Source organism: Mobula birostris, chromosome 6 (assembly GCF_030028105.1).
Source record: "Mobula birostris isolate sMobBir1 chromosome 6, sMobBir1.hap1, whole genome shotgun sequence".
NCBI lineage: Eukaryota > Metazoa > Chordata > Chondrichthyes > Myliobatiformes > Myliobatidae > Mobula > Mobula birostris.
The window spans coordinates 162,527,432-162,815,789 of record NC_092375.1 but is presented as its reverse complement, the minus strand read 5'-3'; the positions used below and the strand labels follow the sequence as shown (position 1 = coordinate 162,815,789).

Below are 288,358 nucleotides of genomic sequence, written 5' to 3'. Positions count from 1 at the left end.
CATTTCACACACAGGAAAGTGAGAATCCTAGAGTAATAATGAAAAAAGGTTTTTAATTCATTCAATTTAAAATTAACTGAATGTAACTCTTTTGTGAAATAATATTCTATGGTTGTATAACAAGGCTGATTATGGTCTCTTTTTGGGTTGTTGAGGTAGAAGATGATTTACCTAACTGAAACGGGGCATATAGATAATCCTGCAGAATTTGTGCCGGTTGACAACATTTCAGAGTTGTTTGACAATCCTGAAGTGACATTTCTTTGAGAGGAAAACAGTGAATATTTGCCAAAATGATTACTGGGACAACATGCATTTTATAAATGAGGACTGATGTCCTTGAAAAATTTTCTGGAGCTTTATAGAGAAGATATAGGGAAAATGTTTCCTCTGGCAAGGGTGTCTGGAAACAGGGGTCATAGACTCAACTAAGAAAGTATTTTTTTTTCACCTGGGGAGAAAGCGCATCTTTAGAATTCTCTAACCGAATGGACTGTGGAAGTTTGGCCAGTAATTGTCTTCAAGGCAGTGATAGACAAATATTTAGAAATTAAGGGAGTCAAGAAAGAGTTATTGGGTTAGTGTAGAAAAAGTGGGGTTAGTGTAGAAAAGTAGTTTTCAGGTAAAAAGAAAATCAGCCATAATTTACTGAATGACAGAGAAGAGATGGGGGCAATATGGTTTATCTTCCTTTATAAGTTTTGTGTGGATATATTCTTTTGAGTCTATTTTGCTCTAGGATCGGGTGGATCTCTGGCAAGAGTGATGCTTGCAGTTATCATGGAGCTGCAAGTGGAGAATGGGAATCAATTTTATTGACAGATGTATTGGAAAAGGATCCTCCATTAGTCTACAGCCACATGGCATGAAGTACTGAGTTTTCCTATCTTACAGTGCATAACCCCACCTCTTTTCTTTTTCCCCCTTCTTTTCCCCCCACACCCCACATCCTCGTTCTCTTTCCGATGTTGTGGTCCTCTCACTTTTTAGTCTCTACTTTTTGCCCTCTCCCCTAGCTCCTCTTCACCTATTCTTGTCCCATTCCCTCTCCTGGCTCCACCTATTAAGGATGGCCATGGTAGCGTAGCAGTTAGTGCGATGCAATTACGGCTTGAGGCTTCGGAGTTCGGAGTTCATATCTGGTGTCCTCTGTAAGGGACCTCTGTACACCCTCCCTGGAGTGGATTGCGCGGGTTTTCTCCAGAACCTCTGTTTTCCTCCCAGAATCCAAAGGTGTACCAGGTAGGTTAATCAGTTATTGTACGTTGTACGTTGTTAGGGTTAAATTGGGTCTGGAGGGAGTTGCTGGGTGATGAGGCTCGAAGGGCTGCAAGGGCCTGTTCTGTGCTGTATCTCTAAATAAATAACTAAATACTTCTTGTTTGTCTTTTCCCCCTCATAGTGCAGCCAAAAAAAACGGGGCATCTACCGTTTGTATTTTTGCTGTTCAGCTGCGGGGAATTTCCAACCTCTTTGCAGCTAAGGAACAAAGACACCATTTCCTGGCTACACTGAGCTGCTAAAGATCCTTGCAGATATCAAAGGCAATTGCTGAACTTCCTGGAGACTGTGACCAAGGTGATAATTTCTGATGCTCCTGAGTTTATAGTTTATGACTAGTTATCTGGAAATGCATGCAAATAAACATATTCAAAGAACAAGGTTGGACTAATGGTAACCAAGGCAATCAGATAGTCCTGTCTGTGCCTTTGAATTGCTGGAACAAGAATATCAGTTAAAAGAGACTTGTAATTTAGCTCATTTATGTATTCACATCTCCCTGAGATTTATGATATTCATTATACCAATACAATAATGTCTATAGTACCTCCCAGTCATGGTGTTTGAATATGTCCTCAGTATCCCAGGCTAAGATTCACCTGTTGAGCACAGCAAGCAAGGCTCTGGTGTGACCACTGGCACCAAGCATGAATCTGCCATTTGCTGAGCACCAAGTCCAGGTGTCAGTGAGGCACTTCAAAAAATCCAAGTGTCAATGGGTATGTTTAAGGCACAGGTTGATGTGTTCTTGATTAGTTAGGATGTCAAAGGGTATGGGAAGATGGTGGGAGAATGAAGTTGAGGAGGAAAATAAATTAGCTACAATCAAATAACAGAGCATATTGAATGGGCTGAATGTCATAATTCTGCTTCTATGTCTTATGGTCTAACTGAAGTGATGCAAGTTTTCTCATGACTGGGGAAAATAACTGTCCTGCATTTTCCTGAAGAAATCGGCTTAAACTGAAATTGAAGTGGGGACCAAACAAGGCAGTGATAAGAGTCCTCCTGTTTCCCAAAGGTTACCATCATCATCTCCCTGATAACATTGAATATAGGTACGTGGTAGAGAAGAACTGCAATGATCAGGAATAGGGAAGTCTCAATAGAAAATTAGGGGGCTCAAGAATTCCAGACCAGTTTATCTTGTTGATGTTGGAGCCTTTCAGTTTCCATAACACCATAAGATATAGGAGCAGAATTAGGCCATTTGGCCCATTGAGTCTGCTCTGCCAATTCATCATGGCTGATCCATTTTCCTCCTTAGTCCCGATCTCCTGCCTTCTCCCTGTATCCCTTCACGTTCTGAATAATAAAGAATCTATCAACCTCTACCTTCAATATACCCAGTGACTTGTCCTCCACAGCCACCTGTGACAGCGAATTCCACAGATTCACTTCTCTCTGGCTAAAGAAATTCCTCCTCATCTCCCTTTTAAAAGGATGCCCCTCTATTCTGAGGCTGTGTCCTCTGGTCTTAATCTTCCCACCATAAAAAATATCCTCTGCATATCCACGCCATCAAGGCCTTTCAACATTCATAGGTTTAAATGAGATCACCCCTCATTTTTTAGAATTCTAGTGAGTAGAGGCCCAGAGCTATCAAATGCTTCAAAGACTTTCAATCCTGGAATTCTTACATTATACTCCACTTACATGCCTAATTTCAGATTTACAGGAGAGAATCTAGGGCTTTTTTTTAACCTCTGCTGTTATGAAATTTGTGAATACTCCCATTAAATTGAATCTATTTCTTACTTCAAAGGTAGCGTAAGTAAAAGACACTAAATAAAAATGTTTTGTCATAAAAATGCAGCATTCAGTTCCTTTTAACTTTGCTAGAAAGTGTATGTGCTAATATTAACTGAGGATTGGTTCAAACAGGATATTGATGTCCCTTTGCATTTGAGTAGTCTACTTACTGAGTATTTGTGCTCACTCGTGAAGAATGATCATTTGACCAAGTCCAGCTAACAATTAGAAAACTATATACCCCTGCAAGAATTAATGACTTCAAGACAGCGTGAACAGAGAAAAGGAATATTTTCTCACCCCCAGCTCTGAATGTTATTGGGACAAAAATGGAATATTTGTCCTTGCTTTTCCTACATACTTGCTATTGTTTAGAAACAAGCCTTTTGAAAGGATAGTACTCTAAAAACACTTCCAATTATTGCAAGCTGGGAAATCAGCTAATATTCTTTGGGTGTCTCTAGACCATGTAAGAAATAAGCCAATCAAAATTTTGGTTGTTACAGGCATAAAGGCTGCTTATTTCCCACAGATTATTACCTGAAAGGATTTTGAACATCCCACTGTCTTATGCCTGTGAAGGAAGGACTGTGATTTACTTTATTTTTTAGCCTGTATGTTTTGGGTGACACCTTAGGATTGGACATCCCCAGGCAGAGCCCTTTGATTGAATTGGAAGTGAACCAGGGTTCATATTCCCAGCTTTGGAGGCTCCTGGCTACTGTAAGGAACTACTTACAGTAGATCAGGAATTACAGTGATTACTTGTGAAATTTCACTGCTAGATCTCTGTTTTGCTAACTCATGAATGGACTAAAAGGACAGCGAGTTGGATTTGTATGAATTGTTCCCTTTGTTTCATTCAGAATGTATTGTAACCTAGCCAAAGGAAAATGATTATGATCAAAGTTGGCCAAAGTCAAAGTTGATCGTAGTCAAGTTTATTGTGATATGTTCAAGTACACGTGCACAGATGTAATGAGAAACATTCTTGCTGCAGCATCACAGGCACATAGCATTAGAGACACAACATTCACAAGAAAAAGTGTCAATAAATTGTACACAATTACAGGTATACAAGAAAGAGCAAATTAGAACAAAAAAAACGAAGTCCATTGTAGTGCAAAGTGGTCAAAGTGGTTATTGTATTGCTGCTTTTGAGGTAGTGATTAGAGTTGTTTCAAGAACTAAATCATCAATGAGAAGTAGCTGTTCTTCAACCTGGTGGTGTGGGACTTCAGGCTTCTTTGGTGGTTGTCCATTGTGTCCGGCGATGACAGGAAACCCGTGTGGGAGATGATTTAAAGTGGAAGACCCTTTGTTCTGGTGCATTTCCACTCTCTTGACGCCTAAGTTTGGGTCCAGTGGCATGAACAATCATCACAATGGGGTCTTCCTTGGTTGCAGTGGATGACCATTACTTTTCTGTGCCTCATCATGCCCTTTGCTGTATATGTTACGTTGCCGAACCGCCTCCTTCCTGGCCATTGGATCTCACTGTAGATCTCACCTGTGCAGTCCAACAGAGCTAACTTCGCATGCCTGGACAGGCATGTTCCTATCTCACCAGGATAAGAGGCAGCCGGCTACCATTACCTGGTTTAGCTTGCTTGCTGAAGTGGTGTACTGGGACGTGGCTGCTGTTCATGTGCAAACAGCTGAGTGTACACTGGCTATCAAAGGTGAGCAAGCTGCCCCAAAATGGACATGACAAGCCCCTTCACCAGTGGTGCTACCTCTCCACAGACACCCTGATACACAGCTCAGGCTTCTGTCCCTCCTGCTTAATGGTAGATACAATAAGATGATATGGTCCAGATGGTAGGAATCTTTGATGATAGATATTGCCTTCTCAAGGAAGTGCCTCCTGTGGATATTTTTGATGGTGGGGAGGGATGTATCTAAGAGGTATTGAGCTGAGTCTATTAATTTCTGCAGGTGCTTGGAATTAATCTGCGTTTGAACTGCTGTACCAAACCATAATGCAACCAGTCAGCAATGTACTTTCAACAGCACATCTATAGAACTTTATTAGAGGGTTCCGTAACATGTAAACCTCCTGAACCTTCTAAGAAAATAGAGGTGCTGACGTGTTTTCCTTGTGATTGTATCCATGTGCTGGGCCAAGGATAGGACGTATAATAAGTTAATGCCCAGGAAAGTAAAGCTGCTGACGATCTCCATCTCTGATCCATTAATGTAGACTGACGCATGTCCACCCTCTTTTTCCTTAAAGTCAACAATCACTTTTTGTTAACTTTACTGACACTGAGGGGTTGTTATTATGGCAGCGCTCTATTGGCCATGGGGGAGTTAAATATGGAAAAAAAAGTTGAACTCAAATGGGTTAAAGACAGTGGAAACAGACAAACCAATTGCCTTAGTTCTTGTCATAAGGTCGAAGGAATGGAGGCTGCCATTTTGTGAAGCTGCTCTGTATCCTCCATTTTGTAAACTGGAATTACTTGGCTTGATCAGTGTTTTAAAGTAGACATACTGATGCTCCAAGTAATCTGCTGGACTGGAGATTATTTGCAAATAAAAATTTATTTGTGAGGTGTTCTTTAGTTAGACATAACATGCAGGGTTGGTGAATGGTGGGGGTCTGTGTCTGCCCTGAGTGATTCAAACTGATTTAAAACAATCAGCCATAAATTACCAATTGTCTTCTGCAGAAGAGGGCAATAAATGGCTGCTAGCTTGGACCAGAGCCAATAAGAAAGTGTTGTAGGTCAGTCAGATGACCCATGGCTAATAACAATAACATTTAAACTGGTAAGGAATAAATATAAAAGCAGAGGCTTCAAATACAAAGTAGCAATAACTTTGAAGATTCGCCATCACAAGGAAGAACTCCCATGGCGGGGGCTGAGAGAGGAGGGGTCAATTGTTTGGCCAATGGGTGATCCCCTATTTCGGTGTTATAAATTGGAAAGGTGGTCTGTGTGAGTATTGGCACATAGGGAACAGTAGAATTCAGATTCTAAGTTGTTGGCCTGGAGTCAACATAGTTAAGTTGATATTTGTGCAGAGGCAATAAAGTGCAAGCTTTGATTAATTAGAGTTGTGTAGTGAGTTTCCTAATCTAGTTCCTCTGATGAATGGTCAACAACTCAACCAGTTGACCTATCTTGCTGTCTCACCACCATCTGTGATTCATCCAACCACAGTAGTGCTATCGGCGAATCTGAATATTGGAACTGTGCTTAGCTATACAATCATGTGTGTATCCAGGGAGCTAAGCATGCAGCCTTGAGGTGCAGCTGTGTTAATGATTGGCGAGGAGGAGATGTTGTTACGAAGCCTCACTTACCGAGGTCAGTCGATGTGGAAGTCAAAGATCTGGTTGCAGAGGGAGGTTCAGAGGCCTAGGTCATGATGCTTGTTGACACATTTAGACGGTATGATTGTGTTGAACACCAGGTTCTAATGCAGACCAGCCTGATGTATGTTCTCATGTTGATCAAATGATCCAGAACAGAATGAAGTGTCAGAGAAATCACATCCACCGTTTACCTATATGGCAGTAGGCAAATTGGAGTGGATCCAAGTCATCTGTGAGGCTGTATTTGATTCATATCAAAGCCAACTTCTCAAAGCACTTTACTAGAGTTGATGTAAGTGATACTGGATGGTACCCTTCAAGGCATGTCACCATGTAGTTTTTGGGCAACAGTGCAAGGGATGGCTTTTAGAAGCAGGTGGGAACTTCAGACTACAGAAGTGAGAGGTTGAATATGTTTGTAAATACTCTAATCAGTAGGTCTGTCAGTCATCTCAGTGACATGTCACTGCAGGAGTTTCTTGTGGCCATATCGTGGGCCTCTTTATATTTAGTCACGGAGAAGCTTCTGGTTTAAGATGGTGCAACCAAAGACATTCAATAGCTTACTGGTATTCAAGAGCAAAGGAATTTGATTAAAACCATTAGTAATAACACTTTTTTAAAAAGTAAATAATGGTAAACTTCACCACAAGTAATGAAAAAGCGGGCGAATGCAAAGCGAATTTGCAGGATGTGCCTTGCTGGTGTGCTGCAAATTCAATGCACTTGGAGTTGGAGCCGTGCTGGTTGGAGTGAACGATTCGGAGGGGAGAAGACGGGACAGAGAAGTTTTGACGCCCATCCAACTAACCCGGGTATGAGGGTGGGTCGCTCTAAATGCCGAGCCAAACTGGAGAGGTTGAGAACAGCTTTTTTAGCAGTGAAATCCAGGTCCAATATGAATCGACGGGTGGAGTGTCTAGACCCAGAGCAATTCGCCAGCAGTGGGGTCCAGGTCCTAGTGCAAGGTTTGGACAATTTAAACACAGACCCAGATAGTCTGGGTCTCCTCTCTCAGTGACGCTAAGGCTGTGAGACTGCCCCCAGCTGCTGTGCTTCATGTTTGTGAACTTTGTGGTGATTTGCCCTGCTAATATGATGAATGGAATAGCAAGGCTTTGGGCCTACTCTGGGCTGCTCCGGGGATTTGGATCAATTTGGTTCAGAATGATGTTCTTGTTGCTCACCTCTGTTGTTTACATGATTGGTTATGTTTGTTTTCTTTCTCTGTGGGCACTGGGGCATTGGTCTTTTTTTTATTGGGTTCTTTGGGGTTCCTTGCTTTTTGACTGCCTGTAAGCAAACCAATTTCAAAGTTGTATAATTCATACATTCTTTGATAATGCATTTTGAAAATGATCTTACCTTCAAGGAAAATTGTAATGATTGCACACAGTTCAGTTTCACTCATAGTTCTTTACACCACCAAGTATTTGTTTGCAACAAAACCTGCATAATACTCAAGGACAAGCTGACAAATAGGAAACATGTGCAATATGACCATCTGCCAGATGTCACCCATCTGCAACAAAAGCCTAACCACACCATCTTGATATTCAATCACCACCAACAACTGTGGCTACAAAACCAAAAGATATGTAATCTCGGCATCCGGCTCAGCCTTTAACCAAGTACCCACCCTGTCTGCCCTTAAAGCTCTTATTACCACTCATCAGACACAACTTGGGAGGCTAATCAATGGGATCAACCCCAATAATACTCAACATTCATGACAAAACATTGTGTTTGATTGACACCCTGTCCTCCATCCTAACATGCACACCCTCCATCACTGCAGTGTTACGGTTACAGACTGCATGATTTACAAAATACATACTGATTTGCTGAGGCTTTATCAACAGCACTTTCTGGAACATGTAGAAGGGCAAATCCAGCAGGCACAAGGGCAGACCCTATACTCGGCAGGGCCCTGTCCAAATCACACAACTTTCTGACTTGGAATTGTATCATTTATTCACTATTATCTTCATGTTTATGGAACTCCACAATCTGACGGCTCTGCAGGAGTTCCCTTCGGTAGTGGCTCAGGAAAGCAACTCATCTGAAGAACAATGAAGTACTGGCCTTGCTGTTGATGTCCATGTCATGCAAGCGGATAGAGAACCATAAAATGAGGTAGGAAATACCGAAAACTGTGGCATCACTTTTGGCTTGAGAGAATGGTGGATGGTTCAGACTGATTGATGAAATTAGTGATATTGTTGTTGTTATTATTAGGATTAGAAGAAAAAAAACAATTTGATTAAGCTGCAGTTTATCATTTCTCTTGGTACTGAGCAGATGACCTTGTTTATAGCTTATCCCCACAGTAATGGTACCAATATTTTATTTGGAGTATTCCCTTTACCACACCTACCTACTCTGCCACTTGAGCCATCTCATTTTCTCACTTTACAAATTCTGATGAAAACTTATTGACCTTAATGATCAACTCTGGTTCCCTTCATACAGAAACTGCCTGACTTGCTGAGTGTTTCACTTGCCCCATTACTGAACTATCCCTGCAACCTATGGACTCTTTATCTCATGTTCTGGGTATTTATTGCTTATTTAATTGTTATTATTATTATGTTTTCATTTGTATTTGCACAGTTTGTTGTCTTTTGCACACTAACTTTCCACCCTGTTGGGTCTGGTCTTTCATTGATTCCATTATGGTTCTTGGATTTACTGAGTATGGCCCACAAGAAAATGAATCTCAGGTTGTATATGGAGACATATAGAGTCATAGAGAATTACAGCACAGAAACAGGCCTTTTGGCCCATCTAGTCCATGCCAAAAACTTTTAAATTGCCTGTGCCCTCTGACCTGCAACGGGCCATTGCCCTCCATATCCCTGTTTCCCATGTGCCTATTCAAACTTCTCTTAAACATTGAAGCCAAGCTCGCATGCACCACTTATGCTGGCAGCTCATTCCATACTCTCACACCCCTCTGAGTGAAGAGATTTCCCTTCGTGTTTCCCTTAAACTTGTCACCTTTCACCCTTTAACTCATGACCTCTGGTTGTAGTCTCACCCAATCTCTGTGGAAAAAGCCTGCTTGCATTTGCCCTTTCTATACCCCTCATAATTTTGTATACCTATATGTACCTTGATAACAAATTTACTTTGAACTTTGATAACCTTGCCCAAGTCTTGAATGAGTTCTATGTGGGAGATTATAGTTTCCTTGTAAATCCTATTGATTGTAGCACTGTGTATTAAATGAAATGCGATGATTAAATGTCAATGCAGCATTAAGGAAAGATATCACAGATTACAGTGTAATTTTCAAAACCCTATGACAATAAGGAATGGGTAATTAGTGCCTTTTAGCAATGCTGGCATGAAATTGTGTGAATCAATAGAACAGTAAGGTATGTGGAAGCAAGCCTGTATAGACAGTCGATTTTCCTGACTCAAGCAGGAATTAGTCCACCTGGTGCATTTGTTTCCCACACAGACACAAAATATAAATTAAGAGAACAATACAAAGTTTTCTGGAGACTCTTTTGGTGAAAGTGATCTGGAAGCAATGATAAAGGAAATTTTTGTTGGTAAATGATGGTCAGGGCTTGGAGAAATATGGGCTGTACATGGGGATTTGGGACGAGCTGGGTGAGATCATTGTCGGCATGGACTGGCTAAGCTTGCTCTATGACTCTAACTCTAAGAAAGAGGAAGTCATTGAGAGGGTAACTACAGAAAAAGACAAATATTAGGAGATAGAGAGAGAGAGAGAGGGGGGGAATACAAAAATGAGAGAGAGCGTTAATTACAGAAAGAGTGACAATTCCCTTTAATTGACCCTTGTGCAAAATGATGGAAGACAGATTCATTTTAACTGTGTCATTTTCTCACTCAGTTGTCTTCCTATATGATACACTAGTTATTATTGGGAACAGGGAATTCTTTCTAGCTCCTTAAGTATTATCCTTGAATAAAAGTATTTTCACAGTTTTTCTATCAGTTCCATGAACCTGTGTCTTCCAATATTATTTGCATTTTCACACCAGAACATTCATCCAAAACCAAGTTCTCTTGTGAGTTAGGGTGTAGGCTGGCCTAAAATGAAGATGATTGGTACTGGGATGGAGTTTAATGCTCCCTTCAGTAATCAATTCCTTCTTGATTTGGTTCTGTTTTAATTATTTTGTATTTTTTTCACCTACAGTCAAATTGGAGCCCAATAAAGGAACAATTATTATTTATTTTCCATTAAATATTAACTTCAATATTAACTGTAAGTTTACATTTCAATTTGAGTATAATAAAGTGAAACATTTCTTATATAAATCAAATGGAATATCATTTTTTTTGAACAAAATACTTAACACTCTTCTATTTCTATGGGGTACAATAAATGTAAAGAAAGCCAGATATTTTTCAAGTGCTATTATTGGAGTCAAAAACATAATTCAGGGTAAATTAGGATTAATATCAACTCCGAATTCTGTTTTTACATTTCAACAATGAAGACTAGTCAAGATATCACTTCTGTACTTTCTACAATCTAGTTATAATTATAAATTAGTCTAACTCTAGTTTTTTTTCCTGCTTTAGCGCTAGTCATTGATCAGGATTGCTCCCTCCTCCCACATTTAGGATGCTTAGTTTGCCAGGTCATCCAGGAAATTCTGCATTAGAAGACAGCTCAGGTTTTCAGGATTGTCTATAAATGGTTGATAAATCAAATACCTCATTTTGAGATATTTAAATAGCTCCCCATCGTCTTTGTTATGCTTAGCACTAATTTGAATAAATAACTACATTGTTCTCCTCAAATATTTGTCTCTAATTTTATTAATTAAAATCAATTGATGAAGTTCGGCTCATTTGGTGTCCCTAGCTTCATCTTTGAAGTGTTTCGCCATTTGCTTGATATTAGTGCATATGCAATATTGTGATATTACTGATAATTGCATAAATGGAAAAGTTTACAGAGGAAATGAGATGCAGCATCTTTCACTGTACCAAGGGTAGAATAACATATGCGTCCCAGATTATTGCCTGGCTATTTACAGAGAATAGATAATTAAATCTAAGGCTAAAATGTTCAATCTCCATGTCTATTGTGAGCTTTAAATTACCATATTATTAATGTTTCAGATCCCAAACTGTATTAAAAAATTCTATTTAATCTCACAATTTCTTTCCTATTTTGATCTAGTATGCATCAATACAAAATGCATTTAGATATATAACACCTTACTAAAGCATTGGGGACAGATGAGTCCTGGGCTGGGCATCCTGCTCACATAAGGAAGGTGAAGCATCCCCCACAGCCTCTCTTTTCCACGTGTAGTGATCACCACAGGACCATTGTTTGGCTTGCCATGCAGGTGGTTGCTCACACATGGCCTGTCCTACACTGCTGTGCCCATAAGCAACGCCTTCACGTGGCATCTCTGTTTTTACTGAGTTTGTTATGTCATGGCGCGACCGAGTGTCCAGCAGTATAGCTGGGTGGGCAGGCTGGGCTCGTCAGCCTTGGCTGGCAGCCAGACAAGAGAAGGACAACTCCAATTTCAAACCCGGGTGGATGGGACTCGTTAGCCTTGCCAGGCAATATGTCTTGGAGAAGGAAAACTCTGATACTCAACCTACAACCTTGATATATTTAGCAGTCTTGATTTTTTCCCTAAATACTTCGTGAAGAATGAAATTAATTTGTTAACTTCATTCTATTTGGAACAGTATGCTGTATGGTCAAGGATCTGAAGTTATTATCACATATATATGCACGAATGTCATGGGTATTAATATGTACATCGAACTCAGTTATATCAAAGCTCTACCAATACTCCTTTTTAATATAAATACTCTTTCAATTCTATGTATGACTATAAATGAACCATGAATGGGAATAACATGCCACAGGAAACCTCCAGCAAAGCCAGTACTGTACACGTGGCTCACACCCAACAGAGAAGGCGATGATAAAGTACCTTCCTGAATATAAAATCTTTTTGCTATACCATTCAATAGGGAGCTCCAGGACCTTTACCCAGCACTGATGAAGGAAGCGTGTTAACTTTCCAAATGATAATGTGACTTGGCGGGAAACATGGAGATGGTGGTGTTACAAATCACCTGTTTCTTTTGTTCTTCTAGAAAGTGGAGATTGTGGGTTGGGAAGGTGTCGCTGAAGAAACTTTAGCAAGATGATATGCAGTGAAGTCTCTTGAAGCTAACATACAGGCACCTTTGCTATCATCCTTGTCAACAGCAACCACTTCTGAAGATAAATGAGAAGAAGCAAAGTGGATATAGATTAGCACCTAGACTGATGTAAATCAGAGAAGTAAATTGAGGCTTGGCCCCTTTGCCTAAACATGCTTGTAGATTTGTTCTCCAGTATACAGGGATATTTAAAAAGTTCCTCCTCCTGTTAATTACTTAATTGAAAGTATCTATTCATAGTTAGGTACCACATGACAACAGCTCAAATCCACTCTGTTGGTTGTCCTGTTCTTTTTTATTCAGTATCCTTTTTGGCTATGCATTTTAAACCGGGTTTGATCATCTGTTTTGATGACACAGGAGGAGGAGGAAATACACTGGGCACGAGGTGATAGCTTGTTGTATTGCACACAGTACAGAGACACAAGTTTTGGGTTCTAAGATCTGTTTTTATTATCGAGGTACTGACACAACATCTTATCACTTCCTGTATGAAAGCTGATGCAACTAGCTTCCAGGCAAATACTAATAATTACAGTCAATACAATTATACCCACAGAGGTGAAATTAATGCGGTGGAATAATCTATAATACAAGTACTTAAGATATATATTATTTTAGAGTTAGTTCCACAATTAACTGTTTCTCTGATAAGGGCATGTGTATACGCATATTTGAAGGCTATGGGGAATTGTCACAGAAAAGGAGATTAAGCTCTGAGTGTTTTCTTTGTCATGAAGTCCATCTTCTTCAATAATAGTTGGGGGGAAAAAATCAGGAAGATTGAGGGAAACCTTCCAAAGCAGAACTCAAGACATGATCAAGTGTATTCTCACTAAGTAGGCAATTGTGTTATTAATTGCTATTGCCATTTTGATTAAACAGCATTAACTGTAGCCTTTCCCTAGATAGCATTTATTTGAGATACAGCTGTCATTTCAATTAATTTTGCTCAGAAAAGAACCTTTAGTGACCAATATATGTGTCCATATCTTCACTTGCAATGTTTGAGATTCAGGTGAGAATCCCACATGTAATTAACAAGTAATTACACTCATGGGGCATGCTGATTTAAGCCCCATTGAAAGGTAGAAATCCCTAGGCATAACTTAAGTAATGTTTAAACTTTAATATCCCAGAGGAAACCTCATAAACTAATTAAACAAAACCTAAATAAAGTCAAAGGACTACTGCATCAAAAATAACATTAGAAATAATTTACTACTTCCTTTGGTTTATTTATTCATTCACATTGACATGAACATAGGTAGAAATCCCAGCATTGTATCCTCTAAAGTGAGGTGGGAGTTAAGTATCAATCTTACTCATATGGTCAAAAATAGGCCAGAATGACAATTTTCTTTCCCTGAAGAACAGTAATATATCAGATGGTAAATTGATAAATTAGCTTATTATTGTTACATGTACCGAGGTATATTGGTTCCTTGTTATAGCTGAGAATGGTAAAGGGAAAAGCTCCCTCTACCAATTAAATACTCCCAATTGCGTGTGCCTCAAATAGCCTCTGACAACTAAGTCCAGCTCCTGGCCTTCACGTGTGACTTAGCGACTAAACCCGGCGGAACTGTTTCTACCGACGGGAGAAGGGGCAAAGGCTGGTTACTGGCACCTTAAAGCCAATCGCTTCAGATTGATGGGACTCATCAGCCGTGGTTGGCAGCTCATCTAGGAGAAGGAAAACTCTGATCTCAAACCTCTGCTGCCGTGCAGCTAAACCAACTCATCGGGTGTAGATTCAGAAGGAAAAATCCGGAATCCGAGTGCCAACGGCAGTCCTACGTTGAGTTCAGTGCTGACTGGAAACTCCTGTGACACCACTGGTGCCAAACTATATCTGCCTTTGCTGTTCCTTTGAGCTCATCAGATGTGTGGACAGGGAGCTTGCTCCATGGGCAACAGCTTGCTCTCCATATCGTACTGCCCTGGCTAAGACACAACATCCATGGTCGACCCTGACTGACAGAGGCCTCATCATCTCACCAAGGTACAGATTTTAAAAAATTGGTTTTGCATGCCATCCATACAGATCACTTCTGCAGATAAGTACAGAATGCAGAATAAAGTGTCACAGCAAGTGTCAGAATAGAAGACAATAATGACATATCTGTAAGATTAATCCCCTTGTACTTCGACAAGTGACCAAACAGGCATTAGCCTGAGAGTAATGTTGGCCAGGTCATGCCAAACCGAGCTCAGCAGCCAGAATCCCTACTGCTATCCTTGTGTTGCTGCATTTAGCTGAGCTAATTGCAGAGGGCCAATTTCACTGTAGTATATTATAGAGGTACCACACCATGAAATGCTGCTGACTGCAAGGCTGGAAGAGCAGCCTTGCTTTTAATCAATGGTTTTGAAATATCACTGCCATTTCAAAATTTAATTCTAGAATTGAGGTAAATAGTTAAAAAATAAAATTTATTAAAAGATATAAATTGGAATAATAAACATTAATCCAAATCAAAATAATTTTAAGTAACTTATTTTACCTCAAATTAGTGCCACTTTAGATGTTAATGCATGACTTTTGTAGGATCCCAATGATGATTTCAAATCCTGAGCAATCCAGACAATCCCAGTAGGCCTCATTTTGTTTTCAATGTGTAGTGAGGCAAACTGGCAGATTCAAATACCCTCACCGCCACAATTCTGCAGTGATTCGAGACATCGCACAATTGTTTTCACACATTCTGGCATCGTCATTGTACGCCCACAATGCTCAGCAGAACAAGACAGAACACAACAAGCAACAAAGCAAAACAAGTCTCGTTCCTCCCTCCCACACATCCACAGACATAAACAGTGCTCTAACTGCAAGACTGTCCATATTCTTCAGCCTCCAGTCTCCAACAGACTCAGATTCTGACATGGACACACAGACACTGGGTCTTCAATTACCCCAGAGGACTCACAGAGATTCGCAGATCTGGGCCTTGACTTCTGGATGTCCTAGACTCCTACTTTGTGCATACCGTAAGTCCAGGACTTTCATTTAAAAGGCGGAACATCATTGGTTCTATTTGGAGCCACCAGCCACAGAGAACAGTATGATTCAACCCAGTAACCTTGAAGTGTGTACTGGCTTAAAGAAAGCCCTGAATTCCTTGTTAAAATTAGTAAATTATAAGAATTTCTTTTAAACCACAAAATAGATAACTGGACATTAGTTTCTGCACAAATAAGCTTTCACAAAGTTTAAATAGTTTTTGAACCACCATCATACAGTGTTGCATATTACAAAATGTTATGACTTTCAGATCATACTCTGGTGAAAAATTGGGATATTGTACTCTAATATATACAGCTTTCAGAGAATAGTATACAATCAATTAATACAGGCATGTCCCACTGGACTTAAACCTGCCAACATGTTATCTACTCTCAAGAAAGGTAATAAAAGAAACCCATTAGTTTTACATCAGTAGCTGTCAAAATAATGGAATGGATCATTAGGAAATATTGAAGAGTCTCTATTTGAAAAATAACCCATTAAGTAGCAGAAAACAAGGCCTCAGAGGACACAGACCTGGTTGACCTATGTCCTTGATTTTTTTCCAAGGAAGTGACATCCCATATGGACATGGAGGGCTCCATGATATAGAAGCCTAAATGAGTTGCAGTGACATAAATTAGCCAGCCAGTATGAGATAATTTACGTATGTTGGAATTCAGCTAGACATGCCTATTTGGAATGCAGTGTAATCTTGAGAAGGTTAGAAACATTGGCATTAAAACCCCATGTCTATAACAGGCAGACATTTCAATTAAACGTTGTTCTGGAGAGATGGTGTTGCTCGAGTTATTTCCTGTCATTTGGCATGCAGGATATTATTTCCAAAAGATGCCCCCGTGGAACCGTAATGCAGGATTGATACAGAATTAGCAATAGAAATTGTACATTGAAAATGAAATTTGGGCCAGTTCTCACTTTTCTTAAGGTTTGCTTTTGTCTTTCAATGCTTAATGCGCCAGTTTGTTTATATTCAATTTGATATCAGCATGTTGTGGCCGGCAGGTGGTGTAATGGCATCTGCACCGGACTTTGAGGCAAGTGGTCCTGGGTTTGAATCCGGCTGTGGCTGGCTCCTTGCATGCTTTCCATCTGTGCTGGGTTGAGTGTTGAGCTAGCAACTTGGCCTCATTTTTTTTAAAAAAACAGACAAGTGCTAAGCCACAAGGCATGGAAAGAAACAACAACAGCAGCAACATTGTAGGCAATGATGAGAATCTTCTGTCTAACATACTTCAGAACATGGGCTGCAATCATAGTGATGCATACACGAGGGTATCGCTTCTGCCCCAATAACATCCAATACAAATTACCTGATAATCCACTTCTCTTTGAAAGCACCATTTTTCATTTCTACTCAGTTAAGTCTCCAGACAGCCTGACCTTAATGGAAGACAACTAATTTAACCATTCATTGCCAAGTGAAATTGAACCACAGTCATGCTTTGTTCTGTTCCAAAATATGATTTCATTCTGCCAGCATCATCCTGAAATGCAGAGAAAACCCATTGTTTCTCTTTACCACCTCAAACTTGTTCACCCTTATATTCTGATTCATTTATAAAGATGCCCAACAAACATGAAGGTTTGTTAGGATTAACAAGATTCAGACATTTAGCTGCCTTTGCTTGTTTCACCACCCCTTTGCTTAGTGTACTTGGCCCTATTTTCCCTGATCTAGTACTGAACTTGCAACTGTCCTGTTTCTTCTGTTATCTCCTCTGCTTTCCCAAACTTGCCATATCCCAGAGACCCATTTCCTCTGCTTTCTATAGTCCTGCAAAACAATTGACATCCAAATTCCCTTTCAAGCACCAAGTTAATTAAGATTGTTAACCAGTTTTCCCTCCTTAGTTATTGTCCCCTTGCCTTGTTGTCATACTGAGGCTGAAATAAATACATTTTTGGACAGTGGGGGAAATCTGAGGGCTGACGATATGCTAAAGGACTCTTTCTATATCATGAAGAAATATGGAAGATAATTTTTGGGCACAGAATTAGAGATGAGATAGAAGGACAGATAACCCACATCCATTTGAATGTGGATACAGGTCGAGGGAACATATTACTTACTGCTTTTAGTGTCTTTATTATGGTCTTCCATCAGTTATGGTCTCCATTCATGTAGACACAAGGAGCAGTTTACAATGGCTAATTAACCAACCAACCTACTCACCTTTGGGATGTGGTAAGAAGCCAGACCACCTACAGGAAATCCATGTGGTCATAGGGAGAATGTGTTAACTCCATACAGGAAACACTGGATGTCAAAATTGAACCCAGTTCACAGAACTCATGAGGCAGTGACTCGACTGGATGTAGCACTTGGTACACTCTTACACAGTGAGTCAGGCTTGAGGATGATTTGCTCGTGCCATGGTGGGAACAGCAGACTTTTACACAGATGGGGCAGGGCGAGCAACTGATGTGATAGGTGGGTAGTTTGGGAGGTGATGTAGTTCTTCAGTTGTTTCCACAGGGCCTCTGTGTGTTACCTCTGCATAACCACAAGGATGCTCGTGACCATCCAAAAGTTCCTTTTCCATGGTCATGAGGCCAGGATTGCCAAGTGGGGGAATCAGGTAGTTTTGTTGAACTACACCTTTTACTTCAAAAGAAATTCCCGAAAATGTTTCCAGGATTGAATGGCTTGTCATACAAACAGCATTTGATGGCTTTGAGCCTCTATTCACTAGAATTCAGAAGAATGAGGGGAGACCTAATTGAAATATGTTGAATGGTGAAAGGCCTTGCTAGAGATGGGTGTGAAGTGGATGTTTCCTATGGTGGGAGAGTCTAAGACCAGAGGACACAGCCTCAGAATAGAGGGGCGTCCTTTTAGAACAGAGATGGGGAGGAATTCCTTTAGCCAGAGAGTAGTGAATCTGTGGAATTCTTTGCCACAGGCAGCTGTGGAGGCCAAGTCTTTATATATATTTAAGGCAGAGGTTGATAGATTCTAGATTGGTCGGGCATGAAGGGATATGAGGGTTGGGGGGTAGGCAGGAGATTGAGGCTGAGAAGAAAATTGCATCAGCCATGATAAAATGGTGGAGCAGACTCGATGGGCCAAATGGTCTAATTCTGCTCCTATATTTTATGGTCTTGTGGTCTAAATACTTGTAAGTATAAATCATACTTTACAACCTCAGGACATCATAACCCACTTACTGTATAGTGCTCTAGTATCATCTTTTTTATTACTGTAGCCTTAAGTCTGTTACTTTGTTAAGCACAAGATCATATGATTGATAGCTCTTTGGGTTGTCATCTTTAGCAAAGCAACCAGTCTAGAGAGGTCTTTGGAATAAGTATGATGCTATTGTTAGAGCTTTTGTATTTGTGAAGTTCCTTACTCACAGGGTTATACAAAGAACCTTAGACTTTTCACAGTACTTTTTGAAGTATGGTCACTCTTTGGATATTAAAAAATGTTTCAGCCCATTAATGAACTTAGTTTACCACAAAAGCCATGTGATAATCACCAGGGAATCTGAGTAAGTGACTCTGATTGAATATTGGCCAGTATGAAATAGGATCTAGTGCTTTCCTGGCATATATGATGAATAAACTCTTCTCAGGCTTCCAGCCTGGTGTAGGTATCGATTTTAACTACCATTTCAATGACAAACGGTAGAGTTTGTCATCGAAATATCAGTTAAAATCAATAACCTGTACCCGGCTGGAACCTCAAGTAGAGTTTATTCATTGGCCAATATGATTGGTAGTTTATAGCCTGTAAAAGGATTGCCACCAAAATTAGATTATCATTCTCATAATTACTTTATAATCTTCCATTTGAGTTGTATTCATTAGAATTTTAAGAAATAAAACATTCTCAGCAACTTGTGCACAACATCATTTCAGAGACTGTGTTAGCATTGGGAGAGTCACCTTCACCTTGTTCAGCCTGAGCACCTCATTTGTCGAAACCACAGAAATTCAAGTAGTGAACAACTCAATGAATATTAATTTACTAACTTTTCACTGGCATCTTAAGGGGGAAAAAAAAGAAAATGATTAATAATCTGAAGAGTCTGGAAAAGAAGCAGGAAACTAAAGCCAGAACTAATAACTTACTACTGTGGAATGATGCTGTAGAAATTGTGTGTTACTGCTGGTACTTAAGAGAGAACCACTTTCTTTCTTACACTCAATATCAGTGCCATGGTTCTAAAAGGCCACAAAATATTTCAAGCTTACTTTATTGGACAAAGGCAGAAACACCAGGATCCTGCAGCAAACATAATTAATATCTATTATTATTTTCCCTTCATCAAGAAAATTCTTATACTTCCATTTTGCCCAAAAGGATATGATGCTTACAAACTCTTGTTAATATGTATGTTCTAGGAGATATTGCCATGAAATGCTAATTATATATGGCAATGTTCCAAATATTTTTAAATTTAATCTTCCCAAGGGAAGGCAAAAATATCAATGTTATGTTCCACTGAAAAATAAACTTTCCCATCTGCTTCTTCCTATGCAACATGAATTTTAATGAAAAATCCCCTAAGACCTTATGGAAAATAATGATAGTTCTGTCTCTCTTCTAGCTTCTATGCAAATCTTCTAAGTAGTATTTTCTTGCACGGAATAATTTTTAGATTTTTATTAGTGGGTGGCAAGTTTCCACAATGTAATTTATTAAAAATGGCAACAGCATAAAAAGAAATTGTTTTCCATCCATCATTGATCGCATTTTTGCACATTTGAATATATATATATAAATAATTTACCTCTATGGTTAATCTTAAGCTTTGTATGCAGAATTGATGTATTACAGATATGCCCAGAGACAAATCAATATATTAGTAAATTCAAAAAACATAATTATCAGGGAAGTGAGTAGCAATATTTGCCTGTGGTCATTTAAACTGCTTAAAAATACAATAATGTTTGACAGTTTGTAATTCATGTTTTCTTATAAAGGGATAAGCTGATTTTTTTAAGCAAGTGCAAATACTCTAAATTTACATGTGACATTATTAAATTGCAGTATGAAGTTGGAGGTTGTTCCTGTGATTCTCCACTTGGCAGGCTTTCACTTCAAGGCTGAATCGCCCACATACCTCTCAGGCATCTTTTGATTGCTGACTCAAAAGCTTGAAATAAATGAATCACCACCTTCTTCACAAGGGGAATGAAATATGTCACAGAGGATCTAATGATGGGAAAATAATTTAAATTGAAGAAAATTAAAGTAACTGGAAAAAATTCACACATTAACAAGTAATCAAACTGCAAATGGAATGGCATTAGCACTTCTTTCACATAAGCACGTTAAAATTATCCCCAACAATGATATTTTTAATCAGCAGAATACAGTATTCATATTTTTTGTATTTGGAGAAACAGTATGGTCCTAACAAACCAGCTCTGCCCGATGGCACCCATGTGACCAGTTAGCCTACTAATCCGCATATCTTTGGAATGTGGGAGGAAACCAGAACACCCAGAGGAAACCCACATGGTCACGGGGAGTATATTCAAACTCCTTACAGATCATGATAGTATTGAACCTGGGTTGCTGGTACTGTAAAGGAGTTACACTAAGTACTATGCTACAGTGTTGTCCCAATGAATATTTGTTCACTTTTTATCACAGTTAACAAGAATTCATTTCTATCAAGGCACTGTGAACAATAATGCTCCAGCATCATTGTTCATCATAGTGGGGGGGGGGGGTTCCATTAGCAGGAATATGTCAATTCTGTATAAATACCGAATTGTACAATGCCACAATGTATAAATGCCTGGTGTCTAAATCACCAATTACGCTAATTATTGTACAACAGATCGAATTTAAGTCAAGCTGACTTCTTTAGAAAGACGTGACATATGGTCATGTGATGCTAAATCATTGTGGGTAGAGCTAAGGAAATGCAAGGGTAGAAAGACTCTGATGGGAGTTATATACAGATCCCCAAACAGTAGTAAAGATGCGATCTACAAATTACAATGGGAGGTAGAAAATGCATGCCAAAAGGACAATGTTGCGATAGTTATGGGGGATTTCAATATGCAGGCCGATTGGGAAAATCAGGTTGATGCTGGATCCCAAGAGCAGGAATTTCTAGATTTCTAGCAGCTCACGGTTGAGCACTCAAGAGGATCATCTATTCCAGATTGGGTGTTTTGCAATGAACTGGAATTGATTAGGAAGCATAAGGTAAAGAAATCCTTAGGGGCAAGTGATCATAATATGATCAAATTCACCCTGCTATTTGAAAAGGAGAAGCTAAAGTTAAATATGTCAGTATTACAGTAGAGTAAAGGGAATTACAAAGGCTAGAAAGGAGCTAGCCAAAATTGATTGGAAAGGAACACTGGCAGGGATGACAGCAGAGCAGCAGTGGCTGGAATTCATGGAAGAAATTCAGAAAGCACAGGATATGTGTATCCCGAAGAGGAAGAATATTCTAAAGGCAAGTTGACACAACCGTGGCTAACAAGAGAAGTCAAAGCCAACATAAAAGTCAAAAGGAAGGCATATAATAGAGCAAAAATTAGTGGGAAGTTAGAGGATTGGGACGCTTTTAAAAACCAACAGAAGGCAACTGAAAAAGTCATTAACAAGTTAAGGATAGAATACGAAGGTAGCTAGCCAGTAATATTGAAGACAATACCAAAAGTTTCTTCAAATATATACAGTATAATAGAGAGGTGAAATTCACTATGGAACTGCTGGAAAATGGTGCTGGACAGGTAGTAATGGGGGACAAGGAAATGGTGGATGAATGGAATAACTATTTTGCATCTGTCTCACTGTGGAAGGCACTAGTAGTATGCTGGAGGTTCGAGAGTGTCAGGAGGCAGAAGTGTGGGATGTTGTCATTACTAGGGAGAGGTTTCTTGGAAAACTGAAAGGTCTGAAGGTACATAAGTATACACTCCAGGGTTCTGAAAGAGGTGGCTGAAAAGATCATGGAGGTAATAGTGATGATCTTTCAAGAATCACTAGATTCTGGCATGGTTCATGAGGACTGGAAAATTGCAAATGCCACTCCACTCTTCAAGAAGGGAGAGAAGCAGAAGAAATGAAACTAAAGGCCAGTTAATCTGACCTCAATGGTTGGGAAGATGTAGAAATTGATTATTAAGTATGAGATCTCCGGGTACTTGGAGGCACATGATAAGATAGAACAAAGTCAGCATGGTTTCCTCAAGGGAAAATCTTGCCTGACAAATCTGTTGGAATTCTTTGAAGAGGTAACAAGCAGGACAGACAAAGGAGAATCTTTGATGTTGTCTACTTGGGTTTTCAGAAGGCCTTTGAAAAGATGCCAAACATGAGGCTGCTTAATAAATTAGGAGCCCATGGTATTACAGAAAAGATACTAGCATGGATAAACGGTGGTTGATTGGCAGGAAGCAAAGTGTGGGAATAAAGGGAGCCTTTTCTTATTGGCTGCCAGTAACTAATGGTGTCCCACAAGTGTCTGTGTTGGGCCCACTTCTTATGTTATATGTCAATGATTTGGTGACAGGATTGATAGCTTTGTGGCCATGTTTACAGATGATATGAAGATAAGTGGAGGACAAGTGGTTTTGAGGAACTAGAGAGGCTACAGAAGACTTAGACAGATTGAGAGAGTGGGCAAAGAAGTGGCAGATGGAACTCAGTGTCAGGAGTGTATGGTCATGCTCTTTGGGAGAAGAATTAAAAGGGTATACTATTTTTGAGATGGAGAGAGAATTCAAAAATGTGAGGTGCAAAGGGACTTGAGTGTCCTCATGCAGGATTCCCAAAAGGTTTATTTGCAGATTGAGTCAGTGGTGAGGAAGACAAATGTGATGTTAGCATTCATTTCAAGAGGACTAGAATATAAAAGCAGGGATGTAATGTTGAGGCTTTACAAAGCACTCGTGGTGCCTCACTTGAAGTATTGTGAGCAGTTTTGGGCTCCTTATCTAAGAAAAGATGTGCTAACATTGGAGAAGGTTCAAAGATGCTTCACAAAAATTATTCTGGGACTGAAAGGTTTGTCATATGATGAGCATCTGGCAGCTTTTGGTCTATACTTACTGGAATTCAGAAGAATAAGGGGTGATCTCATTGCAACCTTTGGAATGTTGAACAGTTTAGTAGAGTGGACATGGAGAGGATGTTTCCCATGATGGGGGAATCTAAGACCAAAGAACACAGTCTCAGAATAGTGGGGCGTCTTTTTAGAGGAATTGTTTTTGCCAGAGAGTGGTGTTCTTTGCCACAGTCAACTGTGGAGGCCATATCATTGGGTATATTTAAGGTGGGGGTTGATAGATTCTTGATTAGTGAGGGCTTGAAGGTATACGGGCAGAAGGCAGGAGATTGGAGCTGAGAAGGAAAATGGATCAGCCATAATGAAATGGTGTAGCAGACATGATGGGCCAAATGGCCTAATTCTGCTCCTATATCTTACGGTCTTTAAAGTAAAATAGAAGGTTGGGTTTGAACAGACAATGGCCAGCAGTATTGGAAAGAAGCACCACTTCTTCAGCTTATTCTATTGCCCTGGTGATCATTTGAATGTCTCCTGGTTATAGTCATACTTTATTGATCCTGGGGGAAATTGGTTTTTGTTACAGTTGCTTCATAAATAATAAATAATAATAGAACCATAAATAGTTAAATAGTAATATGTAAATTATGCCAGTAATTTATGAAATAAGTCCAGGACCAGCCTATTGGCTCAGGGTGTCTGACCCTCCAAGAGAGGAGTTGTAAAGTTTGATGGCCACAGGCAGGAATGACTTCCTATGACACTCAGTGCTGCATCTTGGTGGAATGAGTCTCTGGCTGAATGTACTCCTGTGCCCACCCAGTACATTATGTAGTGGATGGGAGACATTGACCAAGATGGCATGCAACTTAGACAGCATCCTCTTTTCAGATACCACCGTGAGAGAGTCCAGTTCCATCCCCACAACATCACTGGCCTTACGAATGGGTTTGTTGATTCTGTTGGTGTCTGCTACCCTCAGCCTGCTACCCCAGCACACAACAGCAAACATGATAGCACTGGCCACCACAGACTCGTAGAACATCCTCAGCATCGTCCGGCAGATGTTAAAGAACCTCAGTCTCCTCAGGAAATAGAGACAGCTCTGACCCTTTTTGTAGAAAACTGCCTCAGTGTTCTTTGACCAGTCCAGTTTATTGTCAATTCGTATCCCCAGGTATTTGTAATCCTCCACCATGTCCACACTGACCCCCTGGATGGAAACAGGGGTCCACTTAGCCAATAGCAAGTTTGAAAAATAACTTAGAACAAATTGTCTAGGAATGAAAGTAGACCATTCAAGCCAAAGATGTAGCACCTACAGTATAAAAGCTATGTTGAATAAAGGTAGCATGCTAGCTGAGATTATTGATTTTCATTTGTCAAAACACTATTATAGTGGGCTTCCATAGAAATTTAATGAGATGGATTTTGTTGGAGCTGAAGGAATATACCACGCCCACTCACATCTTAACCTGATTAATTATTTGTATGTGGCAAATGGAACCAGCTGGGCTGGATTTACTGGGTTGGGTGGAGTAGGCTTTGAGCAATGACTAGGCCTCAAGTGGCAGATTCTTGAAGCCCTGTCAAAGGTTTCTGAACAATTTCCAAAATGAAGCTGTATGTTTCCATTTATTTTATAGTACTTTAGTGTCTCTAATTAACAGAGACATTTAGAAACTATTCAAATATAGTTATACAATTTCAGGAAAAAGTCTTTACAAAGGAGATCACTAATTAATCAAAATACTAACAAATAATTGGAAACAATAAAGGTAAAATAACTCAAGCACTAGTCCTTTTTCCACATAATTGGCAGTCCCACTGAGAAGAATGAATCTTATTTGTATGCCGCCTCTCCTTAGCATAAATCTGAGGGTGGATATGGTATCCAATATTTTCCACCCTCCAGTGGACCTGACAGGAAACCCAGTGGGGAACTAACAGTTCAGAAGTGGCAACATCTGACTTTCAGGACATTTTTGGTGCTTCTGATTTCAACACACATGGACCAAATCCTAGACTACTTGGATACGGAGTGACTGACATCTGGTAAGCATGATTCAGACTCCCGTTTGACACATTCAAAGTTCAAAGTAAGTTTATTATTGAAGTACATATATGTCACCATATACAACCCTAAGATTCATTATCTTGTGGGCATATGCAATATTTCATAATAGAAGGCAGTTACAAATAGAATGAATATTGTGTATTTTATACATATTATTAAGAGTCCTGTTTTGCCAACCTATATTATATCACTAATACTTGTCATTAATATATGATACACTCATTTTATTTTAGAATCTACAGACAGCAGTGGGAAATGAACCTGAGTCGCTGGTACTGTAAAGTATTGTGCTAGCCACGATGCTAGTGTGATGCATAAAGTTAATGTATCATTAATAAAATTGAAGGAGTCAGTGGCAGTGTTTCCACACTGTTAGGATTTGCTCAATTAAAGTTAAAGTAAGAACTCCAGAAGGGAAGAAATAAAAAAATTAGAACAACATAATCGGGCAACATTTTTTTTCCTAAAATTTACACTCTAAATATTCTGCACAGGTGGGTCTCATTGATGTTGAGATGCTCCAAAAAACACCATTTGTAAATGCAGCATCTACTGAACCTATAGATTTTTCCCTCGGTTATGCATTCCCAATATAGTCAGGTTGGCTGAAGATAAACCCAGGATTTCAAGACAATTTTTTCCTTAGCTTTTTCACTCATCCCATATGGTTACTAATCATAGTGCAACTTCTTGCTAGTCGTACTACAGTCATAGTTCTGTCCACAGTTGTCTGAACTGGATACAATTTGTATGGGAAAAAAGACATTAGTAAACTAAAAAATCATTCTGAGCTATTGGAAAAGATGCAGAATTATCCATGGAAAGGATAACAAAAGGAATCTATCTATGCCACAGACAGTTTAGTTAATTGGCTTTGTATTCTTAAAGGCAGTTTCCTTGTTCTTTAGAGTAAACATGTTTCCTCAAAACATTTCCTTATCTTCATTTGCCGGAGAGTCAGACAAGGAAAGAGAAGAGCATTGGCCCAAATTAGTCAGAATTCCACAGCTGGGCCAGCCTTCAGTGGAGACCCAGAGGCATATGCTGCTGCCAAGAGCCACAGATGAAGAGGAGGCATGCCACAAAAATAGCCCTCAGGCCATGCAATGCGTACCACTGTTTAATGACAATAAACCTGAACCATTCCTGGGCGCAGTTCCAAATGAGTACTTTAAAAGGAAACGTGGAACGTGCAGGGAGAATTGTATACCCAAGCAGAATATCAAAAATTCAGAAGATATGAAAGTTCTAGAAAGGTTAGACAGCTAAATCTATTGCTTAGGTTAAAGAGAGGTTGTAATGTTAATGCCTTAGCCTGCAAATATACTGTTGGGTTTTGGTCTAAAATCTTCCAGAGAAGATTCATTTTTCTATTAGTGACTCCCACAAACAAGCTTCTGCAGTCTGGTACCTTCAATAATTTTGAACACTATCTACTCAGAACGTAAGGGCAGTTAACTGTTTTTCTTGCTGTGATCAGACAGCACACTGTGCCAAACAATGAGGGACGAACTTTTGTTCAACAATAATCATCAATCTCTTGCACTCATTGGAATTAAATAATGGATGTTGATTTTAATAGTTTACTTTGCCTGCTTTTCTTCATTACCTAACAATAATTTTTGTTGAAAGGAAGCAATTGTCACAATTCATTTCAACTCAAGTACATTGAGGATCACAATGTTGGGCATTCAATGCCATGAATGGATAATTTTATTGATCCTTATTTCAATCTCTGTATCAGTTACCTCCATTATTCGAAAAGGATCTATGAGTCCCTGGTTGTGCGAATCGTAAACGCAAAATAATCTGCAGATGCTGTTGAAACACATCAGAATTAATACAACTGTTCAGTTTCCTACCGGAGATGGTGGAGAAAGTGAAGAGCAGGATTATGCATTCCTTTCCATCTCAGGTAATACAGGCCCCAAAAAATCTTGGGGACACTTGTGGTTCTGATGAAGCAGAGATGAGGTTAAGATGTAGCACCACTCAGTCACAGAGTGATCAGTCAAGATTCTTCCTATTGCTGCCAAGGCTGCTATAAGAGCATCCACAAATACCTCATCTCTGCAGCCTTTGTCACAAGATATGAAACATTGGTCTAGACTCTAGACTGTGGTGGAACTTACTGTTCTGATGTGTAAGTGGGTCTCAGTTTATCACAGCAGGGCCTGGAGAAAGTGGATGCAATCTTTATGAGGGCTCCAAGGCAGGTCAGCCATCTCCATGTGAAGGTTCTGCAGGATTTTAGAGACTGTCGTCATCAATAGGATTCCAAAGGACGCTTGTCAGTTTGAAAGAATATAAGGTTAAATATTATTTGTGGATTTAAGGATCTTCCTTGTTTTAAGAGGCCAACACTCCCACTTGGTTATTGGTAACCACTAACCTGTTGTCATTATTTTAAAAGATGGTGGCTGTTCACATTGATTTGATTCATTCCAGAAAGAAAGTCTCGTATTTATTTAGCCATTGGCTCTTTTCTCAACATGCCAATGCTTCAGACATTCATTGCAGTATTTTGAGTGTTTTCACCCAAAACATTGTAGTCTATTGTAATTTGTCTTATTAGGGATAGTCAGCATGACTCAGCATGGGAAAGTCATGACTCACAAACTTGAATGTTTAAAGGAGCTAACAAAAGTGATTGCTGAGGGTAGGGCAAAGGATCTTGTCTGCAAGGGCTTAAGTAAATCTTTTGTCATGGTAGACTGATCCAGAAGATTAAATCACATGGGATTCACGGTTAGTTGGAAGGTTGACTGAAGGATTGATTCTGTCTGTGACCAGTGCGTCCTGCAAAGGTCGATCCTCGGATCTCTGTTGTCTGTAATGGACATAAATGACTTGAGTAAAAATGTAAAACAATACACAGTGTTGGAGGAACTCAACAGGTCATGCAGCATCTATGGAAATGAATAGATAGTCGACGTTTTGGGCCGAGACCCTTCCTCAGGACTGAGGAGAAAGGGGAAAGATGTCAGAATAGAAAGGTTGGAAGAGGGGAAAGAGAGTAGCTGGTGAAGCCCACTGGGTTTCATCAGCAAGTTTCCACGAAGTTTTTCAAAAGGTACAGCATGATATTGGTTTATTATTACCATATGTATGTTACAGTAAAAAGCTTGTTTTGTGTACTGTTTATACAGATCAAATCATTACACAGTGCATTGAGCTAGAATAAGGTAAAACAATAACAATGCAGAATATTGTGCAAATGCTGCCAAAAAAAGTGCAGTGCAGGGAAGTGGTAAAGTGCAAGATCATAACAAATTAGTTTGTGAGGTCAAGAGTCCATCTTTTTTTATACAAGTTGTCCATTCGAGAGTCTGATAATGTGGGATAGAGGCTGCCCTTGAGTCTGGTGCTACATGCTTTCAGGTTTTTGTACCTGAAGGAGAGAGGGGAGGTAATTTGTACCTTATGCCCGAGGAGAGAGGGGAGAAGAGAGAATGACGGGGGTGGGTGGGGTCTTTGATTATGCTGGCTGCTTTACTGAGATAGCAAGAAGTATTGACATAGAAGGGAGGTTGGTTTCTGTGATGTGCTGAGCTTTGTCCAAAACTATAGATCAAACACAGCAATACAGATACAATGGCAGATTGTGTTAAATGTAGAGAAATATGAAGTTGGGCATTTTGGGAGGTCAAATGCAAGAGAAAAGTCTATAGTAATTAGCAGGACCTTTAGGAGCATTGATATACTGAGGAATATGGGATGCAGGTCTATAGCTTCCTGATAGAAACAACACAAGTGAATCGGGTGGTAAAGAAGGTGAATGACATTTTTGTCTTCAGTGGCTGGGGCCCTGAGGTATCAAAGTTGGCAAGTCATGGTGCAACTATATTAAACTTCGGTAAGGACTCATTTGGAGTGTGGATGTTTGTAGGCCGCATAGGAAGGATGTGGAGGGCTTGTAGTGGTTCACCTGGATGCTGCCTGAATTGGAGAGTATAAGTTATATACCGAAGGTGCACAAACTCGGATTGTTTTAACTGAAGAATCAGAGGATGACAGGCAACCTGATAGAAATGTATAAAATCATGAGAGTCCTGTATAGGGTAGATGGTCATAGTTTTATTCAGAGGGTGAAGATGTCAAATACTAGGAGGGGGTTGTCTAAAGGGGGTTTATGGGGCAAATTTTCTACACAGAGTGGTAGGTATTTTGAATGCACTGCCAGAGGAAGTGATAGAAGCTGGTACAATGTTTAAGAAGCATTTACACAGTCATGTGAACAAGCAGTAAAGGGAGGGATATGGACCTTGGGCAAGCAGATGGGGTTAGTTTATCTTGGCAGCAAGGTCAGCAAGGAGATGGTGGACTGCATAGCCTGTTCCTTCTATACACTTCTATGTTCTATCTTCTGAAGTTGCACACATCAGGCTCCTGCAGAAGAAATCATGTGGTACTTCCCAGATGTTTATATACAGTTAGTAGGCAGACAATCGATCCCAGGGTATCATGGGTTTGCACCTCTGGTGGACTGTCCTCTCTAGGACACAAGCCTGGGCGGGAAGATTTGAAGAACCGGCTGTTGCCCATGCAGTGGGTTCCCCCTCTCCACGTCACTGATGTAGTCCAAGGGAAGGGCAAGCGCCGATACAGCTTGGCACTAGCGTCGTTGCAGAGGTTGCCAGAGTGAAGTTGTAAACAACATCAAACTTCCTGAGGGACCGTGGCTCCGAATTTCTCCCTCGGGATTTACTCCCAAAGCCTTTTCCATGCGTGGGTATGGCTGCAAGGCAGTGGAAGTTTAAAATCAGAGTTTTTCTTCTTCTAGGTGGGCTGCCATTCAAGGCTGATGAGCCCCACCTGCCCGAGGTTACTAGTTTTGAGGCGCCAGTGGTCTGCCTTTGCCCCTTCTCTTGTCAGTAGAAACAGTTCTGCTCCATGTACATTCAGGTAAAATCTCATGCACTTTGTGGACTAAGAGGGAGAAAGGTTTTCTCTTACAAATACTTGACCTGTAGAGGCCAAGTCATCGGGTATATTTAAAACAGATGTAGATAGGTTTTTGATTAATCAGGGTGTCAAAGGTTACAAGGAGAAGGCAGGAGAATGGGGTTGAGAGGGAAAATAAATCAGCCATGATCAAATGGTAGAGCAGACTTGATGGGCCAGATGTCCTAATTCTGCACATATGTCTTATTGCATGTTTTTAGTTTTCATTCATGTTATTGAGGAATAGGTGCTGACCAGGACCCCAGGGGTAACTGTGCTGCTCTCCTTCATGGGATCTTTTACATTAACCAAAGATCTACTTTATTTGTCATCTCTTCAGAAGGATAAGCACTTATGACAGTGCAGGTTTCCCTCAGTCCTGCATCAAATTATCATTCTAAGCATTTATGCTAAGCTCGAATCTCTGGAATGGAACCCGAAATGAGAACTTCTGACATCCTGATTCTACTAAAGCAGAGTCTTCTGTTTGAATCAAAGCTGTCACATGCAGAAGACTCTGGTTTAGTAGATTCAGGATGCCAGGAAGCGCGGGGAAAGGTGTCACCAATGCAGGGCCTGGGAACTTGGAGGGGGTCAATCTAAAAAGGCTGGTTTAAGTTTACAGAAGGCAGGTACGCCTTGTAGCCAGGACTTGAGGTTGCACAATGGAGGTTTAGGTGCTTGGTAGGAGTTTGCATGTTGACAAACGCAACTAGCTTAGCTTTAAATACAGCAGGAACTTAAAAACAAATGTGAACCATTCAGCTCTGGAGTTAACTGTGCCATTCAGTTTGATCAAGGGTAAACCAGATTCTTCTGATGGCAAAATAAAGTGTATCACACGGGGTAGAATGCAGATAGGGGAAGCGGGAACTGTAGATGCAATACCTTTAGACAGATAAGACAAATAAGTGAAATGTTGGCGCCACAAGAGTGGTAGTTGCTGAGATAAGACAAGGCAAAAACCCATGAGAAGTGATGGCAGAGAAGGGAGAGGAAACAGGAACATATTGTTAAAGCATTAATGATTGATCCACTAGTATGCTGAGGCTGTTATAACCAATGGAATATTTATCAAATCAAGTTGACCTTATAGTCATATGCACTAGAACATACATGCACAAACACAATGAAAAACTTATAGGTAACTGTATCATTTTAGTGCTAATACATGAAGATTTAAACATGGCAGCTAAACCAGACCTTACCTTGCTTTACCCTTGACTTGAAACCCCTTGATCAGCTTGAAAATATTGATCAATAAGAAATTCGCAAAGGTAAACCTTAGTACCTCAGTCCAGCTTGAGACGTCTCTCTGCTCACTGCTTAACTAACTGATCCAATGTTGGCAAATTATCACACCAGTTTCTCTGAGGTTGTATTGTAATAATTATGGTAGCTGTCAATTATTTATGAAACAATATCCACATTATTCCACAGCTTCATCTGGGAAATCTATGTGCAAATAGATCTGGTGGCTTGTGTAAGAATTTATAGGTGTCTCTTTCTTAATATTTTACTTTGCAAAAATCTCAAATATTGTGATGGATCTGCATTGTATCAAATATATAAAACTTCACTTGCCCTATTACTGAAATTTCCCACAACCTATGGACTCGCCTTCAAGGACTCTTCATCTCATATTTTGATACTTATTGCATAATTATTGTTATTATTATTAATATTATTTCTATTTTTTTCTTTCTTTTTATATCTCCACGACTTGTTGTCTTGTGTACTCTGGTTGTCTGTCCTGTTGGTGTGGTATTTCATTGATTCTATTATGGTAATTGGATTTATTGATTATGCCTGCGAAAAAATGAATCTCAGGATTGTATATTGTGACATATATATACACTTAGTGACAATAAATTTACTTCAAACTTTGATATATTGTCACCCGGATTATCACACCAGGTTAAACCTGATATATTTTAATAATTCATTTGTGGCAATGGAAATTCAAGGGCTGTGAGATAAATAATTGATTTTATTAAAATACTTTAAGGTTTTAAATAATTTTAAGTGATTTTGTGGATGTCAATAAACTTTATATTTTAAAATAATTAAAATTATTTACACCAGTTTTAATGCTACTTAATATGAGAGACATTTAAAAATGTCCACATGCATTGACAGAAAATAATTTTGTTTGATTTGTCGATTTTTCAACAGGTTGGTTCTTATTCTTTTTTTTTGATGAGTTTAACTCAGTTTTAGTAACTTATGCTTCCTTGTTCTGAATTATGCGCTGGAAAATTTCAACACTAATTTCCCTGTCAATCCTTGTTTAAGGACTTTCAACAGAATGATCACTCCATAAGTTCAAGCAAACAAAAAAATAACGAATCAGCTCATAAATTACGTGGTCTTAGCTCAGTAAGTTTCTGATTAATCTGCTTCCTCTATATCCCACCTGAGCAGCGTTACCTAAAACCGGACTCCATTTGGGGGTCAGAGTGCTGAAGCATTGACTGGTCTGACTGGCACCGTCTGCATTTTGCACAAACTGTACTTACCTGGGCTGTGGGTGCAGAGGCTGTCCTTGAGGACTTGCGTTCAATGAAATGGTAAGGGCCTTGCATTGAATGGACTTGGAGCAGCCTGGTGCAGCCCTGCACTCAAGCTCTGCCAATACTGAGCAAATCTGGAGACCAGAACTTCCCCTGCCAAAGCCCTCATTGCTTATAAGTTTTCTAATGTTTCTTAAAAAATCAGAAGCATTATACTTACATTTCTCTAATCTTACAGTTTTAATATACCGGTCTCCTAATCTGCTGATGGGAAATGCCCAATGCCCAGTAGAGTTTCTGATCTAGGCATAGGATGCTGACTTTCAGCTTATATGATAACATGTGGGGCGGATTTCAGATTGAATGGCTGAACGGTGGTGTTTGCCTTTGTAACAGCAGTCTGTTGTTCCCCTTTATATTCCACACGTAGTTATAATGATTATTATTACAATATTTGATTCAGGATTGCTTAATGTTTGGGTCTGTTATGAGACAACTAAAGGGAATTAGGAGAAAATGGAGAATTATCAGTTGAGACCATGACAGTACCCCCGCCAAACGGGAGTCTCCAGGTGAACTACCAGGCTTGTCCGGATTGTCTCGATAGAAATCTCGGATGAAGGTCGGTCCAAGATGAAGGGGCGGGGAATCCAGGTGCACTCCTCAGGACCGTATCCTTCCCAATCGACCAGGTACTGGAGACCCCTACCTTGGCGGCGCACATTCAGAATTCGCCGGACGATGTAAGTGGGGTAGTCGTCGATGACCCGGGTGGGTGGAGAATGTTCAGCAGGAGGGCACAAAGGGCTGACAGACACGGGTTTAGATCTGGGCCGTTTGAGTTTGACCACCGAGGGGTTAATGATGCTCTCAATTTTGCACGGTCCAAGGTAACGAGGGGCGAGTTTCTTGGATTCGTTCTTGGGGGGGATGTCTCTTGAAGAGAGGCAAACCTTCCAACCAGGCCAATTGTTGGGCGCTGAAATTTGGTGGGGATCGGTGATCCTCCAGTTGCGGTCAGCAGAGCAGGACCAAACGTGCATCCTTCCAGACCTTGCGGCACTGACAGAGATCGACCTGAACCGAAGCCACAGCAATGTCGTCTTCATGGGCAGGAAACAGACGGGGTTGATAACCAAGGGAGCATTCGAAGGGAGACATTCCGGTGGCGGTGCTGACCAGGGAGTTGTGGGCGTGCTCTACCCAAGCGAGATGGGTGCTCCAGGATGACATATTGTTGGCGGATATGCAGCGCAGTGCTGCTTGCAAATCCTTATTTGCTCGCTCTGTTTGACCGTTAGTCTGCGGATGGAAACCGGAAGACAGACTTACTGAAGCTCCCTGGGCTTGACAGAAGGATTTCCAGACTTGAGGGATGAATTGGGGGCCCCGGTCAGAAACAATGTCAGAGGGAATTCCATGAAGGCGGAAGACATGATGGACAAGGAGGTCGGCTGTTTTACAGGCTGTAGGAAGTTTGGGAAGGGCTATGAAGTGCACGGCTGAGGAAAAATGGTCCACCACAGTGAGTAAAGCAGTGTTACCATGTGAAGGGGGTAGTCCAGTGACAAAATCCAGAGCAATGTGGGAACAAGGGTGGCCAGGGACAGGTAGGGGACGAAGCAGCCCAGCAGGTGGCCGATGGGAGGCTTTTCCGTGGGCACACACAGTACAGGCAGAGGCGAAGGAGTGAGTGTCAGCATCCATGGTGGGCCACCAGAAATGTCGCTTCAGAAGGGACAGAGTTCGATCGATTCCAGGATGGCAGGTGAAATGGGAAGTATGCCCCCACTGGAGAACCTGAGACTGGACAGAGTGAGGCACGAAGAGGCAACTGGGGGGGCCATTGCCTGGGTCGGGTTGAGTCTGTTGGGCCTCTATGACTATGGATTCAATCTCCCAGGTGAGAGCTGCCATAACACAGGATAGTGGAAGGATCATATCAGGGTTGGAAAGGTCCTCCTTAGAGACATATTGATGTGAGAGAGCATCTGGCTTCCTGTTCCTGGACCCCGACGATAGGTGAGGGTGAAATTGAAACGGACAAAAAAATAGTGCCCAACGGGCTTGGCGGGGTTAAGGCATTTAGCTGTCTGGATGTATGCCAGGTTCTTATGGTCTGTCCAGGCGATGAATGGATGTTCTGCTCCCTCTAGCCAGTGCCTCTGCTCCTCTAAGGCGAGTTTGATGGTCAGCAACTCCCGGTTCCCAATGTCGTAGTTCCGTTCAGCAGGGGATAGATGGCGAGAGAAGGCGCAGGGATGGAGCTTTTGGTCTGGGCCGGGGCGCTGGGAGAAGACTGCTCCCACCCAGAGTTGGAGGCGTCAACTTCCACAATGAATTGGCGAGAGGGGTCAGGTTGGGCCAGGATGGGAGCGGAGGTGAAACGCCTCTTCAGCTCCGAGAAGACAGAGTCCGCTTCTGGGGTCCAGTGGAAGGGTGTCGCAGGAGAGGTGAGCTGAGTAAGGGGCGCTGCCACCCGGCTGTAGTCCCTGATGAAGCGATGGTAGAAGTTTGCAAACCCCAGAAATCGCTGGAGTTGTTTGAGCATCGTGGGTTTTGGCCACCCCGCCGCCGCCCAGATCTTCTCGGGATCCGCCCTCACCTGCCCGCTCTCGATGATGTACCCCAGGAAACTGACAGAACTGCCATGGAACTCACACTTCTCTGCCTTAACAAATAGCTTGTTCTCCAAAAGCTGCTGAAGGACATGACGGACGTGATGGGTGTGCTCCTGAAGGTTTCAGGAGAAGATTAAGATGTCGTCCAAATAAATGAAAACAAAATGGTTAATAAAGACCCTAAGGATGTCATTTATCAGGGCTTGGAAGATGGTGGGGGCATTGGTGAGACTGAATGGCATGACCAAGGAGGGTTTTAAAAGCTGTTTTCCATTCGTCTCCCTCCCTTATCCTGACCAGGTGATAGGCAAGTCCAACTTAGAGAAAATTGTGGCTCTGTGAAGGGGCTCAAATGTCGAGTTGATTAAGGGCAGGGGATACTTATTCTTTATGGTGATGTTGTTCAGGCCACGGTAGTCAATGTCAAGTCAAATCAAGTCAAGTCACTTTTTATTGTCATTTTGACCATAAGTGCTGGTACAGTACACAGTAAAAACGAGACAATGTTTTTCAGGACCATGGTGCTACATGAAACAATACAAAAACTACACTGAACTACGTAAAACAACACAAAAACTACACTAGACTACAGACCTACCCAGGACTGCATAAAGTGCACAAAACAGTGCAGGCATTACAATAAGTAATAAACAAGACAACATGCACAGTAGCGGGCAGTAGGTTGGTGTCAGTCCAGGCTCTGGGTATTGAGGAGTCTGATGGCCTGGGGGAAGAAACTATTACATAGTCTGGTCTTGAGAGCCCGAATACTTCAGTGCCCTTTGCCGGATGGCAGGAAGGAGAAGAGTTTGTATGAAGGGTGCGTGGGGTCCTTCATAATGCTGTTTGCTTTATGGATGCAGTGTGTGGTATAAATATCTGTAATGGCGGGAAGAGAGACCCCAATGATCTTCTCAGCTAACTTCTCTATCTGCTGCAGGGTTTTGCGATCCGAGATGGTGCAATTTCCGAACCAGGCAGTGATGCAGCTGCTCAGGGTGTTCTCAATACAACCTCTGTAGACTGTGGTGAGGACAGGGGGTGGGAGATGGACTTTTCTCAGCCTTCGCAGAAAGTAGAGATGCTGCTGGGCTTTCTTTGCTATGGAGTTGGTGTTGAGGGACCAGGTGAGATTCTCCACCAGGTGAACACCAAGAAATTTGGTGTTGTTAATGATCTCTACGGAGGAGTTGTCGATGTTCAGCGGAGAGTGGTTGCTCCAATGCAGGGGCGCAGTGAGCCGTCTTTCTTCCCCACAAAGAAGAAACCTGCGCCTACAGGGGAAGATGAGGGTCGGATAATGCCAGCCACGAGGGAGTCATTTATGCAAGTCTCCATAGCTTCTCTTTCTGGTCGGGACAGGTTGTACAGTCGACTGGTGGGTAGAGAGGCTCCAGGGAGAAGGTCAGTTGCGCAATCGTAAGGGCGATGTGGAGGCAGGGAAAGAGCCCGTTGCTTGCTAAACACTTCTCCCAGATCGTGATACTATACGGGACACTTGGACAAGTCAGGAGGCTCAGAGGCGGACGAGGTCGCGGTGACCTCCACTGGGGAAAGAGCTGATTGTAAACAAGTGGAATGGCAGAACGAACTCCAGCTGACTATCTTCCCGGTGGACCAGTCAATGTGGGGGTTGTGACGGCTTAACCAGGGGTAACCAAGAATAGGGGCTTGAGGAGAGGAAATTGAATTGAATCATACCTGTTCCTGATGGTTTCCGGAGAGAAGGAGAAGCAGGGGTTCCATGCAGTGTGTGACTCGGGCCAGGAGTTTACTGTCCAGTGCCCGGGCTTCCAGGGGGGTACTCAACAGCTCACAAGGAATTCTGGCTTGGAAAGCTAAGTTTTCATCCAAGAAGTTTCCCTCTGCGCCGGAGTCCACTAGTGCTGACAGAGGCAGGGACTGTTGGTTGTAACACAGAGTGGCTTGAAGCTGCATCCAGGGTCGGGAGACGGAAAGGAATGTTGTCTGACTCACCAGTGTCCCCCCTGCTACTGGTGAGCCGTCCCTTTTTGGCCGAAGAGGGCAGGTGGCAAGGAAGTGACCGGACTGGCCGCAAAATAGACACTCACCCGCTCTCTTTCTCCGGAATCGTTCAGCGGGAGGAAGGCGGTTCCACCCTAGCTGCATGGGTTCCTCTCCCAGGGTGGTGGAAACGACAGGACTGGGAGCTACTCGGGATACAGAAGTGGGAGAGAGGCTTGTTCTGGCGGGATGCGGAAATGAGTGCCGAGGAATGGCCAAAGGTGGTGGACGACCAGTTTTTCCCCTGTGGCGTTCTCGGAGGTGATTTTCCGACCTGGTGGCTAGGGAGATCAGGGAATCCAAGCTGTCGGTATCATCTCTTGCCACCAACTTGTCCTTCACCAGGTCACTGAGTCCGTTCAGAACCCCCCCCGCCCCCCGGAGTGACTCCCTGGCGGAGAATGAGTAGACGCTTGGCGGCGTCTTTACCACAGGCAGGGTGGTCAAAGAACTTTCTCATTTCCGCGATGAAGGTGGCGAAGGAAGAGCAGATATCCATGTGGTTGCCCCAGACTGCTGTGACCCACACTAATGCACTTCCCCGCAACAACCCCATGATATAAGCAATCTTTGACTTATCTGTGGAGTAAGTTGACGACTGCTGTTCAAACATCAGGGAGCACTGAAGGAGGAAGGCCCGGCACTTCCCCAGATTTCCCGTGTAGTGCTCCGGCTCAGGTACGTGAGGCTCTCTGGGCGGGGGTGTCGGTGACACATGGGGGTTTGCTGCTATAGGCTGTCTGGGCTGGCTTGGCTGGGTTGCAGGAGTGGGTTGAGTGAAATGAGTGGGGACACGGTCCACCTGGTTACTGATCTGCACGACGTGAGCAGACAGGGAATGGAGGGTCTCCATGACCTCCCGGAGGAGATGGTCGTGCTGTCCCGTATAGTACACTGGCTGGCGAGGGCTTGTTGAAGGGTGTTTGTGTCTGCTGGGTCCATGATGGCCAGATCGTTCTATTGTAGAGAATGGAGCAAACCCAAACACAGGACACTGGTATGGAGATTGGGTTAGGACAAAGACGAGGGTGTGGGAGTGGCTAGAGCTGAACGGCAAGCAGGAGGGTGAACAGGAAAGCAGGGGGCAGGCAGAACTTATCTTGACACGGAGCGTAGAAAGGCAAGCGGGAGACAATACCTTTCTTGACACGGAGAGACTGAGTTACACAGGTAATCCTCGGTACTGAAGTAAAACTTCGGATATTTATCTTGACACGGAGAGACAGAGTTATACAGGTAATCCTCGGTACTGAAGTAAAACTTAGAATACACAATCCTAAGTGGCCAGGAACGGTAATTACCAAACTGACTAAACAACGATCTGGCATCGAGTGGATGCAAAGCCGGCGTTCTTATGCTGCAGGTCTTGATGAGAACCAGGTGTGCCGCCATCAAAGGGAATTAGGGGAAAATGGGGAATTAACGGTCGGAACCGTGACAGGTTAATGACTTGACTTTGAGTTTTGGAAAGGTGATGAGTAGGCAGTGGTGCAGTGAATGAAATGGCAGCAGCAAGGCAGACAGAGGTAACTGTGGAGAAGTGTGAAGTAAATCGATTTGGTAAGAAAAATGAAGAGAGCCAATGTAAATTAAATGGAATATTTCTGAAGCAGGTGCAGAAACATTGGGTGTAAGTACACAAATGCTACAATGTGCCAGGACAAGTTGAGGAACCTGTTAAAATGCCACATCAGGGGTCTTTGCTTTCTAAGTGGAGGTATGAAGTCCAAAGAAAATATTTATAAAACTTTGTTATGTACATAGGGAATATTGTGGCTAGTTACTGGGCACCAACCCATAAAAATCTCAGAAAGGGAAAAGGTAAAGTTTTAAATATTACCAGACATGAAGGTATTCCGTAACATGGAAAGAAGCTAAACTGTTTCACTTTTCTCCTGAGAGCAGGGGGTTGAAGGGATGTGTGAAAGGACTGTTGAAAGTTGACTTTGCGTACAGTACATTAGGAGAAACTGTCCACAGTAGCAGAAAAGGTTGGTAATCAAAAGGATATAAATTTAATGTAAATGGCAAAAGAACCAGAGTTGACATAAAAGTAACATTTTTTTTATGGTCTGGAATACACCAGATGGATGAAGTTAAAGCAACATGATTTCAAAAACTTGATTGTGTTTTGACAACATGGAGGAAATTAGAACTAGTTGCAGGCATGATCTGCTTACTGCTGAGAATTGGAATCTTGTATCTCTGTTACAAGTTATCTCTGTTATCAAGTATATAAAAGTCTTACTATAAGAAATTTATGACCTGCACTTCACCGAAGTATTAGCTACACTGCTGGACTTGTTTCTGTGATCCAATGAAACTGGGAATAAGAAAGACATCTGCATACTTGTATGGGAAGTTACCGATCACTGAATTACTATCATCAGTTTGCCATCAGATAGCAGTGTACACTATGATGCTGGCTTTATCATGGAATTCAATCACTGTACAAAAATGTAAGCTAAATACTCGACACTTGCATTGTAAACGTTCATGAGGTATCTGTTCTGGGTCTAAGGAGGCACAGGGGGTATTTCTTACTGATTTTAAAGGAAGGGCTTGGCTATTTGAGCCTTGGTTAGGAGTCTGTTAATTTAGAAAGATTTACAGATGATATTTTTAAACTTCGAGAGGATGGCCGTGGCCCACATCAGCTCCAGGCTCCCAGACAACCTCAACACACTGCAATTCATTCTCCTGCCAAAACAAGTCCAAAGCAGATGCCATCTCCATGACCCTACACCCATCTCTGGAGAATCTGACAGTAAAGACACATTATTTCAGACTATTGCTTATTGACTACAGCTCGGCCTTCAATGCTATATTTCCAAGCAACCTCCTAGACACAGCACTCTGCAACGCTGGAGGAACCCAGTAGGCCAGGCAGCATCTATGAAAACAAGTATGGTCGATGTTTTGGGACGAAATCCTTCAACAGGATTGGAGAAAAAAATGCTGAGGAGTAGATTTAAAAGGTGGGGAAAGGGGAGAGAGAACCACCAGGTGATAGGTGAAACCTGGAGGGGGAGGGATGAAGTAAAGAGCTGGGAAGTTGATTGGTGAGATGAGAGAAAGAGAGAGAGAGAGAGAGAGAGAGAGAGAGAGAGAAGGGGAAAGGGGGATGGGAAATGGAGTGGGGAGTGTGTGGTTTAACTGGAAGTTTGAAAAATCGATGTTCATGCCATTGGGTTGGAGGCTACCCAAACTGAATACAAGGTGTTGTTCCTCCAACCTAAATGTGGCCTCATCATGACAGTGGAGGAGGCCATGGATGGACATATGGGAACGGGAAGTGGAATTAAAATGGGTGGCCACTGAGAGATCCTGCTTGTTGATACTCGATGAAGTGATGTCCCAGTCTACATTGGGTTTCACTGATGTACAGGACGTTACACCGAGAGCACCTCCACCATGACTATCCTAAACTTTGGTGTCCCACAAGGCTGTATCTTCAGCCCTCTACTTTGCTCCTTGTGCACTCACAATGATATGACCAGGTTCTGTTCTCACTCTGTCTACAAGTTTGTAGATGATACCATCGTAGTGGCCTGAATCTCAAGTAACAATGAGTCAGAGTTTAGGAAGGAGATGGAGAGCTCAATGACATAGTGTCATGACAACAACCTTGTCCTCAATGTCATCAAAACCAAAGAGCGGGTAAATTACCTCAGAAAGCGATCAGTCACGTGCTGCTGTTTATGTCAATGGTGCTGAGGTTGCGAGGATTGACAGCTTCAATTTCTTAGAAGTAAATATCAATAGTAGATTTTCTTGGTCCTACCACATAGACACCATGGCCAAGAAAGCATGCCAACACCCCTACTTTCTCAGGGTGCTGCAGAAATTTTGGCATTGGCCCTCACCAATTTTCATCAATGCACTATCATAAGCATCTTATCCAGATGCATCACGGCTCAGGATGTCAAATGCTCTGCCCGGCACTGCAAGAAACATCAGGGAATCTTGGACACAGCTCAGCACATCATGGAAACCAGCCTCCCATTCATGGACTCTTCTTGGTTCCTTGGTAAAGCTGCCAAGATAATCAAAGGCCCCACCCATCTGAGGCATTCTCTCTTCTCCCTCCTTCCATTGGGTAAAAGGTAAAAAGGCCTGAAAGCGTATACCACCAGGCCCAAGGATAGCATCTGTCCTGCTGAAATAAGACCATTAAGCTGTCTCGTAGTAGGAGAAGATGGACTCTTTACCTTTCAGTCTATCTCCTTATGGCCTTGCACCTTCTTGTCTGCCTGCACTGCACTTTTGCTGTAACTGTAACATTTTTAACCTGCATGACGTTATTATTTCCCCTTGCACTACAACCTCAATGCATTATTGCAATGAAGTGACCTGTATGGTTGCCAAGAAAAATGAAGTTTTTCCACTGTACCTCAGAGCATGTGACAATAATTTTCCAATATACCTACTAAAGCAAAACTCCTTTTGCTTTAAACCTTAATTAACAAATCATTAGATATTTTTAAGTGCTTAATAATACTTAATTGCTTGAAGGTGTATAAATATTTAGAAGGCCATTAGAAAACCACAGTTCTTGTCTTTGTAAATGGAGATATCATGTACAAAAGCAAGGAAATTATAAATCAGTGCCTTAGCACTGGCTGGAATGTGTTGTCCAAACCTGGACAGTACACTTATGGAAAGATTTCAAATGCTTTCAGCAATGAAGAGTGATGCCCCTCACTCATGGGGGGGGGGGGTAAAAGGACTTAAGTTACTCCCCTCTGAGCAGACCAGTTAAATTGGAAAAGTTAATAGAGATGTTCAAATCACCAACATTCTTAATACAAAATTCAATAAAAAACTGACACAGGAAATAAAAGCTATAGATCATTGTAATGTACAGTAGACAGGATTTTACTGTAAATTGACATTAAAAAGGTAGAAAAGATAAAAACCTATGTTGAATAAAATATACTTGTTCTCAACATTTATTATTCCTTCTCTAAAGGAATTTAAAGAATTAATGATTTATTTTTAAAGTCAGTTGTGATTGTTTCAAGGCAGTAGTGCAGCAATTTTTGGGGGCGCTATAAACAGACAACAGGAACACAGGAAAAGTATATATAAAGGTTAAAAACTATGTTAGATTTTAAAGGTGTGTAATAGCCTAATTAGTATGCAGCTGGGTAATAGACAGCTCCAAATTTTTAGCTTTTGCAAACATCACGGGCTGGAAATTTTTACCATATTTATAAATCATAGAGGTAATGAGATTAAAAGCCATCTATCATAGTTTGTTGAAAAAGGTAGGTGGTGTAGTAAAATGTAATAATGGATAATGGATTCATAAAAAAGCTGTGTATTTGAATTTCATTATAGGTAAATGTGGGGTTATCTGCTTTAAACTGAAAAGCTATGTAACAATATTCCTCATACAATGCAAAAATGATTCATGAAGATGTTACTTGGACTGGGGGGGGGGGGGTCGTAAATTGTAAAGAGAGGCCGGATATTGTAGAACTCTTTTCCTGAAGCATAGGAATCTGAGAGTTGACATTATAGAGGTTTATAAAATCTATTGGACTCTTGGATTCTTTTGTTTTTGATCAAAGTTTTTTTGGAAGTCAAAAAAAGGCATAAAAGTTGTTGCTCCATAATCATTTTATTAAGTGCAAAGAGGACAAAGAGAATTGGAAATGTAGGGCTGCAAAGGTCTAGTTGCTAAGAACAGAGGACAGAAAGAACTAAAGAAAGGTGGTGGAGCTGGGTATTCTGCCCTTTTTATACCCTATAGATGAGAAACTTTCCATTCAAATTCATAGATAAGAGTTAACCAATCAGATAGCCCCTGCTCAAATAATGTAACACCAGAGAAGCTTCCAGAACTTTCCAGGATGAAAGAAAGAATTGTAATCACTAGGGAATACACTGAAAAATTGCATATACATACTATATCCACTGGAAAACATACTAAACAGCTAAATGTATATAAGTAGTTACATAAAATACAAAAAGGTAATTGATAAACTGCTAAGAAAATAACAATTACTAACTAGAGTACTGGAATAGTACTGCAGTACGCTAGAAGATGCACAACAGGGGGCATAGATAAGGTGAATAGCTAAGTCTTTTCCTCAAGATAGGGGTGTCCAAAACTGTAGGACAAAGGTTTAGGATGTGAGAGGAAAAATTTAAAAGGGAGCTGAGATGCATATTTTTCTCACAGAGGTTGGTTGATATATGGAACAACAGAAAAGTTGCATTGATAGGAAAGGTTTAGAGGGATATAGGCCCATTGCACGCAAACTGAACTAAATCCACAAGACAACTTGTTCACGTTCAGCACAGACAAGTGGGACCATAGGGCTTGCTTCCATGTTGCATAGCTCCACGACTCTATGGCTAGAGCTCTATGGGTTGAAACAGGATAAAGTGCTGTGTATGTTGATTCTTTGTTTTTTTAAGTCAAATCAACCATACAAATCCTTCCTCTAGATGTCATCCTAGTTCAGTTGGTAGCCCTCTTACTTTTGAATCACAAGATCTGCTCTAAGATTTGAGAGCATAATTGAGTCTAAGAAATTGCTGGACTATGAGAGAAGCTTGTCATCCATTGAGACATTAACTGTACTTTGCTTAGAAGGGGGAAAATAAAATTTATGTCAATATCTGTTGCATTTGCTGGAGTATGCCAAACATATTTCTCTCAATCAACTATAGAATAACTGATTATCAATGTTATTGATGGTTTATGAAACACACCTGGGTACAAACTGTAAAAATAGTAGCTGAAGTTCAGAAGTAATTAATTGCTAGCTGAATTCTGAAGTTCCTTCTTGAAAGTAATGGCACTTATAAAATTTAGCAATGGGACATCTTCTTATGACAACTTATTGCAAATCAAATGTTAAGACATTTAAACTGTTGTATAGCTGGTCATGGGACCAGAACACAAAGACATGACAGTTTTTTCTGTCATCAGGCATGTGATAAAGTGCTGGTGATTTAAAGTTGTTAATTGTATCCTGACTCTGTACATTGGAATGTTTCCTCCTGTAATAATTTACTAATAATTTGAAATAATAAAATAAGTCATTGTCACAAGTCTCATATCATCCACAAATAGTTGATACAAGAATGCAAAGGAAATGGATGAGTTACATCGTTTGTTACCTTGTGCAAATTAAAAGGGAAAGCAAAAAATGGATCTTCAGCAATACTCCTGTGGAAGTGTATTTTTGCTCATTGCCAGTAGGTGGCGGCATATCAATAGTTCAATGCTGTTTTAGAATTAAAATACCAAATGATTTTATTGCAATCAGATCTAAAGTCCAACTCACTTCTTTAGGCATGCGTGCACACACCCATGGATAAGCAAGTACATTGTCCCTTCCATTTGAGAAAGTGAAAATAGTGAAGGGGACTGTGAAACGATGGGGATACATCTGGTTCTCAACTGCTGAGAACATAGGTCCTGAAGACTACGTTACCTGCCCAGCCAGTACTGGGTGCAGGACATCTCCATGGGCTTGGAGAAGAACTTGGATTGGGACATGTCCACATTTGAAATGGCCAACTAAGTAACAAGAAAAGAGGATTCCTTATGCTGTAGTGAAATAACTGGAACTGAGGGATTGCAGTAACGTTAGTATACTAGCAGACACTGGGATACACATGATCCTACATGACAGGATGGTGTCATGCATGATCTTTTTTCTCTTCTCCACAACAATAATGACCACACCCCGAGTAGGCAGAAGTACGCAATCTTGGCATGTTTCCTTTTCTTTTGCATTCATTCTTGTGTGCTGTGTGAACCTTCCCCTGGGAGGACTCCAGCTCTGGTGACTTGTACCTCTCTCATCAAGGTCAGTTTACTGGATGGGGCCATGTTTGTCAATTTAATGACTGTCTGCATTCTAATGTCAAACCAGCTTTTTATTTCCCCCACAATTTTATTATCTCACTAAACTTCAGCTTTTGGCTCCAGCTTGTGTTTTTCCCTTGACCTCTACGTTCTTCACAAGCATCCATCTTGAGTTTCTCCAATACCCTTGGGTTTCCTTATCAACCTGTCACACAGCAAACCATATTCCTTTCAGTGTATCATTAGTTTCAGGATGAGAATTTTTAAAAATGGCTTGCAATAATTGCTGAGTCAGCAGTCAGCAATTTTAAAAATACTTCCTTGTAACTGTACACTGTCTCCCATCACCTCTCCCACGGCTTCCCAATATGTTGACTACAGCTGGAGAGCAAAGGCAATGTGAATCTGCCTGTTGGGCACTATCCAGGAATTTGAAAGGGTTTCCCATACAGCTTGTCATGGCTAATTCAACCCTCTGCTTTAAATTCTCATGGATCCTTTCGCACAGCTTGGTGTCACCAATTGACCCCATGCATATGTTAGTACGAAGTGCGAATAGTAATCATTTTCTTTCTCCCTCATCATTTGCTAACAGAGTCTCTCCCTATCCTTTGACAGCTCCGTGCCATTGTTTTAATTTAATTGTGCTTTAAGTGATTAGTAAAGCTCACAAACTACAGACTTTAACCTCCCTCAGATACTTTGTTAGCTGGAGAGCGATACCGTATCTCCTGTATGGGAGGGAACCACAGGCAAAGTGGTGGTGTCCTGGCATCAGATCTTTGTCCCCTTTTTCTATCCCACGCTCTTGGGTTCTCTCTTGGGTGGGGGTGGGGGGTGTTGGTGGTGAAGTGGAACAGCCGGTAGAGTTGCTTCCTCAGAGCTGGGTGATGCGGGTTCAACCCTGATCTCAGGTGCCGTCTGCATGGAGTTTGCACATTTACCCTGTGATCATGTGCATATCCTTTGGGTTCTCCGGTGGCCTCTAATGTCCCAGGTGAGATTTGTCGGTAAATTGGCAACTGTAAATTGTGTCTGCTGGAATCTGGAGGGAGTTGACAGCAATTTGGGAAGTGTAAAATATGATCAGCGTAAACAGTTGAGTGAAGGTGGCTGACGGTCTTCTTTTCATAAGACCATATGACCATAAGACATAGGAGTAGAATTAGGCCATTTACCCCAATGAATATGCTCTGCCATTCCATCATGGCTGATTTATTATCCCTCTCAACCCCATTCACCTGCCTTTTCTCTGACATCCTGCCTAAGCAAGAACCTATCAAATATAATATTCCTGATGACTTGGCCTCCACAGCAGTCTATGGCAATAAATTCCACAGATTCATTACCCTCTGGCCAAAAAAAATCCTCCTAATTTTTGTTCTAAATGGAGCACCCTCAATTCTGAGGCAGTACACTCTGATCCTGGACTCCCCCACTGTAAGAAACATCCTCTCAACATCCACACAATTGGGCCTTTCAATATTCAATAGATTTCAATGAGATACCCCCCCCCCACCCCAGTCTTCTAAACTCCAGTGACTACAGGCAGAGAATCATCAAACATGGTAACCCCTTTCATTCCCAGAATCTTTCTCATGAACCTCCTTTGGACCCTCTCCAGCACAGGTTTTCTTCGATAAGGAGCCCAAAACCACTCACAGTACTCCAAGTGTGGTCTGACCAATGCCTTATAAAACCTCAGCATCACATCCTTGCTTTAATATTTAAGTCCTCTTTTTATGAATGCTAACATTGTATTTTCCTTCCTTACCATCGACTCAACCTGCAAGTTAACTTTTAAGGAAATCTACAGGAGGACTCTTAAGTCCATTTACAACACTGATTTTTGGAATTTTCTCCCCATTTAGAAAATAGTCTATGATTTTACTCCTCCCAAAGTGCATGTCCATACACTTCCCTACACAATATGACACCTTTTTGCCCATTATTCCAATCTGTCTAAGTCTTTCTGCAGACTCACTGCTTCCTCAACACTACCTGCCCCTCCACCTAGCTTCAAATCATTCACAAACCTGGCCGTAAAACTATCCATTCTGATATCCAAATTATTTACATATAACAAGAAAAGAAGCAGTCCCATCACCGAACACTGCAGATCACGACTAGTCACCAGCAGTCAACAAGAAAAGGCCCCTTTAATCTCACTCTTTGGCTCCTGCCAGTCAGACAATCTTCTATCAATGTTAGTATCTTTCCTGTAATACCATGGGCTCTTGTTAATCAGTCTCATGTGTGGCACCTTGTCAAGCACTTTCTGAAAATCTAAGTGTAACCCTCTCACCGTAGGCTCGTAATGAGTTAACTATTACTGTAACTACAAACTAAAGCAACATATTCGACAATGAATGGGAAGAATGATGAGAAGGCTATTTCCGATAAATAAATACGTCTGGGGTAAATATGATTCGAGCAAACACGAAGCTTAAAAGTTTGAATGTTCCTTTCTATCTCTTGCCATTGCTACCTCTCCAGTGTCATTTTCCAGCCGAACAATATCCACTCTTGCTTCTTATTGTTGAACTTACCTTCATATTTCATCTTTTCTCTCCTTATAGCTTTTTAATTGCCTTCTGCTGGTCTTTGAAGGCTTCCCAATTGTCTAACTTCCCTCTAAGTTTTGCTATATTATATGCCCTCTCTTTGCTTTTATACTGTCTTTAACTTCCCTTGTCAGTCACGGTTGCCTCATCTTCCCTTTAGAATATTTCTTCATCTTCGGGATGTATCTATCCTGAACTTCCTGAATTGCTCCAGAAACTCCAGTCATTGCTGTTCTACCATCATCCCTGATAGGATCAACCTGATTTTCCCAATATACCTGCATATTGAAATCCCCCATGACTATTGTAACAGGGTCTAGGCCTGAAACATCAACTGTACCTCTTCCTAGAGATGCTGCCTGGCCTGCTGCATTCACCAACAACTTTGATGTGTGTTACTATTGTAACATTGTCCTTTTTACATGCCTTTTCTATCTCCTGTTGTATTTTGTATCACCTCGTCCTAGCTACTGGTCAGAGGCATGTATATAACTCCCATCAGGGTCTTTTTACCCTTGGAGTTTCTTAACTCCACAAGGATTCTGCATCCTCTGATCCTATGTCACCTCTTACTAATGATTGATTTCATTTTTACTGACAGTGCCATCCTACCCCCTTGGCCTACCTGACTGTCTTTTCGATTCAATATGTATCCTTGGATGCTAAGCTCCCAATTATAATCTTTCAGCCATGACTCAGTGATGCCCATAATGTTATACCTGCCAATCTCTAAATGCGCTACAAGATCATGTACTTTACTCCATATAGTGTGTGCATTCAAATTTAACACCTTCAGTCCTGTATTCAGCACTTTTTCAATTTTGCCCCCATGCTACACTTCAGCTTATACTAGACTGCAATTTTGCCCTATCATCTACCTGTCCTTCCTCACATCTTCTTGTATACCCACTGCCCCATCATCAATCCTATCATTCTGGTTCCCAACCTTCTGCCAAATTAGTTAAAACCCTTCTCAACAGCTCTAGCAAACCTGCCTGAAAGAATATTGGTCTCTGCTGTCTGGCTCTTTGACTTCCTGTCTATTCCTCACCCACGCTGCATATCTGATTCTCTTCTGGGCTCAACACATGCACAGCTTATCCTGCAGGTTCTTAATTTGATGGCTATAACCCACATGTTTGTTTGACTGCCAATTTCCATCGGGTTCAACCTTGCATTACCCTATGATTTGAAGCCTTTGCATCATATAATTTGGGTAGTGATATTTTTCCTGATTCTCTGATGGATTTCTTTCTGTTTATTTCTAATCTGAACATTTTTATTGGACACATGCAACTTCTCGATGAATATCTCTTGCAGGTCCATTTCCCTTTCAATGTTACGAACTTCCTCTAATTCTTCCTAGACTCTCCCCTCAGCCAATCATTTTCCACATCCTTCTACCGCTGTCTCCTGACCTTTCAACTCTTTGCAAACACAGCTATCTGTCACTGTAGCTTGGCCATTTCCTTAAGACATAATTAGGCCATTTCAGCCCATCAAGTCTGTTCTACCAATCGATCATGGCTGATATATTTTCCCTCTCAACCACATTTTCCTGTCCTCTCTCCATAACCTTTGACACCCTTACCAATCAGGAACCAATCAACATCCGCTTTAAATATACCCAACGACTTGGCCTCCACAGCTGACTGTGGCAATAAGTTCCACAGGTTCACCATCCTCTGGCAAAAAAAAACTCTCATATCTCTGTTCTAAAGAGATATCTCTGTATTCTGAGGCTGTGCCCTCTGTCCTAAACTCTCAGAATATTGGATACATCCTTTCCACATCCATTCTTTCTAGGCCTTTCAATATTCAGTAGGTTTCAATGAGATTCCCCCTTATTCGTAACTCCAGCGACTGTAGGCTCAGAGCCATCAAACGCATCTTATACTGTTTCATTCCTTTCATTCCTGGGGTCATTGTTATAAACCTCATCTGGATCCTCTCCATTGCCAACATATCCTTTCTTAGATACGGGGCCCAAAACTGCTCACAATGCCCCAAATGTGGTTTGACCAATACCTTACAAAGCCTCAGTATTACATCCTGGCTCTTATTTGAAAGTTTTTGACAAAAGCAGGCCATTTGGTCCGACAAAGCTTGCCAAATTCCTATTGTGTGTTGAAATAGCTAGTCAGTTTAGACTTGAAAGTCTCTAAGGTACTTCTCTCAACTATTCTAGTCCTCTCGAAATGAATGCCTACATTGCATTTGCCTTTCCACCCAACCAGAAAGTTAACACTTAGGGAATTCTGCTCCAGAACTCCCAAGACCATTTGCACCTCTGATTCCTGAATTTGCTCCCTGTTTAGAAAACAGTTTCCTTTTCACCCCAGTCTCTTTGTGTTTGATATTCTGTATGAATTGACACACAGTTTTCTCTGGTGGAGATTCCAAAATGAACCCCTTGTGTGTGTGACTCAACCTAACACTATGGATTATCCACCTCAAGGATAATCCATTCTTGAGAGGTAATTTATTAGCATATTCAGTACATTACCACCTAGGTGCCCAAAAGAACACTGACTGTCATTATCTGCCTGCCTGCTTCGAGATGGAGCATTAATTCTGTAGGACTGATATCTTCTGCTGCCTACCTACATTTACCAAAGGCCACTAATTGGATTACGTCTGCCCACAAGAAATTCATGACTAGGGCGTTTTAAGTAAAGTCAATGTTTCTAATTGTTTATTCTGTGATGAAATACACTTGCTAGCGGGGAGGGGTGGGGTTACAGGTTGGGAGATTATGGTAATCCTAATGCAACCATGGATAATAGGGTCCCTCTCATTTTCTTTCTACCTCTATATACTTTTTGGCTGAGCAGTACTCTCCAGATACTCTAAACCAGCCTCAGGATGAGGCTGGGATGGGGGTGTAGTTGGTGTGAATCCACTGATATTAAAAGGATATGCAAAATGCACACTTCCCCTTTGTGGCTGAGAGTTTTTTTTGTAAAACCCTGTGTGCCAGAAACAACTGTGTAGGAGCTTCCCCTTCCAGTTTACACTAAATTTTGAGATTTTGTTAATTTCCATCACCCTCCCGCCCAGCCCCCATGAGCCTGAGCAAACAGACCTCAGCTCTCTTCTCCTTCTCCAGTCTTGTATCAATGTCAGCTGTTCTGTTAAAATGGTTTAAATGTTACTCCACTTCAATAGGGCTACAAGTGGGAAAACAGTTTCAATGGGCTTATACATTCACAATGTGGTTACATGTGGATTGGGGAAAGTAAGATTCTTGACACCTGCTCTCAATTCAAACTAATCTGACAGCCCGCTTTAGTGAAGTACCATGTGCAACACAAGTAATCATTCTGCACACTTTATAAGGGCTTCTAATTGAGTTCATCATCTCTGACTCAATTAGGAGCCATTAAAAAGCCTGCAGAAGGATTCATAAAGGTTTCTGAAGGCTAAACTTAGATTTAAGAAGCCTATTTTCTAATGTGATGGTGAATGTTATTGTTGTATGAACTGTCAAAAACTTCAGGGCAAGAGAATCAAATACATGTTTGCCTTTTTCTTTATGTCTGCTTGCCTCACTCTATCACTCAGTCCTCACACTTTACACACTTGTAGGAAATGATTCTCGAGGGCCATGCTGGGATATTGCATTTTTGATTAGTTTCTGGATTTGACTTCACTGCATAAAGCTGCCCAGCCTTACTAACTTAGGTATAGTTAGTCATGCTTCCTTTGTGTATAGGCCTCCTATCTGTAGTGACAGTTAGAGTCATGGTAATAGCAGACATAAGCAAGTTAGAGATGTGTATAACGTGGGTAATACATAGTCATGGGGGTCTTTAATGGGATATTGTCGGAGCAAAGCAGGTTGTCAGTAACAGTGCAGAGGATGGATTAATGCCGTGTATATCAGAATTTTTAGGTCAGTATATTGAGGAATCAAGGAGGGAAGGAGTTTCTGTCTTCACTGAAGCTGACACAGAAACCCTGGAAATAACAGAAAATAATAGATCTAGAGTGAATGAGAGGCTGAAAGAAATGAGCATTGGTAATAAAAACAGGTAGTGGGGGAATTAATGACATTAATAGAATGAAATGTTGCCAGGTAAAAGATCAGTTATAATCTTGTTGAATGGCAGAGCAGGCAGAAGGGGCAAAATGGTCCTTTCCTGCTTAGGTTCTGAAATCACATTGCCCAGTCTGGGAAATGCACAACTTTCCTTTCTACTTGCTTCATTAATTGTTTTCCAACATTTTTCTACCCACTTGATAGAGATAATTGGTCTGACGTGTCTTTCTCTTCACATTCTTATTGCATGGCTTGCTGCTAAACATTTCGAGCATCTTCTGATTTATTTCTCTTGTTTTGTTCAACACTTTCTGTAATTTCTCCTTCAACTGCACATAACTTTTTTAGTTTCTTTGTGCATTATTGAAATTACTCAGAAACTGTAATGGTTCCAATACTGGACATCACTCACTCTGCCTAATGTCAGCTTTTTTTTCAGCTAAATTATTATCTGATTCTGCTGTATAACTTGGATTGCCAACTCAGCAAATGCAATTTATAAAGCATCACACACAAAATGCTGGTCAAACTCAGCAGGTCAGGCAGCATCTATTGAAAAGAGTAAACAAGACTGATGAAGGGTCTCGGCCTGAAACTTCAACTGTTTACTTTTTTCTATAGGTGTTGCCTACCCAGCTGAGTTCCTCCAGAATTTTGTGTCTATTGCTTTGGATTTCCAGCATCTGCAAATTTTCTCAAGTTTATAACTTATACAGAATTTTTTCTCCAGTACATTTGGACAGCTTTTGTAGGATGTACTGTGTAAAGTATACTATTTGGGATATTCCATCCTTCTTCCAAGAAGCCCAAGAGTATTGGCAAGGGAATATTACTCCTTTCAGAATCTATTTTGATTTTTGCTGGATATATTGTTCTGCCAAAAATTCTTAAAATAATTCCTGTGTGTTACTTTAATCATTCAATATAGGGTTAAAATGAAACAAGTAGTCCAATAAACCTCTGTCCTTTGTCATCCACTGTGAATGCAGCCACGGTGCTAAACTGCTTCTTATCTGTCAGAATATAAGGAAATGGGGCTGCAGCTAACTCATTGAAGAAGCTATGGTTACTTCACAAAGAAGAGTTTTGCAATGTATAAACAGGAAACTCGTTGGTTGTGTTTGAATTTTACTTCTTATTTTGCTATTCTTATTTTACAAGCAATTATGCTTTTTGCTTGCTGTTAGTTGGCAGAAGTAGGATGTGATGCATAACTGAACAATGCATTAAGCAACGCCATTGTAATAGACATTATTAGTTATTTATTATCATACACGAATGCTAGAATCACAGAGCCATACAGATGAAGACAGGCTTGTGTCCATGATGACTATCAAGTATCTAACTATACTAAACCTAATTCCAAGCACTTAGACCATAGCTTTCTATGGCAAGGTGCTTCAAGCGCTCATTTAAATTCTTCTTAAATGTTGTGTGATTCCTTGCCTTGATTGGCCCAATGAATTTCAATTTTCCTCAGGGTAATATGATTCTTCTCAAAGCCTCTTAAAACCTCCTACTACTCTCCTGTGCTCCCTGGTTATGGGGGGCCCTCCTAATGGGAAGCATTTCTCATGATCTGCCCCAGGGGTTCGCAATCTGCAGTCTACGGACCCCTTGCTTAATGGGAATGGCCCATGGCATGAAAAAGGTTGGGGAACCCTGATCTGCCCTACCTATGCACTTCATAATTTTGTACGTATTCCTCTGTCAGGTCCCACCGTCACACAACCCCACCTCAGCATTCTTCACCCAAGGAAAATTTCATAATTGAAACCCTTACCCAGGCAACACCCTGCTGAATCTCCAGTACAATTTCTGTTTCTTTATGTGTTCATAAATTTAACAGAAATTAATATCCCAGACAAAAACAGATCTAATGACATTTGTTTCCTTTAGCTTTCAAATAGGCTCCACTGGATTTCTTTACATTGTACAAGCCTGTGAAAATTAAAATTTTCCATTACCTTAATCAGAATAATCTCATGAAATTGCTTGATCACAATCAAAGTACGCAGTTTCAGTGTGTCATAAATCTTCCCTGTTTAAGAAAAAATATTTGTTGGATTTTAATAATTGTGAGAAATGCTTCTCAATAATTTTCTGAGAAATTGAGGGAAACAAACTATATTAATCAACCAGTATGATTTCAAAATCAAAACTTCAAACCTTGTCAGAAATCCAGAGTAACTGGAAGAAAGAAGTCTGTGACACGAGCAGACTTGATATGCAGAGAGGCATAATTCTGCTCCAATGTCTTGTGGTTTCATTCATGTCATGTGTTTAACTTTTCCTTCCCACAGCCCAACAGAATGAAGAAGGGGCTAGTTATGCACCAACAGGCAGCCTGCAACCTTAGATAACTGCCCAGGCAATGAGACGTAAAATAAAACCACTCTCTGATTAAATTATTTTAAATCTTGCAGAAATGATTATATGTTTTCTGATTAGGAAATTCAGTTTCAGCAATGAGTATTGGAATTACACTGGCCGACAATCAACTTAGTCAAGTTAATTTTTTTCACCAGAACTTTAATTAGCAGAGAATGAATACATCAATTTCTCAGTTGATGTTTGCAAGTAATTACATAATTTTTGCTGAAATTCACACGGTTTTGTGAAAGTTCTGTCATTTTACATTGCTTCCTTTCTACACCTGCAGGAGCTAACTGTTTAAGTTGCTGGATATTGAAGGTGTCTGATGGAAATTGGGTTAAGAAGCCAACTGAGACTTCCTAAACTATGAATAACATTTTGTATTTGTTTCTATCCTGTTGCCATGGAGATCTATGAAGAAACTTGTGAAGAAAGTGCTATTCTGTCAGTTGTCTTTGAAGATGCACTCAGTGGCCACTTTATTGGGCTCCTCCTGTACCAATATGACCACTGCATGTACGCTTCTGTCTCTGTATCCCATCCACTTCAAAGTAGGGCATGTTGTGCATTCAGAGATGCTGTTCTGCACACCACTGTTTCAAAGTGTCATTACTTGAGTAACTATCACCTTCCCGTCAGCTTGAACCAGTCTGGCCATTCTCCTCTGATCTCTTTAATTAATAAGGCATTTTTGCCCACAGAACTGCTGCTCATTGGATTTTTTTTTTGTTTTTAGCACCATTCTCTGTAAGATCTAGAGACTGTTGCTTGTGAAAATCCAAGGAGATCAGCAGTTTCTGAAAGACTCAAACCATCCTGTCTGGCGCTAACAATCATTCCGTGGTCAAAGTCACTTAGATCACATTTCTTCACCATTCTAATGTTCGGTCTGAAGAACAACTGAACCTCTTGACCATTGAAATCCTTACCTGTCTTCCTCATGTAGTTGTGGGCAAGAAAGATAAGGATTTCCCATGCTGTTTGTAAATGGTTAGGGAAGTAAGCAACAAGTGGCCTGCACGTGAAGATGCTGTGGGACTATTGGTCAGTGAGCAGCTGGAGAACTCAGTCAGTGAGGACATGGTTGGATGGTTTGATCTGAACTGTCATAGAGTCGTAGAGAGACACAGCACCGAAACAGGCCCTTCAGTTCAGTCCACATCGACCAGCAACCTAATTGACATTAATCCGGCATTAATCCCATTTTTAAATTCTCCCCAGATTCTACCACTCACCTTCAAACAAGGAGCAATTCACAGCAGCCAGTTTACCTGCCAACCTACGTGCCTTTTGGCCATGAGGAAGTGGGAGCATCCAAAGGAAACCTACGCGGTTGCAGGAGAATGTGCAAACTCTACATAGATAGTACCCAGGGTCAGGTTTGAGCCTGGGACACTGGCCCAGTGAGGCACCAACTTCATTAACCAGGCCACCTGGAGTACTTGTACAGTAAGTCAAGGATATTTAACATTTAGACCTCCTCAGAGGTTGAGGCCAGTGGGCAGTAGAAGTAAGCATATATTTTGCATCACAGCGGTAATCCCCAGGTAAGAAAATTGAGGAGATTGCTGGGCACTGCCTAGTTATTGATATTTACATACAAGGGGTGATTGATAAGTTCGTGGCCTAAGGTAGAAGGAGTCAATTTTAGAAAGCCTAGCACATTTATTTTTCCAACATTTACACACTTAGTCCAGCTGTCCTGGAGCATACGGATCCCTTCTTTGTAGAAGTCGGTGTCTTGGACCTCCAGAAGTGGTCCATAGCAGGGGTGATTGATAAGTTTGTGGCCTAAAGTAGAAGGAGATGAGGAGAAACTTCAAACTTTCTGCATTTTCACTCAAAGAGTTGGACTGCATGTGCATGTAACGAGAGCTGTATAACCCATCTCCTTCTACCTTAGACCACAAACTTATCAATCAGCCCTGCTGTGGACCACTTCTACAAAGAAGGGATCCGTATGCTCCATTACTGCTGGACTAAGTGTGTAAATGTAGGAAAAATAAATGTGCTAGGCTTTCTAAAATTGACTCCTTCTACCTTAGGCCACAAACTTATCAATCACCCCTCATATAATATAGTGGAAATAGACATCTGGCCAGCTCCCTGCTGGGAATTGAGGAAGAATCTGTAGCCATTCTGACTAACAATTGCTTCTTCTCTTGTGATAGACCATGATTCCCTGGTTTGTGAACATTTAATTTGTAGAAGATTTTTAATATGGTATGGCTTTGGTTTCTCACTCAATGTCAGCAAAACCAAAGAGCTGGTTATTAACTAAAGGAGGAGGAAACTAGAATTCCATGAACCAGTCCTTATCTGGGGATCAGAGGTGGAAAGTGTCAGCAACTTTAAGTTACTTGGTGTTATCATTTCAGAGGGTCTGTTCCTGGGTTCAGCATGTAACTACCATTACAAAGAAGGCAAGGCAGCGCCTCTTCTTTCTGAGAAATTTGCAAGATCTGGCATGTCATCTAAAATTTTGACGAAGTTCTATAGAGCACATTGGAGAGTATCCTGACTGGTTGCATCATGGCCTGGTATGGAAACACCAATGCCCTTGAAGGGAAAAGCCTACAAAGAATAATGGATACAGCCTAGTCCATCACAGGTAAAGTCCTCCCCACTATTCTTGTGCAAGGAGCACTATCACAGGAAAGCAGTATCCATCACCAAGGTCCCCCACCATCTAGACTCTGCTGTCTTCTCACTGTTACCATCCAGCAAGGAAATATAGGAGCCTCAGGACCTACACCTCCAGGTTCAGGAACAGTTATTACCCCTCAACCATCAGGCTCTTGAACCAAAGGGGATAACTTCACTCACCCCATCACTGAGCTGATTCCACAACCTATCGACTCAGTTTCACAGTCATGTTCTCAATATTTATTGCTTATTGTTTTATTATTATTTTGTTTTATTTTATCTTTTGTACTTGCACAGTCCATTACCTTTTGCACACTGGTTGTTTGTCTGTCTTTGTTTTGTGTGCCTTTTCATTGATTCTATCGTGTTTCTTTGTATTCACCCTGAATGCCCACAAGAAATGAATCTCAGGGTAGTATATAGTGACATATATGTACTGTACTTTCATAATAAATTGACCTTGACCTTTTAACTTTGGATCTTAAGAAAAGATAGTATTTTTGTGGTCAAATTTTAAAACGTATTCTTTGGTTCCTTTTTGGGTCATAGATAAAACCAGTATCCATTAATTTCCTAATGATTCTTGGGAAGTTAATGGTAAGATGTTTTCTCAAACCACTATACTGAATAAAGTTAAGGTACTTCCACAGTGCTATAGGGTATGGAGGTTTGGATTGCAATCAGTGATGACTCTCTTTTGGGGGAATTCAACAATGGTAATTTTGTCAAATTGAATTGAATTGATTTGAATTGACTTTATCACTTACATCCTTCACGTACATGAGGAGTAAAAAATCTTTACATTATGTCTCCGTCTAAATGTGTAATGTGCAATTTATAGTAATTTGTAATAAATAGTATGTACAACAGGTTATTTCAATGTAACATAGAAATACAATTGTATCAGTCTGATGGCCTGCTGGAAGAAGTTGTACTGGAGCCTGTTGGTCCTGGCTTTTATACTGCAGTGCTGTTTCCCGGATGGTAGCATCTGGAACAGTTTGCGGTTGGGGTGACTCGAGTCCCCAATGATCCTTTGGGCCCTTTTTACACACCTGTCTTTGTAGATGTCCTGAATAGTGGGAAGTTCACATCTACAGATGCACTGGGCTGTCCACACCACTCTCTGCAGATTGAGTTCCCATACCAGGCAGTGATGATGCTCTCAATTGTGCACCTGTAGAAAGTTCTTAGGATTTGGGGGCCCATACCAAACTTCTTCAATCGTCTTGAGGTGAAAGAGGTACTGTTGTTCTTTTTTCACTACACAGCCGGTATGTACAGACCACGTGAGATCCTCAGTGATGTGTATGCCAAGGAACTTAAATCTGTTCACCCTCTCAACCCCAGATCCATTGATGTCAATAGGAGTGAGCCTGTCTCTGTTCCTCCCGTAGTCCACAACCAGCTCCTTTGTTTTTGCGAAATTGAGGGAGAGGTTGTTTTCTTGACACCACTGTGTCAGGGTGATAACTTTTTCTCTGTAGGCTGCCTCATTATTATTTGAGATTAGGCCAATCAAAGTAGTATTGTCACCAAATTTAATTAGCAGATTGGAGCTGTGGGTGGCGGCACAGTCATGGGTATACAGAGAGTAAGAGAGGGGGCTTAGGACACAGTCCTAAGGGGCACCTGTGTTGAGGGTCGGAGTGGCAGAGGTGAGGGGCCCCCTCCTACCACCAAATATCAAAGGAAGTGTGTTGATTCCCTCTTATTGAATTTTGGCAGAAAAAAGGGTGTCATGAATTGTGAGATGGTGGCAAAGAGACTTTGTTGAGTCATTGTCCTGGATAGTATGGAGAGCACACATCAGAGTCAAGAGTGGGCAAATATTTACGAGAGTATATGGGAAACCAATTGAGATGGTTTGTTTTGTCCTGTATGATTTCAACATTTTGCAGCAGTCAGAAATTCACACATATGTTATACCACCATCACAATCAGATCTGATCACCAGTACTTTTATGTCATTTCTTCAACATTTCCCAATTGGATTGCAAATTCTTTCCCCAAAGGCAAAACTGAACATTTCAGCTCCCCAGTTGCTGAGAGTGAACGTGCAATAATGTGATGCTACTACGATTTCAGTCTCTTGGCAATAAAGAACAAATTAGCTTCGTCAGGAAGAGGAATTGTTTTTCAATTCTCCTTAGTGTTCCCAGCTGGGCAGCTGCAAAGAAAGTAGTTTCTCACTTTGATTGCCCTCCACAAATCCTGCAGGAAGCCTGTTTATGCAGAGGAGGAGCACTCCTGTTTTGCGATCTCCTTAGTTCCTCAATGCTTATGGTCCATATTTACATACAAAACATAAATGATGGACAAGAAATCACAGGGCCAAGATAAATGTTATACTTTATATATATTTTAAATACAGTACATAGTTTGGCAGATAAGTATCCCTTACCGTACTTAAAACTGTAGAAACCTATTTGTAGCATCATCTAAACGGAAGGATTTGTATTTCAATACCTCTGCCCAACACCATGTTTTGAGACCCTAGGGCATTGTGTAAGTAAGCAGAAATATAGCTGAATATACAGAATTTACTTGTGTTCGTTTATAAATGTATCATCTTCATGACCGTTCAGAAGATATTAAATTGTATTTTTTAATTTTAAAGTTTGTATAAATGTATTGAAATATTTATAGTATGGACCACCCTGCTTTTCTCATCAATGATTCAATATATATCAGATGCTCACTCTTCGACTGTGATATTCTCAGCAATTATTGTGTGTACTGAGTTGTGAAAATGAGGGATGGATGTATGTTTGCACCAAAGGAATCCGGATAAAAATTCAAGAGCTCTTGAAAGTCCATTGTCATTGAATGGGATGCTTTAATGGGAGCCCACTGAAGCCATTGCTCCCTCAGTAAGGTTATGTAAGTAGGCCCTCTGTTTACCCCATACAAGGTGATGAGTAAAGTTGGTATAGGTTCAATCCAAATACACTTGGTCACTATAGGAGTGTATTGGCATAAATATATACCAGAGAAACAGACTATTCAGCCCACTGAGTCTGCACCAACCATTAAGCACCCACTTACACTAATCCTGCAGAAATCCTATTTCCTTATGGTGGTTGTGAAACTTCCAGAAAATTCCAGGCTAGGTTTAAGTTAATGTAAGATAAGTACTGGGCCCCACCTTTAATTCTGAACAAGTCCGCCTTGCCTTCAATTACAGATATACTTAATTTAATTTTATAAGGTAAGTCCTTTTGTAAAGGAGCCCAGAAAATGGGACACCTACATCCTTCTTGTCCGATGAACCAGCTAGGCCAAGCCTGGATTGGGGCGGCAGACTAGACTTTCTGACCTGAAAAATATTGGGAAAGATCTGAATGGGGATTCCCCCCTAGATGTGTGAAGGTAGGCACTTTGTAGAATTCTACACATTCACAGAGTTGTATTATGGCAAACACAGCAGGATATGTTCTTGGACCTTCCTACATAATGGTACAATAGAAATTGGTAAAATATTCATATTATGCCCTGCCCTTATGTATGTAAATACTGAAATTATATAAATGCTTCTGGTGAAATAGGGAGGTAGTTCTTTATCTTAAAGGTCCATCTGTTTAGGCTTCTTTGTGAGTAGAAAGAAATGTGTAAAACAATATAATATATAGCTTATATATTCAATATTGATGAATCTGAGGGGAGAACTTCACTTGCCTCCATCACTGAATTGTTGCCAGAACTCATGGACTCACCTTCAAGAACTCTTCATCTCATACTCTTGAAATTTATTGCTTTTTATTATTATTATTATTTCTTTTTCTTTCTTTTTGTATTTGCAGAGTTTGTTGTTTTTCTTTGCATATTGGTTGTTTGTCCATCCTGTTGGGTGCGGTCTTTCATTGATTCTATTGTCTCTGTTGTATTTACAAAGATTGTTCACAAACAAACAAATCTATGTGTATGGTGGCATATATGTACTTTGACCAGAAAATTACTTTGAACTTTGAGTAAAATAATTTCTTTAACAATTTAGAATATGTTATAAAACGTAGATATACTTTTCCTGCACTTGCTGGTTTGATTATTGGAAATAATTGTGTTGTTTCATATTTGCCAGCTGATGGACATCAACTAGCAGTCCTGTCAATTAGTTTTACTTCCATAGATCGCTCATAAAAATACTGATTGTTTACTTTATTTGACGACTGATACACGAAGAATCCAGCAACTCCTGGTTGCATCCAATACCACGCATTACCTGCTGCAGTTTTCCATCACTATCATGGAAAGCAAGATCAGGTAGAAGCTACTATAAGAAAGTCATGGCATACCCTGTAAGGAGTATTTTTTTTGGTCATTAGCAGAAAAATCTGGATGTTGTACATTTTATGTTTTGTCACTCCAAAAGATAAAACCAATATCAAGAAAAATATGAGACCCCAGGAGAACATGTCTTAGTTTTGTTATGATGTGGGTGGCATTATGATGTATGCCATTTACGTACTTTTACGTATAACCTATAATGAATTATTTAAATAACAAAAATTGATTAATTAAGCAATATATAAAAAGTTTATATATATAAAATTGGTATTACTGAAATATTAAATACACATCAATATGTACATATGCTAATTGGAATCAATCAGTGGCAGGAATCTACACACTTTATCTAAGTATATCTTTTAGCGTTAATGAGACTTTGTTAAAAACCAGTGTTTAAAATCCACGTCCTTGATCTTCACTGCCTGTTTTATTTCCAAAATTACATCACACCTTTTGTGTGAATTGACTCCAATTGATTGTTCTGCATGATATCATGGTTTGTACAGGTTAATGCTGAGAAGCCCGGATTTCACACAACACATGGCATAAAATAACTGTGACATTAAAAATAGAAAAGGCAAATTTAAAATCTTGAAATGTGGCAATTTTTCAGAGAGTTTGGTAACACATCAGGTGTTGAAGTCTTTGCCTTTCATGATTTAAGTGGAACACCATTTTTAATTAAGAGGGTCAGTTTTCTACTCAGAACACATGGGATGGGCCTTTGCAAGATATTTTAAGCCTTAGTAATCAACTGTACCACACACAAGTGGTAGAAAATAGTGAATGCTGAGAAAGCTGAACAGCTCCAATAACATCTGTGGAGAGAAGAGACTATAAATTTCAGATTAAGAGAAGTACAGCAAAAAGAACATGAGCATATAAATTAACTGTTGAAGAAAGGCACTCAGCTCTTCAAGACAGCTTCATCACTTAATAAGACCATGGCTGATCTGATTATAACCTTAACTCTGCTTGTTCCTATACATTCCTGTTGACCTTTCATCCTCCTCGCTTGTGAACAATCTGCTTACATTTACGAACAGCACACACAAAATGCTGGAGGAAGTCAGCAAGCCAGACAGCATCTGTGGAAAAGAGTAAACAGTCGATGTTTCGGGCCAAGACCCTTCATCAGGACTAGAAAAAAAGACGAATTCGGAGCAAGAAGGTGGGGGGAGAGTGAGACCTAACATAGATTGGGAGACTGCTTTGCTGAGCACCTATGCTCCCTCCGCCAGAAAAAACGGGATCTCCCAGTTGCCACCCATTTCAATTCTACTTCCCATTCCTATTCTGATATATCAGTCCAAGGCCTCCTCTACTGCTGCAATGAGGCGACACTCAGATTGGAGGGGCAACAACTTATATTCCCTCTGGGTAGCCTCCAACCCGATGGCATGAATATTAATTTCTCAAGCTTCTGGTAATTGCTTCCCTCTTTACCATTCCCCCATTCCCGATTCCCTCTCTTACCTTATCTCCTTGTCTGCCTATCGCCTCCCTCTGATGCTGCTCCCCCCTTTTATTTCTTTCATGGTCTTACACCCTCTCCTATCAGATTCCCCCTTCTCCAGCCCTTCATCTCTTTCACCAATCAACGTCCCAGCTCTTTACTTCACCCCTCCCCCTCTCTCCGTCTCACCTATCACCTACCACCTTGAACGTCTTCCTCCCCTCCTACCGCCTTCTTGCTCTGACTTCTCTTTTTCTTTCCCCCAGTCCTGATGAAGGGTCTTGCCCTGAAACATCATCTGCTTACTCTTTTCTGTAGATGCTGCCTGGCCTGCTGAGTTCTTCCAGCAGTTTGTGTGTGTTGCTTTGGATTTCCATCATCTGCAGATTTTCAATGCTTGTGTACGTACGCTCAGTGGCTACTCTATTAGGTACACCTGTACACCTGCTTGTTAATGCAAATATCTAATCAGCCAATCACCTGGCAGCAACTCAATGTTTAAAAACAATGCAGACGTGGTTAAGAGGTTCAGTTGTTCAGACAAACATCTGAGTGGGTGAAGAGATGTGATCTAGTGACTCTGACTGTTGAATGATTGTTGAGGCCAGATAGGGTGGTTTGAAATCACAGAATCTGCTGATCTCCTGGGATTTTTATACACAACAGTCTCAACAGAGCCAGAACAATCTCAGTCACAGCAAGTTTATAGAAAATGGTGCAAACCCCCCCCCCAAAAAAAAACATCCAGTGAGTAGTAGTTCTGTGTGCAAAAACGTTTTGTTAATGAGAGAGGACGGAGGAGAATGGCCAGACTGGTTCAAGCTGACAGGAAGGCAACAGAAACTCAAGTAACCACACATTACAATAGTGGTGTGCAGAAGAGAATCTCTGAACACATAACACATCAAACCTTGACGTGGATGGGCTACAGCAACAGAAGACCACAAATATACACTCAGTGGCTACTTTACTAGGTACAGGAGGCAACTAATAAAATGGTCACTGAATGGACATCCTGTCAAGACCACTCAGGATAGGTCTTTGGCACAGATGAACACCTTCCTCTAATCTCAAGTTAAAACCAAAGTCGCAGTCAAGTTTATTGACATATCCACATGTATGCACAGGTGCAATGGAAAACTTCCCTGCAGCAGCATGATAAGCACATAGCATTCGAGACACAACATTTACAAGAAAGACATAAATTAAACACAAACTATACAATAAAGAACACAATTGGAATAAAAACACAAAATCCACTGCAGTGCAAAGAGGTCATAGTGTTTCTATCCTGACTTAATGATTAGAGTTGTATCAGTTGGTTCAAAAACTGAATGGTTAAAGGAACGTAGCTGTTCTTGAAGCTGAAGGTGTGGGACTTCATGCTTCTGTACCTCCTGCCTGATGGCAGTTGCAAGAAAATGGTGCAGCGTGGACGGTGGAGATCTCTAATGACAGATGTTGCCTTCCTAAAGCAGTGCCTCGTGTACATACTTCTGATGGCTGGGAGAGATGTACCCGTGATATTTTGAACTGAATCTACAACTCTCTGCAGCTTCTGATGTTCCTGCACTTTCAAACCACCATACCAGATCATAATGCAACCAGCTGGGATATTTTCAACAGTATATCTGTAAAGTCTATGACCCACAATGTGAAAACATTATTTATGGTGCAAATCTGTAGAAAATTTGTTTGTAGTTATACATTTAATACCTTTTGGCTACAATATCACTATTTATTTAGAATTAGTAAGAAAAAGAGACTGTAGTAGAGCATTAATTAAGATAACATTTAACACTCTTTGTGTATAATGTCTTCACACATGGCAAAAATTACACTTACTTTATGCAAAATCATTTGTTTGTACAGCTTCAATATTAACATCAAGCAGCAGAACATCAAACATTCACCCCATGTACCTGATCTGCCAGTCATAGGTGATGCCTAAATGATGCCTCTTACCTTGCAAAAATATCTGTCAATGTCTGTTTTCAAAACCTTAATTGATCCAACAGCTTTTGTGTTTTTGGAGACAGAATTCCACGTTTCCTGTTTTTTTGTGTGAAAGAACACCTGTTTTTTTAAAAAAAAATCTCAGTCTTGTGCCTTTTGCTCCTGATTCCTCAACCAAAGGCATTTGCTTTTATTAGTTTCACCATTTAACTGAAAGCAACTTAATTCAATTTCTGGAATGGATCTGAATGCAGCGCACTACAAACAAAACATTATTATTTTCCCTTTTTCTATCACACTCCTTTAGGTGAAGCTCAAAAGTTTATTTGTGCCAGTTTTCAGTGTTAAAGACCTTCTTAAATAAGTTCAGAATCAGAATCAAGTTTAATATTACCAGCATATGTCATGTATCGTATTGTACAACAGCAGCAGTACAATGCAATACATGATCAACAAAGAGAAAAAATGAATTACAGTAAGTATATATATTTCTATTAAATTAAAAATAGTAGCACAAAAACAAAAATAATAAATAAGTGAGGTAGTGTTCATGGGTTTAATGTCCATTTAGAAATCAGGTGGCAGAGAGGAAGAAGCTGTTCCTGAATCACTGAACGTGTGCCTTCAGGCTTCTGTACCACCATCCTGATGATAACAATGAGAAAAGGGCATGATCTGAATGGTGGGGATCCTTAATAATGGACATCACCTTTCTGAGGCATCACTCCTTGAAGATGTCTTCAACATTACAGAGGCTTGTACCAATGATGAAGCTGACTAATTTTACAACTTTTTGTAGCTTCTTTCAATTCTGTGCAGTAGCCCACTCCCACCCCCACATACCAGATGGTGATGCAGTCTGTCAGAATGCTCTCTACAGTACATCTGTGGAAATTTTTGAGTGACAAACCAAATCTCCTCAAACTCCTAATGAAATATAGCCGCTGTCTGGAAAGAGTACAGAAAATACTTACAAGCATGTTGCCAGGACTGGAGGGCCTGGGTTAAAGGAAGACATTATCCAGGCTAGCTCTTTATTCCTTGGAACAAAGGAGCATAAAAAACGACTTTAAATATTTAAAACTATGAGAAACATAAAAGTGGATTGTAACAGTTTTTTTTCCCTTAGATTAGAGGAGTCCAAGCTAGGGGGCATAGGTTTAGAGTAAGAGGGAAAAGATTTAACAGGGACCTGATGGGTAATTTTTTCATGCAGAGGTTGGTGAGTATGTGGAATGAGCTGCACGAGGCAGGTACAGTTGTGTCATTTAAGAAGTACTAGGATTGACGCATGGAGTAGATGGGCCTGGGGGGGATATGGGATTGACACCTAGTTTGGTGGACAATGTGCTTGGCATAGAGTCTTTGGACGAAGGGCCAGTATCAATGCTGTTGTGCTCTATAACTCTGTGAATGAATACTGCTCCAATCATAGAGCAGAAACTGCACATCTGCTGAGGAACAGCACTGGGGGATGTTTCCTCGTGCAGGACAGCTTCTGGCAAGAGTTTCTGGCAGTGTATCTGTATGGGCATGAGTGCTCCCTCAGACTGCATGCTTTTTCATTAAGCCCCCAGTACAGACATAATGCTGATGTCACATGAACCAAAAATGTAAAGTTCACCTTTTGTTGACTGCACAATGCAGCAGTGAGGAACAGAGTGCAATTTCCATGCAATTGTAGAATATCTACAGTCTGGTAGGAGGCTGCTCAGGTCATTTTGTAAGGGTCAGTTTTCTAGCAGACCAACCTATCAGTTTCACACCTTCCCCAGCTTTCACCACAGGGGTGGAGCAAGAACTAGCATTCCATAGGTAATGAGGAAAAAAACAGGCAGGCGAGTGGGGAGTGAAATAGCATCAAACAGAGAGAAGTGATAGGTGGAAGTGATAAACACAGAAGCTGATGGAATCTGACAGGAGGGGAAGATGGATCGGGGAACTCAATTTAGGTCAACTTATTTGAGATCTGATTTGCAGAGATGTGTATCAGTCTCTTTTCATAGCCTTTGGTATCAGTGAAACACTGTCCTTGGGTGAACTCTATCAAGTATTATTTGGACTAATGCAGCTGAAAGTCCTGCTGGAAATGCATTTTTGGAGTTGTCCTACTGGTTAGGTCATTGAGGTTAGTTGCACAATAAATAAACAGCACCAAAAATCTTCCACCAAAAGGACTATAGTGACAAATAAAATAAGTTAACCCTCCCAGAAGTATGTCAGGGACTGTTGTACCTGCAATACCCTTTTTTAACCTGGCAAAAACAAATTTCTCAATATAACTCTCCATTAACATTTCTGAATACATTTTGTTCCTGTGCACTGAATTTCGGTGAATTATGTACCTTGGCATAGAAATCTATTTGCTCCACTCTAGTTTCTTATCTATGGCCAATGTTTTTTTTTGTAGACTGACATTGGCACGTAAATCCTGCCTATCAGGAACACATTGCTACATTATCAAAATTTAATTTTTAACCTATTAGAGCTGCAGATATGAACATGAACCACAACCCTGAATAGTCAAAGAATAGAATGAATAGCCGAAGATTGCTGGGAACAAAATAAGCAAAGATTTGTCTTCACAGTAACTAGAATAAAACAGAATGGATAAGATAGCACGGCGCTCCCTACCTGTAAGGTCGACTTATACAGGGCTCTCAAAAGAGAATTGGAAAGCCATGAGAGAAGATATTTGACTGAGGACAAAGAGCACCGTGGAATAGCTTTGTAAAGCAAATCATTCTCCACTCCACTCCAATGGGCTGCACAAGAAGAAGAAGTTAAAGAACTCGTATTAACTTGATGGGCTGAAAGGCCTTCATCTATGTATAGTGAATCAAAATTAGCTGGCAGGAATATGTCACTCTGCTTGGTGTCTTTTTCTGAAGTGTGACAAGTTTCCCAGAGAATACACAGATGATTATCCGATAATAATCACCCGTGTTGCAGGGTGAACGGACTCGCCAGAATAAGCAGCTTTGGGCTTCAATCATATCCCAGCTGCACTCCTAGCTTTGCTGATTCATTACGGCTCTAACCATGTGCAAAATTGTTGTATTTCTATTCACAATAAATACTACCTGTCCAATTATTGTCTGTCAATCCATTCCAGCTCATCAGTGAAGTGAGAGCTGGTGTCCTTGGCAGTGCTATCTGATCATTTATACCTTGGTGACTGATGTTCTACTTGTCTTGGTCAGGATGATTCAGCTTTGAACTCAGACCTTCCTTCAAATATGATGAGAAGTTTGAATTCCTGAAGCAGGCTGAAAGTGAGTACCATTAACATTAATGCACATTTGACGGCCAAGTGCACAAAAGCTCTGGTACAAATGAATTATTTGGGAATCAAGAGGAAAATATTCCATTCTTTCAGTTCTTACTTACCATGAAGTAATATGACCGTGACTGTTGAAAGTCACCTGTCTCAGCCAAGCCATCAGTGCAGGAGTTTCTTAGACCAGTACCAACAATTTAGACCAACTATCTTCAGAGATTTCATTTAAAGAAACTTCCCTCCAAATGATGATGTCATAACAGGGAATGCTGCTAAGGATTACATGTCTTCATATCAAGAATCAATCCAGGCCTGTGTGCAGCAGAGTCAAGTAACATTCAAGCATGGGCTGTTAAGTAGCTGGTGTAATCACTTGCATTTGGTAATAGTTTTTCTGCTGAACATCAAATCTTCCACCTTTTTTGTCAGGAGGTAAGATGATTTCCCAATGACCAGAAATATGATAGAATCGATCACATATACTGTGTATGGAACTGTTGTGGAGCCCTGTGAATGTAGCAAATATTAATTCAAACAAAACCAGGCTTCAGTTCTTATTGTAAGTGTAAATAAGTTCAAGAAGCTACAAATATTCTTCAAATATTTTTGCTGTAAAATGCAAGCAGTAAATTGAAGTTGCAGGCATAAACTGCTCCTCGGACGAAGACATTGCATATGTATCAGCCATACATTGAAATGATGGGATTGTGTTAATTGCCCTGCATCAACTATGGGTTTAAGGAATTTGCACCACTGTGTGAGTTCAGGGAAGCGTCCCAGCCAAGGTATTTGACTGTTCAGAGGTGTCTTCCACATGCAATTCAAAGGAAGCATTGTCAACCCAAAGTACTGAAGTAAACAATGTCATTGAAATTATTGAAACCCACATGTTGTGACTGTGATTGAAATCACCGGAGAGACACTGGAGTTAGTGATTTAGAAGTCTATTCAAGCAGGTATCATTCTGGAGACACGCTCAGTAGTGGCTCACAAACTCAAAGTACATCACATCTTTATGCCCTTAAGATCAATGTTAACACACAGGCCTCTGAACAGTTGTCAGGATGTGAGCTACAAATTACAATGGGAGACAGAAAATGCATGTCAAAAGGACAATGTTATGATAGTCATAGGGATATCAATATGTAGGCAGATTGGGAAAATCAAATTGCTGTGAGATCCCAAGAGATGGAATTTGTAGAATGCTTATGAGATGGCTTTTTAGAACAGTTTGTAGTTAAGCCCACTAGGAAAAAGGCAATTCTGGATTTGGTGTTGTGTAATGAACTGGATTTAATTAGAGAGCTTAAGGTAAAGGAGCCATTAAGAGACAGTGATCATAATATGATGGAATTTGAGAGGTAGAAGCTAAAGTCAGACGTATCATTATTAAAGTGGAGTAAAGGTAATTACAGAGGCATAAGAGGGGAGCTAGCCAAAGTTGATTGGAAGGAGATACCAGCAGGAATGATGGCAGAACAGTAAGGCTGAAGTTCTGGGAGCCATTCGGAAGGTGCATCCCAAAAATGAGAAGTATTTGAAAGGGAGGATGTCGCAATCGTGGCTGAGAAGGGCAGTCAAAGACAACATAAGAGCAAAGGTGAGGGTGTATAATATACACAAATTAGTGTGATGATAGAATCAGAATCAGGATCAGGTTTAATATCACTGGCATATGTTGTGAAATGTGTTGTTCTGCAGCAGCAATATTTTCAATATATAATTAAAATACTATAAATTACAATTAGAAATATACATATCTAAAAGTTAAATTAGATAAGTAATGCAAAAAGAGAGCTTAAAAAAAAGAAAAAATATATAGTTCATTGTCCATTCAGAAATCTGATGATAGTGGGGAAGAAGCTGTTCCTAAAATGTTGAGTATGTATCTTTAGTCTCCTCTACCTCCTCCTAGATGGTAGTAATGAGAAAAGGGCATCTCCTGGGTGATAGGGGTCCTTAATGATGGATGCCACCTTTTTGAGGCATCGATTTTTGAAGATGACCTAAATGCTGGGGTGGCTAGTGCCAGTGATTGGGCTAGCGAAGTATGTAATCTTCTGTGGCTTTCTCTGATCCTGTGCAATGGCTCCAACATACCAGATGGTGATGCAACCAGTTAGAATTCTATGACAATGAGTACTCAAATAATGTGAGAATTTGCTGATTGCCAATTAGAATGCTTTCCATGGTACATCTGTAGAAATCTGCAAGTATCTTTGGTGACATGCCAATTCTCCTCAAATTCCTAATGAAATACAGCTGCTCTTATGCCTTCTTTGTAATTGCATCAATTTGCTGAGCCCAGTATAGACCTTCAGAGATGTTGACACCCAGGAAATCAAAACTGCTCGCTCTTTCCACTACTGATCCCTTCCCCTTCCTGAAATCCACAATTATTTCCTTGGTCTCACTGATGTGAAGTGGAAGGTTGTTGTTGTGACACCACTCAATAACATGATCTATGCAGCTCCTATATGCATCCTCGTCACCATATGATTCTCTGCCAATAATAGTGTGTCATTGGTAAATTTATAGTTGGTGTTTGAGCTGTGCCTAGCCACACGATCATTGGTGTAGAGAGAGTAGAGTATCAGTCTAAGCACGCATCCTTGAGGTGCGCCAGGGTTGATTATCAGAGAGGTGGCGATTTTATTTCCAATATGCACTGCCTGTGGTCTCCCAATGAGGAAGTGAAGCATCCAGTTGCAGGGGGAGCAACAGACACCAAGGTTTTGGACCTTCTTGAGGGTACGATGACGTTGAACACTGAGCTGTAATCAATAATCAGCAGTCTGACGTAGGTATTGCTGTTGTCTAGGTGATACAAGGCCAAGTCGAAAGCTAGTGAGATTGCATGAGCTGTAGATCTACTGTGATTAGAGGCAAACTGCAGTGGGTCCAGATCATTGCTTAGGCAGGAGTTGATTGTGGATATGACTGGCCTGTCAGAGCATTTCAAACCAATAGATGTGAGTGCATCTCTGTGATAGTTGTTGAGGCAGCTCACACTGCTCTCTTGGGCACTGGTGTGATTGTTGCCCTTTTGAAGTAGGTGGGAACCTCCAACTGCAGCAGTGAGAAATTGAAGATATCTTTGAACACGCCCACTAGTCGGTTGGCACAGGTTTTTAGTGCCCTACCAGGTAAACCATCAGGGCCTGACACTTTGCGAAGATTCACTCTCTTGAAAGATGTTCTGACTTTGGCCTCCCAGACAGAGATCACGGAGTCACCAGATGCTGCAGGGATTCGCACAGGTGTAGTTTTTTTTCTGCCTTTCAAAGAGTGCATCAAAGGTGTTTAGCTCAAGTGGCAGTGAGGCATCACGGCCATTTATGATGTTAGGCTTCACTTTGTAGGAAGTAGTGGCCTGCAAACCCTGCCAGAGCTGATGTGCATCCGATTCTGTCTCTGACTTAAATCAGAATTGGCTTTTTTTTGCTCTAAAAATAAACTTCTGTAGGTTATACCTGGACTTCTTGTATAGTTCTGGATCACTGGTGTTGAATGCCACAGGTCCAGATCTCAGTGGACTACGATTCTCCTGGTTCATCGAACGCTTTTGGTTTGGGTATGCCCAGTAGGTACTTGCTCTGCCCCAGAAGGTTGTGGAGGCCAAGTCTCTGGATGCTTTCAAGGAGGAGATGGATAGAGCTCTTAAAGATAGCGGAATCAAAGGTTATGGGGATAAGGCAGGAAATGGATACTGATTGTGGATGATCAGCCATGATCACAGTGAATGGCGGTGCTGGCTCGAAGGGCCGAATGGCCTACTCCTGCACCTATTGTCTATTTAAGTCACACACTCACCCAAACAGCTCTTGACGAAGGTGGTGACAATTGTGCCATATTCATTCAGTTTCAAGGGTGAATCCTTGAATATTGTCCAGTCCACGGACTCAAAGCAGTCCTGTAAGCTCTCCTCCACCTGCCTTGACTATAACTTCTTGGTCCTCACCAACGCTGCTCTGGTCTTTAGTCTCCGTCTATGTTTCAGGAGTGGAAGTACAGCCAGGTGATTGGGAAGCTTTAAAAGCCAGCAGAAGACAACTAAAAAATTGTCTATACTTCAGAAACTCAGTTACAGAGAAAGGTTGAATAGGTTAGGACTCTATTCCCTGGAGCGTAGAAGAATGAGGGGAGATTTGATAGAGGTATATAAAATTATGATGGGTATAGATAGAGTGAGTGCAAGCAGGCTTTTTCCACTGAGGAGAAAAAAACCAGAGGACATGGGTTAAGGGTGAGGGGGGAAAAGTTTAAAGGGAAAATTAGGGGGGGCTTCTTCACACAGAGAGTGGGGGGAGTATGGAATGAGCTGCCAGATGAGGTGGTAAATGCGGGTTCTTTTTTAACATTTAAGAATAAATTGGAGAGATACATGGATGGGAGGTGTATGGAGGGATATGGTCCGTGTGCAGGTCAGTGGGACTAGGCAGAAAATGGTTCGGCACAGCCAAGAAGGGCCAAAAGGCCTGTTTCTGTGCTGTAGTTTTTCTATGGTTTCTATGGTTTCTAAATCCATAAGGAGAGAAAAGAGATATGAATGAGGGTATGAAAAGTTTTTTCAGAAATATAAAGAGTAAAAGAGAGTCAAGACTGGAACATGGACTGCTGGAAAATGATGCTGGAGAGGTAGTAACCGGGGAAAGAAATGGCGGATGAACATAGTAAGTATTTTGCGTTAGTCTTCACTGTTGAAGACACTAGCAGTACACCAGGAATTTGAGAATGTCAGGGTGCAGAGGTGAGTGTAGTTGCTATTACTAAAGAGAAGGTGCTTGGGAAGCTGAAAGCTCTGAAGGTAGGTAAGTCACCTGGACCAGATGGACTAAACCCCAAGGTTCTGAAAGAGGTCACTGAAAAGATTGTGAAGGCAGTAGTAATGATCTTTCAAGAATCACCTGATTCTGGAATGGTTCTGCATGACTGGAAAATTGCAAATGTCAGACCACTCTTTTTGAAGGGAAGGAGGCTGAGGAAAGGAAATTATAAGCCAGTTGGCCTGACTTCAGTGGTTGGGAAGATGTTGGAGTCCATTATTAAGGATGAGGTTTCAGGGTACTTGGAGACACATTAAATAGATCAAAGTCAGCATGGTTTCCTTCAGGGGAAATCATGCCTGACAAACCTGTTGGAATTCTTTGAGGAAATAACAGGCAGGATAGACAAAGTAGAATCAGTGGGCTCTATACCACTAAACACATCTTTTCCTACCCTCCACTTTCTGCTTTCCAGTGGGATCACTCTCCACACGACTCCCTTCTCCATTACTTCCTCTCCACTGATCTGCCTCCTGTCACTTATCCTTGCAAGTTGAACATGGGCTACACCTGTCCTTACACCTCCTCCTCACTACCTTCCAGGTGAGGCAACACTTCATCTGTGAGTCTGTTGGGGTCATTTACTGTATCCGGTGCTCTTGTATATCGATGAGACCAGATGTAGATTACGGGGAGAAGGCAGGGGAATGGAGTTGAGGAAGAGAATGGATCAGCCATGATGGAGGAGATTCAATGGGCTGAATGGCCCATTTCTGCTCCTATGTCTTATGGTCTAATGGTCAAGGGCATCTAGGGTGAACCTTGCAAAAGATGTTCATAAACTCTGAATGAGTGAAAGGGCAATATCAAATTTAAGATTAAATAGAAATAACTCAATATTTGCAAAAACAGACAATTATCTCTAGTACAGGGGTTCCTGACCTTTTTTATGTCATGGACCCTCTACATTAACTTGAGGGGTCCATGCACCCCATGTTGGGAACCATTGCAGTTAGCCAAAGCAAAGGAATGATCAGATGACATCACATTAATAACAATATGCAGAGTTCAACAGGTATGAAAGATTGCTGAAAGCAATGTTGCCTCGATGACAAAACATTTATCCAATTTGACATTAGAAGCTGATTGGCTAATTAAACAGCTCTCAAATTGTTACACACTGACTTTGGTTCTTTACAGGAATGGGACCCACTCTCGGGGTCTCACGACTGGCCATTATTTGACATACCAAGGATGCGGCCTAGAAGATTAGCTCGCCCTCAGAGCTTCGGGATTTTGTGGCTCTGGAGGCGGGCAGACTCGAGGTCGGTGCCTCTGCAGCAAATCGGTGTGTCGTGGGAATACACGGAAGATTGTAAGCAGCAAGCTGGCTGCTGGCTGTGTGCCCAGAGACCCAAGTTCTTTGGGCACAGAACTTGAAAAAAGCAATGCAATGGACTTTTAACATCTTAAATCAGCGAGTTGTTTGTTCTGTCTCCCCTCTCGCTGTGAAATGGAGACATCTTTTTTTCCCTTATTAGGGAGAGATAGAGAGAGAGCCTGTGGTACGTTGAATTACTGGGTGCTGTGTTCTTACTTGCATGTTATCAGAGGTCAAGTCAAAAGTCCAATACATGAATAAAAGAGACTTCAAAGTACTTTACACTTTATTGTCACCAAACAATTGGTACTAGAACGTACAATCATCACAGCAAAATTTGATTCAGTGCTTCACACTCCCTAGATTACAAATATTAAATATTAAAAATAGTTAAAATTAGTAAATATTAAAAAATTAAATTATAAATCATAAATAGAAAATAGAAAAATGGGAAGTAAGGTAGCGCAAAAAAAATGAGAGGCAGTTCCGGATATTTGGAGGGTATAGCCCAGATCCGGGTCAGGATCCATTCAGCTGTCTTATCACAGCTGGAAAGAAGCTGTTCCCAAATCTGGCCGTACGAGTTTTCAAGCTCCTGAACCTTCTCCTGGAGGGAAGAGGGACGAAAAATGTGTTGGCTGGGTGGGTCATGTCCTTGATTATCCTGGCAGCACTGCTCCGACAGCGTGCAGTGTAAAGTGAGTCCACGGACAGAAGATTGGTTTGTGTGATGTGGTGCACCGTGTTCACGATCTTCTGCAGCTTCTTTCAGTCTTGGACAGGACAACTTCCATACCAGGTTGTGATGCACCCTAGAAGAATGCTTTCTACGGTGCATCTATAAAAATTAGTGAAGGTTTTAGGGGACAGGCCAAATTTCTTTAGTTTTCTCAGGAAGTAAAGGCACTGGTGGGCCTTCTTGGCAGTGAACTCTGCTTGGTTGGACCAAGTCAGGTCATTTGTGATTTATAGTCAAGTCAAATAGCCAAATTTATTTTGTACTGATGGGACAGGATCTTGACCTCCACTGAATTCTTTCACCAGTTTAAACTCTGCTCCAAATTCTAGCATCTGATGTCTCTTGTTTCTTCAGTGGAATCTGTCTCTTTGATTCAGCAGAATGGAAATTTAATGAAAAGTTGCAATTTACATTCACTGACCATGTTGTTTAAATGTTGCTCTTTGGCTGAATGTCTGAATATAATGCATTGCCTTCATGCCAGACATGGTCTCTGCACATGTTGGTGCATGTTGCAATCCAGATACAGTAACTGGTACTTTACATTGGTTTCTTGTAAACCCTGATGGCTGACATTCTGTGCCAATGGCTCTGTTTCCTGTCATTTGTGATCTTTGACCAGTTTGGACAGAAATGCAGCCCCACCCATGCTGCCAGAGTCAACAACAACTGTAATGTAGCAAAATGATGTAAGGTATAGTGAAAGACTGCTCAAATGGCCTATTTCCATCGTGTTTTCTGTTCCACTTAACACTAGACCTCTACTTGATTTCTTTTACAGGCACGCCTATTGTGGAATAGTATTATATGGAGTGAAGAATGTTATTTTTAAGCTAATTTGAAAAGTTTTCATTTATTGTTCGATAGCAAATTACATTTGAAAAATATCTACTTTGCACCATTAAAGTTTGGGTCCAAGTGAACCTCTGGTTTGGTAAGAAGTCATTGTTACAGCATACTTTGGCTGATAATGGATATCATAAACACTGTTTCTAAACTCAGTTCAACTGGAAAGCAGACATCGTCTCAGTTCTCATTTCTCTGAATTAAAAAGTAGCTGCCATGCAAATATATTTGTGTGGGGGGATTTCTCCTGGTGTCCAATTGCTGAAAGAAGAAGCTTAAACGATAATTAAGATCCTGCAGGCTGCAGTCCTTTGAGAACTGTGACTGGCACTGATATCTCTTCATGTGTGGGCCTTGTATAGCTAGGGGCACCTTCCAAATAAACTTGCCAGAGTTGCTGAAGCTGCCCACTAGTATGGGCAGGCAAATCCTATGGGTCTGGAGTCAGACACACTATAAAAACAGATTAATGTGCAGTTGTCTTTTGGCAATACATTTGAATTCCCATGCACAAACTTGGTTTGACAAAGTAAGATTGGTCGTTTGAAGCTGAGTAATTGTTTTTATAGTGCCTTTGATAATTATCATATTAAATGCTTCTATCGAAATGCATTAATATTATTCAATTTTTGCTTTTAATTAAAATAAACATATCAGAATTAATGTGATTAAATGCATTTAAAGACAAGTTTGGGAATTCAATTTAATATGGCACAATTGTAAAACTGCAGCAAATTTTAAAATGAAACAGATGTGATTTTCCCTAGCGGCCAAAACTATAATTAATCATTTATATTACAGTTTATATGCGTGGATTCTTTGCCTCTTTATGAAGGTCCAGACTCCCAGCTTTTTTGATGTTTTAATCTAAACTATTCGACATGCGTTCTGCAGGTCTGTTCAATTTATCAATGCGTTGATAAAGCAAAATAAATAGAAATTCATTTTATACGCTTATTTTAAATTAATGTTCAGCACTGTCAACTTTCAGTTACTGTTTGCTTACAGAGGAAATTGTGAAACCTTACATTGAATTCGGTGGGTGGCGAAGTTAAATACGCCTTGGTCAGCGCAGTATTACAAACCGATAGAAGAGTTACCGGCCCTTGGGAATATTACTCCTCCGCAACCTTCTACTTAGCACAAATGCTCAAATGGTTCCTGGTTATCTTCAGAGATATCACCGCTCCCCCCCCCCCCACACACACACCCAAAAAAGGAAAGGAGATCTGACAAGTTTTCCATGCTGACCATTCCAGCGAATCTAACCTTGATTAGGTAGCGGGCTTCCTGGAGATGTTCCCAACCTGACTCTGTTGCTGTAGTCAGTTCTCCAGTCTTTAAAAATGGAGTTAAAATGTGATTAGATGAGCAATATTGTTTTCTCATCGCCCTTTGTACCTTTACCGTGCACTTATCGTAGGGACACATACAAAACGCTGGAGAAACTCAGCAGGCCGGGCAGCATCTATAGAAAAGAGTAAACAGATGACGTTTCGGGCCGAAACCCTTCGACCACAAACTCTTGTTTGTGATTTACCATGGGATCTGACCTTCAACCCTTTCATGTTTCAAAGTCACACATTCTCCATGGGTGGTTGGATCAGGGTCAGATCCGAAATGTGTGAAGTGCAATCCATGGTCCAATTAAATGTGGCACAATAATCTAGATATGTGTAATTGAGACGTTTATAACAGTATATTTATTACCGAGGGATCTTTCGTGTCACACGCAACGACAAGCTCACCTTTTCACACACAGATGAGATCAATGGAAATAAACACCTACTAAACAATGGTAAACAAAACACCAAATCCTCGTTTCAACATTATTTACTCACAACGCGTGAAAAGTCAGGGCGGTTCAATATTAGAGATTATTATTAATGAATCAATTATTATTAATGAATACCAGGTTACTCTCCATGTTTACTTCCCTTTGCCTTACAGTTTTAAATAAAATGCGCCTTCATACAACCGTACATCCCCCATGTCTAATTTTGAATTTCTTTTGGTGTTTTCATTTTGCCCGCAAAACTAACTTAAGGCAACAAGGTTCAAAGTCTCAGTCACAAATAATACTATTAGGCACGGGAAAGGTGTGCAGTAAAAGTGGTCACTGCTGCAGCACCTACGGGCTCCACCAGACCGTCCGTGACCTCCCCGGCCCCGCGCTCGATGCTGCTGCAGTGTGCGCGTTAGGTGCCAGAAACGGGTTGGATGAACGAGCGGCGCAGGAAGGCTCCTTTCAGGCAGTGTTTACAGTAAACGAACGGAAGCGGAAGTACTCCAATAAGTTGGGCAAGTTTTGTCACTTCGGTTGTTCACTTTTCGCCAAAGACGGTACGAGGATTGGCTCGGTACGGTAGGAATCCGGCATTTTCCTAGTTCCGCTTATTCTTGCTCCCAACTCGGCTGTGGGCGAGTTTTCGGGAGATGCCGAGTGACAGGAGAGATTGACAGTGTGTCTCACAGAGCGGAGTCAGAGGGAGACAGTGTGTGCCTGAGAGAGAGGGAGAAGTGAGCAAAGAGAGAGAGAGAGAAAGAGAGAGACTGAGAGTCTGTGAGAGAAGGAGAGCGACTGAATGAGATGAGGGTAAGAACATGCGTGCCTTTGTGTGTGCGGGAGAGAGAGAGGGAGAATGTGATGGGAGTGACGGACAATGAGTGAATGAGCAGGAGTAAGAGAGTACTTGAGTGGGAAAGAGAAACGCGGGCAGCCAGTGTGGTGGTGTGGGGGAGGGGAGAGAGATAGACGGTGTGAGTGTCAGAGAGAGAGGGGGACAATGCGACTTGACAGGCATGTTGCGAGTGTCACAAGGAGAGAGAACGAGAGTGTGTCACGAAGAGAAGGAGCGAGAAAGAGGGACAGAAAACAATCGAGTGATGGTCAGAGAGAGAGAGATAGAATGAATGAATGACAGCGACAGAGAACCAGCGAGCCACAGAAATTATATGTGAATGACAGGTGGGGATTTAGAATAATCTAGAATATAGGTCAGGGGAAGAGAGAGAGAGAGACTCTGAGTAACAGAGAAAAGAAGTGTGTGGCAGAGACTGAGTGACATAGAAAGAGACTGAGTGGCAGAGAGAGGCCATATGAATGACAGAGATAGTGCGCATGGGGTAGGGTCAGGGGGTGAAGATAGAAAACGTGAATGAGTACCCTAGGGAGGATGAGTAAATTATGAATCAAAGAAAAAAATGATAAAATTAGGTTAAGCAAGGGAAACATAGCAACAAGTAGCTTGTTGCTACAAGGGAAAAAAACCCACCAAGTAGCTTAAATCAGGCGAACTGAATGTCGGAGAAGAAAACACTGGAAATTGGTGCTGAATGGGAACAAGGAAAGGACAGAAAGTAACTGGTTTAGATGAAAAGGAAGACTATGGGTAACAAGAAAAGGAAAGGTACGTGGCATCCGGAGTTTCTCTGGTTAGCGGACTATTTCCCCCCAAGGCCTCTCTGATGTAGTGGGGAACCGCGTACGAGGCAAGTTACAGCAGTGTTTTGCCATTACCTTCTGCCGGGTGAGTTTCCAAAGAGATCACCAGCTCTTAACCCAGCACGGATGGAAAGTATGCAGGGGAGCCGGCTGGATTCGAACTCGGGACCTTTTGTCCCGAAGTCCGGCACCAATACCACTATGCGAATTTGGTGGAAAAAAGGAGAGGTCCGGGACACAAAACTGAGTGACAGTCAGGGAGGGGAAAGGGGTTAACCAGCCAGTGCAGTGTACCCCTGTGGTCACCCCGTCAACAACATCCCCCTTTGGATACTGTTGCAGGGGGAAGTGACCTAACAGGCATAAGTTATTGTGTCTGGCTCCGTGACTCAGAGGGGAAGTGGAGGAGAAGAGGCGAACTGTGGTGATAGGAGATATAATAATTAGGGGAACAGAAAGGAGGTTAATGTTGGCAAGAATGAGATTCCTGGATGGTATGTTGCCTCCTGGGTGCCAGGTTCTGGGACATCTCAGATCGGGTCCTCAACATTCTTAGGTGGGAGGGTGAGCAGCCAGAGGCTGTATTCCATGTAGGCACCAATGACAGAGGTAGGAAGAGGGATGAGGTTCTGCAAAGTGAGTTCAGGGAGTTAGGTGCTAAGTTAAAGGACACGATCTTCAGGGCTGTGATCTCAGGACTGCTATCCATGCCACGTACTAATGAGGCTGGAAATGGGAAGGTCATACTGTTTAACATGTGGTTAGGTAGTTGGTGTAGGAGAGGGCATAAGAGTTTTAGATCACTGAGCTCTCTTCCAGGGAGGATTTGACCTGTACAGAAGAAATGGTTTTCACCTGAACCAGAAGGGGACTAATATCCTAGAGGGAAAGTTTGCTAGTGCTGCACAGGGGCGGGGGATAGGGAACCAGAGCACCAGAACAGATAGTGGGATAGTGAAGAGGTTGTGGAGATAGATGTTGTTAATTCCGCAGATAAAGTCAGGAGTCAAAACGTTAAGCATGGTGCAACTAATGCTCTGAGCTGTGTCTATTTCAATGCAAGAAATATTGTATGAAAGGCAGACGAGCTTGGGGCATGGACCAACACATGGAATTATGATATTGTTGCCATTAGTGAGATTTGGTTGCAGGAGGGGCAAGACCGACAGCTCAGGGAAAATGCCATGGCCGTGCTCAGTCAGGACAGACTGGATGACTCGTCTGAGGTCTTATGGGTGGAACTGAGGGTTAAGAAAGGTATGATCACATTAATGGGGCTATATCATATATCACCCAGCAGTCCGTGGGATTTAGTGGAACAAATTTGTAGAATGATTACATACTGTTGAAAGAGACATAAGATTGTTATAGTAGGTGATTTTAGCTTTCCACATATTGACTGGGACTCCCATACTGTAAAAGGACTAGAAGGTATGGAGCTTGTCAAATGTGTTCAGGAAAGTTTCCTTAATCGGTTAGGTCTGGTCCACTGGTTGAGATTCTAAATTGGAGAAAGGCCAACTTTGATGGCATCAGAAAGGATCTGGCAAGTGTGGATTGTGACAGGCAGATTTCTGGGAAAGGTGTACTCGACAAGTGGGGGGCCTTCAAATGTGAAATTTTGAAAGTACAAAGCTTGTCTGTGCCTGTCCGAATAAAAGGTAAAGATAATAGGTGTAGGAAACCTTGGTTTTCCTCTGTACAAGGGTTCTCTTTAGCTTCCATCTTAGGAACTTCACTTCCTTTTGTACTATCTAAATTGAATAAACAGATGGTTAATCCAATAGTTAAACATACATTGCGAATATGGTTTCAATTTCTTAAATTTTTTGGTTTGAAGGTTTGAACAAACTTATGTTATCAAGTCCTATTATATCTAATTTCTTTTTTCAACCCTCGGTTATGGACCAAGCCTTTTTGATATGGAAAACAAAAGGTATGACATGTTTTCATGACTTATTTCTGGATAACTGTTTCATGTCTTTTGAATAGTTACCTAAGAAATTTGATTTGCCTAGATCCATTTTTTTGGATATTTACAAATAAGAAATTTTTTAAATACCCAGTACTACGTTACCTACCTTTCCGACTTCATACCCTACTGATATCACTGATAAAATTTTAGGGTTAAGTCCTCTCCAGAAGGGATTAATAGCATTTATCTATGATATAATTATGAAATTACAGCCAGGTATATCTGATAAAATTAAAAATGAATGGGAAAGGGAACTTCAACTTTGTCTACCTATAGAGAAATGGGATAAAATTTTTCAATTACTTAGTACTTCCTCTATATGTGCTAAACATACATTAATACAACTTAAAGTAGTGCACAGAGCCCATATGTCTAAAGATAAATTAGCCTGTTTATATTCCCATATAAACCCTATTTGTTGCAGATGTCACTTTGAGGTGCCTTCTTTAACTCCTATGTTTTGGTCCTGTCCTCTCTTGGAAAAATATTGGAAAGATATTTTTGATATTATCTCAACAGTTTTATGTTTTGATTTACAACCCCATCCTATTATGGCAATTTTTGGATTGCCAATGGTAGAACACAGATCTTTGTCTTCTTCAGCCTGTTGGATGATAGCATTTGTTACATGGCCAGAAGATCTATTTTATTGAACTGGAAGGAGACTAATCCTCCTACTACATTCCACTGGTTTTCCCAAACTATATTAAGTTTAAATTTAGAAAAAATTATAAGTGATATTTTTGATCCTTTGGTTAAATTTGAAGAAACTTGGAAACCTTTTATGCAATATTTTCATATGATGTAATTTGACCTTTCCAAATCTAATTTATTAACTTAAAATATATGAATAGAGGACATTACTAAACGTGGTCGATTTAAGATATATTTCTAGCCCTGTTTTGTTCCGTTTGCTTTTTCTTGGGTTTAGTATTTAGTTTTTTTTTCTTGGGGGGGGTTCTTTGTGTGTGTGTGTGTGTGTGTGTGTGTGTATATATATTTTTTTTTTTGTTTGTTTTTTTTTCTTTATGATTAATTTCATCATGAGTTTGTAAGTCTATTATACCTATGTTATTTGAAATCTTTTTTGTATTTGTTTATTAATAATAAGATTATTCCAATCTCTTTGTATTAACGTTGTTATTGTGTTTATAATTTTGAAAATTCATAAAAAGATTTAAAAGGAAAAGGAAACTTTGGTTTTCAAGAGATATTGAGGCCCTGGCTAAGGGAAAAAAAGGAGATGCATTGCAAGTAGGAACAAATGAGGTACTTATGGAGTACAAATAATTCAACAGAACACTTAAACAAATTGGGAGGGCTAAAAGGATGCACGAGGTTGCCCTGCCGACAAGGTGAAAGAGAATCCTGAGGGATTCCACAGATATGTTATGAGCAGAAGGGTTGCAAGAGACAAAATTGGTCTTGTGGAAGATCAGAAAGGTAATCTGTGTATGGAACCAAAAGAGATGGGGGAGATCTTAATTGGATTTTTTGCACCTGTGTTTACTCAGGAAACAGACACAGAGTCTATAGAAGTGATGCAAAGCAGCAGCAAGATCGTGGACCCTGTACAGATTGCAAAAATTGAAATGTTGGCTGTCTTGAGGCAAATTAGGGTGGATAAATCCCCAGTCCCTGACAAGGCATTCCCTCGGAGCCCTGTAGGAGGCAAGTGCAGAAGTTGTTTGCAGTTTTGGTCTCCGATGTACAGGAAAGTTATAAGCAAGATTGAATGAGTACAGACAAAATTTACAACTTTATTCCTTGGATTGTAGAAGATTTGATAGAGGTATACAAAATTATGAGGTGTATAGATAGGGTAAATGCAAGCAGCTTTTCTCACTGAGTTTTTGTGGGACTACAAATGCAGGTCATGGGTTAAGGGTAAAGGGTGAAATGTTTAAGGTGAGCATGAGGGGAAACTTCTTCACTCAGAGGGTCAAGACAGTATGGGAGAAGCTGCCAGCACAAGTGATGCATGCAAACTTGGTTTCAACATTTAAGAAAAGTTTGGATAGGTACATGGATGGAAGGGGTATGGAGGGTTATGGTCCGAGTTCAGGTCAGTGGAACTAGGCAGTTTAAATAGATTGGCATGGATTAGGGCCTGTTTCGGTGCTGTCCTTTTCTATGACTGTATGCCTCTAGGAGAGAAATGTAAAATATGGATGAGTGCAAGGAGAGGAAGGGAAAGAGAAGAATACTACAACTGGGTTTATGGAGAGACCTGGAAGTAAGAAATGGAAGAGAGAATCTATCAGAAAATGAGTGGGAAATTACCTTAGAGAACCAATAAATGGAGCAGTATGAAAATAATTGGAAAGTAGGGAGTAAACAGAATAGGCATAAACCACAGACGTGAAAAGAGAGAGAGTGTGTGTGAGAGAAAGAGAGAGAGAAGGGGAGCAAGGGGGATATGTAGGGCAGATGAAGTCCATGGAGGTGTGGACTGTTGAACTCATGAAGTGTAATAAACCAAAGGGAATGAAAATTTTACAACCTAAGGTGTCAACAATATAAATTTCAATGTAGATCATGTGCAGGTTGCAGGATGAATGGTAGAGAGCCAGTGGGGTAGGTGAAGAGCTCAGTTTGGAATTGGATGGTATGATATGTCTCCTGGAAGTGTGGCAAAGAAAGAGAACTGCTTCTGGAAAGGGTTCAATGAAGTTTAAAGATGGTCTTGGCTGATTTAGAAGGTGAAAAGGGGAAAATTGGAAAGTCTTGATCTGAATGATTATGGTATTTAGAATAACGAAATGAGGGAGGCAACTCAAAAACAGCAAGAATTTGGAGAAAAGATAAACAAGGAAGTGAGTTATCAACCTTGGGGGAAGGGATGATAGTTTTGTTGGGAGAAGGGCTGAGAGTGTGATAAAGGTGTAACTGGGATTGCCATCTGTGATGGGCTGGTATTCAATTGAATATGTCAGAAAGATGGAGCATATCTGTCACTAGATTAGACAGGATGTCAAGAGTTATTTTGTGTTTAAATATTATCAACAGGAGCTAAACTGAGTTCCTGACATCACTATAATATAATTTTAAAAACTGTTACAATGCATTGTGTAACTTCAGTCCTACTTTGACATTTCTTTTATAGACTACTATTTTGACATTGGGATATATCATCCAAATCATAAATTACTAATTATTGCAGTAAGTGTAACTGCTATTTACATTTGTGTTAATACACATATTGAAGGTCTGAGTCATAGTCATAGAGCAATAAAGAATGAATTACGCCTTATGGCCCCATCAGTCAATGTCGACCCTGATATCCATCCAGCTAGTACCAATCTTCTGCATTGGCCCATACTCTTACAAGCCCTGCCCCTCCGTGTACCAAATCAAGTGCTTCCTAAATGATACTATTTTACCTGCCTCAAACCCTTTCTCTGGCAGCTCATTGATATAATCACTGCCCTGTGTGTGAAAGTGTTGCCTTTCAGGTCTCTTTTAAATCTTTCCCCTCTTACCTGAAGCTTGTGCCCTCTGGACTCTCTGACCCTGGGAAAGAGACTGTCATTATCCACCTTATTTATGCCTCTCAAAACTTCAGACACTCTGTAAGGCCATCCCTTGCTCTTCTATATTCCAAGGACTAAAGACATAGCCTGGCCAACATCTCCCTATAATTCAGTCCTGATACTCCTGTTCTCACTGCCCTGACTGATGAAGGCCAGTGTGCTAAAAGCCTTTTCCATGACTCTTTCTACCTGTGACACAGCTTTCAATGATCAATGCACTGGTATTCCTGGGTCCCCCTGTTCATAGTACAAGTCCTAGGGTGGTTTGACTTCCTAAAATGTGTCACCTCACACTTGGCTGCACTGAAATCCATTTGCCCTCCTTCAGCACACTTCCCTCACTGAGCAGGATCTCCTTTCTTTAAAAACCTTTTTTACTGTCAGCAACACCTCCCAAAGCTGTATCATCCACAAACCTACTGATCGAGGCAGGTGTATTCATAGCCAAATCATAAATATTGAATAAGATGATCCCAATACTGACCCTTGTGGCACAGTTCTGATCAGCCTGTATTCTGTAAGACAACCTCCAACCACCACACTCTGCTTCTTGCCTCCGAGCTACATTGGGTGTACAGCTACTGCAGTTGAGTTTCTGGTTGATGGTAACACCTAGGATATTATAGTGAGGGGTTCAGTGATGGTAATGACATTCAGTGTCAGCTGTGATAGTGAATTTCCTCTTGCTGGATATCATCATTGCCTAGCACTTGTGTGGCATGGATATTACTCACTACCTATTATTCCAAGCCTTGGTTTTGTCCAGGTATTCTGTTTGCATGCGGACTGCTTCATTATCTGAGGAGTCACGAAAGATGCTGAGCATTGTACAGTTATCCGACTGTTGCTAAGCAGATTCCATTTGATTATACTGTCCTAGAGAAAATTTGTAGATGCTGGAAATCCAAGCAACACACACAAAATGCTGGAGGAATTCAGTAGGTCAGGCAGCATCTGTAGAAAAATGTACAATCAGCGTTTCATGCTGAGACCCTGGTTATCCCTTCCATGACTTTGCTGATGCTTGAAAGCGAACAAATGGGAATAATTGGCTGGGTTCAATTTGACCTGCTTCTTCTGGGCAAGGCATATCTGGGCAATTATCCACATTGTCCGTTAGGTGCCAATCTTGAGGTTGTATTGGAGCAGCTTGGCCAAGAGCATGTTAACTCATCAATAATGGTCATATGTTTCATGATTCATTCTAGGAATCAATTTACATAATGTTATGCTTTAGAACTTAAAAACAGACTTAATTCTAGAAGAGTAAAACATTTCATAATGTATTTTGAATTTACTCAAATTTCTTTGTCATTAGCAGGAATCTAAATCTATAGCAATATTTATTTATAGAGCGCTTTCTCAAAACTATCAAGTCCCAACATGTAATTCTATGGAAAGACATTTTTTTATGTGGCTTACTATTTCCATATTAGATATGATGCCATGAATTGTGAAGTTCCTTCTTTCAGTTCATTAGTTCTTTATTGACAAAAATTGTTACATTGTAACTAGTTGTAATTCCTGAAATTCAGGTCTGAGAGTTCTAGTTTATGCAATGTTTGGTCACCTGATTTGTAAATGAGCAGTTTGAACTTTCTATTTCCTTGTTGGTAAACTGGTCTGAGATTTCATAATTCTGGGAAGGATTGAAGGGGTGTGACTTATTTTCTGTTCTCCTTTTCTGTGCACTGATGCTGCTACTGAAAACAATTACTGTAATGCCAAAGGTTTCTGAAAAGTAGATGGATGTCTTCTCTTACGCATAACAATGTAAACATTACTTTTATTTTAAATGTAAAGCTTATGGCTTTGATTAAAATAGGCTTTAAGAATATATTTTGTGTTTTGTAACATTTTTATATTTATCAAGCAGGTTTGAAATTGAGTTTTAGTTTCTTTCATTTCTAAATAAAATTTGTGTGATATCTGTATCAGCTATTAACACTAGCTGCAAATGTTATTCTTTATACTTTAAATGTTAAATTTAATAATCCCTGATTCCAATGTCATGCATTATTACTTGCAATATAAACCCTTTATTTTATTTTAGTAATCAACTGATGAGACACAGTGTGTTTCAGCTTTTTGTGGTCTGTACTTGCGTAGATCATTAACTTATGTAGTAACATGACAGATTATTTTTCTGTGTGGCAACCTCTATAGATAAGGAAGACTGGGGCCATTTCCGTATGTCAATTTAATGTACAGGACAGTTGAAACCTGTTTTATTAGATAAGCAGTAAAGATCATTTGAGATCTTTCCCATTTTTAAAGAAGTGCCTTGGATTTGTGTAGTGCAGGCCCGTCAAGGTTTGCTTTCCAATATACTTAGTAAATTATGGTCTGAGCAAACTGCAGGAATTGTCTTTCGAATGCAGTGACATTTAAAATCTAGACACTTATTCCTGTCCACGCCTCATTTGCTGAACAGTATTGTAATTTGTTGACTTTTTAAATCTTGTAGGTTATTTAGTAAATATGGTTAAAAGGAGAGAAACAGTATGTAAGATTGTCACTTTTTATTTTCCATCCACCATTTAGCATTAAATTGCTTTTAGTGGACACACCAGTGCATAAAAAAGGATAATAAAATGGGTGCACCCCTTAATCCTTGCCAGAGTAAGAAATCAGCAAATGATTTACTAACAAGATAACACTGTATAGGAAAGAGAACTGTCCACATTAGAATTGATCACATATGGAGGAAACAACATTGAGTCAAATTCCAAGGCCTGAGAGTGGTGGAAGAACAGGGTTAAAATGATTTGTAGTTCAAAACTGCAAAATCCTAAAAATTTGGGCATATAAAATGTTTAAATATATAATCTTGTATTGTAGCTGCATTAAACATAGAACATAGAACATTTACAGCACGTTACAGGCCCTTCAGCCTACAATGTTGTGCCGACCATGTAGCCTACTCTGGAAACTGCCTAGAATTTCCCTAGCGCATAGCCCTCTATTTCTCTAAGCTCCGTGTACCTATCTAAGAGTCTCTTAAAAGACCCTACTTGTATCCGCATCGACCACCGCTGCCGGCAGTGCATTCCACGCACCCACCACTCTCAGTGTGGAAAAACTTACACCTGACATCCCCTCAGTACCTACTTCCAAGCACCTTAAAACTATGCCCCCTTGGTTAGCCATTTCAGTCCTGGGAAAGAGACTCTGACTATCCACACAATCAATGCACCTCATCATCTTATACACCTCTATCAGGTTACCTCTCCTCCTCCATTGCTCCAAGGAGAAAAGGTCAAGTACACTCAACCTACTCTCATAAGGTACACCCTCCAATCCAGGCAACATCTTTCTAAATCTCCTCTGCACTCTATAGTATCCACATCCTTCCTGTAGTGTGATGACCAGAACTGAATGCAGTACACCAAGTGGGGTCTGACCAAGGTCTGATATAGCTGTAACATTACCTCACGGCTCTTGAACTCAATCCCATGGTTAATGAATGCTAACACACCATACGCCTTCTTAATAACACTGTCAAACTGCGCAGCAGCTTTGAGTGCTCTATCGACATGAAACCCAAGATCTCACAGATCCTCCCCACTGCCAAGAGTCTTACTTTTTATATTATATTCTGTCTTCAAATTGTACCTACCAAAGTGAACCACTTCACACTTCTCTGGGTTGAAGTCCATCTGCCATTTCTCAGCTCAGTTCTGCATCCTATTGATGTCCTGCTGTAACCTCTCACAACCATCCAGACCATCCACAACATCCCCAACCTTTGTGTCATCAGCAAACTTACTAACCCACCCTTTTACTTCTTTATGCAGGTCATTTATAAAAATCACAAAGAGGAGGGGTCCTGGAACAGATCCCTGCAGAACACTACTGGTCACCGACCTCCATCCAGAATACGAACCATCTACAATCACCTTTTGCCTTCTGTTGGCAAGTCAATTCTGGATCCACAAAGCAAGGTCTCCTTGGATCCCATGCCTCCTTACTTTCTGAAGGAGCCTTGCATGGGGAACTTTATCAAATGGAAATCCATACTGAAATCCATACACAGTACATCCACTGCTCTACATTCATCAATGTGTTTTGTTATATCAAAAAATTTGATCAGGCTCGGAAGGCACGATCTGCCCTTGACAAAGCCATGCTGACTATCTCTAATCAGATTATGTCTCTATCAGGATTGACTAGTGAAGATTGAGTTAGTTGAGGTATACAAGCTGCTTTGACTTTGAGGGGAAAAACTTGTTTTACATCAGTTTATTGATTTTGCTGTTCCAAATTCAACATACTATTTAGAGTTTTGCAATGTTGAATTGAATAGACTGTTCAAGGCTTATTTTGTTTCAAAACTGAAGTTGGAATCATAGAACACTGCAGAACAGAAACGGGTCTTTTGGCCTATTAAGTCCATGCTGAAGTTTTGTATTGCCTATTCGCAGCGACCTGCACGTGGACCATAGCCCTCCACACCACTCCAATCAATGTATCTATCCACTTTTCTTTTCAATGCAGAAATTGAACCTGCATCTACCACATCTACTAGCAGCTTGTTCCATACTCTCACCATCTTCTGAGTGAAGAAGTTCCCTCTCATGTTTGCCTTCAATATTTCACCCTTTACCCTTAACAAATGACCTCTGGTTCTCCTCTAATCCAATCTCAGTGGAAGAAGCCTGTTTGCATTTACCCAATTTATATCCTTCATAATCTTGTATATCTCTAGCAAACCTCTCCCTCATTCACTTATGCTCCAAGTCCTAACCTATTCAACCTTTCTCTGGAACACAGGTCCTCAATTCTTGGAAACATTCTTGCAAATTTTCTCTGTACTCTTTCAAACTTATTGATATCGTTCCCTTAGGTAGGTGACCAGAACTGCACACAATGTTCCAATTAGGCCTCATCAACACCTTACACAACTGCAACATGATATTCAAACTCCTGTACTCAGTGCCCTGATTTATGAAGGCCGAAGCACCAAAAGCTCTCCTTAAAACTTTATCCACCTGTAATGCCATCCTCAAGGATCTGTATTCCAAAATCCCTCTGTTCTACCATACTCCTCAGTTCCCTACCACTCACCGTGTAAGACCAATCCTGGTTAGTCCTTCCAAAATGCAACACTTACAGTTTTGTCTGCATTAAATTCTATCAGCTATTTTCAGCCCATTTTCCTAGCTGGTCCAGATCCTGCGACAATTTTTGATAGCCTTCCTTGTTGTCTACTATGCCCCCAATCTTGACGCCATCTGCAAATTTGCTGATCTAGTTCACCACATAATCGTCCAGTTTGTTGATGTAGATGACAAACAACAAGGGATCCGGCCCTGATCCCTGCAGCACACCACTAGTCACGGGCCTCTGGTCAGAGAGGCAACCATCTACTATCACTCTGTGGCTTGTTTCATGAAGCCAATGTCAAATCCAATTTACTACCTCACACTGAATGCCAAGCAACTTAACCTTCTTGACCAACCTCCCATCAGGATATTGTCACCCCCAAGACCTTGGTGAAGTCCATGTAGGCAACATCCACTAACTTCCCATCATAAACTTCCCTGGTAACCTCCTCAAAAAATACTCTGTTATTGGTTAGACATGTGCTATTGCACACAAAGCCATGTTGACTATACCAATCATTTCCTGTCTGTCTGGATACTTGTATATCCAGTCCCTTCCTATAATTTCCGGGCTTAATTTTAGAGCCTTTCTTAAACAACAGAACAAATTGTGAAGGTTCCATTATGATTTTTGTTTTATTGGGAAAGATTTTTTTGTTTTGGACATATTAATGATCTCTGCACAAATTATGTCAAAGCTCCTCCAATTTTCCCCCTTGAGTCCTTGTGTAACCTAATTTGCACTTATATATCACCAAACAATTGGCAGTATTAGGAAAAAAACTTCTAAACGTACTTGATTCATTCTGATGGTAGAATCATTTAGAGATTAGAGTGCTATGGGAAGCTTGTAGTAAAGGTTACTTTTAAATTAGTACAACATTTTCCAGAAACATGAACGTATGATGTCATTTCAATTTAAAATACAGATATATTTAGTACTGAATGGACTTATTTCAGGCAAAATTACATTCAGTTTAGCAAAGACTCTCATCTTTTGCTAATTGGTGATGGTCATTTTGTTTTTCTCCATTCAAATGTCTTCCATTATTGCATCAACTTTTTGTTTTAGACTTGTATTACTCTTCACTTACTGTATTTGCATGTTTATTTTTCTGTCTGAAAACCATGGAAATCTTTGAACATGAATTTTATGAGAAACCCCTCAGCAACATTTGTTGTTACTGCCAGAAATGTTGGGTTCAAAAATAGTGATTTGTTAATCCATGGCTGAAACATGCAGATGGTTTGGAAATTGAAGGATGGACAACAAATAGGCATTATAATGTGCTGATACTTTAGTAAAATCGTAAGCTTGTTATTTGTGATAGGTATGAAATAAATGAGTAGAAGCTTGGATGCATTCTCAGGTTATTTAAAAACTGCTCGCAAATTTGCACCAAATTTTTTTTCAAGTGGTTGGTTCTTGTTTTGCTGTTCCATTCGACTTGACAGCGGTGAAAGGATAAACGTCATGAGGATTTGACTTTTCTGTAAAAGTCGCTCTGCAACTGAGATACACTTTGCACCTTGGCTTAATTTCCCAAGCAAACAGAGGAACAAGGCATCTGAATTGCTTCCCATCCTGGTGTGGGCTGCACACAACTGCAGTGTAGCAGGTATTAGGACAGACTGTCTAGTTTTAAGTCACTTCTAATACAATTCTTCATTTGGTCTTGAGGGACCATGTTATTAGTGCATCCTACTCTTGGATTTAACCTATGGAGAGTAGAACAGCATTTTTATCATGGGAACAGAATTTTTACTTTCTTATCATGCTGCATGGATAAAATGCATTGGAGGGAGATTGATAGAAGGTCTTTGTTCTGCAGATATTGAGTGTAAAGCCCATTTTCTTGTATAAATCAACAAACAAGTTGATGGCTTGGAGTTTGTGTGCAAAAGCAAAGATCATTTTGAGGGTAATACGATTTTGGATCAGGTTGTTTGTTGGAAATACAACGTGGCATCATGACAAAAAAAAAGATAGCTACAACTTTTGCCATAATGACGCAGCCTTTCCTGACACCAGGATTTCACTGGGATTGGCTCTGTTATGGACCAGCTGGATAGGTTCGAGGCTTAAGGTAGAGTCAAATTTCTCCAGGCCACTGAATTAGATCCACAGTGCCTCCCTGCTAATGGTGCAGAAGGATTTAGTGAAGTCATTGATGGCCTCATGGTTGGTTCTGAAGAGAAACATTGATCACTCAATCAATTATCAAAGGGTGACACTACAAAAAAACACTTCTGAACAATTTGAAAAGGATGTGAAGGACACTGTGTAAGTGCACACTTTTTCATGAAAGAGGAGGTAAGTACATCCTAAGCACAGAAGGGAACCTGGGACCAGTTTGTGAAACCGGGCGTGTGTGTGTGTGCGCACGCTTTCATACTGAACTTTCTTTAAGTGACAATTGGATTTTTGTTAATAATAATGTCTTTGAATATGCCAAAGAATATGTCAGATAAAGGATATTTTAAATTTTAGTTTCTTTCCACTCTACTGCTTGTCGCACAATGCATTATATTGTGAACAATAGATACTTAACTTCTAAGCTTAAAATTTGATGGATAAGGAATTTCAGCTGACTCTACAAGTCAGATAAAATACTGTAGCCTAGGGTGATATAAAATGAATTCTGCAGGTACTTTAGCTGGGATGCAGATGAAGTTTCAGATGCAAGTTCCAAAGGAATCAATGTTAAATGAGAGGGCAGAAATAAGAAGTGGCAAAGTTACATATCTAGCAGAAGGGCGTTCCTTAATAAATGTTGGTACGATTTATAGAGCAGCATTTAGTATAAAGATTTCTTGGCAGTTTGTGAGGCAGTAAAATGAAGTACTTTCCCAGGAAAGTCTGTGTGGAGTGAGATGATCTGTTACAGAGCTGGCTCCTTCTACATATTTATTCATGGCTCAGTTGATCTGCAAACTTAGTTGCTTGTATTTAATTTAAGGACCTATAGAAAGTGAAAGGTTAGGTTAGCACTCGGTCATTTTTGGATTCAATATCGTAGCACTATAGAGAGATAGATCACAGAAACAGGCCCTTCGGCCCGTTGAGTTGCGCAAACCTTCAGTCACCCATTTACATTAATCCCACGTTTTTTTTCTTTCCTCATTCCTTTCAACCAACACCATCCTTTTACCCCTCGGATTAACCACACATCTTTGAAATGTAGGAGGAAACCAGAGCACCTGGAGGAAACTCACAGAGTCACAGATAGAACATACAAACTCTATGCAGACAGCATCTGAAAGCAGGAGTGAATCCGAGTCTGTGGTGCTGCAAAGCAAAGACTCTGCTAGTTGTGGGCCCCAGTGGAACTTTTCCATCTGTATCACATTTCTTCAAAATAACCATGTGTACATTACTTTCATGGAGCAGCCATCAACCCGTTAGTAACAGATCCAGGGTTTTGACTCAAAAAGTCGGTAATTGATGCACCAATCAGCATAAGGGCCTTAAACTTGTACAGTTTATATTAATGACTTGGATGGTGACATTGGTATAATCACTAAGTTTGTTTACGATACAAAGATAAGTAGTAGTTTGTGAAGAGGATGCAGTTAGATTGTTAATGGGCAAAGATCTGTTTAAAAAGGAGTAAGTGAACTTTACCTATTTTAGCAGGAAATATAAATATAAAAGAAGCATTTTATCCAAATGGTAAAAGTTTGGTGTGACTCAGTATATGACTCACAATGGGCTTGTATGTAGCTACAGCAAGCGAGGAAGGCTAACAATGTTGCTTATTTCTCGGGGAACTGAATACTAGATTAGGAAGGTTGTAATTCCTTTTCATAGGGCATTGGTCAGATTACATCATGTACAATATTTGCCTCCATATTAAAATGACAACGCTAATGCATTGCAAGCAGACAGAGAAGGTTTACAAACCTAATATTTGGAGTGGTTGAGATGTCAAAAGACAAAAGATTGATCTACTGGATTTGCAAAAGTTAGAAATGACTTATATGATCCTGATAAATCTTGACAGAATGGATCTAGAGAGGACGTTACTCTAGTAAGTGAAATTGAAAGTAGAAGTCACAGTTGTAAAATGGGGGTTCACCTTTTAAACAGATAGGCTTTTTCCCTCTGAGTTTTGTGGGCCTTGTGAGGCAGATAGACAAGATAGACACTTGTTAAGCAATGGGTTGGGAGATGCAGCTAAGGTTGTGTTCAGGTCGGCCGTGATCATATTGAATGGCAGATACACTTGAGAGTTGGCGTGACCTAACCCAGCAATTAATTTGTTTGTGTAAAACCGTAAATAATCCATTAAAGCATTCAAATGTTTGAGGAGGGACAGCCTACTCACATTCCGGAATGCATTTGTTGTTTCGTCATAAACAAAGCGTGTCTCTGACTACACATGTATGCTGGAGCACTGTTTTCTACAGACCGCAAGCTGTTGGCGAATCTCATTGGGTTAGGCAGTAGCCATGGAGGCAAGGGGATAGTTGACCTTTCAGATCGACACCCTGCGTTAATATCCTGATGCAGGGTCTTGACTTGAAATGTTAACTGTCCTTTTGCCTCCATGGATGCTGCCTGACATGGATGGGTTGCTCAAGCAGCTTGTTTAAGCTTTGCATATTCAGTTCTGTCTTACTTGAAACTGCTGAGATTTGAATCTGTTAGAACAACATTGATTTCATATGTGGAATGTAACTAGAGAAAAAATATTATTAAATGAGTGCAATGTAAAATATTTAAAAATCTGTCTTTGTTCTGCTGAGCAATGTGGGCACGCTATGTTTGAGCCGGAATGTGTGGTGATACTTACTACAGGCTGCCCACATGTGTTGATTGTTCATGCAAACAATGCATTTCACTGTATGTTCAAATGTACACGTGGTAAATAAACTTCAATTTTGAATCATAATTTTACTACTTTTGAGAAGGGGTTTCTAAAAGCCAGAAACTTTTGAACGTGGCTAACGATGCTCAGCGAGAACATTAACAAGTTAAGGACCAACTTTGGTAATGCTCAGTTTTGTCATGGAGTCTCCCACATGTAGTCTTTTTGTTGTTGCAACTGGATGGTTATTAGAAGTGTTAGCCTGCTTGTTCTTTATTTGCTCCCTTAACCTCGTTGCAGTAGGTATATGATTGAGTTTGGTATCACCCTGTGTGAATGCTCTACACTTATGAAGTTTAGTTATCAAGTAGACAGTTAGGGAAATCATGGAAGCTTCCTTTTTCAAAGTATTAACCACCAAGGAAGGATATATTATGAAAGTTTTGTTTATGTCAGAGCCATATCTAAATCGTATGAATTATGTATAGGGCTAAATCGTAAAATCTATTTGAAATTCAGAAGTATTGCAAGGTGAGTCCAATTTACCAAAGCAGAATAAAACTTGGTTTTCTAATTGTTAGTTTAATAGACTAATATAGGATCCATCAACGTTTGAATGCATTATATATCTAACTCAAGGGAAACCCCTTTTATATCTGGGTTGGTAAGTAATTATAACCACCCATAATCTATTACTATTGCTCTATTTTTGCATATGTTGAAAGCAATGGATTTGAAGATTTAAAATTAATAGTACAAAGTTGAAATGAATGCTCAAGGGTGTGTTTCATGAAGGGATTTGTTTAATGACAAGCACATAAGAGAAAAGTTTATATTGAATAGGGTGAATTTTGGTACATTTACACTTGTATTTTGCAAGCACCATAAGTGAACTTTTAATGGCACAGCACACATTATCCTGGTTCTAAGAATATTTTCTCCTTTGACTTAATGACAAAATATACATGTTCTTACCTAGGCATGCTTTGATAGTGTTGGTACTTCTCATTTCCATTTAGAACAAAAACTTGAGTGAAGTTCACATTTTACTTCCTAATCTTGGACGAGTTTGTCCATTGCACTAATCCAAATGATTGTCTCGATTGTGTCAGCCATTGAGAGGGAGGTGAGGCAGGCATGTGACAATGTCAGAGTAAGCAGCCAGTTGTACAGCAACCAAAGTCCATTTACTAAAAGTCTTAATGATCAGACGAAACAGCATTTATGGTAAAAATTCCAGCAACCTCTATCAGTAAAAATAGGGTGAAATGAATGGGGATAGTTACATAGGAACCGCGTTCATAAAATCAATTGTGGTCATTTGCAATCATATTCAAGCTAATACAGGTAACCAGGCTTATCGCCTCCTCTGGCTGTGTACAGCAGTATCATTAGATACTGTGTTCAAACAACGGTAGTTTTTTTGGTGCTGATCCATGAGATTTCTTCCTACCAGACATTGCTACCACTGATCAGAGGATCAAAAAAGCACCAAGAAACCTGGAAGTGTTTGTATATAATGGCTTATGTGCTGCTTTTTGGATTTGACAATTACTTTTTTTTATGTCCAGCCAAGTTTTTATTTGTAAAATTTTATTGACTGGTATCTAGTTGATTTTAATCTACTATTTAGGTGGCACATTTTGAACTAAATTCATGGTCTTATTGAGAGGGGCATAAGAAGAAGTTGCAGGAACTGAGAAAAGCCGTGATGGTATTCGTAACTCAGATGATGCAGAGATCATTACTCTACATCTAATTTTGCTAGACATAATCTGTGGGAGCTTGATTTGAGCACTGATGCTCCACTTATTTCCAAGTTTTAATATTCCTTAAAATTATGAACTTTCCCCTTAAATATTTAAGAGCCTTCTCTAGCCAGCAAAGATTGGATAATAGAAAGAGATTACAGAAATGTGCCAACTCTAGTTCTAATTGCAATGAATTATCAAATATTTATTGATCATCGCTAAGCACCATTGAATGTGAGGCAAGACAGAGTGGTATGCGTGGATAATTGCTCATAAGTGCATTTCATTTGGCCCAGTGATATGTCTTTCCTTGATTGTTTTTGCCTGTTCAGCATAACGATTTGGCCTGAAGCTAGCAATTGCAGAAGTTGTGCCACAGAACTGGATTGTGTTTGAGCTTTTGGATTTTGACATTTCATGGGAATCAGTCTGTATTCTCATACAGGAATACCCGATGTGACACTGACTATTACAATTACACATAGTGTTCATATCCCATGTAAGACACTGCATTGTCCCTCTCTATCTAGAAGCTGGAAGAAATAAACATGCTAACTGTGCATGTGTGTGTGTGTGTGTGTGTGTGTGTGTGTGTGTGTGTGTATGTGTGTGTGTGTATACACACATATTTTTCTAATTGCCACTGATATGCTTCCATTGGCTTGTATCTTTTCTCTACAGGAAAGATGTACATAAATAAGGTTGAAAGAGTATCAAAAAAACTTACAAGGATGTTGCTGGGTCTGGAGAACCTGAGTTATTAGGAAAGTTTGAATTGGTTAGGACTTTATTCCTTGGAACATAGAAGATTGAGGGGAGATTTGATAGAGGTATACAAAATTATGAAGGCTATAGATAGGGTAAATGCAAGCAGGCTTTTTCCACTGAGATTGGGTAGGACTACAACTAGAGGTCATGGGTTAAAGGGTGAAAGTTGAAAGGGAACATGAGGGGAAACATCTTCACTCTAGTGACACTCTTAGGGTCACTAGAGTGTGGAGTGAGCTGCCAGTGGAAGTGGTACATGCGAGCTCGATTTACATGTTTAAGAGAAGTTTGAATAGATACATGGATGGCAAGGATGTGAAGGGCTATGGTCCTGGGGTAGGTTGATGGGAGTAGGTAGTTTTAAATGTTTTGGCCCAGACTAGATGTTTTGGCCCAGACCTGTTTCTGTGCTGTACTTTTCTATGACTCTATGACTCTTGCCAGAACAAGCAATTCCTAAAATAAATTTGGACCAGTTGAATCATGGATACTTTGAAAGATATTTTGTCTGTCATGCCCATTTTTTTTGTTCATAATGCTGTAAGTTCCTCAATTGAAAGCAGCTGCACAATTCCTTTTTAGAATTAAATTATTCATCAAGTCAGCTTCCTCCAGCTTGTTATGAAATGTTTGTGTTTGCAGCAATTTCCTTGCATTTAGTGCAATTCTGAAGTTATTTTCATATATTTTGTGCTAATGTGATAGCATTTGAGGAGGAAAAAAGATTCAGTAATGTGGTTTCTATGATCATTTTGGAGAGGGAGAATAAAAACAGGTATTCGTTTTCACATCCTTTCGGAAGGTACCTTTTGCAGCTCTGAAGTGCTTCTAGGTACTACACAATACCACACTGCTTTGTGTTGTGTAGGATTTGTAGCAGTTGTTTTGTGCACAGTTTGCTGTCACAAGCAGCAGCATAGTAATTACCATGTATTTTGTTTGAATTGTTGAATGAGAAATAAATGTAGTCCAGGACACCGAAGGTGATTTACCCTTATGAGAAATGTGATCTTTGTTTTGCCTGTGGCACCTGGTTTTTATAAGCAGTTTACTTCCTGCATCTCTTCCCTGTCAAATCACTTCCCTTAGAAGGTGGCAGATCCGATTCCTTTGTTCAAGAAAGGGAGTACGGGATAACCTTGGGAATTATGAGCCAGTGAGTCTTACTTCAGTGGTGGGCAAATTATTGGAGAAGATTCTCAGAGAAAGGATTTACGAGCATTCGGAGAGGCATAGTCTGGTTAAGGATAGTTAGCATGGCTTTCTGAGGGACAGGTCATGCCTCTAGAGCTTGATTAAATTCTTTGAGGATTGTGACAGAGCACATTGATGAAGGTAGAGCAGTGGTTGTGGTGTACATGGATTTTAATAAGGCATTCGATAAGGGTCCCCATGGTGGGTTCTTTCAGAAAGTCAGGAGACATGGGATCCAGGCTCACTTAGCTGTGTGGATTCAGAATTGGCTTGTCCTCAGAAGGCAGAGGTGGTGCATATTCTGCCCTGAGACTGGTGACGAGTGCTGTTCCACATTGATTTGTTCTGGGACCCTCGCTCTTGGGTGATTTTTATAAATGACTTGGATGAAAAAGTAGATGGGTGGGTTACTAAGTGTGACGATGACATGGAGGGTGGTGGAGCTGTGGATATTGTAGAAGGTTGTTGTAGGTTACAACAGGACATTGACAGGATGAAGAGCTGAGAAGTGGCAGATGGAGATCGACCCAGTGTGAAATGATTCACTTAGGAAGATTGCATTTGAAGGCAGAACACAGGGTTAATTACAGAATTCTTGGCAACGTGGAGGAACAGAGGGATCTTGGCATCCATGTTCTTAAGGCCCTCAAAGCTGCCAAGCAAGGTGATATGGTGGTTCAGAAGGCATATGGTGTATTGTCGGGGAATTGAGTTCAAGAGCTATGAGTCTGTGGTTTATTGTGTTCAGTTCGTGCTGCTTCATTATAGTATGCACGCTGAAGCTTTAGAGAGGATGTAATGGTAATTTACGAGGGTGCTGCCTGGATTAGAGAGCATGTTTTATGAGGACAGGCTGAGTGGGCGAGGGCTTTTCTCTTTGGGGCGAAGAAGGATGAGACATGATTTGATAGAGCTGTACATAATGATAAGAGGCGTAGTTTGAGTGGATAACCAGAGACATTTTTCCAGAGTGAAATAGCTAATGCCTGGCATAATTTTAAGGTGATTGGGGGGGATGTCAGAAATATGTTCTCTACACGGAGAGTGTGTGGAATGTAAACCCAGGGTCTGCACAACATCATGGACTGAAAGGCCTTGCTGTGCTGTAGTGTTCTATGTTCATTGTTTTATATTCACATTGGCCTTTAATGTTGTATGGAATGTTTACAGCTGCTGTTTTTAATTCTTTTTAAGTGCTTAGCTCTGGTAGCCTAATTTTATTTTCATAAGAATTTTTTTTTGTGCTCCCAGGCCAGTGAATCCCATGTGACCAGCATAGGCCTTTCAAGTCTGTTGTGTTTTGAACTTGGTGGAGACCAGCTGGCAGAATACATTAAAAAGTTTCCTGGCTGTGAAACCTGGCTGTAATAATAAAATTTGTTCCTGGCTGTGAACATATAAGATGAGGACCTTTTTGCAAGCTCTTTTTCAGTAACTTGCTTACTGCCCATTATGCCGCTGGTGTTTAGGGCAGCAGTGAAGGTGCTTCATCTCTGGTGGTGCTCAGGGCTTCCTTCATCACTTCAGTCGATTCCTCTTGGTTTTCACTGCTGTCAGTCATGCAAGTCCCGGGTGGAGACTCAGGAATACCATCATACTCAGATGTAGAAGGATTCTTCATTGCTGTTTATGTAACAACTTAATTTTGCCAGTCAGGGTTGACCAGCCCTGAGCTGAACCCCTGAACCTGGAGGGCCAGTGGACCACGCTTAGTCTGGCATCTACCATTGAACTGCTTGGCATGGGTAATTCTACCAAGAGCGAAAGCATAAAACCCTGACCCCAGCCAACATAGCTCTCCGTGTCATTGAGGCATGTAAGCCTCCAAACCTTTTGACAAGATGTGGTCCTCCTGGAGGCTTTTTCAGTAAACCTATAGATAAAAATACGCATTCATATACCCAGGAATAGTCAGTGATGTTCTTTTACCCAATCCTTCTTGGCATCCTGCATGCAGAAATAGGCCATTCAACCCTTCTATCATTAAGTGAGATCAGAAGTCATCTTTTTAAAGTGCTATTTTCTAGTACTAAATCCATTTTGCTGGATTTCCAAAAAAAAACAAATATCTGAAAAAACTCTCCTGATTATGTATAATGAACTGAGGCGGTATAGCTCAAGGAGTTAAAGAATTACAAATATTTTGCCTTTGGGCAAAGAATTCCTTCTTTTCCTTTTCCTGAATGGCTGACCCCTTGCTTTGAGACTGTGACCCCAATCTGGAACCCCCTTCCCAGGGGAAACATTATTTCTGGTGTTATCCTCTCAGATCTGTTAAGAATTTCATACATTTTAGTGAGATGACCATCCATGGGCCTAGTCTGTTTACTCTCTCCATAATATGTCAAACCCACTTTCCCAATCTGCTGAACTCTTGCTGCACTTCCTCCACAATATTTGTTCTAGTCTAGGAGGAACAGGCTTGTACTCAGTACTTCTCACCAGGACTCTTATATAATTATGCAATCCACATTGCTGGAATGTTTTGGTGTAAGAGTGCATTTGCCTTCCTAAATGCTTCATGAGCTGCATGCTAACTTTAAGTGATCTATCTATCTAGATACGTATCTATCCCCTTCTGGCCCTTTGAGTCACACTGCCCAGCAATTCCCCAATTTAATCTTAGGCTAAATTTACAATGACTAATTAACCTATCAACCAATATGCCTTTGGACTGTGGGAGGAAACTGGAGTACCCGGAGGAAACCCACATGGTCATGGAGGGAAGGGACAACCTCCTTACAGGCAGCCGGGGGGGAATTGAACCCAGATCACCTGTACTGTAAAACGTCGGGCTGACCACTACACTACTGTGTGTACAAGGATGGCGAGTAATATCTTAATATTAACACCTTTCAATCTCTCCCATTTCTTCCTGCCAAAGTGGTTGATCTTGAATTTTCCACATTATTTCGTCTGTCTTTTCAATTAGCTTTTCTATATTTTCCTGAAGCCTTCTTGCATCAGGTTCACTGCCCATGCTGGCACCTAGTTTTGTATCATCAGCAGGTTTGGTTAAATTGTACTTAATCTGCTCACTCCTATCATTGGTGTGGATTGTGATTGCTGGTGCCTAAGCACAAATCATTACAGACCACCTCCTGACCTGAAAATATACTGTATATTCCCAGTGTTTGCAGTCCATGAGGCAATCTTTGATCCATGCCAGAATATTACACCCACTTATTTTGCATTACATTTTAAATTCACTCAAAATCTAAATGTAACACTATGATAGCAAGTTGGATTGTGCTGTCCTTTTGAAAGATCTGCTGATAAGCAAGGAAGTAAGTTCCAAATTGTGCTGGTTTTCTCCTTATTTAAAGCCTGTCTCAGTGTGATTACTGTACTCCGAGTCGAGGAAAAAGGAAAGGTACGTCGCATCCAGAGTTTCTCCGGTTAGCGGACGATTTCCTTCCACACCTCTTTGACGTAGTGGGGAGCTGTGTACGAGGCAAGTTACAGCAGTGGTTTGCCATTGCCTTCTGCCAGGTGAGTTTCCAAAGAGATCACCAGCTCATAACCCAGCACGGATGGAAACACAAATGAATTTCTAACAAATGATCATCAAAACCTAACTCCACTGCACTCCCTATGACTCTATTGTATGTGCAGGAGCTGGCATTTGCATGGTGCTTATACATACTGAGAACACAGTTTAGTCTCCAGAAATGTGCCATGCAGGCATAAAGGACCCAATTGTGTTTAGTGGCAGCTTTTAGATACATTCCAGTGACGTATTGCACAAAAGTATGCAATATGAGAGACTTTCTAGCCCACTGTCTTTAACTTGAGAAATTATTTCAAATTCCTGTCTGTCGATTCAGAAGGATAATAAAGATTAGATTATGCGTTTGAAGAGCAATGGTTGTAATATCTTGGCCAGGATTTTATCTACAGAAGATGCCGCAGCAATAAAAGATTAACTGGTCATACACCTTCTTCCTCTTGGGGCCTTAGCTCCCAGTGGCCATTGATGACCAAAGACGATGGTATGGTTGGAGTTCATCAATATTTCTATAACACGTTGTATCTACTGCACAGGGGATTGGCCTGTACAGCTTCACAACTGCCCTGATGGCCGACCTTACCCGTTTGTACCTCTCATGACTGGTATGTAGAGTTGGACTTTGAGAGGCGGTTATACATTTGTATTGTGCATTTTGATTGGAATGATTTTTTTTTTCCTTCTGGACAACATAGATTTGGAAAGTAATTCCCTGGCAGTAAAGTACTTCGATACTTAGAACAAGCCAGATCATGGGACGGCACAGTGGTGCAGTGAGTAGAGCTGCCATTCCAGTCTGATGCTAACCTCAGGAGCTGTCCGAATGGAGGTTGCCTGTCCCGCCTGTGGATTGGCTGGGCAATTGGTAACTGTAAAATTGGCCCAAGTGTGAAGATGAGTGATAGAATTTGGGGAAGCTTGATAGGAATGGGGGGAGATTAAAATGGGTTAGGATAGCACTCAGGCAAGTACTTGATGTGTGGTCTCCAAAGACTGTTTCTATGCTATGTCTTTCTATGACACTATCACATCAACAAGTTAACACTAATCTATTTGGTTAGTTACCAATTAAAAAATTCCCTCTGGTTTGCCAAATATGATTTTCAATTCCTAAAGCCAGATGTACTCTCCCCAACGAACCACCTGTGGGAGGAACTCAGCACAGCAAGCAGTACATGTGGAGACTGTTTGACTCCTATCCTCCCAACTGATGCTACTGCTCCTCCAGTGCATCGTTCATTGCTCCTGATTATAACATCTGCAGTCTCCTGTTTCTTGTCCTGTTGGGGATAGTCAGCATAGCTCTGTGTGTGTGGGGCGTGGGGGGGTGGGTAGAGGAGGGGTGGTGATCATCAGGAGGTAACAAAAACAATTCATGAAAGTAGGGCAGTGAATGTTGTCTACATAGAGTTCAGTAAACATTTCACTAAGGTCCTGCACGGCTGATTGATCTAGAAGATTAAGTTACTTGGGATGCATAGTCAGTTCAAAACTGACTTGGCTTATTACGACTGACTTGAGTCCACTGTCCTGCTTTCTCTTTTTGGCATTGAATTTTATTTTGCTTCTGTTGTTGACCCAACTCACTCATAAAAGCTTCAACTGTCTTCCTGGAAATGCATTCTATATCCCTTAATATTCTCTGAATAAAGACATTTCCCACAACTAATTTTATATTGCTAACACATTATCACTAATTCAACAAATAAGATGTTTCCCTACTCACTCTGTTAAATTTCTTCACAATTTAAAAACATCTGGTTTAGTGTATTTTATTAGTTTTCTGTACTTTGGAATATTTCATTATAAAAATCACGTTTTTTAAAAAATAATCAGTTTCTTATTCTTGGCATCACCCTTGTACGTCTGTTCCTGATATTAAGGCTTCAATATCCTTTATTATTAAGCACTTGAAACTGTCCGCACCACACCAAATTCAACATGATCAAAACTTATTGTTATTTTTTTTGAAATAGTGCATATACCAAGCAATAAGTAGAGAAAATATGAAATATGAAGGTAATCTAGCCAATAATGTAGCAGAGGATATCCAAGGTTTTTTTTCAGATGTACATTATAAAGAATAAAAGAGAGGCAAGAGTGGACATTGGACTGCTGGAAAATGCCACTGCAGAGGTAGTAATGAGGAACAAAGAAATGGTGGACGAACTGAATAAGTACTTTGTGTCAGTCTTTACTATGGAAGACACAAAACAACGTGCCAGAAACTCAAGAGTGCCAGGGCAAGGGAGTGTAGTTATTATTACTTAGGAGAATGTGTTTGGGAAACTGAAAGGTCTGAAGGTAAATAAGGCACCTGGAGCAGATGGACTGTATCTCAGGGTTCTGAAAGAGGTAGCTAAGAGATTGTTAAGGTATTAATAGTGATTTTTCAAGAATCACTAGATTGTGGAATAGTTCCAGAGGACTGGAAAATTGCAAATGTCACTCCACTTGTTAAGAAGAGAGGGTGGCAAAAGACAGGACATTTTAGGCCAGTTAGCCTGCCTTCAATAGTTAACAAGACGTTAGACTTTATTATTAAGGATGAGGTTTAGAGGTACTTGAAGGCACGTAATAAAACAGGCCAAAGTCAGCATGGTTTCTTTTAGAGGAAATCTTTCCTGACAAATATGCTCAAATTCATTGAGGAAATAACAGGCAAGATAGATAAAGGAGGGTCAGTGGGTGTTGTTTACTTGGATTTTCAGAAGGCCTTTGACAAGGTGCTACACTTGAGGCTGCTTAACCCGATAAGAGCCAAGAAGCACTCGGCCAGATGGTTTGAGAGGTGTCTGTTTTAATACAAGGAGTATCCTGAGCAAGACGGGTGGATCAATATGAGGAACTATGATGTTGCCGCCATTTCAGAGACTTGGATGACTCAGGGGCAGGAATGGCTGATGAGTGTGCCTGGCTTTAGGTGTTTCAAAAGGGACAGGGAGGGAGGGAAAAGAGGTGGGGGAGAGGTACTGCTAATCAGGGACAGCTACAGAAAAGGAGGAAGGCATGGAGGGATTGTCTATTGAGTCATTGTGGGTGGCAGTCAGAAACATAAAGGGGGCAATAAATCTACTGGGTGTTTTTTTTAGGCTCCCCTGTAGTAACAGAGACATCGAGGAGCAGATAGGGAGGCAGATTCTGGAACAATGCAATGATAAGAGTTGTTTTGATGTGTGATTTTAACTTTCCTAATATTGACTGGCATCTTCTTAGAGCAAGTGGTTTAGATGGGGTGGAGTTTGTTAGGTGTGTTCAGGAAGGTTTCCTGACGCAATATGAGAGGCTGTACTTGATCTGGTATTGGGAAATGAACCTGGTCAGGTGTCAGATCTCTCATTTTGGAGGTAGTGATCGCAACTGTATCTCCTTCACCGTAGCACTTGGAGAGGGATAGGAACAGAAAATTTGGGAAAACATTTAACTGGGGTAGGGGGAAATATGATGCTATTAAGCAGGAACTTGGGAACATAAACTGGGTGCAGATGTTATCAGGGAAATGTACAGCAGAAATGTGGCAAATGTTTAAGGAACATTTGCATTACATTCTGCATAGCATTGTTCCATTGAAACAGGGAAAGGATAGTAGGGTAAAAGAACCATGGTGTACAAAGAATGTAGAAAATCTAGTTAAAAAGAAAAGCTTATGAAATGTTCAAGAAGCTAGGTATTGTTAGAGCTCTAGAAAATTACAAGTGTGCCAGGAAGGAGCTCAAGAATGAAATTAGGAGAGCTCGAAGGGGCCATGAAGAGGCCTTGGCGAGCAGGATTAAGGAAAACCCCAAGGCACTGTACAAGTATGTCAAGAGCAAGTGGACGAGCCATGTGAGAATAAGACCAATAGTGGAACAGTGGAGGAGGTAGTGGAAGTACCTAATGAATACTTTGCTTCAGTATTCACCAGGGAAAAGGACCTTGGCAATTGTGGGGATGATTTAAAGTGGACTGAAACGCATGAGTGTATAGACATTAAGGAAATGGATGTGCTGGAGCTTTTGAAAGGTATTAGGTTACATAATTCACCAGGACTGGATGAGATATACCCCAGGCTGCTGTGGGAAATGAAATGAGGAGGAAATTGCTGAGCCTCTTGTGATGGTCTTTGCATCATCAATAGAGATGGGAGAAGTACCAGAGGATTGGAAGGTTGCAAATGTTGTTCCTTTGTCAAGAAAGGGAGTAGAGATAACCCAAGAAATTATAGACCAGTGAGTCTTACTTCAGTGGTGGGCAAATTGTTGGAGAAGATCGTGAGAGGCAGGGTTTATGAGCATTTGGAGAGACATAATCTGATTAGGGATAGTCAGCATGGGTTTGTCAAGGGCAGGTTATGCCTTACAAACCTGACTGAATTCTTTGAGGATGTAACAAAACACATTGATGAAGGTAGAACAGTGAATGCAGTGTATATGGATTTCAGTAAGGCATTTGATAAGGTTCCCCATGCAAAGCTCATTCAGAAAGTAATGAGGCATGTGATCCAAGGAGACCTTGCTTTGAGGATCCAGAATTGGTTTGCCCAAAGAAGGCATATGGTAGTTGTGGATGGTTCATATTCTGCATAGAGGACAGTGACCAGTGGTGTTCCACAGGGATCATTAAGAATTTGGTAAAGCCTTATGTTTGATCAAGCTATTGGTTACTTGTCCTATAATCTCAATGTAGCCAGCCTGAAGTTAACTTTTGTCTCAAACCAGTGGAACATCTTGAAAAATATTTAACCACAATAAAAGATACAATTCAAATGTGAATTTAATCAAGTTGTATTAACATTTATATTTTAATCCTCTTGTGCCAAAATGAGGCCACCCTCTGGGTGGATGAGCAACACCTTATATTTCATCAGGGTAGCCTCCAACCTAATGGTATGATTTCTCCTTCCAGTGAAATAAATCTCCCCCCAATTCTCTAATTCGCACTCTGACCTTTCATCTCTTCTCACCTGCCTCTTACTTCTTCCTGGTCCCCCCCCCTTCCCTTTCGCCTATGATCCACTCTCCTCTCCTCTCCTATCAGATTCCTTTTTCTCCAGCCCTTTACCTTTCTCACCCACCTGGCTTCACCTATCCCCTCCCAGCTAGCCTTCTCCCCCTCCCCCCCCCATTTTTTATTCTGACATCCTCCCCCTTCCTTCTCAATCCTGCAGAAGGGTCTCAGCCTGAAACGTCCACTCATTTCCATAAACGCTGCCTGGTCCGCTGAGTTCCTCCAGCTTTTTATGTAGGTTGATTTGGATTTCCATCATCTGCAGACTTGCGCATGTTTTTAATCAAGTTGTCAGGAAAGTGTAAAATCATTCAATAAAGGTGGAAATTTATCACTTTGTCAAGGAAAACAGAAGTGTGCAGCTTGGTGTGAGCTAACTTGAATACAGTTTGTGATACTGGTGTTATAACCATCTGCTGTTGATTCAGAAGCCACCGGATTACCACCCTTGTTTTATATATTGTAAGAGATCGGAAGACTCACTGTTAGGTTCAATAAAGAGTGCACTACCCTGGTTCTCTGATATGCTGTGAGTGTGTTTGTTGCAGAGGTGAACAGTTCTTGGGTAACGTGTCTGTTGACACCACAAGAGTGACCCTTTATATTGTTGGTGGGACCTGTAGGCAAACTATGTAACTTAATACAATTGGAGTTAATTTCGTCTCTTTACATAAATTCTAAAAGTTGCTTTTAATATTGCTGCAATGAACAGGGCTCCTTCATCACTGTTTCAGATAGTGCAATGTAATTTCTCAAATAAAATGTAGTGAATAGCAGATTGATCCCAGCCACTTAACAGCAATCACAAACAAGAGAGAATCTGCAGATGCTGGAAATCTAATCAACGCACGCAAAATGCTGAGGAACTCATCAGCATCTATGGAAAAGAGTACAGTGGACGTTTTGGGCTGAGACCCTTCATCAGGACTGGAGTAAAAAAGAAGGTGGGGAGAGGGGAGGAGAAACATAAGGCGATAGGTGAAGTGGGGAGGGGTGAAGTAAAGAGCTGGGAAGTTGATTGGTGAGAGAGGTACAGGGCTGGAGAAGGGGGAATCTAATAGGAGAAGACAGAAGGACATGGAAGAAAGAAAAGGGGGAGGAGAACCAGAGGGAGGCGATGGGCAGGCAAGGAGGTAAGTGAGAAAGGGAAAAGGTGGTGGGGAATGGTGAAGGTGGGGCCATTACCGAAAGTTCGAGCAATTGATGTTCATGCATCTTATTTTCAGCACGGATGTCCAGTCCTATACATTTCCATCCGCCAACAGGAAGGATTCAAAGCTCTCCATTTCATTTGGGACACCAGAACCAACCAGTTCCCCACCACCACCACTTTTCTCCGCCCAATGAAACTTGTCCTCATTCTCAGTAATTTGTCCTTTGGCTCCTCCCATTTACTTAAAGTAAAAGCTATAGCCATGGGTACCAGCATGGGTCCCAGCCATGCTTGCCTTTTTGTTGGCTACGTGGAACAGTCTATGTTCCAAGCCTTCACTGGTGTCTCTCCTCCACTTTTCCTATGCTACTTCAACAACTACATTGGTGCTGCTTCCTGCACCCATGCTGAACTCGTCGTCTTCATCAACTTTGCCTCCAACTTCCACCCTGCCCTCAAATTTACCTGGTCCATTTCCAACATCTCCCTCCCCTTGATCTCTCTTTCTCTATCTCTGGAGATAACTTATCTAATGATGTCTATTATAAACCCACTGACTCTTACAGCTACCGGCACTATACCTCTTCCCACCTTGTTACTTGTAAAAATGCCCTCCCCTTCTCTCAATTCCTCTGTCTCCGCTGCATCTGCTCACAGGATGAGGCTTTTCATTCCAGAATGAAGGAGATGTCATTCTCCTTCAGAGAAATGGACTTCCCTTCCTCCACCATCAATGCTGCCCATAACAACATCTCTTCCATTTCACACACGTCTGCCCTCAACCCATCTTCCTGCCACCCCACCAGGGATAGGATTCCCCTTGTCCTTCCCTCCGCCCTACCAGCCTCTGTGTCCAGCACATAATTCTCTGTAACTTCTGCCTCTTCCAACAGGATCCACCACCAAGCACATCTTCACCCCCCCCCCCACTTTCTGCTTTCCACAGGGGTTGTTTCCTCCGCAACTTCCTTTTCCATTCATATCTCCCTCTTGGCACTTATCCTTTCAAGTGGAACATTTACTCCTACACCTCCTCCTTCAGTACCATTTCAGGCCCCAAACAGTCCTACCAAGGGAGGCGAGACTTAACCTGTTGCGGTCCTCTTGGTGTGGCCTCCTGTGGATCCGACGTAGAACAGGAGACAGCTTCGCTGAGCACCTATACTCTGTCCTTCAGAAAAATCGAGACCTCCCAGTGGCCACACATTTTAATTCCACTTCCCATTCCCACTCCCATTCTGACATGTCAGTCAAGGCTTCCTGTACTGTTGTAATGTGGTCACACTCGGTTGGAGGAACAACACCTTATATTCTGTCTGCGTAGCCTCCAACCCAATGGCATAAACATCGATATTTTGAACTTCCGGTAATGGCCCCACCTTCACCATTCCCTGTCCCCATCCCCATTTTCCTCTCTCACATTATCTCCTTGCCTGCCCATTGCCTCCCTTTGGTGCTCCTCCCCCTTTCCTTTCTTCCATGCCCTTCTGTTCTCTCCCGTCAGATTCCCCCTTCTCCAGCCCTGTATCTCCCTCGCCAATCAACTTCCCAGCTCTTTACTTCACCCCTCCCCCACTTCTAACTCTGACTCCTCGTCTTTTTTTCTCCAGTCCTGCTGAAGGGTCTTGGCCTGAAATGTTGACTGTACTCTGTTCCATAGATGCTGCTCCTGCATTTTGTGCTTGTCACTTTAACACCAAATAGCCTTCCACCATGATTGATAGAAATAATAAATCACTTTCCTTACAGCCTTGAATAGAAGTGGGACTTTATTGTCCCTGCCAGTTCTTATCATAAGATCACAGCCAGTTGCCAGGAATGGTCTCTTTTTTTGCTGCCAATTTCAGTGAATCCAGCCGATGCATGCTGGGCTTACAGTTGGCTGCCTGTATAACTGAGTTACAAATGAGTTATAAGTGGCTAGTAACGTCTTATTTAACAGAAGTTATCATGTGCATGAGGAGGAAAAATAAAATTTCCCCCTTTCCTAGACTTTGAGGCATAGAGTCATGGAGAAGTATAACACAAAACTGGGCCCTTCAGCCTGCCTAGTCCGTCCATGCTGAAACCACTTAACCTGCCAATTCCTATTGACGCGCACCGGGATCATAGCCCTACCGTCATCATGTACCTGTCCAACCAGTTGTGCTGCCAGCTCATTCCACACTGTGAACGAAGAAGTTTCCCCTCATGTTCCCTTTAAACTTTTCACCTTTCACGCTATGATCTTTGGTTGCAGTCCCACTCAACCCCAGTGCTTGCATTTACCCTATCCATACTCCTCATAAGTGGTGTACACCCCTCATTGGATGCTCCATTTACGAGGAAACATTAAGTTTGCAAAGAAAATATTCCCCAAAAGAATACGCTCATTTAAAATGAAGTCTCTGAGACTGAAGTTAATGTGATGGGCGGGCAGAGCAAATGAAGGACAACGTTTTGGTTTTCACAGTGACCAGTGTGCATGTTGATCATTGAAGTGATAATGCACCACACAAACAAACAAACAGATTTGCAGATATGCTACTGCTCCCTTGCAACAGCTTTCAGGGTACCAACTATTCGGATAAGGTCATCCTGCTTTTTATGCAAAACAAAGGCTTAACCAACAATATTATCAACTTCACGTGCTGAATTTCTTTGTAATTGGTAATTATACTGCTGAACCAGCAGCTATTCAGGCTTGATTAAGGACAGATGTCCTTGTCGTGTACAGTCATTACTTTCTTTCCCTCCATTGTATTCCCATGAGCATTTTATGGTTCTCACAGAAATTTGCTTTATATTTAAAGGGAAAGTTTGTCTTTTCAAATTGAGGGGGACTACTTTATATTGCTTTATTTGTCAATATTGGACTTTTGCTGGCAGGGAATGTGAGTTTTTTAAAAATTTTGCTATGTGCACATATGGGGAGCTACTTGGAGGAGTCTGCCTCTGCGGTTCTATATTCAGTGCTGATAAAGAAATGGGCTGTGGAGAGGAAGAACTGCCGTATATACCTATTTTTAAAATGGCAAAACAAATCGTATTATCATGAGGAAACTGGCTTATTTATTGGTTACTGCTTCAGATAATATTGCGGTTTCAATTGCTCCTTATTGTATAAAATAAAGATGTCTCATCTTTATCCAGATCCATTTAATTAGTGCTTCACTAGCAATGAGCAAATTATTTATTTACAGTATCTGTGCAATGCTGGCAAAGCCCATATCCAGTGACCATTCCCGCATGCCTTTGAAATGAATTGCTTCCCAGTTCTTGTCAATGGGCTGCCAAGTGTCAGTCCCACATTTGTGAGTCCAGTGTCACAGGCGGATGGAAGTGTCCTTCCCTCGCGACCAAACTTTGCCAACTGTGTGAATACTGGGCTACTATGCGCACACTGTGAATCCGAGACATGCTGACAAACTCAGAGAATCAAGTACGTCGCTGTGCTCTACAGTTACTACACATGGAGTCCAACAGTAGGGGCCAGAGTTGTCGGGAATTCCTGGAATGGTGCTGGGGGAATTGCCTCTACAATGTTCTGCAAATCATTTGAGGCAGTAATCTGGGAGCCCATTCTTTTCGATAGGGATTGTAGACTTGCAGTTTGGGAAGCAGCATTTAATTATTTTCCTTCAAATTAATGTTTAATGTTTCCATTAAATATTTATTAAAACACACATTAAATTTCATATTTAATAATGAATAATTAACTCTGAGGCATTGCCAGGGCTGGTTAGGAAGTAGCCTTCAGGTACAGAATGATATTGACCAGTCAGCAAGATGCAGAGGAATAGCATGTGGAACTCAATCCTGAAAATACTGACTCTGGAACACCATGCCAGTTCTGGACTCTGATGGTTGTCGGGTAGTAACTGTTCCTGAACCTGGTGTTGTGTGACCTATGGATTCTGTAGCTCCTACCCAATGACAGCAGTGGGACAAGGACATTTCCTGGATGGATCATGGATGCTGCTTTCTTCTGGTAGCGCTCATGGAAATGCATTCTATTGTGGGAGGGCTTTGCCTGTGATGGACTGGGTTGTGTCCCCACTTTCTACAGCCTTTACTGTTTCTGGGCATTGGTGTTTCTGTACCAAGCCATGATACAACCAGTTAGGATACTCTCTACTGTACATCTCTTGAAGTTTGTCAAAGTTTTAGGTGAAATGCCAAATCTACACAAACTTCTAAGAGAGTAGACACTGTGATGCCTTATTTGTGATGACATGTATGTGTTGGTTCTGGGACAAATCGTTTGATGTGTTGATGTCAAGGAATTTAAAGCTGCTGACTCTCTCTACCTCCATTCCCCCAATGAGGACGGGCTCGTGGAAAACCGGCTTCTTCCACCTGTAGACAGTAATCAGCTCTTTGGTTTTGCTAACATTGAGTGAGAGTTGTTGTAACAACACCACTCAACCAGGTCTTCAGTCTCCCTCCTACATGTTGGTTCGTCACCACCTTTGATTCGCTAGCAAACAGCGGTGCCAACAAACTTAAATACGTAAATTTATAAATATAAACTGTGTGGAGCATGGTGCTAAGCCCTGTGGTTCACGTGTGCTGATGGTGTGTGTGGAGGGGATGTTGTTGCCAATTCATACTAGTTGGAGTCTGCCGGGTTTGGAGCTTAATGATGAGTTTTGTGGAGATGTTGAATGCTGAGCTATAGTGAACGAAGAGCATCTGATGTATGCATCTTCAGTATCTGGTGGTTCCAGAGCCAATAAAATGGTGCCTGGTGTTGACCTCTTGTAATAGTAGGCAAACTGGAGCGGATCCAGTCGTTCAACCTGTGATGGTATTGGGTTTGCTGACTGCAAAGTTCTAAACTCAAACGAAGATCTTAAACCCTATCTGATATTGATAGCTATGGGTACCCCCACTAAAGAGAGATTTTCTTGTAGTCACCTCTTCTTCAAAGGCTAATTCACTTCTCTATTATCCTCTATGGCGATTTTAGCTGCCAATAACCACTATTTGAGCTGTGTGTCTCCCTCTTCCTACCAAGAAGGAGATACTTCCAGCTAACAAAGTATTTAAACATAGTTTTGTAGTTGCATGCAAATGCGCTACTAAAGAAACACACAGAGGCAGAGAGAGCTGAACTCAGAATGCCTTTACTAATTCAAAATTGTGCACTTAAATTTCCTGTCCCATGGGCCCCTGCGACCCGTGGGGCGGACGTGACGTCAGACTGTCCCCAGAAGGTCCACCCCGAGTGGGTAGTTCCAAACGCGGCTCCCGATGGCGGTTCGAGTCCTGCGTGTGCAGGCCGCCACCTGCCCCCCCCCCCCCCAGAAACGTCCATCGGGGGAGTGAAGACCCCAGTCTGTGTGGCTTGCCAGGGTGGCCGGCCTCGCCGGCGCGGTGTGGGTGCCCTCACTGGTTGCTCAATGTCCAAGTGCGCCAGTTTGAGGCGATCCACCATAAAAGTCTCTTCCCGGCCATCCACCTCCACAACACACGTGGTTCCGTTGTGCCGGATCACCTTGAAGGGTCCCTCATACGGCCGCTGTAGAGGTGACCTGTGCATCCCCTGCGAATAAAAACATACTTAAGGTCTCAGAGGTCTTTAGGGGTGCAGGATGGCATGGGACCATGTCTGGAGGTCAGGACCGGTGCCAGGGTCCCTACTTTGTCCCACAGCCTCATTAGCAAGGCTGCTGGAGTTTCTTCCGAACCTTGGGCCTCTTGTACAAACTCGCCTGGGACCAACGGGGGGCGCCGTAGACCAATTCCGTCAAGGAGGTGTCCAGGTCCTCCTTGAGGGCTGTGCGGATGCCCAGTAGGACCCAAGGAAGCTCATCTGTCCAGTTAGGGCCTCTGGGGAGCGCCATCAGGGCCGACTTGAAATGCCGATGGAATCGCTCTACCAAACCGTTGGACTGGGGATGGTATGCTGTGGTGTGATGCAGCTGGGTGCCCAGAAGCTGCGCCAGTGCTGTCCACAAACCAGATATGAACTGCACCCCTCTGTCGGAGGTGATGTCCGTTGGGAGGCCGAACCTGGTGATCCAGTTTGCAATGAGCGTCCTGGTGCAGGATTCAGTGGACGTGTCTGCGAGCAGTACGGCTTCCAGCCTTCTGGTGAACCTGTCTACCATGGTAAAGATATACCTGGTGCCCTGGGAGACTGGCAGAGGGCCGACGATGTCCACGTGGATGTGTTGGAACCTCCTGTGGGTCGGCTGGAACTGCTGGAGGGGAGCCTTCACGTGCCACTGGACTTCGGCGGTCTGGCAGTGTACGCAGGTCCTGGCCCAGTGTCCGACCTGTTTGCGCAAACCGTGCCAGACGAATCTGTCCGCTACCAGCTTGATGGACGCCTGGATGGACAGGTGGGCCAGGTCGTGCAGCGTGTCGAACACCCGGTGCCTCCATGCTGCTGGTACCACGGGTCAGGGTTTGCCAGTAGACACGTCGCACAGGAGTTGATCTGCTGCTGGGCCGATAGAGACGTCCTCGAACTGGATCCCCAAAATGGCGGTGTGGTAAGCCGGGATCTCGGTGTCCGACCATTGTGCTTCCGCCAGTGCTGAGTAGTCTATTCCTGAGGACGATATGCCTACTGAGTGGAGGCAGGGGCGAGACAGTGTGTCGGCGACGACGTTGTTCTTCCCTGTGATGTGGCGGATGTCCGTGGTGAATTCTGAAATAAAGGACAGGTGCCTCTGCTGCCGAGCGGACCATGGGTCCGATACCTTGGCCAGTGCGAAGGTGAGGGGCTTGTGGTCTGTATACACGGTGAACTCCCTTCCCTTGAGGAAGTACCAGAAATGCCGGACAGCCAGGTAGAGCGCTAGCAACTCTCTGTGGAAAGCGCTGTACTTCACCTCTGGTGGCCGTAGGTGCCTGCTGAAGAAAGTGAGTGGTCGCCTCTGGTCCTCGATGAGCTGCTCCAGGACCTTGCCGACTGCCACGTTGGAAGCGTCAACTGTGAGTGCCGTGGGTACATCGACTCTCGGATGCACTAGGAGGGCCGTCTTTGCCAGCGCCTCCTTGGCCTGCTGGAACGCCTCCGTGGACTCCACGTCCCATGCCACTTCTTTGGCCTTGCCGGCCATCAGGCTGAACAAGGGTCTCATGATGCGTGCCGTTGCCGGCACGAACCGATGATTAAAAGTTGACCATCCCTACGAACTCCTGCAGGCCCTTGACCGTGTTGGGCTTGGGGAACTGGCGGATGGCCTGGACCTTGTCCGGTAGGGGAACTGCGCCATGTCGGTTGACTCTGTGGCCCAAGAAGGTGATCTCCGTCAGCCCGAACTGGCACTTCGCTGGATTGATTGCCAGTCCGTGATCGCTCAGGCATTGGCAGAACTGGCGCAAATGTGCCACGTGCTCTTGGTGCGAACTGCTGGCCACCAGGATATCGTCCAAGTAAATGAAAACGAAATCCAGGCCGCGTCCCACCGAGTCCATAAGCCTTTGGAAAGTTTGGGCTGCATTCTTGAGACCGAAAGGCATCCTCAGGAATTTGAACAAGTCGAACAGGCTAATGAGGGCTGTCTTAGGCACGTTGTCGGAGTGCACTGGGATCTGATGGTATCCCCTGACCAGGTCAATTTTTGAGAAGATGGTCGCTCCGTGCAGGTTCGCTATGAAGTCCTGGATGTAGGGTACCGGGTATCTGTCGGTGGTTGTGGCGTCGTTGAGCCTTCTGTAGTCTCCGCACTGCCTCCATTTTCCTGCGGACTTGGGCACCACGTGTAGTGGGGATGTCCACGGGCTGTCTGAGCGGCGTACGATTCCCATCTCTTCCATCTTACGGAACTCCTCCTTGGCGAGGTGGAGCTTGTCGGGTAGGAGCTTGCGAGCTCGGGCGTGCAGTGGCAGTTCTTGCGTGGGGATGTGGTGCTGCACGCTGTGCTTGGGGTCGGCCATGGAGAACTGCGGGGTGACTACGGAGGGGAATTCAGCCAACACCCTGGCGAATTCGTTACCCGAGAGGGTCACGGAATCCAGGTGGGGGGCCGGTAGCTTAGCTTCTCCGAGCTGGGAAGTCTGGAACGTCTCGGCGTGGACCAAACGCCAGCCTTTTAGGTCGACCAGGAGGCAGCTGGCTCGTAGTAGTAGCTATGACACCGCTGCCAATGTGAAAGTCCAATTGAAACGGCTGGACCCGAAATGCAGTGAGATAGGCCGTACGTCCGAACACTGGTGCCATTTGCAGCGGTGAGTTCGGGGCCTGGGACCGCGTTATGAGTGTCCATGTTCGGTGGGGGGGAGTATGCTGACTTCGGCCGCGGTGTCTACCAGGAAGTGCCGCCTGGAGTGTCGGTCCCAGAGATACAGGAGGCTGTCTCGGTGGCCAGCCGTCGTAGCCATTAGCGACGGCTGGCCTTGGCGTTTCCCGGAAAAGCACATGGTGGACGGCAGCGGTATGCACCTGAGCCCCATCTTTGGTGATAGAAACACCTTTGTTCTGAACTTTTGTCTTTTTCTCCCGTGGGTCTCGACGGTTTTGGATACGGGGCCTGGGCTTTGGGACGCACGATCGTGGCTAGGCTAATGGAGGCTGCTCCACGTTGCTTGTTCTGCCAAAGGACATTTGCTTTAACCGCGACCCTGCATGGGTCGCTGAAATCCTCACTTGCGAGAAGGAGGCGAATGTCCTCTAGCATTTGCTCGAGGAGCAACTGTTCAAATAAAAGGCACAGCTTATGGCCGTCCATGAGCACCAGCATATCATTCATGAGCTGGGATGGCGTGCTGTCGCCCAGGCCGTCCACGTGTAGGAGCCGCGCGGCCCGTTTACGGTGGGAGAGTCCGAAGGTACGGATCAGGAGCGCCTGAAGCTTAGTGTACCTGTCCTCCATTGGTGGCTGGCGTAGGAAGTTGATGATCCGGCCTACCGTCTCCTGGTCAAGCGTGCTGACCGCGTAGGCGTACCGCGTGGCGTTGGCTGTAATGTCTCTGATATTGAACTGGGCCTCAGCCTTCTCGAACCAAACGTGGCGCTGAGTGGCAAAGAAAGTCGGGAGCTTCAGAGAGACCGCACTGCGCGAGTTGCTCGAACTCATGGCTGGTCGCTGAGTCGCTGGCTCCAGATCCCGTCTGGAATGTCGCTGTCACCAATGTAGTCACATGCAAACGCGCTACTAAAGAAACACACGGAGGCAGAGAGAGCTGAACTCAGAATGCCTTTACTGATATAAAATTGCGCGGTTAAATCTCCCCTCCCATGGGCCCCAGCGACCCGCGGGGCGGACGTGACGTCAGACTGTCCCCAGAAGGTCCGCCCCGAGCGAGTAGTTCCAAACGCACTACCGCGCGTCTGCCCGCGGCTGCTGATGGCAGTTCGAGTCCCGTGTGTGCAGGCTGCCACAGTTTATTTACTTTTAGTGATACATGTTCAAATTAAAATAAAACTCTTGAAATGCATTTAAAACTCACAGAGGATATCTATCTTATAAAAGATTTCCAAATTAAAAATGATTTCTAAATCACAAAGGTTTTCTAAGACACAGGTATATTTCCTATAAGGTAAAAAAGACATACCAACAGTTGCAGATGAACAAGTTATCTGTTGCAGAAATTGAAGACAGAAGCATAGTTTCTAGTTCACCCTGTCTTTCTGTCATTCTTCCTATTGCTCATTGACCATTCCTAACAAGCCTGCTTACTCTCTTACATTTATATTTTTTGCTACTTGGGTGACTTCACACATGTGTGATATCTTTTCACACAGGGGGTTTAAAAGCTTCTGAAAACAAATACCCCAGATGTCCACAATTAATACTGTGAATGCTGACTCTAAGAATGCATAAGGTATTAATAGAACAGCTATTTGATACGTTAGATGATATTATCAGTATGGTCTGCAAACTTCCTTGAACTAAATAACTTAACAAGTTTTGTCTAGTTTGATACAGACTAATTAACATAACCTCTTTATTTTATACTGCACCAGTCCTGTGCTGTGGTTCAGCATCCTGTACTCTGTAAACAATGCTGTTTTGTTTGAAAAGCTTTCCTTTTAATTTCAGATGGATAATTGTTTACAATTTACATTAAGAACTGAAGGCTGGCTCCCATTATGACAAGGAAGTTGAACAAAGAACATCGGTTGGGAGTTTAAGTTACTCAAAAAAACTCTTTGATCTCTAGAAGTGTGAGCTTGGCAAAAAATAACCCCCAGCCCTGAACAGTGAATATGCATCACAAACCAGAGGCTGGTACTTTTAAAGTATTTAACAAGTATTTTGGTGTGCACAAGAAACACCATGGTATAGAAATCTATAGGCCAAATGCTGAGAAACAGAATATGAATAGGTATCTGATAGCCAGTTAGACACAGTGAGATGAAGGGCCTATTTCTGTGGTGTATGACTGTGAGATGCTTAAAATCATGTCAAGGTTATTGCCATATGTACAAGTATGGAGAGTGCTAGGATAATAAAAACTTGTTTGAGGGAGCATCATGGCAACATAGCTTTAGACAACTCCCAGAATAGTGAAGAGAGGGGATCAGAAGTGGAGAGAGCGAGCAGCTTCAAGTTCCTCGGTGTCAAGGTCACTGAGGATCTAACCTGGTCCCAACATATCGAAGTAGTTATAAAGAAGGCAAGACAGTGGCTATACTTTATTAGGAGTTTGAAGAGATTTGGCATGTCAACAAATACACTCAAAAACTTATATAGTTGTACCATGGAGAGCATTCTGACAGGCTGTGGCACTGTCTGGTATGGAGGGGCTACTGCACAGGACCAAAAGAAGCTGCAAAAGTTTGTAAATCTAGTTAGCTCTATCTTGGGCACTGGCCAACAAAGTACCTAGGACATCTTTAGGGAGCGGTGTGTCTGAAAGGCAGCATCCATTATTAAGGACCTCCAGCACCCAGGGCATGCCCTTTTCTCATTGTTACCATCCCCCTCCCATTTACTGTACATTCCCAAACCAAAAGCCATGGATGAACCAAGAAGTACGTTATCTGCTGAATGCTAGATCTGTGGCATTCAAGTCTGGCAACCCAGGCCTGTACCAGAAAACTAGGTATGATTTACGGAGGGTTACGTCAAGGGCAAAGAGACAATTTTGAACGAGGTTGGAGGCGATATCAGATACACAGCAAGTCTGGCAAGGTCTTCAAGACATTACTTCCTACCAAGCGAAACCCAATAGCATGAATGGCAGCAATTCTTCACTACCAGATGAACTCATCGCCTTCTGTGCACGCTTTGAAAGGGAGAACACAACTACAGATGTGAAGATCCCTGCTGCACTTGAGGACTCTGTGATCTCTGTCTCAGAGGCTGATGTTAGACCGTCTTTAAAGAGAGTGAACCCTCGCAAGGAGGAATGTCCTGATGGAGTACCTGGTAAGGCTCTGAAAACCTGTGCCAACCAACTAGTGGGAGTATTCAAGGACATTTTCAACCTCTCACTGCTATGGGTAGAAGTTCCCACTTGCTCCAAAAAGGCAACAATTATACCAGTGCCAAAGAAGAATAACGTGGGCTGCCTTAATGACTATCGCCCGGTAGCAGTCACATCGACAGTGATGAAATGCTTTTAGAGATTGGTTATGACTAGACTGAACTCCTGCCTCAGCAAGGACTTGGACCCGTTGCAATTAGCCTATCACCACAATAGGTCAATGGCAGACGCAATCTCAATGGCTCTCCACACTGCTTTAGACCACCAAGACAACACACACACCTACGTCAGGATGCTGTTCATCAACTATAGCTCAGCATTTAATATCATCATTCCCACGATCCTGAAGTTGCAGAATCTGGGCCTCTGTACCTCCCTCTGCAATTAGATCTTCCACTTCCTAACTGAAAGACCACAGTCTGTGTAGATTGGTGATAACATATCCCCCTCACTGACGATCAAGACTGGCGCGCTTCAGAGGTGTGTGCTTAGCCTATTGCTCTACTCTCTGTATACACATGACTGTGTGGCTAGGCATAGCTCAAATATGATCTATAAATTTGCTGACGATACAGCCATTGTTGGCAGAATCTCAGGTGGTGATGAGAGGGCGTACAGGAGTGAGATATGCCGACTAGTGTAATTGTGCTGCAGCAACAATCTGGCACTCAATGTCAGTAAGACGAAAGAGCTGATTGTGGACTTCAGGAATGGTAAGATGAAGGAGCACATACCAATCCTCATAGAGGGATCAGAAGTGGAGAGAGTGATACAGAAGCCTGAAGACACACACTCAGCAATTCAGGAATGGCTTCTTCCCCTCTGCCATCCAATTCTTAAATGGACACTGAAGCTTTGGACTCTACCTCACTTATTTTTAATTTACAGTTTTTCTCTTTTTGCACATTTTTAAAATTCTATTCAATATATGTAATTGATTTACTTGTTTATTATGATGTTTTATTTTATTGATTATTATTACTAATTTTCTCTCTGCTAGCTTATGTATTGCATTGAACTGCTGCTGCTAAGTTAACAAATTTCACATCACATGCTGGAGATAATAAACCTGATTCTGTTTCCGTTTTTGATTCTGACTGTGCAAAACAAGATAATAGTGCAAAAACACACAGTCACAGCCCCAGTCCATAGAAGGGCAAAAGTTGGTCAGTAGTGTTCCATTGCTCAGGTAGGATTAGGGTTGAGCAAGCCAGTTCAAAAACCTGATGATGCCTGATTGTGAACCTGGTGGTGTGGGACTTCAGGCTTCTATATCTCCACCTGATGGAAGCAATGATCAGAAGACATGGCTTAGCTGCATGGCTTGGATGGTGGGATCCTTGACCTTTTGGAAGTAGCACTTCCTGTAGAACAGTGTTTCCCAACCTATTGTTTCCCAACCTATTTTTAGACCAACGCCTCACTAATACACTTTCATACTTGCCAACGCTCACTTAAAGCACCTTCATACTTGCCAATGCCCTCTTAGGCACAATATACTTTTCGGCACCCCCATAATGTAAAAACATGTCTACCATATGCTAACATGAGAAAAATGATTCTGCTTTAAATTTTTATTTGTCTTTAAACCTAGCTTACACACTTCCTGTGTGATGTACAGCAGCTTCGGTATCAATGTGATGAGCTTGATGGGTTTTAGCAAGATTTGAAATACCTGGTTCAAGCAAAAGCCTTAAGTCTCCATGCATAACAGTGTTCAAGCAGTTTCTGTTTTTTGTGAATATGTAGTTCACTGTATTGAAGCCTCTTTCAACAAGGTAGAAGGATGGAAATGAAATAAAGAGCAGTTTGGCTCTTCTCCAAAGACCAGCAAACTTTGTATGATGGTATAGCCACATACCACAAAAGCCAATGTTTTTGAAAAATATTTTTGCTTCTTCATCATTCTGAATTTTGATAATTTCTTCTTGCAAGCTTAATTACCCAGTCCGGAATTTCCAGATCACTCAAATCCTTGAATCGATTCTGAAAATCCTTCTTCGGTGTTTGCAAGTGGAAGCAGTACTCTTGCAAACCACCGCATGTGAAAGAGAGTGCTATTCATTCCATGTAGGGAAACTGTGAGAACATTCTTCTCTCAATATCTTGATTATATATTTCCAATTTTCTGATAAAAGTGGACACTAAACTTTTTGTCTGGATTAAGTTGAAATTCTCATCCTGCAGTTTCATATTTAAATTGTTCATTTTGTCATATAGATCGGCTAGGTATGTCACATTTCCACGTAGAAGTTCAATCTTGTTTCCCAAACTCTTGTTGACGTTGAGAAAAAAGTCAACCACAGTGACGGAAAGATCAACGAAGTGTTTTAAGCAGCAGCCTTTTGAGAGCCAACACACTTCGGTGTGAAGGAGCAACCGTACAAACTCTGGAGACAGCTTATCTACTGATGTCTATTATAAACCCACGGACTCTCACAGCTACCTGGACTATACCTCCTCCCACCCAGTTACATGTAAAAACGCCATTCCTTTCTCTCAATTCCTCCATCTTTGCCGCATCTGCTCTTGGGATGAGGCTTTTCATTTCAGAATGAAGGAGATATCCTCCTGCTTCAAAGAAAGGGGCTTCCCTTCCTCCACCATCAACACTGCCCTCAACCACATCTCTTCCATTTTACACACGTCTGCACTCCTGCTACCCTGCCAGGGATAGGGTTCCTCTTGTCCTCACCTATCACTCCACCAGCCTCCATGTCCAGCACATAATTCTTCGATGGTATCCCACCACCAAGCACATCTTTCTCTCCGCACTTTCTGGTTTCCGCAGGGATCGCTCCCTATGTAGCTCCCTATGCAACTCCCTTGTCCATTCATCCTTCACCACTGATCTCTCTCCTGGGACTTACCCTTGCAAGCAGAATTAGTGCTGTGCCTGCCCCTAGACCTCTTCCCTCCCTACTATTCAGGGCCCCAAACAGTCCTTCTGGGTGAGGTGACACTTCACCTGTGAGTCTGTTGGGGTCATTTACTATGTCCAGTGCTCCCAGTGTGGCCTGATTTATATCGGTGAGACCTGACGTAGATTGGGAGACCACTTCGCCAAGCATCTAAGCCCCATCTGCCAGAGCAGACGAGATCTCCCAGTGGATACTCATTTTAGTTTCACTTCCCCTTCCCATTCTGATCTCTCTATCCATGGCCTCCTCCACTGTCATGATGAGGTCACACTCAGGTTGGAGGAACAACACCTTATATTCTGTCTGGGCAGCCTCCAGCCTGATGGCATGAACAACGATTTCTTGAACTTCCACTGATGCCCCTCTCCCCCACTTCACCATTCCCCTTTTCCCTCTCTCACTTTATCTCTTTGCCTGCCCATCGCCTCCCTCTGGTGCTCCTCCCACATTATCTTTCTTCCATGGCCTTCTGTCCTCTTCTATCAGAATCCACCTTCTCCAGCCCTGTATTTCTTTTACAAATCAACTTCCCAGCTCTCTACTTCATCCTTCCCCCTTTAGGTTTCACCTCTCACCTTGTGTTTCTTTCTCCCTTCCCCCACCTTTTAAACCTACTTCTCAGCTTTTTTTTTCTCCAATCCTGCCTCATGTCGACTGTACTCTTTTTCATAGATGCTGTCTGGCTGCCTGGCTTTGTGGGTATTGCTTGGATTTCCATCATCTGCAGATTTTCTCTTGTTTGTTCAAACACTTTGTTGTTATCGTGGCATAACTGGCAAAATATTCTGCTATTTAAAGAATGAGCTTTAATTTTGTTGATAGCAGATATTACAAGCGTCATGCTTGAAAAAAGTTGTTGGCTAACGTGATGTTGACGATGAATTGCACAATGGATTGCAAACAGACTTGGAATTTCTTCTCTCATAAATGCCACTAAACTAGCATGGCGACCTGTCAAATATGGTGCTCCATCTATTGCAAAAGAAATCATGTTCCTGATCAACATTTTGAGCTCATTGTAGATTGATTCTCAGTTGATATTTGTTTTTAACTTCTTGCAAAAGAGAATCTCTTCAAAAATGTTTCCACTTTTGATAAACTGCACATATGCCATTAGCAATGTCTTGTTGTCTTGCATAGTTGACTCATCCATTTGTATCCCAAATTCTGTTTTTTGTAGCTCTGTGCATAGCTGATACTCAATATCTTCACTCATTTCATCAATACAATCAGCAACAGAGTTATTACTCCAAGGAATTGATTTTAAAATACTGGTATCTATTTTGAGAACAATGGTGAGCACTTCTGATACAGCAGGCATTATTAATCTTTCATCAATTGTATGAGATTTTCCACACTTTGCTATCATTTTGAAAATGTTATAAAAAACAATGAGACCAGTATCAAACAACAGGAATTCTGCAGATGCTGGAAATTCAAGCAACACACATCAAAGTTGCTGGTGAACGCAGCAGGCCAGGCAGCATCTGTAGGAAGAGGTGCAGTCGACGTTTCAGGCCGAGACCCTTCGTCAGGACTAACTGAAGGAAGAGTGAGTAAGGGATTTGAAAGTTGGAGGGGGAGAGGGAGATCCAAAATGATAGGAGAAGACAGGAGGGGGAGGGATGGAGCCAAGAGCTGGACAGGTGATTGGCAAAAGGGGATACGAGAGGATCATGGGACAGGAGGTCCGGGAAGAAAGACAAGGGGGGGGGGAACCCAGAGGATGGGCAAGGGGTATATTCAGAGGGACAGAGGGAGAAAAAGGTGAGTGAGAGAAAGAATGTGTGCATAAAAATAAGTAACAGAAGGGGTACGAGGGGGAGGTGGGGCCTAGCGGAAGTTAGAGAAGTCGATGTTCATGCCATCAGGTTGGAGGCTACCCAGACGGAATATAAGGTGTTGTTCCTCCAACCTGAGTGTGGCTTCATCTTTACAGTAGAGGAGGCCGTGGATAGACATGTCAGAATGGGAATGGAATGTGGAATTAAAATGTGTGGCCACTGGGAGATCCTGCTTTCTCTGGCAGACAGAGCGTAGGTGTTCAGCAAAGCGGTCTCCCAGTCTGCGTCGGGTCTCGCCAATATATAAAAGGCCACATCGGGAGCACCGGACGCAGTATATCACCCCAGTCGACTCACAGGTGAAGTGTTGCCTCACCTGGAAGGACTGTTTGGGGCCCTGAATGGTGGTAAGGGAGGAAGTGTAAGGGCATGTGTAGCACTTGTTCCGCTTACACGGATAAGTGCCAGGAGGGAGATCAGTGGGGAGGGATGTGGGGGATGAATGGACAAGGGAGTTGTGTAGGGAGCGATCCCTGCGGAATGCAGGGGGGGGGGAGGGAAAGATGTGCTTAGTGGTGGGATCCCGTTGGAGGTGGCGGAAGTTACGGAGAATAATATGTTGGACCCGGAGGCTGGTGGGGTGGTAGGTGAGGACCAGGGGAACCCTATTCCTAGTGGGGTGGTGGGAGGATGGAGTGAGAGCAGATGTACGTGAAATGGGGGAGATGCGTTTAAGGGCAGAGTTGATAGTGGAGGAAGGGAAGCCCCTTTCTTTAAAAAATGAAGACATCTCCCTCGTCCTAAAATGAAAAGCCTCATCCTGAGAGCAGATGCGGCGGAGACGGAGGAATTGCGAGAAGAGGGTGGCGTTTTTGCAAGAGACAGCGTGAGAAGAGGAATAGTCCAGATAGCTGTGAGAGTCAGTAGGCTTATAGTAGACATCAGTGAATAAGTTATCTCCAGAGACAGAGACAGAAAGATCTAGAAAGGGGAGGGAGGTGTCGGAAATGGACCAGGTAAACTTGAGGGCAGGGTGAAAGTTGGAGGCAAAGTTAATAAAGTCAACGAGTTCTGCATGCGTGCAGGAAGCAGCGCCAATGCAGTCGTCAATGTAGCGAAGGAAAAGTGGGGGACAGATACCAGAATAGGCACGGAACATAGATTGTTCCACAAACTCAACAAAAAGGCAGGCATAGCTAGGACCCATACGGGTGCCCATAGCTACACCTTTAGTTTGGAGGAAGTGGGATAAGCCAAAGGAGAAATTATTAAGAGTAAGGACTAATTCCGCTAGACGGAGCAGAGTGGTGGTAGAGGGGAACTGATTAGGTCTGGAATCCAAAAAGAAGTGTAGAGCTTTGAGACCTTCCTGATGGGGGATGGAAGTATATAAGGACTGGACATCCATGGTGAAAATAAAGCGGTGAGGGCCAGGGAACTTAAAATCATTGAAAAGTTTAAGAGCGTGAGAAGTGTCACGAACATAGGTCGGAAGGGATCGAACAAGGGGTGATAAAACAGTGTTGAGGTATGCAGAAATGAGTTCAGTGGGGCAGGAGCAAGCTGAGACAATAGGTCGGCCAGGACAGGCAGGTTTGTGGATCTTGGGTAGGAGGTAGAAACGGGAAGTGCGGGGTGTGGGAACTATAAGGTTGGTAGCGGTGGATGGGAGATCCCCTGAGCGGATAAAGTCGGTGATGGTGTGGGAGACAATGGCCTGGTGCTCCTTAGTGGGGTCACAATCGAGGGGTAAATAAGAGGAGGTATCCGTGAGTTGTCGCTGTGCCTCGGCAAGGTAGAGGTCAGTACGCTAGACTACAACAGCATCCCCCTTATCGGCAGGTTTAATAATAAGGTTGGGATTAGTGCAGAGGGAGTGGAGAGCAGAGCGTTCGGAAGGAGTGAGGTTGGAATGGGGACAAGGTGCGGTGAAGTCGAGACGGTTGACGTCCTGTCGGCAATTAGCAATAAAGAGATCCAGAGCAGGCAGAAGACCAGAGCGGGGTGTCCATGAAGAAGAGGAGGGTTGAAGATGGGAGAAGGGGTCATCGGTGGGGGTGGAAGAGTCCTTGCCGAAGAAGTAGGCTCGGAGACGGAGATGGCGGAAGAAAAGTTCCGCACTGTGGCGAACACGGAACTCGCTGAGGTGTGGGCGAAGGGGGACAAAGGTGAGGCCCTTACTGAGGACCAAGCGTTCTGCCTCTGACAGTTGAAGGTCGGAAGGGATGGTAAAGACCCGGCACGGATGAGAGCTGGGATCAGAGGGGGGAGGGGGGAGGCTGGAGGTGTCAATGGAGAGGGGAGGGTTGGGGTGAGAGGAAGATGGAGCCTCCGAGGGCCCAGAAGTTGACGGTGGGATCTGAGGAAGACGGGGCTGCGGAGTGGTGGTGGGGGAAGGGGAGACGGGAGTCACAACAGCAGCACATAAAGACCCGGCCTGGAGTTCAAGGCTGGCGTCGCAGTTGGTGGTTGCGCAATCGCTGTGAAGGTGTCCATGGTCGTTGCTGGAGTCCGGGTTTTGAATATGCCCTGAGGTGTTGGAGCCGCCGAGATCAGTGGCAGGGGCCGCAATCTGAAGTTCATGCCTACTAGCGTCGGGGCCGGCAGGCTCTAGAGTCCATAGATGTAGGATCTTGCGATCTTTGCCTAACATGACAAAGTCAAAAAAATGGCGATTGCAGGCGTGAATCCGACGGAGGATGAAGTAATGGGTAGGACCATTACAGACGGCGAAGAAAGTGTCCCGAAGGTGTGGAAGGGTCTGGGATAAGGACACCAAGTACCTCCTCATGGTGGAGAGAGTCGCCTTCAGAGCTTGACGGGAGAAACGGCGAGAGGCAGAGTAAATAAAATGTGAGTACCTGGGATCCTCAGAAGGTCCAAATTGAGAGGCTTGGAAACGAATCCTAAAGCCAACTGGAGTAAGTTGGTGACGGAGGCACATTCCAAGAAAGGATATATGGCTGTGATAGCGAGTCTGAGTCAAAGTGTGGTCGAAAAGTTGAAGAGCCGAAGAAATTACAGATGGGGAGCAGTGAGAGATGGTTTCACTTAACTCCCGTCGAAGAGAGGATCTAAACTTCTTCGGTGTAGGCATCACCGGAAGAGGCTTTGCAGTAGTGAATTTAAACGCAAACAACAGGAATTCTGCAGATGCTGGAAATTCAAGCAACACACATCAAAGTTGCTGGTGAACGCAGTAGGCCAGGCAGCATCTGTAGGAAGAGGTGCAGTCGACGTTTCAGGCCGAGACCCTTCGTCAGGACTAACTGAAGGAAGAGTGAGTAAGGGATTTGAAAGTTGGAGGGGGAGGGGGAGATCCAAAATGATAGGAGAAGACAGGAGGGGGAGGGATGAGAGACCAGTATCAAGGCCATTTTTAGCTTTCTTGGCAAATGACTTGAGTGTGCAGTGTTTTTCAAATGCTTCTCTCATCTTCTAGAACTGAGTAGTACCATAAGTAGCCTTTTCAGGGTGTCTTTTACAGAATTGTTCTTGCAATCTTGATGGTTTCATGGTTTCATTCAACAGTACAGTATTACAAATAAGACACATAGGGCGTCGCTGATCTAATGGGAATAGAATAAAACCATACTCTAGGTATGGAACATCGTATTGACACATTTTCTATAGTTTCTGCTTCTTAACAGGATTAGAATTCAAGGCTTCACCTCCTTAAGACTCATAGAGATCACGCTGTATGTATTTATCCATCATTAATGAGCCTAAATTAAAATAGAAAATAACACAAACTGGGAATGGAAATGGGATGTTGAAGACGGCAGCGAGTTGACACGGATGGAACAATGGTAGTGGTGACGAGGATTCAGCTTGGAATCTAAATGTTAGTCAGGGTAGAGCTGGTGTTTGGCAGGCTACCTTTATGCCATTCCAGTTAGCACGATTGACCAGTCACAGAAGGTCTCATAATCTCCAAGGATGGTTCTTGATCACACAGACTGTATGAAGCCGAGGTCACTTTGAACACCTCAAAAGGAACCCTTGGGGTCGGCAGGTTCACAGATTGCCTCTATTTCACCCTTTGGTTCTGGCCAGCGACCTGCTTTCCGTAGATCTGCAGAGAAAGTTGAGAGGGTATACTTCACTTACCAACTCGTTCTGTGCTGTGAGTCAAGGGAACTTTTTGGCTCCCTGGTTGACAATTAATGCATCCTGAATGGTGTCTGTTTGGTTGGTAAGGTCGGATGATTTTGCTGAGTTTCAGACGCGTTGTGATGACGAGTGCTCACCGCCTGCAGAGCTATGGTTTCACCTGTGTTCCAGTGCCTCATCCTTTTTTTTGGAAGTGTCTGCTCTACTAACAGTCGGTCAGGTATTTTGCCTCAAGTTAGGGTGCCACTTACCGCTTTCCCAAAGAGAATCTTAACACCCCTTGATGACTTTTATTTCCCCTAAGGCCCCCTTGGGGGGGGCGGTACTGCCCCCATTTGGGAATCACTGTTGTAGAAGTTATAAATGGTGGTGAGTGCTGAACTATGATGGCCTAGGCCATGTCCACTACTCTGTGTAGCGTATTGTGGTCCTGGAATTGCCACACCAGCTCACGATGCAGTCAGTCAGGGCACTTCTACATGGACATTTAATTGCTTCATTAAGCTGCCAGAACCATAAAAATATCGTATGAAAGAAAATAGTGAATAGAATTGTATTCCTATTCATGTTGCACCAGATCGTAGCTAAGACCAAAGAAAGTATAATCGCCTTTTTGTCCAGGCATATCAATTGAAGGAACACAGAGGGTTGTTTCTGTGGAAAGAAGGCAGAGTGCCAGCACAGCTTTGTTCAGATCTGTTGAGTTAAGAAGAAGACAGGACACAGAAGAAGTAGTGATGATTAAAGTGCTTTGAGAAAGAGTATTTAGCTGATGAAATGTATTTTACAGTGTTTCTGTGTTTTGTCAGTTTTACATGAATGTAGGTCACTGGTCAGCTAAAGAACAACACTTTGTCCACTTCAGAAATATGTGAAGCATTCTCCTTTGAATTTTAATGTCATCTGCAATTTATCTCCTGATGAGCTAGATATCTATTGTATTTTTAAAATATTTTAAATTCCCAAGGCACTGACATTAAAAAGTGGAAATACTTTTATCATGGAAACAATTACAGTATTTATGTTCCAGTGTTGACATTGATCCTTTCACACCAACATTTTTAAAATGTTCTTATAAGAAATACATAACTTGGTCTCATGTTTAGTGTCTGATTAGACAATCAATTGCCCCAAATAATTTAAATTTTGCTTCAGAAGTTAGTCAGCTCGATTGAACAGCAGACAACATGAAGTACAAACTGTATATCCCCAACCTGAAGGTCCTCAGTCAAATTCCTTATTTCTCTGTTATTTTACAATACAGCCCTGTGGTGTGGTACTTGAGGCTTCTAGTTTCTTACAATATAGATCTTTGGTCATTTCCATCAGTCCTATTCTTCCACTTATTTCCCTCAACAAATACACCACTGCCTCCCTTCTCTTTGACTTGATGCAGCTGACCTGAAGATAATGCGCAATGACCAATTAACGTATCAACTAGTGCATCTCTGCGATGAAACCGGTCAGGCAGACACTACCCCAAGACAGCAATGAACACAGATGCCTGCAGTTGTGTGACAGCAGCGCTAACTGCTGTGTCATTCTGATTTTAAAACTTCTTCTGAAAACATACCTTGTTTTGGTCACTGCACGCAGTACTCCATGTGCAGTCTGACCAGCAACTGCACAGGGTACCAGTGAGGCTGCACCTCGAGTATTGCCTGCATTTCTGGTCTCCTCACCTGAGGCTTTGGCTTTTCATACTGCTTTGGAGGCGATGCAGAGGAGGTTCACTAGGTTGATTCCAGAGATGAAGGGTTAGACAATGAGGAGAGATTGAGTACTCACTGGAATTCAGGAAAATGTGAGGAGATCTTATAGAAACACATAAAATTATGAAAGGGATAGGTAAGATAGAGGCAGGAAAGTTGTTTCCACTGGTAAGTGAGACTAGAACTAGGGAACATAGCTTCAAGATTTGGAGGAGTAGATTTAGGATGGAGATGAGGAGGAATTGCTTTTCCCAGAGTGGTAAATCTGTGGAATTCTCCACTCAAGCAGTGGAGGTTACCTCAGTAAATATATTTAAGGCAAGGTTGGATAGATTTTTTGCATAGTAGGGGAATAAAGGGTTATGGGGAAAAGGCAGGTAGGTGGAGATGAGTCCATGGCCAGATCAGCCATGATCTTATTCAATGGCGGAGCAGGCTCGATGGGCCAGATGGCCGACTCCTGCTCCTATTTCTTATGTTCTTATGTCACAAGATATGCTGTTGTTTTTAACCGGCAGTTCGCAGGAATTGTTTCAAGCCAGTAACAAAGCCGGCCAGTGGTGTAGTGACATCTGCACTGGACTTAAAGGCGAGCGATCCCGGGTTTGAATCTGGCTGGCTTCTTGCATCTGTCTGTGCCAGGCTGAGCACCTTGTGAAAAGCAGACAAATGCTAAAGAAATGGCAAGTATGCCACCTGATGTGCCGCAAGGCACGGAGAGGAACAACAAAGAAAAGGCCTCCACTTCCACCTTTAATCACTTCGCTGTCTTGCTGCATGGATTTTACATAGTAATTATTGGTAACATTGCTTAAATTTTAAGTATACCTAATTCATTCTTCTATCTCCAATGGCTGATTGTTTTATTTCTTGTGACTGATCGATACGCTTGTAGTGTGTCTTAGTTTATTGTTGAACTGCAAGAGCATAAGAAATAGTAGAATTTGGCCATACATTGAAGGCCATGGCCGGCCATTTACCTCAGTGCCATGTTCCTACACTGACCCCACAAATAAAAGATCAGGGATCTTAATTTACTGTATTTCTTTTCCACTATTGGTTTCAACTGAACAATTCTGGGTCATACTTACTCATTTTGTTTTAACCATCCAGTTGCAAGGAAAACTTATCTCAGTTTCTCCTTTTCACAAGCCAGTCTGGAAGATGTCAAGTTAATTTAGTGCTATCAAATGAACAAACTTTGTGCTCTTTCTCCCATTTTCTATTTTAGTCAGTTTGAAAAGTACATCTTAAATAATGAACATCAAATTAAATGACGGTATCCTTAATCATAATGCACTCTTGTCCCTGCACTTCCAGTTAAGACATGGACAAGGACATCAGGACAGGCCCTAATGCAGGGTTTCAATATGAAATTTTGACAGTTTCTTTCCTCTTACAGATGCTGTTTGAACTACCCAGTTCCTTTAGCAGTGTTTGTTGCACTTGAGAACATAGATTTAAGGTGAGTGGGGGGAAGTTTGAAGGAGGTTTGTGAGACAAGATTTTTATGTAAGGATTAGTAGGTGTCTGGAATGTGTTGCCAAGGGAGATGGTGGAAACAGATTCAGCTGCAACATTTAAGATGCATTTAGACAGACATAATCAGGCTGCTGATATATTTCGTGTCGCCGGAAACGAATTGAAAGAAAAACACAGGAGCCGGGAGATGAGTGACTACTTAGTTTTTCTTTTAGTGAGGTGCTCACATATGTTGTGGTGTAATGATGTAGGCCATTCGCATACTTCTTACATAATGAATTACAGACATCCCACCTCTCCCGGAAGTTCCAGGAGTCTCCCGCATATTAATAGTGGCTCCCTGATGCCCGCAAATTATATACAATATCATGGAAATAAATTTTTTTGAGAGCGAGTGAGTGAGCGAGAGAGCGCGAGTGCGACCACGAGAGAGAGAGAGAGAGAGAGAGATAGCTATGGGAGAGTGTTCCAAAAAAAGAAAATGTAAAACAGACATCACCTCAGACTACACTAAAGTGTGCCCCTGCCTAATAGGGGTCAAAAATAATGACAGTATTGCTTGCTGCGCTGTTTGCAACAGTGAATTTTCTATTGCCCATGGTGAGTTAAGTGTGAAAGACATGTTGAGTTGAGTTTAACAGGTGTCGTTCGTTCATTAGCATAGCCAACGCTATTTAAACTAGCTGGCTAGCTCTAAGGAGCTACTCTATTGCAGACATCCCAGCTCTCCTGGAAGTTCCGGGACTCTCCCACAAGTTGATGGTGCTACCTCCCTGAAATAAGTTTTTGCAGGGTGGGATGTCTGGAATTATGTGAACAAACAAAATGCTTAATCAAACAATATATTTACAATATTGCTCAAATGTTACTGAAACATTAAATACACTACAGCTGCAATTGGAGGAAGATAAACCATAGGATAGTAGATAGGATTAGGTTAAATTGCCATCGTGGTTGGCAAAGGTACCTAGGGCCCTGGGGTCTGTTTTTGTGCTCCACTATTCTATGGTCTGTTTCAAGTAAACTTCTTAAAGAATGTTTAAGGCAGTTAGTGTCAGCATTGCATGAGGGTTTTTTTTTGCTCCGATCCTGTGACTTCACTCTATGCGACTCAGCAGCAGGTCCCCAAAAAGGCCCTTTGACCTGCCAACAACCTTCCTCCATGGCAACGTAGCACCGGCTTCCGCACTTAAATGCCTTTGAACACGTTAATGTACTTGGGACTTTTCAGTTTTAGAAATTGTGATATCTATTATATGTTAGTTAATCATCTATTTTATGTCAGTTCTTTTACATTCCATCTCTAAAACCAGTCACCATCTCAGCATCTCCATATCTCCATATATTTCTTTCAGATGTAGTTTTGTGACACAATTAAAATGTAAAAGTCTGAATAGTCTGTTGAGGATTATTCAGATTTTACAGTTTTGTTTCCAAAGGAATTCTCATTCTTTACTAACTGTGAACAGCATTTACCACCTCATTTTAACAGAGAGAAAAAAAAGTTGAATTATTTAAAGCAGGCAGGAGGATTATGTAGCAGATGATTGATAAGAAAACAAATGTGTAAAATAGTTTCACAATATGACATGCTCTCTGATTGCAATCATTATCACTGTGTTATTTGCATTTGTAAGCTATTTCATAATAGATAATTGCACAGTACACTGGAAAAAAAGTCTTCTGTTCCTGATGGACAAAGACTTGCATTGAGAGTTGTTGATTTCCTTTTAAACTGAAACAGAAATACATCAATGGAGCCACACTTCCCGAATATCAACATGTGGTGGCGTGAGCATTATCTTATTTTGTCACACTGTAAGCCAGCAGAGATCTAAGATTGTTTGGAAAAATGCAAATTTTGTCTTTTAGGAAACATTGTCTTTTAAGGCAATGATTTAAAGTAGATAGCCATTATTGAGTAGAACTGTGTACGCTCTGGATTTGTAAATTTACGATATTAGGAGTTCTATAAACATTAATTTGTGAAAAGTCTTTTTTAGAACCTTGTGTTTGATGCATGAGGTTCATTTGATGAACAAGTTTAAATAGTCTTGTAACTATATTACTGCATTCCATTTACAGTATTTATTTATTGACTTTAGAAAAGTTGTAGAGTTGATTTTATCTCTTTGGATATAGTGGGTGACAAGGTTTAAACTTGTTATAATTAGGACAAGACTGGAGAAAAGTTTTTTTTTCTCACATTATTTGCATTTTTCAATTATATTATCTACCTTCAGCTAATATGGCTGGGTTGCACTCAGAATGTAATGATGATAAATTTAGTTTGAAAGAATATTCCTTTATGATGACTTAATAAAGATTAATTAAATCGCACCACTGGACCTGGACTAATGAGGTCAAGAGAGTGGAGCTGCCCTAGAGCGATGCCTTCTCTGCTTTAGAAACACTCCTGCACTGGTTTTCTGTCATCGCCGTACACGGTGGACAACCTCTAAATTGCTCCAAATAGCTGAAAATAGATTTTTCATAAAAATGCATTTTAATCCAAGTATTCAATTTCTTAAAGCACCATTGCTGAGTTTCCCATCAACAACATTCAGAAGGTTGCTATTATCCTGAAACTCAACTATATCTGCTTTATATATTCAAGAGTACACTAGAAGTTGAGCACGCTGCAATGATTGATTTCGTTCATGGCACTCCAAAGCCTTTTCCTCCATCCACAGGCTGGAGGAAAAGTCTGGAGTGTGATGGGTGCTCTTTACTTGCTTGATAAGTGCAACTCCAACAACTCTCCAGAAGCTCAACAGCATCAAGGGCAAAACACCCAACATGACTTGTATCTCATCCAGCACTCTGAACATTCTTTTCATTGTCACACACGGCTGTAGTGTACACTGTCTATAAAATACACTATAGATACCCACAAGAACCAAGCCCTTAGCACCTCCTCAGTTATTGACCCATATCACCATATCACCAAGGGTAATGGTGTATCAGAACACCATCTGCACGATCCCCTCCAAAATGCATAGTTGGATTTCTTGAAAATATATTGTCTTCATTGTAACTGCATGTAAGTGTGAAACTCACCCCCAGCAGCTTTTTTGGACTTCAGAAGGACCATGGCGTAAAGTGGTTTATGGACATCTTCTCAAAGATGATAAGAGATTGATATTAAATGATGGCCTTCTCTGAAAAGGGAGGGTGAGCAGCCAGAAGTCATGATACATATTGGTACCAACAACTTAGGTAGAAAAAAGGAGGAATACAGGGAGTTAGGGAGGAAGCTGAGAAGTGGGACCTCAAGGGTAGTAATCTTGGGATTGCTGCCTGTGCTATGTGACTGTGAGGATAGGAATAGAATGAGGTGGCGGATAAATGTGTGGGTGAAGAATTGGAGCAGGGGTCAGGAATTCAGGTTTCTGGGTAATTGGGACCACTTCTGGGGCAGGTGTGACCTGTACTAAAGGGATGGGTTGCACTTGAATCCAAGGAGGACCAATATTCTTGCAGGCAGGTTTACTAGAGCTGTTGGGAGTGGTTTAAACTATGATGGCAGGGGGATGAGAACCAGGATTATAGAGCTAAGAATGAGCCAGCAGGTTTACAAGTAGACCATGGGTGTAACATGAATGTAAGGAAGGACAAGCCAATGATTGAGTACAAATGTAGACAGAGCAAAGAGTTAAATTGTACCACAGAGGCAAAATTTAAAAGGGCGAAGAATGCAGGACTGAAGGTGCTGTATTTAAGTGCATGTATCATTCGGAATAAGGTGATGCGAACTCCTGGCGCAATTACAGATTGGTTGGTATGATGTTGTGGGGATCACTGAGTTGTGGCTGAACGAAGGCCATAATTGGGAGCTTAACATTGAAGGATATACTTTGTATCAAAAGGACAGACCAGAAGGCATAGGTGGTGGTGTGGCTCTGTTGGTAAGAGATGGAAATACATCTTTAGAAAGAGGTGACAAAGGGACAGAGAATGTTGAATCTTTGTGGGTGGAGTTAAGAAACTGCAAGGGTGAAAAAAAATATTATGGGAATCATATATAGGCCTCCAAGTAGTAGCCAAGATGTGAGGTTGAGATTGAAAAGGGAGCTGGAAAAGGCATGCAATAGGGGTAATGACACAATTGTAATGGGGGAATTCAATATGCAAGGGGATTGGGGAAATCAGGGTGGTGTCAGAATTGAATGCCTACGAGATGGCTTTTTAGAGCAGCTTGTGCTTGAGCCTACTCGGGGAGAGGGTATCTTAGATTGGGTGTTGTGTAATAACCCAGATCTTATTAGGAAGCTGAATGTAAAGGAACCCTCAGGAGGCAGTGATCATAATGTGATTGAATTCATACTGCAATTTGAGAGGGAGAAGCATAATTCACATGTATGAGTATCACAATGCAATAATGGGAATTTTAGAGGCATGAGAAAGGAGCTTACCCAGGTGGATTGGAGGAGGATGCTGGTGGGGATGATGGCAGAGCAGAGGTGGCTGAAGTTTCTGGGAATAGTTCACAAGGCGCAGCATAGATATGTCCCACAGAAGAAGTTCTCAAATGGCAGGGGTAGGCAACAATGGCTAACAAGGGAAATTAAGGACTGCATAAAAGCCAAGGAAAGTGCATATAAAGTAGCAAAAATGAGTGGGTAGTTGGGTAGTTGGGAAGCTTTTAAAAGGCAACTAAAAAAGCCATAAGAAGGGATGAAATATGAGGGCAACTAGCCAATAATATAAAGAAGGATATTAAATTTTTTTCAGTTATATAAAGAACAAAAGGGAGGTGAGAGTTGATACTGGACCACTGGAAAATGATGCTGGTGAGGTAGTAATGGAATTTAGATGAATGCAGGGGGATGTCATTGAAAGCTACTGAATGTTGAAAGGACTAGATAGGGTGGATGTGGAGAGGATGTTTGCTACGGTGGAAGTATCCAGAACTAGAGGGCACAGCCTCAAGTCTGAGGGGTGACCTTTTAGAACAGAGGTAAGGAGGAATTTTTTTAGCCAGAGTGTGGTGAACCTGTGGAATGCTCTGCCACAGACTGCGGTGGAGGCCAAGTCCATGGGTATATATAAGGTGGAAGTTGATGGTTTCCTGATCGGTCAGGGCATCAAAGGATATGGTGAGAAGGTAGGTGTATGGGGTTGAGTGGGATCCGGGATCAGCCATGTTGGAATGATGGAGACTCAATGAACTGAGTGGCCTAATTCTGCTCCTCTGTCTTGTGGTCTACCAGTGATGTGTACATCCCAAAAAATAAATAAATTAAATAACCATTCAGCTGGAAGGTCATTAAGTTGAAACATTTGCTGCCAACAAATGATCTCTGCCCTGCTGAGCATTTCCAGTATTTCCTGTATTTTTATTTGTGCATTTCCTGTTTTGTATCAGATTTCAAGAATCCAGAGTATTTTGATTTTGTGTTAGAAAGAACTTCAGTTCTGAAGTTATATTAGTGTAGGGTCAGGAGCTATTTGTTCATGTTCCTTCGTTCAGAAGAACCAGTTAACTTTAAATAACTTCCTTGAAGATCTAGAGTTACTAAGATAAACCTTAAGGGTTACTTGAACATAAACAAGGTTTGTGGGGAGGAATGTCACTTTTTCAATATGGTTGAGAGAATGTATGCTTTTGGTGGTGCATGGGGTGTTAGTATTGTCAACTGCTTTTCTTGAACTATTTATTTTGCATATCTGGGTGGGCTTATGTCTTCTTATGCATCACATGCTTTGTGAACTAGATGGCAAAGAGAAATGATGTCTTCTGTTCGGCTACAAACCTTTTAGCCATATTTTTTATAAAGTCCATAAGACCATAAGACAAAGGATCAGAAGTAGGCCATTCGGCCCATCGAGTCTGCTCCGCCATTTTATCATGAGCTGATCCATTTTATCCTATTTAGTCCCACTGCCCCGCCTTCTCACCATAACCTTTGATGCCCTGGCTACTCAGATACCTATCAATCTCTGCCTTAAAGACACCCAATGACTTGGCCTCCACTGCTGCCCGTGGCAACAAATTCCATAGATTCACCACCCTCTGACTAAAAAAAATTTTTCGCATTTCTGTTCTGAAAGGGCGCCCTTCAATCCTGGAGTCATGCCCTCTCATACTAGACTCCCCCATCATGGGAAACAACTTTGCCACGTCCACTTTGTCCATGCCTTTTAACATTCGAAATGTTTCTATGAGGTCTTCCCTCATTCTTCTAAACTCCAAGGAATACAGTCCAAGAGCGGACAAACGTTCCTCATATGTTAACCCTCTCATTCCCGGAATCATTCTAGTGAATCTTCTCCGTACCCTCTCCAATGTCAGCACATCCTTTCTTAAATAAGGAGACCAAAACTGCCCACAGTACTCCAAGTGAGGTCTCACCAGCGCCTTATAGAGCCTCAACATCACATCCCTGCTCCTATACTCTATTCCTCTAGAAATGAATGCCAACATTGCATTCGCCTTCTTCACTATCGACTCAACCTGGAGGTTAACTTTAAGGGAATCCTGTACGAGGACTCCCAAATCCCGTTGCATCTCAGAACTTTGAATTCTTTCCCCACTTAAATAATAGTCTGCCCATTTATTTTTTCTGCCAAAGTGCATAACCATACACTTTCCAACATTGTACTTCATTTGCCACTTCTCTGCCCATTCTTCCAATCTATCCAAGTCTCTCTGCAGACCCTCTGTTTCCTCAGCAATACCGGCCCCTCCACCTATCTTCGTATCGTCAGCAAACTTAGCCACAAAGCCCTCTATTCCATAATCCAAATCGTTGATGTACAATGTAAAAAGAAGCGGCCCCAACACTGATCCCTGTGGAACACCACTGGTAACCGGCAGCCAACCAGAATAGGATCCCTTTATTCCCACTCTCTGTTTCCTGCCAATCAGCCAACGCTTTATCCACGTATGTAACTTTCCTGTAATTCCATGGGCTCTTATCTTGTTAAGCAGCCTCATGTGTGGCACCTTGTCAAAGGCCTTCTGAAAATCCAAATATACAACATCCACTGCATCTCCCTTGTCTAGACTACTGGTAATTTCCTCAAAAAATTGTAATAGGTTTGTCAGGCAGGATTTTCCCTTAAGGAATCCATGCTGAGTTCTGCCTATCTTGTCATATGCCTCCAGGTACTCTGTAACCTCATCCTTCACAATCGACTTCAACAACTTCCCAACCACCGACGTCAAGCTAACAGGTCTATAATTTCCTTTTTGCTTCCTTGCCCCCTTCTTAAATAGCGGAGTGACATTTGCAATCTTCCAGTCCTCCGGAACCATGCCAGAATCTATCGACTTTTGAAAGATCATCGCTAATGCCTCCGCAATCTCCACAGCTACTTCCTTCAGAACACGAGGGTGTATTCCATCTGGTCCAGTATATTTATCTACCTTTAGCCTATTCAGCATCCTGAGTACTTTCTCTGTCGTAATTGTGACTGCGCACACTTCTCTTCCCTGCCACCCTTGAGTGTCCGGTATCCTGCTGTCTTCCTCAGTGAAGACTGATGCAAAATACTTGTTCAGTTCCTCTGCCATCTCCTCATCTCCCATTACAATTTCTCCAGTATCATTTTCTATCGGTCCTATATCTACTCTCACCTGTCTTTTACTCTTTATATACTTGAAAAAGCTTTTAGTATCCTCTTCGATATTATTTGCTAGTTTCCTTTCATAGTTAATCTTTTCTCTCGTAATGACCTTCTTGGTTTCCTTTTGTAAGGTTTTAAAGACTTCCCAATCCTCTGTCTTCCCACTAATTTTTGCTTCCTTGTATGCCCTCTCCTTAGCTTTAACTTTGGCTTTGACTTCTCTTGTCAACCACGGTTGCATCCTTTTTCCACTCGAAAATTTCTTCTTTTTTGGAATATACCTGTCTTGCACATTCCTCATTTCTCGCATAAACTCCAGCCACTGCTGCTCTGCCATCTTTCCCGCCAGTGTCTCTTTCCAGTCAACTTTGGCCAGTTCCTCTCTCATGCCACTGTAGTTTCCTTTACTCCACTGAAACACCGACACATCAGATTTCAGCTTCTCTTTTTCTAATTTCACAGTGAACTCAATCATGTTATGATCACTGTCTCCTAAGGGTTCCTTCACCTCAATCTCTCCAATCACCTCCGGTTCATTACACAATACCCAATCCAGTACAGCCGATCCCCTAGTGGGCTCAACAACAAGCTGTTCTAAAAAGCCATCTCGCAGACATTCTACAAATTCTCTCTCTTGAGATCCAGTGCCGACCTGATTTTTCCAATCTACTCGCATGTTAAAATCCCCCACAATTATCATAACACTGCCCTTCTGACAAGCCTTTTCTATTTCTAGTTGTAATTTGTAGTCCACATCCCTGCAGCTGTTTGTAGGCCTATAAGTAACTGCCATCAGGGTCCTTTTACCCCTGCTATTCCTTAGCTCAACCCATAAAGATTCTGCACCTTCCGATCCTATATCACCTCTTTCTAATGATTTAATATCATTTCTTACCAATAAAGCCACGCCTCCCCCTCTGCCTACCTTCCTATCCTTCCGATACACCGTGTATCCTTGGACGTTCAGCTCCCAGAGACATGCATCCTTTAGCCAGGTCTCAGTGATGGCCACAATATCATACCTGCCAATCTGTAGCTGTACAACAAGATCATCCACCTTATTTCATTAGATTAGATTCAACTTTATTGTCATTGTGCCGAGTACAGATACAACGCCAATGAAATGCAATTAGCATCTGACCAGAAGTGCAAAAGAATAGTATTATTTACAAAATAACTGCGGATAAAAAGTAAGTGCTACAGCATACAAACATAGAAGTACTGAGACAGTGCAATATGCGTGTAATACTGCTTAGCGCTGTGATGTGAGGTTCAGCAGGGTCGCAACCTCAGGGAAGAAGCTCTTCCTGAGCCTGCTGGTGCAAGAGTGGAGGCTCCTGTAGTGCCTGCCGGATGGGAGGAGAGTAAAAAATCCATGGTTAGGGTGAGATGCACCCTTGATAATGCTCTTCGCGCCCTGACTAGGCAGCGTTTATGGTAGATGTTCTCAGTGGTGGGCAATTGGGTGCTGATAATCCGCTGGGTAGTTTTCACCACCTGCTGGAGTGCTTTGCGGTTCGATACAGGACAATTGTCATACCACACTGAGACGTCGATGTTCATGCCATTCTGACATGCACACATTTTAATTCCACATCCCATTCGCATTCTGATATGTCTATCCACGGCCTCCTCTACTGTAAAGATGAAGTCACACTCAGGTTGGAGGAACAACACCTTATATTCCGTCTGGGTAGCCTCCAACCTAATGGCATGAACATCGACTTCTCTAACTTCCGCTAATGCCCCACCTCCCCCTCGTACCCCATCTGTTACTTATTTTTATACACACATTTTTTCTCTTACTCTCCTTTTTCTCCCTCTGTCCCTCTGAATATACCCCTTGCCCATCCTCTGGGCCCCCCCCCCCTTGTCTTTCTTCCCCGACCTCCTGTCCCATGATCCTCTCGTATGCCCTTTTGCCAATCACCTGTCCAGCTCTTGGCTCCATCCCTCCCCCTCCTGTCTTCTCCTATCATTTTGCATCTCCCCCTCCCCCTCCAACTTTCAAATCCCTTACTCACTCTTCCTTCAGTTAGTCCTGACGAAGAATCTCGGCCTGAAACGTCGACTGCACCTCTTCCTAGAGATGCTGCCTTGCCTGCTACGTTCACCAGCAACTTTTATGTGTGTTGCGTTAATCAACATTGTGTGGTTTTGAACCAACTGGTTCCAGTAAACTATTATCCAGGGCTGCATTTTAAATTTAACCTACAATCCGCATTCAGGTCTAAAGATTGCCTGCTGCAGTTAATATTTTGCAATGTAACCTAACTGCAGAATATGCCCTAACACTGAATACCAATTACTCATCTGGATAGTGAGAGATGTTGTCTCGGTCTATTGCAAGATATGGATCAGATGGAAAGGTGGAAAGAACATGGACAGATAGAATTTAGGGAAGACAAATAGAGGTAGAACATTAAAAGTAAATGGAAGGGGAATATTAATAAAGAGAGACCCTGGTGTCCAAGTCCTTGGTCCCCTGAAAATGGCAAAATAGGTTGATAGGCTGGTGAATGAGGCATGCAGCATGGCACAAGATATAGGAGCTTGGATGTAACGCTGCAACTTAACAAAACACTGACAGCACCAGGTTTAGAATATTGTGTGCAGTACTGATTGGCAACCTATAGGAAGGATGAATTGGGCTGCAGAGAATGTTGTCTGGATTGGAGGACAATGGTTATGTGGAGAGATGGGATAAACTGGCTTGCTTTCCCTGGAGCTAAGAAATACATAGCATTAAGAGATGTATTGATAGGGTGGATATCTGTTTTTTTCCACAGTAGGTGTATCAAAGGCGTAGGCTGTAAATTTAGATGAAAGGATTTTTAAGGAACCTGAAAATTCCATCAGTATGTGGACTTTGCAACGAGGGGGGAGACCTTGTTTACACAAACATTCCCGACACGTACCGGCGGAACCCCGCCCCCACCTCGGTTACTCAGACCACATCTCTGTTATGCTAATCCCAGCATACAGACCGCTCGTCAGGCGCTCCAGACTAGTTCAGAAGCAGGTGAGAACCTGGCCAGCAGGAGCCATCTCGGCTCTTCAAGACTGCTTTGAACACACTGACTGGCACATGTTCAGGGAGGCTGCAACCGATGACGACTCTACCAACTTAGAGGAGTACATGGCATCAGTGACTGGCTACATCAGCAAGTGTGTCGATGACGTCACTGTGGCCAAGACCATCACTACACGCGCTAACCAGAAGCCATGGATGACTGAGGAGGTGCTTGCGCTGCTGAGGACCCGTGACTCCGCCTTCAGAGCAGGCGACAAGGCAGCCCTAACAACAGCGAGAGCCAAACTGTCCCAGGCCATCAGAGAGGCAAAGCGTACACACGCCCAGCAAATCCACAGCCGCTTCCAGGACAGTGGCGACATGTGGCGCATGTGGAAGGGCATTCAGGACATTACCAACTACAAGACAACACCACCTGTCTGTGCTGGTGATTGCTCCCTCTCGGATGCGTTGAAAACTTCTACGCTCGTTTTGAGGTGGAAAATGACGTGGCGGCGAGGAAGACCACCCCTCCTCCAAACTACCAGGTGCCGTGTCTTACTGTGGCCGATGTGAGGAGAACCCTGTGCAGGGTCAACCCATGGAAGACTGCTGGACCAGACAATATTCCTGGCAGAGTGCTGAGAGGATGTGCAGACCAGCTATCAGATATTCTTACTGACATCTTCAACATCTCCCTGAGCAGTGCCGTCGTTCCTACGTGCTTCAAGGCCGCCACCATCGTCCCCATGCCGAAGAAGTCTTTAGTGTCCTGCCTCAACAACTACCATCCCATTGCACTCACATCCATCATCATGAAGTGTTTCGAGAGGCTCGTCATGAGGCACATCAAGACCCTGCTGCTCCCTCACTGAACCACCTGCAGTTCGCGTACCGTCCCAACTGTTCAACAGACGACACCATTGCCATCACTCTTCACCTGGCCCTAACCCACCTGGACAAAAAAGACACATACGTTTGAATGCTGTTCATAGACTTCAGTTCAGCATTCAACACAATCACTCCTCAGAAACTGATTGGAAAGCTGAGCCTACTGGGCCTGAACACCTCCCTCTGCAACTGGATCCTAAGCTTCCTGACTGGGAGACCTCAGTCAGTCCGGATTGGAAGCAGCATCTCCAACACCATCATATTGAGCACGGGGCCCCCCAGGGCTGTGTGCTCAGTCCACTGCTGTTCACTCTGCTGACCCACGACTGTGCAGCAATACACAGCTCGAACCACATCATCAAGTTTGCTGATGACATGACTGTGGTGGGTCGCATCAGCAAGAACAATGAGTCAGCATACAGAGAGGAGGTGCAGCGGCTAATGCACCTGGTGCAGAGCCAACAACCTGTCTCTGAATGCGAACAAAACAAAAGAGATGGTTGTTGACTTCAGGAGGACATGGAGCGACCACTCTCCACTGAACATCGATGGCTAATCCGTAGAGATCATTAAGAGCACCAAATTTCTTGGTGTTCACCTGGCAGAGAATCTTACCTGGTCCCTCAACAGTAGCTCCTTAGCAAAGAAAGCCCAGCAGCGTCTCTACTTTCTGCGAAATCTGAGAAAAGTCCATCTCCCACCCCACCATCCTCACCAAATTCTATGGAGGTTGTACTGAGAGCATTCTGAGCTGCTGCATCACTGCCTGGTTCGGAAATTGCACCATCTCGGATTGCAAAACCCTGCAGTGGATAGTGAGGTCAGCTGAGAAGATCATCGGGGTCTCTCTTTCCGCCATTACAGACATTTACACCACACGCTGCATCTGCAAACCAAACAGCATTATGAAGGACCCCACGCACCCCTCATACAAACTCTTCTCCCCTCCTGCCATCTGGCAAAAGGCACCGAAGTATTCAGGCTCTCACGACCAGACTATGTAATAGTTTCTTCCCCCAAGCCATCAGACTCCTCAATACCCAGAGCCTGGACTGACACCAACCTACTGCCCTCTACAGTGCATATTGTCTTGTTTATTAATTATTGTAATGCCTGCACTGTTTTGTGCACTTTATGCAGTCCTGGGTAGGTCTGTAGTCTAGTGTAGTTTTTGTGTTGTTTTACGTAGTTCAGTGTAGTTTTTGCATTGTTTCATGTAGCACCATGGTCCTGAAAAATATCATCTCGTTTTTACTGTGTACTGTACCAGCAGTTATGGGCAAAATGACAATAAAAAGTGACATGACTTGAGGACTTCAAAGGTAAGTCTTTTTACACAAAGGATAGTTGATATCTGGAACGCATGGCCAGTGAAGATCAGATGCAATTACTATGTTTTAAGAGGCATTTAGATAGAATCTTAAATAGGCTCAAAACATAGAGGGACATGGTGCTAGTGCAGACAGATGGCACTCATGTAAATGGGCACAAAGGGTGACACAGATGTGGTGGTCCTAGGCCCATTTTCTGTGCTGTATATCTACACTAATCCAATTCACTATCTCCTGGCACATGTCATTTTGTGTCTCAGCATTTCAGTGTTTGTCTAGTCTAAATATCATGAGAGTTCCTGTTTTCACCGCCCACTCAGGCAGTTCATTCCACATTCTAGCCACACTCTGAATGGAAAAAAAATCTTCCTTATAGGTCCTTTACACTTCTTGCCCCTTATCATAAACACACTCTCTAGTTTTAGACACTTCTGCTTTGTGAAATCTACAATCTAACCTATCTATCATGGTGAATCTCCCCTGCACCTTCTCCAGTGCAATCACATCATTCTTACAGGGTGGTGATCAGAATTGCAAATATTACTCCAGATGTGGCCTATCCAATGTTTTATAAAGCTTGTAACATAAACTTCCTGCTTTTTCATACGATGCCCTGCTTAGTGAATGAGAGTGTCCCATATGCCTTCCTTATCATCTTGCTGTTGCCTTTATGAGTGCTTTATGACTCTATGACTCGGGAGCAGTTTTATTTTATCACCCCTGGAGTTTAATTTTTGTACGTGTACACTCTCTCCTGTAGTCTTTTCAGCCACAGTGTTCAAAAAGCTTCAATAAGTGCTTGAATGATAGAGGAGCAGCTTTGCACTTTCTGTGCTGCTCCACAAAACACCTTGCTCTGAGAAATGAACAACATGAATTTCCATCTTCTTAGTTCCTTGGACAATTGCAATGAGAAGTAGGTGCATCTTCTTTGCTTTAGCAGTCAACCTTCAGGTAGTTCAGTATGAGAATAAATATTTTTTCACTTTTTCCAAGTATGTTGCATGGACTGCAACCGTTTAAGTAGGGTCAGCCCATTTCTGAAGGGACACAATGAATGCTGATGTTGCCAGCAAAAAAACTGTATTTATATTTTTAAATGTCTTCTGCTACTGATGGTTTGGTCATCATCATAGTGTTTCCAAGTATTTTTACTTTAAACATCCCAGTTCTGATGTTGGAAACTGTCCTTTTATAAAGCAACAGATGGTTAATGTTCAAACTGGAGAATTATTGCTACTGAGTTGGAATATTCGTGAGTGTCTCATAGAATTGGTAATTTATTACTGATTGGTAGATAGATAGATATACTTTAGTGATCCCGAGGGAAACTGGGTTTCATTACAGCTGCACCAACCAAGAATAGAGCATAAATATAGCAATACAAAAACCACAAACAATCAAACAACAATATGCAGCTATAGTGCCAAGCAGAAAATGTCTGAAAATCCTGAGCAGGCTGTATCGTAATGTGACATTGGCTTCTCCTTCACTGTAGGGTTTGAATTGTGGCTTCAATGAGACCTGAGTAAAAGTTAGTGATGGATGTGTGAGAGTTCAAATCTACTTGAAGTCAAAACAACCGGGAGTACAGATTCAGTATTTTCCCAACAAATTTTGATTATATTTAAATAGCATATTCTGAATGATATTAAGTGGTAACACTTCTTATGCTTGAAAACTTATTACTAGTATTTATAGGAGTATTAACTCAACAAAATTATTGTATAAATGTAATCCTTCATACTTCCCTTTAAGTGGAGGTAGCATATTAAGTGGAGGTAGCCCAGTATCCTTTTTTATACATGTAATTGGCTATCATTTATTGACATTGTTTAAATATTAGAGATTAAATTTATGATCAAAATAAAAATGAAGCAGACTATACAAATCCACATTGTGGAGTAAGTTGTGGAAAATTTGATTATATTTTTAAATTCAAATGACAAGAGCTTAATGGGAGCTCATGTAGCATTGCATTTTCCACATATAAATAATTACGTCAAGAGACACTCCTGAGAGTATAGAGCATTGTAACCTAAATCATGCAAGTCATTATGAGCTGAAAACTTTTTGGGCTGGTATAGTTTAAAGAGCTTATGGTGATGTTATTAAGCGTCTGCAGCAGTTGCAGTTGTTTAAAAGAATGCAGTGCTTAAATATCCATTTAAATGCAGTTTTTATTGTTTATTGCTACAACTTTGATTGGATGAAAAATTTCAAAAGATATTTCACTTCCTTAAGAGCTTCCTTTATAAAGCTTTAAAGCTAATTTGATTATTTCAAAATTATATTTTCACGCCAAAGAAACTACCCAGGCTGTGCTCTCTTCTCACTGCTGCCATCAGGAAGAAGATAGAGGGGCCTCAAAGCTCATACCACCAGGTTCAGGAACTGTTATTACCCCTCAACCATAAGGTTCTTGAACCAGAGGAGATAACTTCACTCAATTTAATTTGCCTATCACTGAACTGTTCCCACAATCCATGGACTCACTCTCAAGGACTCTTTATCTCATGTTCTTGATATTTATTGCTTATTTATTATTATTATTATTATCATCTCTTTTTTGTCTTTCTGCTTATATTTGTAATTTATTGTTTTTTTGAACACCAGTTCGCCGCCCTGTTGGTGGGGTCTTGCATTGATTCTATTATGGTCATTGAATTTATTGAGTATAGTATGCGCAAGAAGACAAACCTCAGGCTTGTATATGGTGACATGAATATACTTTAATAATAAATTTACTTTGAACTTTGATATATTAAACTAGGACTTTTAGTACAAGAGGGCATACACGCACAGATATTTACAGGAGGGGATTTTAAAATCTTGTCACATTGTGTTTGAATGTAGAATACTGCAATAACTGATAACCTGAACTACATTATAGTTTAATTAGCAAAATGATTGTAACAACACCTCTTTTTCTTTTTCCCAAACAATTCAATAAATGCAGATATTATGTTAGTGTTAAGTTCAAACATTCAAATAGGTGGATACAATATTAGGCATCTCAATAACAAATCTGTTTTGTGATTTGTATTATGTTCTTTCAGCTGAAGTATGTATTTTAAATATTTGTACTTTATTATATTTACCACTCATTCTGTGGAAAATTCTGTTCACTAGAGCATGGCTACCTTAATACAAACTCTGCAAGTGCAGGAACTGTGATAATGTTCAGGAAATGTCTGGAGAGCCCTTGAATGCAAAATAATCCATTAGGCTTTTCTCCAAGGCAGCTTTGTAAGCTTTAATTTTATCTGCTCTAAGGCTCATGCTGGCAAATAAATGGGTCATCATAAATTGAGCTTAATTTCAAAAAACGGCTCTCATTGACGAGCATATTCAAAACTCATTCCATTACTCCTTGCTGCCTAATCACAGAAGTATTTAACTGACACTGTAAAGTCAGGAGCTATTGTCATCCATTTCACTTGCGGCCTTCAAAACACCTGGGTAATAGCAACAGTTTAAAATCTACCTTGCAAATATTCTAATTTTACTGTGGGTGGCCTGAGTAGTTCATAATGGTTTACAATGTGATGACTGCTGCTTTATACAAGCAACATCATGACAGAGGTCCTACTGGTGAATATTTCATCCTGAGGAGGCACAGTCCCTTAGAATGCAAACATCTTTCTTATCTATTGGTTTATTTTAACAATAAAATATATTGTTTATTGTCTGTCTCTTAATATGACACTATTTAATGAGTCATTTTTGATGATGTTATTGCTCCCATGTTGCCTTGCAAAATCAGGAATTCCAAACTAATTAGTTTATTTGCTCCCCTGAATCAAGTCCAGTGGAACACTGGCGATTTTAATAGCATTTTATCTGATGGAAATGAAACTATGTTTAAAATGGACTTAGTGAGGAATGAGAAATATATCTCCTTGTATGTCAAAGCTTATTAACATACATTGAAAGACCATGCACTAATAATAAGAGTAGAGGTAAATTTAGCAGCAACATTGCAGTGATACTTTTCACTCACAGTAACATTGGAATAGGAGAATGAGCAAATCATCTGGATCTCTGAACCTACCTCAACACTTAAGTCACATTTTCCACCCAATTCTCAATCCTTAGTTTTCTGTGTGTCTTCAGCCATGATTATATTCAGTGTCAGAGTTTTGCATCCCTCTAAGTGCTGAGCTCTCTTGACACTCCAACCTTCTTGAAATCTTGGCACCATTATATTTGTGTAACTCTGAACTGCTATGTTACACAAGTAATAATTTTCTACAGAATGATATGCATTTAGACTGCAGTTGCTTGTCTGAAATCTTAACATTTCTTGGGTGAAACTTCAGTTTTGCTGATGTGGCAAGACCCCCATATGATCTAAACATTTAATTCACTTGCAAGAAGTCAAGTGCTTTCAATGGAATTACTTAAGTCCTGCCCCCGACACTTATTAATTTATCCAAATCTGTGCCAACACTATGCCAGCAGAGTGGGTTTGCTAATCCCAGCATGCATCAAGTCACAGGCACCCGGCACGGATGAGAAGTGAGATCTGAGGGGGGGGGGGGGAGGGAGGCTGGAGTTCTCTCAATCTCTGTCTGTTCAAAGTTCAAAGTCAATTTATTATCAAAGTACATATATTCCGGGGCTTTGTTGTTTTAGATGTGACACAACAGGAGGGATTAAAGGAGGATGAGCGGCATTACTAATCAGGGAAAATGTTACAGCAGGACAGACTGGAGGACCCAGCTAGTGAAGCGTTATTGGTGGAACTGAGAAATAAGAATGGCCTGACCACTTTAATGTGGCTATATTACAGACCACCCAATAGTCTTGGGGGCTTATTGGAACAATTTGTAAGGAGATCGCTGACTGTTGCAAGAAACATAAGGTTGTTATAGCAGGTGATTTTAACTTTCCATATATTCACTGGGAATCCCACATGGTAAAAAGACTTGATGGGATAGAGTTTGTCAAATGTGTTCAGTAAAGTTTCCTTCTTCAGTACTTAGAAGTCCCAATAAGTTCCAATAAGAGAGATTGTGATACTGGATCTGTTAATAGATGGGGCAGGTGACAAAAGTTTGTGTTGGGAAACACTTTGCATGCAGTGACCACAATGCCGTAAATTTCAAAGTAAATATGCAAAGAGATAGGTCTGGTCCGTGGGTTGAGATTCTAAATTGGAGAAAGGCCAATTTTGGTGGTATCAGTGATGATCTGACAAGTGTGGATTAGGACAGGCTGCTTTCTGACAAAGTGTACTTTGAAAATGGGAGGCCTTCACAAATGAAATTTTGAGAGTACAAAGCTTGTATGTGCCTGTCAGAATAACAGGTAAAGGTAACAAGTGTAGGGAACTTTGGTCTTCAAGAGATATTTTGGCTCTGGTTAAAAGAAAAAAGGAGATGTATAGCAGGTACAGGCAAGTAGGAACAAATAAGATGCTCATGGAGTATAAGGAATGCAAGAGAGCACTGAAGAAAGAAATCAGGAAGGCCAACAGAAGGCATGAAGTTGCTGTAGTAGACAAGGCAAAGGAGAATCCTAACGGATTCAGTGGGTACATTAAGAGCAAAATGATTGAAAGGGACAAAATTGGTCCTCAGTAGACCAGAATGGTAATCCATGTGTGGAGTCAAAACAGATGAGGAAGATCTTAAATGCATTCTGAGCATCTTTATTTACTGAGGAGATGGATTCAGAGTCTATAGAAATGAGGCAAAGTGGCATCAACTTCATGGACCTTGTACAGGTTACAGAGGAAGAGAGGCATATCAGAGTGGATAAATCCTCAGGGCCTGACAAGGTGTACACTTGGACCCTACGGGAGGCAAGTGCAGAAATTGCTGGGACCCTAGCAAAGATATTTAAAACATCCTTAGTGATAGGAGAGGTACAAGAGGATTGGAGGATAGCCAATGTTGTTCTGCTGTTTAAAAAAGGCACTAAACAGAAACCAGATAATTATAGGCCAGTGAGTCTGACATCAGCTGTGGGAAAGTTATTGGAAGGTATTCTGAAGGGCTGGATATACAAGTATTTGGATAGATTTGGAATGAATAAAGATAGTCAGCATGGCACTATGCGTGGTAGGTCCTGTCTTATAGATTTTTTTCAAGGAAGTTACCAGGAAAGTGGATGAAGGCAAGGTGATGGATGTTGTCTGCATGGACTTATAGTCAGGCATTTAAGAAGATCCCACATGGGAGGCTGGTCACGAAGATTCAGTTGCTTGGCATTCAGAATGAGGAAGTAAAGTGATTAGACATTGGCTTTGTGTAAGAAGCCAGAGAGTGGTGGGAGAGGGTTGGCTTTCTGACTGGAGGCCTGTGACCAGTGAGGTGCCGCAGGGATCGGTACTGTGTCCTTCGTTGTTTATCATCTTTATCAATGCTCTGGTTGATAGTGGTTTACTGGGTCAGCAAATATGTGGATGACACCAAAATTGGGATTTTAGTGTCAGTGAGGAAGGCTATAATGGCTTGCAGAGGGATCTGCATCAGCTAGAAAAATGGGCTAAGAATGGCAGAAGGAAATTAATGCAGGCAAGTGTGATATCTTGCACTTCGGTAGGACCAACCAGGTAGGTCTTACACAGTGAATGGTAAGGTACGGAGGAGTGTGGTAGAACAAAGAGATCGGGGAACACAGGTACATAATTTGCTGAAAGTGGTGTCACAGGTTGATAGGGTCATAAGGAAAGTTCTTGGCACATTGGCCTTTGTAAATCAATGTATTGAATACAGAAGGTGGGATGTTACGTTGAAGTTGTTCATGACGCTGACAAGGTCTAATTTGGAGTGCTGTGTGCAGTTTTGGTCACCTACCTACAGGAAAGGTGTAGACAAGGTTGAAAGAATGCAGAAAAATTTTACAAGGAAGTTGCTGGTTCTGGAGGACCAGAGTTATAAGGAAAGATTGAATAGGCTAGGACTGTATTCTTTAGCATCAGCACATTGAGAAGATTTGATAGAGGTATAGGAAATTATGAGTGGTATAGACGGGGTAAATGCAAGCAGTTTTTTCCACTGAATTTGGGTGAGACAATAGCCAGAGGTGATGGGTTAAGGGTGAAAGGTGAAATGCCTGTTTCTGCATTGTACTTTTCTATGTTTATGACTTTATGATTCTATTTCACCATTCACAAACTTGAGATTCATTTTCTTGAGGACATTCATAGTAAATACAAAAAATACAACAGAATCAATAAAGGATGCACCAAACAGGATGAACAAACTTCCAATGTGGAAAAGACAAGAAACTGCAAATACAAAAAAGAAAATTAGATAAGCAATAAATATTGAGAATGTGAGATGAAGAGCCCTTGAAAGTGAGTCCATAGCTTGGGGAACAGTTCAGTGTTGGGGTGAGTGAACTGGAATTAAGTTATCCCTTCTGGTTCAAGTGTCTGATGGATGAGGGGTAATAACTGATTTTGAGCTTGTTGGTGTGTGTGTTTTGAGGTTCCTGTACCTTCTTCCTGATGGTAGCAGCAAGAAGAGAGTGTGGCCTGGATGGTGGGGATCCTTGATGATGGATGCTGCTTTCCTGGAACAGTGCTCCAGATAGACATGCACACTGGTAGGGAGGGCTTTACCTGTGATGGACTGAGCTGTATCCACTAATTTTTGTAGGCCTTTCTGCTGAAGGACATTGGTGTTTCCATACCAGGCAGTGATGCAGCTGGTAGGTATGCTCTGGAAGTTTTTAAAAGTTTTAGATGACATGCGAAATGTTAGCAAAATTGTAAGAGTGCCGTAGAGGCACTGCTATGCTTTATTTGTAATTTCACTTATGTGCTGAACCCAGTTCAGCTCCTAGGTTGACCAAGTTGGGTCTTTATTCTCTGGAACATAGAAGGTTGAGGGGGGACTTGATAGAGGTATTTAAGATTATGAGGGGGATAGATGACGTGGATATTCTTTTTCCATTGAGAGTGGGGCAGATTCAAACAAGAGGACATGAGTTGAGAGTTAAAGGGCAAAAGTTTAGGGGTAACATGAGGGGGAACTTCTTTACTCTAGAGTAGTAGCTGTGTGGAACGAGCTTCCAGCGGAAGTGGTTGAGGCAGGTTCGATGTTGTCGTTTGAAGTTAAATTTGATAGATATATGGACAGGAAAGGAATGGAGGGTTATTGGCTGAGTGCAGGTTGGTGAGACTAGGTAAGAGTAAGAGTTTGGCACGGACTAGAAGGGCCAAGATGGCCTGTTTCCGTGTTGTAATGGTTATATAGTTATATGGTTATATGGAATGATAACAACAAGGAATTTAAAGTTGCTGACATTCTCCACCTCAGATCTTCTGATGAAGACAGGTTATTGGAGTTCCAGTTTCCCTCTCCTGAAGCCAATAATCAGCTCCTCTGTCTTGCTGATATTGAGGGAGAAATTGTTGTTATGGCATGACTCACCCAGATTTTCAATCAGCAACTGAACCTTCACAGCCCTCTTGGGTAGAAAACTTAGAAAGATTCACAACCCTCTGGAGTGAAGGAAGATCTCCTTTCTATCCTGAATGGCCAAACTCTTAAGTTTAAGACTAGTCCTCCTGACATCCTAGCCATGATAAAACATCAACCCTATCAATCTTCTGGACTTTATGTTTTAATGAGGTGATCTCTTGTTCTTCGAACCTTAAGGGAGTTTATGCCTAGTCTGCTTAATATATCCTCATATGGCAAATGGCAGGTATTAAATATTCTCATTCTTTTGCCCGAAATGTATACATTAGTGAAAAGCTGCATGAAGACCTTAATGTAAAAGCTAAACTGTGTGTTTGGATTATAAAGTATACAAATAGTACTGCTGAAGTTTGGAGCATGCCTCTTAGGAATTGCTTTTTCTTCCTTCCTTTAATCCCTCCCATAAACATATGCAGCTGTCTGTTAGTCTGGCAAAATCAAGGCTGTCAAATACTGTCAGGCTTTCCTCTTCTAGACTCACTGAAGTAGAGAATAGGAAGTTTAAGCAGGAATGGGATGAACCTGCTGTACTGTTTGTCATATCAAGTTCAATCTGCTACTTCATCCCCATTTTTCTGCTGATTCATATGGCCTTGCTTTTCCTGGATTCAGGTCTTCAGTTGGTTCTCAGCCATCAGCAGGGCAGAGACTGAGTTTCTGCATGGCACCACACTGCTGCTGCCTCTCAGTTCCACCCACTTGGGTTCAATCCCAACCGAAATGTTTCAAATTCTGATTTTATTGTGGTTTGTGGTGGGCTAGAAACATTCATTTGTAGTAAATCTGACTGACTGGATTTGTTCATTGGTGCCTTTGTTGTAACACAAAGAAAAAGGACTGAGATGTCATTTGATAGATTATCAAGAATTTGATGGGGTAGTATGTTCATCTGGGGGTTGTCTAGAACCAGGGGCCATAAACAAAATAAATCATATGACAATTTTGGCTTGCGTGGTGATGATCATGTGCAGTGATTGAAGGAAATTGTGTAGATGCATTTATGAGTAAACTGGGAAGGGTTTCCAGGAAAAAAGGAACAAAAAAAATGTGTCAGGATAAAGTTATGTGGGAGGGTATATGTTGCAGAGATGGGAAACAAAAATTTCTGCACATCTCCAGTTCAGGCTATGGTTCCGGTAATTGGACGTCGGGACCAGTATATTTTGCCCTAGTTAAGTGGCTACCTGAAGTTTTATAGAAATAGTTAAAATGGTATAAAAAACACAAACTACCCTTTAACTGAGTAACAAATTATGCATTTAAATGAAATGCAGAATAAATTAGATCACTACAGAAACTACTATATTACTATTTTATTTATAATACTATATTAGTTCCTAATAGTTACTGACGGAGGTTTTCATTCAATGCACTGACGTGTTGTTTTGATTGACTGTCAGTGAACAAAATCAGCGCAGACATCTAGTGCAGATAGTGGATTACCTTCAAGCAGTATTTTCAATTAATGCATCCTTCAGATCTTCATTTTAATTGTAACTTGCAGGATGATTGTTGATACCTTCAAATTCTTAGCAACACACATGAAACGCTGGAAGAACTCAGCAGGCCAGGCAGCATCTATGGAAAAGAGTAACATTTCAGGCCGGGACCCTTCTTCAGGATCCTTCTTCAAACTCTTTGTAGTTTCTAACTTACTGAGGTAGTGAAATCATTTCATTTTCACTCCCGGCGTCTCTAAGCCTAAACACCTGAATCCGCAGAGAGCAAAGCAGTTCTGAATTGTCTTACTGCATATTTCTAAACATCTATCAGTAATAAAAATGATTGCTTTTTGAACGCATACACTCAAGTGATGCTATTTAAAGATTGTTCGCTCTGAGATGATGTCGTGTCTAATAGCCACACTGTGTGCACGCGACTGACACTAGTTAGAAAATATTCAGCAACAGTCTCCTGCCCCAGTTAAGTGGCACGGTGTCCCAAACAAACAAATCTCTAGCTTTTGTTCTTTAAGTGTTGTCCCAAAGAAACAACTGCTTCGATTAACCAATGGCCTTGTTAATCAGAATCCACTGTACTTTCTTGATTAAGATTGTGTGTAACTTCCACTCAGCTAGAAAATGCTCTACCTTGTGTGGGTAAAATTGATGTGAATTATTTTGTCAACAGATGTCTTTTTCTCAGACATAATTGCTTAATGGAAACTGGATTATATAAAATTTTATGCTATCAAAATGAAAACATGAGCAAACTGAACTTAAGGATGTTTGCTGATTATTGTGCAGCCAATGAAAACATTTATCAAAAGCTGTATTTCTGATATACTTATCCTATTGGTTAATAATTTGGAGTGGCAAATATTAATATTTGACATATGGTGATTGTACAGTTTTCTTCCTAGCATTACTTTTTAATAGCAGTTAAGCACTACTAATTTCATGTCATTTTACTTGGTAGTTTTGTATAATTGGGGGAAGTTGTGGGTGGAAAGATACTGAAAGTTCCTGCGAATTGCATAATTTCTAACATCCATATGAACTTGCATTAACCTACAATTTGCTGAAGGAGCTCAGTGGATTGAGTAGCCTCTATGGGTGGGAAAGGAATTGCTGACATTTTGAGTGTCAACCCTGCATCAGGACAGTGGCATGAAGTCCTGATGTAGGGTTTTGACCCAAGGCATCTACAATTCCCATTCTGGTCAATGCGCTGGGCTCCCCAGCAGCTTGTTTGTTCCCCAGGTTCCGACATCTGCAGTCTCCTGTGGTTTTATCACTTTGCTTCATGTAGGCCTGAGATACCATCTACATTTTGTTTTTTTCTGGTATAAAATTATTGACACTTGGTTTGTAAGTAATTTAGATGCTCTCTCTGAAATATAATTAAATTCTAATTGAGAGGTTTATAATTCAGGACGTACATTCTCCTTCATTTACTAATTCAGAGAGAAGGAGGAAGTGAATATTGAGTTGGCAATTTTACTTTAATCTTAAATTTTTTTAAAACTATTTAAATTATTGGAATTGGAACACCCATTTTGATCCATTACACTGGACAACAAAGATTTTGCTTCCTGTATACTTCTGGGTGTGTCCTGTGGATTTTGGGCTGCTGATCATAAAAATCACCATGGAATTTCCCTATCACATGCCACTATTTTTTGAAATTGCCTATATTTGTATTTCAACTCATAATTCTCATCAATTAAAATGTTGTCCACAATGTAAACAGAAAAGTTTTCTAACTGGTCCTGGCATGCTTGGGCATGCTTCAGCAGGGTGGATGCTGCATGGCTGGAAAGGTTTTCGAAAGGTGCAGATGTTGTCACATTAAGCAAGTTCTTCTCCACCAATTGCAATTTGACAGAGTTAGTTGTATATGGCTCATTATTCTGTTGTTAACAATCCATTATTTAGATCTCACAATTTTGCTGTACATTGCCCACTGATGTTAAACGTATTAACTTCTTCCATTTACTGAATTTCTATCTCTTCTGTAATCATGTAATATGCCATGAAATTATTGCAAGTGATCTATTTTTGTTGCATGACTTAGAAGTTTTTATATCACTGAAGTTTTTCAACATGTTTTTAATTGCACAATGAAAGCTTCCTTTGTGATAACATGTTGCAGTCTAAAGATTGTCAGAATAAGAATTTCTGGAACTTAAAAGAAATGGCAACATTGTTCAAGTCTTTTTAAAGCTTGGTTTCTGGGTGGCATGTTTCTTCTCAATGTTTTTGAAGTTGCTGCTTTCAGATAATTGTGGCCACATGCGATCTTCTGAGCAGGCACTCAGGAATTAATTGGTATCTTGTCCAGAAATATCAATGGGATCTTCTACAGCATACATGGTTCTGCGCCCTTCCAATCAAGAGTAGAATCTTGGGATTTCCAGTGATAGGAGCAAGGCATGTGCTTGCTGCATTGTGTGACAATACTGAATTATGCAGACTAGTCAGATGGCTGGTGCATAGTGAGTTAAGTTTTCTTAGTGCCATTGGTCTCAACTTCCCAGGAGGAAGAATGAAGAAAAATAACTCAAGAATCCCACAAACAAGAGAAAATCTGCAGATTCTGGAAATCCAGTCAGCGCACACCAAATACTGGAGGAACTCAACAGGCCAGGCAGCATCTGGAAAAGAGTACAGTCGACCTTTCGGCTCAAAAGGATGACTGCACTCTTTTCCTAGATGCTGCCTGACCTGCTGAGTTCCTCCAAATGTTTGTGTGTGTTGCCAAGAATCCCACTTCTGTTCTGTTTACCATTCAATTGCTCCTGCGGAATGTTGTGTGTACACCATATGCAACCATCTATGCATCTGATACTGAGATACATCCTGGGATACATCATCAGTGATGTAACCTGGGGCCACTGGGAATTTCTGGTCTTTTAACATCAGACATCCTCGCCTAGGTGACCCAGCCAGGGTTGATCAGGCCCTGGCTTGTGTCTCAGCTGCATTATTCATGGGTCACATCTCTTGATCTATAGCCATCCGTGGAGGGATGCTCAGTGGCCTGATGGCTCTTTTTTTTTTGCAGCCCCCGCTATGCCATGGAGAGAGTAGATTCTGTAGAGTGAGCAGTCAGCCAAGCCTCTCCGCCCCTACTCTAAAGGCTCACAACATGCCCTCCACCCCTGTCTCTGGTATGGTATTCGGCCTGCTAACAGTCAAAAGCCTCCTGAATCCAGTCTTCCCAAGCCACTGTCACTTACTTGTCACATGACCATCTGCTTTGAGGTTTCTGACAGAATGACTATGTCAGGCCTCACTGTTGATGATCCCAATGAGGTCAGGGAACTTTAATTTGTTGCCAAAATTGACATTTAGTTGCCAGTCATATGCCATGGGAAGCAAGCCTGCTGGTGATCTGGTCTGAGGCTGTTGTTGGTCTCCAGCTTTAATTAAAGCTCTGGGCTTTCTGGGTTGCTGGAGGTGCTTTCTATTGTTACTGGCTGAGGAGATATTTTCAGCTACTGGCTTCAGCGCCTGGTTGTGACGTCAGTGGTAGTGGTCTTCTCCCCTGGTTTTTGGGTAGCTGCCAGGGCAGGGGGGATATGATGGTGCCTTGCTTATGCCCCAAGCAAAACAGTTTGCTAGACTAGGAAGGATGTCATACATCGCCTGGATCATGAACTTGATGCACCAGGGTTCTGCCTGCCAGGTGTTGGACCAGGAGATCTTCTATTTCAAGCGCTCTGCTGCCCCATTCCTACCATCCTGGTGGTATGCACCTCTTCAGCAGCTGCTTGTCCCTCTTCCTTGACCTGTTTGCATTCATCCCTGCCCTGGGCCCTGTTGAAGTCGGTTGAAAGGAAGCTGCCCAGCCCTGCCTGACCAGATGCCACTGTCCCTACCAGATACCTGTACCTCAGGCATGACTCAGCTATTTTCACTATATCTTGGGCCTACCACTTCTTGCCTGTCCAGATCTCAATGCCTGCTGTCGTGACTTTGGCAATGCTGGAAACTCTGTACAGCTGCAATTCTCTTGTACGGGAAACTATAAACTCCTTGTTCAAGCTACTGAAGGGAAGCTACAGCTTATTCCTTTTCCCATACAGAACAGTGCTGCTCAGGCTACGTGGGAGGTCCAGCTATCTTTAAAGGTAGCCATTGATCTTTCTTTCAAGAGCATCAGCTGTTGCTATGGGTACCTCATATACCAAAATTAGCCAGAGGATTCAGGGGAGGATGCCATGCTGGTACATCTAGGCCTTGAAATTGCCATGTAGGCCTGACTATGAAACCTGATGAGCCAGACTTCTACCTCCTTGGTGGTCTTCTGGATGGCAGCTGCAGCTGGTATTGCAGTCAAAGATCTTCCCCAGGTGACTGGTGTCTCAGAGATGGATGGGATAGCAATACCATCCAAGGAGAAATGGAACTTGTCCGTAACTCTGTCTTTCTTCAACACCTGGATTTCTCTGGTTTTTAAGCTCATTTTTGCCCATGCAGTGATTTTCTGTAGACCCAAGAGGATCTGTCTACTGCCTGTGACTGATGTATTTATCACCATGAGGACATCCATGAAGGCACTGATTGGGGGCTGCCGCACGCCTGTATTAGTCAGAAACACTCCAACTCCACTTCGGCTGCCTTATCGAGCATGTTCATGATCAGGGAGGAGAGGATCACTGAGATAGTACATTCGTTTATAATACTCTTCTCCAACTGATGCCAGCCTGATATGGTCATTTCTGAGGAGAGTGTCAATCTGAAGTTCCCGTAGTGCTCCAGGATGAAGTCCTTTATCTTCCTCGGAACATGATGTTGGTTCATCACAATCACCACCAACTCATGCGGTAATGACTCAAATGCGTTGGTAAGGTCTAGCCATAGTACGACTAGGTGCCCTTTCCTATGCACGCTTCCAACTTCAGATGGGAAACCATGTCAATATGTCCCAGGCACCCTAGGAATCCCTCCTTTCTGTACAGAAGTACCAATCTAGCCATTTTTGAGGAAAAACTCAGTCAGGCGATGGAAAAAGATGCTGAAAAAAGTCCCTTCCACACTGAGCAGCTAGATTGATCTGAACTGCTCAATGTTCTTGGAGTTGTCCTCTCTGGGGATCAAAACTCCCTCTGCACACCTCCACTGCTCCGTGACATTTCCCCTATGTCAGGGAAGCCTAAGGAATTTCCAAAGTAGCTGGAGGAGCTTAGGGTAGCATTTGTGCACTTGTAGAGTACTTTGCTGGTGTCAGGGGCAGAACTACCTATGGCTGCTCTGACTACTTCCTGGATCTCCTTGCCATTAAACTAAACTGCAGGAGGAGAGGGATTTACTGGGGCGCTTTGTTGTCCCAGCTCTACTCCTTCTCTGAGTCACTTAGAGAGTTTTGAAGGTGTAGATCAGGGGTTGGCAACCTTTTTGCCTCTGGGCCAAAACACGTATTAATGAGCAGACAGTGGGCCAGATAAATGACATTAAAAAACTTGAAAAATGGGAATTATCCATTTAAATACATCTAGTTATGTTTTGCCTCAAATTAATGAATAACACATGCTGGAAAATCATTTGTGCTTAACCAAGGATGCCAATTAGTAATCAAAGAACTCAGTTTAGTTGCAATTTATTTGAATCAAGGCATCTTTTGAATCTATTAAAAGGATACAAAGAATCTTTAAACATAAAACGTATGAACATGATGCATTGAGTGGTGGTTAATTAAGTATAATAAAAAAGAAAATTTAATGCAAACAGTCGATAAATCAATGTGAAACTTGATGCTGTCTGTTGCTTGAAAGCTTCTCAATGTTGGGTGTCAGACTTGTTGATGCCAAGAGCAAGACATTATCAGATAGGCATCAGTCAATCTTGTTCTCAAATGGTTCTTGGTGGGCTTCATTTTTGAAAATAATTGCTCACACAGATAAGCGCTGCCAAACAATGATGCCACCTTTTTTGCATGGTCCACTAAGTTAGGATACTTCCCACTTGGATGAATATATTTTCTATAGAAGTCAATCTGATAGATGCAAATAAAGAGACAGAAGCCGGAAGAGTTAGAAATGTACTCACCAAATACTTTGACCCATAGTTTACTGAATAAATAAGTATACTCACTTTGCCCTGTTTTCTGTCCTTGCTTGTATGAAGGTGGTTTACCTATTTATGCAAGTACTTCTCTGACAATAGATGCGTAACAACCTAATGTAACATTGTATGGAAATACAAGGTAACACTGATGCAGACATGTTTTATACATTTAACAAGGTACTTTATTAACGCAACAGAGTTAGTCAGTTTTTCAATGTTCACCGTCAGCCGGGTCATACTGTCCGTGAACTCCCTGTCGGTTGCCTCCATACGCTCCAGTATTTGTTTTTTTTTTCGTTTTAAGTTCTCCTGCGCGAAAGCCAAGAGCAATTCCTTTTAAGTTTTTCTACTCTGTAACTGGACAAACGCGCACCAAGTATACCGTTTCCTCTTCGCTTGTTTTCTGTGTGTCCTGTGCATGCCCAGTAGGAGGAGATTCGCCCAAATATCCGTCTAATGTGGACAGAGATATTTTGAGAAACGCCTAGTGTGGACGCCTGTCGTTTTTACTCGAAACCGGTGTTTTCAAAATTATCCGGCGTAGTGTAGACGTAGCCTGAAGCAAGACTTTCCAGGTGCAGATCCATGGTCTTGCGAGACTAACAGATACCAGCACTGTTTATTTCAGCATTTTGGGTTGACAATGCTTCCTTTGAATTGCATGTGGGAGACACCTCTGAACATTCAAATAACCTTGGTGGGGACACTTCCCTGAATTTACATAATGGTGCAAATTCCTCAAACTGATTGTTGATGCAGGGCAATTAACACAACCCATTGTCTTAATGAGTGGGTGATGTATATGTAATTTCTTAGTCGGTGAAGCAGCCTGTGCTTTCTACTTCAATTTACAAGAAAAGAAACAGAAGGCTAATTGCAAGCTCCCTGAACTTATTTTCATTTGCAATAAGAACGGAACCCTGGTTCTTGTTTGAATTAATATCTGCTATATTTGTAGAACTCCAGAATAATCTGTAACAGTGTTCTTCATATGCCATTTATCCATCGCTAGACATGAAGAATAATTATTGAAGAAAGCTGTGAAGAAGGTGCATGTGCTGAGGAAATCTCTGGGAAAATAAGTGAATTAGTTACTCAAGATAAAGTAGTTTTTATGTTTAGTTTGACACTGAACAGCAACTTAACCCTAGCCCATCAGAACCATGTATACAGAGTAACTGAGGTTTAGGAGGATTGAAAGTTTTTATGGAAAGGGCAAGAGAAGTACAAAAGAAGAGAAGAAAAAATGAAAAGTCATTGTATTCCTGCATTCTTATTTGAGCAATATACAAATCAGGGAGTGTAATGGATAGCAGATGGAATTGAAAAAAGTTCAAATTTCAAAGTAAATTTTATTAACAGAGTACATATATGTCACCATATACAACCCTGAGATTCATTTTCATGCGGGCATATTCAGCAGATCTATAGAATAGTAACAATAACAGGATCAATGAAAGGTCAAGTAGAGTGTAAAAGACAACTAAAATGTGCAAATGCAAATATAAATAAATAGCAATAAATAACAAGACCATGAGATAACAAGAGAAAGAACCTTAATGTGAGATCCAACAGCAGGAATTCTGCAGATGCTGGAAATTCAAGCAACACACATCAAAATTGCAGGTGAACGCAGCAGGCCAGGCAGCATCTCTAGGAAGAGGTACAGTCGACGTTTCAGGCCGAGACCCTTCGTCAGGTAAGAGATAGTAAGACTAATCTCTTACTAACTCTTCCTTCAGTTAGTCCTGACGAAGGGTCTCGGCCTGAAACGTCTACTGTACCTTCTCCTAGAGATGCTGCCTGGCCTGCTGTGTTCACCAGCAACCTGATGTGAGATCATTGGTTGTGGGAACTTCTCAATGGATGGGCAAGTGAATGTAGTTGTCCCCTTTTGTTCAAGAGCCTGATGCTGGAGGTGTAGTAGAGCAAATTCAAAAATACAAATGGTTGACTGTATCCACTCCATTGAGTTTCATCATTTGTACACCAGTTTTCCTCAGAGGATTAGTGAAGAACTAAGGTGGAGAATGTTAGGGAGAGAATTCCTGAACCTGATTAGTTTGTGTGTATAATTATAACATAGCCTTGTATTCATGGTTGAAGAATGGATGTGCAGAATTCCATGCTGTCAGGTTAGAGCTATTAAAGATGTGGTGAATGAGGGGGAAGTTGAATGGCATGTGAAGTTATAACGGAAGAAGCAGTGGAAAAGTACTGATGGAAATACTCTAAGACTAACTCAAAGGCCCAATGGTTGCTACTCATGCTGGAAGAAAATAAAAATGTGACCAGTGTGAAGAAGTTTATTCTGATCTAAATCTCTTATAATGTCTCTCTATCCTAATTTATGCTTTTTTGTAATACAATCAAAGTGCCATTTAAATTGTATGGATTGAGCAATATGCATTTTGATTTAATGGGTTTAGTTATGCTGGATGTTCAGTCTGTGGTGTCTGAAATGTGCCAAATGGCAGTTTATCAACATTGCACACAGAGGTTGCACCACCATATATTTGCAGGTTTATAGCAAAACATTTCTGTGTAAAGATTCATGTTATGTAATTTCTGAAGACAAAATATAAGTGTATCTGGGTCTTTTGTTATGGACTTACTTGTTTGAAATCAGACATGTCCTGGATTTTCCTGAAGAAGAGATAATGTATGCTAATCGGAGCAAGAGGCCGACAGAGAAGGAGTAGGAATCTCGGAGAAAGGACTTTTTTTTTACACTGCTTGGGGAAAAGAGGCTAGACTGCACAGGCAGGAGGGACCTGTACAAGAGAGACGGGTTACACCTGAACTACAAGGGGACCAATATCCTTGCAGGGAGGTTTGTTAGTGCTTTTGGGGAGGGTTTAAACTAGATTTGCAGGGGCATGGGAACCAGAGTGCCAGAGCAGATAGTGGAGTGGGGGTGAAAATAAATGTTGTTAAAGGTTCATGCAAAGTCACAAATAGAAGGATTGTTTGTGGTGGTAATAATCTTCTGAGGTGTGTCTACTTCAGTGCAAGGAGTATTGTGGGGGAAGCTGACGAGCTGAGGGCGTGGATTGACACATGGAATTACAACATTATAGCCATTAGTGAAACTTGGCTGCAGACATGATAGAGGCAGAGGGATGAAGGGTGGTGGGGTGGGGGTGGGGGTGGGGGTGGGGGTTGGCATTGCTAGTCAGGGAAAATGTTACAGCAGTGCTCAGGCAGGACAGATTAGAGGGCTTGTCTATTGAGGCTATATGGGCGGGGCTGAGAAACAGGAAAGGTATGAGCACATTAATGGGGTTGTATTATAGACCACCCAATAGTCAGCGAGAATTGGAGGAGCAAATCTGCAGAAAGCTAGCAGACAACTGCAGGAAACATAAAGTTGTGATAGTAGGGGATTTTAATTTTCCACATATTGATGGGGATTCCCATACTGTTAAAGGTCTAGACGGGTTAGAGTTTGTAAAATGTGTTTAGGAAAGTTTTCTAAATCAATGTATAGAGGTACCAACTAGAGAGGATGCAATATTAAATCTCCTATTAGGAAATGAGTTAGGACAGGTGACGGAAGTGTGTGTAGAGGTACACTTTGATTCCAGTGATCTTAACACCATTGGTTTCAACTTGTTCAAGTAAAGATAGATCTGGTCCTCGTGTTGAGGTTCTAAACAGGAAAAAGGCCAAATTTGAAGAAATGAGAAAGGATCTAAAAAACGTGGATTGGGACAGGTTGTTCTCTGGCAAGGATGTGATTGGTAAGTGGGAGGCCTTCAAAGGAAAAATTTTGAGAGTGCAGAGTTTGTATGTTCCTGTCAGGATTAAAGGCAAAGTGAATAAGAATAAGGAACCTTGGTTCTCAAGGGATATTGGAACTCTGATAAAGATGAAGAGAGAGATATATGACATGTATAGGAAACAGGGAGTAAATAAGGTGCTTGAGGAGTATAAAAAGTGCAAAAAAATACTTAAGAAGGAAATCAGGAGGGCTAAAAGAAGACATGAGGTTGCTTTGGCAGTCAAGATGAAGGATAATCCAGAGAGCTTCTACAGATATATTAAGAACAAAAGGATAGTAAGGGATAAAATTGGTCCTCTTGAAGATCAGAGTGGTTGGCTATGTATGGAACCAAAAGAAATAGGGGAGATCTTAAGTGGGTTTTTTGAATCTGTATTTACTAAGGAAACTGGCATGGAGTCAACGGAAATAAGGCAAATAAGCAGCGAGGTCATGGAACCTATACAGATTGAGGAGGAAGAGGTGCTTGCTATCTTGAGGCAAATCAGAGTACATAAATCCCCAGGACCTGACAGGGTATTCCTTCGGACCTTGAAGGAGACTAGTGTTGAAATTGCAGGGGCTCTGGCAGATACATTTAAAATGACGTTATCTACGGGTGAGGTGCCGGAGGATTGGAGGATAGCTCATGTTGTTTCGTTATTTAAAAAAGGCTCTAAAAGTAATCTGGGAAACTATAGGCCGGTAAGTTTGACGTTGGTAGTAGGTAAATTATTGGAAGGAGTACTGAGAGATAGGATCTATAAGTATTTGGATAGACAGGGACTTAATAGGGAGAGTCAACATGGCTTTGTGCATGGTAGGACATGTTTAGCCAATCTATTAGAGTTTTTCCAGGAGGTTACCAGGAAAATGGATGAAGGGAAGGCAGTGGATGTTGTCTACATGGACTTCAGTAAGGCCTTTGACAAGGTCCAGCATGGGAGGTTAGTTAGAAAGATTCAGTCGCCAGGTATACATGGAGAGGTAGTAAATTGGATTAGACATTGGCTCAATGGAAGAAGCCAGAGAGTGGTAGTGGAGGATTGCTTCTCTGAGTGGAGGTCTGTGACTAGTGGTGTGCCACAGGGATCAGTGCTGGGTCCATTGTTATTTGTCATCTATATCAATGATCTGGATAATAATGTGGTAAATTTGATCAGCAAATTTGCTGATGATACAAAGATTGGAGGTGTAGTGGACAGTGAGGAAGGTTTTCAAAGCTTGCAGAGGGATTTGGACCAGCTGGAAAAATGGGCTAAAAAAATGGCATATGGAGTTTAATACAGACAAGTGTGAGATATTGCACTTTGGAAGGACAAACCAAGGTAGAACATACAGGGTTAATGGTAAGGCACTGAGGAGTGCAGTGGATCAGAGGGATCTGGGAATACAGATACAAAATTCCCTAAAAGTGGCATCACAGGTAGATAGTGTCGTAAAGAGAGCTTTTGGTACATTGGCCTTTATAAATCAAAGTATTGAGTATAAGAGTTGGAATGTTATGGTGAGGTTGTATAAGGCATTGGTGAGGCCGAATTTGGAGTATTGTGTCCAATTTTGGTCACCAAATTACAGGAAGGATATTAATAAGGTTGAAAGAGTGCAGAGAAGGTTTACAAGGATGTTGCTGGGCCTTGAGAAACTGAGTTACAGAGAAAGGTTGAATAGGTTAGGACTTTATTCCCTGGAGCGTAGAAGACTGAGGGGTGATTTGATAGAGGTATATAAAATTATGATGGGTATAGATAGAGTGAATGCAAGCAGGCTTTTTCCACTGAGGCTAGGGGAGAAAAAAACCAGAGGACATGGGTTAATGGTGAAGGGGGAAAAGTTTAAAGGTAACATTGGGGGGGGGGGCGCTTCTTCATGCAGAGAGTGGTCGGAGTGTGGAATGAGCTGCCAGATGAACTGGTAAATGCGGGCTCACTTTTAACATTTAAGAAAAACTTGGACAGGTACATGGATAAGAGATGTATGAAGGGATATGGTCCAGGTGCAGGTCAGTGGGACTAGGCAGAAAAATGGTTCGGCACAGCCAAGAAGGGCCAAAAGGCCTGTTTCTGTGCTGTAATGTTCTATGGTTCTAATGAAATCATATTTGCAAAATAAAGTTCCAAAGCTATTCAAATTAATATACTTGTAAGCCGATTCACATGTACATCAAAGCATAATAAATTGATTCTGAAAAAATATCTTGCTGTATATCTGTACTATTGACTATTATGAACAGTGTGCACAGAAGATCATATTTGTTTGTTGTCTTTTTTGGAGGTTTGCTGCCTTGACTCCATTTACCTGATTGGTTTTTGAAATTAGCTGACATGCTTTTGCACCTGAGTCTGTGTAGCATAAGGAAGATGGTGTGGCAATGAATTGTATTTTTGTTTAATAATGAAAGTTGCAGCCTTAAATGTATGTGATACTTATATATCAGTGTGAAAAATTGCTGGTGTGACGGTGGAGTGAAGGGAATTATAGAGGCATGAGAGAGGATTTGGCCCGATTTGATTGGAAAAGAACACTGGCAGGGATGACGACAGAGCAGAAATGGCTGGAATTTCTGGAAGCAATTCAGAAGGCACAGGATATATACAGGCTAACAAGGAAGAAGTATTCTAAAGGAAAGATGACAATGGTAGCTAACAAAAGAAGTCAAAGCCAATATAAAAGCCAAAGAGAGGACATATAATACAGCAAAGATTAGTGGGAAGTTAGAGGATCGAGAAGCTTTTAAAAACCAACAGAAGGCAACTAAAAAAGTCACTAAGAAGGTAAAGATGGAATATGAAAGTAAGCTAGCCAATAATATTAAAGAGGATGCCAAAAGTTTATTCAGATACATAAAGTGTAAAAGAAAGGCAAAAGTGGATTTTGGCCTGCTGGAAAATGATGCTGGAGAGGTTATAATGGGGGGAGGGGCAATGAAATGGCAGATGAACACACTAAGTATTTTGACCAGTCTTCACTATGGAAGATACTAACAATTGGTGGAAATTCCAGGTATCAGGGGGCATGAAGTATGTGAAGTTACTGTAACTAGACTGAAGGTTCTTGGGAAACTGAAAGGTCTGAAGGTAGATGAGCCATCTGGGCCAGATGATGTACACCCCAGAGTTCAGAAAGAAGTGGCTGAATATATTATGGAGGCATTAGTAATGAACTTTTAATTATCTCTAGATTCTGGAATGGTTCTGGAAGACTGGAAAATTGCAAATGTCACTCCACTCTTCAAGAAGGGAGAGAGGCAGAAGAAAGGAAACTATAGACTAGTTAGTTTGACCTCAGCAGTTGGTAAGATGTTGGAGTCGATTATTAAGGATGAGATTCAGAGTATTTGGAGGCACATAATAAAATAAGCTGTAGTCAGCATGGTTTCCTCAAGGGAAAATCTTGCCTGACAAATCTGTTGGAATTCTTTGAAGCAGTAACAAGCAGGAAAAAACAAAGGAGAATTGGTTGATGTTGTGTACTTGGATTTTAAAAAGGCCTTTGAGAAGATGTCACATATGAGGCTGCTTAACAAGCTACGAGCTCATGGTATAACAGGAAAGATTCTAGCATGGATAAAGCAGTGGTTGATTGGAAAGAGGCAAAGAGTGGGAATAAATAGAGCCTTTTCTGATTGACTGCTGGCGATTAGTGGTGTTCCACAGAGGTCTGTGTAGGGTCAATTCTTTTACATTCTATGCCATTGTCTTGGATGATGGAATTGATGGTGTTGTTGCAAAGTTTGCTGATGATATTAAGATAGGTGGAGGGGTAGGTAGTTCCGAGGAAGTAGAGAGGCTACAGAAAGACTTAGACAGATTAGGAGAATGGGCAAAGAAATACCAGATGGAATACAGTATTAGAAAGTGTGCGGTCATGCACTTTGGTAAAAGAAATGAAAGGGTTGACTATCTTCTAAATGGAGACAAAATACAAAAAGAACTGAGATTTTGGAGGATTTCCTAAAGGTTAATTTGCAGGTTGAGTTTGTGGTGCGGAAGACAAATGCAGTGTTAGCATTCATTTCAAGAGGATTAGAATATAAAAACAAGGATGTAATGCTGAAACTTTATAAAGCACTGGTGAAGTTTCACTTGCAGTATTGTGCGCAGCTTTGACCACCTTATCTTCGAAAGGATGTGCTCAAACGGGGGAGTGTTCAAAGGAGATTCACGAAAATGATTCCAGGATTGAATGGCTTGTCATATGAAGAGCGTCTGATGGCTCTAGGCCTATATTCACTATATTCAGAGGTGACCACATTGAAACATCGAATGGTTGATAGGGTTGATGTGGAGAGAATATTTCTATAGTGGGAGAGTCTAAGACTGGAGGACACAGCCTCAGAACAGAGGGGCGTCCTTTTAGAATGAGATGAGGAGGAATTTCTTTAGCCAGTGGGTGGTGACTCTGTGGAATTTTTTGCCACAGGCAGCTGTGGAGGCCACATTATGTATATTTAAGACAGAGGTTGATGATCTTTGATTGGTCAGGGCATGAAGGGATATGGGGAAGAAGGGAGAAGATTGAGGCTGAGAGGAAAATTGTATCAGCCATGGTGAAATTGCAGAGCAAACTCGATGGGCCAAATGGCCTAATTCTGCTCCTATATCTTCTGGTCTTATGGTGATCACCGTGGAGTGGTAGAATCAGAACAGGCATTGTGTGCCTGTCATTAGGTCACTGAGTGGCATGCTAATGTTTTAGCAACAGGGATAGCTCTATTAAATAACTGTGGCTTGTCAATTTGTTACACTATTTGTTTTCTGCACAAGGCACTAAAATCAGGGACACAAATTCAACTGAAGGAAACGTGATGGGATGCATGTTAACTGCTGTTGTGTCAATAGATTGGGTTGAATTGTTAAGATGAATCAAGAGCATTCCTTATTGAGTGCTGAACGTTAATTGAAATGTTTTAGGTTCTGTTCTGATTGTGGTATGTGGTGGGCTGTGAAACATTCATTTTGTAGTGAACCTGACTGACTTGATTTTTTTCACTTATGTGCGTGTGTCTTTACTGTAACACAAAGGAAAAGGACTGAGAGTTGATGGATGCCTTTAAAATTGTCAATGCCTTGATGGGGTGTTCAGTTGTCGTGTTTCCAAAGCCTGGGGGGCATAAATAAAAGGAATCTGATAGACATTTGTGAGAAACTTCTTTATTGTTGCGGTGATGATGTACTATTGTAAAGATGAATTGCATAGACACTTACAAGGTAACCAGGCAAACCCTTTGGGAAGAAAGGAACAAAGTGGTATGTACCAGCATGATGTGATGAAACTGTATGAGAGGGCACGTGATTAAGGGAAAGAACAGATGAGGATGTGAGAATGCTGCATGTCTTCATTTTAGGCGTATATTTTCAAATGCTTTCTCGATTTAGATTGTGTGTAATTTCCACTCTGCTTGAGAATGTTTTGCCAACGTGGGTAACACTGTTTCAAACTATTCCACAAGCAGATGTCCTTTTTCTCAGTGGTTTTGTTCAATGGAAACTGAATTATATTAAACCTTACTTAACAAGCTGAAATCATTATGAGCAAACTGATCTTGCGAATAGTGATTGTTGTGCAACCAATTAAGAACATTCATCCAGAACTTTATTTCTACTCTACTTAGCCTACTGGTTAGTAATTCAAAGAGCGGATAACATTGATATCTGGTATATGAGTGCTGTGGAGCTGTTTTCACCCAAACATTACTTTTTAATACCAGATAAGCACAAATAAACTCTTCTCAGGCTTCCATCCGGGTACAGGTATCAATTATAATCGACGTTTGGATGATCCCTGATGAAGATGGCAGTTTGTCATCGCAATGTCAATTATGATTGATACCTGCACCTGGCTGGAAGCCTGAAAACAGTTTATTCGTCATATGCGCCGGGAAAGGACTAGATCCTTTTTCACTAGATATGTACCTCTAACCTCACATCTTTTCAATTACTAATTCCAGTAAGTTGGGGTAGGCATGGGTGGGAATGAATTGGAAATTTTCTCTCAATTACATACTACTTCTAAGGTATGTATAAGCTTACATTTAGCTAGAACTATGGCATTATCATTTAGCTTCTTGTACGGCTGGGTTACCATCAACATTTTGTTTTTGTCTGGTACACAGTAAGTACTTCTGATTGGGTATTTACTTTCTCATGGAGATGTCTGTAAATTTCAGGATTTATGTTATCCTTCATTCACTAATTTAGAGAAGGTGGAATGAATAAGGCACTTCTTATTTTATTCTTGAATCAGTTTTTCGACAAGTGAAATGATTGGAATTGGGAACACTGTTCCAGCCCATTATTAAAAGCAGTCCAAATTTGTAAGGTTAAGTATGTTCCTCTCCATCTGATTGGAATTCAACGGAGTGACTCTTCAGCCATATACGTAAAATGAACTAAATGAACAGTATTCTGTCAGGAGTGACCCTATTATTTAAGCCTGACAATTTTGCTCTACATTGCTCAGTGGAGGTAAACTTATTAACTTCTTCCATGTAATCATTTTCTGTAATGAAGTAATATACCATGTAATTGCTGTATCAAGATTAGACATAAGGTTTAACATTTTAATTGCAAAATAGAAGTTTTCTTTGCAATAGTCTACTGCAGTCAAGAGATTATTAGAAGGATTGCAGGAACTGGAATGAAATAGCAAAATTGTTCTAAGGTTTTAAAAAAAACACGGATTCTAAGTAGTACATGTTTCCTCAAGGTCTTTTTTTGATTCTGCTTCTAGATTATTTGAGATTGTGGTCACATGTGATCCTCTGATCAGGTGATTAGAGATTAATTAATGACTTTGTACAAAAATGTAAATGTGAATCATGAATTGGATCTTCTGAAGCATCCATAGTTGTGCACCACTTACTCAAGAATTGATTCTTGGGACCTGCAATGAAAGGAGCCAAAGTGCCTGCAGTAATTGCATTATGTGACATAATATTGATTTTTGTGGATCAGTTAGGTTGCTAGGACATGGTGAGCTAATTGGGCATTGGTCTCAATACCTAGAGAAAGGGTTGGGGAAGATTACCCAAGGATTCCACTTCTGTTTATCATCCAGTCACTCCTGCTGGAAGTTGGAGTGATACAATCACAGACACCTATTTGTTGAAGGTTAGACTTGAAGAATCCTTGGAGAAGGCTATGAAGAAGGTCTGGATGGTCTGGAAGAGGGAAAATGAGAATGAAAATACAAGTCAATTAATCCTGATCAGGTAGTTTATGATTTCAATTTGATAATGAACAGAAACTTAGCCTTAACACAGACCACTAAGTTGAATGAAGGATGTAAAAGAAAAAGTTGAATCAAGAAACAGCTTTCTGATTGTTATTATTAGTTGCATGTTTAAATGAGAATGATGTGAAGGTCAGGAAGTGGTGCAGATTGGTAATAACGTATCCTTACTGAGAGTATGGGCAATCCTCGAAGATATGTACTTAGCTCACTCTCCATGCACAGCTCGACCAGCTTCCATAAATTTGCCAGTCGTACCTCTGTTGCTGGTGGAATTTCAGATGGCAATGAGGAGATATGCAGAAGTGAAGCAGGTCAGCTAGCTGTGTGGTGTCATAAGGAGCTGATTGTGGACTTCAGGAAAGGAATATTGGCTGAATACACTCCAATCTTCATTGAAGTATCTGTGGTGAGAAGGTTGAGCAGCTTCAAGTTCCTGGGTGCCAACATCTCAGAGGATCTATCCTGGACCCAGCACGTTGATGCAAGGCATACCAGTTGGTAGGTTAATTATCCTATGGTTAGGCTGCGGTTAAATCAGGAGTTGCTGGGCTGGGCAGCCGGAAGGACTGGATCAGCCTACTCTGCACTGTATCTCAATAAAAATAAAAATCACAAATAAGGCACACCAGTGGCTGGACTTTATTCAGGCATTGAAGGAGGTTTGGTATGCCGCAAGTACAGACTTCTGTAAGTATATGGTGGAGAATATTCTGACTAGTTGCACCACTGCCTGTTGCGGAGGCTCCAGCGCACAAGATTATCAGAGGCTGCAGAGGGTTGTAGATTCAACCAGCCCCATCATTATCAGTGCTGTTTCTGAAAACACAAATATAATAAGTACACAAAAAATATTGATTGCCTACACCAGTGATCAGGTTTGATAGGTTACAAGACAACATCTGCCAGCTTGAACTCAAGTCTCAATGGTGCAATTAACTTAGCCATGTTGCTGCTTGCAATCTACAAAAAATACTGACAGCTGATTGCAGGTTTCTTGATCGTATTTATATTTACGGAACTGAAGACTGCTTCTGGTTTGAATTAATATCTGCAGTATCCACAGAACTTAAGAACACTTCTTCAACCATGAACACTTCCCTTTTATTCCTTCTTTTTGTGCTATTTATTTATGTTTTGTAATTTGTTATTAATGTTATGTCTTTTTTCTGTACTGCTGTTGTAAAACAAGAGATTTCACAACATCTAAATCAGTGATAATAAACCTGAGCAATACACAAAATGCTGGAGGAACTCAGCAGGCCAGGCAGGATCTGTGGAAAAAAGTTGTCGATATTTTGGGCTGAGGCCCTTCTTCAGGACTGGAGGAAAAATAATGAGAAGACTTGAAAGGTGGAGGGGGAGGGGAGAGAGAAACACAAGGTGATAGGTGAAACTGGGAGGGGGAGGGATGAGGTAAATAGCTGGGAAGTTGATTGCTGAAAGAGATAGCGGGCTGGAGATAAGGGGGAGTCTGATAAGTGGGCGCTGAAGGCCATGGAAGAAAGAAAAGGAGGGGAGGAGCACCAGAGGGAGGCGATGGGCAGGCAGGGAAATAAGGTGAGAGAGGGAAAAGGGGATGGGGAATGGTGGAGAGGGCAAGGTGGTGGGGCATTACCAAAGTTCAAGACATCAATGTTCATGCCATCAGGTTGGAGGCTATGAAGATGGAATATAAGGTGCAGCCCCACCGATCTGAGTGGCCTCATTGCGACAGTAGACGAGGCCACAGATAGACATATCGGAATGGGAATGGGAAGTGGAATTAAAATAGGTGGGCACTGGAAGATCCCACTTCTGGCAGGCGGAGTGGAGGTGCTCAGCAAAACGGTTACCCAGTCTACGCTGGGTTACTCACAGGAGGCCACACTGGGAGCACCGGACACAATATATGACCCCAGCAGACTCACAGGTGCAGTGTTGCCTCACCTAGAAGGACTGTTTGAGGCCTGAATGGTAGTGAGGGAGAAGGTGTAGGGGCAGGTGTAGTACTTGTTCCACTTACCAGGATAAGTGCCAGGAGGGAGATCAGTGGGAAGGGACAAATGGACAAGGGAATTGTGTAGAGTGATCCCTGTGGAAAGCAGAATGTGGTGGGGGGGGGGGAGGTAAGACTTCACCTGTGAGTCTGAGGTGCTGCCTTACCTGCTGATTGAAAGGTCTCGGCCTAAAACATAGGCTTTTTATTCCTCTCCATAGATGCTACTTGGCCTGCTGAGTTCCTCCAGCATTTTGTGTATGTGTGTTAAAGGCAGACCAATAAATGCTGGGGATGACCAAGTCAGTGCTGATGTCATGGTGGATTAAAGGACAGCAAGAGATGACAGAGGACAAGACCGAGAACATTGAGGGCTTGAAAAGAGACAAGAGAATCTTGAAATCCAGGTATTTGTAACATTATGGACCATGCAATGGAACTGCAAGCACAGGCTGACGGGTGATTGGGAGTGGCAGCCTTTTAGGATGGGCACTAGAATTTTTAAAGAGTTTGTGTATGAAAAGTGGAGGGAGCCCAGATAGCAAGGTATTGAGCAAAGCAAGTCTGAAGGAAATAAGGACATGGTTTCAGCAGCAGCTGAACTTGTGAGGGAGGTGATGACTGAGAGTTTCAACAGCGGATGAATTGTGGCAGATTCAGGTTAGATGGAAATGGGTAACTTTGAAATTGGCATGGTCATGTGACCATTACTGGGTGTCACACCTCACTGTCAGGTGTGGGTAAATGTGCCAGACGAGGGTCACTAGTTCAAAAAAAGACAGCTGGTCAGCGTAACAGTATGTTAGTACAAAGGGTTTTATTTAGTGACAGGTGAAAAAAAGAGCACAAACTTCCCTAAAGTTGTGAAGAAAAGAGGTATTTACAAAAGACAAATGAAACCAAACACGTACAAAAGTTTACAAATATACAGGGGCTTTCTCCATGACACACTTTGTCGTTAACTTTCCAATATAACTATTCACCAATCATCAAATCTAACCTCCACACCTCTCAGTAAAGCCAAACTGAGGGTTTAAATCTGCCTGCGCAGGGTGTGGTGTGCCTGCTCCCACTAACCCAGGGCTAGTTAGTGCCTGCTCCCACTAACCTAGGCATTTTTTTTAGGACACCCCAAACTGTCTCTTGGGTCTTTTGGGGCTGTTCTGCTGTCTACAAACTGATGTACCACCAGTGTGAGTGAAAATAAATGAGACTGTTTGGAATGCCTTTGTCTAGAATCCTTATTTTTATGAGTTATAAACCAGTAGAGCATGTTAACTGAAGGAATTGTTTTAATTAGCCAAGCTAATGATTGTTTTACTGTTGGGGTGTGTAGTGAATTCCCAAGAACTGCAGAATGGGAGGGCAAAATGTGTGAACTACTGGGGAAAGTAGACCAGGGACAGAACAAGGAAGAGTGACTAACCGGGTGAAGGGGCAATGCTCAGACAAGAGAAAATCTGCAGATGCTGGAAATCTGAGCAACACACACAAAATGCTGGAGGAACTCAGTAGACCAGGCAGCATCTATGGGAAAAAAAGCACAGTTGACGTTTCAGGCCGAGACCCTTCGGCAGGACAAAGGAGCAAGGTTAGCGGGAGAATTAGTGTTGCCAACCCATTCTGTCATACTGGGCTTGATGGACACCTGAGAAATGGATGGAGACTATAGACAGAAGAAAGATGTTTTATGAGAACCAAAGGCTCTATTTTGGTCTTCTCTATTTAATTAGAGGATATTTCTGCTCATACAATTCTATCTATCAGATAAACATTCTGGCTTGTTAAGTACAATGAAGAAGTCAAGTGACGTGATGGTTAAGCAGAGCTTTTTGTTGGCAGAACACATTTGCAAGCTGATGCAATGTTTATGAATGAATGCCAAAATATGCATCTTGCTATTTAACTTCAAGTACTTAAATTATTAAAGATCCTTTAATTTGCTTGTGGAATGTGGACTTTGTTGACAAGGTTGGTAGAATTTACACAATCCCTAAATTACTCTAAACTGGATCATTTCAGAGGGAAGTTGAGAATCATCAACATTCCTGTGGGTCTGAAGACGTACACAGCAAGGACAACAGATCTGCTTTCCTAAAACATAATTACAAGAGTCATGCTGACCTGCATTATTATAAGAGCCTACATGACCAGAATAAAGGTCCCTAAGCCCACCAAGTCCATGTAAATGATCAAATACTCATTTACTATAATTGACTATAAGTCCACAGATCCCATTTTATTCTTGTCATTCTCAGCTCTCTCAAGATTTTCCCAAGTACCTACTCTCCGTGGACAATTCACAGCAGCCGGTAACCTAGCAAATTGCATGTGGGAGGATGTCACGGAGCACACGCAAACACCATGCAGACAACAGTAGTTGTCGGGATTGAACCCTGTTTGGTGGAGCTGTGAGAGAGCAGCTCTGTGTTGGTTGCACCACTATGCCACTCTAATCAAACAGATATCAACCAAGCTTAAATAATGACATTGCTTATGATCACCTTAACCGAACACCATATCTCTAGCATTTATTTCTTAAAAGAACTTGGAGCACTTCCTTGAAAACTTTCCTCTCTCTATCTGGTAATTAAATCCCATGATAGAGCTCAGAAGAATGAGTTTGTTTTTTGGTGTCTTGTGCCAGTCATATAAATAGCACTGCCTGCTGAACAGACATCAATGACTGTAATTGGAGCCTCAATACTGGAAATATTGTTTTAGGTGTGAATGCTGAATTTGCTTCATATATCTTCCCAGTAAATTTGAAGGATTTTGTGGAAACTGTTGCTGGAATCTCTCCAGAAGGTAGTTAAATCCCAGAAACACATAAGAGGACAGGGCTACTGAATGGTAGACTATGAGCCTCGGTCAGGATCAGGTCTTGATGAATAAGTTGGACTGCATTAACACGTTAATGGGAATTGTCTTCCCCAAATATTTTCTTCTATGTTCAGCTCTTTTTAAAAAATCTTGACTCTTACTTTAGATTTTTAGAAAGGACTGCAATTGTTTGAATTAGTTAGACAGCTCCTGGCAGTTGTAACATCATTGCATTCTTCTGCCTCTTGGTTCAAGGAAAATATGTTCTCTTTTTCAAGTCTTGACTGCGAGAATTCACTGAACCATTGTAAAGTCTCCTGATGACAATGTCTCCCTCCCCTCTCAAACATTTATACATGTTCAAATGTGGATTTTCCCAACTAATTTTACAAAGTTAAAAAATCCCGTTTTGACTTATTGGCTGCCCTGGAACTACACTATTCCACTTGATAAGCTTTGTAGGTAATACTTGCAGTTAGACGTGCATTTTACATCTACATACTCCTATGCAGCAGGACCTGGACACTCTCCAGGCTTGGGCTGACAAGTGGCAAGTAACATTTGAGCCACAAAAGTGCCAGGCAATGACCATCTTCAACAAGAGAGGCTCTAACCATCGTCCCTTACCATTCAGTGGCATCACCATCACTGAATCCCCTACTATCAACATCCTGGGGGTTACCATTGTCAGGAAACTGAACTGGTCTAGCCATATAAACACCGTGGATATCAGAGCAGGTCAAAGGCTAGGAATCCTGCAGCGTGTAACTCACCTCCTAACTCCCCAAAGCCTGTCCACCATCTACAAGGCTCAGGTCAGGAGTGTAATGGAATGCTCGCCACTCGCCTGGATGAGTGCAGCTCCATCAACACTCAAGATGCTTGACACCATCCAGTACAAGGCAGCCCTTTTGATTGGTATCCCTTCCACAAGCATCCAATCGCTCCACCATTGACGAACAGTTGCACCATTGTGTACTATCCACAAGATGCACTGCAACAGCACACCAAAGTTCCTAAGGCAGCACCTTCCAGACCTACAACCACTACCATCTAGAAGGCTGAGAACAGCAGATACCTGGGAACACAACCACTTGGAAAACCCCCTCCAAGTCACTCACCATCCTGACTTGGAAACATATCGCCATTCTTTCACTGTAGCTGGGTCAAAATCAAGGAATTTCCTCCCTAACAGCATTGTGGGACCTACACCTCAGGGACTTCAGCAGTTCAAGAAGGCAGCAAATTGCCACCTTCTCAAGGGCAACTGTATCTGGCATGCCCACATTCTGTAAATGAATACCAAAAAAAAAACAGATTCTGTATGGATTTGACAAAAGTGCATGACCTGAAATGATTTCTGAGCTATTGTGTGTTTCCAGCAGTTTTATTTCTGTGTGTATTTATTATCCTGTACCGTATTTTATGATAGATTTTTCTTTTGTAAATGTTTATCTTTGGGTTTATTGGTATGGAGTGTAGAGGTCCATATGTGTTCAGATGTTTTTGACACTTTGGTAGTTAATAAACCAGAAATATTATAGAAAAAATATTATGATAAAGTGTGATTTCAATTCAGATCAAATTTTTAATTCAATATCCTGACCTCTGTATCCTGAATGAAGCAGGAAAATTCGATTCAGTGTTCACCAGTGGCAGAGATTCCCAAACTTTTATGTGCCATGGATCCATACCATTAACCAATGGGTCTGCGAACCCCAGGGTGGAAACCTCTGGTTGAGAGGAACCTTCCTGAATGTGAGGTTGGTGTAGAACAGACTAATATGCTGGAGCATGTTGAGGTTAAGAAAGAGAGAATATTAGAGCTTATGATAAGCGTTTGTATAGATACTGTAAATCACCAGAGCCAAACAAAATATATCCCATGTTACTATGAGAAGCAAGTGAAGAGATTTGGGGGCATTGACGATGGCCTTTTTATTCTCACTGGCCACAGGGGTAGTGCCAGAGGACTGGAGGTTGTTAGTGTTGTATCTTTCTTCAAGAATTTTAATCAGGATAATCCTGGGAATTATAGACCAGTGAGTCTTATATCAGTGGTGGTAAATTAATGGAGAAGATTCTTAAGGACTGGATTTGTGAGCATTTGGAGAAGCATAATCTTATTAGGCATGGCTTTGTGAGGACAGGTTGTACCTCATGAACTTGACTAACTTTTTCAAGGATGTGAAAAAACAAACTGACAAAGGTAGAATGATGGATGTGGTGTATATTGATTTTAGTAAATCATAAACTAGTTGCTGCCTGACCTGCTGAGTTCCTCCAGCATTTTGTGTGTGTTGCTTTAGATTTTACTAAAGTGTTTGACAAAGTTTCCCATGGCAGGCTTGACCAGAAAGTTATGAGGCATGGGAGCCATGGAAACTTGGCATTGTGGATTCAGAATTGGCTTGCCCACAGACGGCAGGCAGTGGGTGGTTCTAGGTGAACAGTATTCTGCCCGGAGTTGTGTTCTGCAGGGATCTGTTCAGGGACCCCGTTTCCATGTGAATTTTATAAATGATTCGATGAGAAAGTGGAAGGGTGGGTTAGTAAGTTTGCAGATGATATGAAAGTTGGTGGTGTTGTGGATAGTGCTCAAGGTTGTCCTAATAAGACATAGACCAGAAAATTGTGAAGAGATACACTTTGGAATGTTGAACTTGAAGGAAGAGTACCAGGTTAGTAGCAGGTTTCTTAGCAGTGTGGTGGAGCAGTGGGATCATAAAGTCCAAGTCCATAGATTCGTCAAAGTTGCTGCACAAGTTGATGAGGTTGATTAATATGGTGTATGGTGTCTTGGCCTTCCTTAATGGGAACTGAGTGCAAGCGCCATGAGATAATGTTGCATTTCTGTAAAACTCTGGGTTATCACTTGAATTATTCTGTTCATTTCTGATTGTACGTTGAAAGACTGAGCACGCTAGGGTTTTTTTTCTTTGGAGTGAAGCAGGATAAAAGGTGACTAGATAGAGGTATATAAGATAGCAAGAAGCATGAGTATAGTGTACAGATAGTGCCTTTTACCGACAGTGGCGGTGGCCAATACCAGAGGACATCCTTTTAATGTGAGTGGAGGGAAATTTAGTGGAAACGTCAGAGGTATTTTTATTACACAGAGAGTAGTAGGTGCCTGGAATTCAGCACCTATGGTGGTGATTGAGGCTGATACATGAGGGACATTTAGGAGACTCTTATAAGCACATGGATGAAAGAAAAATGGAGGGTTTTAGGAGGGAGGGGGTAAATTGATCATGGAGTATGTTTATACAGGTGAATACAACATTGTCGGCAAAAGGGCCTGTACTGTGCTGGATTATTCCATGTTCTGTGTTGTTAAAAACTACCATTTATTTCAGTTGTTAAATAAGCATAGTAACAATACATATAGTATGGATGTTAGATTATTTTGAATAGCTTGCAGATTTGAAATATTAGTGTAGATTTTTTTTTGTAAGTGAGCAGCAGACTTTTGTCTTTCTTGGGTTATATCATATAGATTCAATTTCAAATAGATAGAGTCCCATTGGAAATGTTTATATTTTGTGTTTTGTGGGAATGAAGTAATAATTGTGAGTGTTTCATTTTAAAAGCAAATGTTTTACCTCTATCTATGTGTAGTCAAAATATTTAACTAATGTGTTGCATGAATCTTGGGAATTGTCAATAATTATGACAGAAAAATGAATCCAGTGTTTTTAAATTCCACATGTGACAGGATGTACAAATCTCCAAAGCTTTTCTTGAATATGTGAATTGATCCAGGCTGGCCAAAGTATGCTTAACATCAAATTGATTTATTGTCAAAATTAAAAATTGTACACCAGGATAAAGCAGGAGGTGCTGCAGTGAAGTTCTAAAGCAGGAAATTAATCTAATTTAGGAGGTCTGGAACAGGTGTCAACCCCTAACCATTGTAGAATTTGCACACTTGAGAAGAATCATGGAACTGCTTAACTTAAAAGCAGTGATAAATCATACCATTGTTTCGGTATTTCTTGTTCAAATATTCTAAAGTTGTTTTCAATTCTAGGCACTGAATTTTTTTTTCTGTGGCCCTCCTGTCAAACTTGTGAAATGTCTCCAAGGTAACTTAGGTTCTCAGGCCATTTATCAACTGATCCAGTTGATGGGATCCACTAGGCCACCAGGCTCAATTTTCCAGTTTGTTCATGATCATGGCATTCTTAGCCCTATTAGCAATTGTGCAGTCCTCATATTAAGATGGCTGATTAGTTAATTTCCTATTAGTCAATATTAGTGAAAATCATCAGATGGGAAAGGTGTTGCTATAGCAGGTATGGTCAATACATCTTGGGATGTCTACTTTGCTCTTAAGCAGACCCTTTTATTAACCATATTGAACACTTCCCTTTGTAGATGTGCGGTCTACTTTAACTGATCATGTTTATTTACGTACAGTGGGCATGTAGATCCTTTATGTACTTGCTGTGTTGATTGCAGTGCTGAACTAGTGTATGCTGAAATAGAATAACAATGAAAATTAGATCATTACTTATGTCTTAAAGTTAAAGCAGTTTGGTCTAGCCTTTGTTATTTGTCAGGAGCCTGAAAGTTGTCCAGGCTTTGCAGAAGATTGCGGGTGGACAAGGGCATTGGATGAGGTGTTTTACTTTCACTAGCAATTATCTTTTTGTCCAGGGATGAACTGTGGACTGTGGGAAGCTTTTCCCTTGGCTCCGTTACACCTCACTTTCACGTGGTTGACAACTCAGTGCCCTGATGCTTTGGCTGAGGTTGTAATGAGGACCGAAGCCAAAAAACTCTGGTGGAGGCCAAGAGTAAGCAAATTATTAAACTTTTAAATTGAGTAAGTGCTGTTTAATAGGAATGTTTGCCATCACTTAGCTTTTTGTGGTCAGGGCACAGTGCAGTTTTCCACATCATTGGACAGGTGCCTGTTTATTACCTATTCTGCAATCATTTGTTTGGAGATGTGTGTTTGCATCAAAAATATGATATGTGCATTGCATAACTAAACAACTGCTTTACAGCTGGCTATAGTGATAAAGAACTTCAAATTAGAATGAATGAAAAAATTGATAGATTTGAATGTGTGTACACTGGTATTTATGTCCTTTCACACACCCGTATCAGATGACAGCCAAACGTGTGCTTTTTTAAGTGTAATCATATTGTCAAGAAGGAAACACTTCAGGTAATTTGCAAATTCCATGGATGGTAGCAACATCAATGTTGATTTAAGTTTAAAAGTTGACCAGCATGCAGTGATAATTCTCCTGCACTTCAAAAAGTACCATGGAATTTTTTAATAGATACAGATCATTGGTTAACATGTCATCTCCAAGACTGCAATTCTTAAGTGTAACTTTCCTCTGATACTGCAGCAGAGATTTGTCATGCAGTGGGTTTATATTTGAACTACCTGGACAGGGATTTAAATGCACATTTGAGTTGTTGGTGAGAGAACTATCAATAGAAATCTGCTTGAAGATGTTAACAAATGGGTAGAATCCATATGAAATAATTTTAAACACTGACATTAACAATAAAAAGTTCTGTTGAGATCGTTGCTAGCCTCATTTATATAATCAATTCTTGTTTTAGACAAGATCACCTGTCCTTCATTATTATTACTGCTATTTCAAAATAGCCATTTGTACATATTTTATAGAGATGATATTGGCCAGTTTGGCAGCAAGCATATGAAGCACATTTGTGATTATTTCAGTGAATTTAAAGTTTATCTTGAAATTTACAAAGACAAGAGTTAGAAACATTGAACAGCCAATGATTATTTAAAAAGAGAAGGCGGATTCATTCTACATATGTCTGTCTGCTAAAGAAATTTTGCGCAAGTACAAAATGTACCAATGCAGTAAACAATTCAAGAGGTTAGTACTTGAAAATAAACAGGGTCCTCTCTAGTTGGACATTATGAAACTAAAGATTGCAATTCAAATCTCATTCCCCTGACATTTTTTAGAATTTGAAATTGGTTTAAAAATTTTAGAAATAAGAATTTGTAGAGGAACTTTGACAGTTAGTCCTGACGAAGGGTCTCGGCCTGAAACGTCGACTGCACCTCTTCCTACAGATGCTGCCTGGCCTGCTGCGTTCACCAGCAACTTTGATGTGTGTTGCTTGACAGAATCAGATTTTTTTTGTTGGAAGTACAACTAATTCATTAACATCTTCACGGATTGAGAGCTACTTGTTCATATCTGGTCTAATTTAAACGTAATTCCCCTGTGACTGATTACAAACAGGGTTGTAACTCAGCCAGCATCACGGGCACAAGTCCCCCCCCCCCACCCCCATCAGCAAGGACATCTTCAAAAGACAGCATCCATCATTAAGGACCCTCACCAACTAGGACATGCCCTCTTCTCATTATTACCATCAGGGAGGAGGTATAGAACATGAAGATCCACACACAACGATTTTAAGATTAGTTACTTTCCCTCTGTCATCAGATTTCTGAACTGTCCATGAATGGTTCATCTTCTGCACTATATTTTCCAATGTTTAACTAATAGTATTTTTTATGCCTTGCACTGTTCTACTGTCAAGAAACACCAATTTTCACAACATATATGAATGATAATAAACCGGATTTTAAAAAAAAATTGTATCTTGCCCTTAAAAATGGCTTGTGTGTCAATTTAAACAAAGATGCTGTGGTAGATTAGTCCATTGTGTTTTCTCCAGTTCCATTCTATCCAAAAGCAAACCCATTTGTCAGAAGTATTTGAGTATTTCCATTATAATCTGATTTTAATTCCAAATTTCCATAATCTGATTTATCTTCTTTCACAATGGTAGTGGCTTATTTTCCAATGTCATCAGCTGACATGTGGAGATCCAGAATACATTTTGGATTTCAGGAAAATTATGCACCTCAGTTTTGAGATGGCAGCTTTTTTTTGTCAAGAGGGATTTGTAATGTTTGAAACGATTAAGCAAAGCGAGTCAGAAAAGCAGGAAGTTTCTTAACTGTTGACAATAGAAAGGTCAGTTACTTCCTCCTGACCTGTGACGTCTGCATTACGAGGTAGTTGGGATGCAGAACGAATTGGAATCGTTCTTGAATGTCCACTCTTTACTTTTGATTGTAAGAGAGAAAAGTTCATTGACATCTTTCTGACCGACTGGATATGGATTTAAAACTGGATTGGGATATAATGAGTTTATAAACAAAGAGAAGACTTGATTTCTGTTCTGTGCATCTTTACGGAAGCTAAAAAGGTAAGGCGACGTTAATCAGTGTATTTTACATTTTAGCTAACATGTAACAGAATTAAAAGCACACCTGCGTTAAATCCTGTTGGAATTAGCGGCGGCGGACTCAGCTCACCAGTCCGTGTAAACAGTTAAAAAGAATTGAGTTTCGTTACATTTACGGCTGTTTCTTAAAGGATATTTGAATTGGCTTTTCGCCAGTGAGATAGTTGCCATCACAATTTGAGCTTCTGTGCAGGAATTACAGGCAGCTGCGTTAAAATGAGGATCTGTCTTTGCGTTTCTGCATTCGGGGTTAAAAGGAACAAGAAGAAACTGCCTCTGAAGTATTGACTCAGAATGTAGCAACTGTTTTAAAGCTGCCTATTTTTAACTGCTTTCTTTTTATGAGTTCTGGTTGGATATCTTTTGGAGCGGCCGAGGTATGTTCGCCCACTTCCTGAATTTAACCACAATATAGTGGCCAAGAACCAAACCAATGTTTAGGAATTCTGAAAACGTTATCGTATGAAAGTAGCCGGTTTCTAATCTTAAAGAGAAGTATGTTATTTCAGGTGAAAAGTGTTGCTTTCAAGTTTCATGTGTTTAGTTGTATTGTTAAAAACACAAACCGAACTATGGTGAAATGGATTACCCTGCTAACCTTCAGGGTAAAATCTTTATAAGGAAGCATTGATTTCTAGCGAAATGGGAAAGGTTTTTGGATATACTCTTTGGAGACTGCACGTTGAATAAACCTGGTCATTCCATTCTTGTTTCTCACTTGAATTTCCACTGCTCTCCCTTCCCCCTCCCCAGTACCTATAGAAATGTGAATGGCCAATCATTGCAGATAATGGAAGTATTTTTATTTTTTTACCCGGAGTCTCCGCAATTGGTGCGTCTGCCTAGAAAATAAACAAACGCTGATGATTGCTGAAAGACAAATAATGAATGATATTGGAATTGTGAGTTTTAGGTTTGGACTTGAACTTGGAACTTGTAGATAACTCCCGCAGCTGTGTTGAGAAATAAATAGATAAGCGCGTTTAAGTTTGAAAGGCTGGTCTGTTTGCCTTTGAGAATAGACTATTGTTATTTACATTTTAAAATGTCGTGGCAGCGAATGCCCCTCTACTGGGATGTGTGGGGATGGTGAAGTATAGTTTTCTGTTTCTCTACCTACTTGCAATAGTTGATATTGTGAAGGGATTTTTTTTTCCTGCTGGAGTACTTTTCATTTTTTTATTCCTTAGTTAAACTTGACACATCTTCTTCCTTCTCCATCTCTAGTTCTCCCTGACTCTCTGTACTCTCCTGCACAGATTCTCTTCCCTTCTGGTCATTTCTCCTCTCACCGCCCTCCCTTCAACAGTTATTTTCTTATACTCTTTTGGTCTTTGACAATTAGATGCGTCTTCCTTTTCCCGCAGCATTGTGTCTTTTTTCCCCTGTCACTTGCCTTATCAAAGTTAAAAGTACATTCATTATCAAAGTATGTATAGATTATAAAACCTTGAGATAAACTTCCTTACAGGCAGCAACAAAGCAGAGAAACCCAATAGAACCCATTAAAAGAGAAGATTATAAAGTTATTTACATTATTTTAAGGTATCTACTGAAATATATTTAGCTGCTATTGTAATTTGAAGTGGTTAACTCTCTCGGCACATTGTGGGTGTGAATTCCCGAGCTCCCATGAATTCATGCCTACAACAAACAGCTGTTTTCAGTTGCTCACAGTAGCCATAACAACTGAACTCAAGCAGGAGTTTTGGATCAGTACTTGAGTTAGGGGCCAGTCTGCATTGAATTATGTCTGCAAGTGTGTGCTAGATTTCCAAGACGTTGACAGTGATCAATTGTGAGTAAATGATTTGTACACAAATGATATGAGTCTTCTGCAGTATTCTTGGATAACTTCTCTGTAAAATGCAGTTGAAATATTTGTTAGTACCTTTCCTGTAGATTGGATGCTGTGAAATCTTGCTTCTTCACTGGATGCTGAGATACAAAGGTGTTTTTAACAAAAAGATAATGCAAATTAAACTTGTATGTGCCAAATGATATGAACAGTTTGAATTTAGTTCCTTCAATGACTCATTAGACCCAGTGGAGTCAATGAAAATATGAATCATCTGAAGCAACCCTTTTGCAAGTTCCATTTTTAAATGGTTAGGGGAATAAAAACAACCGGTTCTTAAAGGTGCAGGTGATAATGCTATAATATAATAGACAGTGCTATAAGGATATATCCAACAAAAAATTCAGTAGTTAGCGATGTATACAATGCAAAACAAAATGATCTGAAACCCAGAATTAGCTAAGGAAAGGGGATCAGGTGTGTTTACCTGATGTAAGTCAGCTGTTGAAGAGACCACTGAAAACACTTCATGTACAATAAGGGGTCCTGCTGAAGGGTCTCAGCCCAAAACATCGACTGTTTATTCCTTCCAGCACTTAGCGTGTGTTGCTCTGTAGTGTGTCAGCATCTGCACAACCTCTTGTGTATATACAATAAATTACTTGGAAACAGCATTGCCAGCTGTTCAGTAAGAGGTATCACCACAGCCATTCTATTACCAGTAATAGGTCCCAATCAGCAGTGAAGGGAAGAAATAGTAGATCTGTTCTGTTGTCTGGAATTCCTTTAAAACACCAGGAATAGGCCAGTGGGACATGTATTGAACTATAAGACGGCATGTAAAAAATGACAACACTCCCATAGTCAGCACGGTAGTGTCAGCTCGTATCAAGACTGGAAATGGACTGAGTCTGGAACCTTGTTGGGAATGCTAATGTTTAGCCACACTGTAATGGCTGACTTGGCTCATTAATAGGTAGCAGCACAAAGGCGGGTTGTGGGTTCTATTGCTTGATCTCTCCATTGAAATAAAAAGCTGGCAGTGTGGAAGTATTTGCTAAGACAGACAATCTGTATCAGAATCCGGATTAATGTCACTGGCATATTTTGTGACATTTGTTAATTTTGCGGCAGCAATACAATGCAATACATGGTACTATAGAGAAGAAAGTGTGAATGACAGAAAGTATACATGTATATCAAATAATTAAGTTAAATAAGTAGTGCAAGAACAGAAATTTTGAAAAGTCGCGAGGTAGTGTTCATGGTTTGAATGTCTATTCAGAAATCCGAGGCAGAGGGGAAGAACTGTTCATGCATCATTGAGTGTGTGCCTCCTTCCTAACAGTTAAAATGGGAAGAGGGCATGTCCTAGATGATGGGGGTCCTTGATAATAGACGTTGCCTTTCTGAGGCACTGCTCCTTGAGGATGTCTTGGACACTGTGGAGGCTAATACCCAACATGGAGCTGACTAACTTTACAACATTGCATAGCTTTTTCGGTCCTGTGCAGTAGCCTCTCTCCCCCCCCCCCCCCCCCCCACAAAAACACATACCAGGCAGTGATACTGCCTGCCAGAATGCTCTCTGCGGTACATCTATAGAAGTTTGAGTGTTTTAGGTGACAAATCAAATCTCTTCAAACTCCTAATGAAATATAGTTGCTGTCTTGCCTTCTTTGTGGCTGCATTGATATGTTGGGACCAGTTAGATCCTCAGAGATCTTGACACCCAGGAACCTGAAATTGCTCCCTCTCTCCATTTTTGATCCCTCTATGAGGGTTGGTTTGTGTTGCCTCGTCCTACCCTTCCCCCTTCCTGAACTTCACTATCAGCTCTGGTCTTACTGACACTGACTGCAAGGTTGTTGCTGTGACACCACTCAACTAGCTGGTATATCTCACTCCTGTAGGCCCCCTCATCTCCATCTGAGATTCTATCAACAAAGGTTGTATCAACAGCAAATTTATATTTGGCATTTGAACTATGCCTAGCCTCAGTCATTGGTAGAGCAGTGGGTTAAGCACACACCCCTGAGGTGCGCCAGTGTTGATCGTCAGCAAGGATGCGATATTACCACTAATCCGCACAGATTGTGGTCTTCCGGTTGGGAAGCTCAAGATCCAATTGCTGAGGGAGGTACAGAGGCCTAGGTTCTGTAGCTTATGAATCAGGACTGTAGGAATGATGGTGTTAAACACAGAGCTATAGACCAAAATCAGCATCCTCACTTAGGAAGATCATTGACCTGAATTAATCAGTGTTTCTGACTAGCTGAGTTTTTTTTAGTTTTTATCTTAGATTTACAGCAATAGCAGAACTGTAAAGATTTCGATCCTTTAAATACTGAAGTGTTGTGATGGATCTTGTCTTTATAGTTAATAACTGTACTTTCACTTTGGACCTGCAGGTAGGAAATAAATATGGAAGAGACAGTTCTAACGGGATGTGCACGGAACTGGAAGAATGTCAAAGATAAGAGGAAGGCTTGGGCAAAAAGCAGAGACTCTTGGCAAAACTCTGAGACCATCGATGGAACGTCAACAGTGGACAGCAGTTCAATAAACCCTCAGATGTCCCAAACGTTAGAAGGTGAGCTTCTCTGCCATAGTATGTGCAAAGGGTGTGTCTCTGTTGATGAAGGAATTATAATGCTACAGGGACTATTAGGTTTAATGTTGGTTTGGGATAGCCTAAAAAAATCTTTTAAAGTTTCCTTGAAATTGCTTGTCAAGATTAATTAGAAAAAATGTAGTCCTTGTAATTTCTCAGCATAATCTTCTGGCCCATCAACACTTCGTTTAATTTTTAATCTGCCTCTGAATCTGCCAAGCAAGTTCGTCCCTCCGTCTGTCAGTGGAAATTGCTGATGCTTATCTGTAGCAGCAAAACTAATCTAAAGTCAAAACAGAACAATGGCTGCCATGGGGTTGTTACAGTGCCTATAAAAAGTATTCACCCACCCCGCCCCCGGATGTTTTCATGTTCTATTGTTTTACAACATTGAATCATGGTGGATTTAATTTGTCTGTTTTTTGACACTGATCAACAGAAAAAGACTATTTCGTATCAAAGTGAAAACGGATCTCTATAGTGATCTAAATGAATTGCAAATATAAAACACAAAATAATTATCCCCCTCCCCTTTTTTAGTATGACACACCAAATCATCACTGGTGAAGCCAATTGGTTTTAGAAGTTAAGAAGTTTAGAAGTTAAATGGAGATCTGTTTTTGGAGACCTGTGTGCAGTCAAGGTGTTTCAACTGACTGTAGTAAAAATACACCTGTATCTGGAATGTCCAACTGCTGGTTAGTCAGTATCCTGACAAAAACTACACCATGAAGACAAAGGAACACTTCAAGCAACTCTGCAAAAAGTTTGTTGAAAAGCACAAGTCAGGAGATGGACATAAGTGAACTTCCAAGTCCAGTTAAGTCAATCATCAAGAAATGGAAAGAATATGACACAGCTTTAAATCTGCCTGGAGCAGGCTGTCCTCAAAAACTGAGTGACCATGCAAGAAAGGGACTAGACCTCCTTTACTCAACTGTACCTCTTCCTAGAGATGCTGCCTGGCCTGCTGCGTTCACCAGCAACTTTGATGTGTGTTGCATACAATTACTGTTGCTCAGGTGCTTCACCAGTCGCAGCTTTATGCGAGAGTAGCAAAGAGGAAGCCACTGCTGGGGGAGAAAAAACTCTGAAGTCAGCAGGAAGAAGGTTCGATGGTCTAATGAAACCAAAATTGAGCCTTTTGACTATTAGACTAAATGCCATATGTGGTGTAAGCCAAACACCACACATCATCAAAAATATACCATCCCTACCATGAAGCTTGGTGGTGGGTGCATCATGCTATGGGGATGCTTCACTGCAGCAGGCCCTGGAAGGCTTGTGAAGGTAGAGGGTAAAATGAATGCAGAAAAGTACAGGGAAATCCTGGAGGAAAACCTGATGCAGTCTGCAAGAGAACTGTTACTTGGGAGAAGATTTGTTTTCCAGCAAGACAATGACCCTAAGCATAAAGCTAAAGCTACACAGGAATGGCTTAAAGTCAACAAAGTTAGTGCCCTGGATTGCCCAAGTCAGAGTCCAGACCTCAATCCAATTGAGAATTTATGGCTGAACTTGGAAAAAGGCTGTTCACTCACGATCCTCATGCAATCTGACAGAGCCTGTGCAGTTTTGTAAAGAAGAATGGGGAAAAATTGGAATGTCCAGATGTACAAAGCTGATAGAGACCAATCCACACAAGGCTGTAATTGCTGCCAAAGGTGCGTCTACCAGATACTAATTATGCACTCAATTATTTTGTGTTTAATAATTGTAATAAATTTAGACCAATTTGTAGAAATTTGTTTTCATGTTGACTCAGTCTTTTCTGTTGATCACTGTTAAAAAAGCCAAATTAAATCCTCAGATTCAATGTTGTAAAACAATAAAACATGAAACCTTCCAGGGTGGCATGAATCATTTTTATAGGCACTGTATACTTGCATGAAACATCCCCAGTTCCAATGAAATGATTGGTGCAAAGAGTCAAATCCTTTATTTGATCCTTTATTAGTAATTAGTAAATGCATAATCTTGAAGCAATAGTGTTTTCTCAGTGGTCAGCAAAGATCTGAGCAACACTGGCCCCAAGCTACAAACTGCCAGGAAATCAGCATGAATACATAACTTGCTCCTTTTGCCTTTACCATGCCCCCACTAAGCTGACTAGTTAACCTCACAACACAGTGTACGTAGCTCCAACGTTCCAGCCCCCTAACTTTTCTACTATAATAATTACAACTACCTGCTATTAAGATGCAGGAGTCATGAAATCTCAAAAATTACACAAATGTCCTCTTTTGGTAAGCAGTTTATCCTGGACTGTGCTCCTCTGCTAAACCAGGTTGTCCCTCTTGACTACATTCAGGAAGATTTGTTTTGAAACGCTGCTGCCAAAGCTCATCCAAGTGCAAAACTGAAGCATTTACTGTCAGCTCTAGCTGAGCATAGTCTCTTCCACCACCACTGTCTGCTTTCAATGCCCATTAACAGATCAACCCAACATTATTCTGATTGCATAGGGTCCATCATTAACACTCTGAATTACTTGCAATGGCTCCAATGCCTTAGGCACAGTCATCTCCATCAATGGGCTCAATTTCTGGTAAATGAGACCATTCCTGAAATTTGCTCAGAGGAATGTTCCCTTTGTAGACAGGTATACCTTCCTGTTTTTAGACGTTAGGCAGTTCACAGTAATTTTCACTATTTAATCCAGCCACTTCCAATCCTGAAATGAAGTAGCTACTCACGGCCCTCTCTTGAGCCATGGTATGTAAGAGAATGTGTGTTCTTTTAGTGTTGGGTTGATCTGATCTCTCTTGAGCCATGGTATGTAAGAGAATGTGTGAACGGGAATTATAGGAAGTTTACAATCATGATGACTAGTCCCCGTAAGACCATTAGATCCCAGGGCAGTACTTGCTGCTGTGTTTGCTTCATTTACGGCTTGTTTCGAATCTGCACTCCTTTCATCAGAGCACTTACGAAGTACGCTGGGATATTTGTCCCTGCATACCCTGCACAAAAGATGCATCTTACAATCCTAATTGATGTTGTCCGTACACAAACAACCAAAGCAGACTCCATTTTCTTTTAGGAACGCATACTTATCTTTACAAACCTTTTTCATCAACGTAGAGCAGAAATCCAAAGGATGTTCACCCTGGCAGAACAGGCAAACCTTATAAGTTCTGGGCTCAGTGTTTGCTTCACTTTCTACAGTACCCACGGTAGTGGCAAAGCTGTTTCCTTTAGCTTGAGAACAAATTTGTGATCTAGTTTTGCTCATACCTTTACTTGCTGTAGGTGATGTATCCTTGTATAATTTGTCAAACACTGGCTATGTAACAATCTTCACTTGCCTTTCAATAAAATCACTGAAAGTAACCTTACAGTTCAGCCTTTCTTGCAGTTCATACTCTGCCAATCTCCTTTCTTTTCTAAGTTCAGGGGGCAATTTATTTAAGATAATCTTAATATTAGCGTGCATGCTTAACTCATGAATGGCCTGCACGTCTTTCATAGCTTTGCAACAACTTCTGAGAAAAAGACTGTAGTCTTGAAGAGCCTTTGTAAATTCATATTTAATATTCTGCCAAGAAAGAGCGTTTTCCATGTAGGCCGGAACTATTACCTGCTTGTCACCAGAATGTTCCTGTAGTAAAGCTTTGACCCTTGGGTATCATTCTTGCTGGCAACTTTTGACTAGCATTTTAAGGTGACCTCCAGTGTTGTTAAAGTCTGTCCCGAGCCTTGTGGCCCATCAGGCCGGTGTTTATGCCGGTTCCTGTGGTGTGAAGCAACTGAGAGTACGAGACTCCCCCCCCCCCCCCCCCCCCCGATAGGACGCCAGTCTATTGCGAGGTTAACCCCCAGCATTTGCCGGTACCCATTTTCAGCTGGGTGGACTGGAGCAGTGTGTGGTTAAGTGCCTTGCTCAAAGAGAACCTCCAATGTATTGTTTGAGAAAATAGGGACAGTCACCATAATCTTCAATCTTACTTCCAATGCTATTCTTCAAAGCCCTCATAAATGAATGGTATTGCAATGGATTGCCATCTTTTAGGCAGAGAGGCAATGTGTTGTTGCATAACCATGCCTGTTATTTGCTTTTGTGTCCTTATGGCCTCCAGCATGGCATTCAAACCTTTATCATTTGAAACATGAGTGTCATCATACCATACATTAATGTTCTCAGAAGCACCTTGTGCTGTTGGATAGGGCTGAGGTTCAGAGTATCTCTTTGGTGCAGGCTGAGAGAAAGCCACCCCTTGGGGCACAAGCTTGTGGCTCAGGCATTTATTCTTCAAATGTATCCACTTTGACATTAGATATGTTGGGCTTTCTCTGTGCCATGTCAATAGAGGAACCCTCAGCACAGAACTGCACTGCTGGAGCATGTTTAGCACCCACTGCACTTTCGGTCCTTAGCACTTTAACTCTGGTCACCTTGGCTGCAATTTCTTCCCGCAACATAAGCTGTCTTTGAAGTCGCACTGCCTGTTCTTCCTGGTTTCTCCAAAGCTAACCTGTCTGTTACAGAACACAGAACATATAAAATCTACAGCACATTACAGGCCCGTCGGCCCACAATGTTGTGCCAACCATGTAACCTACTCTAGAAGCTGCCTAGAATTTCCCTGCCACATAGGTCTGTTCTTCCCAGTCTCTTCGAGGCTTTTCCACTTTTTCCTCCAAGGTGTGCTTATCCCTCAATGTCTGTTGTTTTGCATTTAACTTAGCTAAAATAGCCTCCATTCTAATGCATACTAATGTGGTATCAGGTGCATGGGATGCCAATCTGCTAGTAATAGAATATGCTGCACGCACTTTAGACATGCTGTTCTCAACTGTATATGAATTCACAGCTTGTTCTTTATCTTTGTAAATATTTTCATTTCCTCCAGGGAACTGACCTTCAATGTTGCATGGTTGTTTAATTTCTGTTCTAGCTTCAAGGTCACTGCTCCTAGCTGAACTCATTTTGTCTTCCAAGTATGCAAAACTAGAGAAAACAATGGCCGTTTCAATTTGGCTTTTCAGTATTTCAGTTCTCCAGCTTTTCAATAGAATCAAGGGTCGAACATTTCAGGCAAGCACCACTATACAGCTTTCCAGTCCAACCCAGATAGGCATGGCTGCGTTTGACATCCCAAAACTGTTTCAAATCCAAAACCCAGCATGAATCAGCAAAATGTCATTACTTCACGCAAGCTGCTCCAAGCTGGTGCTTCCACTTTCTTGGACACATCAGAGTGCTGAAGTTTGTTTGGTATAACTGTTGAAAACTTGTTTTGACAAAATGTAGTGGCAAAACTAATCCAAAATCCACCAACAAAACAATTGTCGCTAGCTTACGACTGCCACGGGGTTGTTAAACTTGCATGATACACCCTCTGTTCCAATGAAATAACTGTTTCAAAGAGTTGAATCCTTTATTAGTATTTAGCAAACATATAATCTTGAAGCAATAGTGAGTGCTATCTCGGTGGTCAGCAAAGTTATGACCTCCACCAGCCCCAAGCTACAAACTGCTACAAGGTGAGCACAAATATGTAACTTGTTCCCTTTGCTTTTACCATGCCCTCACTAATATGACTAGTTACCATAATAAATGCGTAACACAGAATACATGGCCCCCTACATGTACAGTGACCTGGAAGTACTATCAGCAGATGCATGTACAGTTCACATGATTTCAGTACTTGAACCAGGAGATAAAGCAAACCCAATCAATTTTAATCCAATACTTCAAAGCCTCTGTAAGAACCATATCCAAAGATGTACAAGAGCATCAGGAAATATAGTGACAGTGGAGTAGCAGTAGGACTGGAATGGAGTTTGACTGTTTGTCCTGGGACCCTATGGGTGTCCTCCACATCCCAGATGTAGTTAATTGGATAGACCAAACCATCTCTAGTACAGGTGAGTGGCAGAGGATGTAAAGGGGAATGGGTAGATTTGTGAGTAACAGGAAAATGGAATTGCTCTGCAGTGAACTGGCATGAATCTCTTGGGCCAGATGTAGCAGTCAGTGTGATTAGAAAAGGCAAATTATTCTTTGTAAAATCTTTGAAGAAATCCCATGGGTAATATAACAGGTGTAATATCTCTGAATTCCAAAAGGACTTTTCTAAAGTAACGCATATTAAACTTGCAGTTACATTGTTAAAATCAGAGAAAAATACAAAAAGATAGTAGGGATTGAGATTAAAGGTATTTGTTAGACTGGAAAAAGGTGGAAAATTGAGTTTCTAAAGGTTGGTGATGGGATCACTGTTGTTTACCTTTGCACAACCAAAAAATTCGGGGGGAGGGGTGGTGGCGGGGTTGGGAGATTGTTTCTATTAATATGGAAAGTGGCTTCAAAAATTGCAGGTAGTAACTACATGCTGTTCTCTAACTATGGCTTAAAATATAACACTGAGGTGGGACATTTTTCTAGGGAAAAGTACAGAGGCTACAAGCCCTTGGCAAATCTGTATGAGATAAATGATTGAAGGTTCTCAGGAATCGGTTTAGCACACTACTGAGAACAGTGAGACATTAAATAAGTCATTAAAAGGGCAAATGAAGCACAAAATGCTTTCCAAGAGGAAATAAAAATGAAAAGTAGAACATTTGACTTATATAAATTTATTTTGAAGAAATAGTAACCGGGGGGGGGGGGGGGTTCAAAAGAGATTTACTGGAATGATTTTAGCATAGTCATATTTCTCAGAGGGCCTATTAAATGCATCTATCAAATGATTTAATAGAGTAAAGGGATAGACTGCAGGTGCAATGAGAACTATTAGTTGAAGGCCGGAGAAATTTCCTTAAAGATATCCTGAATGTAGAACTTTTCATGGCAAGGAATAATTGAGGCAATTGTTGCAGATGCAGTAAAGGAGAAGCTCGATGATTATGCTGGTAGGATCAGGTCTTAAGTAGGAAGGAGGAGAAGCTGAGGATGGTAGGCAGGAGAGTGAGCATGAGCAATTGAGCAGAGTTTAAGATGTGAATGCCAATGAATAATCAAGGAGAGGAGTGTGGAGGAATGGGTGGTGATGAAGGGCATAGTGAAAAAGGGAGGTGGAATAGCAATGAAAAAGAGGGAAGAAAATGAAGGCAGAAATAGGAGGAAGGAGAGGGAAGGAAATGGGTACAATGGTGGAGGAGGTGCTGGAAATTTTACATAACTTGCTAAGCAAGTTGGACTTCATATCTTTTTTATGCTTTTAAAGCACTGTTTATGCTTTGGGCTGGGTATGCCAGCTTTAAATGAAAGCGGTGAAACCTGACAGGTTTCTTGGAAGCAGAAAGAAATACTGATTTCTCTGTAGGGGAGGTGATATGAGAAAAGCCAACATACATCAAGCAAAAAAAGGAGCATTTGTCACGAAGTAGGATATAGGTTACAGTTTGATGGATGGTTCTGAACTTCAGAGAATTTAAATTGTAAAGAGTCATTTGGAAATCTCGTGAGTAATTAAGATTGAAGGTGGCAAAAATGAGAATGAGCAGGTGATGGTACAGAAACAGAAATGGGAAATGTTTGCATTGGAGAGTAAATGGGGTCAGTGGCTGATTAGTGTGTAGCATTAAATAAGAGATTGAAAAGAATTGGGTGCATTCTGTACAAAGGCCTGAAGGGAATACTCGGGGTTAAAGGGAACAGATACTGGGACAAGGGAATGGTGGCTTTGGTTCTTGTGGTGTGGCAATTTTTACTATCTTGGGATTGATTTAGTTAATCAGGAGTGGAACTGTTAAAAGGCAAAACCAAATGATACAAAACAGCAAAATTGTAAGACACTATTTGGTCAGAGTCCAAGAAATCATGTACTTGTAGAACTGTAAAGAACATTGTCAGTTGGCTTTTTAGTGTGCTGGTGCTAACATAAAGTAAAATACTTTTCATGTGAATGATTAGTTTCATGTTGTGTGATACTTCCAGGGCCTTGTTTTCACTGTATGTACCACATAATGCAGCTGTGACACAGTGTACAAATGTTATGCAATAGCTGTCGTGAAATGTACCCACCCACACACACTTTTGTTTCATTGACCATTCTGTGAAAACATTTATAGAATAAAACTTAAAAGTGTCAGGAAGTCAAGCAACAAGTGAAGCTGAATGATTGAGACTAGCATCAGTTTACTAGGTTTATTTTGGAAGTCAAATAGAGTTGAGGGTTTATTAAGAAGTCTTACAAAGCCCCAATCTCAGTAATACAGTTCATATCACCAGATGTTCTACAATTGTTTTAAATGTTTGGTAGGTGTTTCTTAAAAATGCATATAACACTTCAGATACTGTGGTGATTCCAAACTGAGATCAAGCAAGTTAACGGGAATATCATTTGCCTATTCTTATTCTTACTTAGTCCTCCCCTCCGCAAAGCCTTCCCTTTGCTTCCTCACCCTCCCCTCTTCTTCCCCAAGCAGCAACACAAATCCCTGTCCACCCCAATCAGCACTGATTCTACTAAGCGAGTGGCATTCTATAATAAACTGAGTTCTCCTTGTATTTTCCGTAAATGACCTATCCTCAGTTTCTGGTTGTGTTCTTATCTACCCTTAAATTCTTGTGGTGCTTTTGAAAATGGAAGGACCAAGAAGAACTGAAATTCCTGAGAGGTTTCAAAGGTACATTTAATGTCAGAGAAATGTATATGATATGCATCCTGAAAATCTTTCTCTTCGCAACCATCCATGAAAACAGAGGATGCCCCCCAAAGGATGAATGGCAGTTAAATGTTAGAACTCCAAAGCACCCCCCCAGTTCCCCCTCCCACGTATAAGCAGCAACAAAGCAAAGTATAGCCCATATAATCGAACAGATGACTGTTTTAAGCAATTAACTGTGACAACTTGCCATGTTGGCACACCTTTTTAAATTACCGTGATTGTCCGATTAATTTTTCTGAAGTGACAAGTTAATAGTATGGACAAGAGTTCTTCAATTCTAAAATAATTGCCACTCTGCAGCTTCATATCTTCCAGTAAACCAAATGGCCCCAAGTCAAATAAGTGAATCTGCTTTTCATAAATAAATATATTAACTGCACAAGTATTCCTTTGCAAGTGTGGTAGGCTGAAAAAGGAAATGATTTAGCTGTAGGCAATCGTTCTAGATTGCAGTCAACATCAGTAAAATTGGCAGAAGCATCTGAATTTACTTGCATCTTGTTCCATTTTCCCTTTGAATTTCTCAGAATATGATGAAGTCTCTGAATTCATTGTGTAGAGAAACTGGAACTTGGATTATTCTGTGTACACTTTTAAAGCTCTATTTCTTAATTGTTTGTAAATATACCAGTCTTTTACAGAACTCTTTAAAATATTTGACATATTAAGTCTGATTTCAACTTTAAAGTGGTTTTAATTTCTGCCAGTTTTGCTTAAGGTTAAAAACCTGGTTAAATGACTGCTGAAAGGGCACATATTTCACTAAACAAATATCTCCCTTTGGCAGAGAATGGCATATCAAATGAGAAGATTGAAATTTGGCTTCAAGACTGTGGGTAAGCCTGCATCTGTTTTGAACAGATTAAATGAACTTTTCAAAAACTCTCTTCACTTCTATAATCTATTTAAAATTCACTAATTTCAATAAGTTTCAATAGCTGTTGTGATGACTTAACGAGAAAGGGTAGCTTTGATAAAAGCTGGAATAATGGCAGAGAAAATCTTGGGTTAGAAATTCAAGGAGTAGGCTCAATTTGAGTGGAACTTAGAAACAGCAAGGACCGAAGAAATCTGAGAGACTTGTATAAAGGCACCCAAAATGTAATGGTAATGTACAGTATAGAATAAGTCAGGAAATTAGAGCTATATGTAACAAATGCAATACAATAATTGTGGTGGTGGGGGGGGGGGGGGGGAGTTTATTGCCTGTGCAAACCAAAATGGTAAGTAAGAGAATGAATTCATGGAAAATTCTGGAAATTTTCTATATCAGTATGTTGAGGTACCAGCAAGGGGAAAAGCTATTTTGGATCTAGAATCGTGCAAGGAGAAAGGACTAATAATATTTTTGTGCATTTTTTTTAAACGTTGTAAGTAATTACAACCTAAAAGTTCCACCAAGTTTGACATGACTCGATTCCATCAGCAGACACATGTCCCCTTCCATGCGCCTGCTTCACAACAAGTGGACTGTTATCTCGAAGACGCCCTACTCCACTTCATCTCCATCACCCATTCTTTATCTGTAAGACTTTTCAGTGCAATCACGAAGATGCAGTGCTGCCATTCTCTTTCCTACCATTTCAGGAAACTGAACTTTCCTTCCAGGTGAAGTACAATTCACTCCCATTTCTTCCAAATAAGTAAATTGCATTTGGAGCTTGTATACGGTCTCTACAGATTAGTTTTGCAGAATGTCTTCCCTCGTTCTACAAGAGTGATCCTGTGTTTCCATTTGCCTTTCTTTTTAGTCCTTAATCACATTTCGTGTCTTTTGACTTCTTGCATAGTTCCGACGATGCCTGACATAAATCAATGGGACAACACCTCATCTTTTGTCCACAAGTCATATCACTGAATTTCACATCTTCAGCTATTTGTTTAATCTCTTTCTCTGTTTCTGTGGATAGTACTGTGTGTTTCTGGTTTTCTTTTGTTTTTCTTTTCTCTTCTACATCTAAATGTCAGTTTGAAAATATTAATTGTTTTGAAACTTTGGTTGGCTCACATTCACAGACTTTGCTTGCATTATCTCCAGTCCTCCCATCTCTGATGTCCAGATGTTTTGAGATATTTGAACTTAAAACATCAGTGGCTTTGGCGAGGAGCTTTTACTGAACCAGACTTTATGCAAACAGCAGTCAGTAGAACATTCATAAGACCATAAGATATTGGAGCATAATTAGGCCATTTGGTCCATTGAGTCCACTCTGTCATTTCAATATGGCTGATCCAGTCTTCCTCTCAGTCCCAATCTTCTAACTTCTCCCCATATCCCTTCATGCCCTGACCAATCAAGAATTTGTCAACCTCTGCCTTAAATATACATAAAGAACTGGCCTCTACAACTGCCTATGGCAAAGAATTCTTAAGACTCAAAGGAGAATTATGTTAAAACAACATATCTTCCTAATTCTAACATTGGATCAGAGATGTAACAATATAATGTTACAGCAGGACGAGACTCCTGCTGAATTCTATGTGGAGCCCAGCCGTGGAATACAGTAAGAGGTGTGACGGCATCTACAATTCAACAAATTCAAGATTAAGTCTCACTTAATTGTGAGATTTTTATCTGAATGGTAGAATGCTGAGCTTTCCCTTTAGAATTGCCTGCAAGGTTCAGCCATTGTTGCTCGTAGAACCTTGCTCTGTGTAAATTGGCTCCCATGCTTCCTACAACAATAAATATTAATAGGCTGTACCCTAAAAGGTCCTACATAAAACAAGTCCTTTTGTTTATTCCATCTTTTCTGACAATGATGATGTGTGGGTTTAATAAAACCTTAATCCTCCAACTGTGAATTAGGTAGCTGAAAAGTACGTAATACTACTCCAATGTCTTGTCCTTGTTCTCCCTTGGAAAGCTTTTCCCCTAACTTAGTTCATAATACCCTGTGGATCTTTCAAATCCATAATGTTCCTAAAGTAAACTATTCTTTAAAAGTACGAGTTCAGCTACCCAAAGGTTGGTATAGTAATAGAGTGGTTGGCACAACACTTTACAGTACCAGTGACCTGGGTTCAATTCCCGCTGCTGTCTGTAAGAAGTTTGTATGTTTTCCCCGTGGCCAAGTGGGTTTCCACCAGGTGCTCTGGTTTCCTCCCACAGTCCAAAGACCTACCAATTGTTATGTTAATTGGTTGTTTTAAATTGTCCCGTGATTAGCCTAGGGTTAAATCAGGGGTTGCCGGGCAGTGCGGCTCAAAGGGCCAGAAAGGCCTACCCTGCACTGTCTCAATAAATTAGTAACTGTGAAACTGGTAATTTTTCAGGCTAATAAAATATTTCTTGCTGAATAACAAAAGGATTTCTTTGTTTAGTTAATTACTATCACCAGCTGTTGACAGAATGAGTGACATTTAGTAACATTTTCCATATTTCTTTGTTCTACCAGTGACATTTTAAGGAGAGAGTGAAGAATTAGAACAGTTGTTGGCCACTTGCCATTCATGCTTGCACTGCAGCTCAATAAGATCTGAGCTAATCTTGGGCATCAACATGGTCTTCCTACAATGACACCAGATTTCCAGATACCCATAATATCTAAAAGTTGTCAGATATCCCACACTGCAAAATCTCAGGGACGTAGCACCCCTGCCCCCCCGCAGCCCCATATTCCCCCCCCCCCCCCCCCCCCGGTCAACCTCCTAGGGTGTATGTAATACTTTGTTTAGTGATTTTGTCTAATCTGTAAACCAAGTTGGGTATATGCAGAAAATGTGACATTAAAATATGTACTCATATTATATTATCATGGTTATTCTATTACAACTTTAAGCAAGTCTACAGGGAGTTTGGCCTCATCACGTAGGACATCAATAGCGTAGCTCCTTAGCAGCCAGCCAGCTAGTTTAAATAACATTAGCTATGCTGACGAACGAATGACGCCTGTTAAACTTACCTCAACATGTCTTTTACAGTCATCTGGGCAATAGAAAAGTCACTGTTGCAAGCAGTGCAGCGAGCAACACTGTCATTATTTTTGACCCCTATTAGGCAGGGGTATGCTTCGGTGTAGTCTGGGTGAAGTGCGTTTTATATATTTTGAAACACTCTGCCATGGCGGTGCAGGACATGAAACTGAACTGATGGAGAGACAGAGGTCAACTGTAAAGCCCGCCCACAGAGAAAACTGATAGGTCTACTTAGCACAAAGAGAGACCAATCAGGATGTTTGCTCTCGCTCCCGCTCTCCCTCTCAAAAAAAATCAGTTTCCGGGATATTGTATATAATTTGCGGGTGTCAGGGAGCTGCCATCAATGTGCGGGAGACTCCTGGAACTTCCGGGAGAGGTGGGATGTCTGGGTTGTACATTAATTCAGTTATTTTTGTCAGTTGTGTAAGAGCAAACAACTATGCCTATGCTAAGATAACCATTAGATATTTGATGAAATATCAATAATAACGTGTATTGAAGCATGGTGAGAAATTTTTAATTCTCTAATGTTATTGTTACAAAATGAGGATTCAACAAGATTACTCAGGATGCAAGAAACTTTCATCTTTTTGCATTTGCTATTGCAATGATATGACTGTAATGAGGATATAATGAGCTCCTCCACAATTTATTGTTCATTTAACTATCCCCTTTTGGTGTATAATGATGCTACCTACAAAAGAAATCTTCATCTGATCTAAAACAATGCGCAATTATTTATGTAGATTTTCCTGACTCTGCATTGTCTTTTGAACATCTGAAGCTAATCAAGAACTTCTAATGTATAGTTCACTGATATAATGTTAGAGTTAAATTAAGTGGCTGCCACTCTCTAGCATACTGCTGGCTAATGTTCAGTACCTGGACAACAAGCTATGCGAACTGAGAGCCAGAATCTCCTACCAGCGGGAAAGAAAGGAATGTAACATTTTGAATTTCATGGAGACCTGGTTGCCCCTCTGACCCTCAACACAGGAGCCCCCCAAGGCAGTGCCCTAAGCCCCCTCCTTTACTCTCTGTACACCCATGACTGTGTTGCCACCCACAGCTCCAATCTGCTAATTAAATTTGCAGATGATACTACACTGATTAGCCGAATCTCAAATAATAATGAGGCAGCCTACAGAGAAGAAGTCATCACCCTGACACAGTGGCGTCAAGAAAACAACCTCTCCCTCAATGTCGCAAAAATAAAGGAGCTGGTTTGTAGACTGCAGGAGGAATGGAGACAGGCTCACTCCATTGACATCAATGGATCTGGGGTCGAGAGGGTGAACAGCTTTAAGTTCCTCAGCATAAGCATCAGTGAGGATCTCACGTGGTCTATACATACTGACTGTGTGGTGAACAAGGCACAACAGCACCTCTTTCACCTCAGACGGTTGAAGAAGCTCAGCATGAGCCCCTAGATCCTAAGGACTTTCTACAGGGGCACAATTGAGAGCATCCTGACTGGTTGTATCACTGTCTGGTATGGGAATTGTACTCCCTTCAATTGCAGGACTCTGCAGAGAGTGGTGTGACAGCCCAGCGCATCTGCGGATGTGAACTTCCCACTATTCGGGACGTTGACAGCAGTAAGTGTGTAAAAAAAGGCCTGAAGGGTCATTGGGGATCTGAGAAACCTCAGCCACAAACACTTTCAGCTGCTACCACCTGGGGAAAAGGTACCGCACCATAAAAGCCAGGATCAAAAGGCTCTGGGACAGCTTCTTCCACCAGGGTATCAAACTGATTAATTCACGCTAATGCAATTGTATTTCTAAGCTATATTGACTGTTCTATTGTATATCTTACTGTACGTACTATTTATTACAAACTATAATTTGCACATTCAGGTGGAGATGTAGCGTAAATAGTTTTACTTATGTATGTGAAGGATGTAAGAAATAAATTCAATCCAATTTTTAATGCATTTTGTTTTGTGTATTGTATTCTTGCAATAGATCTAGCCTTTGTCTTACATTCTAATTAACCAATGCCAGACTTGATTTTGGAGAGTAGGATCCCAAAAGCTGTATAATTATAAATAGAAGTTTGTTTCCATGGAATATAGTGCCTATGAAAAGCATTAATCTTCTCCCCCCCCATCCACCTCATGGATGCTTTCATGTTTTATTGTTTTAAGCCATTGCAAACATCCCACCTCTCCCGCAAGTTCCGCGAGTCTCCTGCATATTGATAGTGGCTCCCTGATACCCGCAAATTATATACAGTATCCCAGAAGTCAATTTTTTTTGAACGAGAGAGAGAGAGCGCGTGCGCCATGGCAGAAAATATAAACCGTACGTCACCCCAGACTACACTAAAGTGTACCCCTTCCTAATATGGGTCAAAAATAATGACCGTGTTTCTCGCTGCACTGTTTGCAACAGTGACTTTTCTATTGCCCATGTGAGTTAAGATTAAAAGACATGTTGGGGTGAGTTTAACAGGTGTCATTCATTCATTCATTAGCATAGCTAACGTTATTTAAACTAGCTGGATAGCTGCTAAGGAACTACTCTATTGCAGACATCCCAGCTCTCCTGGAAGTTCTGGGAGTCTCCTGCAAATTGATGGTGCTACCTCCCTGAAATGAGTTTTTGCAGGGTGGGATGTCTGACATTGAATCACTGTGGATTTAATTTGGCTTGACACTGATTAGCAGAAAAAGACACTATCGTGTCAAACTGAAAGCAGATGTTTACAAAGTGATCTAAATTAATTACAAATCTAAACACAAAATAATTGATTGCATAAGTATTCACCTCCTTCAAGTCAGTGTATAGTAGATGCATTTTTGGCAACAATTACAGCCTTGAGTCTGTGCAGATAGGTCTCTTAACAACTTTGCACATCTGAACACTGCAATTTTACCCCATTCTTCTTTACAAATCTGCTCTAACTTTATTAGATTGCATGGGGATCATGAGTGAACAGCCTTTTCAAGTCCAACCATAAATTCTCAATTGGATTGAGGTCTGGACTCTGACTTGGCCACTCCAGGATATTAACCTCGTTTTTAAGCCATTCCTGTGTAGCTTTGGTTTTATGCTTGTGGTCATTGTCTTGTTGAGAAAATAAATCCTCTTCCGAGTCGCAGTCTCTTGCAGACTGCATCAGGTTTTCCTCCAGGATTTCCCTGTATTTAGCTACATTCATTTTCCCTCTACCTTCACAAGCCTTCCAGGGTCTGCTGCAGTGAAGCATCCCCACAGCATGATGCAGCTACCACCATGCTTCATGGTAGGGATGGTGTGTTTTTGATACTGTGCGGTGTTTGGATTACACCAGACATAGTGTTTAGTCTGATGGCCAAAAAGCTCAATTTTGGTTTCATCAGAGCATAGGACCTTCTTCCAGCAGACTTCAGAGTCTCCAACATGCCTTCTGGCAAACTAGCTGAGATTTCATGTGAATTTTTTTAACAGTGGCTTTCACTTTGCCACTCTCCCATAAAGCTACAACTGGTGAGGTACCTGGGCAACACTTGTTGTATGCGCAGTCTCTCCCATCTCAGTCACTGAAGCTCGTAACTCCTCCAGAGTTATCATAGATCTCTTGGTGACCTCCGTTACTAGTCTCCTTCTTACACAGTCACTCAGTTTTTCAGGATGGCCTGCTCTAGGCAGATTTACAGTTGTACCTTATTCTTTCAATTTCTTGATTGACTTGACTGTATTCTAAAGGATATTCAGTGACTTGGAAATCTTGACTTGTGCTCGGAGTGTTATTTTGTCGTCTTGGTGTAGATTTTACCAAGGTACTGACTCTCCAGCAGTTTAACTCTCCAGATACAGGTGTATTTTTACTACTGTCAATTGAAACACCTTGACAGCGCACATCTGTCCAAAAACAGATCACTATTTAACTAATTATGTGACTTCTAAAGCCAATTGGCTGCATCAGTGATGATTTGTCATGTCATATTAAAGGGGGGGGAGTGAAAACTTGTGTAATCAATTACTTTGTGTTTTTATATTTGTAATTAATTTAAATCACTTCATAGAGATCTGTCACTTTGACACAAAAGTATTTTTCTGTTGATTAGTGTCAATAAAGCCAAATTAAACCCAGTGGATTCAATGTTGTAAAGCAATAAGACATTGAAACTTCCAAGGAGGTTGAATACTTTTTACTTTTTATAAGCACTGTATATTCTTACATATTTTGAGGAATAAATATAAAGATAAATTTTAATATATTTATTATACACTTGCAGAGAGCCATTAGGAGCATCCTTGGATGAACAAAGCCATCTAATGTTGAAGGGTAAATATATTTCCTTTAAATTAATACTTTTTGGATTGTAGTTTATGGGTATTCATACACTTTTGACATTTTTGGAGGTGATTGTAATTTTTTTTGAGGGGGAATCTAATGCTTGAAAGGAATTTAACAGCTCTGAGAATATTAACAAGTCATAGAGCATGGATTTTTTTTTTTGGAAAGAACCAAGACATATAAACAAATGATCAAACTGCACTCACTAAAGTATGTTGTTGTGTCAATAGGTGGAGGTACAAAACCTGGATGCAGTTTTGAGGATGACTTGTTGCTTGGTGCAGAAGGTATGTTTTATGATGGAGGTGGACCAGAAATATTTTCACCAGCTCTCTCTTAACTCTGCATGGTATCTTTTAAAAAGTCTCATTTCTATTCTTGCATGTTCAAATCCAGTTGTTTCAGATGTGGATTGTTTTCAAAAACCTGTTGTTGAATCATAATCATCATCACCAGGTGCCATGCCCAGTTTGAGCTTTGACTGCCATGGTCCACACACTCCTGTTTTGGGTCAAGTGGAACAATTCATTGGTATTCATTTTCAGTTCTCTGGCTGCTGTCTCCATCATCATTTGTCTTTGTCTTGCTCTTGCTTTCTTCCCTTCAGTCTTTCCCATAATTACCGTGCATTCTAACTCCTCTTTCCTAATCACATGTCCAATGAAGTTACGTTGCCTTTTCATGATCTCATACATTATTTCTCTTTTTGTGTTTGCTCTGTTCATGACATCCTTGTTAGATATTCGTTTCGTACATGATATTCTTTGCATCCTCCTCAAAAACCACATCTCTGCTGCTTCAGTTTGTTTCCTCATGTTACTAGATATTGTCCAACATTCTGAGCCATATAACATAACTGGATAAATGTAACATTTCAGTATTCTGAGGCGGGTTGTTATGCCTAGTTTAGTATTGATCAGTATACTCCTCATTCTCGTGAAGGTGTCTTTTGCCATCCCTATTGTTCTTTTGGTGTCCAAGTCGCACCTGCCATCTGATGTCCCCCAGCTTCCTAAGTAGCAAAAGTTCTGTAATTGTTTTATGTCTTCCTGTTTATTCTCAGCCTACAGATAGGATTCTCCTTCTTTTTGGATTTCACCATACATTCTGTCTTTTTGCAATTGATAGATAGACCCATTTTTGCACTTTCTTCAACAATTATATCAATTAAGTTTTGTAGTTCTTCCTCCATACTTGCAATTAACAGTGTTATCTGCATATCTGAAATTATTGATGTTTTCACCACCAACTTTGATTCCCAAAATGTCTCATCAAAGTTGCTGGTGAACGCAACAGTCCAGGCAGCATCTCTAGGAAGAGGTACAGTCGACGTTTCAGGCCGAGACCCTTCGTCAGGACTAACTGAAGGAAAAGTTAGTAAGAGATTTGAGAGGGGGAGGGGGAGATCCAAAATGATAGGAGAAGACCCCTCCTGTCTTCTCCTATCATTTTCGATCTCCCCCTCTCCCTCCCACTTTCAAATCTCTTACTAACTCTTCCTTCAGTTAGTCCTGACGAAGGGTCTCGGCCTGAAACGTCGACTGCACCTCTTCCTAGAGATGCTGCCTGGCCTGCTGCGTTCACCAACAACTTTGATGTGTGTTGCTTGAATTTCCAGCATCTGCAGAATTCCTGTTGTTTGCGTTCCAAGATGTCTGTTATTTTTTGTAATATTGCTTCACTTTACGCATTAAATATATCAGGGGAGAAAATACACCCTTGTCTAACGCCTCTCTTGATTTTCGTAAACTGACTCACTTCTCCATCTATTCTTATAGCGGCAGTTTGTTCCCAGTACAGATTTCTGATTAGGCGGAGGTCTTTCGAATCTAGATCTAGAGTTTTCTGTAGTATTTCAAATAACTTATTGTGCTTCACTTTATCAAATGCTTTTGTGTAGTCGATAAAACAAACAAATCTTTTTGCACTTGAATAGCTCGTTCTGATAGTATCCTTAACATCAATATTGCATTTCTTGTACCTTTGTCTTTCACAAAATCACATTGTTCTTTACCTATTTCAGCTTGTATCTTATTTTTAGCTCGTCATCAAAATTCTTAGAAGTATCTTGGTGATATGACTCATTAAACTTGTGGTCCTATGTAATTCACATTCTATTGCTCCAGCTTTCTTTGGAAGAGTGACTAAATACTGATTTTTTTTCATCTCTTGTATTATTCCAGTCTCATAAATGTCATTGATTAAATCAGTAAGTTTTTCAATTCCATAATCTTTAAGGGAAATAATTTGTTCTATTACTAATTCATCAGGACCTGCTGCCTTTCCTTTCTTCATCTTACTTATTGCATTATGAACTTCAGATTTTAAAATACTTGGACCTTCAATGTTTTTCTTAATTTCTGGTTTTTCATCTCGATCATCTTCAAACAATTCCTGAATATACTCAGTCCATTTGTTCATAATCTCATCTTTTTCCATGATAATGGTACTGTCCTTTGCTTTCAAACATCCACCTGAAGAACAGAGGAGCTTTTTACCAGTGATATTCTTGATTTGTTGATGTAACCTTTTTGGATCAGTAATTTCTATTTGCTCACATTCCTGGTTTAACCATTCTTCTTTGGCTTTTTGACATAAGCTTTTAACTTTTTTATCTGAGGACTTATATTCTGTAGGATTTGCTTTCTACTGTCTCCTTTCTTCCATTAGATTTTTGATTTCATCTGTCATCCATTTATTCTTTGTGCTCTTTTCATTTTTAGGAATCACTGACTTTGCTAATTCTACCAAGGCATCCTTTAGAGTTAAATTTCATTTCTATATGATGGCTATCATCTTCAACAGATTCTATTTCTAGACTTTGAAATCTATTCCTTACTTCAATTGTAAATTTTTGTCTCAAGTTTTCTTTAATTAATTAAAAGTAGTCAAGGGATTGTTTAGGTCTTTGCTTCTTTAGTTTTTTTAAGTTTTACTTTTACATGACCATTGGTCACTATTGCAGTCAGCACCTGAATATGTTTTGCATTGAGTCACTGAGTTTCTAAATCTTTGGTTTATAGTAATAAAGTCAATTTGATTTCTAGTGTTATCACCTGGACTTTTCCAGGTCCGCAAGCGTCTTGGATGGTTTTTAAAGTAGGTATTCATAATGACCTGATTATTCATCTTGCACCATTCTGCCCATTTCTCACCTCTTTCATTTCTTTCCCCTAATCCAAATTTTCCTGTGGTATTTCCATCAGCACCTTGTCCTACTTTAGCATTTAGATCTCCCATGACAATAACAATATCTTGAGATTTGCATCCATTCTTTGCTTATTCAAGCTCTTCATAGAATTTATCTATATCTTCGTTTGTTCCATCTGTTGTTGGTGCATATACCTGGATAATTGCTAAATCAAATGGTTGTCCTCTGAATCTAACAAGGAGCACTCTTTCTGATATTGCCCAATGTCCTAAAACACTTCTTGCATGTTTTCAACCATAAGAATTCCTATTCCATTAGTATGGGATGTTCCACAAGAATAAACAGTATATTGGAAGGTATACTGAGAGACCAGATATATAAGATTTTGGATAGACCTGGACTGATTAAGGATAGTCAGCCTGGCTTAGTGCATGGTAGCCAATCTTATGGAGTTTTTTGAGGAAGTTACCAGGAAAGTGGATGAAGGCAAGGTAGTGGATGTTGTCTGTGTGGAATTCAGTAAGGCATTTGACACTGTCCCGCATGGGAGGCTGACCAAGAAGGTTTAGTTACTTAGCATTCAGGATAAGATAGTAAATTGGGTTAGACATTGGCTTTGTGGGAGAAGCCAGAGAGTGGTAGTAGAGGGTTGGCTCTGTGACTGGAGGCTTGTGACTAGTCATGTGCGGCAGGGATCGGTGTTGGGTCCTTTGTTGTTTGTCATCTATATCAATGATCTGGATGATGATTTAGTTAACTTAAAGAGCAATTTTGTGGATGACATGAAGATTGGGGGGTGTAGTGGACAACTGAAAAAAGCAGATGAAATTTAATGCATACAAGATGTGAGGTTTTGTACTTTGGTAGGACCAAAGAGGTTAGCTCTAACACAATGAATGGCAGGGCACTGAGGAGTGTTGTAGAACAAAGGGATCTGGAAATAAGCGTCCATAATTTGTTGAAAGTGGCGTCGCAGGTAGATGGGATCGTAAAGAAAGCTTTTGGCACATTAGCCTTCATAAATCAATCTATTGAGTATGGGAGATGGGATGTTACGTTGGAGTTGTTTGTATAAGACATTAGTGAGGTCTAATTTGGAGTATTGATTGCAGTTTTGGTCACCTACCTAGAGGAAAGATGTAAACAAGATTGAAAGAGTGCAGAGAAAATTTACAAGGATATTGCAGGTTCTCGAGGACCTGTATTCTATGGAAAGATTGAATAGGTTAGGACTGTATTCTTTAGAATGTAGAAGATTGAAAGGAGATTTATAGAGGTATACAGAATTGAGGCGTATAGATAGGGTAAATGCAAGTGGTCTTTTTCTACTAGGGTGTGACTATAACCATAGGTGATGGGTTGAGGGTGAAAGGTGAGAAGTTTAAGGGGACCATGAAGGGAAATTTCTCAGAAAGTCATGAGAGTGTGGAATGAGTTGCCAGCACAAGTGGTGCATGTGAGCTTGATTTCAGTGTTTGAGGTGTTTCGATAGATACGTGGATAGTAGTTGTATGGAGGGCTATGGCCCTGGTACAGGTCAATGGGAGTAAACAGTATAAATGGTTTTAGCATGGACTAGATGGGCCAAAGGGCCTGTTTCTGGGCTGTACTTCTCTATGACTATGACAGTCTAAGGATGTGCTGGAGGCAGCCAAAAACTCCTTTATGTGGCTGTCATTTCAATGATGCACTGTATGTAGGAAATTTATCTATTTTCAAACTAATTTGCAAATACAGGTTTGATAAATATCAGCATTCAGGTGCCTTTTCCAGCATACAGAGTGAAATATTCCATTTCTTTAGTAATGGGGATGTTTACGTACTGTATTTGAGGTAGATACTATTATTTATTTTGTAATACGATTGTAACTACAATATGGGGCGCATCATATTCTGATTCATGTGTGGACTTAAGTTAACTTTGTGGGTAATTAAAGATGGTATGTTCTGGTGCCTAGTATATGGGGATCATTGCCCCCAGTAAGGGAGAGAGATGGGGGCTGTGAGGAGTTCACACTGGATAAGAATAAGTACAAAGCTATTATTGTGTTTTCTGGAAGAGTTATTTTGTAACTTTTTTTTTCACTACTTTTGTTAATTTATTTAAGTTTGATTTTTGACGCACTAATAAACACCCTTGCACTAAAGTGCTAAGTGACTACAACCATTTGTCTTTGGTCATAAATCAACATATCCTATGGATGACTGTTCGCAAAAGGATGCGTTCAGCTCTGGGTACAGTGGGTTTGCAGTCCCAAGTCAAGAAACCCTGAAGCTAAAAATGAAGCCAATACCCAGGAAACAGTGGAGATGGTGGAGGAGGAAGAACTTCAGCCCAGGGCCAAACTCAGGCCAGAAGCAGAAGGGCCTCCAAGTGGCTCAGCTCCAGATCCTTCATGGAAAATGTGTTCAGGGACTTATTGTCTGCCCGGCAGAGGAGAGATGATGCTTTTGGAAAGGAACACCAAAGCCTGCAGAAGCATTCCAAGATGCTTTCTTATCAACAATGTGACAATATTGGGAACTATCTCCTCAGGTTTGAGAGGATGGCCTCTGGATATGGCAATGATCAGAGGAGGAGTGGGCCTGCCAGCTAGTGCTACTGCTGATGGGTAAAGCTCTCTAAGCCTACACTGCAATGGATGAAGAGAGGTCCAACCACTATCCTGACCTGAAGGAGAAGTTTGATAACTTGGCAGAAACCTATCACAAATACTTCCTGTACTCTATCACCAAAGGAGTCACCCACTGAGGGGTATCATCACCTAAGGGGTCTCTGCCGCCAGTGGATTCAACCAGAGCAGAAGTCCGAGGAGGAGATTGGTGAGGCCCTTGTTCTGAAGCAGCTGCTGCGGATTCTTCCTTCAGACACTAGAACATGGTTCCAAGAGTGTGAGCCAGTGGATACACTCATTCTAGTCTGACTTGCCCTGCAGTACCCCAGTGCCCACAAGGGGGCACCATCATTCCAAAGCAATAGAGACTTCAACCCTCCAAGGGACACTCAATGTTACTCTGTGGAATTGGGGAGTGGGAGAAATAAGAGCAAAGAAGCTTTGGTAGTTTCTTCTAAGATGTTTATTTGTTACCATTGTCACCAGCCAGGTCATACGTCCTCTGTATATCTTCTCAAGAAGCCCAAATTGTCAGGTATGTGCTCTGTACCAAGGAAGGGAGAATGATGATGATAATGGCTGAAATGAATTGTGAATATTGAAATGGAAAACAAGCAGAATGTGAGGAGAAAGAGCTCATGTTTATAATAGTCAGGGTTAATAGAAAACCAGTTAGTGCTCTTTTAGATGCTGGCAGCTCACTATCATTAATTAAGAAAATGATACCCCTGCCTTTGGTGATGACTGCAGTCACTAAACACCTGTCTAATGTTTGACTGGCAGTCTGAGCCACTGGCAGAACTTACTATGGAGTTGGATGACTGCAGGTACCTGATGAACATGGGGGTTCTGGAGAGACTGCCAGCTGACATGGTTCTAGCAAGAGATTAGCCTGTGTTACATGAGTTAGTGAGGAAAGGAAATGGCCAGTCACATCCATCTGTTAATCCAGGAGTAGATAGTGCTGTTTCTTATTTTGATGTGACTCGTGCTAAAACCAAGCAATAGCCAGGTTCCAACCACTGACTTGGATGCTACGCTATGCGAGAGAGGAACCAAAAGGCCTGAAAAGTCACACTGAGATGAGCGCCAGTTTTCTTGCCTTTGTTGATATTTGTACAGATGATGATGTGGAAGGGGGTGTTAAATAGGATGTTCCACAAGATATTGTCACACTTCAAAGGTCGGATCCTTCTTTGAAAACTCTGAATGAAAAAGTTTCAGCCAACCACACAGCGTACTCAGGAGGCTCAGTTTTTAGCATTCACAACCAAATTCTGTACCTTGGTAAAGGTTCTGGCAGAAGAAGCTTGCTGGTGCCAAGTATTTGCAGGCCATTGGTACTCGATCTGGCACACAATACCATGGGCAGGGACCTTGGACAACACAAAACTTAGTTAAGATTAAGTAGTTGATTTTTCTGGCTTTCCATGTACACTGTACAAATATATTGTACAGGGTGCCAAAAACCCAGTAATTCTGACTGAGCGCCCCTGCAATGCGAACCAATTATTACCACACCATTCAGGACATTGTTGGCCTATTGAAGAAGAACATCTCAAGGTACCAATACATATCAGTGGTGTATGACTATGCTATCTGGTTTCCTGAGGCATTCCCTGTTCGTTCTGTTACCACACCAAAACTAACCTGTGCCCTGATCCAGCACTTTCCTTTTGTGGTTATTCTTGAGGAGATCCTTACCGACCAAGGAACAAAATTTCACCTCACAACTGATGGCTCAACTGCATAAGGAGCTAAAGACCACTCCATACCACCTGGAGACAGACAGCCTGGTGCTTGAGCAGTTCAATCAAACATTGAAGCCCATGTTAAGGAAAATTGTATCTGACACAGGAAAAGATTGGGACAAGTGGCTACCATATCTTCTTTTTGCATATAGGGAGGTTCCTCAAACATCCACTGGGTTCGCACCCTTTGAAATTTTCTGTGGTTGGCTGGTACAGAGATCCCTGGACTTGCTGAAGCAGTGCTTGGAGGGGGCAGATGCTACTTCTGAAAGGCAGGGAGTTGCCCATTACATCCTGCAGATGAGGGGCTGGCAAGAGGAAGTCTGTCTTAACCTCCAGGACACCCAGAAGTCCCACAAGATATGGTATGATCAGGAGGCCCACCAGCGATAATTTAAACTGGGGCAGATCCCAGCATCCCCTAGTAAGCTCCTTGCTAAGTGGCCATTTGCAGTAGTGAGAAAGCTGAGACCAACTACTTGTGAGGTCCTTCAGCCAGAGGATGGGAGAGAATTAGATCTATCACATTAATCTCTTGAAGGCCTGGAAGGGGAGAAGGATTCCTACCAACAGCACATCTCTCCTGGTCCACCAGATTGCAGAAGAGGATGACTCTGTAGGGATTGTAGAGACCTGGGAAGGTTGACCTCTCCCATCTCATTGGCTGCCATCCAGCAGAGCCACATATGGTATTTTACTGACTTTCCACAGCTGTTCCATCAGAGACGAGGGCTGACAAAGGTCATAAAACACCTCAGGTTCAGACCTAACCAGGGTTCAGTACGCCAACACTGCTACAGAGTGCCAGAGTGACTTGTGGGGTCCCTGAAGGCTATGATTTGGACCAAGCCGGAACTGGGAGTCATCGAGCCTTTAACTAGTGGGTGGATTGGTTGTTATTGTCCCCAAGAAGGATGGCACCCTGAGGGTATGCATTGAATTCTGGAAGATGAATGCCATTTCTTGTTTGTTTTTTATGCTGATCCTATGCCCCACATTGATAACCTACTAGAAAGAATTTTATTCTTCATGGTGTACTTGCAAATTTCCAGTGACTGATGGACTGGGTGCTCCAAGGCTGTGAGGACTGCAGTGCGGCCTACCTAGGTGACATGATCATCTGCAGCCAGATGTGGTCAGAGCATATGGACCATCTGAACAGGGTTCTGGGGAACACTCATGCTGCCGGTCTTGCCCACTGTTTACAAAACTGTGAGTGGGCAAAAGGGGAAGCCAGATACCTTGGGTGCCTGCTGAGATGTGCAGAGGTTCGAGCACAAGTGGACAAAGTAAAAGTGATCCACAACAGTCCCTCGACCTCACACCAAGAAGGAAGTGGCGTCTTTCCTGGGTCTGGCAGGGTGGTATTACAGGTTCATTCATCAGTTCACCACTCTGGCCGTACCTCTGCCGAATCTTACTAGGAACCTTGTAAACAACCCAGTGACTTTGACAAGTGTGGGCGAAAATGCTTTTCAAGCCCTCAAAGCCCACGTGTCCTTCACCTGTCCTTCACTTTGACAAACGGTTCCTTGTCCAGGTGGATGCCTCAGGAGTAGGCATTGGAGTAATGCAGACACAAACAGAACCTGGAGACAAGTGGCCTGTCCTTTACCTATGTGGAAAACACCTCCCAAGGGAAACTAGGCATTCCACCATTGAAAAGGAGTGTCTGGCCATTAAGTGTGTCCTTGCCAGCCTCCAGTACTGCAGAGAGTTTGATCTTTACACAGACCACAGATTGTGTCTTTATGATTGTGTGACAGAGCGAACTCGGTAAACGCACTGCACAAGTGCGCGTGTGCACACAGCCATGTCTGTCTGCTGTTGCTACAGCGACAGGTTAGAGGAGAGACCGAACGAGGCTCTGTCTCTCCGAGTCTGTGATGTACAATTAGCAGCAAGTAAACATGCAGTTGACGAGTCATGTGGCGTCCACTGGGTCCGAAACTGAGCTGATGCACTCAGGTTGGCTTTATGGTGCCTTTCCCACCATACACCCCGTGGAATATTCCATTTCTTCAGTAATGGGGATGTGTAAATGTGTGTATATTGTTTGTATACTGTATTTAAGGTCGATTCTTCTGTTTATTTTAGTAATATTGTAACTGCACTGTTGGGTGATGGCTTTGTGGCAAAGTTTGTGGACAATGCAAAGATAGGTGGAGGGACAGGTAGTTTTGAGGAAGTAGAGAGGCGATAGAAGGACTTGAACAGTTTAGGAGGATGGGCAAAGAAGTGGCAGTTGGAATACAGCGTCAGGAATTTTATGGTTATGCACTTTGGTAGAAGAAATAAAAGGGTAGATTATTTTCTAAATGGAGAGAAAGTTCAAAATCTGAGGTGCAAAGAGACTTGGTAGTTCTTGTGGAGGATTCCTTAAAGGTTAGTTTGCAGGTTGAGTCAGTGGTGAGGAAGGCAAATGCAATGTTAGCATTCATTTCAAGGGGACTAGAATATCAAAACAATGATGTAATGTTGAGGCTTTATAAACACTGGTTAGGCCTCACTTGGAGCAGTTTTGACCCCTTACCTAAGAAAGTATGAGCTAACATTAGAGGGTGCTCAGTTGAGGTCAGGAAATGATTCTAGGTTTGAAAGGCTTGTCATGTGAAGAACATTTGATGGCTCTGGGCCTGTACTCACTGGAATTCAGAAGGATAGGGGTGACTTCAATGAAACCTATCAAAATTTGAAAGGCCTCGATAGAGTGGATGTGAAAGGATGTTTCCTATGGTGGGGGAGTCTAAGACCAGAGGACACTGCCTCAGAATAGAGAGACATCCTTTTAGAATGGAGATGAGGAGGAATTTCTTTAGCCAGAGCGTGGTGAATTTGTGGAAGTCGTTGCCACAGGTGGCTGTGGAGGTGTTGTCACTGGGTATATTTAAGGCAGAGCTTGGTAGATTCTTGATTTGTCAGGGCACGAAGGGATACAGGGAGAAGGCAGAAGATTGGGGCTGAGAGGGAAAATGGATCAGTCATGATGAAATTATGGAGTAGACTTAATGGGCCAAATGGCCTAATTCTGTTCCTATATCTTATGGTTTTATGGAGTGCCTCATATTCTAATTCATGTGTAGTCTTAAGTTAATCTTGTGGGTAATTAAAGGTAGTATGTCTCGGTGCCAAATAAACGTGGCTCATCATGCTCAGTAAGGGAGAGAGATGGGGGCTGCGAGGGGTTCACACTGGATAAGAGTAAGTACAAAGCTATTTTGTTTACTTGCAGATATTATTTTGTAAATATAGTCATTTTTCTTTGAAGTATTTTCACTAATTTTTGGCAGATTGTTTTATGGCACACCTAATAAACACCCTTGCACTAAAGTTCTAAGCATCTCCAGCCACTTTTTCTTTGGTCATGACCCATATATCTAACAGATTGCATTGATATATTGGGCATAGAATATAAGAAACCCCTATTAGTTAAAGTTCATTATCTAATTATGGATAATAAATGCACATGCCATATAAGATCTAAAGACTATTTTGAATCTAAAGATTCAAAATATTGAGTTTTTAAATTTTCAAAAGTACCTGCTCTACTTTACAGTACTGTAAGTACTCACTCCTTAATGTCTAAGATTGTGATCCTTGTTTTGGATTCCTTAACCCATCGAAACTCTTTTTATGCTTTGTGTAATGAGATTACACCTCATTCTTATAACCAGAAGAGAATGTACTCTAAGACTGTGATCCATCCTTGTAAGGTAATTTTCATATTCCAAGTGCCACAGAATATGCAGGACCTGTCCTTTCAGCTCTTCTCTTCCCACCATTCAGAGGTCTGAATAGCCTTTACAACAAAAGCAGTGGTTTGGTTGCCTTTCCTCCCATCTTGTGCACTCTATTCTGTGCTCACAATGTGGTCTTCCTTGTGATGGAGATAACACACTCAGATTGGGATTATTTCTTGGTAGAGCAACTCTTTTCAGTCTGCAGGCATGATCTTGAGATCCCTGTGGCCTCCTGCTTTAATTCTCCATCCCATTCTCATATGTCTTGCCTATCAGCGTCACCCTACACTATTATTACATGGACCAAGATAAGACTGAGGAATACCATTTCTTTAATAATAACATTTAAAAGATAGATGAACAAATGTAGTACATGGATTGTTAAGGTGAGAAGTTTGTAGGCCAAATTCTGGCAAGTGGGAGTGGCTTAGATGGAGCATCATGGTCAGCAGATCAGATGGGTCTAACAGCCTGCTTCCATTCTGTGTGGCTCTCTGAATATCACTCATTTATCTGGGGAAGTTGTATCCTTCCAGACTTCAGATTGAATTCTGCAACTTAAATTCATTCCTTTTTGTTTTCAAAGTTCAAAATAAATTTATTATCAAAGTACGTATCTGTCACCATATACAACTTGAGATTCATTTGCTTGTGGATATACTCAATAAATCTATAGAATAATGACCATAACAATGAATCAATGAAAAAACCACTCAACTTGGGTGTTCAACCAGAGAGCAGAAGACCACAAACTATGCAAATACAAAAAGAAAGAAACAATTATAATATGGTAAGCAATACATATCAAGAGCATGAGATGTAAAGTCCTTGAAAGTGAGTCTATTGGTTGTGGGAACATTTTAATGACTAGGCAGATCAAGTTATCCCCTTTGGTTCAAGAGCTTGATGGTTGAGGAGTAGTAACTGTTCCTGAACGTGATGGTGTGAGTCCTGAGGTGGGTGGTGGGGGTCACTGATGATGGACGTTGCTTTCCTGCAACAGTGTTTCACATAGATGTGCTCAGTGGTGTGGAGGGCTTTACCCACTACCTTTTGTAGGCTTTTCCATTCGAGGGCTTTGGTGTTTCCATACCAGGCTGTAATGCAACCAGTGAACATACTCTCCACTGCACATCTGTAGAAGTTTGTCAAAGTTTTAGATGTCATGCTGAATCTCTGCCAACTCCTAAGGAAGTCGAGGCGCTGCCGTGCTTTCTTTGTAATTGCACTTACCTGGGCCTAGGTAAAATATTGAGTTTTTAAATTTTCAAAGGTACCTGCTCTACTTAACAAAATAATAACCATAAAACCATAGCATATAAGAGCAGAAGTGGGCCATTTGGCCCATCGCGTCTGCTCCACCATTTCATCATGGCTGATCCAATTTACCTCCCAGTCCCAATCCTCCTGCCTTCTCCCTGTATTCCTTCATACCCCAACCAATCAAGAATGTATCAACCTCTGCCTTAAATATACCCTATGACTTGGCCTTCACAGCTGCCTGAATAAGGACTCACCACTCTTTGGCTAAAGAAATTCCTCCTTATCTCTGTTCTAAAAAGACACCTCTCTATTCTGACTCTGTGTCCTCTGGTCTTAGACTTTTGTTACAACAAAAACCATGTGGCAAAATTCATATCAATACCCCTGTTATTTAGAAGCTTTGGATACTGTTTGAGCACCAGACAGACATTGACACTAGTATGTACACATGTGGAGCGACTCCTACTAGATACTGCTGTTTTAAAAACAATGCTGGGAATTTACTGGATGTTTTCACTGGGTGGGCAGATTTCTGACATCAGTCAATGTCAAGTGCTGATTCATTCTCAGCAGTGCCATTTGGAAGTTTTCAGTCAGCAAAAATTCCTCCTTAAACACACAGTGCCAAGTATTTGCTGAACAGCAGGTAGGACCTCTCAGCAGCCCCATTTAAAGGAATCGTGCACTGCTTACAGCTTAGCCCTGGTTGATTTTATCTGTGTGCATTGCCAGCATGATGCAGGTATTAAGTACTTTTTGTTGCTTTATGGTAAATGTTTGTGTGCTGTAATGTGGGAAGAGCTGAAAGATTGAATTTTGACTTTTTCATCAGTTTGTCCCGGCCGCACAACTATGTTGATGAGCATGAGTGCCTGTGCTGCACTGAAGTTGGAGTATTGCCCATCAGTTGCTACTTCATGGTTGAGTTCACAAGTGTACCAATTGAGCTGTGTAGTCTCCAAGCTCTATGTAAGCCCCTACGATAGATTAATGCTGGACCCTTCCAAGCTCTTCATTGTAAATAAAATTCATTGCAAATTTCCTGTTGCACTAAACTATTCCATTTGGCCTTTTGTAGTCTTTCCCCTTAAATTCAACTAAGTAATCTCCCCTTCCCCCACCTAATCCAACAGCATGCAAAAAATGATGGAGGAACTCATCAAGTCTGGCAGCACCTATGGAAGGAAACAAACAGTTGATGTTTTGGGGTGAGATCCTTCATCAGGATTCAAAAGGAAGGAAAGCCAGAATAAGAAGGTAGGGGAGCGGTAGGAGCACAATCTGGCAGGTGATGGGTGAGACCAGCTGAGGGGAAGGTCGGTGGGGGAAGAGGGAATGAAGTAAGAAGCTGGGAAGGATAGCAAAAGGATAGTGAGGGATAAAATTGGTTCCCTAGAGCAGCGGTCCCCAACCACCGGGCCGCAAGGCATGTGCTACCGGGCCACAAGGAAACGATATGATTTGGCGATATGAGTCAGCTGCACCTTTCCTCATTCCCTGTCACGCCCACTGTTGAGCCATTACGCACGCGAGGTCATTACCTGCGCGTCATCCATGTCAGCGCGGGAAGGAGATCAACTCCTCGAGCTTGCAAATGACGGCGGACTGAAAACTGTGTTTGACATAACATCTCTGCCGGCATTCCGGATCAAAGTCAAAGCTAAATATTCTGAGACAGCCACGAAAGCATTGAAAATGTTGCTTCTATTTCCAACATATCTCTGCAATGAATGTAACGAAAACTAAATTGCGGAATAAACTGGACATAAGGAACCCCCTTCGAGTATCACTGTCTCCTATCACCCCTCGATAGGACCGTGTTGTTGCAGGAAAACAAGTATTTAGCCCAGGGCTCCCACTGATTCTGCGATATTGGTGCGTTGCAATGATTTTATATGTTCATACAAGGAAAATATGCGCTGTGTGTTTAATGTCCAAATGTTACTTAAAATGTTATGGTGCTATTGATTATAAGTGACGTATATAACCATATAACAAATACAACATGGAAACAGGCGATTTCTGCCCTTCTAGTCCGTGCCGGACACTACTATCACCTCGTCCCACCAACCTGCACTCAGCCCATAACCCTCCATTCCTTTCCTGTCCATATAGCTGTCCAGTTTAACTTTAAATGATAATATTGAACTTGCCTCTACCACTTCTACTGGAAGTTCGATCAACACTTACTTCAAGCTCCCCTGTCCTCCCCTGATAATTGACTTATCGCTATATTCATGTGAGGAAAAATGCCCTGTGTTTAATATTAAATTCATTAGATAAACCTTTTTAGAAACGAAATTGAGTGTATTAGCCACTTATCACCTATATTCTGGTCATGATTAACACCTCTCTTCCCCCCCCCGCCCCCCGCCCCCCAGAACAGAATCGCCAAAAACGATTTGCAGGAAAAAAATCAGCACGTGGATGCATGCACAAGTCACGCATGCGCACTGGAGCCCGCACAAGGCTTCATGGTCATTGTAGTCTTTTCTGGGTAAACACAAAGTATGTGACTGCTACTCTTGTCCGTTGGCAACTGTAGCCCCCTCCCCGCCCTCCTCCCCCCCCCCCCGGGTTGGCCGGTCTGCAAGAATATTGTCAATATTAAACCAGTCTGCAGTGCGAAAAAGGTTGGAGACCCCTGCCCGAGAGAATCAGAGTGCATGGCTATGTGTGGAGCCAAAAGAGATGGGGGAGATTTTGAACAATTTCGAACAATTTCTTTTCTTCGGTATTCACTAAGGAGAAAGATATTGCGTTGTGTAAGGTAAGGGAAACAAGTAGGGTAGTTATGGAAACTATGATGATTAAGAAAGAGGAAGTACTGGTGCTTTTAAGGAATATAAAAGTGGATAAGTCTCCAGGTCCTGACAGAATATTCCCTGGGACTTTGAGGGAAGTTAGTGTGGAAATAACAGGGGCTCTGACAGAAATATTTCGAATGTCATTAGAAACAGGGATGGTGCCGGAGGATTGGCATATTGCTCATGTTGTTCCATTGTTTAAAAAGGGTTCTAAGAGTAAACCTAGCAGTTATTGGCCTGTGAGTTTGACGTCAGTGGTGGGTAAATTGATGGAAAGTATTCTTAGAGATGGTATATTATAATTATCTGGATAGACAAGGTCTGATTAGGAACAGTCAACATGGATTTGTGCGTGGAAGGTCATGTTTGACAAATCTTTTTGAATTTTTTGATGAGGTTACTTGGAAAGTTGACGAGGGTAAAGCGGTGGATGTTGTCTATATGGACTTCAGTAAGGCCTTTGACAAGGTTCCACATGGAAGGTTAGTTAGGAAGGTTCAATCGTTAGGCATTAATATCGAGGTAGTAAAATGGATTCAGCAGTGGCTGGATGGGAGACGCCAGAGAGTAGTGGTGGATAACTGTGTCAGATTGGAGGACGGTGTGTAGCGGTGTGCCTCAGGGATCTGTACTAGGTCCAATGCTGTTTGTCATATATATTAATGATCTGGATGATGGGGTGGTAAATTGGATTAGTAAGTATGCAGATGATACTAAGATAGGTGGCATTGTGGATAATGAAGTAGGTTTTCAAAGCTTGCAGAGAGATTTAGGCCAGTTGGAAGAGTGGACTAAAAGATGGCAGGTAGAGTTTAATGCTGATAAATGTGAGGTGCTACATTTTGGTAGGACTAATCAAAATAGGACATGCATGGTAAATAGCAGGGCATGGAAGAATGCAGTAGAACAGAGGGATCTGGGAATAATGGTGCATAGTTCCCTGAAGGTGGAATCTCATGTGGATAGGGTGATGAAAAAAGTTTTTGGTATGCTGGCCTTTATAAATTAGAGCATTGAGTATAGGAGTTGGGATGTATTGTTGAAATTGTACAAGGCATTGGTAAGGTCAAATTTGGAGGATTGTGTACAGTTCTGGTCTCCGAATTATAGGAAAGATGTCAACAAAATAGAGAGAGTACAGAGAGGATTTACTAGAGTGTTACCTGGGTTTCATCTCCTAAGTTACAGAGGAAGGTTGAACAAGGTGGGTCTTTATTCTTTGGAGCGTAGAAGGTTGAGGGGGGACTTGAGAGGTATTTAAATTTATGAGGGGGATTGATAGAGTTGACGTGGATAGGCTTTTTCCATAGAGAGTGGGGGAGATTCAAACCAGAGGACATGAGTTGAGAGTTAAAGGGCAAAAGTTTAAGGGTAACATGAGGGGGAAATTCTTTACTCAGAGAGTGGTAGCTGTGTGGAACGAGCTTCCAGCAGAAGTGGTTGAGACAGGTTTGATGTTGTGGTTTAAAGTTAAATTGGATAGATATATGGACAGGAAAGGAATGGAGGGTTAATGGCTGAGTGCAGGTCGGTGGGACTAGGTGAGAGTAAGATTTCTACACGGACTAGAAAGGCTGAGATGGCCTGTTTCCGTGCGTAATTGTTATATGTAAGGGATCGGTGGAAGAGGTAAAGGGCTGAAGAAGAAGGGATCTGCATTCACAAACTTAGTTGGTTTCACCATATGGGGAAATCAAATTAAAGACGTAAAAACACAAGCCACTTCATTTTGAAACCAGCCTTTAATTGTGCAAAATGATGAATTGAACAGGAGGATGGTAATTAATATCACAATCACTCAGACGGAGTGAAAGAGGGGTGCGGAGTTAGCTCAAGACCAGTGTACTGCATAGAGTGTACTAATTTAGTTAACTGCACTGTCCATTGGACAGATGCCTCAGCAATGTGGCCAATGCGCAGGAGAGATTACAACTGCTTACACTACTTAAAAGGCAGTTAGTAGTAGGCCCTCCGTTGAGCGGTGTCTACCATGGATGTTGTGTCTTAGCTGTCTATGCAAGCCAATTCCGTACGATATGGAGAGCAAGCTGTTGCCTACGCAGCAGACTCCCCCTCTCCACACAGCAGTTGAATCCAAAGGAATAGCAGCAATTGATAAGAGCTTGGCACCAGCAGCATTGCAGGAATTACCAGTCAGCATCAAGCTCGATGTAGGTCTACCCTAGGGACTCCATCCCTGCATTTTCCCTCTGGGTTATTCCCGAAACCTTACCCTAAGAGTGGGTATAGCTGTAAATCAGTGGAGTTTTGAGTTCAGAGATTTCCTTCTCTTACATGAGCTGCCAACCACAGCTGATGAGCCCCATTTGCCCAAAGCGGCTGGTTTTGAGGTGCTAGTATTCTACCTTTGCCCTTCTGACAGTAGAAACAGTTCCGCTGGGCTTGGTAACTTAGCTGCATGTGAAGGCCAGTAGCTGGACTTGGTTGTCAGATGCTATTTGAGATGCATGTCTTTGGGAGTATTGAATAACAGTGGGGGTATATCCCCACTACCACTCCCAGCTATGACAACCTTTAAGGAATCAATGAAGTTGAAATACCTGAATACAGTAGTGGGTAGAAACACAAATCTTGAATCTGTTTTTAATATTGCACAATTAGAGAACTCTGCAAATTCAGTGATCATGGCTCTTAAGCACTAGGTTGAAACAATTGCCTTGGGTTCATCCCTTGCCAGCATCACTGTATGGGATAATCTGTACAGTTATATCAGTGCTTTATACTTTGCCTCTGATGTTAATTTTATTCTTGTGAATTGAGGTCATTAAAATCTTTGGCAGAATTTAAGAGAGAGAATACAACATACCAATATAAACACATTACATGCTTCCCAGCACCAATCAGGAATGAAACTTAAAATAATTTTCCTTTTAGCAAGCTGGATTGGAATGGTGTTTAGTATTGTGGGAATTAAATTCTATGTTTGCATCTTTGCTTCAGTGAATTTTTTTGTATCTTTGTCAGCAGATTGGGCTACTCTAGTAACTTGAGGTAAATTATTAACTGAACACATGGTTTAGTTCACATGAACTGCAGTGGCTGGTGCTGCTCCCTACGGTTTTGTTAGAATTGTAGTGAAGGTCGTGGTTAGTATGCTCAAGGTGGGACAGAATGTTAACTGTGATTTAAAGGACGTCAGAGGATCGCATGGATTTCCAAGGTTGCAGAATGGTTCATTCCAAGAAAGTGTCCGAGATGTGGCATATGGAGAGGTTAGAGTTATTGGCAAGATGTTACTCCTTGTGGCAGGCAAATAATTTCACTGAGAGGAGGGAGAGAGATAGAGAAGATTGTGTTCAAAATGGAAACGTAGATTGGTCTGTGGATGATCCAACCAGCATCACTTCATATCACCAGTGAACTTCATTCTGTACATTGACCAAATTCTAACCAGTTCTTGCACCCTCACTGCATTTATTAACACATTTCATAGGGAAATGATCAAAAAAGTAAATTTCATTCTTACTACTAAGATCTTAAAGTAGCTGTGGCATTCCTTTCCTTCTAAGAGCATCCAAATCCCTGCAGACTACTTTTTCCACCTGGGATCTTCTGTGACTCCATAATACACTGGCTGGTATCTATCTCTTTCAACACACACAGAATGCTGGAGGAACTCAGCGGGCCAGGTAGCATCTATGGAAAAGAGTACAGTCGGTGTTTCAGGCTGAGACTAATCAGCAGGACTGAAGAAAAAAGCCGAGGAGTAGTTTTAAAATGTTGAGGAGGAAGGGAGAGAAAAACACAAAGTGATAAGTGAAATCTGAAGGGGGAGAAATGAAGTAAAGAGCTGGGAAGTTGAGTGGTGAAAGAGATACAGGGCTGGAGAAGCAGGAGTCTGAAAGAAGACGACAGAAGGCCATGGAAGAAAGAAAAGTGGGGAGGAGCACCAGAGGGAAGCGATGGGCAGGCAAGGAGATGGGGTGAGAGAGGGAAAAGGGGATAGGGAATGGTGAAGGGGGGGAGGAGGAATTATTGGAAGTTCGAGAAATCGATGTTCGTGCCATCAGGTTGGAGGCTACCCAGACGGAATATAAGGTGTTGTTCCTCCAACCTGAGTGTAGCCTCATCATGACAGTGGAGGAGGGCGTGGATAGACATATGGGAAGTGGAATTAAAATGGGTGGCTGCTGAGAGATCCCACCATTTCTGGTAGATGGAGCATAGGTCCTTTGCGAAGTGGTCTTTTGGGTCAAAAGATTTCTATTGAATTCCTTTTGGATTTCTTAGCATTTTAGAGTCATGTATATTGTGTGTTCTCTTTGTCGACTCTCTTCAGCCATAATATACAGGAGCAGAAATATGCCCTTTGGCCCACTGAGTCTGCTACGCCATTTCATCATGGCTGATCCATTTCCCTCTCAACTCCATTCTCCGGCCTTCTTCCCGAAGCCTTTCACGCCCTGACTAATCAAGAAGCTATCAACCTCTGCCTTAAATGCACCCAGTGACCTGGCATCAATAGCCACCTGTGCAATGAGATTTCATCCTCTTCCCCCCCCCCGCTTCTAAATTCTAGAGAGTATGGGCCCAAATCCTTTATTGCTGCTCATATGGTAACCCTTTCATTTCCAGAATCATTCTTGGGACCTCCTCTGAACCCTCTCCAATATCATTTTATATTCCAGTCCTCTTGAAATGAATGCTAACATGACATTCGCTGTCCTTACTGCCAAATCAACCTGGAAGTTAACCTTTAGAGAATCCAGTACATGGATTCCCAAACCCCTTTGTACCTTGGATTTTTGAATTTCTCCCCCCGTTTAGAAAAAAGTCTGTGCTTTTATTCCCTATACGGAAGTGCACGACCATCCACTTCTTAGCACTATATTCCAATCTGCCACATCTTTGTCCATTCTCCTAATCCAAGTCCTTTTGCAGTCTTTGCATCCTCAGTACTACCTGCCTATCCATCTATCTTTGTATCATCTGCAAACTTGTCCAAAAACCCATCAAATCCAAATCGTTGATATACAACATAAAAAAAGTAGTCCCAACACAGATCCCTGTGGAACACCTCAAGTCACCCTTCATCGAAACTGTTTTTTCTTTCATGTGAAAAGGCTCCCCAACCTGTTATGCTCTTTCGTTGTACAAACATTGCATTTCTGTTGTCAGACTTGCAAGTCATCTTAGCATCTTTCGTTACCCCCCTTTTTTTAGTGATTAGAACCCGGGACTTTTGTACAGCAGTTCACATGAACAGTAGCTGCAAAAACAATGTTTGGCTTCTGATGCCTGCTCTGCCATTCAGAAAGATCATGGTTTATCCTTTACCTCATACCACTTTCCTGAGATAACCACAGATCCCTTGATTTCCTCCAGACATTCCAGCCAAGCAAAGCATTATATCCATTTCTAGCATGTTGTGCCCCCTAATAATAATATTTGCTTGAGTGATTCAGAGACTCGTGGAGGTCCAGTTGGCCAACTCATCCATACTGACCAAGATGTCTATCAGAACTAATCCGACTTGCTTAGGTTTGGCCTATATCCCTCTAAGCCCTGTCCATGTACCCGTGCAAATGTTTTTTTTAAATATATAATTACATTTGCCCCTACTGTATATCCTGTCATTTTTTTTCGGGGGGGGGGGAGGGAGAGAGGAAAAAAAAGAAAGGTAACCTTTCACTTTTCTAACATACACATACACACCCCAGCAAATCATGCAGCATCTCTGATGTTTCAGGCCAAGATCATGGCTGTCTGCTGAAAACGCCAACTGTTTATTTCCCTGCATAGATGCTGCCTAACCATGCTGAACTCCTCTAGCATTGTGTGTGTTGCTCCTCCTCGATTTTTACTGCACCCTCTCTGGTTTAATCATATCCCTCTTTCAGCTTGGAAATGTGAGCTGTGCAGGATACTCCAAGTGCAGTCTAACACAAGTTTTATACAACTGTAACATGACATCTCAACTCCTGTACTCAGAGTCACAGCTGATATGCAAGCATGCCACATGCAGCCTTCAGTACTCTTTGTACCCGTGTTACTATCAACTCGTACCTTAGATTTTCCATCACTTCCCAGGGCCCTGTGGTTGACTGTATTGATAAGGTAGCCTTTCACTTTTCTAAACTAGGTGGGGACAGCATGGTGCAAACACTACGGCCTCACAGCACTGAAGACCTGGGTTCAATGCTGACCTTGTTTGTTGCTATGTGGAATTTGCTTGCTTTTGTCATGGTCACATCGGTTTCCTCCTATTTCCAAACACGTGCTGGTGGGTTATTTGACTCTCTGCCCTAAATTGCCCCTCATTGGAGATGAGTGGTAACAAAATCAAAGCAGAACTATTGGTCCTGTGAGGGGGAATAAGTTGCAGGGGGAGTGGGGTCATTGGGCTTGGTCAACTGGGAGGGGCATGAATCTAATGGGCTGAATAGCCTCATTTTGTTAATGTGTACATGACAGATGAACAGTGTGGAGCAGGCATGCAAAGTAATGATGTTTAGTTTTGGAAAAAAAACTTCTAATTACTTGGGCTGGGCTGGGAATGTCGTCTGAGACTAGGCCCCAATTCTGTACTGTGAAGTGCACTGATTGCTGAGGATGGGCAGGGACAGACTGTATCTAGCTTGCTGATTTACGGGAGTGGGTATTACTTGCCCTCTGATGTATCAGCAGCCAGTATTTTATAAAAACAAAGATTTTTGTGTGCTGAGTGGTTTGAAGTGTTGCTTTTAAAGTCTGCATGTACAGACTTTGTATTAGCACACACCTTTACGGGAAAATGATCACCTTGTGGTTTGCCTTTGTTTCATCACTCTACATCACTGAGTATTTGAGAACACACCATGGTGCCTGGAGCCTATTCTGCTCCTGGCTTGCTCTGCTGTACAGTAGGACTTGTTGTGACCCATCTCACAACAAACACCAAGCATAATTCCTTTGCATGGCAAGCCTTATTCGTAACTTGCCTTAATTGTTGGTATGCTGGTTTTGTAATCCCTGTTCTGACAAAAATATGAGGCAAGTTTTGTATCATTGTGTTTCTGTAAATGAATTGTTCTGTTCTTTTTAATAGTCTCCATGACTTGCAACACCATTTTTATTTGTTTTGTGCTTCTACTCCTAGATCCCTTTATTCTTCATTCCATTTTGATTTCTTATTCCTAAGTAGTATATAGTTACCTTATTTTTCTTGCTTGAATATAATTACTGGTATTTATTTCTTTTTAGCACCAGGTTTAAGCTGATTAAAGATATTTTCCTGGTTTTAATGGGATAGGGAATCTTGCACAGTTTGACATACACGTCATAGCTAATTTTGCAGCCAAATTCAGTAGCATGCTCTGGTATTTCCAATGTGCACACATCAGAAGGACATTTCTGAGGCTCTCCACCAGGCAGGCAGAGCCACAAACCTATTCCAGGTAGCCTCCAGTCTAATGGCATGAACACCGATTTCTCCTTCCAGTATTTTCATTCTTTTCCCTACCCTCCCCCTTCTCTCTTCTTTATTCACCACTCTGGCCTCTTGCCTCTTCCCCTCACCTACCTATCGCCTTTCCCTCGTGCCACCCTCTTCTTCCCTTTCTCCCATGGTCCAATCTCCTCTTCTTTCTGATTCTTTCTTTTCCAGCACTTTACCTTTTCTACCCACTTGGGTTCACATATCAGCTTCTCACTGACCCTCCTTCCCCTCTCTCCACCTTTTATACTGATGTTTTCCCCCTTACTTTTCAGTCCCGATGAAGTGAATTGGCCTGAAACATCGACTTGTTATCCATTCCCACAGCTGTTACCCGACCTGCTAAGTTCCTCCAGCATTTTGTGCATGTTCTGCATTTCCAGAATCTGAAGAAACTCTTGTGTTTCTTATTCTAGTGAGTCATCATCTTAATATGACTCAAAAGATTTTGCAAGTCTGTACAGAGTCACTTATTTCGATGTGCTGGAAAAAATGTACAAGCAGTGAGGAGTGGTTGTCATTGAAGTTTTAAAGTGAAGCTGAACTTGTGCCTTATCTTTCTGAGGAACTTGTATGCTAACAGTTATTGATTAAATGGACGGGTAAGTTAAAGGAGTGGCAATTGTAATTTTTTGAATTATAGTATATGTTTATAAAATTCTATTTACTTAAATCTTAAAAGTTATTGTCTTTATAAAGTCACTCATTCATGAAATGCATTTTCCATCCACAGCTAATTATCTTCATCCTCATATCGACCCATTGCTGCCAGTAAGGTTAGTTTTTTTTAATAGATAATGGTATTTCTTCACTTTAGTTCTAAAAGAGGCTTCTGCTATGTTTCTAATCAATACTGTTTGCCCTGTTGCAGTGGCACATCAGCTGAGGTAAAACGTAACAAATTTTATCAGATGGGAAGCAGCATGAATTCCACTGGTTCTGGAAAGAGCAATACTACTGTATCGAGGTAGTCTAATGTTTAATGAATACGTTTATTTCAACATACTGTCTTGAGTATTAGTGTTGCATAAATGGATACTGTATGTAGAATATAATATGTTGTAATTTCTGGAAAATTGGGCTTTTTATGTAAGTAAGCAGAGCTTTTCTGAAAAGTAGGTTGGGCAGATTTGTGAATTATTTAAGATTAAACAAATAATCACAGTGAATGATATAGTGGTTGCCCACTGTTACAAAGAAGGCAGTCTTTGTTATTCAGCAAAATCTGAAATGCAGCAGTATCACAAAATAATGACAATTTTAACTTGATTATTTGTGTGGTCAATGTTCTAATCACTTCAATTGTTTGGTGCACTTGTACAACCATTCAGATTTTAGCAATGCCACCAATTTGATATGTTTATTTGTACTTTTCAGTGTTTCAGAACTACTGGACCTTTATGAAGAAGATCCTGAGGATGTCCTCTATAATCTTGGGTTTGGAACAGATGAACCTAACCTTGCATCAAAAATTCCATGTCGATTTTTTAATGCTTCATCGTTTGCAAAAGGAATAGATTTTAAACTATTTTTAGATGCTCAGATGCAACGTATGGAATTGGACAATCCAAATTTCGCCCTCACAAGTATGTTCTTTAAGTGTTCATTTGCATTGTTGATAATGGAACGTTTACATGTCCATGCAAAAATATGCTTATACTCAATCTGAGGATCGATAAGGTCTGTCAAAATTACTTTCTCACATTAAAACTCTTGCATGTACTTAATTCTATTAATAAAATGATTTTATTGTAATACATTCATATACAATTTCTAATTAAAGGGCAATTATGTTTTGAATCACATTGTGAAAGATCTGCTTGTTTCATCAAAGTATTGCTGTAGTCTAGGCTATAATTAGATTCCATGATACCTTCATTGTGTTTGTTTCAAAATATGAATGCCTTGCTCATGTGTCTTCTGTTAGCATGGTCTGAAATATCAAAAAATAACATTAATGTATAGTTTACTCAATTGATCATTATTGTTTTGCAATTACCTTTCATGGTATTTTTGTGGTTTGTTAATGACAACTGTCATCCAAGATTATCCAAGTCAGCTTTCACACAGGCATTGTAATGTAAGGAGCAACAGCAGTAAATATAATGGATGAGAATGTTTATTCTAAGCAAGTAGCATTTCTACCACTGTAATGTCATGGAGAAAGAAGTTTTGGTGCATTAGTGTAAGTTAGCTCTTAGTCTTTCAATGTTTGTTATCTTTTCATTTTCTCTCCCATATTTGTTGAATAACAAGTTTCACTTTTAATTGCAGGTCGATTTCGTCAGATTAAAGTTCTCACTACAGTGGCTAATGTTTTCTCCTCACTGTATTCTCAAGTTTCTGGAGCTCCTATAAAGAAAATAGGTGACGTGGCCGAAGCCCCAACCTCGGGCCAAGCTCCCACTGTTGGAAACAATGCTGGCAGACTCAAGAAGACAGTATCAAAACTCAACTTACTTGGGGGTCAGCAGGCAAAAATAATAGATACAACTAATCAAACAGATCCAGCAGCTGCAGAAAGTTCAAAAGCATCACAGCTTTCTTTTGAAACCAACAAGAGCTTTACTGATGATGAGAAGAAAGAGGAGGTAAAACTTAAGAAAGAAATGAGGTTGCAGAGATGGCGTAAATTGACTGACCCTTCCTTGAAACCAGTATCTGAGGAAGTGATGACTGGAATTGAAGGTCCCCTCTGTCCCACAGAGATTATTCTTCAGGAATGTTTATCTAATGTAACAAATGACTGTACGGAATCCAAGCAGAGTGATGCTGCTTGCATGAAAGAAGGAATGGAGAGCAGTCTTGATAATGCGAGTGGTATCTCAGACTCTTTTGTAGACTTGAATGCATCCACAAATACAGAAAGTGCAGCTACTGGTGAGCAGACATTTGCGCTCTCACAGGAAAATACAGTGTGTTCAACCCCAGATAAAGCTGTAGCAATGCACCATCCATCCATGAGCAGCTTGATGGAGCAGAAGGAATTCTCATTTGACTTAGAAGAGGCAAGTTGCTAGATTTCAGATTTGAGATTTCAGAGCAATCTACAAAGTAGTGTAGAAGATATTTCTTCAATGTATTACTTATAGTATTAATCCATCATTATTTTTGCTTCCATTTGAATCTTCCTTTATGTCAGTTTTAACATTTCAAAAACAATCTTTTCATCGGTATAAATTTTAACAGGTGGGCTATGGGACTGCTCATTTCTGTTTACAAGGAATTTGGTTCCATTTTTTAAAATATCATATTGATATTTGCAGATGTCTTTTGGTTGAGCTTCTCATATATTGGATACAATAAGGAAGCCAGTTTGGGATTTCAGCTTTATATGCCACCATAGTTTTGAATATTTGCCAAATAAGTGGGAGTAACCATTCATTAACACTGTCATAAACAAGTATGAACAAACCTCATATCATCCTATTTTTTTCGTCTGAAACATGCACATAGCTGAAGTTTCATTGTTGTTTCAGCGAGATACAAGTTTGTACATTTGGACATAGTACTAGAGTATGTATATAAATTCAGTAATAGGTTATGTTCTTTGAAATAATCTTCTGAACCATTACCATAAAAAAGTACTCTAAATATACTTAATTGTTCCAGATTGGGACAAAATCAATTGGAAACTTTAATATGCTTCATATTCCAGTGACTGTCATCAACTCAATACTGAAAATGTAAGCTGTCTGTTTCACTTACAGATTTGTTAGTGTAAATTCTTGATAAAAATGGATCACACGAGCATACTTCTTTCTCTGCCAGCCTTTGCAGCCTCCTACAAATTCAACACAATGACACTGTCCTACTGCCTCAGAGGTATGACTCATGAAGGAGCAGACACCGGCAAGAAATTCAAAGTTGCAGTAACCAAGCTGCATTGTGGCCCCCAATCACGTACTCAATAAAAGTCAGTGTCACTGCTTCATGAGAGTCACAGTTAACCATGCCAAAGGAAATAACATAAAATCTGCACTGTGTATATTTCATTTTGGAGTTCATGGAAAGATAAAATTACTGAAGAAATTAGTATTTTTCTGCATTTCCATCTTTTAAAACCAGACAATCAGAGGACTTACCTGTTTCATCCTTTCAGATAGTTAACAGTTATAACAGTACAGCAGAAAATATAATTTATAATTGGGATCTTGAAAGAAGTTAATTATACCTTGGGCAGAAGACACCTTTTTAATGTTTATGGATTACACATCAGTTTGTTACACATGTTCCATAGACTATTTCTGATCACCACAGATACGTATCGGAAAAGTCCTGAATCTCCGTCTGTGCATCCAAGTACCATAGTTTGTGTAATGTGATTCGGAGATTCTCATAACCTGGGAAATGAAAAACAGGATCCTCTCTGTCAGGCTTTATGGAAAAGCAAGACTTGTGAAAGGCTGAGGGGGAAAAGTGATTGAAAAACCCAATGGACGATCTAATCTTCTTATAGCATTTAGCCTCAGAAAATGTGCTATGATATTATTAATAATTACAATAAACAGTTTACCAGAAATTAAAGAGTGTCAGGGGACAGAAGTGAATGCAGTTGGCATTACTAAGGAGAAGGTGTTTGGGAAGCTGGAAAGTCTGAAGGTACCTGGGCCCGATGGACTACACCCCAGCGTTCTGAAAGAGGTAGCTGAATGATCTTTCAAGAATTAGTAGATTCTGGAATGGTTCCAGAGGTCTGTCACTCCACTCTTCAGAAGGAAAGGAGGCAGAAGAAAGGAAATTATAGGCCAGTTAGCCTGACTTCAGTAGTTGGGAAGATGTTGAAGTCCATCATTAAGGAGGAGGTTTTGGGATAGTTGGAGGCACATGATAAAATAGTCCAAATTCAGCATGGATTCCTTAAGGGGGACACTTGCTTGATAAATCTGTTAGAATTCTTTGAGGAAATAACAGGCAGGATAGACAAAAGAGAATCAGTAGATGTTGTTAACTTGGATTGTCAGAAGGCCTTTGGCAAGGTGTTGTACACGAGAGTTGCTTAACAAGATAAGAGCCCATGTTATTATAGCAAAGATATTAGCATGCATAGAAGATTGGTTGACCAGCAGGATGCAAAGAGTAGGAATAAAGGAAACCTTTTCTGGTTGACAGCCAATGACTAGTGGTGTTCTACAGGGATCAATGTTGGGACCACTTCTTTTTACGTTATATGTCAATGGCTTTGTGGCCAGTTTGCTGGTGATGTGAAGGTAGGTGGAGGAGCAGGTAGTGTTGAACAAGCATGAAGTCTACAGATAGACTTCAACAGAATGGAAGAATGTGGAAGGAATATAGTGTAGGGAAGTATAAGGTCATACACTTTGGTAGGAGTAAAGACATAGACTATTATCTAAATGGAGATAAATTTCAACAAGAGGTGCAAAGGGATCTTTTTGTAGGATTCTGTAATGTTTTGCTAGTTGAATTAGTGTTAACGAAGGCAAATGCAATGTTAGCATTCATTTCAGGACGAGTAGAAGATGAGAGCAAAGGTGTAATACTGAGGCTTTATAAGGCATTTGCCGGACCAACCTTGGAGTAAAATGAGCAATTTTGGCCCCCTTATCTAAGAGGAAACCTGTAGGCATTAGAGTGGGTCCAGAGGAGGTTCATGAGAATGATTCCAGAATTGAATGGGTTAATGTATGAGGATCGTTTGATGACTCGGGGCCTGCACTCACTGGTATTTAGAAGAATGGTGAGGTGGGGGGGGGGTGGAATATCATTGAAACCTATTGAAAAATGAAAAATCTAGGTAGGTGGATGTGGAGAAGATGTTTCCTATAGCTGGCGAGTTTAGGACCAAAGGGCACAGCCTCAGAATAGAGGGGCGTCCATTTAGAACAGAGATGAGGAGAAATTTCTTTAGTCAGGGTGGTGAAACTGTAATTCACTGCTACAGAGAGCTGTGGAGGGCAAGTCATTGTGTATATTAAAGTGAAGGTGGATAGGTTCTTGATTTAGTCATGGTGTCAAAGGTTACACGGAGAAGGCATGAGTATTGGGTTGAGAGGAATAATAAATCAGCCATGAGGGAAGGCTGAGCACACTTGATGGGCTGAATGGCCTAATTCTGCTCTTACGCTTTATGGTCTTGTGGTCTAAGTTGGCCTTCTGCGAGTACAAACATTAAAGGACCAGATCAGTGATTTGGTGTAGGCATTTTTTTGATGATATGTATGGTATGGTATGGTGTATGGTATTTTTAGCAATATCATATTGTAATAGATGTGGAAGAGAACATTTTTTTAACTTTGCCACTGTATGATATACCCAAGTTTTTTCTAGACTGGGTTGTAAGAAGGCTCAGATTTCACAGACAGGTCTTGACTGAGTTATTTGTACTTGGTACACATAGAACTCAAAAGACTGTAGAAACATTACCACTTTCACTGTAGGTTATAATTATTCCATACTTCAAGTTATTCCACAGGAGACATTTTACATAGCTGGGAATAGTCCTGTTACTGCAGAAAAACAGGCTATTTCTTACCCTGGGTTTGGACCCAGCCTCTTTGATTTTTCCGGCGCGGACTCAATCGACATGGAGATGGGGGATTTTGCCCAGTCCAAACTTGTATTGCTATCCAGGTGTAGAGGGTGTCTCACTTTCGGAGTGCGGCAGTTGATGAGACAAAGATTGAAATTGCTTTAGATGAGAAGATGCTCTGTGCATAATGTGACAGGTGGGAAAGGTGTATAAACCACCTGCCTGCTTTCTTGAGCCTGGTCCCATTAAACTCACAAGTTCCCTTCCATTTCCCATGTTAGCTGATCATTTGTAAGTAATTCTTTTACTTGGGTCCCTTCTCATTCACTTTCAAAAGCTTGCGGTTTTTGTAACACCTCCCTACGTCATAATTAACTTGAAATGTGATCTTCATTATGTATAACTTCTTAAAAATAAATACTTTAATTGACTTAATTTTGTTTCCGTATATTTACATTTCCTTATTTACTTAATCTCTTCCAGCCTCATAACCTCTCCTCTCAAACTCCTCTTTGTCTGATCACTGAATGTCTGTCCTCTTGATACTTCATCATTTGTGAGGTCTGCTGTTATCTTGAAATTCTTTTTGCCATTACCCAACCTCTGTCAACGTGTTCATTTTAAAAGAAAAGCTTTGACCTTGGTTACTCTGCCTGGCAATATGTGAAGAAGAGAGTTTGAACCAGTGATGGTAGGAGCTATAGTCTATTCAAGGCAGGCTAGTGTTTCTCTTGCAAGATTTCAGAGTCACATTACATTTTTTTTACTCTATTGAATAGGTTCAAAGCAATGAAGGAGAAGGATTAAATGTGCCAGGAATCAGAAACCCTATTCTACATGACAGAATTTCAGCAACAAATAAAGGTAAGTTGAATAATATTTACATGAAGGACTTCAGTCTAAGTGGAAAACGTTTTGTTTTAGGGAACTATTCTTTAGTTTATAACAAAGTTGTCAAGGTATTGGAATGTATGAAAACAATTATTATCTTAATGCAAAAGGTTAGGAGAAGTGCTCTGAATTTCAAAATTCAGGAGTGCATTTGCATCAACAAGATGTTAATGCCACGTGGAATTTCCAAGCTGTTGACCATATTTCCTTCTCTTATTTATGAAGAATTTCTGTGTGCATTAATTCTGCTGTAGCTTTCAATGTTCTCAGAGTTTTGACATTAAAAGTAACCAGAAAAAAAATAGAATTGTTGCTCATCACTTTTATTTGAGATCTAGATCAGGGGTTCCCAACCTTTTTTATGCCATGGAACCCCTACCATTAACCGAGGGGTCCATGGACCCCAGGTTAGGAACCCCTGATCTAGATGAATTTGTAAATGTAGAGACTAGGAACTCCTTTAAATTGAACATTCCATGAAAGGACAGATGCCGCAGATAGAATTGTATTGTAAGTCAGGCCCAGCAGTTTAACATTTGGTAATATTTTGACATGTGTCTCTGTTTTGATTTTTCCTGTAACTTGGTAGTCTTCAAGCAAAGAGTTCTGGCGATTTCTTTAAGGACATGCACAGAATAAAGTTCCTATTGTTGCAATGCACTGTCTTGACCCTTCCGAAGAAGTTAGTAATGTTAAAGTTATTCTTAAGCTCTAAAATCTGACAGTGAAGATGTTCAGCCATGAATCCTCTATCTTTTACATCTGGGCGAGGAGAATGTATCAGGGGCCTTCAGGGGTATCATAATTGTGACCATCTTCAAGAAAGAACATGGGTTCAAATTGTCTACAACTGTAATGGGGCATTGCTGCTGTCTACCCAGAAATTCATTGACAAGGATCACAAATGAAGATCAATAAATTTTTAAAAAAAACTGTCTTCCCAGTAACCAAAGATCAATAGTGTGGAATCCATTATCTAGAGGCAGAGTGGACACTACCCTCATTGCACGACACCTCCTAAGGGAAATTCAGGGAAAGGTGGTAACTACTCTACATGGCCCCACTTCAATTTCGTAAGGCCCTTTGACTCCAGCACACTGGAACATCTGTAAAGCAAAGGTCATCAGCCCTCTGCCCTATAGCACCAGCCTGTCCAACAGCAGTAAAAGTTCACAGCAAGAGCCTGGACAACCTCACGGAAATTGGGAGTTACCTCACAGCAAAGATAGACATCGTTGATGAATTTCACATCTGCCTATGGTGCTCCAGCACAACTTTAATCAATAAAAGGGAAAATGTGTTTGGACATCAAGACCTCAGACTTGGCACAAATCACATTCTTCATGGTGCTGCAGTTATTGCTGCCCAGTCATCTTGCTTCTGACATCTGGGCTAGCTGCTGAAGTCATCTCAAGGCACTGGAGAAGTGTGACCAATGCTGTTTTTTGGAAGGACACCTATTCCACCCCCGCTTCCCCCAGGCCAAAATTCCCAGCGATGAAGCTGTTGCTATACTTAGTTGGCTGTATTGATCAGGCTGAGTAGTTCATGGACTCAAAAACACAGATACTCAAAAAACCCATGGGCAGAAGGAGCCCATTATATCCACAAACTTCCCACCTACCACCCCAACAGTCACTACCTGTCTCTTCTGTGAAAGGACATGGAACTCCCACATTAGCCTCTGTTAGCTCAGAATATATCAAATCAGAATGGAAATCATCGTCACTCCGGAGAAAATGCCGCAGAGGAGATGAGGGCAGTCATGATAAATTGAAGAGAATTATCATTGAGCAATAAGGTATTCTTTGAAGCACAATTTTCAGAATAAAGAAAGAACATTTAACTCTGTTCTGATTCTATTAAGCTACTTCAGTGACGACAAGTGAATGATGATACACCAGATTAGTACTTCACATGCTTGGTGAACAAATCTTGTCATGGTAGCTGCGGACTTTAACTTTGGTTAATTAAATAATCTGGAATTAAATTAAAAAGAAATCCTGGCTTCAGTAATTGTGACAATGGAACTACTGTTTTGCTTGAAAACTCATCTGGTTCACCAGTGTCCTTCAGTAATGAGGCACATTCCAGGAGGAGCACAGGAAGAACAAAGATTTCCCTGGATGATAGAGGTACAGAGGAAGACAGAGCAAAAGCTGACTGCTACTGCCGAGTGTCGGCTTGTAAATACCGGCGAGAACCTGTCAAATTACTGAGAATCAGAGGGGAAGTAAATAAGAGAGAGCTTGTCGGAAATGATTAGCCACCAATTTAAATGGAAATCTGGGCTTGGCCTTTGCGGGCATGAATAGTGAAAATATGATACTTGGAACAGTGGGGCTTATTGAGGACAAAAAATGGGGACTCGCACAAGAATGGATAGAGCACGGTCAAGTTACCTAATGAGTTTGTGTATCTCTTTTCACCAGTGAAGAGGGTAATTCTAAAGCAATTGTGAAGGAGAAGGCAGTTGAAACACTGGATATGTCAAAAATTAGTACCATGGAGGTGTTCAAAAGTTGGCTTAAACTTAAAACGGATAAATCACTGGGATTGGATGGGATGCATTCTTGGATTTTGAAATCACCAGGATTCCAATCATGATCTTTCAATAAAGCATAGTACAGGAACAAGCTCTTCAACCCAGAATGATGTCCATCTAAACTAGTCCATCTCCTTGCACGTGGTCTACATCAAAGGTCCTTGTTCATGTGTCTGCCTGTCTGATATTGATGCTGTATCCACCTCCACCACTTCTTTAGGCAGTGTACTCCAGGCACATACATGCAACTTGCCTTAAGTCCCTTCCAAAACTTTATTTTGCTGAATTCATCAATGAAGTTAGCTGTTTGTGTTCTAAAACAGTATCTACCTCCTTATTTCAACTAAATGGTAGCGCCTTGAAATAGTTTGGATAATAGGTACTTGACCAATCTAGGAGATTGTACTGAGGTGCCAAGGACTTGTAGCCTAATATCATAAGATGTGAATCGCTGACAATGTTATGTATTACAATTGTGATGTTAAATTAAAGTTATGGTTGTGTTGGAAGTATTCTTGGCGTGTATATGTTTTTGTTACATGGTTGGCTAGATAATTGCATGCTAAGCTATCAATTGTCTTTTGTCTTGTTTTATTTACTTGTGAATCAGACTCAGGTTTAATATCGATGTCATGAAATTTGTTGTCTTTGTGGCATCAGTACAATGCAATACATTAGAATAGAAAAAAAACTGAAATATCGTAGTGAGGTAGTGTTCGTGGGTTCAATGTCCATTCAGAAATCAGATGGCAGAGATGCTGTTCCTGAATCACTGAGTGTGTACCTTTAGGCTCTTGTACCTCCTTCCTGATGGTAACAATGAGAACAAGGCATGTTCTGGGATGATGGACTTAGTTCACTTAATGATCAATTTCGATGAAAGTCAGTATCTGAGATTTTTATTTGTATAAAACCTGAAGGGCCTGGACAGGTGATATCGGGCAAATAGACGATAGTGACGTTTTCTGGGGCTGTTGTTATCTCTTGGTGTAAGTTAGAGCTGAAGACTTACTTCAGAATAAAATGTGAACTCATTCTTTTCATGCAGATCTGTGCAAAGGAGTTGTGGCTAGATCAGTTGGACCCTTGAGTAGATCCATGATGTCACATTAGTCATATGCACTATTAACTCCCAGGCAAAAATCATTTAAGAGGCAAGACAAAAGCATCAGAATAGGGTTTATTATCAGTGACATGTGCAGTGAAATGTGTTGTTTTGCTGCAGCAGAACAGTGTAATAAATAAATATAATAGAATAAATTGCAATGAGGATATAAAAGAATAGGACAAAAGGAAAAATTACAGATGATAAAACTGGATACACTACAAAAATTCCTGTCTGAATGTTAATATGATGAAACAATGTCCATTCTGCCTCTGCTGGGATTTTGTAGAGCTGTCCCATTAGTAGCATTCCCTGAATAACTCTTTTTTTAATTTAATCTACCTATATATTTCACTATTGAATTTGTTTATTGCATATTTTCATTTATGGAGTCGAACATCACTCCCTTAATCTGTGCTTGGTACTCTGGCATAGTTTTAAGATATCCGGCATATCCCATGACAAGTGTAAAGCCAAGTACTTGTTTTGCTTGTCCTCAAGTGGCCTTGTCCTCAGTGTTATGTCAATAGACTAATATCTATTAACTATTATTGAAGTTCCAACCCACGGTACTCTGCAAGTTCACAAATGGTTGATTCTGTGTCCTGATCCAAGTAATTAATATATCAATTCTGGTGACAAAATTGTTACCAGGTGTTTCAAATGAATGCCATTCTTGGATCTAATTCCTGGCATTAAAGTGTTTTAATATTCTGAATCTCCTTGTCAGCTATTGGGTACAAAGGTATCTGTTGACTCCATATTGGCAAAAGAAACATGAGAGTTGCCAGCAATGATATTTGACATTTCTTCTCATAGCTCTTTCCAGAAAGATATTAATTGGGTCAATCAGCTGACTAGAAGTTCATCCCCCAGTTGGAAGCATTTAGGCACCATAGTGATAGTGAGTTGTACTTTGATCTAATGATGCATGTTAAATGCTGGCAGCGCAAATAACAAACCTACTTCCTGTTACTTCGCCTTTTTAATGTCAGAGGCAGACCATTATGTGCTACTATCAGCATCAACATGGGATGTATTCCTAGACTAAAGTATCATTTATTTAAAACATTAATAAGGAGTAAGTAGGCTCGTCACCTGGGCAGGCAGGCAGCCTTTAGCATGTGTCATTGCATACAGGAAGTACAAGGAGGAGAATGAGAAATCCAACCAAGTTTGGTTGGCCAGCTTTGCAGCCCAAATTTATCTAGGTTGTCAATTTGAACTGTAGCGTCACTGAGGTACGTAGAAATGAATACAGCATGGAAACAGGCCCTTCGGTCCAACTAGCTCATGCTGAACAGAGCACAGTTGGACTGTAGTTCACATTGGCATTTTTCTGTTCTGGTTTTCTTCATGTTCTCACTCATTCTTTCTTGTTGCAGATTGGATGGCTGGGGGTTTGGGTGATCTGTTTTTGTATGAGGGAGGAGTTGGGGGTTTGGGGTTTGCAAGATGTTTCTTTTTGTGTTTTTCTTTCAACTAATTACATGGTTTTCTGTATTCTATCATTTTCTGGAGAAGTCCAGTTTCAGGGTTGTATTCTGCATACATACTTTGATAATAAAATGAACCTTTTAACCCTTGCATGTTCCAGTTGCCCGCATTTAGCCCATAATCCTCCAACTTCAGCCCCTCCATGTACTTATCCAATTGCCTCTTAAATTTTGCAGTTGTACCCATCTTGGCCTCTTCATCTGGCAGGTCATTCCAGGTACCCACTTCCCTGTGTGTCTGTGTGTTTTAAAAAAAAAAAAGGCAAGTTACCTCTTATGTCTCCTTAAATTCCTGTATCTGCTGTTTTGGACTTCTAACAGGTCACTCTCATTCTCTTACATTCTGTGGACAGTATAGCCAACTTCCCTCTATAACTCAGGCCCTCAAAGTCCAGGCAGCATCCTCGTAAGTCTCTTCTGTACCCTCTCCAGCTTCAAAATGTCTTTCTTTACAGGATGACCAAAGCTGTACACATTACTTCAAGTGCAGACTCAACAATAACTTGTCTAACAGCAGCATAACGTCCCTACTCCTAAACTCGATGCCCTGAGTGCTCCGGGACAGCATACTAAACACCTCATTACTCTGGTTACTTGCAAGGCCACTTTCAGCAAGCTGGGCACTTGTACAATATATATATTGACTTAATGTCCATGAAGTGATGCTAGGCACAGGAGTGTCTGTACATAAGGTGACAGACAGGAAATGATAAAACAGTGCAGATTGGAGGTCTGGAGGGGTGGGTTAGTGGGGGGAGGTGTTGATCAGCCTCACTCCTTGGGGAAAATTTTGTGTCTGGTGGACGTGTTGTGGACACTGCATGGCCTCCTCCATGATGGGAGTGGAACAAACTGTCCATGAGTGAGGGAGGTCCTTCATGGTGTTACTGGTCTTTTCCCGACAGCTCTCTGTATGGTGGGTAAGCTGGTGACGTGTTGGGCAGTTTTAACTACCCGTTGTTAGAGTGCTCCTGTCTGCTGCAGTGCACTTTCCGTATCATACAGTGAAGCAGCATTTTAGGATGCTCTCTACTGCACATCTATCAAAGTAGATGTGCATAGTCCAGCTCGTTGGTGAGCTTTCCTAAATGTGTAGAACGTGTTCTGGGACCATGATGGGTTGTGCAAGATGTGTACTCCCAGAAGTTCGAAACTGCTCGCGGTTTCCACTGCTGTGCTGCTGGTGTAAAGTGGGATGTGAGTGATATGAGTCCAAACCTCCCTAGTTTAGTATCATCAGCAAACTTGTACCTTTGCATCCTAAACATTTACATATGTAATGAATAACAGAGGTCCTAACACTGACCACAGGGGCACCACACCACTCATAGGCCTCCAGTGAGATAATCAACCTTCAACTATCATCCAGCCAGTTCTGAAATCACCTTGCTAGCTCCCCTTGAGTCCCATGTGACTGAACTTTCCACATCAATCTGCCACTTGAGACCTTCTCAAAGGCCTTCCTAGAGTCCTTTCATCTACTGCCCTACTTTCACCTATTCCCTTAGTTACCTCTTTGAGAGTCTCCAAAAAATTCGTCCGACGTGACCTCCCATGCACAAAGCCATGCTGATTATTCCTGAGCAGGCCTTGACTATCCAGGCAATGGTAGATCTTGACCCTCAGAATTCCATCTAGTAACTTTCCAACAACTGAAGTCATGCTCACTGGCCTGTAATTCCTTGGCCTGTCCTTGCTACCCTTATTGAACAATGGAACACTAGTTTCCTTCCAGTCTTCTGGAATTTCACCAGTGGCTAAAAACAAAGTAAATATCCAGGCATGTTCCAGGCCCTTTGCACTCTGGGTGTCCCAGTCAATACTGGGAAAGTTAAATGGTCCCATTGACACTAGGCGACTATTCTTGCAACTACATGAAATCTCTCGACGCATCTGTCCCTCAGGTTTTTGATAATCATTGGGATATATATAATGTAGTCCTGATAAGGTTGCTCTCCCCTCCTTAGTTTGAAGTTTTACCTGAATGACCTTGTTAGATAATCCCTCAAGAATATCCTCTCTAAGCAGTGCTGTTGTGTCCTCCCTTATCAAAAAGGTCAGCACCCCCTGCACTCCTACGTGTTCTTCTGTCTCGCCTAAAGCATCAGTATTCTGGAACATTGAGCCAGCAGTCCTGCCCTCCTTTCAGCCAAATTTCTGTTATGGCCACAATGCCCCAGACCCTAGAGGCAATTCCACGCCCTCATTTCATCCAACTTACCTGTTAAACAGCATGTATTAAAATAGACACAAGAGATTCTGCAGATGCAGGCTGAGTTTGCAACTTCCTGCTGTGTTTTTCAATCCTGTGCAGTGGCCCCTCCATGCCAAACAGTGCAGAAACCAGTTAGAATGCTCTCCGCAGTACATCTGTAAAAATTTGCTTGTCTTTGGTGACATATCAAATCTCCTCAAACTCCTAATAAAATATAGCTGCTGTCGTGCCTTCTTTGTAATTGTGTTAATATGTTGGGCCCAGGACAGATCTTCAGAGATGTTGACAACCAGAAACATGAAGCTGCTCACCCTTTCCACTGATGATCCCTCAATGAGGACTGGTGCGTGTTCCCTCGACTTCCCCTTCCTGAAATCCACAATCAATTCCTTAGTCTTACTGACATTGAGTGCAAGGTTGTTGCAGCAACGCCACTCAACCAGCTGATCTGTCTCGCTCCTGTACGCCTTCTCGTCACCATCTGAAATTCTGCCAACAATAGTTGTGTTATCAGCAAATTTATAGATGGCACCTGAGCTGTACTTAGTCACACAATCGCGAGTGCAGAGAGAGTAGAGCAATGGGCTAAGCGTGCATCCTTGAGGTACACTACTGTTGATTATCAGTGAGGAGGTGATATTATTTCTGACCACATTGACTGTAGTCTCCGGATGAATCCAGTTGCAGAGGGAGGTACAGCAGCCCAGGTTTTGATACTTTAAGTAAGATTTGGTATATAACCTAAATCACATCTAAAATAATTAGATAACTGATAAAGCTTAATTCCTAAACGTAGTCTTCAGTTTATTTGCTGGTACTGTAAATCATACACACAAAAAACTTTGCCCTGTTGGTATGGTTGTCACCACAGTATTCTTGGTAATATTAACAAACAGGAGCTTAGTAACTTGGCATCTGAATCTAAGACTAATAACTATTATTTGCTGAAAATATGAACTGATAATAGCAGGCTGAAGGTGTACTGGGCTTGACAACTTGAATGAACAGGAGAGATGATTGATCTATTGAAGGATTACAAATCTAACATTACCACAGAGAGGGTGGGGGCAGAAATTGTGAAGTCAATGTTTTAAAAAAGGGTACAAAAGGTGAAGCAAATGGCAAACAAAACATCAGATTGAACGTGAGAGAAAAGGAAAGGTAGAAATGTTTTCAAACTTTAAATATTATTCTCCAGTGATGATTGAAATCACAGGGCTGAGACTTTTAAGATTGGCTGTGATAAATGCAGTGCTGTTGATGTCGAATGCAGTAATGAGCATCCAACACGTGGTTAAAAAGAGCAATTGGACTGAATTAGACAAGACCTAACTTTCTGTACGTGGTTTTGTTCTCCTGGAATGCTTCAATGACAGTCCACTTCTTGCTGAGTCAAATAGTGAAATCTCATAAAGTTGACAGCAGGCCAAAACATCTCAAACAGCATCTTACGAATGACTTTATTTAACTCTGTCTTCCAAAAGTTATTGTAATATCCATGCACAAGTTAATAACTTTTAACGTAAGTTTGCTCCATTCTGTCAAAGTGTAGTCAGTAAGCACTGTAAGGTACTTCAGAGTAATCGTTCAGCAGTTTGAAAAGTATCACCATATTATGAATAAATTCTCCTCGGGCTTCCAGTCGGGTACAGGTATTGATTATAACCAATGTTTCGATGACAAACTCCGCCACCTTCATCAGGGATGGTGCCTGATCACTGATGAAAATAGCAGAGTTTGTCATCAGAACATCGGTTATAATCGATACCTGCACTCTGCTAGAGGCCCAAAAAGAGTTCATACATCATATACACCGGAAAGGCACTAGATCCCTTATCACCATATTAAACTGGGTTTGGAAAACAAGAACATGCACTAAATCGTTGAAGAAAAAGTTGCTGGTTACCGCAAATATAAATGGTATTTTGCTTTGCAACGTTCACAACAATAAGTTATACAAATGAATTATTGCTTAGTGATAAAAATTTGGTGTGACTTTATCTGATAAGTGGCATACAAATTCTTATCAAAAATGGATAATTTTACAGAGTGGATTCTCCTATGACATAACATTGCAGGACCACTCATTTCTCTGCTTGCAGCTTGAATTGCGTAATAGTGTTTTGACCAGCGGCCAATCCAGACATCGTAAGATTGGAGAGGAGGGGGACTTCAATCAGGTTCACTGCCTGAGGATAAAAGGCAGCAGTAGCAGGTCACAGCAGCATAATAGAACTTTGACCAGCAACCAATCGGTGTTTAGGTTTGATTAGTAAGAGCAAATTAAAGGAAGGCAGGGGCAAGCGCAGCGGCCATCATCTGAATGGAAATAGAATGGTGATCTTGAGGCTTCAGCAAAGGGAGGCTTCACTCAGAAAAAGCAAAGGAAAGAAAACCTAAAGCTTTTTTTGTTCTGTTTATATCTGCTCAGCTAGGGTCAGTAAGGGTGACAGCAGGATAGTGAAATGTTCCTCTTGTGGGATGTTCCTCTTGCAGGGAGACCTCTAGTGTCCCTGACAATTACTTCTGTGAAAAGTACATCCAGCTGCAGCTTCTAACAAACTGTGCTAAGGAACTGGAGATGGAAATGGATGAACTCCAGATCATTTGGGAGGCTGATGGGGTGATAGACAAGCCATATAGAGAGCAAGTTGCATCCAAGGTGCAGGACACAAGAAACTAGGTGACAGTCAGGAAGGGGAAGGGGTTAAGGAGCCAGTGCAAAGTTCCACTATGGTCATCCCCCTCAACAGCAGGTATAACATGTCGGGGATGACATTACAGAGGAGAGTCACAGTGCTCGGGTCTCTGGCACTGAACTGCCTCTGGGACTCGGAAGGGAAGAGGGGGGTGAAGAGGCATGCTGTGGTGATAAGGGCTTTGTAGTTAGGGAATGGACAGTAAGTTCTGTGGGCAAGAACAAGATTCCCAGATGGTATGTTGCTTCCTGGGTGCCAGGGTCTGGGATATCTCGAACCAAGTCCTCAGCATCCTTGTGGGAGGGTGAACAGCCAGGAGTCGTGGTCCATGTAGGTACCAATAACATGGGTAGGATGTGTGATGTGGTTCTGCATAGGGAGTTAGGTGCTAAATTAAAGGGCAGGGCCTCCAGGGTTATGATCTCAGGATTGCCACCTGTGCCACATTCAGAACTAGGAAGATTATACAGTTTATTAAATGGCTAAAGAGTTGGTATAAGAGGGAGGGCAGAAGATTTTCGGATCATTGGGCTCTCTTCAGGGAAGATGACACCTGTACAGAAGCAATGGTTTACACCTGTACTGGAGAGAGCCAATATCCTAGCGGGAAGGTTTGTTAATGCCTCACGGTGGGGTTAAGACTAAAATTGCAGGGGATGGGAACCAGAGTGCCAGAACAGTTAATGGAGAGGATGTGGAGGAAGATGTTGGTAAGACCTCAGAAAAAATTATGAATCAAAAGGTTGAGCGTGGTGCGACTAGAGTCCTGAGCTGCCTATATTTCAATGCAAGAAGTATTTTGGGAAAGGCAGATAATAGTGCTGAAGCTGAGGATGCTGGTTTACAAACACAAACAGAGGTAATGTGTAGTGAGGAGTGTCTGAGAGGACAAAACTGCAGTCAACAGGATGAGTTGCAACGTAAAATCAAAAAGGGTGAATACAGGACTGAAGAATTTGTATCGCAGTATACGGAATAAGGTAGATGAACTTGTAGCACAGTTGCAGATTGGCATGTGTGATGTTGTAGGCATCACTGAATCATGGCTGAAAGTTTATAGCTGGGAGCTTGATGTCCAAGGGTACACATTCTATCAAAGGACAGGCAGGAAAGCAGAACGGGTGGCATTGTTCTGTTGCTAAAATATGAAACTAAATCATTAGAAAGTGGTGACATGGGGTCAGAAGATGTTGAATCATTGTGGATAGAGCCAAGGAACTGCAAGGGTAAAAAGACCACCAAACAGTATGGCCTATAAATTACAATGGGAGATATAAAGTGCATATCAAAAGGCCATGTTACAATAGTCATGGGGTCTTCAATAGGCAGGTAGATTGGGTAAATCAGGTTGGTTCTTGATTCCAGAAGGGGGAGTTTCTAGAATGCTACAAGATGGCTTCTTAGAACAGATCATGGTTGAGCCCACTAAAGGATCAGCTGTCTTGGATTGGGTGTTGTGCAATGAACCAGAATTGATTAGAGACCTTAAGGTAAGAGAACCCTTAGGGGAAAATGATCATAACATGATCAAATTGATACTGAAATTTTAGAAGGAAATGCTAAAGTAAGATGTGTCAGTATTACAATGGAGTAAAGGGAATTACAGAGGTATGAGAGAGGAGCTGGCCAGAATTGATTGGAAAAGAACACTGGCAGGGATGACGACAGAGTAGCAATTGCTGGAATTTCTGGAGCAATTCAGAAGACACAGGATATATACATCCCAAAGAGGAAGAAGTAGTCTAAAAGAAAGATTACACAAGCAGGCTAACAAGAGAAATCAAAGCCAACATAAAAGCCAAAGAGAGGGCATATAATAGAGTAAAAAATAGTAGGAAGTTAGAGGATTGGGATGCTTTCGAATATGAACAGAAAAGAAGTAGTTAAGAAGGTAAAGATGGAATATGAAAGTAAGCTAGCCAATAATATTAAAGAGGATACCAAAAGTTTATTCAGATACATAAAGTGTGAAAGAGAGGCAAGAGTGGATATTGGACCGCTGGAAAAAGATGCTGGAGAGTTAGTAATGGGGGAGAACAAAATAGTGGATGAACTGAATAAATATTTTGCATCAGTCTTCACTGTGGAAGACACTAGCAGTATGTTGGAAATTCCAGGTGTCAGGGGCATGATGTGTGTGAAGTTAACAAAAACAGAGAGAAGGCTCATGGGAAACTGAAAGGTCTGAAGGTAGATAAGTCACCTGTACCACATGGTGTACACTCCAGAGTTCAGAAAAAAAGTGGCTGAAGAAATCGCGGAGGCATTAGCAATCATCTTTTAAGTATGTCTAAATTCTGGAATGGTTCCAGGAGACTGGAAAATTGCAAATGTCACTCCACTCTTCAAGAAGGGAGAGAGGTGGAAGAAAGGAAATTATAAGCCAGTTAGTCTGACCTCAGTGGTTGGGAAGATGTTGGAGTCGATTATTAAGGATGCGGTCTCAGGGTATTTGGGGGCACATGATAAAATAGGCTGTAGTCCACATGGTTTTCTCAAGGGAAAATCTTGCCTGACAAATCTGTTGGAATTCTTTGAAGAAATTGCATGTAGGAGACTGAAAGGAGAATCAGTGGATGTTGTGTACTTGGATTTTCAGAAGGCCTTTGACAAGGTGCCACAAGCTATGAGCCCATGGTATTGCAGGAAAGAGTCTAGCAATGATAAAGCAGTAGGTGATTGACAGGAGGCAAAGAGTGGGAATAAAGGGAACCTTTTCTGGCTGGCTGCCGGTGACTAGTGGTGTTCCACAGGGGTCTGTGTTGGGACTGATTCTTTTTACGTTATATGTCAATGATTTGGATGTTGGGATTGATAGCTTTGTTGCAAAGTTTGCAGACGATACAAAGATAGGTGGAGGGGCAGGTAGTTTTGAGGAAGTTGAGAGGCTACAGAAGGACAGATTGGGAGAATTGGCAAAGAAGTTGCAGATGGAATATAGTGTTAGGAAGTGTACGGTCATGCACTTTGGTAGAAGAAATAAAAGGGTTCACTATTTTCTAAATGGAAAGAAAATACAAAAAAAATTGAGGTGCCGAGGGACTTGGGGGAGTCCTTGTGCAGGATTCCCTAAAGGTTAACTTGCAGGTTGAGTCTGTGGTGAGGAAGGCAAATGCAATGTTAGCATTCATTTCAAGAGGATGTAAAGCAAGGATGTAATGTTAAGGCTTTATAAAATGCTGGAGAGTGTGTGAGCAGGTTGGGGCCTCTTATCTTAGAAAGGATGTACTGAAAATGGAGAGGGTTCAAAAGAGGTTCACAAAGATGATTGAATGGCTGGTCATATGAAGAGCATTTGATGACTCTGTTCCTGTATTCACTGGAATTCAGAAGAATGAGTGGTGTCCAGTTGAAAGCTATCGAATGGTGAAAAGCCTTGATAGAGTGGATATGGAGAAGATGTTTCATATGATGGGAGAGTCTAAGACAAGAAGACACAGCCTCAGAATAGAGGGGCGTCCTTTTAGAATGGAGATGAGGAATTTCTTTAGCCTGAGAGTGGTGAATCTGTGGATTTCTTTGTCACAGGCAGCTTTGGAGGCCAAATCTTTGTGTATATTATTTAAGGCAGAGGTTGACAGATTCTTGATTGATCAGGGCATGAAGGGATATGGGGAGAATGCAGGAGATTGGGGTTGAGAGGAAAATTGGATCAGACATGTTGAAATGAGGAGCAGACTCGATGGGCCGAGTGGCCTAATTCTGCTCCTATATCTTATAGTCTTATGGAATTGAGATCTTTTTGGACTATGCGTGTGTAGATCCTTTTATCCACTATATGTGTGATTAAAGAGAATACTGTAATCTAAAATTATTAATTTATCAGTGAACTATTTGTTAGCTGTCAAGTATTTTTAAATAGCTTAATAAAATTAGTCAATACTTGCAGTAAACTTCTGAGATTAAATTACTCGTATCTCATATAGAACATTAACTCTTGACCATCCTTCTACCGGGTCTTCTGCATTGTTGAATTTAAACATTGCAAATTAAAGCTCGTATATAATGCCTGATAAAACCCAAAACTGCAACTCTGTGGGGAAAAAAAAATAGCTGCTGTTTGGATAGTGTTAGGTCAAGATTTCTTTAATATTTAAGTACCATGTTTTATTTTTCCCACTGGGCTCAAAATAAATGAGTATCCTACTCAGATCATTAGCTTTCATGATTTTAGAGTTTAGTTTCTATATCAATTTAAAGTAGTAGTTACATGATAGGCATGGAATTGGTTAACAGTATCCAGGTGAGGTTCAAGAATATTTATCCAAATTCTAGGAGTGCGGTTCATGGAATCTACACTAAATTATTAAAATCCCAAGTTAACTTTATCTACAACATGTCATTCAGGTTTCAGTATAAGTAAGAGTGCTTGAAATCAAACATAATCAAAAGTAAGTTCCTGTTTTACAACTGCAATAGCTTTGTGGATGCTGCCACCATTTGGCTGAAGTGATGAAGTATGCTAGACTCTGGTAATGGTTGCAAGGAAAACAAGTTCCTGCTGAAACCGGTTTTATCATTTAACTTAATCATTGTTTCAATTTCATACTTCCACCAAAAAATTAAACAGGTTGGCAGCTATATGATATGGAAAGCTCCACAATTACTACATTGATATACTTTATACTTTTATAGTAATTGAAGAATGTGGTAAACATTTTGACATAAGTACATGACTGACTAGAAATGGGTTTCAATGTCCCTTCGCCTCAATAACATGGTACGGAATCAAACCCTTTGGCTCAACTGGTCCAAGCTGTTCCAGGTGCCTTTGTGAGCTAGTACCATTTTGCCCACATCCAACCCAAAGTCCTCTAAACCTTTCCAATTCATGAACCTATCCAAATGTCTTTTAAACATTATAAATGTATCTGACATCTTCCCTGTTCCTTCTCAGTCCTGAAGAATGATCATGGCTCGAAACATCAACATCTATTCATTTCCATAGGTGCGGCCTGACTTGCCGAGTTTCTCCAGGATTTTGTGTGTGTTGCTTTGAAATTTATCTGCTTCTGAGTTTTCTCTTGTAGGAAGCCTCTGTGTGGAAATCTTGTTCCTCCAGTCTCCATTAAACTTCTCAGCAATCCCAACCTATCCAGTCTCTCTTTATAGCATAAGCCCTCAGTCCTGGCAATATTCTTGTGAGACTTTTCTGCACCCCCTGTAGCTTAATGAATAGCATGGCAACCAGAAATGCACATAATACTCCAAGTGCAGTTTACCCAAAGTGTTGTACAACTGGAACATGGCGTTCCTATTCGTGTATTCAGTGATCCCTTTGCAGAAAGCAAGCATGCTGTATGCTGCCTTCACCTTCACAAGAAGATACCACAGTTATCCCACTTCCTAAGCAGCTTGAGTTAAGCAAGGCACCCCCACCCCACCATCTTAACTGCACCTGGAGCACCAGGAGAGTGTCCTGATGAGTTGCGTCTCCATCTGGTATGGGAGCAGCCGAGCATCGTACTGGAATTGCTTACAAAGGACTGTGAGAACAGCTGAGAGGATCATAGGGCCTCCCCACCATCCGTTGGGGACATCTATCAGGAGCGCTGCATGTGCAGGGCCTTTAGTATTATTAAGGATCCCACCCATCCATCCAGTATCCTCTTTGACTTTCTATCATCAGGCAGGAGACTCCGATGGATTAAAAACACAAATGTTCAGGATGGGAAACAGTATTTTTCCTCAGGCCATTCTGAACTCCCTGCTGCATTATATTCAAAGTGTCACTGGTTTATCTGTTCTGTACTTTACAATAGTTAATATATGCTCTTTAGTTTCTGTAGATTTTATCCTTACTTTCATAGGTTACTGTGTGATATGTGCATCACTGTGCTTTACATCCTGGTTCAGAGAAACATCTTATTTGACAATATACATGTATGTAGCTAAATGACAATAAAATTGACTTGATTTGATGTCTACCTGTGTCACCATTTTCAAGCAACTAAGTAATTGCACCCTTAGATCTCTTCTGCAACCCTCCCTGGAGCCCTGTCATTCACTGTATTTACCCTGCCCTGGTTTAACTTCCTGAAATGCATCACTTCACGTGTCTGAATTAAATGTCAGTTGCCTTTCCTTTGCCCACCTTCCTGCTTGATCCTGATTCTTCACTGTCCATCATCCCACCAACCTTGTCAATGAGCTTATAAGTCATGCCACCTATATTCTCATTCAGATCAGGGATCCAGCACCAATCCCTGTGGCACACCGTTGGTGACAGGCCGACAGCCCTCCACTACCATCCTCGGACTCCTTTTACCAGGCAAATTTGGTGCCCAGTCAGATTGCATATCCTGGATCCTATGTGATCTTGCCTTCTGGAGTCATGGAGCAAGCGGCACAGATATAGTCTCTATGGCTTAACAAATCCATGCCAGCCACATTGTCTGCCTCGCTGGTCCCAATTTCCTGCATTCAACCCACATCCCTCCAGGCCCCACCCTCCATTTTCCTATTCAAATGCTTTATAAGTGATTTTATTGTCCTCGCCTCAGCTACTTCCTCTGGCAGCTCATTCCAAATACTCACCACCCTTTATGACAAAAAGTTGCAACTGTGGTCGCTTTTAAATCTTTCCTCTCTCAACCTGAATGTATGTCCATTAGTTTTGGACTCTTATCATACCTTCTCAATGCCTCCCATAGTTTTGAACACTTGTATAAGATCAGCCCTCCTTCTCCCACATTCCTAGGAATAAAGACTGAGCCAGCCCAGCTGATGTTTAATTCAGACCCTCATTCCTTGTAGTATATTCGGAAATATTTCCCGCACTGTTTTCAGTTTAACCATGTCTTTCCCTTAACAAAATGTCATTTTAAAGAACTCTAAAAGATTTGCCTAACACAACTTCCAATGCATATTTCCATGCTGACTCCTAATCAGAGTCTGTCTATTCAAATTTTGGCAAATTCAGAATACCCTCCAGTAATTTTCCCTACCCTTGCTATCAGGTTGATTGGCCATTAGTTTCCTGGGTTGTCCTTGCTTTTTAATAACAGAAGAACATTAGCCACTTTCCAGCCTTTGGAAACATCATTAGTGTCTGATCATAAATACGAAATAATCTGCAGATGCTGGGGTCAAAGCAACACTCACAACACGCTGGAGGAACTCAGCAGGTCGGGCAGCATCCGTGGAAAAGATCGGTCGACGTTTCGGGCCGGAACGTCGACGGATCTTTTCCACGGATGCTGCCCGACCTGAGTTCCTCCAGCGTGTTGTGATTAATGTCTGATGATGAAGCAAATATCTCCTCTGTAATTTCTTCTCTGGACTCCCACAAAACCCAGTGTGTACTCAGTCAGGCCTTAGTGATTCATAGAATCTAATAAGACCATAAGCTATAGGAGCAGAATTGGGTAGTTTGGCCCTTCAAGTCTGCTCTGCCATTTCATCATGGCTGACCATTTCCCTCTCAGCCCCAATCTCCTGCCTTCTCCTCTTCATGCCCTGACTAATCAAGAATCTTAATAAGATCCATCCACCTTAATACAATGTAAGGTTGCAGATACCTCCTCGGTAATACTAATATTTTTCAAAACATCTCCATCAGCTGAAGAAATTCCTCCTCATCTCTGTTTTAAAGGGACATCCTTCTATTCTGAGGCTTAGCCCTCTGGTCCTGGACTCCCCCACAAATAGAAACATCCTCCTCACATTCACTTTTTCTAGGTTTTTCAATGCTCAATAGATTGCAATGAGAACATTCCTCATTCTTGTCAGCTCAAACGAGTACAGGCCCAGAGCTATCAAATGCTGATCACCTGGCTACTCTCCAATGCCAGTACATTCTTTCTTAGGTATGGCACTCCAAACTGCTCACAGTACACCAAATGTGGCCTGACCAATGCCTTGTAAAGTCTCAGCATTACATCCTTGCTTTTATGTTATATTCCTCTCAAAATGAATACAAACAATGCATTTGCTTTCCTAACTACTGACTCAACCTGCAAGTTAACCTTTAGCAAATCCTCCATTAGGGCACCCAAGTTCCTTTGCACCTCCAGTTTCGAATTTGCTCTCCATTTAGAAAGTTGTCTTTATTACTTCTATCAAAATGCATGAGCATACACTATGTTCCATGTGCCACTTCTCTGCCTAATCTAATAAACTGTCCAAATCCTTCTGCAAATTCTCTGCTTTCTCAACACTACCTGCCCCTCCACCTATCTTTGTATCATCTGCAAACTGGGCCACAAAGCCGTCAATTTTATCATCCAGATCATTAATATATAACATGCAAATTAATGGAGGTCACTGGCAGCCAAACCAAAAAGTTTCCCTTTGTTCCCACACTTTGCATTTTACCAGTCAGCCAAACTTCTGTCCATGCTTGTATCTTTCCTGTAATGCGTTGGGGTATTATCTTGTCTAGCAGCCTTCTGAAGATCCAAGTAAATATCATCCATTAGACTCTCCTTTGTTCAAGTTCAAACACATACAGTCACAAAATAATATTAGCACAAGTCCCTGGGTGAGATGGCCTGAAAATTGACAAGTTGACATAAAGTGTGAGATGCATGTTTAGGCAAGATAGTATAATGTTACTGGCACTCTTATAATAAAACCAGCAGTCATATAAACATGTTAAACAGCAGCAATTAAAGATGAAACGTGACCAGTGCAGGATGAGAGTTTGTCTATGAGTTGGGGAGTGGAGGGGTAAGGCATTCAGAAAGGATGTACATGTGTGTTGGGTGGCAGCAGGGTGTTAAGAAGTCTTAACAGCCTGGGGGAAGAAGTTGTTAACCAGCCTGACAGTTCTGGTTTTTACACTACAGTACCTCTGAAGGCAGGAGGTCAAAGAAATTGGGAAGGACAGAAAGGGTCTTTGACAATGTTGGAGGTAATGAGTATGTAGCACTTCTAATATGTGTCCTGAATGGGGGTGGAGAGAGACCCTGACGATGCTTTTAGCAGTCTTCACTATCCATTGTTGGGTCTTGCAATCTGATGCATTGCAATTCCCATACCAGATGGAAATGCAGCTGATCAAGGCACCCAATGGTGATCTGGTGGAATGTGGAGAGAATGGTTCGGGGGGTGGGTGGTGTTGAGGAGACTCACTGGCTTCAGTTTTCTTAGGAATTGGAGACACTGATGTGCTCTCTTGTCTCAAGAGGTGGTGTTTAGACAATGGACTAGGTGAGAGCGTCATTAATGTGCACACTGAGAAACTTGATACTCCTCTTTCCAGAGAGAAGCCATTAATGTGCAGCAGTATTACAAGGAGGCAGGTTCACGGGTTTGGTGAGTGGGACAGAAGGCATTGGTTATTAATAAGCACATAATTAATCATTTATTGCAAACAGTAAAATATTCGACCAAATATCTAAGTCTGCCCAAGTTACACAACTACAAAACTAAACATTCAATAAACAGATGTTTAGCTAAGAGCATGGGTGGGTCCTCCTAAACCTGAAGCATACTTTCCCAATGGTTCTTCAAGACTGGTCAGGATCTCAGTGTGAAGCGGGCCCTGGGGATGAAGGAAAAGACACCGGGCCTCCTGCACGTGTTAGTCTTGTAACCCTGAGTGCCTGAAATCGGACACTGGTGCTATGGCACACAAGGCAAACCATGGGGAAAGAGCTGCTGCATCCTTCAGACAGGGCAGTCAATGACTGGCACGGTAGGAGCAGCTTTCAACCGACAAGTAAACTATTCTCTGGCATGACAAGCTTTGGTGCTGGTGCCCAGCGTGATGGAGCCAGAGATGTTGCTGCCAATGTGGACTGTCTGTGGTCCCTTTGTCAGGAGTCCAAGATCCAATTACAGGGGGGGGGGGGGGGGGTTGAGACTCAACATGGACAGTCTCCATGCTCCTTCCCTTTCCCTTTCTTCAATGACCTTTTGTCCTCTCCTTTCAGTTTCCCACTTCTCCAGCTCTTTATCTCTTTCACCAATCGACTTCCCAGCTCTTTACTTCACTCCCCCTCCTGATTTCACCTGTCATCTACTACCTTGTATTTCTTCCTCCGCTCCCGCCCCCCCCGCCCCAACTTCTTACTCTGACTTCTCATCTTTTTTCCCTCCCATGCTGATGAAGGGTCTCGGTGTGAAAAGTCGACTGTTTACTCTTTTCCACAGATGCTGCCTGGCCTGCCGAGTTTCTCCAGCATTTTGTGTGTGCTGCTTGGATTTCCAGCATCTGCAGATTTTCTCCAGATTTCCCACCAGCTTTTGGGGAATGATTGTATTGAAAGCACAACAGAAATCAATGAATTGTCATCTAGGTTGGACAGGAATGTGTGAAGGACTGAGGTCATGCAGTTGTTACAGAACTGATTTGGATGATATGCAAGCTGGTAAGGGTCCAATGTGATGAGAAGGCTGGACTTAATGCAATTCATGACCAGCCACTGGAAACACTTCATTATTGCTGAGTTCAGTGCCGTAGGACGTTAGACGCTGAGGCAGGATACAGTCAGCTTCTTGGGCACTAAGATGATGGTGGGGACCTTGAAGCCTAATGGTATGGTGGTCTGATTCAGGAAGATGTTGAAGATCTAGCAGTGAGAACGTCTGCACACACAGCTGCACAGTCGAACAGAAGGCTAGGTATGTTGTCAGTCTCTGCAACTTTATGTGGGTTGATCCTGGTTAAGGTCTTCCTCACATCAACTGGCGGCTAGACAATGCCTGCTCCTCGGGGATGTGGGGGGAGGACTTTCTCACATGATTTAGTGCATCACAGCATTACGTAGAAAACATTCAGCCTGTCAATAGGCATCACTTTAATTGACGTGCAAGGTGGTCTTATAGTCTGTTATGCCTTGCCACATATGTCACATTTCTCTCCTTTTTGCTTTTTTAGTTGCCTTCTGTTGGTATTTAAAAACTTCTGAATCATAGAAACATAGAAAACCTACAGCACAATACAGGCCCTTTGGCCCACAAAGCTGTGCCGAACATGTCCTTACCTGAGAACTACCTAGGCTTACCCATGGCCCTCTATTTTTCTAAGCTCCACATATCCATCCAGGAGTCTCTTAAAAGACCCTATCGTTTCCGCCTCCACCACCGTTGCCGGCAGCCTATTCCACACACTCACCACTCTCTGCATTAAACAAAACTTACCCCTGACATCCCCTCTGTACCTAGCTTCTCACTAATGTTGCCATATAGTATGGACTCACTTTTGCTTTTATGCTGTCTTTGACTTCCCTTGTCAGCCATGGTGGCCTCTCTAGGATACTGCTGCTTCTTTGGAATGGAGCAATCCTACATCTTCAGAATAACTCCCCAGAACTCCAGCTGTTGTTGCTGTACTATCATCTCTGTAGGTGTCCCCTTCCAATCAACTGTGGCCAGCTCCTCTCTCATGCCTGTGTAGTTAGCTTTATTCAAATGCAATACTGATATATCCAATTTTAGCTTCTCCCTGTCAAACTGCTTGATCATCCCTTTAAGCTTCCTACTCCTCAAGATCTCCAATACTGCCTCTTTCACTATATTGATATATTGCAGGACATTATTGTTCTTTTCCCTACACTTAATAGCTTCTGTGAGCTTGTCCATAGCAAATAGAAATGAAAAATATTCATTTAAGATTCCACCCACCTTTCATGACTCTACACATGGATAACCACATAATATTTAAGAGGTCCTAATTGCCCCTTTGATTTTAATATACTTATAGAATCTGATATGATTCTCCCTGCATTATTCTCCGAGGATAACTCTATCCCCTTTTTGCCCTTCTGATTTCTTAAGTGGACTCCATCCATTATGCTCTCCAGGGCTTTGCTTTATCCCCAGCTGACCTTTGCCTCATGTTTCATGACCAGGGCTTCAATATTCCTAATTAGTCAGGACTTGTGGACCATTCCTATCTTTTCTGATATATTTTTTAAATGACTGTAATTATGGTGGCTGGTCCTAACTGCTATCTGAGCCACTGCTTAGCCTAATTTCTTCTTACGAGGTCAAGAGCTGCCTTGTTTCCAGTAGGGCTATCTCTACTTTGCTTGAGAAACATTTCCTGAACGTAATGGATTCTGTCATCTAATCCCTCAGTACTGTGATAGTCCCACATTAGAGAAGTTAAAATCACCTACCATTGCAACTAACACACATCAAGGTTGCTGGTGAACACAGCAGGCCATTGCAACTATATTATTTCTATTGTAATTTACAATCTTGTGCATATTTGACTGGTAAACCTTTCAAATTCCAAAGTAATTCTTCTGTTGCTAGAACATTTCAAGTAAATTAAATGACCTAAATTAGTTGGCCCAACCATATGAAGCAATATTATCAGTGGAGAGTAAACTCCAACTCAGCTTCTTTGCTGTATTGTTTACTTGATTGATGTTGGCAGCTTTAAAGTTTCAGCTCAATTGTTTTGGCTGGGAGTTCATATGTAATTTATCTGTCTGCCCTCCACCCTGAAACATGGCACTGATAACGAAATACAATTCTGAATTTCTGCAGCTCACAGGAACACAGACCTTGTTTGAAAATCCAAAAGCTAGCATGTGCCATGGGCATTATCATAGCCAAGGCTAATTCTTTACTTTCAAGTTCCTGCAGGAATCACTGCTGATTGAGTAAGAATGCAAGTCCTGGCTTTTTTCCCCCTCTAACTAAGAGACACTGAGGCTTTTGTGGTATTCTGTTGCTGTGATTGAGCTGTATGTGGTCCGCCCAGAGTGGGAACCACATTTTGACCTATTTTCCAGCGGATAATCCAGAAGAAGATGGAACACCCTTGAAATTAGAATTAGGCCTAGCAGACCTGAGAACTGGAGGCATCTTTTCACACAACTAACAGTAGAAATTTGGAAATCACTTCAAGTCTGTGGATACTGGGTTCATTAAATTTTTTTCCTGATTTAAAAAAAACTTTAACAATAGATACAGGTTGATTGGGATGAAAATATCATGGTGGTTGTGAATCAGATCATAACAACATAGTATAATCCCGTGTGAGCCAGCTGGTGGTGTAGTGGTATCTGCACTGGACTTAGAGGACAGCAGTCCTGGGTTTGTATCCGGCTGGCTTCTTGCATACTTTCCATCCGTGCTGGGTTGAGCATTGAACTAGCAATGCGATCTCATTAAAAAAAAACAGACAAAAATATGAGGGAAATGACAAGGTTGCTGCCTGATGTACCACAAGGCACAGAAAGGAACAGCAACAACAACAACTTGCGTATGTGTGTAATAGTCTTGAGGCTTGGATGACTTACTAATGGATACACAGTATGCTTAGCTCCTTTCTATACTGACATACTTGAGCACAACTTTTCTTCTAAACCATTTTTCTGTGAAGTAATATATAGAGGCCTAACCTCCCAATGTGAGGATATAGTTGCAATTAAGGAGTGAAGCAAAGATTAGTGAGGGGTTGTGCTCTGAGGGATGGTCAAGCAGACCTGGGCTTAGTTCCTTTAGAAGAAGGAGAGGTGAAGAGATGACTGCAATAAAACTTCTACAACATTCATATTGGGTTGGACAGGGTAGATATTCAGATTGTTTTCCCAGGCTGAGGTACCTGGAGCTAAGGGTCACGATCTCAAAATAAGGGGTCAGCCAATCAGGACAGCAATGAAAACAACATTTCTTCACCTAGAGCATAGCTGAATCTCAAGAATTCTCCATCCAAGAGAGCTGTGGGGGCTTTATGTTTGGATATATTCAAGGCAGTGATTGATGCTTTGTATGTTAATGTAATCTAAGGGTGTGTAGTTAAGGGAAGGAGGTGATGCTGAGGTAAAAGATCAGCCATGATCTGAATCAATAATGGAGTAGGTATGAGCAAAATGACATGTTCCAGTTTCTGTTCTTTAAATTTTTCCTGACTGAACAGATAATTGATTTCTTATTTTCAACTTTATAGCTGAAGTAAATTTAGGAATGTTAGTGTACCTGTTTCTGCAAGGCTGTGCTGGTTTTTCCAGCACAATTCCCCAGAGGCTGTTGAGCCTGCGGCACGGATCAAGGAATTTCAAGAACCTTGGTAATTTTGGCTCAGATCTAACTTGCAAGCTCTTTGGCACTTATTTAAGGAACATTGCTTGGAAGCTGGCCCTCATCGCAAGCTGGCCACGTCCTCTAAATTAATAGTCATCGTAAAGGGCCATTGACCGGGAAGGTTAACTCTTTCTCACCTGTCAAAGATATTGAAAGATCAACTGAACATCACAGTTCTCTTTTAATCACTTGGATGATGACAGGTGCTTGTGAATACTGCCAGTAGTTTGGAAGGAGAATGTTGTAGTCATTCAAGTTTGAAATTTTCAGGAATATTTAACTGGGTACTAATATCCTTATTTGAAAATGCAAGTAAGGCTCTATACAGCTATGCATTAGCCTTAACCAAATGGAGGGTAGCCTACTTCCATCAGAGGATGAGCACCTGTCTGCTGATGCTTAGCCACCTGCTGTATGCCCGCAAGCTGAGCAGTCTGTCAAAAGAATTTCTAGGTTGCACAGTTCTTCCACACGCAGTTGTAGTACAGTCTAGGCCTTGACAGAGCTTAGAAGCAGTCCTGATTTTTTTTTTTGTAAATAAATCCGAGTTAGTAACATTTTTATCAATATGTTCTCACAGGCTATAGCTGAAGGATGAAAGTGTATGACATTAATTTTTTTAATGTAACAATTGCTGGTTCCCTTTTCTAATGTGAGCACAGTTTGCTGATATCATCATTAGCACAAGAGCTGTTATACATGTTTGGTGTGCTGTGCTGTAAGTGACTTGTTTGGTGCAAAAAGAATCTGAACAGATGTGTCCCATAATTATGATGCAATCCTATTTTTGTTCAAGAGCTAAAGCAAACTTTGGGACTACATTGAGCTGATTTTGACTTTGCAACCTAGTTGATCATTGACAGGTTCCCTGCCACAGCAGATCAGATAACACATTGTATGTTGATGAGGAACCAGGATTGTCATCACTTAAGGATATTAGTAATTTCAAAGCCTAGTTTTACAAAAATTGTTAGAAATTGCTTCATGAAAATCTGTTAGAAATCTATAATTTACAGTATAACATTACCCATAGGAGAAATGTGTGTATGAGGAATATTTCATCATTCATATGGTTATACCTATTCTTAAAATGACTGCATAATTTGCAAATCATTTTTTAAAATTTTCTCCACTCCTCTTGATTCTAAGCATCTTTTGAGGGAAAAGTGCAAGTTTTTATGCAAAGGAAATGATCTGCAGTTGATGGAAATCTGAAACAGCAAATAATATTGGAAGCTCTCTGGAGGTCAGGCAGGATATACAATACAGAAAGAGAAATAGAATTAACATTTCAGATCAAACACCTATAGTCAGAACTGGGAAAGAATGACCACAACTTAGAATGCTAACTCAGTTCCATCTTTTGCATTTCTGGGGAAAAAGCATATCTAAATGTATCCCTTGTAAGCTAGGAAGGTTTAAAGGAGCATCCACTGTGGTAAATATTGATAATATGGAGAAATATAAGTGAGTCTGTAAAAATGCGAGATTGAAGGGAAGTTATGCTTGTCACTCTATGATTACTTATACATAGACACACCACTTCTTGGCTCTATAATGATGAGAATTACTGAAAGGAAAAAGAGGTACAAGGTGGAAAAACAAAGCTCTTGGAGCAGCTTTCATGTTCAGGAAATAGGTTACCATTCAGGTCTAAAAAGCTATTAATCCCTGAAATAATGAAATATGCCACAATCAAAGATAAGGAGCAATAGTTTTGGTTCAACTAATTTCCTTGAACTGTGGAATCTACACTCAGTAGCCACTTTATTAAGAACCTCCTGTACCTAATAAAGTGGCCACTGAGTGTATGTTAATGGTTTCCTGATGCTCTAGCCCATCCACTTCAAGGTTCGATGTGTTGTGCATTCGGAGATGCTCTTCTGCACACCACTGTTGTAATGGATGGTTATTTGAGTTATTGTCTCCTTCCTATCAGCTTGAACCAGTCTGGCTATTCTTCTCTGACCTCTCTCATTAACAAGGCATTTTTGACCTGGAACTGCCATTCAGTGGATGCTTTGTTTCTCATACTATTCTCTGTAAACTCTAGAGGACGCTATGTGCAAAAATCACAGGAGATCAGCACATTCTGAGATGCTCAGATCACTCCTTCTGGCACCAACAATCATTCCACAGTCAAAGTCACTTTGATCACATTGCTTCCCCATTCTGATGTTTGATCTGAATAACAACTGAACCTCTTGACCGTGTCGGAACACTTTTATGGATTGAGTTGCTGCCATATGTTTAGCTGATTAGATTGTTGTATTAGCAAGCAAGTGCACAGGTGTACCAAATAAAGTGGACAGTGAGTGTATGCAGCGCTTGTTTTGGCTGATTGAAAAAATGAAATGCTTTGAATTGTTGATTATTACTCATTAACAACTTCTGAAGCAGAAAACCAATACAAACTGTACTTTAAGTGAATATCAAACCAGAAACAGGGCAGAATAATTTATGGAGCTTGACCTGACTGAATGATTATACTGGTTTGTGCAGTGGATTGACATTGCCATTGCAAATTCTCCAGCTGGAATTTCCATTTCCAGCTCTTGTTTTGTTTATGTACTCATTATAATTTAAGTTTGGATTTAATGAAGGACACTTTTTTTTTTCAGAGCATTTTTTAAGGACCAGCAGTTCCCATTCGGACAGCAGTGGGTTTGCAGAAGATCCATCCTCTGACTTGACTGGACTGTCTCAGGTAGAAATGTTTACTTTATTACAATAAAAATTATACATGGGAAATGTTGCATGGAATTTAGAAAGAGGTGAAAATGGCAAAGGGGGTTGGGGTAAGCGACAGATTTGAGCTTCAATCTTCAGGTACAGATCTCAGAGAGCAGGTCTTTACTGAAGAAGTCCGGCCTCACACTTTCTAAATATTAATTGGAACCCACCCATGCAGATATGACTTCTTGTTGAGGGCACTTCTTCCATTACTTTTCTCAGCTGGTCCTGTCCTGTGTTGTCTCTACTCGTTCTTCCTGCTAAATCCAAGGTTTCACCTGTTGCACCCTTGAATGTATGTGGCAAGTTTGTGGAAAGCTATTGTTGCTACACCATGTCCTATAGAATTTGCAATTTAAAATAATTAATAACCACCTGGTGAATTAACAACCCAAAGCAGGTTAAACAAATTCGTGGGAGACCGTTCAGTTGGTGAATTCCTTTTTACGATGGAATGTTGGAACACACATTGAGTTCTAAACTGGTAGCTCTGGCATTAAGTCAGCTCCTGGATATCATAATCTGCTTGCTGTTTATATTTCCAGTTGACCTACGCTGTATGAACAGGAATGTTTTCAGCCACATGTCTCACAAATTTGTGAATGTGCTATTTTGGACACTATTTTGCACTCTGTATGGGGTCTCCTATGAAGAGCTACCCACTCCAATTTCGTTGATGTTCTCTTTCTACCATCTGTATTTTTCAATATATTTTTTTGAAATCTCAATGTTTACTGTATTTTCTTACTACATCTGCACTATTCAATTAATTAAAATTAAATCACCTTTTACAAATTGCCAGTTGAAATTTAAGGGCTTGAAGTAAGCAACATGCCACTGTTGTGAGTTTACGAAATATATCCGACTCTACGATGTGCATCCAGTCTAATTACCCATCTAAATTAGCCTTGCTTCATCAGTGGGTGTCAGATTTCTAATGCATGACTCTTAAGACCAACTTTAATGTCTAATAAATCTGTTCTAACTGCAATTGAAATGTATATCTGTGGATACTGTTGACCTCTTTGGTGGCAGAGACCCAGCAGATGCTGTAGGTCATATATTTAAGAATTTTAAAAGCCGAGAAGGCGATACTTGTATTTGTAAAATAATCAACATTGATTTTTAAATTGGACAGCTGTATTCCCTATCGTGTCCCATCTGACTCAGACGTTATGTTGATTCACGTCTGGTATCACATTCAGATTCAGTGGAGCTTGCATTGTTCATTCCTCGTGCTACCCTGCACCTAAAGCTTTGTTTCTAGGAATCTTGTTTTTTTCAATAGATCAGTTGACATGGTAATATTTCTTATACTGACTACTTGTTTATTGATTCTTGTACATATTATTTATAGACGGACATTATTTTGGATTAACCACATAAAAACTTTTCAGACAACTTGCTGCGTCTTAAATGCTCTTTGCTTCCCTGTCATATATTTAAATAGGAAGGTCAGGTCTGTTGAATTGAAATTTCTGTGGCAAAAAAACACAACTATCTGTAATTTATTTCAAAGTCAGTTGATATGATAACGAGATACTAGTAAATAATGATTGATGAAAAGTTAACTGTTGAAGATCAGATTTGAAGGCTTTTTGTTTAAATTTTGGTCTTATCTGCATTGCTTATAACTGATCCAAAGTGGATTTTATTTTACCCATATTGTAGTTTTGGTTTAATACTCCCTTCTTTCTAAACGACTGGGCTATGTATATTTATTTGATTTGTATTAAATGAACAGCTAAATCAATACCATCTATGCAGTTTCTGCAATATCTGTTACAGTAAGGCAGCACTCCTGAGCCAGTTTTTAAAATGAAAAGGCATGCAGATTTTCAGTTTAGAGAACTTTTAGTTCTAATAGGCCCACAATCATTGAAATACTTTTATGATTGTAATTACTGAAATGAGCCACATTATTTTTTGTCTGCTTGATGGTTGAAATGCTTACCATCCTGTTATGAAAACTATAATAACAACTGAATAGCACGTAACTGACTTCTACAAGAACTCTGTAATTCTTAAAAAAAATGTGACTCTTATTTATAATCCTTTCATGTTGAGCTTTTTTCCTGGAAAGAAAATGTCTAACAGCATAAAGCTATTTTATATAAGATGACAGAATGAATTTTCACCTGAATTATTTGTATTTCCTATTTAATTCTTGTGCTCTATCCAAGGGGCCAGATGGTTACCTGCAAGCAATGGGAAGCAGTGCTGACAGCTGTGACAGTGAGACCACAGTCACGTCCTTAATTGATGATCTTCAGACACCTCTGAGCAGTGACCAGAAGTTTTTCACTCCATTTCAAATGCCAGTGGATGATATGACTCTGGACCTGAAGGAAGCAACTTCAGATCCAAATGTGGAATTAGTTTCTGATAATGTGGTGGAGATGGACAGTGAGGCAACTACTGGTACGGATGGTTGCACGCAGTCAGCTGACCAGAGTGCTTTGGGTTTTATTGATGGTGAAGTGGAGCTGGACACAGAAGGTGATATGAAGTGCGAAAGTGAGGAAGATATTCCTACATACTCTGGACATCCTGGAGCACGCCAAAGACGGAAGAGCATAGACTCTGTACTCAGTTCCAAGCCTGTTGCTGCTACTTCTGAAGCTTTTGAATTTTCCTCCTCGTCGTTAGGTAAGATCACCACAGTACTCGAGAGAGCAAAAACAAAAACCTATGCTGTCTCCATTGCCTCTGGAAGAACAAGGCGTCCAGTGACCAAAGCAAATGATCGAATCATGAGAGAAGGGGAGAGGGCCTCCAGGAATGAAACTATTGCGAAGCTCAAACGATCGTCTTTTCAAAGGTCCAGCTCTCTTCCAACTAAACTGCTGAATCCAGTGCGAGTGGTGTCATCGTTAAACATACAACTGGCATCCGATAGCAGCACACAACACAGTTCACCAACGTTCACCTACAGATATTCTGCTCAGGAGGAAGGGGAATTACCAGCTGAGGATGAAAATGAGCAGTTAGTGTGCCGATCAGAGCTTTTTATCCCAAACGAGATGAAAGAGAAAAGTAGGAAGCAATTCGCTGTGAACAAGCAAAATGCAGAACCACAACATAGGTTGGCCTCAGAGACACTGTCAATGCCGGCATATTTAACACGATCCTGCTGTTCCCTTCATACACTCCCTTCAGAGTGGCAAGACCAGCCTCTGTGTGCTCACGCAAGAACCAGGAGCACATGCAGCATTCCCAACCTCGGGGAATCTACCTGTACATCACCTTATGGGTTCATGTATCCTCAGAGACCAATGTCACACTCTTATCGTCACAGTTCAATGAATCCTCCGTCTGCTATTGAATCACAGCTCCGTCGAGTCCTTACTGAGATAAGGAGCACGGTACAGAATCTTTCTCGGGTAAAGCATAACTTAATTTCAAGAACTGAGGAAATATATTTACTCCGTTACAAGAGTCTAAGAGTGAATTCTGTCCGTAGTACTGAGTAAATCACACACTTCTGAAAAACAACTGGTTGACAGTTTAATGTACATTTTGTTTTGTAAAGGGAGCTTAAAGTGGGTTCAGAGTTACACAGCATTGGCATGCTACTGATGTTTAGACCATTTGAAAGAGAGCACAGGCCCTTCAGTCCACCTAGTCCATGTTGACCAGGACTTTTGCCTGCATACCTTTCATCCATGAACCTATCCAAGCTTCTCTTTAATGTTGCTTCTGAACCTGCATTTACCGCTTCCACTGGCAGCTCGTTGCACACGCACACCACCGATTAGATGAAGTTTCCCCTCTGATTCCCGATAAATATTTAACCTCTCCCCCTAAACCTCTGACCTGCAATTCTTGCCTCAGCAAACCTGGGGTGGAAGCCTGCAGACATTCACCCTATCTATCATCATCTTCGTCAGCCCATCACTCCTACTGGAGGATAGGCCATTGACAGCAGCTTAGCAGAGTCCTCCCTCCCGGGCTAGTCTTCCAAGTTTTCCAGACGTAGCCCGTCCTTCGGTGTATCCCTCTTCCCCCAGGGATGAGGTCCCAGGAGCTTCTGTTGGTGTTTCTGTAGCACTGGGTTTTTATGGGATGGGGTTGCCAGCCATATGTCCAACCCTCCTTTCGCAACCGGACACGGAACCGCTGGTGGAGTTCACGCTATCTATCTATCTATCGCTTCCTTCATAAGTTTGTATACCTTTAAGATCTCCTCTCATTTTCATATGTTCCAGGGAATGAAGTCCTAACCTCCCCCAACTCAGGTCCTCATGGTAATGGCACCGTAGCTTTACAGCGCCAATGATCTAGCTTCCCCTCCCACTACTGTCCGTAAGGGGTTTGTACATTCTCCCCATGACCGTGTGGGTTTTCTCTGGGTGCTCCAGTTCCCTCCCACATTCCAAAGTTGTGTGGTTTAGGGCATGCTATGTTGACTCCAGGACCATTGTTTGATATATATGTGACAAATAAATCGAATTGTACTCGACAACATCTTCATAAATTTTCTCTGCTATCTATCAAGCTTATTGATATCTTTCCTGTAGGTAGGTGACTAGAACTGTTCACAATACTCCAAATTTGGCCTCACCAAAGTCTTATACAACTTCAACCTGATAGACGAACTCCTGTACTCAATGCTTTAATTTATCGAGGCCAATGTACCAAATGATCTCTTTATGACCATATCTACCTGTGCTGCCACTTTAAGGAATAATGGATCTGCATTCCCACATCCCTTTGTTCTACTGCACACCTCAGTGCTCAACCGTTTACTATTAAGACTGGTTTGTCGTCCCATTGTGCAACACCTCACACTTGTCTGCATTAAATTCCATCTCCCTTTTTTCAGCCCGGTGATCCAATTCACTTTGCTAACTTTGCTAGCCTTCCTTGCTGTCCAATACGCCACCTATCTTAGTGTCATCCACAAACTTGCTGATCCAATTTACTACATTGTCATCTAAACCATTGGTGTGAATGATAAGCACTGATCCCTGTGGCACACCACTAGTCACTTAAAAATCTCTCAATAGTGATTGTTGCAGTCTTATATTTAACTGTTCATCCTATATTTATCTTCAAAACCATCAGTTCACTTCTCAGTAATTGCATTTGCTTGTTAACAAAGTCATTTGTTTGATTTACAGATCCCAGTCTATCAGGGCACTGACCTTTCGTTTCCATACTATCCATCAATGAGGTCAGGCCTTTTACCTATGTATGAAGTAAGTTGTTTTAACTTAAATCTGTTCACATTTGCGGTGTTCAAATTTTTATCTCAAGGTCTTTTCGAAATTTTGCAGCTGGTGGATGGAAATGACATAATATTGTTGGTAATCCAACATGTTCTGTTATTGTTTAGTCAGTGTGACCATTGGAAAAACCAGCTACATCGGTACAGCTATGCAAGTTCAAATTTTCATCCTAAATGCGTTTCCAATCGGTACACCCAAAATGAGTTTTGCTCTGTAGTACCAGGGTAGAGTCATCAGGTAACAAGTCCCGGTGGTTATTGGAGATGGCCTGGCAATTGTGTGCATAGGTGGCATTTGATACTTCTCAGGACAGGAGTGATTGTTATCTGCTGGATGCTGTGTGCTTACTTACCTGATAGGTTACAAATGAGGTGAGTACTGTACTAGCCTTGGCAAACATTTTCACTTCTAATGATGGTTGGGAGAAGTTAGATTTTGTTGTTAAATTGATAGTGACGCCTGTGTTATCTGCAGTTAATTAGGGCTGCAGTTATGTGTTGTGGTGCATTACTGTTAGATTTTTGGAAATGGTATTTGATCTTGATCCTCTGCCACATCATTGAAATGGCATGAAGTTGCTGAATGTGTACAGTGGATGCAAACCCTACTCAGTAGAGGAAGCTGAACATTAAAAGCATCTGTTTAATAGTGGAATAATTGTTAATTATAATGATCCATCTCTGGCAGTTCAATGGTTCATCGTACAACCTGAAATCCTTACTCCTCGCAGGCATCCATGAAACAGAAGAAAAAAAACCCCAAAGAATGAATGACAGAAACTGTTAGAACCCCAAAGCCACCCCTCTCCGTCCCATGCACAAGCAGCAGCAGAAGCAACAACTCCCCTTCTCCCCCACTTGCTCCAGAAAAAGCATCTGCCCCCACCACTCACCATGCGAGCAATAGCAAAGCCCCCCCAGAGATAGTAATATTGAGTCCACCAAAAGCAACTGTCCATCCCAGCACTTCGACATCTCAGGCAGGCTGTCTCTAACTAGCGAGGGAGAGAGAGTTGTCGCTCCTGCCACAGTGAGAGGGAGAGCAACAACGCGCTATTTCAATGTTGCAATCTGCAGTGTTATTTATTCGAGCTCCCCTGACTCAGGGGCCTCCTTTCGACAGCAGCATACACTGGTGTCTCGATGTTTCAATTTCCCGCAGCGCTTCAGTCAGCAACACTGACGGGGAATTGCTTGTCCACAGGGCTTGCACCCTGAAGGTGCATGTCCTCCAGGTCGCACCCGAATATATCGAAAATGCCAGCTCGGTGACTTCCAAGAGCGAGAACCTGCCGCCATGAAGAATCACGGCTTGAGTGCAGCTGTGGACCCCAGATTCAGACAGGACCCCAGTCACCTTGAAAAGGGAAAAAAAAGAGACGTTAAAAGAGAAGACGAACTGGAAGAAGTTGCCTAGATCCACAAAAATGGCTGACACCATCTTTGGCTCCTCCCACTCAAAATAATTGTTACAGGATTTTCAAAATTTTGTTTGGAAATATATAAGACTTAAAATATTCCACCTATTCCAATGTACTTGTTTCTAGATCCTTGGCTGTTTATTTCTCAATCTTTAATCTAATTACCCAATTTCCCTGGTGCCTGATGCATTACTTCCCTGTTTTGTCAGCTTCCACGCTCAGCAGTTTTGGGATTTGTATGTGCACAGATAAATTTGAGCAATGACAAATGTCATTACACATCTCTGCTGCAAAAAAAAAATCTCTGAGCCGGAACAATTTTTCAACCTTCATGAGATTGGATACTAATTTTGTTTTTCACTAAACTTTTCAGAATACATATCAAGAACTGCAGATGATGAGAAGAAATCTGAACTTTTTTAGAACACAAATGATGGACTTGGAATTCATGATGCTGAGGCAGCAAACTATGGTGTATCGACACTTAACCGATGAGGAGAGGTAAGTTCTATTGTTCTCAGAATTTATTTTCAATGGAGAAGTGTTACTTTCATCTTTCTAACACTATGTTCCATAGTTATTTTTAAAGGATCCATGATTTAAAAAAAATCCATATCCAGCAGACAGACTCTGCAAAACTGTTGTTGTTTTTTTTACCAGTTTTGAATGTCAACAGCCGAAGGATGGATTTGAGACAGAATTGTTGAGGCTAGTATTCATGATGTAGGTTTATTTAAAGAGACAGTAAGTTTCAGTATGAGAGGCAGTGTGATCAAGACTTGACTGGATGTTATTTTTGTTGCTGTAGGTTTATGAAATGATACTCTCTCCATCAAAAATGAGTAATTATTTATTTGAAGGAACCTAATGTTTCTGTGTTGGAATATTGCAAATAATTTTCTTCAAGTTCCAATATTCTATTATGCATTTACTGTAGTTTTAGAACATTTCTATTTTAAGCCTTAAAGGTAGCGCCATATTAACCCAGTGTTCATCATAACTTGTGGTGCCTTTCATTTTTTTTGTTGCTTTATTTCTTTCTAATGTCAAAGAGATTAGATAAAGATAAGCTTTACCTTTGTCATTTGTACATTAACACCTAGAGTGCAGTCCAAATATGTGCTGGGTGAGCTTGCAAGTGTCACCATGCTTCTGGCGCCAACAGAGCACGCCCACTATTTACTAAACTGTATGACTTTAGAATGTGGGAGGAAACCAGAGCACCTGGTGGAAACCCATGTGGTCACAGAGAGAATGTACTAATTCCTTGTAGACAGCAGCAGGAATTGAACCTAGTTTGCTGGTTATTATTAAGCACTATGCTAATTGCTATGCCAACATGCTGACCTTGCAGATCACAGAAAGAATACAAACTCTTCCTGTTTCCTGTAACTTTAAGTCTTATCCCAGTTCCACACTGACCATCTTCTACACTGTTACAATAAGGCCCAATACAAACACGATGAACCACACCCCATCTTTAGACTGGACACATTGCAGCCTTCCAGACTCGATATAAAATTCTCAAACTTCTGATAACTTGTTTTCTTTGTATTAGGACTGACCATCTTCATTGCAAATCATCTATCTTTACAGTGCCCACGAATGGAGTTCAATTCCCACTGCTATCTATAAAGAGTTTGTACATTCTCATCATGACCGAGGAGGTTTCCTCAAAGTGCTCCAGTTTTCTTTCATAATCCAAAAACATACAGTTAGCGCAGTTTTTTGCCCCCGTCCATGAGCATAACCTGACTAGCTATGAGCTGTGAATCACTGCACAATGTCACCCTCTAAATGCCTCATCAACCACCCCAATCCCCACAGCCTATCGTGGTTAAGTTGGGGCCAAGACTCTCTGTATCTTCTCTGCAGCTTAACACAAACCTGTGTTCTCTTTCCCAGTTCTGATGAAGGCACATTCATCTACTTCTCTTTCTAGCCATGCTGCCGGACCAGCTGAGAGTTTTCAGCTTTTACTGTTTTTGAGTATGTAATGTCTTGTTATCAGAGCTGTTGGAATGTGAGCTGCTCATTTTAGAACTGTTGCTAAATTTGAGCTTGCTCAGGTTGTAAAACTTGGCTTCAAATTGTGATATTTTTTATGAATATATGGTGACACTTTGGGCAACCCCCAGCACATCCTTGGGCGTGTTGTTTGTCAATGCAAGCGACACATTTCACTGTATGTTTCGATGTACTTGTGATAAATAAATCTGAATCTGAATCCAAAACCCAGAGCCACACAGATCGGCTGTAGGTAAGTTGATACCACTTATTTGTCTCTGTCAAAGGCTGTTTATCAAATTGGTTGCACAGATGGAAATACAGCACTTAAGAAGAAAAAACAAAATTGAGTGCCCTGTGTGCCCTCATAGTTTGATGTTGATGGAGATACAATGTGCCATTGACTTGTGAGGTGGTGTAACATATACCTCTATGCTAATTCACTGAAATGTAAATCAATGCATATTCTGAGTACTGAAACTTAAGTCAGATAATCTCTTCTCTGGGGCAGGCAAGAAGCTGACCAGCTGCAAGGCCTTCGGAACTGTGTTCGCATGGAGCTGCAGGAGTTAGAGCTCCAGTTGGAGGAACGATCGTTTGCTTTGGAGGAGCAGCTCAAAGGCCCGAGCCAGTGTCCGATGTTCAGGCCACCATCTCATGCTGTGAGTTCAATAAACTTCATTACAGACATCCTTGGATGACACAGTAAAACACATACATGTTGCTTTGATGAAAAAGATGTTTAGATTTACTTTGTACTTTATTGTCACCAAACAATTGATACTAGAACGTACAATCATCACAGCGATATTTGATTCTGCGCTTCCCGCTCACTGGATTACAAATCAATAGCAAATATTAAAAATTTAAATCATAAATAGAAAATAGAAAATGGAAAGCAAGGTAGTGCAAAAAAACCGAGAGGCAGGTCCGGATATTTGGAGGGTACGGCCTAGATCCGGGTCAGGATCTGTTCAGCAGTCTTATTACAGCTGGAAAGAAGCTGTTCCCAAATCTGACCTTATGAGTCTTCAAGCTCCTGAGCCTTCTCCTGGAGGGAAAAGGGATGAAAAGTGTCTTGGATGGGTGGGTCATGTCCTTGATTATCCTGGCAGCACTGCTCCGACAGCGTGCGGTGTAAAGTGAGTCCAAGGATGGAAGATTGGTTTGTGTGATGTGCTGCGCTGTGTTCGCGATCTTCTGCAGCTTCTTCCGGTCTTGGACAGGACAACTTCCATACCAGGTTGTGATGCACCCTAGAAGAATGCTTTCTATGGTGCATCTATAAAAATTAGTGAGGGTTTTAGTGGACAGGCCAAATTTCTTTAGTTTTCTCAGGAAGTAAAGGCGCTGGTGGGTCTTCTTTGCAGTGGACTCTGCTTGGTTGGACCAAGTCAGGTCATTTGTGATATTGACCCCGAGGAACTTAAAGCTTTTGACCTGTTCCACTTGCGCACCACCGATGTAAATTGGGTCGTGCGGTCCGCTACTCCTTCTGAAGTCAACAACCAATTCCTTTGTCTTGCTGACGTTGAGGGACAGGTTATTTATTTACTTTTTTTTATTTGTTTTTATTTGTTTATTTTATTTGTTTATTTACTTTTTCACTAATTTCCTCCAGCTCCTGGTTTAACAACTTTTTAAGCTGAGCGGGAGTTTTTATAGGCAGTATTCCAAATCAGGACCAAAGGCTAAATTATAAACAACCCTGAGAATGGACTGGTGGAAAGAACTGATATTTCTTCTTTTGATATGGAACTACCAAAGGCAGCAAAACTTCTTTTTAGCTTTGGCAGCCACTTTGCTTAACTAAAATAATTGAAATAACCTTGTGTTTGACTTTCTCATTACTGTTTCTGATAAGCATTCACACTTTGTTGACTCGCCTCACCTTCTCTTCCCCCTCCACTCCCTTTGCCTGGCTGCTCTCCTCGCCCAGCAGTCCTCACTGGCTCTCTCTCCAATGGTCACCCTGTTCGCCACCCTCTGCAATCCCTGCCTGATTCGCCGTGCCCACCCAGGATGAGTCCCGTTAGGTCCATTCTGGGTACAGTGGGAGCAATCTCATTACAATGGTGCCCTCTGTGGCAAAACAACAATGATATCACGGACCAATGCATTTGCCCTGGGTAGATTGGTGATGGAAGCGGTTGGCCTTTGTGATAGTTCACTCACTACTTGTCACAAACTCAGTCTGACAGGGACGCCTACGCAATTGCCTCAGACAGTGCTGCTGCTGCTGCCAAACAGCTTTTGGTGATGGTGATTGAAGACCCCCACCCTCAGTTTGCTTGCCACTCAGTGCTTCTGTATGTTGTTTAACACAGAGGAACACCAGCAGCAGAGGGAGGACTATGGGCACTAGGCAGGAGAAGGATTCCTTGCCCATGTTTGACTGGGGCGGTGACACTTCATGGGGTCGAGAGTTGTTTCTGAGGATTGCCAGGATCTCTCTCTCTCACTTGAACACACAATGTGGGTCTTTTTGCCAATAGAGAGCACACACCTTTATAAAGTTTGATGAAATGTCTGGTGTGTTGTTGAAAAGGCATAAGCCTCTGAGTACAACTATGCCAGGCATAGTTCACCCAAGTTAGGCAAAATTAGACAGCTAATCTACAGAATCACTGATGCTTGCGTAGAAGACAGTACCGGGAATGACTTTGCTGTGCAAAACTTGCTCCTGAGTGGCCCACTTGATTTTAATATAATTTTGTTCAAGTGAGTAGTCCTCCTCTAAAGTCACCATTTTCTGGTTCTTCTGTATCACAGGAAATGTACACTAATAATGCAGGTTGCATGTCTTCCTCTACTCTCAATGTAATGGAACCGGTAAGTATGCTGGATTTTTGCTGAAGGGTGATAAATACAAACTCGACTGAAACACACTACCAGGTGGTGCAGAAATGCTATCTCTTTTATGGGCTCTAAATATTAACCCAGATTAAGTGTATTCTTCTACTGTGGTTAACATCTTACTGCATCTGAGGGTTTATAAATTCCCATGGTGTAACTTCAACTCTCATTTGGTCAATCTGTTTTCTTACTTGCATCACTGAATGTTACAATTTTTCATTAGTTCTCAAGATTGCAAGTTCAGAATCAGATTTAAAATCACTGGCATATATTGTGAAATTAGTTGTTCTGCTGTGTTAAGTATACATTATATATTAAAAAATAAATTAAATCAGTAGTACAAAAAGAGAGAGATAAAATAATGAGGTCGTGTTCATGGGTTCACTGTCCATTCAGGAATCTGACGGCGAAGGGAAAAAATTGAATGTGTATCTTCAGGCTCCTGTACCACCTCCTGGATAAGAAGAGAAGAGGGCATGTCCTGGGTGATAGGGGTCCTTCGTGATGGAAGCCGCCGTTCTCAGGCATCGCTCCTTGAAGATGTCCTGGATGCTGAGGAGGCTGGTGTCCATGATGGGGCTGGCTGAGTTTACAACTTGTAACTTTGCCCCAGGACACCAGGTGTTGATGCAATCAGTTAGAATACTCTCCATGGCACAACTGTAGAGATTTGTGAGTGCCTTTGATGACATCCCAAGTCTCCTCATGCTCCTAATATAGCCACTTTTGTGCCGCCTTTGTAATTGCGTCAATATGTTAGGCCCAGAACAAATCTTCAGAGATGAATAATACATCCTTTTTCATCTTTAGAGATGTTGACACAGGAACTTAAACAGTTTTCTCTTTCCACTACTGATGCCTTGATGACGACTGGTGTGCGTTCCCTTGACATCCCCTTTCTGAAGTTCACAATCAGTTCCTTCGTCTTACTGACATTGAGTACAAGGTTGGTGTTGCAACACCACACAATTTAGCTGTTCTGTCTCACTACTCTATGCCTCCGCTTCACTATCTGAAATGCTGCCAATAGTTGTGTCGTTGGAAAATTTATAGATGAAGTTTGAGCTGTGCCCAGCCACACAATTGTAGGTGGAGAGAGAGTAGAGCAGTGGACTAAGCACGCATCCTTGCGCAGCAAAATGTTTATTGTCAATGAGGAGAAAATGTTACTTTTGATCTTGTTCTTCAATGAAGAAGTCAAGGATCCAGTTGCAGAGTGAGGTACAGAGACCCAGGTTTTGGAGGTTGTTGATCAGAACTGGGGGTATAATTGTGTTGAACACTAGGCTGTAATCAATAAACAGCAGCCTGACATGGGTATAACTATTTTCCAGGTAATTCAATGCCGAGTGGAGAATCAGTGCAATTGCATCTGCTGTAGACCTATTGTGGTGATAAGGAAATTGCAGCAGGTCCAGGTCCCAGCTTAGGCAGAAGTTGATTCTGGCCATGACCAACCTCTTCATCACAGTAGATATGGGTGGCACTGAGCAGTACTCACTAAGACAGCTCACCTTGCTCTTATCAGACGTTAGTTTGTCTGTCGACCTTTTGAAGCAGATGGGAAACTCCAACTGCAGCAGTGAGAGAGTGAAGATATCCTTGAACACTCCCACAAATTGGATGGCACAGGTTTTCGGAGCCCTGTCAGGCACACCATCAGGACCTGATGACCTGTGAGGGTTCACCCTCTTGAAAGATGTTCTGATGTCAGCTTCTGAGACAGAGATCGCAGGGTCACCAGATGCTGCAGAGGTTCTCACAGGTGTAGCTTTATTCCCCCTTTCAAAGTGTGCATAAAAGACATTGAGCTCATCTGAGAGTGGTGCATCACAGCTTAGTAGGAAGTAATGACCTGCAAACTCTGCCGGAACTGACCTGCATAAGATTCCGTTTCTCATCTTAATTGGAACTGCCTTTTTTTTTTTTGCTCTTAAAATAGCTTTCTGTAGGTCATACCTGGACTTCTATAGTTCTACATCATTGTTCTTCAATGCCCCACAACTAGCCCTCAGTAGACTACATAACTCCTGGTTCATCCATGGCTTTTGGTTTGGGTATGTCTGATACCGTTCTCAAAGGCACACACTCATCCACACAGGTCTTGATGAAGTTGGTGACAACTGTGGCGTACTTGTTCAGATTTCTAGATGAATCCCTGAATATTGTCCAATCCACTGACTCAAAGCAATTCTCTAAACATTTCTCCAACCCCCTTGACAATACCTTCTTGGCCCTCACGTCTGGTGCTGTGGTCTTTAGTTTCTGCTTGTACATTGGGAGTAGAAGTACAGCCAGGTGATTGGACTTTCCAAAGTGTGGCCGTGGGATGGCACAATAGCATTATTGATGGTGGTCAAGTGTGTTGGCTCCTCTGGTTCCAGAGGTGATGTGTTGGTGGTTGTTGTTCAGAGACCTCTTCAAACTGGTCTGGTTGAAATCCTCACAATGATAGGGAAGGCATCAGGGTATGCTGTTTCGTGCCTGCTGATTATGTTGTTCAGCTCCTCCAGTGCATGGCTGGCATTGGCCTGGGGTGAAATGTACACTGCTACCAGGATGGTGGTGGAATAAAAAGTCTCGGCTGATAAAATGGATGACATTTGACAGCTAGATGTTCCAGGTCGGGTGAGCAGGACTGAGACAGAAATGTCATGTCTGCACCATGGTAAGTTCATCATAATGCATACTACACCTCCTCTACTTTTAAAAGACTGAGTTGTCCTTGTGGAGAATGGTGAAGCCATCGGGCTGCAGCACTGTGTCCAAAATTGCCGGTGTGAACCATATTTCTGTGAAGCAAAGTACACAGCAGTCCCTGATGTCTCTCTGGTACAGCAGTCTTGCCCTGAGGTCTTCAATCTTATTTAACAGAGACTACATTCGCCAGCATGGTAGTTGGGATTGGGGGTCTAACGCCCCTGCATTCCAATTGTACCTGCAGACCAGTTTGGCTTCTGCTCTTCCGTTTTCTTAAAGGGCAACTGCACTTTTGACCTGAGTCTACAGACCAGGAATCATCGATTTTGAGTATCAAGTGATTTTTTTTTTTAAACGTCTTAAAACAATGTTGCTCACTGAAATGACCAACTATATGAGACCTGAATGGGAATATTTTATGATTCCCATTGGAGCTGCACACAAATAGTCACCCTTACCGGTATCAATCTGACGAAAAATGTTGACTCAGTCTCTAGGAAATACTGTCAATTATTTCCATGACTGTATATTTCAGTTAGTCACTCACTCGGTAAGAAGTGTTTACAAGGTGTGCAATGCTGTCTTATTGAAAGTTTTGAAGATGGGGATTGTCAGCCATGGTTGGCTGCTCATCAAGGAGAATGAAATCTCTGGTCTCAAACCTGCACTGCCTTGCGACTATACCTACCCACGGGGAAGGCTTTGGGAGTAAATCCCAAGGAAATATCCAGAGCTGGAGTCCCTAAAGCAGTCCTACATAGAGTTCAATGCTCACTAGCAACTTCTGCAGTGCCATTGGTGTCAAACTGTGGTCTCTGCCGTTCCTTTGGATTCATCAGCTTCATGGAGAGGGGGAGCCTGCTGCATGGGCAGCAGTGTGGTCTCCATATTGTACTGTCCCGGCTTGTGTATACAGCTAGGATGTGACATCTGTGGTTGACCCCGAACAACAGAGGGCCCCTTGTTGATCAATTATTACTATAGAAGTGCTGAATTTTATCAATTATTAGTTGTTATCAACTCAGCTGGATAGTACTTGTGGATAATGAAGTATATTTTATTAGTCCTAATAATACATAAGGACGAAAGTGACACTTTCACCTTTCCAGCCAGTCAATGGTGATGGTTATTTGACTAGTTTTTTTCCAAAGATTTATTGTTCAATTGGCTAGATGCAGTATCATTGCACTAATAAATAAAATATGTCTATTTAGTTTGGTCAGTAGTGGGACCAATTAGTCAGTTCTTTTAAAGAGCCAACAAAATGGATCCATTTGTAGTGGGAGATTATATATTGCTGCGAAAGTGGTGAAACATTGAATAATAGGCATCTGATTTTTAATTGTTGACATAGTATCTTTGACATCAAGTTCCTTACTACAATTAGTCGGAAATGAATTCCTAACATGTTGCAAGATGTGCAGAATTCTGTGGATTTTACAGTACTTTTTTCAGAAAAATATCTAAAATGCTATAGAACAACAACAATTCTAAGTCACAAAAGGGGAATTTTAAATGAAACACAGTAAACCAAACGATTGGAAGTTTTTAATTTTTTGAAAGTTTCTGATGCTTTGAGGGGAGAAAATCCAACCACTCTCTAAACTAATCATACAAGTATAATTCCATTGCACAGCAGGAGATAGAATCAGTACTAACGTTCATGCAGTCTTAACAGTCTAACCAGATGAAAGCTTTACTTTGTCATAAAGTAATGAATTAAAGATATAGCTTTAGTTATTGCAATTTTAGGGTTGTAGATACACCTTCTGAATATAAACATTTTTCATTTTAGAGATCTCAAGGATTATTTTCCATTTACTTGTGTGAAATTTTGTATCTTGTTGCCTGCTGTTATAGCACAGATCAAACAAAATAAAAATAAAACACTGCATTAAGTAGGCTTGTTATGCTTGTTGGCAGGAAGAACATTTCAGCAATGTAATGTTTTTAATATGAACGTTGATTGAGCTGTTTTGACTTTGATTAAAATTCAGGTGTCTGAGCTCCTAAGAGAGCAGTCACATCTTCGATCTGAACTGGGCTTCTCTGAACAAATGGGTGAAGAATATGATTACCCACACTCTTACTGTGGCCACTACACTAACCTGGAGTCAGTTTCCCGCTCCTCAAGCCCAGGCTGGATGTCCAGGTGTTCAGCACCGGGCTCTTTAAGTCATGGTCCTACAAGCACACCAACCAATACTGCACCACATGGGAAACCAGTGAATCAAGCTACCTCAACCCAATTGCAGAGCAAACAAGTGTATCGCTCTTCAGTTTTGCTGACTCCCTCACCACCATCACGACCTTCCCTGGGGGAGCCACTTACGGAAAATAGATCTTCATCAGGAATTGTGGACCAAAATCCATTAAGCCAGACATCTGAACCCACTGTTGCTGCAGCATCCTCTCCATCTAATGGAGCAACAAGCCATGTCGTAGATTATCCAGATTTTCACAGTGTTCTGCAAGAGGTTAGTGATCAATTATTTAAGAAAAAAACTTACTGAATAAAAAGACTCCCAGGATCTGGTTGAGGTGTCACTTGTGTATTACCAATATTATAGATGCTGAAAGCATTCTACAAGGGCGGGTGACAACTGGGTCAAGAAGGATTAAATGGTGGGCAACGTCTCTCTGAGGTGGTTATACTTACAAAATGTCCGTTGCTGGTCAGGGATGATATTTTGACAAGGTGATTTTTTTTTTGCTTTTTCTTAAAACATAGAAGATTTCCAGAAGTGTTTGTTTTAAATTATTTTTACTTTCAGATAAAACATTTGCAATCTTATTTGTTCCACTTAACTTAAGAGCATGTAAAGAATAAGTATTAAAGAGCTGAAGCATAATGACACACAGTTGGAAATGGAGCTCATAGCCTGAGTCTGGGGGCAGGTCACAGGCACTGAATTGTGAAGTTTAGAAGGGCAGAAGCTTGAGAAGCATCCATTTTTTTTTCTAGTCTCATGAGATTCCATAAGTAATTTGAAAGAAATATTCACTGTTTTTTGTAAATAATGCTTTGAAGTTGAGAAACTTAGACCATGCAATAGATCACTATTTCTGTGACAAGGATTTTTACGTTTTATTTCCACATCACTTTGAAGGGATGGGTTTATCCCAGGGATTCCCAACCTTCTTAATGCCATGGAGCCTTACCATTAACAGAGAGGTCCATGGACCCCGGGTTGGGAACCTCTGAACCTGTCTTTGAGACTGACCTTGCTGTTGTGTTTGAGCAATACCTTTTCTCTAGCATTCACTTCTATAAGGGGTAGGTTCTAAGGCAAATGATCTCCTTTCTTGTTGTTCCATCCTTCATTTTGTTTCCAGCTCCCCAGATGCTTTCCTTATGATTTGAGGTTGGGTAAATTAGATACAAAATCAGAATCAGGTTTACTATCACTGGCATATGTTATGAACTTTGTTGTTTTGCTGCAGCAGTTCATTGCAATACATAAATTACTAATAAATTACCATATATACTATGGTAATTTATTATCACTATATATAGATAAATTGAATGTGTAGTACAAAAAGAGAGCAAAAAAAAGTGAGGTAATATACATGGGTTCATTATCCATTCAGAAATCTGATGGCCGTGGGGAAGAAGCTATTCCTAAAACATTCAGTGACTGTCTTCAGGCTCCTGAACCACGTCCTTGAGGTAGCAATGAGAAGGGGGCATGAACTGGGAGATGGGGGTCTTTAGTGATGGATACTGCCATTTTCAGGCATCACCTTTTGAATATATCCTCGATGCTGGGAGGCTAGTGCCTATGACAGAGCTGGCTAGGTTTTCAATTTTCTGCTGTTTTTTCTGGTCTTGTGCAGTGGGCCACCCATACCAGATGTTGATGCAGCTAGTTAGAATGCTTACCATGGTAGATCTGTAGGAATTTGCAAGAGTATTTGGTGAGCTACCAAGTCTCCTCAAATCCCTAATGAAATATAGCCACTGTCACGCCTCCTTTGTAATTGTGTCAATATGTTGGGCCCAAGGAAGATCTTCAGAGATGCTGACATCCAGGAACTTGAAACTGCTCACACTTTCCACTGCTGATCCCTCAACGAGGACTGGTGTGTGCTCCCTCGACTTACACTTCCTGAAATCCACTGTTAATTCCCTGGTCTTCCTGATGTTGAGTGCAAGGTTGTTGCTCCAACAACAGTCAACTAGTTTTATCTCACTCCTGTACCACCTGAAATTCTGCCAACAATAGTTGTGTCATTTGCCGATCACGTTTGAGCAGTGCCTAGCTACACAGGCGTGAATGTAGAGAGACTAGAGCAGTGGGCTAAGCGCACATCCTTGATGTGCGCCAGTATTGATTGTCAGTGAGATGTTAATTCCAATCTGCGCTGATGGTGGTCTGCGAATGATTAAGTCAAGAATCCAGTTGCAGAGGGTGGTACAGAGGCCCAGGTTTTAGAGCTTTTTGATTAGTACTGAGGATATGATGGTGTTAGTAGAATAGAATTTTGGAAGCAACATACTCTACAGCATTGTTAGATTTATATTTTCCACAGTTCCCATCCGTTAGTAACTAAAAGATAATGACATTTATGCAGCAAAAGCTAGATACTTTTCTGAGGATTAGGAAAGTAAGGCTAAAGGTATCACATTCTGTTGAATGTGCACACTAGAACTTCCTGGCTCATCTAGGATCCTTCCTGTCCTTAATCTCCTCAGCTGTCTTGTTTGTGAAACCGAGTTGTTAGATCCTGAGATGATGTAGTCCAGAAGGTTCTTCTCTTCAGATGTCAAAAATGACGCAAAATCTCTTGGCTGCAGCCATTTTATTAATTGTTCATCACAGTACAGGTCAGACAGGGTTAGCCTGTAGCAGCAAGTAAAGGAGTAACAAAGGAACTTGAGCATATGCTTTTCTCTTTATACTTTATACTTTATTGTCGCCAAATAATTGATACTAGAACGTACAATCATCACAGCGATATTTGATACTGTGCTTCCCACTCCCTGAATTACAAATCGGTAGTAAATATTAAAAATTTAAATTATAAATCATAAATAGAAAATAGAAATTTGGAAAGTAAGGTAATGCAAAAAAAACGAGAGGCAGGTCTGGATATTTGGAGGGTACGGCCCAGACCCAGGTCAGGATCCATTCAGCAGTCTTATCACAGTTGGAAAGAAGCTGTTCCCAGATCTGGCCGTATGAGTCTTCAAGCTCCTGATTAGTTACTGACTGAGTCACAAGTCAGCATTGCGGTCAAAGGAACTACAGAAGTATGAAACCAAATATATGAGAAGTTGCTAAAAATTGATTGACAAACAGGTGATTATACAAACATATAAACAGGTGTAAAGAGAGCTAAAACTACAATTAATATAATAATCTGGATTCTAACCAACATCTGTTAGCAGCTGTCCAAAGGGAAATGCTACCAGATCCTTGGGAGTAGCTATCTGTTTTCTAGTCTAGTGATGCCTATTACATGGAGAAAAAATGTGGGATTTTGGGAATGTTATAGTGTTAAGTGAGTTGTGTAGCATCCGTATTACTGATGGGATTTCTTTTTGTGCCCACCAGATAAAGGAATCAATTGTTGGCGAAATAAGGCGGGAAATTCTGGGTGGACTTCTAGCTGCGATATCACCAGCTGGTAAAGATGTTGGGCGTAAGGAAGAGAAGATGTGACCACAGTGAGTAACTAGCATTAATAATAAAGTTCTGTTGAAAGATGCTGGAAATCTGATGTAAAAACAAGGTTTTAGAAATAGTCTGCTGGTCCTTTGGAATTGGAGGTGTTCTTTAAAAAAATTATTTAAAAGATTAAAAAATTTAAACCCAGATAAATTAAGATATTGAAATAGATTTTTGGCACCCCACAGTCTAGGCATGTAGTTATCACAGGGAAGTAGGCCCTCTGCCGCAACTCAGAACCAAGCTGTCAACCTGGGCTGGTCCCAGTTGTCTGCATTGGTCCATGTCACTCTAAAGCTTCTTATCCACGTACCTATTTTTCCAGCAGTCATTTGATGTTAGTTTCATTTTTCCCATTTCTCTACCACTAAAGCAGCTGAAGCCAGATCATTAAGTATATTTAAGAGGGGGGAAGATATTCTTAAAGCAAAAGAGATCAAGTGATTTATGGGTAGGAATCATCAAGACCAATGTGCTGACTATAGATCAGCACTGATGTTGAATGATGGAGCAGGCTAAAAACACGGAATGACCCACAGTTGTTTGTTTTATGTTAATAAATGTTTATTTTGGATTTGCAGCTTTTGTACTACTTTTAAATCTAGCAAGGCAATCCACTGAAGCAGGGCATTTTGATTAATTTCCATAGATTCTAAAACAATATTGATGGAGTGAATTGAGTACAATCTCCAACTGTTGAATGTTTATGCCTGCCTTCTGGAAAATAAAGCACTGTTATGTGAGGACAAGTATTCAGTCAGTCCACCTTCTGAGACTGAAAAGATGCATTCATGATCTATTTGGGTTATGATTCAGTGAACTAGAAGGCTCACTTACTGAGTTCATTCAAAGTAAAAGTGAATTCCTTTCTACCACATTGGGCAATCACGCAATTTGGAGGCAGTGCAGGAAATGGAGCTAAGGTAGAAGATCACTAATGATATCTTGAATGACAAACAATGGAGTAGGTTCAAAGAGCTAGAAGGTGTACTCCTGCTCCTAATTATGTTTTTACATGTTGATACTGTTGCCCTTTACACAGGTTAAGATACTGTATACATAGATCCAGGTTATTGAAAGTTAACAGTCTTAGAACTGAGATATTTGATCCAAATTTGTAATTTGTGATGAATTGTACTACCTGAAGTCAACACAAAAAATAAGTCATTTTTGTAATCTGGTTTGAATTTAAAATATTTTGATTTTTGCTTGATATTTTCAGGGAGGAATTGCTTGTTTCTGAAGAATTTATCTTTGGCACAACGAAATGAATTTCTCTACTTGGTTTACTAGCTTTTAACCACTTTTACTGGTTGAAGTAGCCTTTCATAATCATTCTGCTTGGATGTCCAGAGTTTCAGGAGGCACTGTTAATTCAGAGATGGATTGCTTTTTATCTAGGAAGCATTCATAAATGTACTTTGTATGTTGATTAATTTCTTTTCTGTGTTTATTACTTCTTGTAACTCAGTGTCTTAAAAGTGATTTAACACACCTAATAGTCAGATTTAGTAAATAAAACTTAATTTTGTTGTAGTGTTTGTTAGTGGCCTGCTGTTGGGGACTTAACACCTACATTATGTGATAAGATTAAAACTTGAAATTCTGCTTTTACTTAATTACTTATAGGTTACGTGTGCTGTAACACTTCCATAGATGTTTATTTAACATTTTCTTCTTGAAGCACTGACCTCTGTGAGGTACTTCCTGTGCAATACCTGTAACACACGGCAAACTTGAAAAGACCAGAGAATCGTTACTACTGTTTATAATCACAACACTCTTAATATCTGTGAAATATTCAATGTACTGCATGTTAAGAGGAAAAGAGTCTTATGTCGTTTGGTCTTTTTAAAAAAAAAAGTGAGGATTTAAAGAATGAAAAAGTGTCTATCTGAATGCCACAAACTGATTTAGAGGTGGTCTTACACTGAATTTTATATATATATTTAATTCATTTGAAAATTTTGGATTTATTTGATAACTTTGAATAGGATGGGTTGGGATTCATAAGTTTTCAAGTGCCTAAAGCTTTTTTTTTCTAAATGCGTACTTGGTATAAATGTATGATACATATTTACTAAAATGTTTCTTCTATTATGGATCGTATGCTGAAGAAAATTGTATAATAGTTTAACTTGGGATGCATGTGGAATATATTGAAATCACTAATAAATATTTATTTTAACTATACAAGGCTGGATTTTTAAAAAAAATTAAACCTGTTCTGTTTAACCTATTACGTGGCCTTTCCAGAACAGCGTCTCACTGCTGCATGTTAATCATATCTAGGCATTTGACTTGTGTGTGAGCACAACACTTAAGGAGGGAGAGGTGTCAGTGCGATACAATTCAGACAAAATGTACTCTAGTGCTCTCTTTTCTGTTGAGTCGCAGTTTTTTCCAAGCTCCAAACAACTTTGAACTAGTGGTTGTGTCTAACAAAATATCATCATTCAATGATATTTCTGTAGTCAAGCAACCTCTGCTATCATTACGGAACAGGAACTCAATGAATCCAGGCCATGTAGGTACAGGTGATATGGTACAATGCTATAGAGAGTGACCTGCTCCTGACTCTCCACGCCCTTCTATATAGAATGTAATTTGGGACCACAATAAGTACTCTCACTGCTTGGATGTCAATCAAAAAATCTGCCATGTCTCAGAACACAATCTTCAATATTGGTACCTCATCTAGAATTCTAAATGTCTGGTCTACTGATTCTGTAGGATGTTAGTACTATACTGTGGAGTATTACACAGCTCATTTAGACTAAAAACATCCAGAGAAATATCCTTTTACTTTTGCAATTGAAGCCTGGTACATATGAGGGCTGATTGATAAGTTCATGGCCTAAGGTAGAAGGAGTCAATTTTAGAAAACCTAGCATATTTATTTTTCCTACATTTACACACTTAGTCCAGCGGCCGTGGAGCATACGGATTCCTTCTTTGTAGAAGTGGTCCACAGCAGGGGTGATTGATAAGTTTGTGGCCTAAGGTAGAAGGAGATGAGTTATTAACTTCAAACTTTCTGCATTTTCACTCAAAGAGTTGAACTGCATGTGCATGTAACAAGAGCTGTATAACTCATCTCCTTCTACCTTAGGCCACAAACTTATCAATCACCCCTGCTGTGGACCACTTCTATAAAGAAGGGATCCGTATGCTCCATTACCGCTGGACTAAGTGTGTACATGTAGGAGGGGACTATGTTGAAAAATAAATGTGCTAGATTTTCTAAAATTGACTCCCTCTATCTTAGGCCTTATCAATCACTCCTTGTATATCAATTGTCAACCACTGACACAGTTTAGTCTTGAAGTGTTGAATAAACTTACTATTTAGTATACATAAGCCACAAACAAATGTACATGAATATGATGCATGGAGCAACTCGTCCCAAGGACTTATAGAAAGTATCTCATATGCTCCTTTGAAAATGCTCACATTTCATCCACTGATATGGACCAAATCAGAGGAAGAAATGTTCAATGTTTGAAGTAAATTTATGATCAAATATGTCACCATATACAACCCCGAGATTCATTTTCTTGCAGGCAATCACAGTAAATACAAGAAACACTATAGAATCAATGTAAGTGCGCACCCAACAGGGCGGGCAATAACCAACATGCAAAAAAAAACACTATCTGCTCGAATACAAAAAAAGAAATAATAAATAAATAAGCAATAAATATCAAGAATATGAGAAGAAGAGTCCTTGAAGATGAGTCCATTGGTTGTGGAACAGTTCAGTATCAGGGTGAGTGAAGTTATCTTCTCTGCTTCAAGAGTCTGATGGTTGAGGGGTAAGAACTATTCCTGAACCTGGGGTGCGGATCTTGAGGCTCCTGACCATCGTAATGACAGCAGTGAGAGCAAAGATGAACATGTTCAAAGAGGAAGTGAGTATAAGGGCCCATAGATCAGGTCTGACTGCAAATGTGCTTATTCTTGTTGAGTCTAATTGTACTCCTTTTGTCAAAAGAGCTTGGTTTATTGTGTGTGAATAAATGACTTTAAGTGTGCTTAGCTGTACTATAGTGCAGTTGAAATGAGTGGAATTGTGCAGAGTTGTGGGAAGGAAACACGTTTTAACTCTATCAGCCTTGTTCCATATGAAATCCACACCTTCCCTGTTCAGAAAGATTCACTGGCTATAATCAGCAAAGCTCTGACCACTGTCACCCACCTTAACCTAGGACAACAAAGGCAACCTATTAGATCCTCGCCCTCTTCCCATTGTGCACTAATGTCAGCTTCTGTATTGGAGTGTTTAGGTTTGAAAAAATGAATGGTCTGGACTAAAGGTGAAGGAGGTGCTCTCCTTCAAACATAGAAATTGATTGAAATGACCAACATTTAAATCCTTGGCAAACACCAGCCTAACGGAAATGTCACATTAGATTCTATTTATTACATGTCTATTTGTGGGATTTTCCAGTTTTCATTATATTTATTCACCTGCATAAATATATCCAGATTTCTAAAATAATTAAATAGTCGTGAAGACTTTTGAGCTGCCCTAATGATGCTAAAAGGTTCTATCAATCCAGGTTCTTAAAACAAAGTCACTCATTACTAGTTCTATTGAGCCTTTGGGGCGACACCCATAGAAATTATTCTAATGTATGAAATTACTATTTTAAAAATAAACTAAACATCTATAACATTCAATCAAAGGCATGAATTATTTTATTTATTAAAATCAAATACTCGGGGGGGGGGGGGAGAATCTGTTTTCCGTCACTAAAGCTCAATGTCTGCGTAAATAGCAATAACAGTCTTCATTTTGCTCTCAGAATGCTGCATGTAGATTTCAAAATGCCCTTATGTGCAGACCCACTCAGACCAGTCCCCTTTGTCTATGGGATATTTTGGTCAAAGGTGCCGAAGGGTGCAAGAGTAAAGGTGTGGGTAAAAACTGGACAAAATCAAAAGATGTTTGTATTTACATGAATAAAAATGATTTGCGAAAGGAGGGCAGAATCAAAAGTACATTGTAATCAATTCAAATTTGGATTTATTTGTGTATTACAGGTTTCCCCACCATCCGAAGGTAGAGCGTTCCTATGAAACAGTTCATAAGCCGAAATGTCGTAAAGCGAAGAAGCAATTACCATTTATTTATATGGGAAAATTCTGTGAGCGTTCGCAGACCCAAAAATAACCTACCAAATCATGCCAAATAACACATAAAACCTAAAATAACAGTAACATATAGTAAAAGCAGGAATGATATGATAAATACACAGCCTGTATAAAGTAGAGATACTTTTCCACAATCATTACTGAACTGTTCTCCGTAGTGAAAGTCTCACGCAAGCGCTGTTAGCAAGAACACCCTCTCCAGTAACCTTTAAGCTATGAAGCTGCCAAATCATACCAAATGACGTAAAAATACACAGCCTATATAAAGGAGAAATAATGTATGTACAGTGTAGTATCACTTACGGGAATCGGGAAGACAGCGAGCACTCTGATGATGGTGTGTTAGACTGAGTTGTTGCAGGCTGGGTGGTGCAGTGGCCCCCACCCTCCAGGCCGCTGAGCGATACATTGCCGTGAAGAACGCAGGGGTCCAGCGGTAGCTGGGAGGTACACAGCATATCTTTAAGAAAAAAGCTGAAACCAATATGCTAATTAATTAGGTGCAGCCCGTAATTGTCGGCCCAGATCAGTGCCGATTTCCGATTGCATCGTTTCTGATCTGGGCCGACAACTACGTGTCGGTGGCACCTAATTAATTAGCGTGTTTATTTCGGCTTTTTTCTTAAAGATGTGCTGTGTGCCTCCCGGCTACCTTTGCATTCTCCGCGAATCGGTATCTGCCCGTGGCCTGGGTGTTGGGGTGGTGGGACACTGGGGTGTCATCTCGTCTCCCGTTCCATTAGAGCAGGCAGCTCATCTTCTTCTATCTCTGCCCACCTCGATGTCGAAGGTCGAGGTTCATCATCTGCTGTGGCTGATGTGGAAAGCTTGCTTGACTGCTAAGCCTCGCACATTTTTCTATCACACAGTTCTTTAATAAGGACTCAAACCATCCTGCAAATATCCCCTAAACCGACGTACCCTTTCAAAATTAAAGTCATACTTTATCATTACTCATTTGGTTTCAATTGTTATCCTTTTTTCTTCCAATTGCATCAGCTCTTCATCTGTCAGTTCTTGGTGATGGGATGCCAAAACCTCTTCAAAATCAAGTTCGTCAGCTTCCACAAGCCAAACTCACGTTGTCCTTACTTCGTTCACCACGATGAAAACGCTTAATTGTGTCTAGTTTTACCATAAGCGTAACACCCTTACGAGCTCTTTCAGGCTTTTCTGATACCATAGAACTCATTTTGCAAACGGCTGCTCACAGGCACGTGTTAAAGCAAAACAATTCTGAATCCGGGGGAGAACGGCTGCTCGGGGCGCGCTGCCTTTTATCGCGCGCTGAATTTTTTTTCGTAACAGTGAAAACACCTTCTGAAAGCGAAAACAGGGTACTAATGTAGTTCTTTCATAATAGTGAGGTTTCGTAAAGCGAACGTTCGAAAAGCAGGGGACAGCTGTTATAGCCAATTTATATTTTAATGCATGTTGAGTCCCCTAATCCAAAGTGTTCAGGTTTCAGATATTTTCGGATTTCGGAATATATGATGCATATAGCTTGGGATTGCCATCATTTCCGACTCTGAATTTATTTGCTGCCAGCCAGGCATCTTTGTCTTATCATATATATGTAATTAACAGTAAAAATTATTACATACCATTATTATAATGAAAACATAATGTGTGCAGGGTAACAAGTGCCTCACAGCAGCATCGGGAGATTACCTGAATCAGTTGTTGAATAGCAACAAACAACAGCAGGCTCTCAGTCTCCACCAATGACACCCATGTTTTGATTAAAAGGTTGCAGTACACTATTTGTATTTTAATTTATGTAAGGTATAAAAACAATCAGCATT

The 288,358-nt window shown here is 41.3% G+C and overlaps 1 protein-coding gene across 10 annotated transcripts; it reads left to right on the top strand.

Moving 5' to 3' along the window:
• Nucleotides 1-78,183: 78,183 nt before the first annotated feature.
• itprid2 (ITPR interacting domain containing 2) lies at nt 78,184-283,592 on the top strand. 10 transcript variants are annotated; one of them, XM_072261755.1, is made up of 19 exons: nt 78,184-78,273; nt 187,559-187,740; nt 197,168-197,216; nt 204,527-204,576; nt 204,819-204,875; nt 228,084-228,126; nt 228,222-228,317; nt 228,728-228,936; nt 229,625-230,358; nt 234,620-234,704; nt 261,399-261,484; nt 263,694-264,893; nt 266,634-266,711; nt 268,535-268,662; nt 270,680-270,830; nt 272,941-273,000; nt 277,722-278,201; nt 281,283-281,395; nt 282,619-283,592. In XM_072261755.1, exons 2-18 carry the CDS (start codon nt 187,572-187,574, stop codon nt 281,388-281,390), a joined length of 3,783 nt encoding a protein of 1,260 aa, XP_072117856.1. In that variant the 5' UTR covers nt 78,184-78,273; nt 187,559-187,571; the 3' UTR covers nt 281,391-281,395; nt 282,619-283,592. The 10 variants fall into 10 exon arrangements, with proteins under 10 accessions (XP_072117856.1, XP_072117857.1, XP_072117860.1 ...); XM_072261756.1 differs by having other exon boundaries at nt 78,193-78,278; XM_072261759.1 differs by lacking the exon at nt 78,184-78,273 and adding an exon at nt 173,645-173,664.
• The last annotated feature ends 4,766 nt before the right edge of the window (nt 283,593-288,358 follow it).

Coding starts and splice junctions, on each gene's coding strand:
- itprid2 (XM_072261755.1), top strand. CDS start 187,572: ATGGAAGAGACAGTTCTAACGGGATGTGCACGGAACTGGAAGAATGTC. Junction 228,127..228,221: donor GACCCATTGCTGCCAGTAAG/GTTAGTTTTTTT, acceptor GCCCTGTTGCAG/TGGCACATCAGCTGAGGTAA. Junction 261,485..263,693: donor ACTTGACTGGACTGTCTCAG/GTAGAAATGTTT, acceptor GCTCTATCCAAG/GGGCCAGATGGTTACCTGCA.